The following is a 245,445-nucleotide window of genomic DNA, read 5'->3' as shown; positions in this document are numbered from 1 at the left end:
TCCAAATCATTTATATGAATAACAAAGGGGTCCCAACACTGATCCCTGCAGCACAGCATCCATTCTGCAAAACAACCTTCAAACACCACCTTCTGCCTCCTAGATCTCAGCCAATTTTCCCTGGATTCTATGGGAGATAACCTTCCAGACCAGCCTACCATGCAGAACCTTGCTAAAGACCAAAAGACAACATCACCAGTCTTACCTTCATCTACCTTGTTGGTTACTTCATGAAAATCTAAAAGGTTTGTTGAGTTGTCTTTTTTATGCCATGGATCGCCACCATTAATTGAGGGGTCCACGGACCCAAGTTGGGAACCCCTGGTCAAGCACAACTGTCCATGTGTGAAATTTGCAGTAACACAAGGGTTAAAACGGTATCTGACTGAATTCTCCTTTGTACAGAATTTCAGTTCAACCCTGAGAAGCAAGGTCACCAGGCATACCAAGGGAAAGATACAAAGGATTCCAGGGCAACATTTACTATTGGACAATTATTTGATAACAAAATTGTTTTGAAATTTAACACAGTAGATTTAACTGGTTGTTAAACACCTGAAATATGTTTTATGATTGGTACTTATATATGCAAATGATGGGATTCAGAAGTGTGCCAAGTTACCATTGGATCAATATCTATATAAGACCATTAAACATAAGTAGAATCAGGCCATTTGGCCCATTGAGTCTGCTCCACCATTCAATCATGGCTGATCTTTTTTTACCCTCCTCAGACCCACTCCCCAGCCTCCACAGTGCTTGTGGTAATAAATTCCACAAATTCACCACCCTCAGGTTAAAGGAATGTTTCTGCATCTCTGTTTTAAATGGACACCCCTCTATCCTGAGGGTGTGCCCTCTTGTCCTAGACTCCCCCACCATGGGAAACATCCTTTCCTCATCTACTCTGTTTAAGCCTTTCAACATTCAAAAGTTTCGATGAGATCCCCCCTCATCCTTCTAAATTCCAGCAAGTACAGACCCAGAGCCATCAAAAGTTCCTCATATGATAACCCTTTCACTCCTGGAATCATCCTTGTGAACCTCCTCTGAACCCTCTCCAATGCCAGCACATCTTTTCTCAGATGAGGAGCCCAAACTGTTCATGATACTCAAGGTGAGGCCTCACCAGTGCTTTATCAAGCCTCAGTATCACATCCTTGATCTGATATTCTAGACCTCTTGAAATGAATGTTAACATTGCATTTGCCTTCCTCACCACGGACTCTACCTGCAAGTTAACTTTTTGGATGTTCTGCACAAGGACTCCCAAGTCCCTTTGTATCTCAGATTTTTGGATTTTTCTCCCCGTTTAGAAAATTATTTGCACATTTATTTCTTCTATCAAAGTGCATAACCATATATTTTCCAACATTGTATTTCATTTGCCACTTTCTCGCCCATTCTCCTACCTGTAGGTAGGATCTGCATCCTACCTGTTTCCTCAATACTACCTACCCCTTCACCAATCTTTGTATCACCTGCAAACTTGGCAACAAAGCCATCTACTCCATGATCTGAATCATTGATATACAGCATAAAAAGAAGCGGTCCCAACACCGACCCCTGCAGCACACCACTCGTCACTGGCAGCCAAACAAAAAGGGATCCTTTTATTCCCACTCGCTGCCTCCTACCAATCAGCCAATGCTCTAACCATCACAGTAATTTTCCTGTAATACCATGGGCTCTTAACTTGGTAAGCAGCCTCATGTGTGGCACCTTGTCAAAGGCCTTCTGAAAGTCCAAATATACAACATCCACTGCATCCTCTTTACCTATCCTATTTGTAATCTCCTCAAAGAATTCCAACAGGTTCATCAGGCAAGATTTTCTGTTCTGCATCACCAAGTACTCCGTAACCCCATCCTTAACACTCCAACTATAGCTAATCAATTTCCATATAAAAATATCTTTGTTCAATTTCAGAAGAGTTTGGTAACAGTCCGGCTGTTCTCCTTGTGCATAAGTAAATAAAGTGTGGTTGTGGAACATGTGCAAGTTTTCAGAGTCACGTCAATCGATGATGACACGTGCAAAAAGCAACCGTACCTCCACCTAATCAGACTCTGTCTATGCCAATGCTGGTAGGTGATGCCCCCAGAATCCCCTCTAGTAACTTCCCTAGAACTGACGGCAGGTTGAGCAGCCTGTAGTTCCCTGGCTTATCCGAAGCAATGGACCAACTACCACTTTCCTGGAGGAACTCAGCACACCAGGCAGCATCCATGGGCGTGAATAGACAGACGATGTGTTGGGTCGAGACCCTTCTTCCGGACTGAGAAGGAAGGGAGAGGACACTGGAATAAAAAGGTGGGGGGAGGGGGAGGAGGATAGCTAGAAGGGGACAGGTGGAAACGAGAATGGGAATCATTAGGCCACCGGGAAGACCCGCCTGTGGTGGATGGTGTGGAGGTGCTCGACGAAGCAGTCCCCCAATTTACCACGGGTCTCACCGATGTAGAGGTGGCTGCATCGAGAGCACTGGACAGACAGTATCAGGGTTTCCTTACCTGGAAGAGCTGTGTCAATGCAGAGGAGGCCAATTCCCATTCCTGTTTCAACATGTCAGTCCATGGCCTCCCACCCTCAGGGTGGAGGGACAAAGCTCATATTTCTGGATCACCTCCAACCTGATGGCGTGAATATCGACTTCTCCTTACGGTGAACAGACCACCAACATCACCCCCCCCTCCCCCCACCCGCACCCTTTCCTCTATTCCCCACTCTGACCCTTTAATTCTTCTCACCTGACTATCACATCTTCCTGGGCCCCCTCCTCCTTCCCTCCTTCCCTTTCTCCTGTGGTCCACTCTCCTCTCATATCAGATTCTTTCTTCTCCACCCCTTGACCCTTCCCACTCACCTGGCTTCACCTATCATCTTGCAGCTAACTTCTCTCCCCTCCCCCACCTTTTTATTCTGGTATCTTCCCCCTTTCTTCTCAGTCCTGAAGAAACGTCTTTGCCCAAACCGTTGACTGTTTGGTGATTTCCAGCCTCTGGTAGTTCTATGATTTTAATTTATTTAAGATCTTGGTTGTAAGCTTGAACAGGTCTATTCTCAGAATTCTGAATGGCCATGCCCAGAAGAGGACTAGAATACAGGAGCATGGAAGGACTGTTGAGGCCTCCTCTACATTGGTGAGACCTGTTGTAAATTGGGGGACTGCTTCATTGAGCACCTCCACTCCATCCACCAAAAGCAGAGCCTGTGACCAAACATTCTGATTCCCATTCCTTTTCCAAAATGTTGATCCACTGCCTCCTCTTGTGTCACGATGAGGCCCCTTTGGGTTGGAGAGGCAACACCTTATATTCCTTCTGGGTAGCCTCCAACCCGATGGTGTGAACATCGATTTCTGCTTGTGGTAATCTTTTTTCCCTCCCCATTCCCTCTTCTTCTGTTCCGCACTCTGGCCTCTTACCTTTTTTTCACCTGTCTATCATATCCCCCTGGGTCCCCTCGTCCTTCCCTTTCTCCTAGGGCCCACTCTGTTCAACTACCCTTGACCTTTCCCACCCACCTGGCTTCACCCGTCACCTTCTAGCTATCCCCCTCCCCTTCCCCTTCCCCCCCACCTTTTTATTCTGCTCTTCCCCCTTCCTTTCCAGTCCTGAAACATCGACTGTTTATTCACTTCCTGACCTGTTGAGTTCCTCCAGCATTTTGTGTTTATGAATAACCATTTTCCTGTCTTTGGGAGCTTCACCAGAGGCTACAGATCATGAAAATCTGAAGTGAAAACAGAAAATGCTGTAAATATTCAGCAGGGCAGGGAGCTCTGTAGAAAGAGCCAGAGCTAGTTTTCAGATCGGAGACCCTTTGTCACAGTTGGCTTTGATAATGAACTCCAAAAGAACAGGAGGGGTAGGCCATTCGTCCCTCAAGTTGACCCATCATTCAATATGACGATGGCTGATCTATGCTGGTCTCAGCTCCCCCTCTGTGCCAGTTCCCCACCGCCTTTCATCGCCAAGAGGATTGGCACTTGATTTACTCCGCTGGTGATGTGAAACCAAATACCTCATCATAATCACGAGAAAGTCTGCAGATGCTGGAAATCCAGAGCAACACACACAAAATGCTGGAAAAACTCAGCCAGTCAGGTATCTGAGTAAGAGTAAACATACAGTCGGCGAGAATTTGTTTCAGGACCAGACTCTTCCTCAAGACAATAAAAGGTTTCATTATAATTATAACCTTCATTATAATGAAAGGTTTGCAAATCAAATTCCTGAAACATCTGCACATGAGTAACCCCAGCACAGAAAATCACGGTATAGACGTTTTGTCTTTCTGGGGGGTTTAAAAACAAGTACCAACTTTTCTTGAGTTTGGAGACAACTTCGGCCTCGTTGGCGAAGCGAGCGCCTCCCGGCCACTGGGAGGACCGCGCTGGCCTCCGAAAACATGTGCGTAACTCTTATCGCTCCCGGCGCTCCTCGATGCGGGTGCGTGCGATTTCCAGTTCGGCGGGAGGCAAGGACGCCGAGCGTTGTATTTGGTTCCGGCCGCGGCGGTGGGGTCCGGGGTCGGGGCAGTGGCCGGCGGGAGGGGTGATGCGGACTGGGCCTGGCGCTCGGTCAGAGGCGGGCGATAGGCTGGTGCGAGAGTTTCTGCGCGGCGGAGGGACTGTGAGGTGAGGTGGGGCGGGGCGGGCCCGGGCCGGGCGCTGTTCCTTCTCCCGGGCCAGAGGTTGGGGACGGTGGGGAGAGGAGAGGGATGGGTGAGTGAGTGGGGAGGGAGGGGTAGGATGGTGAATGAGGAGGGGAGGGATGGATGGGGGCAATGTTAAAAATGTGCCTTTCAAACAATGGTTTTCATTTAAGAACATACGTTACAGGAGGTCAAGTGGACAGCGCTGAAAGCTGGACAAGCAAGTGGATTGTACTGAAAGAGAGATTCCATCAAAAAGATGGAAGGAAAAACTCCAGACATCAGGCTTTAGTTTCTGAACTTGTGCACATTGCGTCTCTAAACTAAAATGTGGGAGGTTGGTGAATGGACTGTGTTTGAGAGTTTGTGTTCGGCTATCAGTGGAGGTTGTTAACATGGATCTTCACTTCCTGCAGTGTTTATATTATCTCAGGCTGATCTCCTCAGACCGGCAAATTGCAGCCTGTGCTGAATTTTCTGCTTTCTGCTGCCTTGGAGCTAGTGGAATTAAAGATTAGATTTATTTATCACATGTACGTCAAAACATAAAGTGTAATATGTCGTTTGGGTCAGTCCAAGGGTATGGCAGCAGCAGCCCATCAATGTCTCCATGTTTCCAGTGTCAACATAGCATGTCCTTGCAACTTTGGAATGTGGGGGGACCTGGAAGAAACACAAACAAACCACTTACAGACAGCAGCGGCATTGAACCTAGGTCACTAGCACTGAAACAGCATTATCTGCTGCCCACAATGGGATGGGGGGGGGGTGGTTGTCAGATAATCCTTGAGTCAGGGCCCTCCCGTAAACTGCTGATTCCTGAGGTTGCAGGATTGCTTTGTGAGGAGAAATTAGGTCGAGTAGATTTGCAACCATGAGAGTGGAGATTTGAGAGTGGATCTAATTGGACTTTACAACATTACTGGCTGTACATGGGGAAGGTATCTCCTTTGGTGTGCAGAACAAGGGCAATGAAAATTTCTTCAGCAACAGTGTGGTGATCCATGGCATTCACAGCTGCACAGGGTTATAGAGGTATCATCTCTGAATGCATTTATGAGGGAAGGCGATATATTAATAGCAAAGAGTATGGGGGGAGAGGGAGAGAGGAAAATGGGTCATTGGAAATGATATACCTTGAGAGATGGGACAGACTGGAGGGGCTGAATGGTCTACTCCTGTCCCTATTTTCCCTGTCATCAGCCAGTGTCAGCAGGGACAGGAGAGTGAAGTTCACTCACTTATGGGCGCCAGGCTGTGCCCACCCCGGGGTCGGGGCATTGCCCCAGTCCTGAAAACAGAATAAATTGAAGCAATTTAGTGAAGGGAGCATAGTGCTCCATGGAGAGAGGGAAGGGAAGGGGGAGTAAATCTGACACTGACAAATCCTCACAGTGAAGGGGTATGGTGCTGCATGGAGATGAGGAGGGAGAAGTAAATCTGACACTGACAAATAAAAATTAAACCTGTTGATTACAGAAGCAGAATAATGAAGAACTGGGGTGTCATTGGCGGAATAGCAGCGGCCCTGGCAGCAAGCATCTACGTGTTGTGGGGGCCGATTACAGAGAGGAAGAAACGCAGGAAAGGTACGTTCACAAGTGTTGTTTCAGACAGAGCTCGCTCCTTTCCATTCAGCCCCTTCTCACTGCAAACACTTGGCAGTAAAAGAAAATTTGCCAGAGGAACCCAGTGGCTCAGGAGTATCTGTAGAAGGAAATGGACAGTGGACATCTCGGGTGGAGATGCTCCGTTTGTAGAGAAAAATGGACAGTCGAGACCCTCCGTTTGTAGCAGGAAGTGGACAGTCGAGACCCGACGAAGGGTCTCGGCCTGAAACGTCGACTGCACCTCTTCCTACAGATGCTGCCTGGCCTGCTGCGTTCACCAGCAACTTTGATATGTGTTGCTTGAATTTCCAGCATCTGCAGAATTCCTGTTGTTTTGGTCGTGACCCTCCGTTTGTAGAGGGAAGTGGACAGCCGAGACCCTCTGTAGAAGGAAGTAGACAGTCGAGACCCTCTGTTTGTAGAGGGAAATGGGCAATGAACATCTCAGGTGGAGACCCTCTGTTTGTAGAGGGAAATGGACAGTGGACATCTTGGGTCGAGACCACCTGTCTGGACTGCTTTTTAAACTTCAGATTCCAGCATCTGCAGTCTCCTGTGTTTCCACTGTAATCATTATTTTCTTTGTATTCAAGCCGAAGTGACATCCCCTGACACATTTTACATGAGGTGCATTCTGTACTCTAGATTTGCACTGCGGAATTCTTAAGTGCATAAATTCTGAGATTAAAAATGTTGCAACATTGTTTCTGACCACTAGTTGATATGGTGCACACTCACTCTTGTGAAATTGGCTGGCCATATTCCTCTGTACTAGCAGCAGATCCCCCCCCCCAACCCCCCAGGTTGCTTTGCTAGTGTAAGCTGTTCTCTGCATTCTGCATTGTAATATTGCTCAAGTCGAAACTACAATGATATTAGTGCTGGAAACACTCAGCATCTGTGAAGGGGAAACAGATTTAATGCATAAGGCTAAGGCCTATTTGTCCAGTCAAGTCTTTGCCATAAAATGTACATGGTTTCCACCCCCTCACCCCCAGTGCTGGCTGACTGCTGAGTGTTTCCAGCATCTTCTGTTTTTATTTCACATTTCCAGCTCTAGTGTTTTTGACTGTTGTGAACTGCACGGCAAAGGGAAAGTTATATGTCAGTGGATGCACCTGGCATCGGGATCTGTGCAGGAATTTGAGCTCGCAAATCAACCCTGACTGCAGGCTGTGCTGAAGCTTTTGGATTAGAAACCAAACCGGGAATTTAGCTCCCTGTGTGAATATGAAAGATCCCATATTACCATTCATAATAGGGTGACTTCTCCCTCTTCTGCTGACTTACATTTTTCCCTCATATTTCATCAATAGAAACTTACTAACTGATTCTTATCACTTTGCATTTTGTGGGAGCTGGCTCTGGCATCTCACCTTCAACTCCAGTATAGTAACACATTCCAAAAGTACTTACTTGGTTGTAAAATGCTTTGGGATGGCCTCAGGAGAGTCATGATCTACCCAGGTATTCTCCAACCTGATAGCATGAACATGGATTTGTTTAACTTTTGGTAATTTCCTCCTCTCTTTTTCCATTCCCCATTCTGGTTCCCCTCTTACAGCTTCTCCTCACCTGCCCATCATCTCCCTCTGGTTCCCCTCCTCCTTCCCTTTCCTCTATGGTCTACTCTTCTCTCCTATCAAATTCCTCTGTCTTCAGTCCCTTACCTCTTCTACCTATCACCTTCCAGTTTCTTACTTCATCCTCCTCCTCCACCCACCCACCTTCCCTCTCACCTGGTCTCACCTGTCATCCGCCAGTTTGTACTCCTTCCCTTCCCCCCCACTTTCTGATTCTGTCTTCTCCCCCTTCCTTTCCAGTCCTGATGAAGGCTTCTGGCTCACAACATCAACTGTTTATTCCCCTTGATGCTGCCTCACTTGCTGAGTTCCTCCAACATTCAGGAGTTTGTTTTTTTTCTTATCTCTGCCTTTGAAAATCTTTCTTTTTCCTTGGCCTGATGATCTCAGTTTTCATTGGGTACTTTTGTCTACACCAAAATCCTTTTAAGAATCACGTATAATGCAATTTACATGGTTTTAAAGGGAAGTATTAGCAGAAAAAGTTGATGTAATAAGTTTGCATCAGTAAACTGGGCTCATTCTTAAACATAGAACGTTCCATAAAACGGTACAGCATAGCCCAGGCCCTTTGACTCGCCCCAAAATCAATCTAATCCTTCCCTCCCACACAGCTCTTCATTTTTCTGTCATGCATGTTCAAAGTACGTTTATTATCAAAGTATGTATACGATATACAACTGCAGACATCAGGAAGTCTGCAGACGCTGGAATTTCAAGCAACACACATAAAAATTACTGGTGAACGCAGCAGGCCAGGCAGCATCTCTAGGAAGAGGTACAGTCGACGTTTCAGGCCGAGATCCTTCGTCAGGGCTAACTGAAAGAAGAGTTAGTAAGAGACCTGTGAGTCAGCTGGGGTGATATACTGCGTCTGGTGCTCCTGATGCAGCCTTCTATATATTGGCGAGACCCGGCGCAGACTGGGAGACAGTTTCACTGAACACCTACGCTCTGTCTGCCAGAGAAAGCAGAATCTCCCAGTGGCCACACATTTTAATTCCACATCCCATTCCCCTTCTGACATGTCTATCCACGGCCTCCTCTACTGTCAAGATGAAGCCACACTTAGATTGGAGGAACAACACCTTATATTCCGTCTGGGTAGCCTCCAACCTGATGGCACGAACATTGACTTTTCAAACTTCCGCTAATGCCCCACCTCCCCCTCGTACCCCATCCGTTATTTATTTATATATATATAATTTTTTTTTCCTCTCCTTTTTCTCCCTCTGTCCCTCTCACTATACCCCTGGGCTTCACCCCTCCCCCTTTCTTTCTCCCAAGGCCTCCCGTCCGTCCCATGATCCCCTCATATCTCTTTTGCCAATCACCTGTCCAGCTCTTGGCTCCATCCCTCCCCCTCCTGTCTTCTCCTATCATTTCAGATCTCCCCCTCCCCCTCCCACTTTCAAATCTCTTACTAGCTCTTCTTTCAGTTAGTCCAGACGAAGGGTCTCGGCCCGAAATGTCGACTGTACCTCTTCCTAGAGATGCTGCCTGGCCTGCTGCGTTCACCAGCAACCGTTATGTCTGTTGCATACAATGCACAACATTGAGATTCATCTCCTAACAGGCAGCTACAAGACAAAGAAACCCAAAAGAACCCATTAAAAAATGACCATCGAACACCCGATGTGCAGAGAGAGGGAATAAAAACAAATTGTGCAAACAATAAAAGCAAGTTCAGAACTGAAGTCCACGAAAGAGGATCCAGTTTAGCACAGAGCCGAGTAAACATTGCAGAGGAGTGAGCTGAACCGGCTTTTCAATCTGGCCCAACGCTAAGATCATCGTCCAAGCAGCGGGTTGTGTTGCTTGATACTCTCTGGGGCCTGGACCCTGCCACCTCGATTTGGCCTGTACCCAACCTTTCCGATTGGACCCAGGGCTCAAATCGTCGTCCAAGCATCAGGTTCTGTCTCACTGAAATGCTCAAATGTCACTAATGTATCTGCCTCTGACAGCACGTTCCATGCACCCACCACTCTCTGTGTAGGAAAAAAACTTACCTCTGACATCCCTCCTATACTTGCCTCCAATGACCATAATTCTGCCCCCTCCTAAAAGTAAAGTTAAAGGTGGATTCTGGAGAAAAACACAACAAATGAAGCTTGTGCTTGTTTAAGGGATTTGGGAAAATAAATTATTTTCTAGCCAGACAGCAGTTGTAATCTGAAGTGTCAGTGGAAGCAGTTTCAAGAGTAGCTTCCTGAAGGCAATAGAATACACAAAGGGGAAAATCCTGCTTGTCCATGAAAGCAAATGGGCACGTAGGACTTACTTGAGAGCCAGTTCATTAGCACAAGCACATTGGACTGAATTGTCTCTCTCTATGGTGTTTTATACAATGAATCTAACTCAGCTTAAGATGATAGTATTACAGCAGCTGTGGCCTGACCCACTGAACTCCTCCAGCAGATTCAGTCTCCTTTATCTTCAGCGTTCTCTGAGCTGTGGCCTTTGGGGCAGAGTATTGCCCCTCAGCCCAGGTAATACAACTCGTGTATTGCTTCACCTCTGAGCCCAGGTAATACAACTCCTGGTCCAGACAGCTCAGTTCCACTGACACTTGCTTTTCAGCCTGAAATTTGGAAAGGATGGTTCATTATACTTTTGGCTCTTCCATGAACATACATCAGAAATAGATTGGTTAGCACAAAATGCATGCAACTCAGTAGAATAGGCACTAGAAATTCTGCAGGTGCTGGAAATCTTGAGCAACACACACAAATTGCTGGAGGAACTCAGCATGTCAGCAGTATGAACAGATGACGTTTCGGGCCGAGACCCTTCATCAGGACTGGAAAGGAAAGGGTCAGAAGCCTGACTGAAAAGGTGGGAGAGAGGGAAGTTATAAGTATTAGGTAAGACCAGGTGAGATATTGACTACATTTCTCTCCATAGATGCTGCTTGACTTGTTGAGTTCCTCGAGAATTTTGTGTGTGCAGCTAAATAGAAGTACTGACTTAAATATTATGTATATGACACCCAAGTTTCAATGGTATATAGCCAAACCAGTTTGCTATGATTAGCAGAAAAGCATTCTAACGAGTTTGCTGCAGTCTAATCATTCAATGTTGTTGTTCCCTAGGACTCGTTCCTGGTCTCTTGAACCTCGGAAACACCTGCTTTATGAACTCCCTGCTACAGGGCCTGGCTGCTTGTCCGTCATTCATTCGCTGGCTCGGTGACTTCACGGCGCATTACAGTTTGGACACATCAGAGGAAGAGCAGTGTCCATATCTGTCTATCACACTTCTCCGCTTACTCCGAGGTGAGACCTGGGGCTGGGGAGCGGTGAAGTTTTATATTGTCTTCTGAAGGCCTAAGATGTGCTGCACAGTAGTGTAGCAGTTAGCACAACGCTGTTACATCCCGGGGCGTTAAAGAGTTCAGCATTCAGTTCTGGCGCCGTTCTGTGAGGGGTCTCTGTACGTCCTCCCCGTGGAATGAGTGGGTTTTCTCTGGGTCCTGCAGTTTCCTCCTACGGTCCAAAGATGTACCAGGTAGGTCAATTGGTCATTATAAATTGTCCCTTGGTTAGGTTAGGGTTAATTGGGTTTGGCGGGATTGCTGTGGTGGTGTGGCTTGACGAGCTGGAAGGACTGACTCTGCTCTGTATTGCTAATGAAAATAAATTAATTAATTAAATGAAAATGGGTCTTTTCTTGGGAGATAAGTGTGAGGGGGTGCACAGTCAGCAGTGGGAAAATCTGCTTTTTAATGTTGTCATGGTAATATAACTTCTTGCTTCCCATTCATCTGTGTGTTGTGTTGTACTAATGATCTGTAACTAAATTTTAATCTCTCTAGATTTCCTCCTTTATCTGCTTGAACGTTAATCTAATACTATTCTGACTTGATAGTAATCAGGGATCAGATTGTCAGCAATTAATCTTAAAGTCGTATCTCCTCAGAATCAGAATCAGGTTTATTGTCATTGATGTAGGTCATGAAATTTGTTGGTGCAGTGCAATGTAAAATATAAAAAATACCGTACACTACAATCAGAAATATAAAAAATAAGTAGTGCAAAAAGAGAGCACTAAATGTTACTTTTTAAATTTTAGATTTCCATTTTTTAAAAACATTTTGGTGTCAGTCTCAGAGCTTGCGCAAGCTTAGCAGACAGTGGTGATGATCACTTCTTGTTTAACACTTCACTGGCAACCCAGTGGCTTTAGTGGACATTTATTTTCTGACTTGATCACACCCATTGCCATTCTCTGTCTCATATCACAGACACCAAATTAACCGGGAGGTGGATATTCAGAAGTGCTCTTGACATACATGGGCTTAGTTAAAAAGCATAGAACAACACAGCACACTACAGGCCCTTTGGGCCACAATATTTTGTTTATTTATTGAGATACAGTGCGGAATAGGCCTTTCCAGCCCTTCGAGCTCTGCAGCCCAGCAATCATCCAATTTAACCCTCGCCTAATCACAGGACAATTAGCAATGACCAGTTAACCTACCAACCAGTATGTCTTTGGACTGTGGGAGGAAACTGGAGCACCTGGATGAAACCCACGCGGTCACGGGGAGAACGTAGAAACTCCTTGCAACGCATCAGGAATTAACCCGGGTCACCGGTACTGTAAAGTGTTGTGCTAACCGCTATGCTACTGTGCTTCCCTTTTAACCTACTGTAAGATCAGTATGTGCCTTCCCTCCCACATAGCCCTTCATTTTTGTATTCTCTTTAAAAACTAACCATTTGGAGAACACTTGCTGCTTCTCATTTATTATCTGTGTTTGGAATGATTAAAGTTGACACTCGCTGTAAGAAATCCTGAGTGTGGACGTGCAGTTCCATGTCATGGTTGGTTGCAGTGTTCCCTGTTCTCTCTCTCTCTGCACTTTGGGTTGAATAGTCTTGAACCAGGTGAGGGACACTCATTTGTTTAATGAAGCAGCTGGTTATGCAATGGACTAAACTGCTCAAAAGGTTGCTGAAATGTTTTCCATCTGAACTGGATAAATATGCAAAAGGAAATAATTTGTATGGATGTGGGATTAATTGGAACTCTTTGAAAGAACTGCATAGGCACAGCAGAGTGATGCAGTGAACAAGGATTTCTTTACCTTGCAGCTTTAATTCCTTCTGTTGATTAACCACAGCAGTTCTTATTTATTTCCCAATTTTCCTTCCTTCTCTCATACATTGAAACACTCCAATGGGAGACAGTATTCCTTTGGTACATTAAGGCAGCAGGAACAATATCCTGGTCAGATACCTGGGTTCAATCCCAAACCTGGGGTCCTGTCTCTTGTGGAGTTTACCATTGTTCGCATCCCTTGTATGTATCAAAAACGTTTTGTATAAAGATAGAAGTTCATTATCTGTGCACACTAAGATAGTGACCAAGTTACTCTTTTTAAAAGCATAGCAGATTCGACCTGCCTGGTTCTGAAACGTTCAAGAATACAGCGTTTTGTCGAATTCCTCACTGATAGTTTTGCACAATCTGTTGATGACTGCTCTGGTTGAGCTGCAGTTGACCCTTTCAATGCCCAAACTTTTCTCACTTATGGTAGCAAAGAAGTGGAGGTGGGTGGAAGGCTGCAGGTTGCAAGCTTCATTGTCTCCTCTGTGGCAGTGCTCTCCAATGCTGAAGATTCCTCAGAGGACGTGGTGGATGCAGGAAATCTTCTGGAAGTCTTACGGATGTACAAGTGGCAGATGTCTTTGTTTGAAGAGCAGGTAAATACCAAGAATATAGGAGTTGCGGGGGTATTCAGTGTGTTTAACCTTAGGGGTGCAGGGGTATAAGACACAGGAGCAGAATTAGGTCAGTTGGCCCATCAAGTCTGCTCTGCCATTCAATCATGGCTGATCCTTTTTTCCCTTCCTCAGCCCCACTCCCCACCTTCTCCCCATTATCTTTGTTGCCTTGTCCAATCAAGAACCCGTCAAGCTCTGCCTTAAATACACACAACAACTTGGCCTCCACAGCTGCCTGTGGTAACAATTTCTACAAATTCACCACCCTTGGGCTAAAGAAATTTCTTTACAACTCTATTTTAAATGGATGCCCCTCTATCCTGAGGCTGTGCCCTCTTGCTCTGGACTCCCCCACCATGGGAATCATCCTTTCCTCATCTACTCTGTCTTGGCCTTTCAACATTTGAAAGTTTTCAATGAGAATCCCACCCCCTCCCATCCTTCTAAACTCCAGTGAGTGCAGACCCAGAGCATTCAAGCATTCCTTGACTGATAACGCTTTCATTCCTGGAATCATCCTTGTGAACCTCCTCTAAACCATTTCAAATGCCAGCACACCTTTTCTTAGGTGAGGAGTCCAAACTGTTCACAGTGTTCAAGGTGAGGCCTCACTAGTGCCTTATAAAGTCTCCACGTCACATCCCTGCTCTTATGCTCTAGACCAGGGGTCCCCAACCTTTTTTGCACTGTGGACCGGTTTAATATGGACAATATTCTTGCGGACCAGCCGACCCAGAGGGTGGGGGGGTGGGGGTAGGGTTGCCAACGGACAAGAGTAGCAGTCAAATGCGTTATGTTTACCCAGAGAAAGACTACAGTGACCATGAAGCTTTGCCCGGGCACCAGTGCGCATGCATGCACCTCCCGATTATTTTCCTTGCAAATCGTTTTGGTGATTCTGTTCGGGGGGGAGGGGGTGGTGTTAATCACGATCGGAATATAGGTGATAAGTGGCTAATACACTCCGTTTCGTTTTCAGAAGGGTTTATCTCATGAATTTAATATTAAACACACAACGCATATTTTCCTCGCATGAATACAGTGATAAGTCAATTATCAATGGAGCTTGAAGTAAGTGTTGAATGAACTTCCAGTAGAAGCGGTACAGGCAGGTTCGATATTATCATTTAAAGAAAAATTGGATAGGTATATGGACAGGAAAGGAATGGAGGGTTATGGGCTGAGTGCAGGTCGGTGGGACTAGGTGAGAGTAGTGTTCGGCATGGACTAGAAGGGCCGAGATCGCCTGTTTCCGTGCTGTAATTGTTATATGATTATATAAGTAAGTCAATAGCATCATAACATTTTAAGTAACGTTTGGACATTAAACACACAGCACATGTTTTCCCCATATGAACATATAAAATCATTGCAACACACCAATATCACTGAATCAGTGGGAGCCCTGGACTTGTTTCTCTGAAACAAGACGGTGCCATCGAGGGGTGATGGGAGACAGCGATACTCGAAGGGGGTTCCGTATGTCCAGTCTATTCCGCAGTTTAGTTTTCATTGCATTCATTGCAAAAAACTCCGCTTCACAGAAATATGTTGAAAGCAACGTTTTCAGTGCTTTCGTGGCTATCTCAGGATATTTAGACTTGACTTTGATCCAGAATGCCAGCAGAGATGTTATGTCAAATATACTTTTCAGCCCGCCATCATTTGCAAGCTCGAGGAGTTGATCTCCTTCCTGCGCTGACAGGGGTGACGTGCGGGTAATGACCTCGCATGCGTAATGGCTCAACAGTGGGCGTGACAGGGAATGAGGAAAGGTGCAGCTGACTCATATCGCCAAATCATATCGTTTCCTCACGGCCCGGTAGCGTATGCTTTGGTGGTTGGGGACTGCTGTTCTAGACCTCTTGAAAAAGACCTTTTGGATTTTTTCCCCGTTTAGAAAATAGCTACGTATTTATTTCTACTACCAAAGTGCATGACTTTGCATTTTCCAACATTGTATTTCATTTGCCACTTTTTTACCCATTCTCTTAATCTGTCTTAAGTCCTTCTGTTTCCTCAACACTACCTGCCCCTCCACCAATCTTCGTATCATCTGCAAACTTGGCAACAAAGCCATCTATTCCATGATCTTAAACCATTGATATACAGCATAAAAAGTGGTCCCAACACAGACCCCGGCAGAACACCACTCGTCACTGGCAGCCAAACAAAAAAGGATCCTTTTATTCCCACTCACTGCCTCCTACCAATCAGCCAATGCTCTAACCATGCTAGTAACTTTCCTGTAATACCATCGGCTCTTAACTTGGTCAGCAGCCTCGTGTGGCACCTTGTCAAAGGCCTTCTGGAAGTCCAGATATACAACATCCACTGCATCCCCTTTATCTATCCTACTTGTAATCTCCTCAAAGAATTCCAACAGGTTCATCAGGCAAGATTTTCCCTTAAGGAAACCATGCTGACTTTGTCCTGTCTTGTCCTATGTCACCAAACCTGGTCTGTCCTGTGTTTTGTGATACCACACCATATCATTTCTTAATGCATGCATTACTAAATGACAATAAAAGAGGACTGTGTGTCTTTGTAATCTAATCTAAAAAAAAGTACTCCATAACCTCATCCTTAACCATGCCAGAGTCCAATGATTTTTGGAAGATCATTACTAATGCCTCCACAATCTCTATCACTACCTCTTTCAGAACCCTAGGGTGCAGTTTATCTGGTCCGGGTGACTTATGTACCTTTAGATCTTTCAGCTTTTTGAGCACCTTCTTCCTTGTAATAGTGACTGCACTCACTCTCTTCCCTCACACCTTTCAACATCTGGCACACTGCTTGTATCTTCCACAGTAAAGATTGATGCAAAATACTCATTTAGTTTATCTGCCATCTCTTTACCCCTGCTATTTTTTCTGTGGTCTCATTCTCTAGCTGTCCTATATCCACTCTCATCTCTCTTTTATTTTTTTACATCCTTGTAAAAGCTTTTACTATCCACTTTGATATTGTTTGCTAGCTTGCAATCTCGTTTACTTTTACATTAGCTTTGACTTCCTTTGTCAGCCACGGTTGTACTATTTTCCCTTTTGAGTCTTTCTTCGTTTATGGAATACATCTTTTCCTGCAACTTCCTCATTTTTCCCAGAAACTCATACCATTTCTGCTCTGCTGTCACCTCTGCCAGCATCTCTTTCCAATTTACTTCGGCCAACTGCTCTCTCATTCCACTGTAATTTCCTTTAGTCCACTGAAGTACTGCTATGTCAGACTTTTGCCCTATCAGATTTCAAGTTGAACTCAGTCGTATTGTGATCACTGTCTCCTAAGGAGTTTTTTACCTGAAGCTTCCTAATCACCTCCAGAAACACCCAATCCAGTATAGCTGATCTCCTAGTGTGTCGTAACTGTAGGAGTGCCCCCTCCATTCAGCCCATCACCGCTGTATTGGTCAAGAAAGTGGTTCCCAGCCTCATCCTAAACACAGGATTGTGCAGATGCTTGTAAATCTTGAGCCATACACACAAAACGCTGGAAGAACTCAGCAAGTCAGGCAGCACCTATGGAGGCAAGTAAACAGTTGAGGTTTTGGGCTGATACCCCTTTGAAGGGATGGGGACACAAGTCATAATAAGAAGTTAGGGAAGAGAAGGGGTGAAGTCCTAATGAAGGATCTCGGACCTGAAATGTCAACTGTTTATTCCCTTGACTTGCTGAGTTCCTCCGACATTTTGTGTGTGTTGCTCCCAGCCTAGTCCCACTTTTCACCACTCACCATTGGGTTGATCCTAGCTCTTGAGGTACAGTTTAAATGTAGCAAAGATTTCTGACTCTACCTCATCCTTCCAGAACTCCCTCGCCCCCCACCCCCACCCACCCCATACTCACTTCCACTCCAATTATTCTACTTTTGAATCTGTGGCCTTGTTTTCTGACCAGTCTGGTAGGGGAAATAGACAGTTTGTATTTGGTCAATGTACTGTGACCCATGTAATTTATACACCTCAATTAATTCTCCCCTCAGCTCCTCTGTTCCATTGAAGAGGATTCTAGTCTGTCAGTGTCTTCTCACAGCCAGCATTTTCCAGTCCCAGCAACATCTCCTGGAATTTAACTTGGTGCAGAGTGTTATAATTTGGAAAGTTGAACCAGGCCAGGACGTATTGGCAGGCCCCAGCAAATATCACTGAACAGCAAGTCCTTGGAGTACAAGAACAGAGTTTCCTGAAAGTGGTGACACAGGTAGACAGAGTGGTGAAGAACATGCATGGAATGCTTGTTTTCATGGGTTGGCTTTGGATATACATGTAGGGAGGTCATGTTGCAGTTGGTTAAACTGCACTTGGAGTGCTGTCTGCAGTTCTGATTGATAGCCTGTGGAAAAGATGTAATTAAGCTAGAGGGTAGCAGCAGAGATCCACAGGGATGTTGCTCGGGATGGAGACTTGAGTTATAAGATTGGAAAACTTGGGGCTGTTTTGCCTGGAGGGAAGGAGGCTGAGATGTGACGGGACAGAGGTTTATACAATCTAGAGTAAGTAGTTAGGCAGAGTAAGGGAGTCTAAACCTAGAGGGCATATCTTTAAAGTGAGAGGGGAGAGATTTAAAGGGGAACACAACGTTCTGTAGATGTTGGAAATCTTGAGCAACACACACAAAGTGTTGGAGGAACTCAGCAAGTCCGGCAGCATCCATGGAGGGGAAAAACAGTTGACATTTTGGGCCTGGACATTTCATTAGGACTTGGCCCAAACCATTAGCTGTCTATTCCCCTCCATAGATGCTGCTGTATGGGGTCTTTTTTTATATTAAATTTAAAATGGCTTCTTTGTTATGTTATACTGGGGAATGCTACTTTGTTATGTTAAATGCTGAGAAAGTCTCCAGATAGACAGTTGCTTGGGTTAATACAGACAGCAGGGTGCTATTAGCCAATGGGTGCTCATGTATCGTTTTTTGCGGATGATAATGCTGTATCATATGACTGGGGACGGGGTTTTGGCGGGGAGTCGGAGGAGAGACGGAGAGGACGGAGGAGAGGCGGGGAGTCGGAGGAGAGGCGGGGAGGACGGTGGAGAGACGGGGAGTCGGGAGGAGAGACGGGGAGGACAGTGGAGAGACGGGGAGTCGGGGGAGAGACAGGGAGTCGGAGGAGAGACGGGGTTTTTGGCAGGGAGTCGGAGGAGAGGCGGGGAGGACGGTGGATGGGGTTTTGGCGGGGAGTCAGAGGAGAGACGGGGAGGACGGAGGAGAGACGGGGAGTCGGAGGAGAGACGGGGAGGACAGTGGAGAGACAGGGAGTCGGAGGAGAGACGGGGAGTCGGGGGAGAGACGGGGAGTCGGAGGAGAGACGGGGAGGACGGTGGACGGGGTTTTGGCGGGGAGTCGGAGGTGAGACAGGGAGTCGGAGGAGAGACGGAGAGGACGGAGGAGAGACGGGGAGTTGGAGGAGAGACGGGGAGTCGGAGGAGAGACGGGGAGTCGGGGGAGAGACGGGGAGGATGGCGGATGTGCGGAAAGGCTCCGGTGGATCACTCCGGGTGATCCCGAGCCGTGAGTCGACAGGATTCGGGTGGTCGTCAGGAATCAATTGAGCTCCAATGGCTGTGCACGAAGAACTTGGACTTTGATAAGGCTTGGCACCTTTTTTTTCGTTACTTCCTTTTCTGTATCGAATTTATATTAATGTCATAGAATTAGTAATATCTATAAAGTGTACTTGGTAAAACGTACCGGGTGTGCTGGCTGATGATTGATGTTTGGGATTGATTCGGGCGGGAACCGACTCTGTAGGAAGTGTTGAGACAGGTGCTGGGTGGGATTTCCCCTAAACATATACGAGCCAATATAACTGAGCATTACACTGCCTTGACTTGCTGAGTTCCTCCAGCGTTTTGTGTGTGTTGCTGAAGATTTAAAGGGGAATTGAGGGGCAAGTGCAGAGGGTGATGAGTACAAAATGAGCAGTCAGAGTGAGTGGTAGTGGCTAGTACAATTACACAATTTGCAAAAGATGTTTTGACACAGACATAGAATTGGAAAGGTTTAGCGGTTCAGTGTACGGACCAAATGAAAGCAAACAGTATTAGTGTGGATGGAGATCTTGGTCAGTTGATCGAAGGGGGCTGATTCTGTGCTATAGAACTCCATGAATGTAACTCTCCCTTGAACTCTCTCCACTGCAGCCACACCCTCCTGCAACGTGGTGACAGGAAATACATACAGTATTCAAGCTGTGGTCTGACATTACTCCTTACCGTTATATCACTTCCCTGCTCTTATCTTCTGTGCTTAGATAGTAAAAGAGAGCATCTCATCTGCCATGTTTAATTGAACTGTTTTGCTACCTGAACACCTCTTAGTATCCTCCCATTAACTCTACGTTGTCTTGGTTTGTCACATCTCCCTCACACTTCTTGGGAATGAATTCCATTTGCAGTGCTTCTGCTCAGCTGAGAACATCTTTATCTTCCAGCAGTCTTTCCCTCTTCCACTCACTGTCAACCACACTTCTGTACCATTCCATCTTCTTCATCGCACCACAACTTTCAAAATTAGCAGATTAACATATTGTGCAAGAAGTCAAATATGGAGCCAAGTATGATACTCCACAGGTAAGAACCTTCCAGTCTAAAAAAACTCCCATCAAACAGCCTCTTCTCTCCTGCCACTGAGCCAATCACAGATCCACTTCACTTTCATGAATCCCAACTGCTTTTATATTATTGATCAGTGACCCATATGGGAACTTGTCAAAAGTTCATGGTAAAATCCATTAAAACTACATCAACCTACTGCCTTTATCAATCTCCAATATGACCTCCCATTAATCCATGCTGTGATTGAATCTTTCTAAATCAAGGTTTAAACTGTTCCTCAGAAATAATTTTCTGCCCACTACAGTTAAGCTAATTGGCCTGTGGTCAAGTGAGTTGGCTGCAATGTGCAAACGTTGAAGAATTCATCTGATTATTACTTCACAGTAGAAGCTGAGGCTTTATAACGCTCTAGTCAGATCACACTTGCAGTATTGTCAGCACTTTTGGGCCTCTTATCTAAGAATGGATCTGCTGACATTGGAGAGGGTCCAGAGGAGTTTCACAAGGATGATCCTGGGAATGAAAGAGTTAATGTATTAAGAGTGTTTGATGGCTCTGGGCCTGTACTCACAGGAGTTTAGGAGAATGAGGGGGGATCTCATTGAAACCTATCAAGTATTGAAAGACCTAGGTAGAGTGGACGTGGAGGGGATGTTTCCTACGGTGGGGGAGCTCCCTTAGAGCTCTGTTCAGATTGGATTTCGAAGACCAGACAGCACAGCGTTGGAGTGTAAGCATGTCCATTTAGAGATGGGGAGGAATTTCTTTAACCAGAGGGTGGTGAATCAGTGGAATTCATTGCCACATTCGGCTGTATAGACCAAGTCATTGGGTATATTTAAAGTGGAGGTCATTTGATTCTTGATTACCAAGGGCGTCAAAGGTTATGGGATGAAGACAGGAGAATGGGGTTGGGGGGATAATAAATCAGCCATGATGGCCTAAATGGCAGAACATACTTGATGGACCGAATGGCCCAATTCTGCTCCTATGTCTTAAGGACTCAGTGAGTTAATCAGTAGCGTGTTGAGTTTTTATTGCTGATATCAGCTCCTGTGCTGTACACCTGCCCTTAAACAGTAATATGATATAAAATCAAACTTGTTCAATCTTGCCATAGTGTTCCTTGTCTCACAGCATAAGGTTTTGGTTTATATTGTGTGTTGTTCTTGGTCTGAGTGCTTTCCTGCTAGCTGACACTATTCTTCTGTTTTCAGGACGCTCACGAACTGTTTCACGTCCTGACCTCTGCTCTGGAGGATGAACAAGACCGCCATTCTCGAGTTGCACATTTATTCGACATTCAGTCTCTGGAGGTAAAGCAGATTGTGTCCCAACAGTTGTGAACATGATCAGGGTCTTGAGGTCTCTTGATCTTCCCTGCAAGAGAAGGATGATTACCTTCTGATGTGTCTAAAACAAAAGTTTGTCCAGAACTAAATATCCTGAGCATTCTCTTCTCACATTTCAGGATTACTGCAACAATTTTCCACAGAGAAAATTGGAAATAAGTTACAATTGCGTGACAAGCTGTGCTGGCGCTGGAATATGAGGCGACACTTGCAGACTGCCCCATCACATGGTTGGGTTGTGTCGGATGTTAACGCATTTCACTGTATGTGTCGATGTACATGTGACAAACAGCTGCGAATCTGACTGACATGTTTTACATCAGTGGGCTCAAGGTAAAGTAAGGAGGGTGACTTTTCCCCGTCACACAATTAAAGTGAGTATTAACACTGCATTGAAATTTTCCTGATCCCATTGAACTGAGACTGGACGAGAGAAATTCTTGCATTTACTTCTGCATTCTGCACATCTTTCACGTCACTTTCCACATCTAAGATATGTTTTTGAGGTGTCTTTGTTGTAGTGAAGAAAACACACCATAGATCATCTTAGGATGGTGAGCTCCTACAGGGTAGATCATATGCACACAATAACAGAATACAGAATAAAGTGTAACAGTTACAAAGAAAATGTAGTGCAGGTAGATAATAAGGTGCAAGATCATTATAAAGTAGACTGTGAGGTCAAGAGTCCATCTTATTGTACCAGGGAACTATTCCATAGAAGCTGTCTTGAGCCTGATGGTACGTGCTTTCAAGATTTTGTACCTTCTGCCCAATGGGAGAGGGGAGAAGAGAGAATGTCTGGGGTGGGGATTATGCTGGCTGCTTTACCAAGGCAGCGAGAAGTATAGACAGAGCGCATGGAGGGGAGGCTGGTTTCCGTGATGAGATGTCCACAACTCTCTGCACTTCCTTGCAGTCACCTGCTGAGCAGTTGCCAGACCAAGCTGATGCATCCAGATAGGATGTTTTCTATGCTGCGTTCAGAAAAATTGGTTAAGGGTTAATGGGGACATGTCAAATTTCTTTAGCCCCCTGAGAAAGTAGCCCCTCTGAACATTTTTGGCCATGCTTGTATCTAAACGCTTAACTACACTACAAACAGTAGTTAATTGTTTGTGATGAGTTTTGGGATATCCTGCATTATGAAATACACTGAACATTGGAAGTTTTATCGGTCAGTGAGCAATGTGTATTTTGAAATGTATTGCAAAGTCATGTCATCTCAGAGCTGGTTGGAGCCAACTTGACTTATTTCCCAAAGGCTCAGAGCTGAAACCAGCAAACACTGTTTAGTTTAGAAAATGTTGTTGTTTGCTTTCCATCAGACTTGGTAATCTCTCTATCTCCTTGGTTTTCATAGAGTCCACCAGAATTTGAGGAAAGCCAGATGAGCTGCAGGAGCCGAAGTAAGAATCTTCATAGTAAAATGTACCTTAGTGATGTTGGCACTCAATTCAGTGTGACAGTAACCAAGTCAATACAGTGAAGGACTGAGCAACAAGCACAACCTCAGCTGAGAAACTAAACCCATGAGACATACAGACAGCAGAATGTCCATTGAAAAATTGTGGGAATCATTTCTGATTTGAAGGTACCCAATGTGACCAGTTTTGTGTAATAATATGTAAAGACCTGCATTCAGTTTAAAAACACTTTATTCATTGGTTAAAATTGAACTGAGTTGATTAAGGACTATTCAACCAAGTAACCAAAAACTTGGTCAAAGATATAGATTAGGGGAGGCAGAAGTGCTGAAGTTTTGGACCCACTGCAGAGCCTGCACGCTGGCGGGTGAAACGAGTGGAGTCAGAATTAGATATGCAGGAGCAATTATATTTACATATCATCTTCCTTATCTTCACCTCTCTGGATTTAATGGTGACAATTGTTGTTACTGGGAGACGGTGTTCCACTTTCTGAGGCTGGCGAGAATACTAGGTGAAGTAAGGTCAGAGTAAGGCTCCATCGGCTTTGACCCAACTGCATGTCTCTCCTCCAGAAACAATCAGCCACCGTGGCATCCATCTTCCTACACCCTCCTACTAAGTGGCAGAGTGAAGTTAACAGCAGCTTCCTAAGCCCCAGAAACCATCCTGATTGAACTAACAGACTTGTGCAAAGGCACAGTGGCCATTCTTCCCTACCCTGCCATCCCAACATAACCACTTCCAGCAAGGAATTGCTGAATAGCGATCACCAGTGTGCCCTCTGGAAGGTCTCTCTCATTCCCTATCACAGCACTCCCAGAGTCAGATGCCAAACTCCTTCTGCCCTACAGACATACAAGTTAATGTGGCACATTTCAAGAGCTGAAACATGGTTCCTTCCTGTCCGTCATCTCACTAGCGTACTAGGCAGATTGAGGAATTGGGGGCTGTAAACTGGAACAGATGAAGAACTGAGGCCATGATCATATCGAGCAGACTTTAGGGGCCTGGTGTCCTGCTTCTATTTCCTTGTTTTGTGATGTTCCCAACACATTTGGCTGAGCATTTCTTCTGGAGATTGTCTCAATAAATTTTTTTCATCTATAATATCTAGATGAATATGACTTACTCCACAAGATGACAACAGCACACAAAATAATTCATTGTTGCCCCCTTGTTACAGTCTGATTTTGTTGCTATCTCTCGGAGGTTGTTTTGAGCCTTTTATAGTCAATGCTCTGTGAAGCTCTCCCAGCTGTTCCGATCTATTTGTGTATCTTTCCCTTTCTAGTGGAAAATCAGAAAAGCTGCTGATGGTGCAATTCTGAAATGAAAGCAAAAATGAAAACACTGGAAACCATCTAACACATCATTACTTCCCTCCGCCTCCACTTTCGGCAAGGATCACTCCCTTATCCATTCATCCCTCCCCACTGATCTCCCTGCCAGCAATTATCCCTGCAAGTGAAAGAAGTGCTACACCTTCTCATGCACCTCCATTCAGGGCCCCCAAACACTTCACCTGAGAATCTGCTGGGATTAGCAATTGTGTCTGGTGCTCCCAATGTGGCCTCCTCTACGTTGGTGGGACCTGTCACAAATTGGAGGACCGCTTCGTTGTGCACCTCCGCTCCATCCATCAAAGACGGAACTTCCCAGTGGCCAAACATTGTAATTCCCATTCCCATTCTGACGTGGCGGTCCATGCCTCCTCTTGTGCCTCACGGTGAAGGAGCAGCACCTTGTATTTCATCTGGGTAGCCTCCAAACTTCCGGTAAAAAAATTTCCCTTCCCCATCCCTCCTTCTATTCCCCACTCTGGCCTCTTACTCATCTGCCTATCACCTACCCCGGCTCCCCTCCTGCCTCCCTGTCTGCTGTGGCCCACTCTCCACTCCTATCAGATTCCTTCCACTCCGCTCCAGCCCTTTACGTTTTCCACCCACCTGCCTTCACTTATCATCTTATAACTCTGCTCCTTCCCCTCTCCCTTCCTTTCCAGTCCTGAAGGACGGTCTCGGCTCAAAACGTCGACAGTTGCCACCTGACCTGCTGACCTCCTTCAGCGTTATGTGTGTGTTGCACTGGAACCAGACCGCAGGCCTGTGGAGAGATTAATACCGTTAGTGTTTCAGGTCTGAGAGGTCAGGACGGTTGAAGGACCCATTTCTCCCGTCACAGATGCTGCTTGGTCTGCTCGGCGTGTCCAGCATTTGCTAATCGATTTCTTTCATTGTTCAAGGGCCTTTGCTGGCACCACCCCGTCCCTGGAAGCTTCAGCACCCCTTCCACGGCCGGCTGACCAGTAACATGGTGTGTAAACAGTGTGAGCAACAGGTGGGTGTGGGTGTGTGTGGGGGGTGACTGCTCGCCAGCGCTTGTGATACCAGTGAATCCATGAAGCAAGATACTACTTTCTCTTTCTCTCGGGGCTCCATTAGAGCTCTGTTCAGGTTGGATTTCTGTGACAAGAGGACAGCCTCAGAATAGAGGGACATCCATTTGGAACGGAGATGAGGAGGAATTTCTTTAGCCAGAGAGTGTGAATCTGTGCAATTCATTGCCACAGGTGGCTGTGAAGGCCAAGTCATTGGGTATACTTAAGGCAGAGGTTCATGAGTTCTTCATTCGTCAGGGCATGAAGGCATATGGGTAGAATTCAGGAGACAGAGGCTGAGAGGGAAATGGATCAGCCACGATGAAATGGTGAAGCAGACTCGATGGGCCAAATGGCCTAATTCTGCTCCTATATCTTATGGTCTTATGGTTTTATATAAAACTGAAATCTGACCTGATCCTGGCTGATACGAGGACTTAAGAGATTTTCCATAACCAGTCTGACCAGTGCTGTAGATGTTAGAAGCTCAAATGACTGTTGTGCGAGGATGGGACACCAGGTACTGATCAAGGACATGCAACAGATCATCGTGATCTCAACAAATGAATAGGCTGATAGCACAGTCCTACCTCAACCTGCATACTTTACCAGCACCTGTATACAACCTCACCCAAATCTGGTCCAATCTCATCTGGCTTGGGATCTCAAGTTGATCTCAACTTGACTCTAGCAGCCTTCAGGCAAAAGTGCTGTGAACTCAAACTGACGATGATTTGGATGGTGGGGTGAGATGGGGCAGAGAGAACCAGACTTGGATCCTAAATATTAGTCTTACTTATCAGATATCAATTTGGCCCCTTGTGTGCCAGTCAAATGCTGAAAACCACTTGTGTCACTATTGTAAGAGGGGCAGGTGCTTCTTTGACAAGTCATCAGCTATATTTAAAGCGGAGGTTGATAAGTTCTAGAATAGAAAAAATGCCAAAGATTAGGGCTTGAAGGCAGGAGAACGGGGTAGAGAGGGATAATAAATCAGCCATGGTGGAATGGCAGGGCAGACTCAATGAGCGAATGGCCTCATTCTGCTCTCTGTCTTATGGACTATTGGCTTGCAATACAACAGGGTTATTTGCCATTGTGTAAACTCTTCACTCCTCTTAATGATTAGCTAGAGCTGTTCATGGCCTAGAGTCTTCCTATCCTTTCCCTGAATTGGAGATTTGGAAAGAAAGTCCTCTCTGAAAGTGCAAGAGATGTTCAGCATGCTGGCTGGTATCTGTGAACAGAACATCTATCTTCCAATCATCATTTCTCCAGAATGAGCTCTATTGTTTGAGCTGATGAGTTGGAGGTAGGGCCAAGCGTGTAGTTTTCAGAGAGCAGTCAGCTTAGCAAACGAAAACAATTCATTCAGTAACTAGTCTTCTCAAAGAGCACCAGAAACAAACCATAGCAACTTCTCCCAGTAATAGCCAGGTAATTTTATTTTACAAAACAAAATCTAAAGAGTAGAGGATTGCTAGATATGGATATGAGGATTAATTAATCTTAGGCATTCACACCATTGTGACCATGAAACTTGATTGACAGGGAGATTATCCAATCATCTCCAATCTGGCTAGTTGATATGTACTCAGCAATTGCAGCTGTCTTCTTACCAGGTGCTAACTGACCTGCTGAGTATTTCCATCACAAGGCTTCAGCACTTATGGATGTAAAGTGCAAGGGGTGGGGGGTAATGTGGCTTTTGCCACCAGTGCTGAGCATAGGCAAGGTTGTTAGCCTGTAATCATTCCTTGCAGATTCTATGTGTTGTTGTCAGTGTTTGACAGTAGAAATGGTCACTGAAGTGAGTTTAACACTAACGCTGAATTTCCCTCCCGGGACCTGTAAGTTGGATAACAGAAATTGGCCAGTCAATTGGCTGGGGTAATAGCGTAGTAGTTAGCATAAAGCTATTACAGTGCCAGCAATGTGGTTCATTTCGTGCCACTTTCTGTAAGGAGTTGTCTGGCATACTGAAACCCACGCTGTCTGTCACAGTGTACGCTGTGACTGTGTGGGTTTCCTCTGGGTGCTCTGGTTTCCTCCCATATTCCATAGATGCACGGGTTAGTATGCTAATTGTACACTTGGATGTAATTGGGCGATGTGTGTTTGCTGGGCCCGAAGGTCTGGTTACTGTGCTGTTTCTCTCAATAATTAAAAACAAAATAATATACAACATAAAATAAAAATTTCCCAGTGTGAACTAAGTTTCCTCGAGCACTCTAAAAGTTATATATTTGTGAAATAAATGGCCAGATGCAAAGAGACTGGTCTTTGAGCTCTGTATGCTGTTACTCCTGCCGACCACTACATCTGCCTGTACTGAGTTTGCTCAAGTTTTGCTCATTGTCGGTAGCCCTGGCATCGCAACCAGTGAGCTGTGAAACTAGGACAAACAGACCATGTCTGCTAGCACTACAATCACTATCAGTACTCTCCCACCCTCCAGTCATGGCATATTAGATTTGTCACTATAGGGAGAAACTATGCTGTTACTAACTACACACATCAAAGTTGCTGGTGAACGCAGCAGGCCGGGCAGCATCTCTAGGAAGAGGTACAGTCGACGTTTCAGGCTGAGACCCTTCGTCAGGAAGGGTCTCGGCCCGAAACGTCGACTGTACCTCTTCCTAGAGATGCTGCCCGGCCTGCTGCGTTCACCAGCAACTTTGATGTGTATTGCTTGAATTCCCAGTATCTGCAGAATTCCTCGTGTTTACTGTTACTAACTACACCTTTTTTCATCAGAGTCCTGTCAGGTACGACACGTTTGACAGTCTCTCCCTCAGCATTCCAACAGTGACATGGGTACGTACCATCCGCACTTTAAACAGTTAATTGTTTTGTACCATATATTTATAAAGGCATTGAATTTGGCTGTGTCACTTTAGAGTGGCTTTATGTAATGAAAGCCAGAATTGTAGGAACACAATTCCAAGCTGCTTGTCCTGTGCAGCATTGAGGATGTTACTGACACTTGGTTGAAAAACCAAGAGCTTGTCTGCTCAGTTAGTCGGACATAAAGGATCTCTTTAAAGAACACAGGAACTATGAGCAATATTCACTCGTCAAGTAATAATTACTAAAACAGTGAACTGATTATTACTATTATTGCACTATGGAAGTTGCTATGTGCAGGAGTTGGGAAGATGGGTGGTGGAATCCTGAAAAAACATATGTGTTACATTTTGGCTAGAAGATACTTCATGGTGGGTCCTGAGGAAGGATCAAGAGAAATGGTGGGATGGTGAAGATACTCTAACAACATTTAAGGGGTACTTAGACAAGCCGTCAGCATACCATGTTGTTGAAGGCTGTGCCATGATTTCTGGGGAATGTGATAGGTACTTGATGGCCTGCATGGATACAGTGGTCCTGTTTTTGTGCTGTAGGACTCTAAATCTAAATTGACTGAGTTAGAACCAGAACAAGATTTATAGATGGTTTTGGGTTGTTTCAAGGCTGTGAATGGTGCAGTACTACAGAAACAGCCTTCAAGTGCCCCAGTTGAAGATTAAAAAAATAAATGACTGTGTATGTTTAGTACCAGAAAATAGGGAACTGGTTCCACCAATCACTCACTGGATGAGCTACTGAACCCTGCAGATTCGCTAGTGAGGAACCAAAGAAGAATTGGTCAGCGATCAGGGTTGCAGAAGGGAGGGAATTCATACAGATCATATTACACAATGCATTGAGGTAGTACAAGATAAAACAGTTTCCCTGTAACAGCTACGGAGAAAGTGCAGTGCAGGTAAACGATAGAGTGCACGATCATAATGAGGTAGATCATGAGGTCAGAAGTCCATTTTACTGCATGAGATCTATTTAATATTTTGACAACAGTGGGGTAGAAGCTGTCCTTGAGACTGGTGGTACGTGCTTTCAGGCTTTTGTATCTTTTGCCTGATGGGAGAGGGGAGAAGAGTGGGTGTGTGGAATCTTTGATTATGCTGGCTGCTTAAGCAAGAAGTATAGACAGGGTCCAATGTAGGAAGGCTGGTTTCCATGATATGCTGAGCTCTGTAGTTTCTTGCAGTCTCGTGCAGAGCGGTTGTCATACCCAGCCGTAATGCATCCAGATAGAATGTTACATCAATGAAAATTGGCAAAGATCGATGGGCTCATGCCAAATTTCCTTAGCATTCTGAGGAAGTAGGAGTTATTGGTGAGCTTTCTTGGCTTTGTCACCCATGTGGTTAGACCAGGACAGGTTATTCTTGATTTTCACACTTAAAAACTTGAAATTCTCAACCTCAACATCATTGTTGCAGACAGGAGCGTGTGCACCATCCCACTTCGTAAAGTCAATGACCAACTCTTCTGTTGACATTGAGGGAAAGGGAAAACTTTTGAGTAAGCTCTCCATCTCCTTTCGACACATTGTTATAGAAGCTACGGCCCACTGTGATAGTATCATCTGCAAACTCCTAAGTGGAGTTAGAGCAGAATCTGCCTGCGCAATGAAAAGGACGGTTGGTAGAGAGAACTGCTGTGAGAATTAATAATGTGGAACCTCAGAAAGACATTAAGCTCATGTACAAGGAAGAGTAACGGGAATATATAAAAATAAGCATTCAAGGAGGAAAAGAGGTACAAGGTAGACCTGTAGAAAAGGAATGTGTCACATTGCCACCTGGTGTGTAACAGCATTGTTAGAAACGTGTGCTCATAACGTACTGCTCTCATTCTGAAATGGTATACTTAGACAGGGATTGTTCACCTTGATGGTCCCATTCTATAACGAAGGTATATTTCTATAGGGATTGTTCACCTTTATGGTACCATTCTATAACGAAGGTATATTTCTATAGGGATTGTTACCTTGAGGGTCCCATTTTATAACGAAGGTATATTTCTATAGGGATTGTTACCTTGAGGGTCCCATTCTGAAACGTTGGTATATTTAGATAGGGATTGGTCACCTTGATGGTTCCATTCTATAACATTGGTATATTTCTCTAAGGATAGTTCACCTTAATGATCCCATTCTGAAACATTGGTATACAGTGCCATGCAAAAGTTTGGGCACCCCTGGTCAAAATTTCTGTTACTGTGAATAGCTAAGCGAGTAAAAGATGAACTGATTTCCAAAAGACATAAAGTTAAAGATGACACATTTCTTGCAGCCAAAAAGTTCTATTCAAAAGGTTCAAAGGAACATCTAAACAAGCCTGATGCATTTTGGAAACAAGTCCTGTGGACTGATAAAGTTAAAATAGAACTTTTTGGCAATGAGCAAAGGTATGTTTGGAGAAAAAAGGGTGCAGAATTTCATGAAAAGAACCCCTCTCCAACTGTTAAGCACGGGGGTGGATCGATCATGCTTTGGGCTTGTGTTGCAGCCAGTGGCACGGGGAACATTTCACTGGTAGAGGGAAGAATGAACTCAATTAAATACCAGCAAATTCTGGAAGCAAACATCACACCGTCTGTAAAAAAGCCGAAGATGAAAAGAGGATGGCTTCTCCAACAGGATAAAGAACCTAAACACACCTCAAAATCCACAATGGACTACCTCAAGAGGCGCAAGCTGAAGGTTTTGCCATGGCCCTCACAGTCCCCTGACCTAAACATCATCGAGAATCTGTGGAAGAATGGATGAAGATCCCCCAAACAAGAATTGAAAAACTCTACAGAAAGCGTTTACAAGCTGTGATACTTGCCAAAGGGGGTGTTACTAAGTACTGCCATGCAGTGTGCCCAAATCTTTGCTTCGGGCCCTTTTCCTTTTTTGTTATTTTGAAACTGTAAACAATGGAAATAAAAAGGTTTTCTTGCTTAAAATATTAAAGAAATGTGTCATCTTTAACTTTATGCCGTTTGGAAATCAGTTCATCTCCTACTCGATTAGCTATTCACAGTAACAGAAATTTTGACCAGGCGTGCCCAAACTTTTGCATGCCACTGTATATCGAGGGTGCCTAATACTTTTGCAAGGTGTTGTATAATATGTCTTTCCAGTTACCAAATAACACATAATACTTCTGAGGTAATACAAAGCTAAGTACTCTTACTTTTGTTTCCCAACGACCTTCCTATTTTAATCCTTATACAGTACTGTGCTAAAGTCTGAGGCATCCTAAGGACTGTTAGTGTTAATGGTCAGTGGGGCTAAAGGGCCTGTTTCTGTGCGGCATGCCTCTCTAACTCTGTGACTGTTAATACCTCCCAGGGTAGACCAGTGTCACTGGATCTCTGCCTGCAACACTTCATCTCCTCAGAAACCATTAAGGATGTGGTGTGTGAGAACTGCAGCAAGGTGAGCAATGCCCCACCGCTCGTTCTTGTTACCTCAGTGTTGCTGGTCTGAAAGAATCGCATATTAAAACGCGGCGATCGCTCACTGGATGGGATAACTTGGGAGTCAGGAAATGCAACCACGTTATTGAGGAGAAAGGAGGGCTGAAACTTTTACTGGGCAAGGGTAGAAATTTGTGATCTTTCCCAATGGCTGAGCTGTAAATTTCACATGATGCAAAGGAGGAGGAACGTTTGATCAGTTCCTGGTCTATGTTGAAATTTGCTGATCTGGACGGTCATGTGTTTAATTTTTGGTCTATGTTGAAATTAGCTGATGACAAGGCTTTAGTGATGGGTGGAAATGATTTGAGACCGGGGGAACAGGAAGTGATTCCTTATCCTGATTGGTAACCTTATGAATCCTAAAGGGGAAGCTGTGTGTTGAATGAAGGCGTGGGCTGTAATTGAACAACTGATAGACATGGTCCCTCAAGAATTGGAGTCTTCAGGGAAAATGGTGCAAAAAGCCCCAGTGTGGTAGGTAGCTTCTTGGGTTTGCACAGCCCATTTAATGATGATGCATGTTAATGCAGTTTGTGACCTGTAACCCTTAAAGTACAGTACTGTGCAAAATTCTTAGGTACTCTAGATGTATACATGCTTAAGACTTTGCACAGTACTGTATAATATGTTTTTCCAAGATACCAAATACCATTTAGTACTATTGAGCTAATATAAAACTAAGTACTCATATCTTTTCCCAACCACCGTCCTATTTTAACCAATGTACAGAACTGTGCAAAATTCTTAGATATATATATGTGCTTTAGACTTTGCACAGTACTGTATAATTCCCAGAAATACTACTAAAGGTATTGTTGTGTTGGCAGCAGCTCCAATATGTTCATTAGATTAACCGTGGATGAGTCAAGAGCACTAGGATGAGAAAAGGGAGGGAAGGAAAAGGATACACTGCGCTTCATCCCTGTGCAGTGTGTAATATTGGAGAGGATTGACCATCAGATTTCGATTTACCGACTCCTAAGTTCTGGCAACCCTTTCTGTTCTTTCACAAATTCAGGCAGGGGAGAACCAAAGTGGACAGGCTACAGAAAACCAGAGGACAACCTTCATCAAACAGCTGAAGATTGGAAAGGTGGGCTTGCATCAAGGATTGGAATTGCTTTTGGGTGTAAATAGTTGTATACCACAAAAGCGTTAAAGAATTATTTTTGATTGAGCATTCAAAGCAAAAGGCCAAATCGCAAGAACAGCACAGGAACAAGCCCTTCAGCCTTTGATGAGATTCTGGTCAGTGGTGTTCCCAGGATATTGATGGTGGGGGTGGTGTGATGATGGGACCAGGATATTGGTGGTAGAGTAGAGTCAAGCATGTCGAGCACTTAAGAGGGCTCTTTGACCCAGCCCCTCCAAGCTGATTGTTCTGTCCATCTACACAAATCCTAGTTGTTTGTGTTATAATTATAACATTCCATCTCTTACATTCCATGCCCCAACCTATGATGGAAAGCAACTTGCTATCATCCACGTCCTTCTCCTTGGTGGAAGATGCATTTATTTAGGATTTTGCCCACATAGATTACTCTTTCATCCCTAAGGGAGCCCAGTCTTCCTCTGCTACCCTCTTTCTGCTAATATTCTTGTAAGTTGACTTGGGATTCTCTTTAATCTTACCTGTCGGGAATATCCCAAAGCATCTTTTGCCCTCTTAATTTCCTTATTAAGTACTTCCTCTGTATTACTCAAGGGGTCTCACTAGATTTTCATTGATTGCACTTGTCATGTGCTTCCGTTTCCTGATCAAGCCCTTCTCATCCAAGGTGCCCAAATGTCTCCATCTTTTCCTTCCATTCTTACCACAATGTGCTGTCCCTAAACTCTTGCTAACTCCCATTAAATGTCTCCCAATTGTCAGATGTTGTTTCACCTGCAAGCATCTTATTGGAATTAGCCTTCCCTCAATTTTGGATCTGAACTTGAAGATCAACCTTATCTCCTACTATAACGACCTTAACACTTACAGAATGTGCTCACTGTGTTTCCAAAGTGTAATGTTTCTTCACCAAATATGCCTACAGCTCACTGATCCTAACTTGTACATCTTTGGAATATGGCAGGAAATCATGTGGAGAACATACAAACTCCTTACAGATAGTGGCGGGAATTGAACCCTGATCTTACAGCTAGCACCATAAAGCATTACGCTAACCACTACATTAACGCGCCACCTAAACATTATGGAATCCATTGATAAGTTGCAGACAACCTGTCTAACCTAAAATGTGGAGAATTATCTCTGTGAGGCATCATCATCTGAGAAAACCGATGTGTGCTACTGTTCCTGACCTTTTCCTCCTGTCTGCCTCCTCAGCTTCCTCAGTGCCTTTGTATCCACCTGCAAAGGTTGTCGTGGTCCAGCCAAGGAACCCCCCTGAAGCGCAATGAGCACGTGCAGTTTGGCGAGTTCCTCTCGCTCGATGCCTACAAGTACCGCAGCCCATCCCAGAGACGAGGGCACTGCGGACTGAGCAGACCCGCCAGCACTGGAAGCTTGCCTCACGTGCTGGAAGCCACCATGCTGAGCAAGTCAGGTACTGTTAGAAAAAGCAGCAAATGGCCGGGCAGCATCCCAAGTCAGTGGCACAATGATCTTGTCTATGTTTCTCATGAAAAAAAATTCATAAGTAGAACATGTTCTTTTGGAATATCTGCATTCGGTTTGTGCTTCCACTTTTCAGCTGTGTGTAATGAGTTAGATATTAACTACCTTCACCCCCATGCTCTCATCCTCCGCCTTTTTCAATCCTCCTCTCTCTTCCTTTAGCACCATCATCTTCGCAGCTGTCTGCTTTGTTATCTCAATTTCATCTTCACACCCTCAACCATTCATATCTCTTAGTAGACTTGAGGTCTCCGTTGACCATGAATATTGCATCCTAGCTGTCTACATATGCAAGACAGGGCAGCACAATATGGAGAGCAAGCTGTTGCCCATGCAGCAGACTCCCCCTCTCCATGTTGCCGATGAACCCAAAGGAACGACAGAGACCGATACAGTTTAGCACTGGCACCGTCACAGGAGATGCCAGTCAGCGTTGATCTCAATGCAGGACTGCCTTATGGAGTCCTTTGGTGTCCTTAGGGACACCAGCTCCATATTTTTCCCTCAGGGTTTACTCTCAAAGTCTTCTCCATGAGTGGGTATAGCCACAAGGCAGTGGAGGTTTAAGATAAGAGTTTTCTTACTCCTAGCTGAGCTGCCAACCACAACTGACAAGCCCCACTGGCCCAAAGTGACTGGTTTTAAGGTGCCAGTAACCTACCTTTGCCCCTTCCCCTGTCTGTAGAAACAGTTCAGCCGATAGACTAATGTTTATTTAATAACATGATACAAAGATTGAAGCTGGTACATCTAGGCAGCATCAGCTGCACACATTAATTATGTCTTTTAATAAAACCTTTGCTCCCAGCTTCTGTTTAATGCACAAAAATTCATCCAGCGTCAGTATCCATCTCCAAGTTATTTGGTCATTTTGTTAACGTGATCTAAAACGAAATTTCACTGAAGATGTATTGCACATAACTGTGTACAGTGCTGGGAAGGTAAATAGAGCAAACTATCATGAGTTACACAGGACTTGGCGGTGCTGTGGAATTTCATAAAGATTAGCTTTATTTGTACATCGAAACATCAAAACACAGTGAAATGTGTCACTTGCGTCAGAGGTGTGCTGAGGTAGCCTGCAAATGTCACGACACTTCCAACGCCAACAAAGCTGGCCCATGATTTACTAATCCTAACTTGTGTACTTTTTGAATGTGGGAGAAACCAGAGCACCATTAATTCATTAATCTATAAATCTCTTTCTTGTATGTTCTCTTGCAGGATCCACACAACCCATCCTTGGTAAAACACAAGTTGCAAATGGAGCATGTTCATCTTTGCTATCACCTTTCTCAACGATGCCACCTTTGGGGACTAGAAGTTATCCGTGAGTCTATTTGATGTTCCTTCGTCCCACTCACCCTCACCCTCCCTCACCTCCCCAATGTTGTTCTACAGAACATAGAAATAAATTAAGTTGCAGGCCCTTTGGGATCTACTCCAGTATCAAAAGGTCCTTCAGGTGATATCCAAGGAAACAGTTGGTGTTAGGAGGTAGTAATACAGAACGCCAGAGATCCACAGTAAGTTAGTAAAACATAGTGCTCCCTGTAATGGTGGAAGCAAATATTGCATCATTTCCACTTGTACAGAGGCAAATCAGATTTAGAAGGTATATTTGTTTCATGGTTCCTAACTTCACAAAACCAAATGCAGTAAAGACTGTGAATACAGTTCTTCTCGTTTCTCCTTGGAAAGAGTCAGGTGGCACAAAATTGGATGATCCTTGAAAGATCTGTCACAGGCAGTAGTAACTTATCTGTTTTGTCACAGTATGATGCTGTGGATATGATCTCCCATCTGCTGGACTAAGATGGTTGGTAATATGCAACACCGTGCAAGCGGAAACATGATGAATATTTTGTTCTTCTGACACTCCCCACTGATTCAGACCCACATTAAAAAGTTAATGTAGACATGCGGATTTTAACAGCATAGTGGATGCGGTGGTATGACGCAAATCATGGAGAATGTAAAAACTCAATTTTTAAATTTATCTGAAAGTTATTTTTGAAGCCATTATCAACAGCAGTAAACATAAAGTTGTGAAAAAGTCTGGCTCACTAAAATCCTTCAGAGATGGTTATTTGTTCCCCTGCAGCAGGAGTTCCCAACCTGGGGTGCACAGACCCTTCGGTTAATGGCATAAAAACGTTTGGGAACCCCCTTGCCCTACAGGTTTATTAGATTGCCGGTGTGGGCTTGACAGGACAAGTCGCCTCTCTTGATTCTGTGGTCAGCATGTAACATCAGATCCACAGCAATATGACTGATTGGTAACTGCCCTCTGAATTGGCTCAACAAACCTCTTAGTTCATGGGAGCCAGAGATGAGACAGTGAAATTCTTGGAATACCATAAGACACGGGAACACAATTAGGCCTTTCAGCCCGTCAAGTCTGCTCCACCATTCAATCATGACTGAATTATTTATCTTTCAATCCCATTTTCCTATAACCATTGATGCCCTTACTAATCCAGAGTGTATTAGCTTCCACTTTAAATAAGCCCAATGACACGGCCTTCACAGCCATCTTTGGCAGTGAATTCCACAGAATCCCCACCATCTGACTAAAGAAATTCCTCCTCATCTCTGTTCTACAGGGATGTCCATCTCTTCTGAAGCTGTGTCCTCTGGTCCTAGACTTTTCCTTATAGGAAACATCCTCCGCATGTCCACTCTAGCATTTTCAAAAGATAAAGTTCTGGGCAAGTTTCTTTAGTGCAGTCTTCATTTACTGGATGCACCACAAGGTAAGGCAGGGAGATTTATTTATTCATTAGGGTACAGTGCTAAGTAGCCCCTTCCGGCCCTTCAAGCTGTGCCCCCCAGCAACCCCCTGATTTAAACCTATCCTAATGATGGGACAATGTACAATGATCATTAACCTACTAAGCAGTCCATCTCCGGACTGTGGGAGGAAACTGGAGCACCTGGATGAAACCCATGCAGTCACGGGGAGAACGTACAGGCAGCGGTGGGAATTGAACCCAGGTTGCTGGCAATGTAAAGCGTTGTGCTAACCACAGCACTACTGTGCTGCCTCGTACTGTCTTGTGATAGTGGCAGGGGTGATAAAGAAGACTTTCCCTCAATACAAACACTACTTCCTGTTGCAATCCTTCAGGTCTTCAGTGTACTTGTTCCGACTGATGTCTGTGGTGGTCCACCATGGCAACATACACTCAGGACATTTTGTCACCTACCGCCGCTCACCATCCACCTCAAGGAACCCATTGGCAGTGAGCAGCCAGTGGATGTGGATATCAGACGACACGGTACGCAGAGCAAGCCTACAGGAAGTCCAAGCCTCCAACGCCTACCTACTCTTCTATGAGCGAGTCCGGCCCCTGGTGAGGCACACGAGCCGCGAGTTTGTGCTGGAGGAGTGAGTGTGGCTGGAGTACTAGGCCGGTGCTGTAAAGGGACAAATAATCTTTACTACTGGAGGGGAAATTAAAATCTGAAAAGAGCTGGAGTCTGGTTAATGCTGACCTGATACTTGCCTCGAAATCTGTGCGGTGAATCAAAAGAACAGGAGAATAAATCAAAATATTAATTTATTACCTAAAGTTAATGTCTCCATAAGGAGAGTAATTTGTATCCTGTATATGTGGACTTTGATGGAACTAGGTGAGAACTTTTTACGTGAAGTGGTTGAATATTATGGGAAGGTCCTGTTACATTCTTGAGTCAGAATCATAAAGGGACAAATGGACCACAGATCAGACTGGTCACATTGGAGGAACAGCTGTACTTAGTACTCTGTGGCATCTTGCTACATTCCTAGCTGAGCTCTGAAGGTTCAACATAAGGTTCTAGAAATCCCGTCCTTGACTGACTGTGTGAGTGCACCCATACATAGGGCCAGAAAGATCCCAGAAACCTTCTCACTTCAGATATATGTGCCATTAATCAACAACAGCAGTGAGGGGTTCTGGAATCGGACCTGACTCATAATAGGAAAACCCCATTCTTGCTGCTGGATTGAATTTTGTGTGAGGAGAGCACCAGGCTGTGCTGTCCAAGTCAGAGCATCTGCCTGTACCCGAACTTTGCACTGCCAACCTCATTGTCTCATGCGAGGGTTACCATGTCCCAGTTAGAGTTGATGCCTTCAGGAGAGTAAGGGTTAATAAATAACGGAGTCTGTATGAATTGCCTATGTTTTAATTTCACTACAATGGAAATAATTGTAGCTGAGCTGGTGCAAAGTCTGAACAGACCAGTAGAGGCAATTGTCACCTGTGGAGTACAGGTATGTCAGTGAATTCTCCCTCAATGGACTATTGGGAATTCTTACTGGTAGAGAGTTGCTGTTCAGAGGACTCCAGGCAGAGATTGTATGGATACATCTGTCTATACAAAATTACAAAGGGTTGACCCCTTTAATGAAGTGTCTGTCTCCTGCCTCCCAATTGGACATAACAAAGGAAACTTCTACTAGTTTTATTCAGGCTTTGGGTATGTTGGCTGAAGAATAAAGCATCATAAACTCTGAGAGAATTGCTAAGGTTTACAAGCCAGAGTGCCAAGGTTTTATGCTTGGTAATGCTAGGTACCTGTTTATCTGTCAGTCTGGTTTAGAGAAGGTTGGAGGGGTAGGAATCAGCAAGTAACTCACCTTTATCCTTTCAGTTCTCTTCCCTTCTGCTGCCGCAGGCAATGGGTCAATGATAGCCCCATCTGACAGTTTTGAATTTAACCGGAGTTTCCCCAGATTCAAAGAGCTGATAGTTGTCCTTTCTGATGGTCTTCCTTTTATTTGTTGCCCCAGGAGTATTGCACCACCTTCAGTTTTACAGAATGTAACTGTTCAGTGTCCTCGGTCATCTGTTGGTTTGGTCAGTGTGCGCAGTGGGCAAGTGTCAGTTCTGCCTTTCATGGACAAGTGTCAGAGCTGCTGCACTTCAGTAAGAACTGGCTCTTCCAGTGAGGAGTGATAACCTTTTCACACTCAGATAGTGGTCAGGCCACACTTGCTGTCACCCTTGAATATGCGAGAAGCTAGATGCAGCATCGTGTTTCATAAAAAATTTGTGTTGAGAGGTGGAAAGTTGGCCTTTCTGAAGAGCTCGCATCTGGGCCGCCATAGTACTGCACCGCCTCCTAGACCAGAACGAGATTGCAGCCATCATCTGAGATGCTTACACTTCCTGCCACTGTCATTGGTGGACAGAAGATACAGTCCCATCTGTTTACTTGGCCTATCCTATTTGAGACTGAATTGCACAATTAAGGCTGGCCCAAGATTTGAGTAGAATGAGCCGATCTCCCGAACGTGCACCAGTGTTCACATCAGTAGGCGATCTCATGAACATGGGTTTTCACATCAGTGAGCTGATCTCCCTAATGTGCACTGGTGTGCACATCCATTGAGAATAGCATCACACAATACAATGGTTTCCAATGTTATCCAGGTACCCATAGCCTGGCTCTCAAATGAAGGATCCCCACCGCATAGTTCCAGGTGGATTAGTTATCACTTTCTTCCAATTCTAGAATCCTGATGTCCTACCTAATTGTGTTAAGGGCTAATCCCTATCCTTGAAATGCATGCTTTCAAATCGATAGAACAGAAAGTGTTTGGGGAAGAGGATAGCGTTGGATAGGGTGTGTTTGTTGGGCCAAATGGCCTCATTCTTCTGCATCTTGTGGTCAATTAAAAAGGTCGACACGAACAGTAATGATACCTGATCAGTCTGATACAAGGATGATGGGTGGGCTGGATTGCCAGGTGTAATCCTTTAATCCAGGGGTTCCCATCCTTTTTATGCCATGGATCCCAGAGGTTAAAGGAACTCCTCCTTTAATCTGTCTTCAAAAGATTCTCATATTATCACCACTTCCACTTCTAATTCTTCTCTCAGAAAATCCCTCATCCTTCACAAGGAATTCCAAGATGTGTTCTTACTTGAAGGTCAATCACCCTCTTGACTACCTTGCCCATTTGTCAACTGTATAGGAGTGTAGTCCCAGAGATCACTGGATTTGATGTTTAATTGTATTTTAGCCCAACCACGGAGGGCAGGGATCTGAAATTGAGATCTGCCTGGTTCATTTTCAGGCTGGCTGATGCGCTGAGACAATGGACAATGGTTTAACAGCATGTTGACTGTGACTGGATCTGTTTGCAATGGGATTACTGATACGACACTTCTATCTTGGACAGCTTTACCAGAATATTTTCTGATTGAAATTTTAATTGTTCCCTGTTAGTCCTCACTAAATTTGGAGTTGGGATATTTTACACTTTGATTTTCAAGTATTTTAATAACTGCCCCTAGTGCTGGTAAGTTAGTGAAGGTCGTACAATATGGTAATATCATACCATGTAAACGTTCAAGAGGCTGTTTAATAATTTAGCTGGTGTGGCCTTGCATGTGTTATTGAATTGCCAGACAGAAAGGAATATAGTGCAGATGCTGAATAGCTGAAATAAAGCACAGTGTTTGAAACACTCAACAGGCCAGGCAGCATTTGTGAAATGGGAAACACAGATAACATTGCAGGTCAGTGACCTTTCATCACTTGGGGTTTCGGGTGTTTCAAGGAATGCTAAAGTCTCTAAAATCTAGTTTCCCTTGCTCCAACATTTTATAATAAGTGAGGGCTCCACATTTCAACTGAAATTAGATTCCTGTTTTCATCCAAATCACTTGGATCCAAGACCATATCCTAGCGTATTGTTAAATACATGACAGAGCCCAGATCTATTCTGCTCACCTGAACAATTTTAACCATAACAGTTAGATTTATAGGTGACATACTGTATGTATATCTGTATTGACCCGAGAGCGGGTTCTCCTCAAAGTGCCTGTAGCTTTGTATTGTGACAAAGTCTGCTCTATTTTATATTGCATGTGTACTGGGTAACGGAAGGTAGGAAGGAGAAGTGTGCGAAAGAGAGGTAACTTCTCACGAGGGACAGACCAGATGACTGAGCAAAGCTGGAACTGTTGTAGCTTGGCTCTTTGTTTAAAAAGTCATATTCTGGAATCTTTTGGTAGAACTCGTGCAGTTTTTTAAGAGGTAAATTGAGATGACTGTGAAGGGACAAGAAAAGGCTGACCTATTCTGACCACTGCCCACTGCACTTTGTAGCAAGTCCTTCCCTTGCTGACGGTGTACCCATTCATCTCCATGACGATGTAACCATGAGGTTTGTGTGTCTCTGTTGACTGTGTATGACATGTAAAGGTGAACACGTTTATGTAGCTGATTTTTACACTTGTGAGAAAATAATGTGAAGTTCTGATTGTATAAATGAGAAACTTAAAGAAAGCACCTTTTGCACTAACCCAATAATTGTATGTGTGTATATATATGAAATGGATCAAGGAGAAAGTATTTTCCAATTGTTTTAATTAATTTGTCAAACAGGAAAGTAATAAACTCTTCATTAAGCTGACAATCATTCTCCATTTCTCATTATTCTTTATTGAGTGATACCGCCCTGGCTGAACGAGCCCGCACTGCCCAATCACACCCATGGGATCAATAGACCTATTAACCCATACATAGAATGTGAGGTGGGAGGAAACTGGAGCATCCGGAAACCCACACAGTCACGGGGAGAACAGTACAAGCTCTTTACAGACAGTGTCAGCAATTGAACCTGATCTCTGAGTCTGTAACAGCCTTACACAAACCGCTGTGCTACTATTCCACCCAGATTTTAAAGTGGATTTGCTTTTTACTTCAATTTTCAAACAAAAAGAGTAGCCAAGGGTCCCAGCTATGCCTGCCTGTTTGTCAGCTACGTGGAACAGTCTATGTTCTAAGCCTACACTGGTGACCATCCCGCACTTTTCCTACACTACACTGACGACTCCATTGATGCTGCTTCATGCACCCTTGTTAAACTCGTTGGTTTCATCCACTTTACCTCTAACATCCACCCTGCCCTCAAATAAACCCATGGACTCTCACAGCTACCTGGACTATACCTCATCCCACCCTGCTACTTGTAAAAACAACCCCTTCTCTTGATTCCTCTGTCTCTGCTGCATCTGCTCTCAGGATGAAGCTTTTCATTCTAGAACAAAGGAGATGTCCTCCTTTTTCAAAGAAAAGGGCTTCCCTTCCTCCACCATCAGCGTTGCCCTCAACTGCATTTCTTCCATTTCACGCACGTCTGCTGTCACCCCATCCTCTCACCACGCTACCAGGGATAGGGTTCCTCTTGTCCTCACCTACCACCCTACCAGCCTCCAATTCCAGCACATAATTCTCCACAACTTCTGCCACCTCCAACTGGATCTCACCACTATACACATCTTCCCCGCCCTCCCCCCCCGCACTTTCTGCTTTCTGCAGAGATCACTCCCTACGCAACTCCCTTGTCCATTCGTCTCTCCCCACTGATCTCCCTCCTGGTATTTATCCTTGCAAGTAGAACAAGTGCTACACCTGCCCCTACACCACCTCCCTCACTACCATTCAGGGCCCTAAATCGTACTTCCAGGTGAAGCAAACACTGTTGGGGTCAGATACTGGCGCTCTCAGTGTGGCCTCCTGTATATCAATGAGACTTGATGCAGATTGGGAGACCGCTTCGCTGAGATCTACGCTCCGTCCACCAGAACAAGCAGGATCTCCCAGTGGCCACCCACTTTAATTCCACTTCGAGGAACAACATCGTATATTCCGTCTGGGTTGCCTCCAACCTGATGGCATGAACATAGACTTCAGAAACTTCTAGTAATGCCTCCACCCCCCTCCCACCATTTCCCATCCCCTTGTCCCTCTCTCATGTTATCTCCTTGCCCACCCATTGCCTTCCTCTGGTGCTCCTCCCCCTCCCCTTTTTTTTCTTTCTTCCATGGCCTTTTTCACCAATCAACTTCCTAGCTCTTTGTTTCATCCCACCCCCTACGTTTCACCTAGTACCTGGCATTTCTCTCTCCCCCAGGCCCCCAACCTTTCAAATCTACTCAGCTTTTTTTCTCCAGTCTTGCCCAAGGGTTTTGGCCCAAAACGTCAACTGTACTTTTTTCCATAGATGATGCCTGACCTGCTGAGTTCCTCCAGCATTTTGTGTGTGTTGCTTGGATTTCCAGCATCTGTAGATCTTCTCTTGTTGGATGTTGGTGTGTGTGCTGACACTGAATGGCGGAAAGATCGGCTCATTTGAGTTGCAGGGTAATGGTATTGATATCTAGAAGCCTGGATTATTTATCCAGACCCAAGGATTTCAAATCCCACAAAGGTCGCCAGCAAATTCTAATTCTTGGAGGAGCTGTCATTACCAATTTGAACTGACAAGTGAGGAAATAGGGGATCCATTTGCAGAAGGAGGTATTGAGGCCAAGGTCTTGAACCTTATTGATTCATTTTGTGGGGATGATGGTATTGAATGCTGAGCTGTAGTCGATAAAGAGCATGAAGATGTATGCATCTTTGCTGTCCAGATGTTCCAGGGTTGAGCGATGAGCCAACTGTGGACCTGTTGTGCTGCAGGCAAATTGGAGCCGATCCAAGTCGCTTCTTGGGCAGGAGCTGATATGTTTCCTCACCAACCTCTCAAAGCACTGCATCACAGTGGATGTAAGTGCTACTGGACGATAGTCATTGAGGCAGATTACCACGTTCTTATAATTGAAGCTCACTTGAAGGAAGTGGGTACCTCACACTGCTGAAGCGAGGGTTAAAGACCTTAGTGGAACACTCCAGTCAGTCGACCAGCATCGGTCTTTAGTACTCGCTAGGTACCTCACCTGGGCCGGATGTTTTCCGTGGGTTCACTTTCCCGAAGGCTGCCCACATGTTGGCCTCAGACTGAAATCATAGGATCATCGAGAGCTGTGCGAGTTCATGATGGTTGCTCCATGTTTCGATGGTCAGAGCAAGCTCATCTGAGAGTGAAGCCCTGCTGTCACCCATCTCGCTCGGTTTCTCTTTGTAAGAGGTGATAGCATTCAAGCACTGACGCAGCTGTTGAGCATCCTTCACTCATTCAAGTTTGGTCCGGAATGGCCAATTCACATGTCAGACAGTTTTCCGGAGATTGTACCTGGACCTCTTGTAACTTATTTAGTCGCCAGACTTGTATAGCTCTGACAGACAGTCCAGGTTATGAACAGCGCTCAGGAACACACCTGTGTTAAGATCATCCTCAGTATCCCAAACTCCAAAGGAGATAGATTGAATTTTTCTAGCTGCTCACAATAAGACAAACCTCTCGTGTCAGGAGTTAGTCTGATGAATCTCTTTCAGACTGCCTCTTACATATTTTTTGTTCCTTAAATAAGGAAACCAGAAGGGTCTCGGCCCGAAACATCAACTATACCTCTCCCTAGAGATGCTGCCTGGCCTGCTGCGTTCACCAGCAACTTTGATGTGTGTTGCTTGACTCTGCACTGTATTCCAGTTGGCCTCATTGTGTAAATTCTCTATTCCTCAACTCCAAACTCTTGCAGTAAAGATCTTGCTATTGTCTTCCCGACTTACCTGCTACCCTTTTGCAATTTGTACACAAAAGCAGCTAAATCTCCCTGTACTCTTCTCATCTATAAATCTTACTCCACGTAGATAATAGTTTGTATTTTAGTTCTTTTCAAAGTGCACATCTTTCCTTATGCTAAATTTGGCCTGGATTTTGGTGAAGTCACTAGAGTGGGAATGGCCTTGTTAAGACAAACTTGGGAAAACCTAGCTAAACAAATTGTTAGATATGTAGGTTATGACCAAAGGAAAAAAAATGGCTGGAGTCACTTAGTACCTTAGTCCATTTAGGTGCATCAAAAGTCAAACTTACAAGAATGAGTGATAATAGTGAAAAGAAAATTGGCAATGTAGCATCTTTGCCCAATTTGCTCCTGTTCTTCTAGGGTAAACCGGCGGTGACCCCGCCAACACTGTAATTGCGTTGGTGTGGATACTATGTGATGCACCCTGGTACAAGCCCCCAACATAAAATATCAGACAGCACACAATATACAAATTAAATGATTACACTTTATAATTATTTCTTGGTAATGGGTTAGAAAAAACAAATACAATAAAGGCACCAAGTCGATAAATTTAACAGTTCTGTGCACAAAATAATTCGTTGGAGCTCACGAAATCAGGTATCCTTTCCACCCATCGATCTCCTCTGAACTCTGTCGACCCTCAGATGGGACCACTCCCGGTGACCTACCAGAGCGCTCGACTCACGTCCAACCTCTCCTCTTCTCCTCCACCAAAAGCCCGTGCTTCTCCTCTGGTTTCCACACGTATAGAGAGAATAACATGACTTCCATTGACTAGCAAATGAATACAGGTCCCGTTGTCACTAATTATAACCCAAACATGCTGCTACAGAGAACCCCTTACCTCAGCAGTTAACATTACAGAGAAGTCATTTTGTCAGCCTTAACAATTAATATTACTGAGAACCCTACACCAATATTTACAAAAAGTTATCTACCAGAAGACACAATAATAGTGCCATACTACTTTTGTCCAGTGTGGACTCCTAGCATTCCTGATGTAGTTACAATCATATGTTGTTCCTCGACGTGCCTTGTGGCACATCAGGTGACAACTTCGCCGTTTCTTTAGCATTTTGTCTGTTTTATACAAGGCCGAGTTGGTAGCTCGACACTCAATCCAGTACGGTGGAAAGCGTGCAAAGATCCAGCCAGGTTTGAACCCGGGACCACTTGCGTCGAAGTCCATTACACCACTAGCCAGCTGTTACAATCATATTACAAAATAAAAGGAAGTATCTACCTTGATTACACTATACAAACAACATATACAAATGTACACAACCCCATTACTAAAGAAATGGAATATTCCACCATGTATGGCGGGAAAGGCGCTATAAAGCCAACCGGAGTGTATCAGCTCAGTTTAGGACCCACTATAAGAACATACAAGCGAAGACTACAGTAGCAAACGACAAGGCGACGAGTGTGTGTGTGCTCGTGCACAAGAGCCAAGTGCTCTCCACCACAAAAATAGAAAGCTGAAGTTTCAACAAGGCAGAAATAATTTAATAACTTAAATACAACATAATGACAGAATGGGTCTCAATACCCTCACTATTTTATAGAAATCGTTACTGAAAATGTATCTCTAACTCTGGATGAAGACATTTATGTAAGAAATTTTGTTCTATGGTAAGCAGAGTAGGTTGTGCATTTCCTACACATCTGTTCCTAGTTGCTACGTCAGCCCACTGGAACCCCTTTAAACATCACTGTACATCCTCACACCAGTTAGTGCAACCCAAGTGTGAGAAACGGGTATACCTGTAACTAACACAAATCTGAGATACGTGCTCTTGTATCTCTCCGAAGAAACAGCAAGGTGCTCGGAAAGTTCATGTTCAAACTCATTTAAAACCTGACTCCTATCCACTGTAAGCTCCTTTCCAAATTCACATATCCCTGGACTATGAGTCATCCCAAAACTGCCTAAAACCTTTTTTAAAATTCATGTAAGACATCTACCCCTTTGACAGTTCTTGGGATGGTAGAAGCTATTTCTGGGTATCGGGAATGTGGGGTTAATGATACACAAGGGCTAGCAAGAAGGGAGGACGGTTCTCAGCTGAGATATACACAGCATCTTATTTAATGCCTCTGTGAAATATCTGCAGAGAAAGGGTGAGTGAGAGCGTCACAGTTAAATACCTATCGGCCACCAGCTCAGTCAGCACGTGGCGAGTGACCCAAGTGTGTTACTGGAGGCAGAAGATGCAAACTCAGCGACATCAAAAGAATGAACGACTGCAGAACTACCCAAACCGACCTCCCCGGCATGCCAGTGAAGCCTGCTGGTAGAGTGTTTAGTCCTTCAGCGAGGGCAGAACCATGCGGAAGGTCAGGTTGACCCTGGGCACCAGCACCTTCTTGCGGACGGGCAGGCTGTGATACCAGTAGATGTTGGTCGGGTAGTTCATCGTCAGTAAGCTGCCGTGACCCAGCAGCAACTTCACTGGTTCCAGGTGACGCATCGGTCTCTTCCCTCGCGCATCTCGATGGCGGAAGATGAAGTCCCTGCAGGCGCCAAAGGAAACAGACGCGATGGGGCTGCGAGGCTGCAGTTCCTTCTCATCATCCCGATGTTCACCCATGTGGTCACTCCCATCTTTGTACCTGTCGAGTTGACAAGCAGAGGCATTATTAGCTCGCACTTGGCATTGCAACCAGGCGATGAAGCAATCCCAGAGGTTAAGATCGCACCGCCAGCTCTCTACCCCGCTTACCATAGAAACCATAGAAAAACTACAGCACAGAAACAGGCCTTTGGCTGTGCCGAACCATTTTCTGCCTAGTCCCACTGACCTGCACACGGACCATATCCCTCCATACACCTCTCATCCATGTACTTGTCCAAGTTTTTCTTAAATGTTAAAAAAGAACCCGCATTTACCACCTTGTCTGGCAGCTCATTCCATACTCCCACCACTCTCTGGGTGAAGAAGCCCCCCTTAATGTTCCCTTTAAACTCTTCCCCCCTCACTCTTAACCCATGTCCTCTGGTTTTTTTCCTCCCCTTGCCTCAGTGGAAAAAGCCTGCTTGCATTCACTCTATCTTTTCCCATGATAATTTTATCAAAACCTCTATCAAATCTCCCCTCATTCTTCTACGCTCCAGGGAATAAAGTCCTAACCTATTCAACCTTTCTCTGTAACTGACTTTCTCAAGTCCCAGCAACATCCTTGTAAACCTTCTCCGCACTCTTTCAACCTTACTAATATCCCTCCTGTAATTTGGTGACCAAAACTGAACACAATACTCCAGATTCGGCCTCACCAATGCCTTATACGACCTCATCATAACATTCCAGCTCTTATACTCAATACTTTGATTAATAAAGGCCAATGTACCAAAAGCTCTCTTTACGACCCTATCTACCTGTGACGCCACTTTTAGGGAATTTTGTATCTGTATTCCCAGATCCCTCTGTTCTACTGCACTCCTCAGTGCCTTACCATTTACCCTGTATGTTCTACGTTGGTTTGTCCTTCCAATGTGCAATACCTCACACTTGTCTGTATTAAGCTCCATCTGCCATTTTTCGGCCCATTTTTCCAGCTAGTCCAAGTCCCTCTGCAAGCTTTGAAAACCTTCCTCACTGTCCACTACACCTCCAATCTTTGTATCATCAGCAAATTTGCTGATCCAATTTACCACATTATCATCCAGATCATTGATATAGATGACAAATAACAATGGGCCCAGCACTGATCCCTGTGGCACACCACCCTTCCAGAAGTGCTCAGTGATTGGAGACCTCTGGTTTCTTATCTATTTTTTATTTACTCAGACACAGCACGGAACAGGACCTACCAACCCAACAAGCCCGTGTTGTCCAATTACACTCGTGACCAATTAACCTACTCACCCAAACGTCTTAGGAATGTGGTTGAAAACCGCAGCACCCAAAGGAAACACGTGATCATGAGGAGAATACACAAAACTCCTCAGACAGTGGCGGGAATAGTTACAAATTCAGACTCATTTATCACGTGTATATCCAAACGTACAGTGAAATGTACCATTTTCATTAACACACACACACAAACACCCACACACGTACGTGTATGTGCTGGGGGCCGCCAAGTGCCACCACACATTCTGATGCCAACATAGCATGCCTACAAGGTTCAGCAGAACAGAATTTAACCCGGGTCGTTGGCACTGTAATAGCATCACGCTGACCACCGTACTAGCCAATTGTGAACTTGTGAAAGGGAAAAGAAAATCTTCAGAGATCAGCAGGCATTTGTCATTGGCAAACTCAGTGTTAATGAGAAGCAAAATACTGCAGATTCTGGGAAGCTGAAATAAAACAAAGATTGAGTTTGAGGAGAATCCTTAGCAGGTCAGGCAGCACCCGTAAAGAAAAAAAGCGGAGTTACAGTTTCTGGTTGGCAGACTCATTAACCTGAAACTTTAACTATTTACCCCTTATACTGGCACAGTATTGCTAGCATTATGCTATTACAGCACCAGCTGTAAGTCCCTGTTCAATTCCCTCTATTGTCCTTAAGGAGTTTGTTTGCTCTCCCTGCGTCTGTGTGGGTTTCCTCCGGGTGCTCCAGTTTCCTCCCACATTCCAGAGGTGTACAGGTTAAGCTTAGTAAATTACAGGCATGCTAAGCTGGCAACGTAAACACACATGGAGCAACAATGGCTGACTATCATCCCTGAGGGTCGCTAGTTACTGAGATAGGCATTATGGTCACTGTTGCAGGTGAGATAACAGCAGGGGTAAGGTCACCTGGTCCCTCGTGCCTAGTGAGTTTCGAGTTCAATCCTGGCATCCTCTGTAAGGAGTGTGTACATCCACCCCATGAAACGTGTGGGTTTCCTCCAGGTGCTCCTCATTCCAAAGGTCAGTAGATTAATTTCTCATTGTAAGTTGTCCTGAGATTAGGCTAGGGTTAAAATGGTGGGGTGCTGGGAGCATGGCTCAAAATAAATTTTTTTAAAAAGCTGATGTTCTATCTCTGTACCACTTTCCTGCACTGGCCCCATATTATTTGTCCCCACTATCTTCATGCCACAATGTTTCTCGCTGTATAATACTGTGATTAGCTTGAGTTCCATAAACATCCGGTTGCTCAAGCAAAACTATAATTCTAAATAGATAACTTGTCTCCAATTTTAGACAGGAAAATAGACAGAGATCAGGAAAAGGCAAAGGCTGCCCACAATATGGGGCGGCACTTGAACATAGCTGTTAGCACAATTGCTTTACAGCCTTGACGATCACCGATTGGGGTTCGATTCTTGCCACTGTCTGCAAGGAGCCTGTACGTTCTCCCAGTGACTGTGTGGGTTCCCTCCCACATTCCGAAGAGGGACAAGTTAATGTTAGTGAGCTGCCTTGGTGCTGGAAACACAGTGACCCTTGCGGGCTGCCTTCACAATCCTCACTGATTTGACTTAATACAAATGATACATTTCACAGTATGTTTCAATATACATGTGACAAATAAAACAAATCTTGAAAATCCCATTGGTGTAAACTCAGGGGGCTCAACCATATATACCTTAAACAACTATAGAATTCTAAATATAGACAGTACTGTGCTAAAGTCTTATGAACATATATATCGTTACGACTTTTTGCACAGTACTATAGTAATTTTACGTATGGCACTGTACTGCTGCTGCTAAATAAAAACAAATTTCATGACATATGTGAGTGATGATAAACCTGATTCTGATATGGGTCTCGATTGTGGACTGAGATTGCGAAGGAGGCAGGGAGAGGGGAATCATGGTTGGGAAAAGGGGAAGGGAGAGGGAAACACCAGAGAGACATTCTGCCATAATCAATAAACTAATAGTTTGGAATCAAATGGCCTTGTCTGGTGTCTCGGGGCTGGGTGTGTCTGCACCTGCACCACCCCCTGCCTCTGGCACTCCTTGTCCGACACCCTCCCTCACCAGTCCAAATGTCCTTCATTCCCGTCAGATTTATAAGCTCACTCAGATACAGTACTGTGCAAAATTCTTAGGCTCCCCAGCTATGAATATGTGCCCAAGACATCTGTACAGTACTGTTAAGTTTCTGGCTCCAATTTTAGGTAAGGACATAGTCAATAACATCCCAACAAGCATCGCCCTGTTCTGACACAGAGCATCTGCAGAATCTCACGTTCATGGATTTCCTTTTCATTCTTGATCAGATGTTCCATCTCTGCCTCAAAACAGTTACCCAAGATAGGTACAAACACAAGAGATTACACAGTTGCTGAAAATCTTGAGCTACATGCACACAAAATGCTGGAGGAACTCAGCAAATCCAGCTGTATCTCTGGAGGGGAATGAACGGTAGATATTTCAGGCTGAGGGTCAGGGGCAGAAACACTGCAGGGGAATTGGATCAGCGGGGAATACTGTACATTAGGGTTAGTATCCCACACACTGATGGAGGATCAGCCATTTTAGAGGATATTATGGATTCTTCATCCTGTTCCTCACCTCCTGCACGATCACTCTTGAACCCACTCACCTGTTCACCAGCACAAAGTTGAATGTGTGCCCAGTCACCTGTGTCACTCTCTCCCTTATCTTCTCCAGCACAGGAGTCCAAGGCTTAGGGGACAAGGTCACCCCTGAATATCTGTAGGTCAAACCAGGGTCACCGTAGGTCACCTGTTTGCGTGGAATATTGTGCCATTTCCCAAACACCTGAACTTTAGTCAGATCACCTGAAGAGAAAAAAAAAACACAAAAATCAAAAGCATAATCATCGAGTCAGGAACGTGACACTCCAACAGATGCACACACCAGCGAGTGAGTGCGACACTGTCAGGGTTGCTGAGTTTTGGGTTCGGCATGAAATCAAAGTGCTGTCTGTTCTGGATAAACCATTGTGAAGAGAAGCAGAGGAAATAATTCTGATGACCAGAACATATGCATCTCCCAAGCCACTGAAAGAGTCTGTGTGACAGCTCACTATACACAAATTGACCAATAGTTCCTGCATTAAACACCAGCTGCAGTCTGAAGTACCTTGGTGCTGATGTCAAGAAAGGTATTGTAAAGAGAAAGATTCCGAGGATTAGCTTTATTTGCCGCAAGTACATCAAAACTTCTGTGAAACCTGTCATCTGTATCAACGACCAGCTTAGACTAAGGATGTGGTGGGGGCAGCCTGCAAGTGTCTTCACACATCCAGCGGCAACATAGCGTGCCCACAACTCACGAACCCCAACCCGTATGTCTTTGGACTGTGGGAGGAAACCAGAGCCCCCAGAGGAAACCCATGTGGTCACAGAAAGAATGTATAAACGGCTGACTGTGGTGGAAACTCAATCCCCATTGCTGGTGCTGAAAATCATTACACTAGCTGCCACGCCTTGGCTGAGGCTTTCTTTCACTACACAGTCTCCAGACTCTGTTTTCTTTTAAAAAGCTAATTTATTCTAACACACTGAGTCTGTCTACACTTTCTGCTGCCTTAGAAAAGCAGCAACGTAATCTATAATCGCCTGTGGGCCAGTCTTCCTCCCCCCGCCCCTCCTGGAAGGCTGAAGACTCAAGATTTGAGAGCATGAACCAGCAGACTCAAGCACAGCTTCTAGCCCACTGTCAGATCTTGAATGGACTCAGCATAAGCTATTAACCCTTCATCTCCCAACCTGTCCCAACAGTTTATCATCTACCCACACTGCACTTTCTTCAATGCAGTGCCACATTCTGCATGGTTTTATCCTTACTACCTCGACGATCTGTCTGGGTGGTCAGTACATGTGACTATAGCAAAGCAAACCAGGCAACATTTGATCCATCAAGTCAATGCCAGTTTCCAGGGCAGCAATCTCATTAGTCTAGTTCCTCCTCACCCCAATTCCCTGCTCTCAGATCCAGCAGACTCCCTTCAATTATTTCACCATTTGCCTGCACCAAGCAACAAGGGGTGGTACACAGTGAATCTACCAACATGGTATTTGTTTGTATGTAGCGTTTCATTGTGGGTGGCAGGGTGGGGATACGTCTCTACCAAGGATGTGTAAGGTGTTCCTTCCCTCCATTAGCCTGCAGGTCACCCTTGGGCAAGGTGTAGCACCTGCTTAGCCCCCCGTTCAGGGTCACGTGAAGCCATGGGAGCAGGTGGTGGATGGTCGTATGAGGGGCTGGTGCATATCACAGGTCCTGGTTATGCGACCACTGACACCAGGCAGGCAATCTCTGAAGAGTGTTGACAATAGCTGGGATCACCTGTCTTGTAAAGTCACTGCCAAGAAGGCAATGGCAAACTATTTTTGTAGAAAAATTTGGCAAGGACAGTCCTGGTCATGAAAAGACCATAAAATGCCCACATCATACAACACGGCAGATACGAACCAACAAGTGTTTTATTGATTCTGTTGTAATTCTTTGTTCTATAAAACCATAAGATATAGGAGCAGAATCAGGCCATTTAGCCCATCTAGTCTACTCTGCCATTTTATCATGGCTGATCCGATTTTCCTCTCAGGCCCAATCTTCTGCCTTCTCTCCGTATCCCTTCATGCCCTGATCAATCAAGAATCTATCAAACATTGGCTTGAATATGCAAGTTCCACAAATTCACCATTCCCTGTCTAAAGAAATTCCTCCTCATTTCCATTCTAAAAGGACGCTCCTCTATTCTGAGGCTGCGTCCTCTGATCTTAGACTCTCCCACCATAGGAAACATCCTCTCCACATCCACTCTATCAAGGCCTTTCACCATTCGATAGGTTTCAATTAGGTCACCCCTCTTTCCTCTGAATTCCAGTGAATACCAGCCCAGAGCCATCACTCTCCATGTGACAAACCATTCAATCCTGGAACCATTTCCATGAATCTCCTTTGAACTCTCTCCAGTTTCAGCACATCCTTTCTCAGATAAGGAGCCCAAAACTCCTCAGCAGTGCTTTATAAAGTCTCAACATTACATCCTTGCTTTTATATTCCAGTCCTTTTGAAATGAATGCTAACTCACATCTGCTTTTCTCACCAAAGACTCAACCTGCAAATCAATCTTCAAGGAATCCTGCACAAAGACTCCCATAAAACTATAGAACAATACAGCACAGAAACAGGCCTTTTGGCCCTTCTTGGCTGTGCCGAACCATTTTCTGCCTAGTCCCACTGACCTGCACACGGACCATATCCCTCCATAAACCTCTCATCCATGTACCTGTCCACGTTTTTCTTAAATGTTAAAAGTGAGCCCGCATTTACCACCTCGTCTGGCAGCTCATTCCACACTCCCACCACTCTGTGTGAAGAAGCCCCCCCTAATGTTCCCTTTAAACTTTTCCCTCTTCACCCTTAACCCATGTCCTCTGGTTTTTTTCTCCCCTTGCCTCAGTGGAAAAAGCCTGCTTGCATTCACTCTATCTATACCCATCATAATTTTATATACCTCTATCAAATCTCCCCTCATTCTTCTACGCTCCAGGGAATAAAGTCCTAACCTATTCAACCTTTCTCTGTAACTCAGTTTCTCAAGTCCCGGCGACATCCTTGTAAACCTTCTCCGCACTCTTTCAACCTTATTAATATCCGTCCTGTAACTTGGTGACCAAAACTGCACACAATACTCCAGATTCGGCCTCACCAATGCCTTATACAACCTCACCATAACATTCCGACTCTTATATTCAATACTTTGATTTATAAAGGCCAATGTACCAAAAGCTCTCTTTAAGCTGTTCCAAATCCCTTTGTGCCTCAGATTTTTGTATTTTCTCTCCATTTAGAAAATAGTCAACCCTTTTATTTCTGCTACCAAAGTGCATGACCATACACATTCTGACACTGTGTTCCATCTGCCACTTTGCCCATTCTCCTAATCTGTCTAAGTCCTTCTGTAGCCTCTTTATTTCCTCAAAACTACCCGCCTACTCCACACAGCAAAGCCGTCAATTCCATCATCCAAATCTTTGACATACAATGTAAAACGAAGCGGTCCCAACACAGACCCCTGTGGAACACCACTAATCACCGGAAGCCGACCAGAAAAGCCTCCCTTTATTCCCATGCTTTGCCTCCTGTCAACCAGCCACTGTTTTATCGTGCATCTATGCTAGAACCTTTTCTGTAATACCATGGGCTCATAGCTTGTTGATCAGCAGAGGTGTGGCACCTTGTCAAAGGCCTCCTGAAAATCTAAGTACACAACATCAACCAATTCTCCTTTGTCTATCCTGCTTGTTATTTCTTCAAAGAATTCCTACAGACTTGTCAGGCAAGATTTTCCCTTGAGGAAACTGTGCTTACATGGTCTATTTTATCATGTGCCTCCAAGTACCCTGAGTCCTCATCCTTAATTGACTCCAACATCTTCCCAACCACTGAGATCAAACTAACTAATTAGACATTGGCTCGATGGAAGAAGCCAGAGAGTGGTGGTAGAGAATTGCTTCTCTGAGTGGAGGCCTGTGACTAGTGGTGTGCCACAGGGATCAGTGCTGGGTCCATTGTTATTTGTCATCTATATCATTGATCTGGATGATAATGTGGTAAATTGGATCAGCAAATTTGCTGATGATACAAAGATTGCAGGTGTAGTAGACAGTGAGGAAGGTTTTCAGAGCCTGCAGAGGGACTTGGACCAGCTGGAAAAATGGCAGATGGAGTTTAATACAGACAAGTGTGAGGAATTGCACGTTGGCAGGACAAACCAAGGTAGAACATGCAGGGTTAATGATAAGGCACTGAGGAGTGCAGTGGAACAGAGGGATCTGGGAATACAGATACAAAATTCCCTAAAAGTGGCGTCCAAAGTAGATAGGGTCGTAAAGACAGCTTTTAGCACATTGGCCTTTATTAATCGAAGTATTGAGTATAAGAGCTGGAATGTTATGATGAGGTTGTATAAGGCATTGGTGAGGCCGAATCTGGAGTATTGTGTGCAGTTTTGGTCACCAAATACAGGAAGGATATAAATAAGGTTGAAAGAGTGCAGAAAAGGTTTACAAGGATGTTGTCAGGACTTAAGAAACTCGGTTACAGAGAAAGGTTGAATAGGTTAGGACTTTATTCCCTGGAGCGTAGAAGAATGAGGGGAGATTTGATAGAGGTATATAAAATTATAATGGGTATAGATAGAGGGAACGCAAGCAGGCTTTTTCCACTGAGGCAAGGGGAGAAAAAAACCAGAGGACATGGGTTAAGGGTGAGGGGGGAAAAGTTTAAAGGGAACATTAGGGGCGGCTTCTTCACACAGAGAGTGGTGGGAGTATGGAATGATCTGCCAGATGAGGTGGTAAATGCGGGTTTTTTTTAACATTTAAGAATAAATTGGACAGATACATGGATGGGAGATGTATGGAGGGATATGGTCCATGTGCAGGTCAGTGGGACTAGGCAGAAAGTGGTTCGGCACAGCCAAGAAGGGCCAAAAAGCCTGTTTCTGTGCTGTAGTTTCTATGGTTTCTATGGTTTTATGGTTAACTGTTCTATAATTTCCTGTTCTCTGCCTCTCCCCCTTCTTGTAGAGTGGTGTAACATTTGCAATTTTCCAGTCTTCTGGAACCATTTCAGAGTCTAGTAATTCTTGAAAGATCATTACTAATGCCCCCACAATCTCTTCAGCCACCTCATTCAGAACTCTGGGGTGTACACCATCTCATCCAGGTGACCTTTCAGTTTCCTAAGAACTTTGCCTCTAGAAATGGCAACTTCACACACTTCATGCCCCCGACACCTGGAACTTCCACCATACTGCTCGTGTCTTCCACAGTGGAGACCGACACAAAGTACTTATTCAGTTCCTCTGCCACTTCCTCTCCATCATAGTTTTCCAGCAGTCCGATAATCCACTCTCATCTCTCTTTTACACTTTATATATCTGAAGAAACCTTCAGTATCCTCTTTAAAATTATTGACCAGCTTACTTTTGTATTCCATCTTTACCTTCTTAATGACTTTGTTGCCTTCTGTTGCTATTTAAAAGCTTCCCACTCCTCTAATTTCCCACTAATTTTTGCTCTATACCCTCTCTTTGGCTCTTATGTCGACTTTGATTTCCCTTGTTAGCCATGCTCGTGTCATCTTGCCTTTAGAATACTTCTTCCTCTTTGGGATGTATATATCCTGAGCCTTCTGAATTGCTTCCAGAAATTCCAGCCATTGCGGCTTTGCCATTACCCCTGCCAGTGTTCTTTTCCAATCAATTCTGGCCAGCTCCTTTCTCATGCCTCTGTAATTTCCTATGCTTCATTGTAATAATGATAGCTTCTCGTTCTCAAATTTCAGGGTGAATTTGATCATATTATGGTCACTTGCCCCTTAAGCTCTCTAATCAATTCCGGTTCATTGCATAACACCAAATTCAAAATAGCTGATCCTCTACTTGGCTTAACCATGAGCTGCTCTATAAAGTCATCTCCTAGGCATTCTAGAAATCCCCCCTCTTGGAATCCCACACCAACCTGATTTTCCCAATCTACATGCATATGGAAATTCTCCATGACTATTGTAACATTGCCCTTTTGGCATGCATTTTCTAACTCCCATTGTAACTTGTAGACCACATCCATACTACTGTTTGGGGGTCTATATATAACTCTCATCAGGGTTTTCTTCACCCTTGCAGTTCCTTAGCTCCATCCACAACAATTCAACACCTTCTGACCCCATGTCACCAGTTTCTAATAATTTTTTTAAACCAACAGAGCCACACCACCTTCTCTGCCTATTGTTACGTACCCCGTAACTGGGTTGCCAAACCAGCAGAAATGGATCACTCAGTTGGAGTCTGGATTGCTAGAACTAAGAAAGTTTTATTAAAGAAATAAGCAACACAGTACTCTAATCAAAAGGATAATAAATGCAACAGTTCAGCAATGATAAACACACATGTCCACGGAATTAACATAACAGCATCAATCAAGCTCTATCATTGTCTAGGGGTAAATGATCAGTTTCAAAGTGACGCAAAGTTCAGTTCAGTTCGCAGTAATCGTTGCCATGGCGATGGACAATGTGGGGGCAGGAGAGACAGAACGAAAACGAATGAATATTTAAAACAGCTTCCACACACAGACCTGCGCAGGCAGCCTTCGGGCAAGTCCTTTGTGATGTCACCTGAGGTCACCGACCGTGACCCCTCCTTCAGATGCGGTCGATCCTCTGCAGTGATCCTGGCACCCAGGCAAGGGCGGATACACACCAGGTTCCCGCTGATCGTACCTTTCCACCCTGAGCGTCTAAGGCTTGATCCCGCGATCAGCCGTCCAAAAGCTTCCCACCGACTTGTGAGAGGCGCACCGCTTCCAGGGTCTCGTTACCTCGGGTGTCGTGTGTTTCCTGCCTTAGCGAACCTGTCCCTTTTTATCCCCCTGCTGGGGTATCGCTTGTCCATCACTTCAAACAGTTCAGGGTTCAAAGGGGGAGCCGCTCTAGACAACTCTCTCTCCCATCCCTTCATTACACATCTCCCAAATGCTGCTCCATTGTTTTTCCTTATCTCTCTCTCTCCTGAAGACAGGTGGCAGACCAACTGCTGATCACACAGGACAGCGAACATCTTATCTTTGTGTATTCTTGTCACACTATCCTTTTGGTAGGAGGTGTATCCTTGGACGTTAAGTTCGAAAATATAATCTTCTTTCAGCCACAATTCAGTGATGCCCACAACATCATACCTGCCAATCTGTAACTGTGCTACAAGTTCAGTGAACTTCAGTCCTGTATTCACCCTTTCCAATTTTGTCCGCCTTCTACATTGCAACTCATCCTGTTGACTGCAATTTTGCCCAATCACTAGCCTCTCCTCACTACATATTGCTTCAGTTCCCATCCCCTAGCCAAATTACTTTAAGCTCACCCAAACAACTGCAGTCAACCTGCCCGCAACGAGATTGGACCCCCTTGGGTTCAGGTGCAAGTCATCCCTTTTGTACAGGTCATACCTTCCCCAAAATAGATCCCAATGATCCATAAATCTGAACCGCTCCCCCGTACCAGTCCCTCAGCCATGCACTCATCTGCCAAATCATCCTATTCTTACTCTCAATGGCATGTGGCACAGGCAGCAATCCAGAGAATACCACCCTGAAGGTCCTGTTTCTCAGCTAGCTCCTAAAATCTCTCTTCAGGACCTCCTCACCTTGTGTGCCTGAGTCATAGCTGCCAATATGTACCACAACTCTGGCTGCTCACCCTCACCCTTGAGAATGATATGGACCTGATCAGAGACATCCCCGATCCTGGCACCTGGGAGACAACATACCCTCCGGGTGTCTCTGTCACGCCCACAGAGCCTCGTCTCTGTCCCTCTGACTAAGGAACCTCCTATCAACACTGCAGTCCTCGTCACCTCTCTGCTCTTCTGAACCACAGCGCCAGACCCGGTCTACTATGAATGCCTACAAGAAAATGAATGTCAAGGTGACATATACTTACCGTGATAATGGATTTTTGAAGTTCTTTTTTTGAGCTTGTCTTTTGGGGATGTGAGAAGAAACAAAAACACCTGGTAGAAACTAACACAGTCACAGGAAGAACTTGCAAACTCCACATGGACAGCACTCGTAGTCATGATCTATGGTGCTGTGAAGTAACAGCATTAACTGGTGTACCACTATGCCTCCCTCAATGAATGCAGCTACTAATCAGATCCTGTAGCTACCCTACCGTGGTGGCACTCGAACTGAAGTTACTGGATTGTTAGACCAGCCTTGGTCTTGGAATTTTACCGCCACACCACACCTGTATCTTCTGGTTCCACAGACTTCTCCAGTAAGTAATTCCACAATATAATTTATTATCACGTGTTAAAAGAAACCCTCTGCCTCAGACACAGGTTCCCAACATTTTACATGCCCTTGGTCTCTGATATCTCTGGCAGACTCCCAGTTCAAAAATTTCAATTTGCTCAGCTCGAACTCTCCTTCAATGTGAAGATATCAGCGCTTAACATTTCTGCAGGAGTTTTAACACCTTCAATAGAGACTGCTCAAGCTTCGCCTAATTTGGAGGAGGTTGTTGGGAGGAGATTCATTTGCTGGGTTAACAAGCTTCAAAGAGATTACTGGTGGAAAACCCTGGATTAATTCCATTATCAACTGTGCCACAATGGAATTTTTCTGGAAGGGGAATTATTGATCGGTTAAATGTTATTGAATATCCTGTACTGATAGATGAAAGGTTGCCCATTCCATTTCTCCTTGTCCACAGAAGCTGCCCAACTTGCCAACTATTTCTAATACTTATTATTTAGAATTTTTTAAAAAATCAGTCTTTGCTTTTTTTTTGGTCTAACTGCTATCAACAACACTTTACCCACCCCCCCCCCAATACTTCTGGCCCACCACCTTACAACCTAGCTTATTATGTATAGGTATCTAACACCTTACTCTCTACCTGCACTTTCTCTATAACTGTAACACTTTAGAACATAGTAAGCTACACCTCAGTACAGGCCCTTCAGCCCGCAATGTTGTGCTAACCTGTTATCCTACTCAAAAGTCAATCTAATCCTTTCCTCCCACATAGCCCTCCATTTAATACATGAGGCTATTTCAGAGTCTCTTAAATGTCTCTCTACCACCACTCCCGGCAGTGAGTTCCAAACACCCCCCACCCCTTGTGTAAAAAAGCTAGCTCTGATATCCCCCTTGGACTTTCTTTCAATCATCTTTAAATTTTAGCTGTTCCTACCCTGGGAGAAAGTCTCCGGCTGCCCACTCTGCCTCGCATCATCCAGTACACCTCTCATCCTCCTTCACTCCAACGAATAATGCCCCAGTTTGCTCAACTTCATTCTGCGTTCTGTTATCGTACTACCTCGATGCACTGTGTGATGAAACGATCTGTAAGGGTGCCAAGTACACACGGAGTTTCACGGAGTTTCACGTAACACGTAGCAGATTGCCACCCCCAGCAGGTACGTGGAATCAGTGTGCCTTTAAAAACAGAGTGTGGCATGCAATGTATCTGCCGGTGCTCTCACACAGGAGAGTTCGTTACTTGCCTTAGTAAGCAGCAGATCTAAAATACCTACACGTTTATCCCCATCACCAACAAAGGGAGTTTGAGAGAGTTCACGATTCTGGGGTTAAATGGCTGGTCGTATGAAGAGCAGTTGATGGCTCTGGGCCTGTATTCCGAAGAATGAGGGGTGACCTCATTGAAACTTCTTGCATGGTGAAAAGCCTTGACAGAGTGGATGTGGAGAGGATGTTTCCAATGGTGGGAGAGTCTACGACCAGAGGGCACAACCTCAGAATACAGGGGTGTACTTTTAGAACAGAGGTGAGGAGGAATTTCTACAGCCAGAGAGTGGTGAATCTGTCAAATTCTTTGCCACAGGCAGTTGTGGAGGCGAAGTCTTTATGTATATTTAAGGCAGAGGTTGATAGGTTCCTGATTGGTCAGAGCATGAAGGGATATGGGGAGAAGGCAGGAGACTGGGGCTGACAGGAAAATTGGACAGCCATGATGAAATGGCAGAGCAGAGTCGATGGGCCAAATGGCTTAATTCTGTCCCTATATCTTCTGGTCTTAAACATGTAAACCAGGTTGCTTTCATTTCAGAGGTGAGATTTCTACTGACAGAATGGTGAATTGCGTGAACTTCCCATTCCTTCCCTTAACATATTTATTTAGAGATACAGCACCGTGACAAGCCCTTCCAGGTCAATAAGCCCATGTGACTAATTAACCTAGTAACCCGTACGTCTTTGGAATGTGAAAGGAAACAGAAGCACCCAGAGGAAATCCATACGGTTAAAACTCTTCGAAATGGTGGCAGAGCTGAAGTCGGGTCTGTGGCACTGTAATAGTATTACGCTAATGTGCCACGTCTAATCTGTACCTGAAAAATACTCCAGTGTTCTCTCCAATTCCAGGAATATGTCATCAGCCTCAGATTTGGTGAAGAGTTTGGTGTAGTCACAGTTCAGTCCGTCGGCTCGGAGATGCTTCCAGGACACGGTGACATTGCTCTCTGATTGCTGCTGGGCCAAGGACGGCACTAGACATCCTCCGCCTCCCCCTGACTCGTTTCTTCTCAGTTTCTTCCTGGGGCTCTCTGCTTCTCCATCACGCACACTCTCCGGGTCCTCGATCTTCTCCTTTCGATCCAACCTGCCATTCCTAGGAGTCTTCAACTTGTTCACCACCACAAACCTGTCCATCATTACACTGAGTGGCTTCCACCGAGATACAGCTTCAGCAGCAGTCTAGTCAGAAAACAGAACACAGACTTTCATCAACTGTGCATGATAAGATAGACTCTTGACCTCACAATCTACTTCGTTATGATCTTGCACTTTATTTACCTGCACTACACTTTCTCTGTCATTGTTTTATTCTGCATTATTGTTTTACCTTGTTCAAAATGTTTCAATTTATCAGTGAAACTCCAACAATCCAGCACCCTCCAGCCTTTTGATTGCAGCAAACTCTCCCCCCACCTCCACCTTTTAAGTCACCTCCTCGGCTTTTTTCTCTCCAGGCTTGCTGAAGGATTTCGGCCCAAAACATTGACTGAATTTTTTCTCCCCCATAGATGCTGCCTGGCCTGCTGAGTTCCTCCAGCATTTTGTGTGTGATGCTCAGATTCCGAGTTCCAGCATCTGCAGATTTTCTTTTGTTTCAGATTCTCTGGACAGCTGGATCAGAAACCGATTCAGGTTCATAATCAGAAATTAGATTTATTTGTCACAAGTATATAGCAAAATGTGCCGTTGCATTAACAACCAACATTAGCTGGAGGCAGCCTGCACATGTCAGCGTGCTCCCACCACCAACAGAACGTCCTAACCCTTATTCATGCGTCTTTGGAATATGGAAGGTAATCAGCGCAGCCGGGGAAACCAACGCGATCATGGAGAGAAAGTACAAACGCCTTAAAGACCGTGAGGGAATCGAACCCTGTGCGCGCTGCCGGCCCTGTAAACCATTAACCTAACTGCTACACCACTCTGTCGCCCTGATCTATGTCACAAAATCTATTGTGTTGTCGCTTACACAATCAGTGATAATAAATCCGATTCCGACCCCGCGTCAAGAAAATCTACAAGTCTGGCACCATCAGTGGCTGGAGGGCGCTGGATTACTGGGGCTGCACTGATGAGTTGGAATATGCGTATTGTCAAGTGTAGGGAGATTCAGCGAAAGCCCTGTCTCGTGCGCAGTTCAATCATTACACAGTGCACTGAGGCAGCAGCGCGATCTCTTGGCTCGAGTATGCTGTTGTCTATCGGTGGCTGTAGAGGCCGATCTGAGATCCTCATACCCTGGTGCAGTGTGGGCAAGGGAAAACAATAACAGAATGCAAACTACAGAACAAGATGTTACTCCTATTAAAATCAAACATACTGTCATTTCACTTGTTTCAAACACATTACTTAGGAGAGTAATATCTTTTCCTGTGAACCTGGCAAGTTTATAGAGAACATAAAACATAGAATAGTACAGCACAGTACAGGCCATTCGGCCCACAATGTTGTGCCGACCCTCAAACCCTGACTCCCATATAAGCCCCCACCTTAAATTCCTTCATATACCTGTCTAGTAGTCTCTTAAACTTCACTAGTGTATCTGCCTCCACCACTGACTCAGGCAGTGCATTCTACGCACCAACCACTCTCTGGGTAAAAAAACCTTCCTCTAATATCCCCCTTGAACTTCCCACCCCTTACCTTAAAGCCATGTCCTCTTGTATTGAGCAGTGGTGCCCTGGGGAAGAGGCGCTGGCTATCCACTCTATCTATTCCTCTTATTATCTTGTACACCTCCATCATGTCTCCTCTCATCCTCCTTCTCTCCAAAGAGTAAAGCCCTAGCTCCCTTAACCTCTGATCATAATACATACTCTCTAAACCAGGCAGCATCCTGGTAAATCTCCTCTGTACCCTTTCCAATGCTTCCACATCCTTCCTATAGTGAGGCGACCAGAACTGGGCACAGTACTCCAAGTGTGGCCTAACCAGAGTTTTATAGAGCTGCATCATTACATCGCGACTCTTAAACTCTATCCCTCGACTTATGAAAGCTAACACCCCATAAGCTTTCTTAACTACCCTTTCTATCTGTGAGGCAACTTTCAGGGATCTGTGGACATGTACCCCCAGATCCCTCTGCTCCTCCACACTACCAAGTATCCTGCCATTTACTTTGTACTCTGCCTTGGAGTTTGTCCTTCCAAAGTGTACCACCTCACACTTCTCCGGGTTGAACTTCATCTGCCACTTCTCAGCCCGCTTCTGCATCCTATCAATGTCTCTCTGCAATCTTTAACAATCCTCTACACTATCTACAACACCACCAACCTTTGCGTCATCTGCAAACTTGCCAACCCACCCTTCTACTCCCACATCCAGGTCGTTAATAAAAATCACGAAAAGTAGAGGTCCCAGAACAGATCCTTGTGGGACACCACTAGTCACAATCCTCCAATCTGAATGTACTCCCTCCACCACGACCCTCTGCCTTCTGCAGGCAAGCCAATTCTGAATCCACCTGGCCAAACTTCCCTGGATCCCATGCCTTCTAACTTTCTGAATAAGCCTACCGTGTGGAACCTTGTCAAATGCCTTACTAAAATCCATATAGATCACATCCACTGCACTACCCTCATCTATATGCCTGGTCACCTCCTCAAAGAACTCTGTCAGGCTTGTTAGACACGATTTGCCCCTCACAAAGCCATGCTGACTGTCCCTGATCAGACCATGATTCTCTAAATGCCCACAGATCCTATCTCCAAGAATCTTTTTCAACAGCTTTCCCACCACAGATGTAAGGCTCACTGGTCTACAATTACCCGGGCTATCCCTACTACCTCTTTTGAACAAAGGGACAACATTCACCTCCCTCCAATCCTCCGGTACCATTCCCGTGGACAACGAGGACATAAAGATCCTAGCCAGAGGCTCAGCAATCTCTTCTCTCGCCTCGTGGAGCAGCCTGGGGAATATTCCGTCAGGCCCCAGGCACTTATCCATCCTAATGTATTTTAACAATTCCAACACCTCCTCTCCCTTAATATCAACATGCTCCAGAACATCAACCTCACTCATATTGTCCTCACCATCATCAAGTTCCCTCTCATTGGTGAATACCGAAGAGAAGTATTCATTGAGGACCTCGTTCACTTCCACAGCCTCCAGGCACATCTTCCCACCTTTATCTCTAATCGGTCCTACCTTCTCTCCTGTCATCCTTTTTTTCTTCACATAATTGAAGAATGCCTTGGGGTTTTCCTTTACCCTACTCACCAAGGCCTTCTCATACCCGCTTCTTGCTCTTCTCAGCCCTTTCTTAAGCTCCTTTCTTGCTTCCCTATATTCCTCAATAGACCCATCTGATCCTTGCTTCCTAAACCTCATGTATGCTGCCTTCTTCCACCTGACTAGATTTTCCACCTCACTTGTCACCCATGGTTCCTTCACCCTACCATTCTTTATCTTCCTCACGGGGACAAATTTATCCTTAACATCCTGCAAGAGATCTCTAAACATCGACCACATGTCCATAGTACATTTCCCTGCAAAAACATCATCCCAATTCACACCAAGTTCTAGCCTTATAGCCTTATAATTTGCCCTTCCCCAATTAAAAATTTTCCTGTCCTCTCTGATTCTATCCTTTTCCATGATAACACTAAAGGCCAGGGAGCAGTGGTCACTGTCCCCCAGATGCTCACCCACTGAGAGATCTGTGACCTGACCCGGTTCATTACCTAGTACTAGATCTAGTATGACATTCCCCCTGGTCGGCCTGTCCACATACTGTGACAGGAATCTGTCCTGGACACACTTAACAAACTCTGCCCCATCTAAACCCTTGGAACTAATCAGGTGCCAATCAATATTAGGGAAGTTCAAGTCACCCATGATAACAACCCTGTTATTTTTGCACCTTTCCAAAATCTGCCTCCCAATCTGCTCCTCTGTATCTCTGCTGCTACCAGGGGGCCTATAGAATACCCCCAGTAGAGTAACTGCTCCCTTCCTGTTCCCGACTTCCACCCATACTGACTCAAAAGAGGATCCTGCTACATTACCCACCCTTTCTATAGCTGTAATAGTATCCCTGACCAGTAATGCCACACCTCCTCCCCTTGTCCCCCCCTCTCTATCCCTCTCAAAGCACTGAAATCCGGGAATATTGAGAATCCATTCCTGCCCTGGTGCCAGCCAAGTCTCTGTAATGGCCACTACATCATAATTCCATGTATCTATCCAAGATCTCAGTTCATCACCTTCGTTCCTGACGCTTCCTGCATTGAGGTACACACGTTTCAGCCCTTCTACCTTACTGTCTTTACACTGTTTATTCTGCTTCTCTTTCCTCAAAGCCTCTCTGTATGTTAGATCTGGCTTTACTCCATGCACTTCTTTCGCTGCTCTATCGCTCTGCGTCCCATCCCCCTCGCAAATCAGTTTAAACCCTCCCGAACCATGCTAGCAAACCTACCTGCAAGGATATTGCTCCCCCTCAAGTTCAGGTGCAACCCATCCAATCTGTACAGGCCCCACCTTCCCCAGAAGAGATCCCAATGATCTAAAAATCTAAAACCCTGCTCCCTGCACCAACTCCTCAGCCACACATTCAACTGCCATCTCCTCCAATTCTTACCATCACTGTCACATAGCACTGGCAGCAATCCTGAGAACGCCACCCTTGAGGTCCTGTTCGTCAGCCTTCTGCCTAGTTCCCGAAACTCACACTTCAGGACCTCATCCCTTTTCCTGCCTATGTTGTTGGTCCCAACATGTATCACGACTTCTGGTTGCTTTCCCTCTCATACCAGGATGTCATGCACCCGGTCAGAGACATCCCGGACCCTGGCACCCGGGTGACAACAAACCATGCGGGTGTCCTTCTCAAGTCCACAAAATCTCCTGTCTGCTCCCCTGACTATACAGTCTCCAATGACGACAGCTCTCCTCTTCTCAGTCCCACCCTTCTGCACCACAGGGTCAGACTCAGTGTCGGAGGCCCTGCCACCGTGGCTCACACCTGGTCGGTCGTCCCCGCCAACATATCCAGGACGGTAAACTTATTATTCAAGGGAATGGCTACAGGGGTGCTCTGCACTACCTGTCTGCTCACCTTCGCTTTCACCCCTCTGACTGTCACCCAACGACCTGCTTCCGACAGCCTAGGTGTGACTACCTCCCTGTAGCTCTCATCTATGACTGCCTCATTCTCCCTTATGAGTTGAAGGTCATCCAGCTGCTGCTCCAGATTTTTTACATGGTCTTCCAGATCGCCCAGCTGTATGCACTTCTTGCAGATGTGACTCTGCGAGAGAGGGGCATTCCCCCAAGACGGCCACATCTCACATGAGAGGCACATCACCGTCTCAGGAGACATTGTAAAAACTACCTGCGAGCTAGCTTGTCCTCCGCCTCTTCTCGTCGAAGTCTCTGGAGTCAAAGCCTCAAAGCTCCACTCCTTCACTGGCCGCTTTCCACAGGAGCAAGAAAATATATAAACAAAACGACAAACTGCTGGAGGAACTCAGTGGGTCAGGCAGCATCTGTGGAGGGATATGGACAATCGACATTTTTGTCTTTATCTTCTCGACTCAGAACATTGACCCACTGTGCTCCCTCAACAGTCCCTTGTCTGCAAGATGCAAAGGAGTACCACACAGCCCTTCTAACCTCAAACATTCCTGACTTCTGTTGTTCCTGCTCTAGCCACCTGTAGCCCAGAGTCCAGACCCTGACTCTGACTGTACACCCTGTGCATCCTGGGCCCTCAACGCTAGGTCAGAACTCGTGAGTACTGCACTGCGCGGGTTTCTAAACAATCAGTAGCCAGTTATCTGGTTGTCACCGTATTTCCCCCAAGGCATCGTCAATAGTAGGGTCCCTCAATCCCACATGCAAGTCAGGAAGCAGTGGGCCATTTGGTCCGGTGGGCTTGCTCCATCAATACGAGCACGACTGCAGCACAATACAGGATTATCGACTGTCACACGTGAATGGAAATGTACGAGGATGTACCGGGGGCAGCTCACAAGGTGCCAAGTTTCAGAGGTTCATCCCATTGCCAAAGTATGCATGTATAATACAACTCTGATATTTGTCTTCTCCAGATAGCCAGGAAATACAGAAAGACCATGGGGTTTGAAAAAAGAAATGACATCAACTTCCCCCCACCGGCACAAAAAAGACAAAACTCACAGTCTCCAAGAAACCCCTACTCTGCAGCAAAAAAAAACAGTGACATTAACAGTGCCTGACCCCCTCAATCACGAAATGAAACAGCGACAATAACAGTCCCCACCCTCTCACTCACAGAAAAGAACAGCAACAGTAGTTCTAAACCCCCCAACACCCAACCTTACCCACAAAACATTTACAGATCACCCACCCACCAATTGTCCACAAGAAAGAAAACACTGAAAAACTGCAGAAACCAGTATGAAGACCAGTCCAATATTCACATTAATCTCAGAATATCAGAAACTTTTTCATCTGCATATGAGGAGACCAGCCACACAAACTCAGTCCTTTTGTAAAGGGTGACTGCGCCCTGGGTGCTAACGCCTCTGATCCAGGGCAGAACAAGCCGATCCAGCCGCTGACCATCCCCCCTCCGCATTCGCTGCGATGCTTCAATCTTCCTCGCTGCTTTGAGATGGAGTCATTCACGACCCCGCTGGTCCTTTCCACAAGTCAGTCTGTGTTCTCGAACCTTTCTTTTCGTGCCCCCCCCCACCCCACTATCTTTGATCTCCACGAGGCAGCTCCCTGGATCTATCATAGCGCAGGTTCCTACGATTGAGACCCAAACTGTACATCACAGTTTCCGTAATACAAACAAGGCATAAAGAACAAACAAAGGTGGAGAAGTGAAATAATTGGAAAGGTTTGCTATCTGAAAGATGTCGCTCAAGGAAACGTTGTCCAAGGACTCATCACTTGCTGGCACCATCTTGACCAAAAGTACCTATGCCCTCCAGTTTGATATTTACATCCTGACTTTGCCCCAATATATGACTCATATAAACGATCCAGGACATGTTCCTGCGTTCTCCTCATCTCGTTCTCTCTGCCCATTAGTATTACATAGCATCTAACTCCTCCCTGAATGTGCTTCAGAATTTGCCCCCCACTGCTGAAACCGCTTCGTCATCCTTTTGGAGAAGAAATTACTCCCTGTCTCAGTCCCAAAATCCTCACACTCTTCCGCAATTAGACCACAAGACATAGGAGCAAAATCAGGCCATTCAGCCCATCAAATCTGCTCCACCATTCCAGCATGATTGATTTATTACCCCTCATTCTCCTGCCTTCTCTCCGTAACATTTGACTCCCTGACTAATCAAGAATCTATCAACCTACACACACAAAAAATGCTGGTGAACGCAGCAGGCCAGGCAGCATCTCTAGGAAGAGGTACAGTCGACGTTTCAGGCCGAGACCCTTCGTCAGGACTAACTGAAAGAAGAGATAGTAAGAGATTTGAAAGTGGGAGGGGAGGGAGAGATCCAAAATGATAGAAGATGGGGGGGGGGGGTGAGGGATGGAGCCAAGAGCTGGGAAGTTGATTGGCAAAAGGGATACCAGGCTGGAGAAGGGAGAGGATCAAGGGACGGGGAGCCTGGGGAGAGAGAGAAGGGGGGAGGGGAGCCCGGAGGGTGGAGAGCAGGCAAGGAGTTATAGTGAGAGGGACAGAGGGAGAAAAAAGAAAAAAGGGGGAAATATATTAAATAAATAAGGGATGGGTTGTGAAGGAGAGTGGGGGCATTAACGTAAGTTAGAGAAGTCAATATTCATGCCATCAGGTTGGAGGCTACCCAGACGGAATATAACCTATTTTTGTATCCTCAATGACTTGATCTCCACAGCCGGCTGTGGCAATGAACTTCAGAGACTCGCCACCCTTTGGCTAGAGAACTATCACTTCCCACCTTCAGTAACATCCTTCTAGTCTGCCAGTGCCGTCAGCACTTTGGTAGTGTCACTGAGCCTGCACCCCGTTCTTTTAAACTCTGTCGAATATAAGGCCAACATTGGGACCTACACACTGCAAGACAGGGAACTAAGTAAAGTGCCCATTCCATAGCTTCGACCTGGGAAATTCCTTTCCCTTCACAGATGCTGCTCGACCCCTTAACTTCGTATGGCAGATCGTTTGTTGTTAACAAACACCGGGGCAGATCCGGTCCTGATGAAGGGTCCGGATTTCCAGCAGATCTTGTATTCAGCTTACCTCCCAATCACACTTTTCTCCCCAGGTTTCAATTTTGGTTGCATTACAGGATTAAAATGACAAGCTCACTGTTTACCTGGCCGTCCTGCAGCCCCACTCTCGGCTGTTATCTAAACAAACCCCCCTTCAAACAGGACTCCAGTAAACCACTTCCTGCACCGAGGGGAGGTCAGAAAACCACGTGTCCAAGATTAGCCAATCAATCTCTTCTTCTAACTCACTCTTAACCCCATGTTACCTAAATGCAAGCGATAGGAAGGAATAAATTTAATGACTTGGGGATAAAACTGTGTAAATGCAAGTTCAACATGTCATTCACAGAGCTTTAATACTGTGAAATTGCAACAGCTACGTATAATAAGATTAGCCTTTTGCTTAATTGTGAAAATAGTTTTTTTTTTGGTTGACCTCGGAATATCCAAACAATAGATTTGGAGTTTAAATTCAAAGTAAGCATTTATTATCAAAGTAGCTATATGTTACCAATCGTTTCCCACTGATTTAAAAACAGGGTAAAAGTAAAAAATACGAAAATATTCCATTAATTTAAGTTTTATTCTGTTGGTCTAAATAAATATTCCATAAAATAAGCCAACTATACCACGTGAAACCTTGTTGTCTAGTAATAATCAGATTTTTACTCGTTATTACAATTGTCAAGTTAAAATTTAATAGGGTTTTCCTCTCTCTTTCTGGGGATATTTTACAAAATTTCGCCTCGCCCCTTGTGGAAATATTTAATTCGTATTTCTGGAGGAGGGGAAATTTACATTTTGTGAAATTCTCGGTAAAATCTTAGTCCCGCCCCCTCGAGCTGGCGCGAAAGATTCACATGGGTGAGAATCCCGCGCAGAAGCTGTTTGTGTGCAGTGGTTGCCTGAACTGAATTTCTTAAAAACACTGAAAATATTAACTCATTTAGAGGGAAGCAATTCTTCAACATGATCGGACAGAAATCTATTATATCCTACTTCAACACGCCAGTGAAGAAAAGAAGTTTATCTGAAGTTACAAAGGAGGAACTCAATGATAAGGAAGCTATTAATGAAGAGGTGAAAAAACAGCCTTATAAAATCGTGAGGCATTACTGTGTACTAATTATATTTTGAAATAATATTTTAGAAAACTTTGAATAGTTGTGCAGTTTAACAGCAAAACAAGTTTTATTTTAAGTATTGTTGTCTTTTTGAATAGCTTTGGTTGGAGGAAGAGCGGTTTATCCGGAAAATTGTTTTCTTCTTAAACGTAAATGCCGAGTATAGTTCCGGCGGCTTTCTTAATTTCGATTAATTAGATGGAAAGATTAAAACTATAACCTTGTATCGCATTTAGATTGTGTTTTGCTGTTAGCATTGCGTATCTGAATACGTGTATATGTAGTTTATCCGTAGACACCAGTGTTGCTAAATTTATTTGATTTTTAATGTTTTAGTTCGTATTAATCTTTTAAATTCCGGTAGAATGAATCTTGTGTAAAATTTTACTTCCTAATTTTTCGATAAAAAATATTCATCTGTATTTTCAAATCAATGACTATTCATTTGGAGTTGGCGGGAAGAATGTTGCTGGGAGAAAGGAATTAGCCAATGAGAGGGCGGAGGCGGGTCTCCGCTGGGATTTGTCAATGGTCGCGGAGGCGGGTCTCCGCCTGGACGGTCAATGGTCGCGGAGGCGGGACTTGGCGATGGTTGATGTCTGTGACCATGCGTTGTCTCCGTTCCATGTTAACCCACCGGCTCCTTCTCCGCCCCCAGGACGGCAAGTGGACGCCCGTGAAGAAGCTGAAGGTTGGCTCGGAGGAGGAGGAAGAGCTGAAGGAATCGACCAAACCCAGGTCCCCGCTTAGTCCCCAGCAACTCTCCCGCATCGAGAGGAACAAGCAGGCGGCTTTGCTGAGACTTGCGGCCCGGAATGCGCCCCTGGGCCTCGAGGAAAACTGGAAGAAGGAGCTGATGACCGAGTTCAGCAAACCCTATTTCATCAGGGTGAGAGCGGGGAGCAATTAGAGCTGCCAACCGTCAGTAACCCTCCTGGCTGTGTTATATTGTGTTTCCGCGCACTGCCGATATTCGCCATCATTTCAATTCTACTTTGATAAATGTAAGGAGAGCTTGTAGCACAAGTGTATTGAGTACAGGAAGTGGAATGTTATGTTGAAGTTGGTGAGGCTTCACTTAGAGTATTGTGTGCAGTTTGGGTCACCTATCTACAGGAAAGGTGCAAATAAAATTGAAAGTGTACAGGAAAGATGTTGCAGGACTGGAGGACCTGAGTTATAGGGAAAGATTGAATGGGTTAGAACCGTATTCCTTGGAATGTAGAAGATTGAGGAGAGATTTGGTAGAGGAATATAAAATTATGAGGAGCATAGATAGTGTAAATGTAAGCAGGTTTTTTCCACTGAGGTTGGGGCTACAACTAGAGGTCATGGGTTAAGTGTGAAAGGTGAAATGATTAAGGGGAACAACTTCCCTCAGGGTAGTGAGAGTGTGGAATGAGCTGCCAGAGGAAGTGGAGGATGTGAGATAGATTGCAACGTTCAAGGGAAGTTTGCAGAGTACATGGGTGGGAGGGGTATGGAGGGCTACAGTCTGGGTGCAGGTCAATGGGAGTAGGCAGAATTACAGTTCAGCATGGACTAGATGGGCTGAAGGGCCTGTTTCTGTCTTAATGACATGAAGGGTACTGGAAATGTAATCAATTTGCAAATACTTGACAAATAAACTTGGCTAAAGAAGTAAAATTGTATTTAACATATTTACAAATCAATGCTGAAGCAATTTTACAGCAGGCAGAACATTAACAAAAGGACTACATGTAAATATGTCTGTACAAAACTGAGGGGTGGAGATAGGGTAAATGCAAGCAGGCTTTTTCCATGGAAATTGGGTGGGACTACAACTAGAGGTTATGGGTTAAGTGTGTAAGATGAAAAGTTTAAGGGGAACATGAGAGAAAACTTCTTCACTCAGAGTAGCAATGAGCTGCCAGCACTAGTGCTGTGTGTGAGCTCGATTTCAACTTTTAATGGAAGTTCGGATTGGTACATGGATGGAAGGGGTATGGAAGGCCAGAGCCCTGCTGCAGGCAGTTTAAAAGGTTTTAGCATGGACTTGATGGGCCAAAGGGCCTGTTTCTTTCTGTGACTATCGAAGTGGAGTGTACTCAATATGTTTTAAATAATAGGCTGCCCAGCCAGTGAAAATCTGTTGGCCTTCACCCTGTGTTCTTCTGAGTTGTCTGAGTTTTGGATCTTTTGTAGTTCACCAAGAAGCCAGCAGACAAGAGGATACTTTTGATCGGGTGTCAGAATGGCAGCTGTGGGCGAGTTTAGCTTTTGTTGTAGGTTCCGGAATCACCTTCGATCTTTGCTGTTTGACAAGTTGTTTAAAATCAACCGTTCCCCGATGTCTGTACCTTGGGCTTTGCTGAGGCAAACTTTAGAGCAGCTCAGTAATTTTGTGAGCAGTGTAAATGTCCTAGATTTAATTTACTGACTTTAAAATTAACCACTGCAATTACAGGAGTTCAAAGTTATTGGTGTGTGCGGATATAGTTACTATGAAAGCGGAATTGTCTTTTTGCAGCAGCTTCACAGTATATCATGAGTATGACTAATGTAAATGAACATAAATTATACGTGGGGTGACGAGGTGGAGGTACGTTGATGATCGTAGGAGCAGCTGGTGTATATCATGAGACCATGATCACCTGCATCATGTGACAGGGCACATAATGACGATTATACGCAACAAATCTGATGATATTGGTGCAGTCAGCCGTACAAAGCAGACTCAATGGGCTAAATGCCCTAATTTGCTCCAATGTGTTGTGGACTTGTGTTGAGCAGGAAAGGGAATGTAGCCTGAGGTACTTAGTTTTTCATGCTGGGTCGTAAACCTCTCGCTCCTACACCATAGTCCAGTAATCACCTGCTCTGAGACCAGGCGCTGCTTCGTGATTGGAATAACATCACAGCTTGCCTCTTTGGCCAAGGTTATAGACGTGTAGTGAATGCACCCACCGCCCTCTTAGAATATGTTTTGTTGACCTTTTAACCTACTATAAGTTCAATCTAACCCTACAGAGATACAGGGTCGGTTTGAACTTTTCCACTGGGGAGATACAGGGGTCTGGGTCAGTTTGTCCTTTTCCACTGGGGAGATACAGGGGTCTGGGTCTCAAGAAAGGGAGTTTGCGGAGTACCTCCGAGATGGATTCTTAGAGCAGCTTGTACTAGAGCCTACCAGGGAGAAGGCAGTTCTGGATCTAGTGTTGTGGAATGAACCGGATTTGATAAGGGAACTGGAGGTAAAGGAACCATTAGGCGGTAGTGACCATAACATGATGAGTTTTAATCTGCAGTTTGAGAGGGAGAAGGGAAAATCGGAAGTGCCAGTATTACAGTTGAACAAAGGGGACTGTGGAGCCATGAGGGAGGAGCTGGCCAAAGTTGACTGGAAAGATACCCTAGCAGGGATGACAGTGGAACTCAATGGCAGGTATTTCTGGGGATAATACAGAAGGTGCAGGATCAGTTCATACCAGAGAGGAAGAAAGATTCTAAGGGGAGTAAGGGGCGACCATGGATGACAGGGGAAGTCAAGGACAGTATTAAAATAAAAGAGAAGGAGTATAACACAGCAAAGATGAGGGGGCAGCCAGAGGATTGGGAAACTTTTAAAGAGCAACAGAAGATAACTAAAAAGGCAATACGGGGGGAAAAGATGAGGTCCGAAGGTAAGCTAGCTGAGAATATAAAGGAGGATGGTGAAAGCTGCTTTAGGTATTTGAAGAGGGAAAAAATAGTTAAGACCAAAGTTGAGCCCTTGAAGACAGAAACGGGTGAATTTATTATGGGGAATAAAGAAATGGCAGAGATGAACAGGTACGTTGGATCTGTCTTCACTAGGGAAGACACAAACAATCTCCCAGATGTAATAGTGGCCGGAGGACCTAGGGTAACAGAGGAACTGAAGGAGATTCACATTAGGCAGAAAATGGTGTTGGATAGACTGATGGAACTGAAGGCTGATAGATCCCCAGGACCTGATGGTCTGCATTCCAGTGTACTTAAGGAGGTGGCTTTAGAAATTGTGGATGCATTGGTAATCATTTTCCAATGTTCTATAGATTCAGGATCAGTTCCTGTGGATTGAAGGGTGGCTAATGTTCTCCCATTTTTTAAGGAGGGAAAGAGAAAACAGGGAATTATAGACCAGTTAGCCTGATGTCAGTGGTGGGGAAGATGCTGGAGTCAATTATAAAAGATGAAATAGCGGTACATCTGGATAGCAGAAACAGAATCGGTCCGAGTCAGCATGGATTTGCGAAGGGGAAATCGTGCTTGTCTAATCTTCTGGAATTTTTTGAGGATGTAACTATGAAAATGGACAAGGGAGAGCCAGTGGATGTACTGTACCTGGACTTTCAGAAAGCCTTTGATAAGGTCCCACATAGGAGATTAGTGGGCAAAATTAGAGCACATGGTATTGGGGGTAGGGTACTGACATGGATAGAAAATTGGTTGGCGGACAGGAAACAAAGAGTAGGGATTAATGGGTCCCTTTCAGAATGGCAGACAGTGACTCGTGGGGTACCGCAGGGTTCAGTGCTGGGACTGCAGCTATTTACAATATACATTAATGATTTAGATGAAGGGATTAAAAGTAACATAAGCAAATTTGCAGATGACACAAAGCTGGGTGGCATTGTGAAATGTGAGGAGGATGTTATGAGAATGCAGGGTGACTTGGTCAGGTTGGGTGAGTGGGCAGATGCAGTTTAGTGTGGATAAATGTACGGTTATCCACTTTGGTGGCAAGAACAGGAAGGCAGATTACTATCTGAATGGTGTCAAGTTAGGAAAAGGGGAAGTACAACGAGATCTTGGTGTTCTTGTTCATCAGTCACTGAAAGTAAGCATGCAAGTACAGCAGGCAGTGAAGAAAGCTAATGGCATGTTGACCTTCATAACAAAGGGAGTTGAGTATAGGAGCAAAGAGGTCCTTCTGCAGCTGTACAGGGCCCTGGTGAGACCACACCTGGAGTATTGTGTGCAGTTTTGGTCTCCAAATTTGAGGAAGGACATTCTTGCTATTGAGGGAGTGCAGCGTATGTTCACGAGGTTAATTCCCGGGATGAAGGTTAATTCCTTCTAAATTCCAGTGAATACAAGCCCAGTCGCTCCTGTCATATGTTGAAAGATTAGAGCGATTGAGCTTGTATTCACTGGAATTTAGAAGGATGAGAAGGGATCTGATTGAAACATGTAATATTATTAAGGGATTGGAGGCAGGAAGCATGTTCCCATTGATGGGTGAGTCCAGAACCAGAGGCCATAGTTTAATAATAAGGGGTAGGCCATTTAGAACGGAGTTGAGGAAAAACTTTTTCACCCAGAGAGTTGTGGATCTGTGGAATGCTGTGCCTCAGAAGGCAGTGGAGGCCAGTTCTCTGGATGCTTTCAAGAAAGAGTTAGATAGAGCTCTTAAAGGTAGCAGAGTCAAGGGAACGAGGTACTGATTGTGGATGATCACCCATGATCATAGTGAATGGCGGTGCTGACTAGAAGGGCCGAATAACCTACTCCTGCACCTATTGTCCATTGTCCTTTTCCACTGGGGAGATACAAGGGTCTGGGTCAGATTGTGCTCAATTCCAGCTTGTTTGTTTTCAGCTGATGGCGTTTGTAGCTGCAGAGAGGAAGCGTTACACAGTTTATCCGCCACCTCACGAAGTCTTCTCATGGTCGGAGATGTGCGATGTCCGTGATGTAAGTGCAATGTTGGCCCTTTGAGGGTTTCTTCTGGTGTGTCATGGCAGTGAACATTACAAATTGAGCTCATCAACCCCTGGAGCAGGGGTTCCAACTTGGGGATGATGGACCCCTTGCTTAAGGGTATTGGTCTGTGGCATAAGAAAAGCTGGCAACCCCTGTTCTAATGCCTTTCAAACATTCCAACACTACCTGCTTTTGCCACTTCCAAATATCCAACACCAACTATGTCAAAAAAAAAAAGTGGCCCCTTCAAATCTTTCCTCTCTCATCTTAAACCTCTGCCTTCTAGCTTTGGACTTTCCTACCCTGGGGAACTAGATTTCTGTAATACTGACATAAAGTAAAGAAATACAAATTAACATTGACTACAAATAGGCGGCATTTATCATCAAAGACCCTCACCATGCAGGCCAGGAGTTCCCAACGTATGGTCCACAGTCCCCTGTCTCAATGGTGTTGGTCCATGGCTTAAAAAGGCCTGGGAACCCCTGGTCCAGGCCATGCCTCTTCTGGTTACTACCATCAGACAGGAGGTTCAGAAGCCTTGAATCCCACACCACCAGGTTCTGGAAGTTGTTATCCTTCAACCATTAGGCTCCTAACTTCACTCACCTCAACACTGAACTGATTCTATGACCTACAGACTCACTTTTTTAAAGTCATTTGAAACTCAATGTTTCAATTTTTTTTTTGCACAGTTTTCCTTCTTTCGCACATTTGTTGTTTGAAGGGTCTCAGCCCGAAATGTTGACTGTTTACTCTTTTCCGTAGATGCTGCCTGACCTGCTGAGTTCCTCCAGCATTTTGGGTGTGATGGTTGTTTGTCGGTCTTTGTCTTTGTTTAGTTTTTCGTTAATTCTATTGTATTTTTCTTATAAGTGCTTACAATAAGATGAGTCTCGAGATAGTGTATGGTAATGTACAGTATATACATACTTTTGAACTTTGATATGAGGCAGAAAATGCAAGTTATTTGTGGAAAGCAGTAATGTGTGTTAGTGTCTGAGGTGTTGCATTGATTCTGTGCGGAGAGGAACAGAATGAAAGGAAGCCTTGTCTTTGCCCAGGTGAAAGTGGTGATCCTCGGCCAGGACCCGTACCATGGACCAAACCAGGCTCACGGGCTGTGTTTCAGTGTCAAGCGCCCTGTGCCACCACCTCCCAGGTATGCAGGCTCTTGTAGTCTGGTTCCATCTGCGGTCTCCTACTTATTCTTCAGTAAGTTAACAACTAGCTACGTCCATCTTGGGGCTGCAGTGTTTGTGTACAAGATCATTTAGTAAGAAAATATTTAAAAAATGGACGCCTGGCAATGAAAGGAACGTTATATGAGGGAGCACAGTAGTTAGCGTAACGCTGTACAGCTCCAGCGAACGGGATTCAATTCTGCTGTCTGAGGAGTGTGTCTCCCCGTGACTATGGGATCCTCCCGCATTCAGAAGATGTACAGAATGGGATTAAGTTGTGGGCAAGCTATGCTGGTGCCACAGTGACACTTCTGGTCTGTCCAGCACATTCTCAGACTGTTTGCTGATGAAAACTGTGTGTTTCAATGTGCGTGTGACGGTACAGCTAACCTCTTAATCATTTTTTTAAACAGAAGAGTGAAATTTGTTAAGGGGGGTGCATCCTGCCCTGTGCAGTGAGATTGGGTGTGTGAAATGCTGTCGCCATAATGTGCCTGGTCTCCGTTCAGAAGTAGCCCATAGACGGGTAACTGTTTGGAGCTAGTTCGCTGTACAAGTGACGGGGTCTGGAGCTGGTGGGGGGAAATGAACGACCCTGTGCTTTGAATGCTGTAAATTCTCCTGTTCTCGTGCAGTCTGGAAAACATGTACAAGGAGCTGGAAACTGACATTGAAGGCTTTACGCACCCAGCACACGGTGATCTGACCAGCTGGGCCAAGCAAGGTAGGTACATCATTCTACTTTCTGCTAACCAGAGGGAGTTTGGAGATGAGGAACGCTCATCTTTTATTTGAAGTAAATGACACACAACCTGATAATTGATGGAGGATCACAGGAGCAGGTGTGGGGTGAGTCACCACCAGCCAGTCCCACTGACTCGCTCTGCTCCTCAGCTTGCCTTGATCCGCCCCAACAGGTGTGAGTGCCTGTTCCTACCAGGCAGATGTGTGCAGCGGCCAGTGGCTCCATCCAGCTGTTCCCCCTCAGGGTGCCCAAGGGTCAGGTGTTCTTAACCCTGGGAGGACCAGCAATCCCTCCACCAATATCTTAGATTTTGCAATCTGCAGGTGCTGGAAGCCTGAGCAACACACACACAAAATGCTGGAGGAACTCAGCAGGCCAGGCAGCATTTAGGAAAAGAGTGCAGTTGACGTTTCGGCTCAAAATCTTTCTTTCACCCTGTCAGCTATGAGAATTGAGTCCTTATTTACTCTGTCCAGGGCCTCGTGTTTCCAGGTGTAGAAGCTTTTCCTTGGCACCGCAGCGAGTACGCCCGACCATTTCTCAGTTACGGACCCCCTGTCCTGTCCTGTCCTTCAGTCGGGTGAGATCACATTTAATCACAGATGAAGACCAGGCGCCCCTCCCATCTACCGGTTGGTCCTTCAGACACAACTGAAGGTGGCTTCTGAATGGAGTGGTCATTGTGAAGATTAATAATAGATATTGTTCACACTTGGACCAGCCGAGGGAGACATGCTGGATCTTGTCGGGTATCTGTTATGACCAGCCATTTCCACGTTCTAATGTATTGGGGCATAAAGCATGTGTCGAGTTCACTGTTACCATGGAGATGAGATTGGCTTAGAATGAAAGCCATGACTTTCCCTTTTAGATTATTTTAAATAGTGCTCTTAAAGCTTCAACCATAAGATGTAGGGGCAGAATTAGGCCATTCAGCCCATCGAGTCTGCTCTGCCATTCCATCATGGCTGATCCCGGATCCCACTCAACCCCATACACCTGCCTTCTCACCATATCCTTTGATGCCCTGACCAATCAAGAAATGATCATCTTCCACCTTAAATATTCCCACAGACTTGGCCTCCACCATAGTCTGTGGCAGAGCACTACTCCCTGGCTTAAAAAAAAATTCCTCCTTACCTCTGTTCCAAAAGGTCATCGCTCAATTTTGAGGCTGTGCCCTCTAGAGCTGGCTACCCCCACCAAAGGAATATCCTCCCACTGCTTAGTGTTTCAATTTTCCTGGAGTAGTTACAGCCAAACAGGGTTTATTTCATGATGCTGTAGGACCCATGGCAGCCAGCAAGATCCATCCCTAGTCAAAGTAAATTTATTATATGCTACCCCGAGATCCACTTTCTTGCAGGCATTCACTCTTGTTCCATGATTTGCATTCAGTGGCCACTTTATTAGGACCCCCTGTACCTGATAAAGTGGCCATTGGGTGTATGTTTGTGGGCTTCTGCAGTAGCCCGTTCATTTCAAGGTCGATGTGTTGTGTATTCAGAAATGCTCCCCTGCACACCACTGTTGTAATGCATAGTTACTTAAGTTACTGTCACTTTGGCTATTCTCCTCTGATCTCTCATTAACAAGGCATTTTCACCCACAGAACTGTCGCTCACTTGATGTTTTTTTCCTGCTCCATTTAAGGGCTGTTGTGCACGAAAATCCCAGCAGATCAGCAATTCCTCAGATACTCAAATCACCTCAGTCTGACACCAATAATCATTCCAAGATCAGTCACTTGGATCATATTTCCTCCCCATTCTGATGTTTGTTCTGAACAACAACTGAACCTCTTGACCATGTCTGCATGCTTTTATGCATGGAGTTGCTGCCACATGATTGGCTGATTAGATATTTGCATTAACAAGCAATAGGTCCACCTAGCTACTGAGTGTAAACTCAGCATAGTTGCACTAATTCATGTTGAGATCCGGCCTCATGCAGTGTCTGAGTTGAACTGATTACCCCCAGAGGCTCACTTGTGAATGTTCTGTTTTGTTTCAAACAGGCGTGCTACTGCTGAATGCCGTCCTCACCGTCCGAGCACATCAGGCCAACTCGCACAAAGACAAGGGCTGGGAAGAGTTCACAGATGCTGTGGTGTCCTACCTCAATAAAAACCGGGAGGGCTTGGTGTTCATGCTGTGGGGAGCGTATGCACAACGGAAGGGCAGTGTTATCGACAGGGTACGTCATCTCTACCTCTAATCTCTGGGTTATTCCATCTATAAAATTTCTAACCTGTTTGGGTGGAGGCCTCTGGGAGACTTTTACACATTTACCAGCGACCCGGGTTCAATTCCCACTGCTGCCTGTAAGGAGTTTGTACGTTCTCCCCATGACTGCGTGGGTTTCTTCCACGTGCTCCACCTTCTCCCACAATCCTCATTATGATGGTCACCTCATTATAGGAAGGATGTGGAAGCTATGGAGAGGGTGCAGAGGAGATTTACGAGGATGTTGCCTGGATTGGAAAACAAGTCTTATGAGGCAAGGTTAGCAGAGCTGGGACTTCTCTCTTTGGAGCGTAGAAGGATGAGAGTGGACTTGATAGAGGTCTACAAGATCTACAAGAGAGGCATAGCAAACCCAGGGCACGCATAGCAAACACCAGAGGGCATATGTACAAAGTTAAGGGAGGGACGTTTAGGGGAGACATCAGGGGTAAGTTTTTTACACAGAGGGTTGTGGGTGCCTGGAATGACTTGCCAGGGATGGTAGTGGAGGCTAAAACATTAGGGGTATTTAAGAGCCTCTTGGACAGGCACATGGATGAAAGAAAAACAGAGGGTTACGGGGTAGTGTGGGTTTTTTTTAAGGGATATATGGGTGGACACAACATCAAGGACTGAAGGGCCTGTACTGTGCTGTAGTATTCTAGTGTCTAGTAATCCAAAGATGTAATAGCTGGTACGTTAATTATCCCATGATTAGCCTAAGGCTAAGTTGGGGGTTGCTGAGCGATATGGCTCGAAGCACCAGAACGGCCTATTCTGTGCTGTTATGTCAGTAAATAACTAAATAAATAGATTTGTTCAGCCTTGCGATACTGCAAGTGCTTCAACCAATTACTTTGAAAGAAATTCAAAAACCTCAGAGGCCAGAAATACTGTTGTGCCGACATAGCATGCCCAAAACTTGGTGATGTTAACCTATAGTCTTCAGAAAGCTGAGCTGCCTGGAAGAAACCCACGCAGTTACAGACACCCGACAGTCAGCGGCAGGAATCAAATGCTGATTGGTGGTCACTGGCGCTGCAAAGAAATTGCGCCAACTGCTGCCCATACATAGCTGTAATGATGCTTCACTCGTGGGAGACTTCATCCAGCACCTGTCTAACTAACATTGCCTCATTACAGAAACGTCATCACGTCCTGCAGACTGTTCACCCGTCTCCACTCTCCGCGCACAGAGGCTTCTTTGGTTGCAAGCATTTCTCCAGAACCAACGAGTTGTTGAAGAAAGCGGGGAAGACTCCCATCGATTGGAGTTTGCAGTGAGTCCAGCCTCTGGCGAGAGCTGGTGGGTTCACACTGGGATACAATGGCACTGAGCAGAATCTGAAGAGTTAATGTTGCCAGGACTTGCCCAAAACAGGTTTTTGTTTGAATAGTGATGCCCTAGTAAGCCGTCATTCGATTAACATTTCCCAATTACAGTTTTGTTCATGGGTGGGGTGGGGGGAGTACTTGAACCAAAGCATTTCACCAAAAATGCACTAATTTAGTCCTGGACTAAAATCTTTTAAATGTGATTTCTATCGAAATGTACAGACATATTTACATGTGGTCCTTTTGTTCTGCCTGCTGTAAAACTGCTTCAGCATTGATTTGTAAATATGTTAAATAAAATTTTTTATTTCTTTGGCCAAGCTCATTTGTCAAGTATTTGCAAATTGATTACATTTCCAGTACCTTTCATGTCATTAAGATTATTAGAGCTCTACAGCACAGAAACAGGCCCTTCAGCCCATCTGGTCCATGCTGAACTGTAATTCTGCCTACTCCCATTGACCTGCACCCAGACTGTAGCCCTCCATATTCCTCCCACCCATGTACTCTCCAAACTTCTCTTGAATGTCCAATCTAACTCATCCTCCACTTCCTCTGGCAGCTCATTCCACACTCTCACCACCCTCTGAGGGAAGAAGTTCCCTTTAATCATTTCACCTTTCACCCTTAACCCATGACCTCTAGTTGTAGTCAGTGGGAAAGGCCTGCTTGCTATCTATACCCCTCATAATTTTATATTCCTCTATCAAGTCTCCTCTCACTCCCCTACACTCCAGTGAATAAAGTCCTAACCTATTCAACCTTTCACTACAGCTCAGATCCCCAAGTCTTGGCAACGTCCTTGTAAATTTCCTCTGTACTCTTACAATCTTATTGATATCTCTTCTGTAGGCAGTTAACCAGAGCTGCACACAGGCTCCAAATTTGGTGAATTACCTTGATGCTTGCAATACTTAGCTGGTTAGACTTATAGTTGCCAATCTGCATAAAGCAAGATGATACAAGTAAATGTTTGAATGTTATGAGGGGTGAATGTCAAACGTGTTTCTTCCCCTAAATACGATAGTATTTATCTGCCAGGTTTGTACTGAAATTGGGTAGAGTTACTCCGGCTGTGCATCGCATCGCGACTCCATTCATTCGCCTTCCATTTACTGCAGTCATTGACATAGAACAGGAATTTAGAGTGACTTGTACAGTATGAAAAAGCCATTCAGCCCAGCTCATCTGAGTGGAGCAGTATTAATCCCGTCTCCCAGCATAGTCTTCATGTAGACACGTGCTGTCAGTGGCAGTCTCAAGCCCGATCTCAGGCAATGCATTCAAGGTGCTTGCTACACTTTGAGTGAAGAATGTTCCCCTTCATATTCCTCAATTTTTTTTAAAATCCCCATTTATTCTAAATCTGTGCCCTCTAGTTTTATCAATCCCTAAAGTGGTTGATAAACCAGAAGATAATGTCTTGTAATTTACACACTATATCATGCAGTTGTATATGATTGGGTTGCTGGGTTTGAGGACACGCTGAAGAAAAGGTGTAAGAACAACTTTTGAACTCTGATCAGAAAACTTGCAACTCCAGAGATTTTGCACCTGTTCCCTCTTGACCATCATCTGACTGGAGTTGCTGTGGGGTGGGAACCGAACTGAAGTGACAGAGGAAAGGGAGGTTGGCTCACAAACAGAGAAAGCTTGGAGACAGTGTGAAAGAGAGGATAGGCATGTGATAGAGAAGGAATGCACTCAGACCGATGGTTTGAGATGTGTCTATTTTAATGTGACGAGTATTACGAACAAAGTGAATGAGCTTAAAGCGTGGATCAGTACTTGGAGCTATGATGTTGTAGCCATTACAGAGACTTGGATGGTGCAGGGGCGGGAATGGCTACTTCAAGTGCCAGGCTTTAGATGTTTCAGAAAGGGTGGGGGCATGGCACTGTTGATCGGAGATAGTGTCACAGCTGCAGAAAAGGAGGAAGTCATGGAGGGGTTGTCTACGGAGTCTCTGGGTGGAAATTAGAAATAGGAAGGGGTCAATAACTACTGGCTGTTCTTTGTAGACCACCCCATATTAACAGGGACATCAAGGAGCAGGTACGGAGACAGATTCTGGAAAGGAATAATAATAACAGGGTTGTTGTGGTGGGAGATTTTAATTTCCCAAATGTTGATTGGCATCTCCCTAGAGTGAGGGGTTTAGTTGGGGTGGAGTTTGTTAGGTGTGTTCAGGAAGGTTTCTTGACACAATATGTAGAGGAGAGGCTGTACTTGACCTGGTGTTGTGAAATGAACCTGGTCAGGTGTCAGGTCTCAATGGGAGAGCATTTTGGAGGTAGTGATCTTTACCATATGTCCTTTACCATAACATTGGAGAGGGATAGGAACAGACAAGTTAGGAAAGTGTTTAATTGGAGTAAGGGGAAATATGAGGCTATCAGGCAGGATCTTGGAAGTATAAATTGGAAACAGATGTTCTCAGGGAAACATATGGAAGAAATGTGGCAAATGTTCAGGGGATATTTGCATAGGGTTCTGCGTAGATATGTTCCAGTGAGACAGGGAAAGGATGATAAGGTACAGGAACTGTGGTGTACAAAGGCTGTTGTAAATCATTGATAGGATGCAAAACTGGGCTGAGAAGTGGCAGTTGGAGTTCAACCCAGATAAGTGTGATGTAGTTCAATTTGGTAGGTCAAATATGATGGCAGAATATAGTATTAATGGTAAGACTCTTGGCAGTGTGGAGGATCAGAGGGATCTTGGGGTCCGAGTCCACAGGACACTCAAAGCTGCTACGCAGGTTGACTCTGTGGTTAAGAAGGCATACGGTGCATTGGCCTTCATCAATCATGGGATTGAGTTTAAGAGCCAAGAGGTAATGTTGCAGCTATATAGGACCCTGGTCAGACCCCACTTGGAGTACTGTGCTCAATTCTGGTCACCTCACTATAGGAAGGCTGTGGAAACCATAGAAAGGGCGCAGAGGAGATTTACAAGGATGTTTCCTGGATTGGGGAGTGTGCCTTATGAAAACAGGAGGAATGAACTTGGCCTTTTCTCCTTGGAGCAACGGAGGATGAGAGGTGACCTGATAGAGGTGTATAAGATAATGAGAGGCATTGAACGTGTGGATAGTCACAGGCTTTTTCCCAGGGCTGAAATGGCTAGCACGAGAGGGCACAGTTTTAAGGTGTTTGGAAGTAGGTACAGAGGAGATGTCAGGGGTAAGTTTTTTACGCAGAGTGATGAATGAGTGGGCTGCCAGCGGCGATGGTGGAGGTGGGAACGATAGGGTCTTTTAAGAGACTCCTGGAAGGATACGTGGGTAAAGCCTAGGTCGTTCTAAGGTAAGGACATGTTCAGCACAGCTTTGTGGGCCGAAGGGCCTGTATTGTCCTGTAGGTTTTCTGTTTCTATTGTGGGTTGGATTGGATTGTTACCTGTCACCTTCAATGACTCAGAATTAAGATCAGCCAGGTGAGAAAGGGATGGTTGTGTATTTCCCATGTGAACTGTTTATCCTGTCCCAAGGGTGGGACAGGATAAACGATGGGGTGGCCCATCCTGGGTGCACCTGGTTCACTCGCCTTCAGCCTCTCTGCCCAGTGAAGGGCGAGACCTGGAGGTCTGAGTGTCGGGGATCCATTGACGCTGCCACAACGAGGCCACACTCGGCTTGGAGGAGCAATACCTTATATTCCGTCTGGGAAGCCTCCAACCTGATGACATGAGCTCTTAAGTTCTGGTGATTTCCCCCTTCCAACTTTCCATTCCCCATTGTGGCTCCCCTTTTACCTCTAGTCTTCTCATCTCCCTCCAGTGTCCCTCTCCCCTCCAATCTCATTCTTCCTCCTTCAGCCCTTTACTTCTTTCACCTCTTCCCCCCCCCCCCAAACTTCTCACTTCACGCCCACCTTCCGCCTCACCTGGTCTCACCTATCCCTTCCCAACTTCTCACTTCACTCCTACCTTCCCCGTCATCTGGTCTTACCTATCACCTCCCGGTATCTCACTTCATCCCCTCTCTCCACCACCTTCCCCCTCACCTGGTCTCACCTGTCACCTCTCAACTTCTCACTTCACTCCCACCTTCCCCATCACCTGGTCTCACCTATCACCTCCCGGTATCTCACTTCATCCCCTCTCTCCGCCACCTCCCCCCTCACCTGGTCTCACCTATCCCCTCCTAACTTCTCACTTCACTCCCACCTTCCCCCTCACCTGGTCTCACCTGTCCCCTCCCAACTTCTCACTCGCTCCCACCTTCCCCGTCACCTGGTCTCACCTATCACCTCCCGGTGTCTCACTTCATCCCCTCTCTCCGCCACCTTCCCCCTTACCTGGTCTCACCTATCCCCTCCCAACTTCTCACTTCCCTCCCACCTTCCCCATCATCTGGTCTCACCTATCACCTCCCAGTATCTCACTTCATCCCCTCTCTCCGCCACCTTCCCCCTCACCTGGTCTCACCTGTCACCTCCCAGTGTCTCACTTCATCCCCTCTCTCCGCCACCTTCCCCCTCACCTGATCTCACCTATCCCCTCCCAACTTCTCACTTCACTCCCACCTTCCACCTCACCTGGTCTCACCCATCACCTACCAGCTTGTACTTCCTCTCCTCCCCCCACCTTGTAATTCTGGCTTCTTCCCCCTTCCTTTCCATCCTGATGAAGCGTCCCAGACTGGGTGTGTTGCTCAAGATTTCCAACAGCAGGATCTTTTATATTTTTGAAATGGTACCAAATGATTTTGATTAGAAACCTGTCAAATGGAACTGCGGGAGGAATCCTCTTTTGGAAACAGATTAGCAATGTGCTAAATTTGTCCATTTACTTGCTTTCATTCTGTTGATAGTTTGGACCCCTGACTTCCCACAACCTACCCAGACCGAGCTCTCGTTCAGCCTGTGTCTGAGACCAGTTTCATGCTCCTGAACCGCAGACACTTTGCATGGGAGAAGTCATCCTTCAGTCTTTTTGTATCCAGGCAGAATCTGGGTTTAACCATAGCCTCAGTTGGCTTGCAATCTGAGAGAAGGCTGAGCAACATTAGTAACTCACTTTCAGGGACTCTACAACTTGTGTTAGACCATAAGGCATAGGAGCAGAATTAGGCTATTTGGACCATCAACTCTGCACAGGATGTACTAATGTTCTCAGTATTATTACTTACTATTAGTTTTTTGTATTTGCACAGTTGGTTGTCAATCCTATTATATTTCTTTATTCTACAGTGAATGCCTGAAAGAAAATCTATCTCTGGGTGGGATTTGGTGACATACTTCGAACACTAGTGTCTCAAATCTGCCAAGTTGCCTTTCTAAATGGAGCTAACAAAGCACCCGAGAATCCTGGAATGGACCAGTTCGGAGCTCCTTGCTATCTGGGTGACCCAATGATGTCAGCGTTGAGTATCTGGACTATAGAGAAAGCCAAACACAAGATGTTGTTGGTGATCTCGTTATAGGGCAGAGATTCTTGACTGTTAGTCGTACCCATCTCCAAGAATGTAGGGACTGGTGTCTTGGCCTTGTCTGACCTTTGACAAAGGAGTTCTGTTAACAAGTGCCAATTGAATAGATTGGTTTGTCATTTTGGATGTGCAAGGGAACCAGTTGTTCTGCTCTGTACTGAACAACACTTGGAAGTACTTGGGGTAGTAAATGTACAGTATAACCTGGAGTGGGGAGCCCTTGACCATCTGCCAGCAAGAATGTCTCACCAGTACCCATCACTGACCAAAGGGAGATGAAAAGGTTCTGACTGGCAATGGCTGGTTAAATTACAAGGTTCACTTTATGTCACTGGGTCTGAACCTGGGTCTCTGTACCCAGCCCTGGCTCAGTAGTAACTCCAACACTCCCGAGTGCAGGAAGGTAACTTCACCATCTTCCCTGCAGGCTCGCCCACGTACTGGGGGCAGTTTGCAGTGGCTGCACATCTTCAGGTGGTAGGAGGAAACTGAAGCACCTGGGAGTTCACAGGGTGAGCCAGCAAAGCCCAAGTGGACACAGCTAGAGGTCAGGAACAAACCCCAGTCTGAGCTGTGGCGGGGGCTTTAGAAGGTATTGGACAGACCACATTTGGAGTGTTGTGAGCAATCTTGGGTCCCATATCTAGGAAAGGTTGTGCTGGCATTGAACAGGGAGTCCAAGCCTCCACATTAGCAGTGGTCCTGACCCCAGCTGCCACCTTGGATCTCTTCAATCCCTCGTTCGTAAACCGCCTGCCTGCATAAACTGTTCCCACTTTTCACCAGTGCTGGTTACAGAGATCCACCTGACAGGGTCCGGCGAAGAAACGTGCAGAACTTCAGGTTCACAAATGTGACCTGGGCTTTTGCTGTTTTTGGTTTTCAAAACCTAGTAATTCTCATAAAACTCATTCTAGAAAGCATAGCTTTATTTTTCTGAAGTTTTGCAAAGCAGTTATTCTGTACATAATATCACTGATACATATAACAACATCACTGCCACAATATTTGGTCTTGTTTTCACACATTAAAAATGATGCCAGTTAAAGATCTGTGCCCCACATGCTTTTTAACCATGGAATTGCTATTTTGCAGATAATGAGTGCAGTTTACCTTGTGGCCTGTGTCCTAGCTCTCATATGTGGTTGTTTTCTGACAAACAGGAGTTAATTAAAATAGGACATTTCAAATATAAACTGCTTGACTTCAGAGGAGATCTGGTGCTTCAAGCAGCTGAAAGGGCTAAACTTTGGGATATGTCAAGGAGTGCATGGAGGGACTTTTAGGGACGGAGTTCTGGGTCTCTCCACGTTCAGCTTGGGTCCTGTTTCACACCAACACGCTCCTGTGTGACCAACATAGGAACAGCTTCTTCCCCTCTGACGTCAGATTTCTCACTGGTCCGTGAACCCATGTTATTTGTCTTTTGCATTACTCAGTTATTTTTGTAACTTAACAATGATTTTTATGTCTTGCACTGTACTGCTACTGCAAAACCACACATTTCACGAAATGCCAGTGCTAATAATTCTGACTTGGGAGACCTGATTCTGATTCTGATCAGGAGAGAAACAAAGAGCCAGCACATGAAAGCACTACAGGCTTTCGTGTAAGAGTCTTACAGCACAGAAAGAGCCCATCAGCCCAGTGAGTCCTTGCTGAACTTGCACTCGACCTCAATCCTTCCGTCTTCCTTAGGGACCAGTGATCACAATACGATTGCGTTCAACTTGAAATCTGATAGGGAGAAAGTAACGTCTGACGTAGCAGTTTTTCAGTGGAGTAAGGGAAATTACAGTGGTGTGAGAGATCAATTGGCCAAAGTAAATTGGAAGGAGCTACAGCCAGGGAGGTCAGCAGAGCAGCAATGGTGTGCGTTTCTGGGCAAAATGAGGAAGGTGCAGGCCATGTGTACTCCAAAAATGAAGAAATACTCAAATGGGAAAATTGTAGGCTGACAAGGGAAGTCAAAGCTGATATAAAAACAACAGAGAGGGCATACAACAAAGCAAAAATTAGTGGAAAGATAGAGGATTGGGAAGTTTTTAAAAACCGACAGAGAGCAACTAAAAGAATCATTAGAAGGGAAAAGATGAAATATGAAAGCAAGCTAGCAGATAATATCACAGTGGATAGTAAAAGCTTTTTCAAGTATGTAAAAAATAAAAGAGAAATGAGAGTGGATTTAGGACCGCTAGAAAATGAAGTAGGAGAAATAACAGGGACAAGGAGATGGCTGATGAACTAAATGAGTATTTTGCATCAGTCTTCACAGTGGAAGACACCAGCAGTATGCCAGATGTTGTAGTATGTGAAGGAAGAGAAGTGGGTGCAGTTACTATTACAAGAGAGAAGGTGCTCAAAAAGCTGAAAGACCTAAAGGTACATAAGTCACCCGGACCAGAGGAACTGCATCCAAGGGTTCTGAAAGAGCTAGCATCAGAGATTGTGGCGGCATTAGAAATGATCTTTCAAAATAATTGGACTCTGACATGGTGCCAGAGGACTGGAAAATTGCAAATGTCACTCCACTGTTTAAGAAAGGAGGAAGGCAGCAGAAAGGAAATTATAGATCAGTTAGCCTGACCTCAGTGGTTGAGAAGATGTTAGAGTCAATTGTTAAGGATGAGGGGATGGAGTACTTGGTGACACAGGACTAAGTTACCATGGTTTCCTTAAGGGAAAATCCTGCCTGATGAACCTGTTGGAATTTTTTGAGGAGATTACAAGTAGGATAGATAAAGGAGGTGCAGTGGATGTTGTATATTTGGACTTTCAGAAGGCCGTTGACAAGGTGCTACACATGAGGTTGCTTACCAAACTAAGAGCCCATGGTATTACAGGAAAGTTACAAACATAGTTAGAGCATTGGCTGATTGGAAGGAGGCAACGAGTGGGAATAAAAGGATCCTTTTCTGATCGGCTGCCAGTAACTAGTGGTGTTCCGCAAGGGTCGGTGTTGGGACCACTTCTTTTTATGCTGTATATAGATGATTTAGACGATGAAATAGATGGCTTTGTTGCCAAGTTTGCGGATGATACAAACATTTGTGGAGGAGCAGGTAGTGTTGAGGAAACAGGTAGATGCAGAAGGACTTAGGCAGATTAGGGATGGACAAGAAAGTGACAAATGAAATAAAATGTTGGAAAATGTATGGTCATGCACTTTGGTTGTAGAAATAAATGTGCAGACAGTTTTCTAAACAGGGGAGAATATCCAAAAATCTGAGATACAAAGTGACTTGGGAGTCCTTGTGCAGACCATCCTAAAAGTTAACTTGCAGGTTGAGTCGGTGGTGAGGAAGGCAAATGCAATGTTAGCATTCATTTCAATAGGTCCAGAATACAAAAGCAAGGATGTGATGTTGAGGCTTTATAACGCACTGGTGAGGCCTCACCGTGAGTATTGTGAACAGTTTTGGGCCCCTCATCTTAGAAAAGATGTGCTGGCATTGGAGAGGGTCCAGAGGAGGTTCACAAGGGTTCTGGCCCATGTAGCAGGGAAGGGTTAGTGGATCATGGAGTAGGTTAAAAGGTTAATAAAACATCATGGCCAAGGGGCCCGTACTCTGCTGTAGTGTTTGATGTTTCTCCTCCTTATTCAATCAGGAATCTGCCGACGTCAGCCTTAAAGTTATTCCAAGACTTTGCTTCCACTGTCCTTTGGGGAAGAACGTTAAAAAGACTGATGACCCTTTAATGTGCCACAGTAGCTTAGTGATTAGTGTGGTGCTATTACAGTTTGGGCCATGCGGGGGCGTGGAGTTCAATTCCAGCGCTGCCTGTAAGGGGTTTGTACGTTCTCCCCATGAGTTTCCTCTCACAGTCCTGGTTAGCAGGTTAATCGTAAATTGTAAATGGTCCCATGATTAGGCTCGTGTTTAATAGTTGGGTTGCTGGGCAGTGGGGCTCATTGGAAGGCCCTGTTCCACCCTGTATCTCTAAGTAAATATAAAAGCCTCACCTCATCTCTAACCATTGAATGCTAGTTCTGGAAGTAGGTCTCAGAGTGATGAGTGAGATTCACTGTGACAAGATACATACAGTATTGGGAATTGGAAACACAGCAATGAGAGATTAACAAAAGCTTTAACCTTTCGATGCTGGGCTGAAGAGGGGACAAAATAAAGCAATGTCTGGAAGACTGAAATCCTTCAAGATGACGAGTGAACAACGTAACTAATATTGATGTCCTGCAGACAGTTCATGAAACTACCATTTAGTTCTTCTTTCAAATATGATTCTACTACTAAGCTGCATGCAATTGGAATCAGTGATTTACATTTTGATGATGTGTTTTTGGACCAATTGAGTGGCCTGGTGTTTTGCTGTTACCAAGGGAGATTGGTGAGGTTAGGAGTGGACTGTGTGGCCTGGAGACCATGAGCGACTCCATTGCTTCTCTGCGATTGAGGTCTTGAGCAAGGTTGAAGTCATTGAGAATGAGACCAGAGGAAGGTGTGTGTTTGCCGTTCATTTGACCGGTCTTCCTTCCCCCGCTGGCTGCTGTCGGAGGAAAGTCCAGGAGTCTTGGGATCCACTTTGCAAGGAATGCTCAGCAAGGCTGTGGATTTGTTTCAAGGGACTTTCAGGTTCACGTTGCGTATGTTCCTGAATTCTGATTACTATTTTTTCGCTGTTATTGAGCAGTCTGACACGGAATGATCGATGTGGACTGGGGCACAGGCCAGCAGTGGGCTAGCGGCACAGCGCTGAACTGAAATAAATATTTGATTACACTGGACAACAAAGATATTGCTTCCTGAATACTTTTGGGTGTATCTTATGGACTTTGGACTGCTGATCATGAAAATCACCATGAAATTCATCTATCATGCACCATTTATTTTTAAAATTGCCTATATTTGTTATTTCCATTCATAATTCAAGTTAGAATAACTGATGCCAAGATTAAGGAAGGCATTTTTGATGGTCCACAATCAAACAGGTCATCAATAACAGGTAATTCGAAGAACTTGTGGGACTGGAGAAAATCACATGGAAGGCATTCAAAGATGCTATTAAAAAGTTTCTTTGCAAGTACAGAGCACCAAACTACATTTAGCTGTTTAACAACATGCTTCAAGCATACAAAACCATGAAGTGCAACATGTCACCAAAGATTCATTTTCTGTATTCCCATTTAGACTGTTTCCCTGCAAATCTTGGTGCTGTCAGTGACAAGCATGGTGAAAGTTTTCACCAGGGCATTGCGGTCATGGAGTAATGGTATCAGGGCAATTGGAATCCATCAGTGCTGGCTGATTATTGTTGGACACTTAAGTGAGAAGCCTCAGACACTGAGTACAAATGAAAATCATCAACAAAACATTTTTAGCTTAGTTAAGGTATTGCAAAACATCAGCACCATTATGCATTAAATGCATTATATTCAATAAGACCATAAGATATAGGAGCAGAAACAGACCATTTGGCCCATCGAGTCTGCGCCACTATTTCATCATGGCTGATCCAATTTTCCTCTCAGCCCCAATATCCTGTCTTCTCCTTGTATCACTTCATGCCCTGACCAATCAAGAATCTATCAACCACTGCCCTATATATACTTAAAGACTTGGCCTCCACAGATGCCAGTGGCAAATAATTTCAGATTCACCACTGTCTGGCTAAAGAAATTCCTCATCTCCATTCTATATGAACACCCCTCTATTCTGAGTCTGTGTCCTCTAGTCTGAGACTCTCCCACCATCCTCTCCATATCCACTCTATCAAGTCCTCTCACCATTCAATAGCTTTCAATGTGGTCACCCCTCATTCTTCTGAATTCTAATGAATACCGGCCCAGAGCCATGAAACACTCTTCATATGACAAGCCATTCAAACCTGAGTTCATTTTGGTGAACCTCCTTTGAACCCTCTCCAGTTTCAGCACATCCTTTCTAAGATAAGGGGCCCAAAACTGCTCACAATACTCCAAGTGGGGCCTCACCAGTGTTTTATAAAGTCTCAACATTACATCCTTGCTCTTATATTCTAGTCCTCTTCAAGTGAATGCTAACATTGTGTTTGCCTTCCTCTCTACAGACTCAACCTGCAAGTTCTTTGCCTGTTCTCACAACCTAAGTCCTTCTGTAGCCTTTCCATTTCCTCAAAACTACCTGCCCCTCCACGTATCTTCATTTGAATGCAAAATTTGCAAAAAAAAAGCCATTAACTCCATCATCCAAATCATTGATACATAATTTTAAAAGAATCGGTCCCAACACAGACCCCCATGGAACACCTCTAGTCACCCACAGCCAACCAGAAAAGGCTCCCTTTATTCCAACTCTTTGCCTCCGGCAAATCAGCCACTGCTTTATCCATGCTAGAATCTTCCCTGTAATTCTATGGGTTCGTAGCTTCTGTGGCCTCGTGTGTGGCATCTTGTCAAAGGCCTTCTGAAAATCCAAGTACACAACATCAACCGGTTCTCTTTTGTCTACCTTGCTTGTTATTTCTTCAAAGAATTCCAACAGATTTGTTAGGCAAGATTTTCCCTTGAGGAAACTATGCTGACTATATTTTATCATGTGCCTCCAAATACCCCAAAACCACATCCTCAACATCTTCCCATCTAGAGGTCAGACTAACTGGCCTATAGTTTCCTTTCTTCTGCCCCTCTCACTTCTTGTAGAGTAAAATGACACTTGCAATTTTCCAGTCTTCCAGAACCATTCTAGATTCTAGTGATTTTTGAAAAATCCCTATTAATGCCTCCACCGTCCCTACAGCCACCTCTTTCAGAACCCTGGGTGTACACCATCCAGTCTACATGACTTATCTACCTTCAGACCTTTCAGTTTCCCCAAGAACCTTCTCTCTAATTATGGTAACTTCACACACTTCATGACCCCTGACACCCGGAACTTCCACCATACAGCTAGTGTCTTCCACAGTGAAGACTGATGCAAAATACTTATTCAGTTCATCTGCCATTTCCTCGTCCCCCATTACAACCTCTCCAGCATCATTTTCCACTGGTCCAGTATGGATTATCTCCTCTCTTTTACACTTTATGTATCTGAAAAACTTGTGGTATCCTCTTTAACATTATTGGCTAGCTTACTTTCATATTCCATTTTTACTTTCATAATGACTATTTTAGTTGCCTGTTGGTTTTTAAAGGCTTTCCAATCCTCTAACTTTCCACTATTTTTTTGCTCTATTATATGCTCTCTTTTTGGCTTTTATGTTGGTTTTGACTTGTTAGCCACAGTTGTGTCCTCTTTCCTTTAGAATACTTCTTCCTCATTGAGATGTATATATCTTGTGCCTTCCGAATTGTATCCAGAAATTCCAGCCATTGCTGCTTTGCTGTCATCCCTGCCAGTGTTCTTTTCCAATCAATTCTGGCCAACTCTACCTGCCTATAGAAATTCTCCATGACTATTGTAACATTGCCCTTTTGGCATGCATTTTCAATCTCCTATTGTAATTTGTAGGCCATGTCCTTTCTACTGTTTGGGGGTCTGCATACAGTTCCCATCAAGGTCTTCTTATCCTTGCAGTTCCTTAGCTCTATCCATGATGATTTAACACCTTCCGACCCTACGTCACCTCTTTCTAATGATTTGACTTCGTTTTTTTACCAAAAGAACAAAGCTGCCCCCTCCGCCTTCCTGCTGTCCTTTCAATACAATGTGTATCCTTGGATATTAAGCTCCTAGCTATAATCTTCTTTCAACCATGATTCAGTGATGTCTACATCATCATACCTGCCAATCCACAACTCTGCTGCAAGTTGATCTACCTTATTCCGTATACTGCACATATTCAAATATAACACCTTCAGTCCTGTTTTCGATTTTGTCCATTTTTTACGTTGCAACTCATCCTGCTGTCTGCAATTTTGCCCTATCAACAGCCTCTCCTCACTACACATTGCCTCTGTTTGTAAACCAGCTACCTCACTTCCAGCATCTTTCCTACGATACTTCTTGCATTGAACTATATGCAGCTCAGGACAATAGACACACCACGCTCAACCTTTCGACTCCGTACTCTGTCTGATTTCTTACCAACACCTGCCTCCACACTCTCTCCACTAACTGTTCTGGCACTCTGGTTCCCACCCCATTACCACTCTAGTTTAAACCCCACTGTGCAGCATTAACAAACCTTCCCACTAGGATATTAGTCCCCTCCAGTTCAGAGGCAAACCATCCCTTCTGTACAGGTCTCACCTTCCCTGAAAGAGAGACCAAGGATCCAACAGTGCCTTCTCTCTTACACCAACTGCTTAGCCACATATTAAACTGTATAATCTTCCTAGTTCTGTCCTCACTAGCACGTGGCACGGGTAGCAGCCCTGAGATCACAACCCTGAAGGTCCTGCCCTTTAACTTAGCACTGAACTCCCTATGCAGAACCTCGTCACTCATCCTCCCCATGCCACTGATACCTACATGGACCACGACCTCTGGCTCTTCACCCTCCCACTCAAGAATGCTGAGGACTCGATCTGAGATGTCCCGAGCCCTGGCACCCAGGAGGCAACATACCACCTGGGAGTCTCGTTCTCACCCACAGAACCTCCTATCCATTCCCTTAACTAATGAATCCCCTATCACTGCAGTAAGCCTCTTTCCCGTCTGAATCACAGAGTCTGAATCAATGCCAGAGACCTGACTGCTGTTGACTAGATCATTCCCCCACCCCCACCCAGTCAACAGTATCCAGAGTGATACACCTGTTGTCGAGGGGGGTGGCCCCAGGGGTACTCTGTACTGGCTCCTTAACCCCTTTCCCCTTCCTGACTGTCACGCAGTCTCCTGTGTCCTGCACCTTGGGTGTAACCACCTCTCTATACATCCTTTCTATCACCCCCTCAGCCTCCTGAATGATCCAGAGTTCACCCAGTTCCAGCTTCAATTCCTTAACACGGATTGTTAGAAGCTGCAGCTGGATGCACTTCTCGCAGTTGTAGTTGTCAGGGGCACTGGAGGACTCCCTGCCTTCCCACATCTCGCAATAGGAGCATTCCACTATCCTGCCTGACATCTCTACTATCCTACCTGAGCAGGTATAAAGAAGGGCAAGGGGAAAAAACATAACCTTCAGCTTTTCTTTCCATTCCTTTTTCTTTGCAGAAACCTTGAAGAGTAAAAGCTTCAAAATTTCCACTCTGACCCCGTCCGCACGAGACCTTGCCCACTCTGACCTTGCCCACTCTGACCCTGCCCACCCTGACCCTGTCCACCCTAACCCTGCCCACCCTGACTGTGTCCACTCTGACCGTGCCCACCCTGACCCTGCCCACTCTGATCCTGCCCAATCTGACCCTGTCCACCGTGACCCTGTCCACTCAGACCCTGCCCACTCTGACCCTGCCCACCCTGACCCTGCCCACCCTGACCATGTCCCTCAGACCACGTCCACTCTGATCCTGCCCACTCTTACCACACCCACTCTGACCCTGCCCACCCTGACCATGTCCCTCAGACCCTGTCCACTCTGACCCTGCCCACTCTTACCACACCCACTCTGACCCTGTCCACTCTGACCCTGCCCACTCTGACCCCATCCACTCTGACCTCGTCCACTCTGACCCTGTCCACTCTGACCCTGCCCACTCTGACCGCATCCACTCTGACCACCTCCACTCTGACCCTGTCCACTTTGACCCTGCCCACTCTGACCCCATCCACTCTGACCACCTCCACTCTGACCCTGTCCACTCTGACCCTGCCCACTCTGACCCCATCCACTCTGACCCTGTCCACTCTGACCCTGCCCACTCTGACCCCATCCACTCTGACCACGTCCACTCTGACCCTGTCCACTCTGACCCTGCCCACTCTGACCACGTCCACTCTGACCCTGTCCACTCTGACTGCAGCCGTTGCGATGGTGGCCACTGTGATTCGCCTGGCCCTCTTGCAGATCAATCCCAAACGCCGACTGGTCACTGCTCAGAGAGATTTTACACTGTGCATTTAACAAATATTCAAGCAGACAGACAATGGAAGGAATAAAATGTATATTTGCAATTTCCCAAAATGGACAGAAAGGAATCCCGACTTTTCAAAACAGCCCTATAGTATCTTCCACATATGCAAAAGGAGGTGGGATCTCAGTTTAGTATCGAATCTTAGAAACAGCAACTGCAATAATTGTCACCCCCTCATTACTGCCGAGCCCAAATCCATAAGACTATAAGATAGAAGCAGAATTAGGCCATTCAGCCCATCGAGTCTGCTCTGCCATTTCATCATGGCTGACCCTGGGATACCACTCAACCCCATACACCTGCCTTCTCACCATAACCTTTGATGCCCTGACCATTCAGGAAACTATCGATTTTCACTTTAAATATACCCACAGTCTTAGACTCCACTTCAGTCTGTGGAAGAGCATTCCACAGATTCACTAATCTCTGGCTAAAAAAATTCCTCCTCGACTCTGTTCTAAAGAGTCACCCCTCATTTTTGAGGCTGTGCCCTCCAGTTCTGGATACCCCCACCATTGGAAATATCCTCTCCACATTCACCCTATCTCATCCTTTCAACAGTCGGTAGGTTTCAATGAGACCCCCATGCATTCTTCAAAGTTCCAGTGAGTACAGGCCCAAAGCTGCCAAACACTCCTCATATGTCAATCCCTTCAGTCCTGGAGTCATCCACCTGAACCTCCTTGGGACTCCCTCCAAAGGCAACACATCCTTTCTGAGATATGGGGCCCAAAACTGTTAACAATACTCCAAGTGAGGTCTGACTATAAAGCCTCAGCAAAACCTCCTTGCTTTTATATTTTATTCCCCTTGAAATAAATGCCAACTTTGTATTTGCCGCCTTTACCACAGACTCAACCTGTAAATTAACCTTCTGGGAGTCTTGCACGAGGACACCTAAGTCCATCTGCACCTCTGATGTTTGAATTTTCTCCCCATTTAGATAACAGTCTGCACTTTTGTTCCTTTTACCGAAATGTATTATGATACATTTCCCAACACTGTATTCCATCTGCCACTTTTTGCCAATTCTTCCAATTTGTCCAAGTCCTTCTGCAATCACATTGCTGCCTTCGCAATACCTACTCTTCCACCTCTGGTTGTATCATCTACAAACATTGCCACAAAGCTATCAATTCTATTATCTAAATCACTGACAAACAATGTGAAAAGTAGCAGTCCCAATACCGACCCCTGAGGAACACCACTAGTCACTGGCAGCCAACCAGAAAAGATCTCCTTTATTCCCACGCACTGCCTCCTGCCTGTCAGCCATTCCTCTATCTATGCCAGTATCTTTCCTGTAATGCCTGTAATGTCTTATGGTCTTATGCCATGGGGTTTTATCTTGTTAAACAGCCTCACGTGTGGCATTTTATGAAATGCTTTCTGAAAATCCAAGTAAATGACATCCACTGTCTCTCGTTTGTCCACCCTGCTTGTTACTTCCTTGAAGACCTCTAACAGATTTGTCACGCAAGATTTCCCTTTACAGAAACTATGTTGACTTTGACTTACTTTATCATTAGCCTCCAAGTACCCCAAAACCTCATCCTCAATAATGGACTCTAACAGTTTCCAAACCACTGAGGTTAGGCTAACTGGCCTATAATTTCCTTTCTTTTGCATTCCTTGCTTCTTAAAGTGTGGAGTGACATTTGCAATTTTCCAGTCCTCTGGAACCATGCTAGAATCAATTGATTCTTGAAAAATCATAACCAATGCATCTGCTCTGTCTTCAGCAACCTTTTTCAGAATTCTGGGAAGTAGTCCATCTGGTCCAGGTGACTTGTCCATCTTAAGACCTTAGAGTTTGCCTAGCACTTTTTCCTTTGTAATATCAATGGCACTCACTCCTGCTCCCTGACACCTATGGACCTCTGGCACACTGCTAGTGTCTTCTACAATGAAGACAGAGGCAAAGTACTTATTAAGTTCATCTGCCATTTCTTTGTCCCTCATTACTACCTCACCAACATCATTTTCCAGTGGTCTAATGTCAACTCTCACCTCCCCTTTACTCTCTATATAACTAAAGAAACTTTTAATGTCCTCTTTATATTATTGGCTAGTCTGCCTCATATTTCATCTCTCCCCTTCTTATTGCCTCTTGTTGGATTTTAAAAGCTTCCCAATTATCCAACTTTCCATTCATTTTTGCTACCTTATATGCCCTTTCCTTGGCTTCCCTTGTCAGCCACGGTTGCCTACCCCTAGCATTTGAGAACAACTTCTTCTGTGGGACACATCTATCCTGTGCCTTCCTTACTTTCATATTACACCACCTACATGTAAACCTGTTGGCTCATCCTCAGCTCTATCATATTGGTTCCCATCCTCCTGTCATATTAGTTTAAACCACTCCCAAGAGCTCTAGCAAACCTACTCACAAGGATATTGGTCCCTCTCGGATTCAAGTGCAGCCTCTCCCTTTTGTACAGGTCCCACCTGCCCCAGAAGAATTCCCAATTATCCAGAAATCTGAACCCCTGGCCCCTGCTTCAATTCTTCAACCATGCATTTATCCACCATCTCGTTCTATTCCTATCCTCACAGTCGCATGGCACAGGCAGCATTCCGGAGATTACTACTCTTGAGGCCTTGCTTCTCAGCTTCCTCCCTAACTCTCTGTATTCTATATCCAGGACTTCCTCCCCTTTTCTACCTGTGTCGTGGGTACCAATATGTACCATGACTTTTGGCTGCTCCTCTCCCTTTTCAGGACATTGTTGACATGTCCAGAAACATTGCGGACCCTGGCACCTGGTAGGCGAACTACCATTTGTGTTTCTTTTTCATGTCCACAGAATTGCCTACCTGTCCCCCTAACTACAGAGTCCCCTTTTACTGCTGCCATCTTCAGTTCCTTACCCTTTTGAACCACAGGGACAGGCTCGGTGCCAGAGACACAGCCGCTGTGCTTCCCCCAGGAAGGTCGCCTCCCCAAACAGTACTCAAAATGGAGTACTTATTGTTGAGTCCTGGGAGTAAGACTTGGAACTTACCTTGGTGGAGGGATACAAGGATAGAGGAGATCGCAGAGAGGGGAACTGTGGGCTTGAGAGGGAAATGCTGGGATTTCCTTGTCTATCCTGCAGCTAGAGACAATAGGCTGGGAGGATGAAGGTGTGGGAGCATGCTTGATGGGCGAATCTGTGTGCCATTATTTTGAACAAGTTGAAAGCAGCTTCAGTTGTGGTCCTACTTCCCTCCTTCTCCGTGGCTGGAATTCCTCTGTCGACCAATATATAATATCCTATCCCTGACTGGAAGGTCTCAGGCCGAAAATATTAACAATGTGTCTCTCTCCATAGCTGTTGCCTGACCTCCTGAGCATTTCCAATCCTTGCTCCTTTTCTACCACTCCAAGTAACCTCCTTAACCTTTGATCCTTCCCCAATTTTCCAGGCACTTTCATTTGGGTGTTCACATGCCCTGATTTGATATTGGTTACTTTTGGCCCTTGTCAAACAATTAAGTAACACCAATACATAATCTGATCCACACACAGGGTTACCATACAGTGATCAGGAGCAAGGAACCTTATAGACTGCTCCCATGTGGGTCCAGGGAAGCTGAGTGAACACACCCATCTAACAGGACATGATAAAGAATCAGGTCTGGGGCATCTTCAGAGTTTACCAAGGGACATCCCCCTGTATTGAACCAATCCACTTCTGGCTCTTGGTGCTTGTAGGCACTGTGGAGGATTATGTCATGTACAGTAGAGACGGTTCATGCCTCCAACACACAATGTACTAATAGAGGGGTTACACAGTGATGAAGTGGTGACAGGGTAATACAATGAATGCCTTTGGGACTTGCAGCATATTTATATTTCCCATCAAATTTGAACCAGAAGAGGCGAATGATAACGAAGGTCATCGTGTCTTTACCCTCGGAGTCATCTGTGAAAGGAAAGGAGTGAGAAATTGTTACCGTTCCTCAGACTGAAGGAGACTTCACACAAGAAGCTGAAGATAGTGAACTCTGACCAACGCATCACAGGCACGTCTCTCCCCACCAGCAGCAATCAGCAATATCTAGAGGAGGTAGTGCCTCAAGAAGGCAGCATCCACCATCAAAGATTACCACCATCCAGACCGTGCCATTTTTTTCAGCTGCCCACATCACCGAGTTTAAGAACTGCCTCTTTCCTTCATCCACTGAGTTCTTGAAATATCTGTCAAAACACTAATCCCTCTTGTTTCACAACACTACGTAACCTTTGATCACTTGGTGATGAAATGGATCTCTTTTCAGCCTAGACTCTTGCGTGGAGACCCAAGGGGAGAGGTTGGGGATTTGGGACAAGCTGACTTGCTCTTACAAAACCCAGACAATTTGACATGTTGGGTGCCCCACTTCCCACTGTAACTTTTCTGTGATTGTACAAAAGCTTAATGAGGTTCTGCTGAAAGAACATGGACCTGGAAAGCTAGCCCATTTATTTTTCCACAGACGCTGACTGACCTGTTGAGTATTTTGGGCATTTTCATTTCAAGTGTTCAGAAAACCTAGTATTAAGCTTCTGTTGGGAAGGTCATCTCCTTCCAAAGTACAGGAAGAGGCCACTCATCTATCACACTATCAAACAATTCCATCCTGCCACTTTACACATTTATCCACCCAAAAAAATAAATTTAACTCTTTAAAACAGGGCAATTTTAATCTTTACAAAATGTGGCAAAAACATTTCCTGAGCTCCCTGTACTTTATGCTATTTACTGTATCTCAGTCTGTCTCCTTGAATTATCAGCCCCCACACCTCCAGTTAAGCAGTGGGTTGTCCTCAACCCCATCTCCATTGCTTGATCCTCAAGACTGAACTAAACATGTAGGGCCCACAAACCCAGTACATCTCTAATATCTGACCTGTTCTGTACCTCTGTGGTATCTGCAACAGAAGATCAATGATCAATACATGGCATTGTCAATACCGTCTCTGTAAAGGGCCAATGGAAGATGAGTGAGGCTGGTATCCTCTCTCTGTAATTTTCTCATCACTTGAACTTCCTCTGCATGGAAGTTGCCCTAGCAGCAAAAGTCACCCAAGTTCTCCACTCCACTAGCACTGACATCGTCTTACCACCATCAGGTGACCATTCTTTCCTTTGAAGACCTGTGACTCATGGCCTGATGTGAAATCGACAATCCCCTCCTTTCCTGGTTCAATAGTAAATTTCAGGCTGAAATGGGACAATGCACAAACAGAATGAGTTATTAAAACACCACTACAATTTCTGAAATATACAATTTTAAGTCCTTTGGAAGAATGTTGGATGTGTACAATATGCCCTCTCCAAAGCGTTCATGTCCTTCCTAAATCGAGGCAACCAGAAATAAACACAGTACTTTACTGGAGTCTAACCAGAGACTTATAGAGCTGCAATGTTACTTCGCACTCTCAAACTCCCCTGATTAATGAAGGCCAACACACAATATGGCTTCTTAGCCACCCTATCAATTTGCACAGCAACGTTGAGAGCCCTATGGATTTGGGCCCAAGGTCCCTCTGTTCCTCCACACTGCTAAAAATCCCACCATTAATTCTGTGCTCTGCCTTCAAACTCAACCTTCGAAAGTGAATCATTTCACACTTTTCTAGACTGAACTCCATATGCCACTTCTCAGCTCAGCTCTGTGTCCTGCCAATGTCCCGCTGTAACCCACAACAAATCTACGATATCCACAACACCACCAACGTACATGTCAGCTGCAAACTTACTAACCCACCTTCTATTTTTTAATCAAAGTCATTTATAAAAATCACAAAGAGCAGGGGTCCCAGAACAGATCCCTGTGGGATACTACAGGTCACTGACATCCATCCTCCATCTGCTACCGTCCTCTGCCTTGCCTTCTCAGGGCAAGCCAGTTCCAAATCCACGCAGGCAGGTTCCCCAGGTCACATACCTCCTGACTTTCTGAATGAGCTTACTATTGGAGAATCTAGACAAACACTTTACTAAAATCCATAAACATCTCATCCATCGTGTTACCTTCAACAATTCGTAATGTCACTTCCTCTAAAAAGTCACTCAGGCTTGTAAGGTGTGACCTGCCCCTCACAAAGCCAAGCTAACTATTTCTAATCAAACCATGCTGCTGTAAAATGCTCGTAAATCCTGTCTCCAAGAATCCTCTCCAATAGATTGTCTGCCAGTGATATAAAACTCACTTGTCTATAATTTCCAGGATTATCACTAGTACCTTGCTTGAACAAAGGAATAAGATTTGCTGCCTTTCAATCTTCTGGTACTAATCACATAGTACTAACCAACCCCTGCTGCTGAACAGACAGACTTGCTCTACCCCTCCCAGTCCATGCCATGTGAGACAACAACAGCAAATCATGTAGTCAGTGAGAGGACAAAAGGCACAGCCATCTCTCCTCTCATTTCCTGTAGTAAGTTGGGGTATATCCTGTCTGGCTCCAGGGACTTATCTATATCAATGTTTTTAAAAGTTCCAACACATCCTCTTTATTATCATGTTCCAATCATCTCAACGTATTCCAGCACATTATCCTATCCCAAGTGACCTCACATTCATCAAGGTCCCTCTCACTGGTGAATACTGAAGCAAGGCAACCATTCAGGACTTTCCCTACCTACTCCCACTGCAGACGTGTTTTACCCTCTCCTCTCTTATCCCTGATCAGTCCTATTAGGCCCTCACTCCAGTCACCCTCCTGTTCTTCACATACTTGACCTCATCCTTACATTTTACACTCAAGGAAGAGTGTAACATTGTCACGTCCTGTCACCTTGAACTCTTTGAGCCCTGCTACTGTGCTCTAACATATTGGTGACTGAAATTCTCTTTGCTCACCTGCCCTGCACGATCTTGAAGCTGTTTTGCTTGCTGGCCATTGTACAGAGCTTGGTCACAGTCTCAAAGACATAGTCACACTGCAGAATGACATCACCCTGTGTACATTGGAGAGTGAGTTAGTGTGGTACCAGGAAAGGGTAGCATCCATGCTCTCGGGTTGCCGGACCCTGGTCTTTAACGAGTAACATGTCCACTGGAAAACACGGTTACCTGCACGCTTGTCTTACCTCTCCTTAACTTTACTCCTGTACTTTCTAAACTGCTCCACACATTCAGAGCTACTAAACTTTTGGTGTTTGACACATTCTTCCTTTATTGTTGTGGATAGACTTTGTGCTCAGAGGCTTCTAGATCGGCATTTCCACACACAGTCCTTGTGGGAACACGTGGGAGTTGGGGCCCTTGAATCTTTTGAAATGTCCCCTATTGCCCCCGCTCTAAAGCTCCCCTTCTCCAAAGGGTGTTGGCTATGTTGGAAAGCAGTTTCTCACCATCATTCAACCCAATTCTTAATTGGCCCCATCAATAGGAGAGAAAGATTTCTGAATTCTTTCCAAGTCTGGAACGTGAATCTAATTCAAAAGACAAACTCTGCAGATGCTCATAAGTTTGAAATTAAATTAAATATGCCAGAAATCCTCAGCAAGTCAAGTAGCTTCAATGATGAAGGAAACAGTCTAGTCCATTTGGCTATAGCACTCCTCAGTCCAGTGGGACCGAGCTTGCCAAAGCTTATTTGATTACAGAGCTTAAGGTAAAGGAGACAGTAATCATCACGTGATTGCATTCAACCTGCAGGTTGAGAAGAGAAGCTAAAGACAGATCTATTGTATTACAATTTAGTAAAGACAACTACAGAGGCATGAGAGAAGAGCTGGCCAACGTTGACTGGAAGGGGACACCAGCAGGAATGACTTCAGAACAGTAATGACTGGAGTTTCTGGGAGTAAATCGGAAGACATAGGATCAGTTCATCCCAAATAAGAAGTAGTATTCTAAAGGGAGAATGAATGACAAAATAAGTCAAAGACAACATAAAAACAAAAGAAAGGGTATGCAATACTGGCAAAATTTAGTGAGAAACTGAAGTATTGGGAAGCTTATAAAAAGCAATAGAAGAGGAAAAGATGAGCTAGGAAGATAAGCTAGCCAATAATATGAAGGAGTACACCAAAAGCTTCTTTCAGATATACACTCAGTAGCCATTTTATTAGATTGCTTCTGTACCTTAAAAAGTGCCCACTGAGCGTATATCATGGTCTTTAGCCCATCTACTTCAAAGTTCAATGTATTGTGTGTTCAGAGATGCTCTTCTTCACACCACAGTTGTAGCGCAGGGTTACTTGAGTTATTGTCACCCTTCAGTCAGCTTGAACCACTCTGGCCATTCTCCTCTGACCTCCCTCATTAACAAGGCTTTTTCGTCCCACAGAACTGGCATTCACATTACGTTTTTGTTTTTTCTATAACACAAACCATCCCGTCTAGTACTAACAATCGTTCCACAGTCACTTAGATCACGTTTCTGGCCACTGAGAGTAAAAGAGGAGCAAGAGTGGATATTGGTCCGCTGAACGTTGATGCTGGAGAGGTTGTAATGGGGAACAAGGAACTGGTGGAGAAACTGAATAAGTCTTCACTGTGGAAAACACTAGCAGAATGCCAGAAGTTCGAGAGTGTCAGGGGGCAGAGGTGAGTGTAATGTATTTATTACTAAGGAGAAAGTGTTTGGGAAGCTGAAAGGTCTGAAAGCAGATAGGCCACTTGGACCAGATGGATACACTCCAGGGCTCTAAAAGAGGTAGCTGAAGAGAATGTGGAGTAATGATCTCTCAAAAATCACTCGTTTCTGGAATGGTTCTAAAGGATGGGGAAAATTCCTTTCTCTGCGATCTCCTCTATCCTTGTATCACTCTACCAAGATCGTTCCAAGTCTTACGCCCAGATTTTTGGATGATTAAGGCTTCTTCTGGGGCAGCTGGGACCTGTACAAAAGGGGAGGGTTGCACGTGAATCCGAGGGGGACTGATGTTCTTGTGGGCGGGTTTACTAGAGCTGTTGAGGGTGGCTTAAACTACTATGGCAGGGGGATGGGAACCAGTATGATAGAGCTGAGGATGAGCCAGCAGGGTTACATGTAGATGATGTAATATGAAAGTAAGGAAGGCACAGGATAGATGTGTCCCACAGAAGAAGTAGTTCTCAAATGGCAGGGCTAGGCAACCATGGCTGACAAGGGAAGTTAAGGACTGCATAAAAGCCAAGGAAAGGGCATATAAGGTAGCAAAAGCGAGTGGGAAGTTGGATGGTTGGGAAGCTTTTAAAATTTAACAAAAGGCAATAAGAATGGAAAAGATGAAATATGAGGACAGACTAGCCAATACTATAAAGCAGGACACTAAAAGTTCTTCCAGTTATATAAAGAGTAAAAGGGAGGATAGAGTTGATATTGGACCACTGTAAAATGATGCTGGTGAGGCAGTAATGGGGGACAAGGAAATGGTAGATGAACCAAATAGGTACTTTGCATCATTCTTCGCTGTGGGAGATACTAGCCGTGTGCCAGAGGTCTGTGAGTTTCAGGTGTGATGGGGTCCTGAATTACCCTTATGAACTGTGCTTTTAAGAGAGAGAGAGAGTTGTGGAACACAGACACCTTGTTAAAAAGAGAGAGGAAGAAAGAGAGAGAGGGAGGTGAAGACTGCTCACAGTTTGTTTATACTTTCTACAAGGACACTGGCAGCTTCCAAGTTCATATAGAGAGAGAAGGGAGGAGCTGCTTGATGGACAGTTGGTATTCAGCACGGTGAGATAAATAGGTCAGCTGTTAGACCTACAGACACATGGTTTTGGACATTGAATGAGCTTTGTTGTGCCCACAGAAAAGGTGGGTTTTGGAGGATCGATCAGTGGCTCTCGCAGTGTGAAAAGGGTGTGACTGGTGTGGAGTTATTCATGTGTCTAACCCTCGCCTGGGTTGATAATTCCACCACAGAAGAACGGACCCCTTTGATGTGGTCACAGTCGGTGACTTCTAAAGGATTTTGGAGGACAACAGGAAGATCGACGGTGTCAGCTCACCTGAGGACTCAAATCTCTCCTTCTCTCGTTCTCCATCACTACTCAACTCAATACCACGAACTGAACTGAACTTAACTCATCTTTGTAAGACTATCTATTTACTCCTAGACTTGAAGAAGCTTGGTTTTCATATATATTTTCACACTTACTTATATATAATCAGTGCTAACCTGTTTTATATATCTGATTTTTATATTACCGTATTGCGTAGTTACTAATAAATACTATTAGTTAATAGCAATACTGGACTCTAAAGTGATTTCCATTTCTGCTGGTTCTTTAACCCATCACTGGGTATGTGACAAAATTGGGGGTTCATCCGGGATATGAACATATTGGTGGGCGCCATTCTAAAAATTGTGTGGGGGCTTGTTTGAATTGATTGGGGAAAGTCCCTTTTGATTTGCTTGTGTGGAAAAGCAGCAGAAATTGATGTTAGTGTTGAAAGGTTCCTGTTGGAACCAACCTCTGAAGCATTGGATGATGCTAAGGGGGATGTGCTGTTGGCAATTGCTCAAAAGTTAAGACTAAAGGTGACCACTAAAATGAGGAAAGATCAGATGCAGACAGTAATAGCATAGTATTATATATCCAGAGGAACATTTGAAGAGGATGAATGGGATATGTTTATTGAAAGGAAACCTACTGAGGCTGAGGTTCAGTTAAAATTGCAGTTGAAATTAAAACAGCCTGAAGCTGATGAAGCAGAAAAGCAGAGGGTCCATGAGGCTAGAGAGGCAGAAAAACAGAGAGAGTTCGAGAGGAAGATATGGTAGCTGAGAGGTTTACTGTTAGACCCTGCTGATTTTTACAGCTCGGAAGAGCTTGTTTTGTTTGATGAATTTAAAAGTTGTGTTCCTGATGAGGTAAAGGTATACCTAGATGAAGAGGATGCCACCACCCCGCGGGGGTCTGCTAAGACAGCAGACGAGTTTGTTTTAACCCACGAGGTTGAGTTTACTCCAGATGAGAGTTACCCAGAGAGTAGCTGCGAGGTTCGGGGTGACCTTGAATTTAAAACTAGGACAAGTGATGAAAGCCCAGAAGAGGCAGCTGACCCGATTGCCTGCGTTCAGGTTGTGGAAGTACCTGTGGATTCACAGGGTACTGAACCTTGTGTTGAAGCTCAGTTAAGGTCTGAGTTGTCTGACTTGCTTGGAAAGCAATGCAGCTCTTTTGTGTTAGATGGTTTTGGTTCAGTGAATAAAGGGTTTACCTTGGTACTAGTGGAAATTGCGGATTCTCAGTCACTTGTATTAGACAGTGTTCTAAAAGTTAGTGATGAGGTGAAAATTGGTGAGGTAAATGTTACTGAAGATGTTGAGACAAGTGTTGTTTCTGGACTTTTGAATAAAGTACTTGTGAAGGTTGGATTGGTTTTGCGACCTTTGACCCTGCTTCCAGGACAAGGGCCTGCTGAGGAAGTGTGTGCCAATTTTGTTCCAACATTTGGAAGTGAACACCTTCAATGTTATGATATTGTTCACGATGATGTTGTGGAGAAGGTGGATTGTTATGGCTTTGAGAAACCATTGGTGGAGGTTGCTATGGAAACAAGTCAGAATAAAGGTTGTAAGAATAAGATAAATGGATTGTTTGGCCTCTTCCACAATGTACGCATAGTAGTTGTAAGTCTGGTGATCGTGCTGAATTTAGTAAACAATGGGGGGAGATTGACACCTTTCCAAGGTGATGATATATATTCAGCAGTTCAGCTAATGAGAAAAACTGCTGCTAAGAATTCACACAGAAAGACTGAAGTTAATCCCACATGCGCAGTAACCAGAAGCATATTTAAAATGTCTGCTGATGCTCATGATGATTCACTAAGGACTTTTCTACCTTCCATATTCCAGCAGGACTTAAAGGGTAGTAAAGCTGATGAGAGTAAGGAGGATGAGAAAGGTCTGTCCTTATCGAGGAAGAATTTATAGAGGAACAGAATAAAGATTCTGAAATGGTGGCTTTAAAGGAGACAGCTCTCACAGAAGGGAAGGTTCAGAGAGTATCAGTGGGATATTACCTTAAAGATGGGGTGTTGATGAGGAAGTGGAAACCAGCCACTGTGCATGCAAGTGAGGACTGGGCCACTGAACATTAAGTAGTGGTTCCAGAGGTTTACAGGACTGAAATTTTAAACCTGGCCCACAAGATGCCTTTAAGTGGACATTTTGGAGTGAGAAAGACAGTGAACAGGATTATGAAGGAATTCTACTGGCCTAATTTAAGAAAGAATGGTGTGAATTATTGCAGGACTTGCCATACCTGCCAGGTTGAGGGGAAACTTAATCAGGTTATTCAAGTAGCATCACTTAAACCGATACCTGCTCTTGGTGAACCTTTTTCTCAGGTCATAGTGGATTGTGTAGGCCCATTGCTAAAGACTGCAGCTGGTCATCAGTACTTGTTAACAATTATGTGTGCTCTGTCTAGGTTCTCTGAAGCCGTGTCTCTCAGAAACATCAAGGCCAAGACTGTGGTAAAAGCACTCAGTAATTCAATTTGACCAGGGTAGTAACTTTACTTTGAGAACATTCCAGAGGATATTTGGAGAATTGGGCGTGTAGGGGGTTTCTTTTTTTATGTCACTGCATAGTCTAATTAAAACGGCTTCTTTGTTATGTTATAATTGAAAGGGCTTCTTTGTTATGTTAACTGCTGAGAAAGTCCTTCCTGGTAGCAGTTTGTTTTGGATTATCTATTGATAAGAGGATGAATGAACCAATTGCGATAGCTGTTGTGCTTTTGGTGTATCTGTAAGATATTGTATGCGCAGGGTTTTGGGCCAGAAGGTGGGAGAGAGAGAGAGACAGAGGATGGACCAGGTGCTGTGAGTCCGCTAACGGGGTCAGACCCCGAGTGGGGCGTTCGGCAAGGAGAGGAAACAGAGACGGACTCATGTGGAGTGTCTGGTCGACCAACGTTTTTGGTCCCAGGTGGCCGGTCGAGGTGGTCCAAGGGGTCGCAGGGTGAAGAAGAAGGGTCCTGAGCTCCAACTGCTTGTGCATGAAGAAATTGAACTTTGATAAGTGTGGCACCTTTTTATTTTCCTTTTATATTTTATTCTCTATTAATTATATAGTTCCAGTAATATCTGTAAACTGTAAATCATTTAATCATATCTGGTGTATTGTCTGTTATTTGGGCGGGGTGGGGTACATCACACAGCATCCACACAAACTAATTACCCAGTTTGGCGGGGCCGAGGCTGTTTCCCTAGATGACAGCGAGCCAAGCAACCCTGAGGCTGGCCAGGGGGGCTACATTGTGGGGGCTCGTCCAGGATTGGATCTACTGGCATACTGTGTGTTAGCCCTGTTTAAATCAGTAATGTGTGTCTCTGTGGGTTATTTGCTGGTTATTGCTGCATACGTGGTGGGTGAGGTCTTTGTTCAAGTTCAGACTAGCATTGACAAGTTGGAGGTGGAACTTGGCGCTGTCCATGCTGTTGGGAGAGAGAGGAAAGAGTGATCTGATGTGGATCTAGTGTCTGCGAATAAATGTTCTAGCTCTGGCAGGCTCTGTCTGGCTTTGGGATAGTGTCCACTCCAAGAGGGGCGGAGGCGTGCGAGACGTGGATGGAGCGGATCTCTCAGTTGTTAGATGAGTGGCAGTGCTCGGTTGAGGGAGAGCGACAGGGATTGGTTGAAAGTTTGAGTAGGCGGGCTGGTGACAGTGTTAGAGCTGTCAGGTTCACTTACACCGTAGTGACAGCTGTCAGTTATTTGAAAGAGGGGGGGAAGTTTAAAGTGTGTCCTCTCTGGCTAGGAGGGCAGCTAAATTGCTTGCAGTGCCAAGGGGATCATTTCAGGGGATCAGCCCCTCCTTCAGTTGTTCAGCTGATCAGAGAGGTGTCAGGAAACTTAGTGGAGGCCCAGTGGGGGAACGGCTTGGGGTCTCCGGGGAAGCACATTCCCAGCAATGTACCAATGAACTTCTGAAAGGAAAAATGACCCGACATACCAGTTGAACTTCCTGGTGTTGGAACAGACGGTGGTGGACCTGGAGATGGAAACCCAGGTCGTCAATCTGAATGAGACACAGGGGAGAGAGGGGATTTGCACCGCTGAACTGAGTGCTCAGAAATGCTGGCCGGAGACTGAGTGCCGCACTTGTGGGACAACCATTGAAGACTTGGAATTCACGCTCGTCAACGTGGAGAAGGAGCAACAGAATTCCGAGCCGAAACTGCAGTCATGTACTGATGAATTAATTCAGCGAGAAGAAACAATGACCCACCTACAAAGGGATCAGTAGAAACTCAAGACGTCGATTCAGAAAAGATTGGAAGACTTACAAGTTGGGGAAGATCAAGGAAGTGTTCTGACTAAGGCCAACAGAAAACCAAGAGCCCAGGGAGGGGAGTTTGACTACACTCCCTAGGAGGTGAAGAAATAGAGGACAGATCTCGGAAAAGGGAGGCGGACGCTTGAAAGTAACCTGAAGATGACTATCGACAGTTTAAATGAAGTGGAAAAACTAAAAGTTGACCTGGAAGACGTCATCAGGAAGAAAAAACTGGAGGCTGAACATCCTTTAACTGCTGCTTTTCAGGTCAGGGTGGAATAAGCTGGTGGGGTAACTGCGTTCCAGATTGAGATAACCAAGAACCATGAGTCAGAACAGCTGAGGCTGTGGCGAGAGTTGAAGGAGTCCCCGAGGAAGCTGACGTCTTGACTGAAGGAGGCTGAAAGGGTAGCCCCGGCTAAATGTTTCAGTTTGGAGAAAATCGAACAGCAGCTACTGATTGAGGGAATGAGGAAGATTACGGATTCGAAGGATGATGTGTTGGACATGTGGTACATGCTGCCTTTCGCTAACTTCCCTGTGATTGAAGAAGAGACCTTTGGCCCTTCTCCCACTGAGTCAGGTGTAGTGGGGAGGGCTCGCTGTGAGCAGTCTGAGTTACAGCAGGACCAGGAAGGAAAAGAAGCGGGGCCCCGGACATGGGACAGGGGGCTCTGAGTTGTAATGGTGGCCTGAGTGACAGAGGAGTTGGCAAGCAGGCCCGAGGTATCCCTAGTAGTGTCTGAGCCTTTAAGGTTTAGGTGAGGGGGTATGGAGGTCTCGGAGGATTAGGAAGCTCTCAGATAGGTTGGCCTATGTAGCTCTCGTGGACGGGCAGAAGGTCCACTGTTTGGGGAGCAATGTCACTGTGTGTATCTGGATGGGTTTCTGTGTCTGTAGGACTGGTTGGTGAGTTATTTAGAAGTCATGAGGACATGACTTTATTTGGTGGGGGGAGAGTGGAAGGGGTTTCTTTTTTTTATGTCACTGCGCAGTCTAATTAAAATGGCTTCTTTGTTATGTTATAATTGAAAGGGCTTCTTTGTTATGTTAACTGCTGAGAAAGTCCTTCCTGCTAGCAGTTTGTTTTGGATTATCTATTGATAAAAGAACGAATGAACCAATTGCGATAGTTGTTGTGCTTTTGGTGTGCCTGTAAGATATTGTATGTGTGGAGTTTTGTGGCAGAAGGTGGGAGAGAGAGAGAGACAGAGGATGGACCAGGTGCTGTGAGTCCACTAATGGGGTCAGACCCCGAGCGGGGCATTCGGCGAGGAGAGGAGACGGAGACGGACTCGTATGGAGCGTCTGGTCGACCACCGTTGTTGGTCCCAGGCGGCCGGTCGAGGAGGTCCAAGGGGTCGCAGGGTGAAGAAGAAGGGTCCTGAGCTCCAACTGTTCGTGCACGAAAAGATTGAACTTTGATAAGTGTGGTGCCTTTTTATTTTCCTTTTATATTTTATTCTCTATAAACTGTAAATCATTTAATCGTATCTGGTGTATTGACTGTTATTTGGGCGGGGTGGGGTACATCACACAGCATCCACTCAAACTAATTACCCAGTTTGGCGGGGCCGAGAGCTACTTCCCTAGAAGACAGTGAGCCGAGTGACCCTGAGGCTAGCCAGGGGGACTACAGGAGCTAAGCACATTGTGTCACCTGCGTATCACACAGAGTCTGAGGGAGCCTTGGAACGGTTCAACTCCACTCTTAAGACCATGATTAAAGCATATTGTGTGGAAAATGGAAAAAACGGGGATGAGGGGTTCCCCTACTCTTATTTACGGTTAGAGACTTAATTCAAGAATCCCTGGGGTTCAGTCCATTTAAATTTATTTTCGGCCATAGGCCCAAAGGACCTTTGACCTTGCTCAGAGAGCAATGGTCTAACCCAAAAGTGTGTGTCAGCGTGTTAGATTATGTTTTCAAATTCTGGAAAAGATTTAATAAGGCTTGTGACCTTGCAAAGGAGAGTTTGCAGAATGTTCAAAATAAAATAAAACACTTGTTTGATAGGATGGCACCTGGGAGGACTGTTATGAAAACAAATGGAGTCGTGAAGGCTGGGAATGAGGTCAAAAGTCATTTTAACCAGCTGAATCTAGTATCAACAAGACTTAAGAATTCCATTGTTTTGAAAAATATTACTGATAAGGTCCATCAGCTGGAACCTACACCGCAAAAACAATTGAAAGAATTAGTTAGCAAGCATAAAGATTTATTTTCTGACATTCCAAGACAGTACACAGCTATCGTGCATGATGTCATTGTAAATTCAGCCCAGCCGATCAAAGAGCATCCTTACAGAATCCATTTAGAGGAAAGTAAAATGGATGAACAAGAAACTGGAAACAAGAGAGAACAAGGAAAGAGAGTGGATGACTGTATTGATAAAGTGGGGAAGGCTAACTACCTTACAAAAATTGACTTGCTAAAAGGATACTGGTGTGTTCCTTTAACAGAGGGCTAAAGAGATATCAGCATTTGTGACACCATCTGGACTGTATGAATATAATGTTTTAACCTTCGGGATGAAAAATGCTCCAGGGACATTTCAAAGTATGATCAATTCTGTGATTAGAGGGTTAGAAAACACAGGGGCTTATATTGATGATCTGCTTGTAGGGAATGACACGTGGGAAGAGCATATTGCAGTGGTAGAAAAACTGCTTGAAACACTGTCCAAGGCTAATCTTACTGTGAACCTCGCTAAAAGTGAGTTTGGTCATACCACAGTTACATATCTTGGCTATGAGATACAGGCCAAAGTTTAAGCTATTGCTGAGGTTCCTGTTCCAACTGACAAGAAAGCTTTGAGAAGGTTTTTGGGAATGGTTGAGTATTATCGAAAATTTTGTAAGAACTTTGCAGATATCACTCTCTCCCTAACAAAACTCCTAGGGAAGAGTGAAAGATTTGTATGAAAGGACCTTTGCCAGGAGACATTTGAACGTCTGAAAACCATCCTATATTATCATCCTGTGCTCAAAGCCCCTGATTTTCCCAACCCATTTTCTATAGCAACAGACGCTAGTGACGAAGCTGCTGAGGCAGTATTGTTACAGAAGGGTGTGGATGACATTGAACACCTAGTAGCTTATTTCTCAAAGAAATTTAATGCGCATCAGGAAAACTATTCCACTGTTGAAAAGGAGTTGCTATCACTTATTCTGGCTTTACAACATTTTGAAGTCTACGTTTGTCCTGCCCAGAGACCACTTGTGGTTTACAGGGATCACAATCCGTTGGTGTTCCTAACTAAGATGAAGGATAAAAATAGAAGGTTATTAAATTGGAGTCTGATATTGCAAGAATATGACTTAAAAATCAAATATGTGAAAGGTACTGACAACATTATAGCTGATTGTTTATCCAGATGTTAAGTTAGGAATTGTACACGTTCTGCTCTGTTATCTGATGATTATACATGTATTGTTTCAAACTCTGTAATTTACATTTAAACTAAAAATTTTCCCTTTGTCAAAATTTTTTTCTAAAAGGAAGGGGGTGTGACGGGGTCCTGAATTACCCCTATCCCGACAGACAAGAGAGCCCTGAGAAGGTTCTTGGGGATGGTGGGGTACTATCGGAAGCATTGCAAAAACTTTGCGGATATTACCCTCCCTCTTACTAAGCTCTTGCAAAAGAATGCAAAGTTTGTGTGGGACGACCTTTGTTATATCTGTCCGGCATGGAAACCACTAATAATTTACACTGATCACAACCTATTAGTGTTTTTGGCCACTATGAAGGATAAAAACAAAAGGTTGCTAAGTTGGAGCCTGGTCTCAGAGGAACTTGATATTCAAATAAAACATATAAAAGGAATGGAAAATGTGATTGCTGACTGTCTGTCAAGGTGTTGACAGCTCAAAGTTCTCTGTATTAGCTGAATAGTTGATGACCCTGTATATTAGTGTGTATCTAATAATGTATTCATGCCCATTAATTTTTACCCTGGTAAAAATCCTTTGAAGGATAAGGGTGTGACAACAAACCAACTTATCAGAAGATTGATGCTAATGAGAGAGATAAGGGAGACAATGGAGGAATGTTCAAAATGTTAATGAGAGAGAAGAGAGAGATAACAGAAAAGAAACACAGTTCAGAATATTGACAGACCGGTTGCTTTGAACCTGAAATGTTTGAAGTTTGATGGACAGGCGATACCCCAGCAGGGGGATAAAAAGAACAGGTTCGCTAAGGCACGACACACACCACGAGATCACGAGATAACGAGACCCTGGAAGAGCGGTGTGCCCCCACAAGATGGTGGGAGTTTGGAGGTCTGGTCGCGGGAACAGACCATAGACGCACAGGGTGAAAGGGGTACAATCGGTGGGAACCTGGTGTGTGTCCACCCTTGCCTGGGTGCCGGGTTCACCGCGGAAGAACGGTCGTATTCGGAACGGAGGGGTCACAGTCGGTGACCACAGAAGACATAAAAGGGTCCGCCTGAAACCACCTGTGAACATCAAAGGTCCGCCTGAATCAAATTTGCATTCTCTCTCTCTCTCTCCAACGGCACAACAGCGATTACTGCGAACTATACTAAGCTGAACTGAACTCTGTGTCACTTAAAACTGATCATTTTACCCCTAGACTGCGATAGAGCTTGGTTGATTCCCATTACCCTAGTTCTGAGTACATGTGTGTTTTATCATTGCTAACCTGTTGCATTTATATTCTTATGATTAGAGTACTGTGTTACTTATTTCTTTAATAAAATTTTATTACTTTCTGTTAAACCAGACTCCAACTAAGTGATCCATTTCTGCTGGTTTGGCAACCCAGTTACAGGGTACGTAACATTTGATAAGGTGCCACATATGAGGCTGCTTAACAAGACAAAATCCCATGATTAGGCTTTGGGGTACTTGGAGGCACATGACAAAATTGGCCAAAGTCCTTTTTGGCTAGCCTTGATGTCAGTGGTTGGGAAAATGTTGGAGTCTATTATTACATATGAGGTTTTGAGGTAATCGGAGGCACATGACAAAATAGGCTAACATCAGCATGGTTTCTGTCAGGGAAAATCTTGCTTGGCATACTTGTTGGAATTCTTCGAGGATATTAAAAACAGGGTAGACAAAGAGAGTGAGTGGAGTTGTTTACTTGGATTTCAGAGATATTTCACTCACAAGATGTCACACATGAGGCTGCTAAACACACAAAATATTCTGCAGATGCTGGGGTCAAAGCAACACGCACAAAACGCTGGAGGAACTCAATAGGTAGGGCAGCATCCGTGGAAATGAACAGTCAACGTTTCGGGCCGAGACCCTTCGTCAGGACTGAAGAGGGAAGGGTCAGACGCCCTATAAAGAAGGTGGGGGGAGGGTGGGAAGGAGAAGGCTGGTAGGTTCCAGGTGAAAAACCAGTAAGGGGAAAGATCAAGGGGTGAGGGAGGGGAGGCAGGGAGGGAATAGGCAGAAAAGGTGAAGAAGTAATAAGGGAAAACACAATGGGTAGTAGAAGGAGGTGGAACCATGAGGGAGGTGATAGGCAGCTGGAGGAGGGGGCTGAGTGAAACTGGGATGGGGGAAGGGAGGAGGAAGGAATTACCAGAAACTGAAAAATTCAATGTTCATGCCAAGGGGCTGGAGACAACCCAGGCGGTATACGATGTGTTGCTCCTCTAACCTGAGTTTGGCCTCATCATGGCAGTAGAGGAGGCCATGTATGGACATATCTGAATGGGAGCGGGAAGCAGAGTTGAAGTGGGTGGCAACCGGGAGATCCTGTGTGTTCTGGCGGACGGAGCGGAGATGCTCGACGAAGCGGTTCCCCATTCTGCGTCGGGTTTCATGGAGCACGGAGGAACATCTGGTGAAACTTCTAAAATGCCTGCTTTGCTGCTGCTGCTACTGTGTGGTTCAAAATCTCCTGAGGGGAAGGCCCCGAGTCCTTGGCTTTGCTTGTTGCTCGGCAGCCGGGGCGGGGTCAAAGTACTCGGCAGAGGATGGTGCTCGGTGCTCGGTATTGAAGGGCTGGTCGGAGGCTCGAAGTTTTTGGACGGACTCAGTGTCGGCTGCGGTCGGGTGCTTCCAATGGTGCTGCATCGGCAAGTTTGCGGCGCTTGGACGTTCATGACAGGGAGAGTTTCTCCCTCCTACCGTCTACATGAGGTAATGAGGCTATCAGGACTTTGAGACTTTTTTTTACCGTGCCCATGGTCTGCTCTTTATCAAATTATGGTATTGCTTTTCACTGTTGTAACTACATGCTATAATTATGTGGTTTTGTCAGTTTTAGTCTTGGTTTGTCCTGTGTTTCTTGTGATATCATTCTGGAGGAACATTGCATCATTTTTAATGCATGCATTTCTAAATGACAATAAACGAAGACTGAGTGTCCTCATAATCTAATCTAATCTAATTTAGTGTAGAGGAGGCTGCACTGGATGTAATAGACGACCCCAACAGACTCACAACTGAAGTGTTGCCTCACCTGGAAGGACTGTTTGGGGCCCTGAATGGTGGCAAGAGAGGAGGTGTAGGGACAGGTGTAGCACTTACGCTTACAGGGATAATTTCCGGATGGGAGACCCGTGAGGAGGGACGTGTGGACCAGGGAGTCGTGGAGGGACCGATCCCTGCGGAAAGCGGAGGGGGGTGGAGAGGGAAAGATGTGCTTAGTGGTGGGGTCCTATTGAAGGTGGCGGAAGTTGCGGAGGATAATGTGCTGGATCCGGAGGCTGGTGGGGTGGTAGGTGAGGACAAGGGAAACTCTGTCCCTGTTGTGGTGGTGGGAGGATGGGGTGAGGGCCGAAGTGCGGGAAATGGAGGAGATGCGGGTGAGGGCATCATTGATGACGGCAGAAGGAAAACCATGATCCTTAAAGAAAGAGGACATTTGAGATGTCCTGGAACGGAAAGCCTCATCCTGGGAGCAGATGCAGTGGAGACGGAGGAACTGAGAATAGGGAATAGGATTTTTGCAGGGTGTGGCAGGGTGGGAAGAGGTATAGTCGAGGTAGTTATGAGAGTCTGTGGTCTTGTAGAATATGTCAGTGGACAGTCTGTCTTCAGAGATGGAGACCAAGACTTCGAAAAAGGGGAGAGAAGTGTCTGAGATAGACCAAGTGAATTTGAGGGATGGGTGGAAGTTTTAAGTAAAGTCGATGAAATTGATGAGCTCAGCATGGATGCAGGAAGCAGCACCAATGTAGTCGTCAATGTAGTGAAGGAAAAGTTGGGGAGCAGTACCAGTATAGGTTTGGAGCATAGACTGTTCCACATAACCAACGAAGAGGCAGGCATAGCTGGGGCCCATGCGAGTGCCCATAGCTACACCCTCGGTCTGAAGAAAGTGGGAAGAGCCAAAAGAGAAGTTTTTAAGTGTGAGAACCAGTTCTCCCAACCAGAGGAGGGTAGTGGTGGTGGGGAACTGGTGAGGTCTATTGTCCAGAAAGTAGCGGAGGGCTTTGAGGCCTTCTCTCACCCGGAACTTATCCCTGTAAGTGTAAGTGCTACACCTGTCCCTACACCTCCTCTCTTGCCACCATTCAGGGCCCCAAACAGTCCTTCCAGGTGAGGCAACACTTCACTTGGGAGTCTATTGCATCCGGTGTTCCCGGTGCGTCCTCCTCTACATCGGTGAAACCCGACGCAGATTGGGGGACTGCTTCGTCGAGCACCTCTGCTTCGTCCGCCACAACAGATAGGATCTTTTGGTTGCCACCCACTTCGATTCTGCTTCACATTCCCATTCGGAGAAGTCCATACATGACCTCCTCTACTGCCATGATGAGGCCAAACTCAGGTTGGAGGAGCAACATCTCATATGCCGTCTGGGTAGTCTCCAGCCCCTTGACATGAACATAGAATTCTCCAACTTCCGGTAATTCCCTCCCCCTCTCTTCCCCCATCCCAGTTTCACTCTGCCCCATCCCCCAGTTGCCTAACACCTCCCTCATGGTTCCGCCTCCTTCTACTACCCATTGTGCTTTCCCCTATTCCTCCTTCACCTTTCCTGCCTATCACCTCCCTGCCTCCCCTCCCTCACTCCTTTATCTTTCCCCTTACTGATTTTCACCTGGAACCTACCAGCCTTCCCCTTCTCACCCTCCCTCCACCTTCTTTATAGGGCCTCTGCCCCCTCCCTCTTCAGTCCTGACGAATGGTTCCGGCCTGAAACGTTTACTGTTCGTTTCCATAGATGCTGCCCGACCTGCTGAGTTCCTCCTGCTAAATACACATCTTTCTGAACTACGAGTACGAATAAAGATAGAACAAATACTTACTTTTTGCTTGTTGTTTTCACAGGGCACGTGGATAACAAAGATTCCATCACTCAGGTTGCTGACGGACACACCTAAACAAGACATAAAAACACAAATTGTCAGCAACGTGAGGGACCAGCAGTCTATGACTACAGTATTCAGTTTGCACAAGCACAAAGCCGTGCCTTCAAATGGGCTCACTTTAATAATGGATGGAAATGAAAAGTGAAACGCAAACACCCCAGAGATAGTCTCCTCTGTAAAGAACTGTTAGCATTCTGTAAAAAATAGTTAATATTTGTTTGATGGATAGACCATTAATATACAATCAATCTTTTTCATCTTGGGACTCTGGACATCGTGGCAAGGGCTATATTTACTGGAAAGTGAAGAGAAGCTGCCTGTTTCAACTATTCCAGTCTCCAAGGTGGAGGTATTCCCATGCGTGGTTGTGCAGTGTGGGCCAGGACTGAGACCCAGTGACAAGTAAGAGATATAGTTCCAGTCAGAATGATGTGTGACTACAAGGACATGTAATGTCTGCTAGCTTTGCCTTCTCGGTGCCAGAAGTCAAAGGCTTTGGAAGATGCTGCTGCAACACATTGCAACAGTTGTTGTCAGCCTGCCTCTGAGATTGCACATGTTGTAAATAGATCAGTAGGTGGACAGAGGGAGAGGTCATCCTCCTTCAGAGGTTTAATGAAGGAATTGACAGGAGTCCATTACCTTTCAGAGTTGCATATTCAATCTTCTGCTTGATCTTGTCCTCTTCGACTAGGTAAGCTTTTGTCTGCATTAGGAGCAGTTGGCGTGGTCGGGGCTTGAAGCCGTTCCGGTTATACTTAATGACAGGAACACCATACTGAGAGCAAAAGAGGATAGGTGTTACCGTACAAATACAATCACTAGCAGGCCGCTCCTACAGCAATCCAGGGGGTAACTCACCCTACCCTGGCACTTCTTTTGCCTGTTCGGTACTGGGATTAATCTGGAAGAGTGCATGCCCAGAGAAACACTCCATCACAGCGAGGGTGCCCAACCAGGAGGAGTGGAGGAGCAGCTCACCTCTAGAACAGCCGCATGGACTTGGTGGGTCAAGGGGCTTGTTTCTGTGTTGTGTCTGTGACTAGTTGTTGAATGAGGTACTCTTGGTGTGAGCACTGGCTCTGTAAGACCCAATGAACAATCTCTGTCTTATTAAACCAATAATATGGTTAGAGTATGAAAATTTAATTTAAAATGAAACTCACCAACAGGAGAAAGGTACCGTAAATAAAACCATTTCATTAGTTGTTTAAGATTGTTTCAATTTTCAGGTTCAGAAACGGTTATTACTCTTCAAGCATCAGGATCCTGAACCAGTGTGGATAACTTGGATAACTCAAGACAGAACTGATTCCACAATCTATAGACTCACTTTAAATATGGACTAAATATGGACCTAGTGGCGTGTGGACAAGTGGTTAGGGCATTGGTCTAGCAATCTGAAGATCGTGAGTTCAAGCCCCAGCTGAGGCAGCATGTTGTGTCTTTGAACAAGGCACTTAATCACACAATGCTCCAGTCTACCCAGCTGAAAATGGGCACCGGCAAAATGCTGGGGATTAACCTTGCGATAGACTGGTGTCCTATCCGGGGAGGGGTAGTCTTGTACTCTCAGTCGCTTCACACCACAGAAACCAGCATAAGCACCGGCCTAATGAGCCTATAAGGCTCGGGACAGACTTAACTGAATATAGAACCCTATTTGTGACATTTACTGGGAGTGTTGTACACAAAGGACCCGAATCATTGTTGAGGATCCCTACCACCCATCCCACAATCTCTTTGACCCACTACCGTCAGAAGGAGGTACAGGAGCATCAGGACCAGGACTGTCAGTCTGGGTAACAGCTTCTTCCCTCAAGCTGTGGGACTGATGAATACCCTGCCACCACTGAGGTCTCGTCACTAGGACAGAGAGCTGTTTACTGTTTACCTGTGCTGCACACATTTTGAATTATACTTTATTAACTTATTTGTGGTAATATTTTGCTTTATGTGCTGTGTGTGATGTATGTATTATGGGTGCACTGCCGACAGGACAGTGTTGTTTGGTTGTATATACAGGAGGAACGTTGTGTTGTTTGGTTGTACACACGTACATTCAGATGCCGATAAACTTGAAGGTGAACTTTCAAGGACTCTACAACACATGTTGTCCATAAGATCATAAGACATAGGAGCAGAATTAGGTCATTTGGCCCATCGAGTCTGCTCTACCATTCAATCATGGCTGATCCTTTTTTCCCCTCCTCAGCCCCACTCCCCGCCTTCTCCCTGTAACCTTTAACACCATGTCCAATCAAGAACCTATCAAGCTCCGCCTTAAATACAACCAAAAACTTGGCTTCTACAGCTGCCTAAGGTAATAAATTCCACAAATTCACTACCCTCTGGCTAAAGAAATTTTGCCGCATCTGTTTTAAATGGATGCCCCTTTATCCTGAGGCCGTGCCCTCTTGTCCTAGACTCTCCCACCATGGGAAACATCCTTTCCACATCTACTCTGTCTATGCCTTTCAACATTCAAAAGGTTTCAATGAGATTCACCCTCATCCTTCTGAATTCCAGCGAGTACAGATTCAGCCATCAAATGCTCCTCGTATGATGACCCTTTCATTCCGAACTCATCCTTGTGAACCTCCTCTGGACCCTCTCCAATGCCAGCACATCTTTTCTAAGATGAGGAGCCCAAAACTGTTCACAATACTCAAGGTGAGACCTCGCCAGTGCCTTATAAAGCCTCAGCATCACATTCTTGCTCTTGTATTCCAGACTTCTTGAAATGAATGTTAACATTGCAATTGCCTTCCTCACCACCGACTCAACCTGCAAGTTAACCTTTAGGCTGTTCTACACAGGGACGCCCACGTCCCTTGGCATGTGTCAGTATTATTTATTTATTTATTTTGTATTTGCCCATTTCTCATTTTTGGCACGTCAGTTGCTTGTCAGTCTTTGTGTGCAGTTTGTCATAGATGCTTTTGTATTTCCTTGCTCTACTGTGAATGCCTGCAAGAAAATGAATCTTAGGGCAGTATTTGGTGAGATACCTGTATGGACTTTGATAATAGGAATTTAAAGTTTGCCAGTGTTTGTTTTCGTGATTGGTAACAACGGACAACGGGATTTCTGTTATCACGGGTCTGGTACGAGGAGACCGCGACGGACGGCGGGATTTCTGTTATCACGGGTCTGGTACAAGGAGACCACGACGGATGGCGGGATTTCTGTTGTCACGGGTCTGGTACGAGGAGACCGCGACGGACGGCGGGATTTCTGTTATCACGGGTCTGGTACAAGGAGACCACGACGGATGGCGGGATTTCTGTTGTCACGGGTCTGGTACGAGGAGACCGCGACGGATGGCAGGATTTCTGTTGTCATGGGTCTGGTACAAGGAGACCGTGACGAACGGCGGGATTTCTGTTGTCACGGGTCTGGTACGAGGAGACCGCGATGGACGGCGGGATTTCTGTTATCACGTTGTTTGGTACGAGGAGACCCCGCCTACTTTTGAGTCTTTTATCTTTCCTTTGTCCTTTAATGCTTCTTCTTCCCTCTTCTTTGCTCTTGTAACGCTTATTAAAACGACTGTAAACAACAAGTTTTATGCCTTATTCTCGACTTCTGAAGAAACTCGGGGTTGACAAAGACCAGAATGCAACAAGGTGCTCCAGCTCGGTGTTGCAAGGTGTGTGAAACGTTACCTTGAGCCTCTCGTGCCGAATCAGCTGCAGAGCCTTTGGATTGATATCCTGTTCACCTGCAGATGGAGAGCACATCGAGCTGAGAAGGGGATGTGTGGTAGGGAAGAGCTTTCACATTTAGTTGCTGTGGGGGTCAGTGTGTACTTACGAAGCCTGCTGTCACTGAAGGGTTTGGTCACACTCTGTAAATAGCCATCCTTCTTCCCTTTAAACAATGTACTGGCCACAACCTTCTGTTGCAACTGTAAGCAAAGAGCTCATTGTGATTCCTCCTTCGAATTAAACCGAAGTTCAAAGACAAAATGTGCCAGCTAGGAATGATGTGAGAGTCTGGAAATTTGCACCAGTGCACATTCTGAGATGAGATCATGAAGAATGTTTCCTCCTTACAGACCTGTTGTCTCCGTTTTCCTAAATTATTTGTCTGTGCTGAAGATTGTTAGAGACAAGCTGGTACCACCGAGGGTTGGAAAAGTACTGCGGTGATAATTATGTTATGCTCTGAGGAATCTTAGAGGGTATAAAAAGGGGGCACTTCCTTTGTGCAGCTGGGACAACTTTTTACCCATCTATCTATCTACTGATTGATTGATTGATTGATCATGGAATCGACCCCTTCCAGCCCTTCACGTTGCGTCACTCAGCAATCCCCCAATTTAACCCTAGCTTAACCATGGGACAATTTACAATGACCAATGAACCTACTAACCAGTACGTCTTTGGACTGTGGGAGGAAACCAGAGCACCCGGAGGAAACCCACACGGTGATGGGGAGAACGTACAAACTCCTCGCAGGCAGCAGTGGGAATCGAACCCCAGGCACTGGTACTGTAAACTGTTGTGTTAACCACTACGCTACTGTGCTTTATCTTAGGCAAGGTCATGACCGAAACTAGTGCTAAGAGTTGGAGAAAATAGGGACAGGCACATCATGAGGGTTAGAGTATGTCGAGTCAAAGACAGAGAGAGAGTAAAGGCTGCATGAAAGGCTGTCTGATCTGCTGTTCCCTTTCCGGCAGTGTAGAGAATGGCTTATTACATGGATGGTAAGTATTATTTTGATTTCTGTACTACTGCCCCTGTAGACATGTGCTTCTCTTTCTGTATCGCATTTGTGTTGGTTCTAATCAATGTTCTCTTGTGGCCTCTAACACCTTTTATTTGTGAATGCCCTGAGCAGAATCAGAAAGGAACACAGAACAGATTTTAAAATAATTTTCACTACAACGGCTGACAAAAGCGTGTCAATTACATCATTACTTTATTTTCCATCACCTTCCACTCTCCTTCCTAATGGAGACAAATCGTACGCCACTGAGTTGCTGAGATACAGCAGGCTAGTGACTCAAGTTATTCTGCAGCTGCGGGAAATCCAGGGTAACACGCACAGAGTGCTGGAGGAACTCAGCACGTCAGGCAGCGTCTATGGAGAGGAATAAACAGTCGATGTTTTGGCATGAAGCCCCTCATGAGTCTTGATCCCATTGAGTCTGCTGTCATTCCATCATGGCTGATTTATTATCCTTCTCAGCCCCATTCTCCTGCCCACTCCCCATAACCTTTGATACCCTGACTAACCAAGAACCTGTCAACCTGTGCTTTAAGTATACCTAATGACTCGACCTCCACAGCTGTCTGTGACAATGAATTCCATGATGTATGACTCCATAGCTCTATCTCCTTTAAATCTTTTCCCTCTCACCTTTAACCTATGGCCTCTAGCTTTAGACCACCCTATCCTGGGAAAAACTGTGAATATCTAACCTACTTATGTATGCCTCTACTTCCTTAGAAGTTTGTGAAGATGTTGGCATGATATCTAAAGCATTGACAAACCTCTATAGTTGTGTAGTGGAGAGTATATTGACTGGCTGTAACACAACTTGGTATGGAAACACCAAAGCCCTTGAACGGAAAATCCTACTGAAAGTATTGGATACAGCCCAGTCCATCACGGCCAAAGCCCTCCCCACCACTGAACACATCTTTATGAAACATCGTCGTAGAAAAGCAGCATTCATCGTCAGAGACCACCACCACCCAGGTCATGCTCTCTTCTCACTGCTGCCATCGGGAAAAAGGTACAGGAGTCTCAGGACTCACACCACCAGGTTCGGGAACAGTTATTACCCCTCAACCATCAGGCTAACTTCATTTGACCCATCACTGAACTTTTCCCACAACCTACAGACTCACTTTCAAGGACTCTTCATCTCATGTTCTTGATATTTATTGTTTATTTATTATTATTATTTCTTCTTGTTTTCTTCTGTCTTTGCACACTGGTTATTTGTCCACCCTATTGGGTGCGGTCTCTCACTGATTCTATTGTGGTTCTTGTATTTACTAAGTATGTCCACAAGAAAACAAATCATGATGACATATATGTACTTTGATAATAAATTTACTTTAAACTTAAAATTATGCATAATTTTATACACCTCCATAAGGTCACCCCTTAGCCTTCTTTGCTCCAGCGTAAACAGTTCCAGCCTACCCTCATAACACAAGCCCTCCGGTTTAGTCAGCATCATGAATCATTTCTGCACCCTCTCTCATTCAATCACATCTTTCCTGTGCTGTGGTGACCAGAACAGGTTGGAGGATTGAAATCAGTTGGTGTATAAGATGATGAGAGGCATTGATCATGTGGATAGTCAGAGGCTTTTCCCCAGGGCTGAAATGGTTGCCACAAGAGGGCACAGGTTTAAGGTGCTGGGGAGTGGGAACAGAGGTGATGTCAGGGGTAAGTTTTTTACACAGAGAGTGGTGAGTGCGTGGAATGGGCTGCCAGCAATGGTGGTGGAGACGAATATGATAGGGTCTTTTAAGAGACTTTTGGATAGGTACATGGAGCTTAGAAAAATAGAGGGCTATAGGTAAGTCTAGTAATTTCTAAGGTAGGGGTATGTTCGGCACAACTTTGTGGGCCGAAGGGCCTGTATTGTATTGTAGGTTTTCTATGTTTCTATGTAGCTCTTTCAAATAGACGGATGTCCCTATCAAGAGGCCCAAACCGTTCCCCATCTTGCATGATTCCCCTTTCTGTTACTTGGAAAATCTTTAAAAATCACAATTACCTGCAGCTTACATTGGGGCGAGATCCCCCTGCAGTATTTTCGAACTAGTGTTCGCAGGTGCAACTTCTTCAGTAGCTCTGAAGTCTGTGGGAACAAAGTGTTCAGAAAACATTATCATCCACCCTATTTGATTAGAGTGTACAATTGTTATTTTCCTTTTAGTTTTATTTGCTTATAATTTGTAGATTATCACCTTATGTGTGTGTAATTGGTGAATTTTCAGTATAGCTGATTGAGTATTTTTTCTAGAAGTTTCTCTGCAGCATGTGTCATGTCTGGCTATTTCATAGTTTACCTCTTATCACTGGATTGTGCTTTCTAAACCATAAGACCATAGGACATAGGAGTGAAATTAGGCCATTCAGCCCATCAACTCTGTTCTGCCATTCCATCATGGCTGATCTTGGCTACCACTCAACTCCATACACCTATCTTCTCGCCATATCCTGTGATACATGACCTTCTAGTGAACTACTTTTCAGTATAAGAAAACCACAACTTCTTTTTTATCTTTTCTTTCTTCACCTCCTTTGCTTTCTCTCTCGCTCCCTCTCTGAGTTAACTGATTACCGTTATTTTTGTTGTTATGAACATCAAATGAAATGGTGATATTTACATGATTTATGCCTCATTCCTGACTTCTGAAGAACCTCAAGATCAATATAATCAGATCTAACAATCCTTTTGTTCAGGGTAATGGTCTGCCTTCCTCATTAGTCCACAGAGCTAAACCTTCTCCAGACATTCTTCAGACGGTCTCTAAGTGGAGAGGGGTTCAAATATCACTCTTCTCTTCAGTTTTATCCCTTTGCTGACAGAAATGGGGAGTATGGAATTAACCAATTCTCCAGAGATCTCCTGCATTGAAAGATTAATTTATTGGATTTCAAAAAAACATTGTGGTGACAAAACAGTTTGCATATTTTGTCAATTTTCTATAAAGATCTTATAAGGTTAATTGACTACTGTACATCACTGTCTCTCAGAATCAGGTTTATTATCACAGCTTATATGTTGTTGCCGGCTGTCGGAATGGAGATATGTCTCTACCAAAGGAGGTGTAAGAAGTTCCTTCCCTCCACTAGCCTGCAGGTCACCCTTGGGCAGGTGTGGCATCTGCTTAGCCCCTCAATCCCACTACCTGGGTCACGTGAAACCATGGGAGCAGGTGGTGGATGGTCGTATGAACAAATGGTGCATATCACAAGTCCTGGTTATGCGACCACTGACACTGGGCAGACAATCTCTGAAGAGTATTGATAATGACTGGGGTCACCCTCCTTGTAAAGACCTTGCTCAGAAGAAGGCGATGGCAAACTATCTCAGCAGAAAAATTTGCCGAGAGCAATCATGGTCATGGACAAGATCATGATCGCCCATGTCATATGATGAGCAAATGATATGTCTCTGTACCATCTCTCAGTGTAGGCTAGTGGTACATATATCAAAAGGGTGTTTAAGGGCATGTGTGAAAGAGGATAGATTGGAGGTGAAAGAGGAAGATCAGGAGGATGGAATGGGACCAATGGGATTTCTCTGCTGGGAACCAGCCTAGACTTCACGGTTGAATTTCCTCCTGTGTGGTGAGTGAGCAGAAAAATTAGCTGTGAAAATATTAAATACAAGGAGTGGAATGGAGCTGTTTTATTATTGTTATATGAGCCAAGATACAGTCAAAAGCTTTTCTTGCATACTGTTCACGTGGATCAATTCATAAGTCATGGAAGAGTACGGCAACAAACTGTGCTTTGGGCCACAAATATTAGGCCAACCTTTTAACCTAGGATCAATCTAAAGTTCCTATGTGCCAATCATTACCCATGCACTGAGGTCGTACAAGGTCAAAACAATAACAGAATGCAGGATTAAGTGGAACTGTTACAGAGAAAGCACAGTGCAGGCAAACATCATAAAGAGGTAGATTGTGAGGTCAAGAATACAGTTTATTCTACTCAGGAACTATGTAATAGTTTTATACAGTGGGGTTGAAGTTGTCCTCGAGCCTGATGGGGCTGTTGGAAGAATTGAGACATTTGGAATTGGGTGTACTGAAACCTCCCAGATTAGTCCAATCAGAGTTGGAAACATCTTGGATCCAAACAAGTAATCACCAACTTGTGACGTAGCTTAGCTTAGTCAGTGATTTCACTGGAAGACACAATGAAGGGTCTCCCATTTGAAATGTTCACTCTCCACAGATGCTGCCTGACCTGCTGAATATTCTTGCCATTCTCTGTCCTTAACCCACAGGTTTAACACTGGTGGGATGAAAACCATGTTGAAAAGCACAGATAATTCACAAACTGTTGGTTTTGCTTGTTTTAGTTAAATGGCCCTATTGTCCTGTCATTAAACAAGGTAAAATGTTAATTGTTAGAACTTCCATATTAACCTCTCCCTACCGTCTCCAGAAAGGCTGGGGGTGTGAGCCACGTTTTTTTATCCAGAACGTTCTTCGGTAGCTTTTTCCTTAGATTCATCAGGTAGTTATACTGAGCAAAGGCCAAGTAGTCTTTATTTTCTGGGCAAAGCGGTTGGTTTCTAAGCATGAAGCCTCTAATAAACCTGAAACAAAATACAGGTCCTTACATTCATGGTTTCTTAACAGGCAGTATTCTGTAAAGGAGCAGAACTTGTCAATGGAGCCATTTTCAGTTGGTATTGATATTGGTTTGTTATTGTCACGTACACTAAAAAGCTTTTGCAAAAAGGGTGCCATCTAGGCAGACCATTCCATGCACAAATACTCCACCTCATAGTGTCCACTGATGTTATAGAGAACAAACTGCTGGAGGAACTCGGTGGGGGCGGGGGGGGGGGGTGTCAGGCAGCTTCTATGGAGGGAACTCGATGTTTCCTCTTATTTATTTTACAGTTGTGCGGACCAACCATTGCTCTGAGCAGGAAATTTTTACACAGCCTGAGAATTGCGTGGCATTTTTAAAATATCTTTTTTTATAATATGCAAACTATGAATATTTAGAATGAAAATTGAATAATCACATACTTTCGATTTTATTTATTAATTGAAGGGTGTATTGAAGTACAGTATGACAAAGAAAATCTTTCATGTTTGGTAAACTGTTTCTCGCTGCATCCAATTCCAATTGTGCAACAACGGAGGCTACGTGCGTGGGAGCATTTCAGTTACTGAGCACCCGTGCACCTGCACAGCTTCAAAGGATCAGTGAGGGAAATGGACAGGTAGGGTCAGCTATCCATTTCCCATCACAGATGATTACTGGCCTGCTGTTTCCTCCACCAGTTTCAGAAGCACTAGAGATTCTGCAGACGCTGGAAAACCTGAATAAAACACGCAAAATGCTGGAAGAACTCAGCAAATCAGGGGAATAAACAGTTAATAGTTCAGGCTGAGACCCTTAATGAGGTCCTGATGAAAACTCTCTGCCCAAAACATTGTCTGTTTATTCCCCTCCACAGATGCTGCCCGAGTTGCTGTGTTCCTCCAGCAGTTGGTATCTTTGCTCCAGGTTCCAGCATCTGCAATCATTTTGGGAGTAGAATGGTTGCTTTTGTTTAGAGTCTGTTATAATGATCTCGCAGTTCATTTATAGGTTGTTGGTTTATTTATTTCTAATTTACTGCCCATTACGCTGCTGGCATTTAGGGCAGCAATGAATGTCCTCCATCTCTGTCCACCACAGCGACGCACACAAATAAAAAAGGGTTCTTCATTGCTGTTTCTGGAACAATGTTGTTTTAATAGGCTGGGTTGTTAGCCCTGAGCTGAACCCCCAAACCTGAAGGACTAGTGGACCTCTCTTAGTCTGTCCTCTACCCTTTGACCCGTCTGGTCTGGGTGACCCTACCAAGAGCCAAAGCATAAAACCCTGACTCCAGCCAACGTAGTTCTCCAGGTCATTGAGGCACGCAAGCTCCAAACTACGACAAGGTCGATGCACTTGTGGGTGTTCCACATTTATTGCCCTTGAGAAGGTGATGAACTGTTTTCTTGAACTGTGACGTTTTGCAGGGTGCAGTCTATTAGACAGGATTCACACCCAGAGAATATGAAGGGAGAACAGATTACTACATTCTTGTTACTCACAAGGAACAGGTACTCAGATTTCCTGCACATAACAAAAAATCTGTAGATACCAGTAAGACCACTGGCTATGATTTTTCATATAACCATATAACAATTACAGCACAGAAACAGACCATCTCAGCCCTTCTAGTCTATGCCGAATGCTTACTCTCACCTAGTCCCACCGACCTGCACTCAGCCCATAACCCTCCATTCCTCTCCTGTCCATATATCTATCCAATTTAACTTTAAATGACAACATCAAACCTGCCTGAACCACTTCTGCTGGAAGCTCATTTCACACAGCTAACACTCTGTGAGTCAAGAAGTTCCCCCTCATGTTACCCCTAAACTTTTGCCCTTTTAACTCTCAACTCATGTCCGCTTGTTTGAATCTCCCCCACTCTCAATGGAAAAAGTCTATCTGCATCAACTCTCTTTATCCCCCTCATAATTTTAAATACCTCTATCAAGTCCCCCCTCAACCTTCTACGCTCCAAAGAATAAAGACCCAACTTGTTCAACCTTTCTCTGTAACTTAGGTGATGAAACCCAGGTAACATTCTAGTAAACCATGGATAAACTTTTATGCTTGTCTACAGAGGCTCTGGACCCCAGCCCCAACCCCATAAACCTGACTTCCATTGCACACCGGTCTCACATTCCAGTCCTCTGCTCTGACCCCATATGCCTAAGCACAAACTGGCCCACCTTCCAGTCTCTCAGTACCCATTCTAATTCCTTGGAGCCTCAGGAACAAATCCCAGTGGAATATTTGGTATAGGATTAAGCAGATCGGTGGATAGTAAGTCAGTGAGTAACGAGTGCGAATGGAGAATGGTCTTCCAGGATAAGTAGAAAAACCTATTCTTCAGATTTCATTATCAGTCGTTTCTTCAGTTCGTCATTAAAGGTGGTCCTCTGTGTCTGCTGCTATTGTCATTTTAGACAGGGGAGATCAGAGGGTTGGGAGGTGTTGCGATGGAGTTTTTGGATTTCTAAAGGCTGTTTTCCCATTTCACCCTGCTTTAATCTCATCCACCTGTTCACCTCCCAAATACCTTCTATACCAGACAGATTGACTTGGAAAGCTCCACATATCATTGAAACCTGACATATGTGTGTGTCAGGAAATTCAGAAGCCAACTGGGATGTTGACCTTTGTTATTAGAGCTGTTGTGTTTCATGTGTGGCAATCGGAAACATGAAGATGATAAACTTCTCCTTCCTACTGCTTGATGTAGAGGGCCTAATATTGCACTCTACTACCCGATCCAGCCGTGAACTTCAGCAATCTTTGTGTGGTCTTAGATGATTCAAATGATTAGAACATAAAGCCTAAGAGCAGGGTAGACCATCTGGTCCTCCACAACCACTGCACCATTCATCAGGACACTGTCCACAGCTGATCTTCCACATCATTCCACATTCTACCTTTCAAAAGGTCAGCACAGCACCATGGGCCAAAGGGCCTGTACTGAGCTGTGTTCTGTTTCCTTGTTGTTTTCCTGAGCAATCTCCACATTTCTCAAATCCTTTGATTTATTGAGCTCTGTTTGCAATAAACTCAATGATTATGATTCAATAGCTCTCTAGGGTAGAAAATTCCAAAGATTCGCCAGCCTCTCTGTGAAGAAGCACACCCTTATCTCAGTCTTAAATGCCCTACACCTTATTCTCAATCTGTAGCATCTGTTTCATGAGGACGAGAGGGAATGAGGGGAGCCCTTATTACATGCTCCAATAACATCACTTCTCATACGCTTCTAAACACTAGTGTTTATAGCCCAGCCTACTCAATCTCTTCTCATCAGGCAAACCCACCACCTCACTCTCCTCTCTCAATGGCAAGAATTATATAAGGAAATTTGATGTTTTTGTGGCAATGCAATATATAATCATTGAAAAAAAACATGAATTACACTAAGTATGTATAGATAAAATAGTTAAATTAAATAATTAGTACAGAAATAAAAATAAAAAGTCATGAGATAGTTTTCATGGGTTTAATGTCCATTCAGAAATCAGATGGCAAAGGGGGTAAAGCTGTTCCTGAATCGTTGAGTGGTTAAATAGATTGAAATTTGTCAGTAAGAAAGCCAAAACTCCAGCTTTGGTTTTGCCATACCCTCTACAACTGCCATAGGATGTTCCCCTTAAAAGATAAGGCAACATACTTCTTGATTACTTTTACAGCCCAGGCTCTCTTTCCAGCATCCTGCCTCGCTTGAAGTCCTCTCCAGCACGTTTCGATCTTGATTGCTGTTGAAATAACAAAGCGTAAAAGTCAGCAGATCGGGCCGCCTACATGCCCATCTAAGTCATCCCGTTTATGCATATGACAAATAACTAAGGTCCCAGCAGTGATCCTTGTGGAACACCACTAGTTACAGACTTGCAGTCAAGAAATAACCCTCCACACCACCAAGCCAAGTTTTGATACAGTTTACCAACACAGCTTAAATCTCATGTGCTTTAACCTTCTGGATCAGCCTACTGTGTGGGACCTTGTCAAAAGCATTGCTAAAGTCCATGCAATCCATATCTGATGCTCTGTTTTTATCAATTCCCTTATTTACCTCCCGAAGAACTCAGTCAGATTTGTGAGACAGGATTTTCCATGCACAAAACCATGCTGACTACCCTTAATCATAAGGCCATAAGACATGGGAACAGAAGTAAGTCATTTGGCCCTTCAGGTCTGCTCTACCATTGGATCATGCATGATTTATTATCCCTCTCGAATCCCATTTTTCTGCCTTCTTCCCATAATCTTTGAGATCATTATTAATCCAGAACCTATCAACCTCTGATTTCCATACATTCACCATCCTCATCTCTGCTCTAAAGGAATGTCCCTCTATTCTGAGGCTGTATACTCTGGTCCTAGACTCCTCCACTATAGGAAGCATCCTCTCCATGTTAACTTTTCCATGCCTTGTCCTTCCCAGTGATCGTATATCCTGTCTCTTGCAATTGCTTCCAATTACCAATGAATGGTTCAGAAACCCTATGGACAATATTAATTAAAAGTCTATTTGGAAAATACTCCTGAGTTAAATTTTGATGCAGGCTTTCAGCTCTGCTTGTTATGAGATGTACAGAAACAGCAGGTTCATCCTACCTGGTTGAGTTCTCCAAGGGCCAATATTTTGGGTTAAAATCAACCGAGGGAAAGGAAAGCAGAGTAACACAACTCCACAGGTGTGGTTTCTTTCCTCTTACCTGCCCTTTTCTGCCTCTGAAACTCCCCCCTCTGGAGTTTGCCTTTGTACCTGGCCTGAAGCTTTGCAACTGAAACAGAAAAAGCACATTGACCATAGAACACTACAGGCCCTTCAGTCCACATGTTGTGCTGCCCATTTAACAAACTCTAAGATCAATCTAACCCTTCCCTCCATTTATCTTTCATCCACTTGCCTATTTAAGAGTCTGTTCAATTTCCCTAATGTTTCTGGCTCTAGCGTCACCCAATACTTTCCTCCACCCACGTAAAATGATGCCCTCTTGTGTTAGCCATTTCCACTCTTTCTCACATGTGCTTACTATTTGAGCCACACCTTTAGTGTTACCTGGGTGAATGCAGAGGCTCTCTCATCTCCTATATCCCCCACCAATTCCCCGTTAAATCCTCCTTCAGTAAAAAGAGTCAGGATTGAGGAGAGTGGCTTCAGGCCTTTGCTCATTCATCAGTGTAGTTCATACTCAGTGTAACTGAGCTGTACCTGGTTAGAATTATTTAAAATACAACGGTAAAGGACAGATTATTGGTTTTATAAATTGCCACTCATTGTACCCAGGGTACCATTTTTTTACCTCAGCAGGTCAGGCAGTATCTTTGGAAGGGAATATATAGTCAATGCTTCGGGCCAAAACTCTTCCAGTGTTTATTCCCCTCCACAGTTGCTGCCTCACCTGTTGAGTTCTTCCAGCATATGGTGTGTGTTCCTCTGGATTTCCATCAATTGTAGAATCTCTGGTATTTGCCTTTTGTTTATAAATTTTTCGATTGACCTAGTTGGGCCTATTGTAAACTAAATCCTAGAGGTTGTGGCCTGCCACCACCTCATCCCATTGCTTGACCATTACTGCATTTCAGCTGATAAGTAGACCCTTTCTTGGCCCGGAACATCGGCTGCTTATTTATTCATTTCCAGCCTGACTTGCTGAGCTCCCTGCAGCATTTAGTGCGCGTTACTCTGTCTAACGTCACCTGCTTTCAACCTCGTATAGAAAGTTAGAGAGAGGAAATCTCCGGTCTCACCCAGGGCATTCTTGCTGGCTTGATATGCATCTTCAGTGGCAAACAATGTCTTTGGAAAACGAATAAATATCTTTGTTCTGAGAAACAAAACGAATCCATTAGTCTCATGTTCAGAAAAAGCCTGCAACGCTTTAATGCTGTAGAAAGCTGAATCCTGAATGCTTTAGTTGATTGCAACTGGAGATGGAGATTGAGATGGGGAAGGTACAGCAAGCCACTAGTGAAATCGAGGAATATCCATTTTCTCCAGAAAAAAATCAAAAAACACAAGATAAGATATTAATTTCCCTCCTGCCAGTGGGTCACGAGCACTTGCTCAAGACTGCCTTGATGTTGGGTGTGGCACATCAAGTTAGAGGTGATTGGGTTTCAATAGGACATTCATTTGTAAAATACAAAAGGAATTCAGAAGAAACTTCTTTACTCAGGGATTGGTTTGAATTTTACCCTTCTTTCGGGATCAAAGCATTGCTGGCAAACGGATCATTTGGTACCCTTTGAACTCTGTGACTAGTTGGAAAGGGCCGGGTGGTCAGATAGGGAAAAGGAAAGGAATGAGTGGCCAGTTAGGGAGAAGAAAGGGCATAGGAAAGGGTTGGGCGGTCAGATGGAGGTCGGGGGCTGTAAATTAAATTCAAAGTCTGGGCAGCAGCTGGTGTTCAATGGACAGGTCAGAGCATCCGTGGTCAAAGGTCAGTGATTCTGCAGGTGCTGAGGACTCCAGGAACCCAGGTCGACAAGTGCTGGTCCCAGGTCAGGGTCCATATGGGCAGCAGTCACAAGGGCCTGTGACCCCTCTGTAAGTCACTGGGGTTGGAGGTCCATGCGAGTCCGGAAGCCAAAGTTCAAATGTCAAACACGTGATCGACGAGTCCTGAGTTTGATACTCAGATATTGGCTACTGGGAGAGAGAAGCCGCAGGTCAAAGTGAAGAGCTTCTGTTCTCTCTCTATGTCAGCCGACTGTGCTGATGAGTTGTTTTAACATTCTGTTTTCATTTGAGATTTCCAGTACTCATTCTCCACCAGCTTTACTTTTTTCACCTCTCCCCACTTGGCTTTCATTTCTTGCCCTCTGTTGACACCTTTTCCAAACTGGTCAGCTGTGATGAGCAAACCTTCGCAGCCCTTCTTAACCAACAGCACCAACACTACCCGGATCTTTCATTCTCCCTGTGATCTCCACCCTGACACGGGCTCTCTTTGCCTCTCCCCTCCCTGCTCCACATTTAAGTTCAAAGTTTTCCCAGCTTAATGAATTCAAAATCAATTCAAATTCTTTACTTGTTTTTTTTCTCTCACAGATGCTGCCTGATCTGCTGAATATTTCCCGAATTCCTCTTTCATTACAGATCTATCTGGGTCTCATGAGGATTTTTACATACTTCCCCATTTTGTAGTCCTCCTGCTTGTAGCCAATATATTGCACCACTCGTTTCACGCCCTCTGATGCCGGTCCGTGCCAGTTTGGCCAAGTGTCGGGGCATAATAATTTGTACCTACAGGACAAGAACATTGCTGTTTGAATGTGCAACACTCCGCAATCCATACAGATTGTTAATGAAACATATCCTGAATTTTCTACAGAGTCACTTGCTTTGCCCCTCTCTCATCCACTGGAATTTCGATAGCCCCTCTCCCTGCCACTGGAATTTGGACAGCCCTCCCTCTCCCCGCCACTGGAATTTTGATAGCCCCCTCTCTTCCACTGGCATTTTGATACCCCCCCCAGCCACAGGAACTTGGACTGCCCCCTTTTCTTGCACTGGCATTTGGATAGCCCCTCTCTCTGCCACTGGCATTTGGATAGCCCCCGCTCTCAGCCACTGGCATTTGGATAGCCCCCGCTCTCAGCCACTGGCATTTGGATAGCCCCTCTCTCTGCCACTGGCATTTGGATAGGGCTTCCCTCTGTCACTGGCATTTGGATAGCCCCCGCTCTCAGCCACTGGCATTTGGATAGCCTATTTAGAAATTTGAACCATCAAGGTAAAGGATTGAGAATGAGGAACTCTCAATGGGCCCATCACCCTCGAAGCTTATCTTTTGAGATAGTTTAACACAATGACACCCGAGAGGCACCTGGCCAATGATCTAATTAATGTAGAGCTCCACCTGCCTCAGAAGATGTTCATTGCATGGAATCATTGAGTCCATGTTGACTAAGTTAGGTGGAGGAGCAGGGGTCTGCAGAAGGACTTGGACAGATCAGGAGAATTGGCAAAGAAGTTGCAGATGGAATACAGTATTGGGAAGCGTGTGATCATGGCTATTTTCTAAATGGGGAGCAAAATCACAAATTGGAGATACAAAGTGACTTGGGAGTCCCAGTGCAGGATTCCCTAAAAATTAACCTGCAGGTTGAGTTGGTAGTAAGGAAAGCAAATGTAATGTTAGCATTCATTTTAAGCAAACTAGTATATGCTGAGACTTATAAGGCCATATCTGGAGTATTGAGAGCATTTTTGGGGCCCATATCTAAGGAAGGATGCATTGGCATTGGAGAGGATCCCGGGGAGGTTTACATGAATGATCCAGGGAAAGAAAGGGTTAATGTATCAGGAATATTTGATGGTTCAGGGTCTGGACTTCCTACAGAAAAAAAATGAAGGGTAATTGTTGCTACAGACAGTTGTGGAAGCTAAATCACTAGGTACATTTAGATGTTGACAAGTCCTTGATTGGTCAGGGTGTCAAAGATTATGGGGAGAGGCAGGAGAATGGGATTGAGTTGGAAAATAAGTCAGTCATGATTGAATGTGGAGCACACTTGTTGGGCTCAATTCTTCTCCTATGTCTTATGGTCCTATGGACCATCAGGAACCCATTTACACTGATCCTACATTAATACCACCTTTTAAAAAAATGTTCCTTCTTCTTGTCAATGTCTCCATTCACCTGCACACTAGAGGCCGGTTACAGTGCCCAATTAAACTACTAACCTGCACAGTTTTGGAATAGGGACAAAATGGGAGAACCTGGGATAAACCCACACAGCGACAGGAAGAAAATGCAAACTCCACATGGCCAGCCAGCCGGGTCAGGACTGAACCAGAGTTTCTGGCACTGTAAGGTGATGGATGTACCAGGTGTGGAACAGTGGCACACAAAGAGAGCATTAACCAACACACTGCTTTGGCATCTTCTCTTATGCCCTACCTTCCGAAACTCACTATCATTGCATCCAGATTCTGTTGAGTCTCAGTATAATTCCTGGACTAAATGTTGGCACCATCTTTTGGACAGGTTGACAATAATGTTATACTCAGTGCCTTTGAGAGACAGGGAAGGACAAGTCCCTGTTGTAACTATAGGCCTCATGTTGGGGATCATGTTAATGCCCATTGCCTGGAGCAACAGGGAAAGATTAGTCAAGGAGTAGGGATGGAATCAAAGCCAGATGCATGTGGGCATCAATTGGAACAGAAGCCTTTCTTGGCTTTAAATGATTCCCTCCAAACAGTGGAATTCAGGTTTAGAGGACTATGGGCCAAACGTGAACAGATGAGACTAGCTCGGTGGACAATACAGCCAGCACTGTCTGTAGGGCCTTTTCTCATGCAAAGACTCAATGGCTTCATAATTAACAGAGAACCAACATCAGAATCAAGTTTATTATCATTGGCATGTCGTGAAATTTGTTGCTATGTCTCAGCATTGCAGAGCCAGACATTAAAATTACTAAGTTACAAAAATTGTGAATCATGCAACAAGGTGGGGTTCATGGGCTGTTCAGAAATCTGATGCCAGAGTGGAACAGGCTGTCCCTAAACTGTTTGGTGTGGGTTATTAGGCTCCTGTACCTCCTCCTTGAGGGCAGTAACGAGAAGAGGGCATGTCCTGATGGTGAGGTTCCTTCACGTGTGAAATTCCACACTGTCAGATGTGCCGTCTTCCAGATAAATTCGTAAGCCTTTCTGCCTCTCAGGATACAATGGTACTATTTCAAAAAAGAGCAAGTTTCTTCCCCCAGACAGTTAATCTGATCAACCATTCTAGTTAACCCCCACCCCCCTCTATTACCTCAGTCACTGCACTGTAAACACTTTAAACTATTTGTTAGGTTTTGTGGTTTTGTCAGTGTTAGTCTTTGGTTTGTCCTGTTTTCGTGTGATATCACTCTGGAGGAACATTGTATCATTTCTTAATGCATGCATTTCTAAATGACAATAAACGAGGACTGAGTGTCCTCATAATCTAATCTAATCTAATAATGCTGTTTACATGCTGATACTTATGTATTTATGCAAGTTTTATTCTATATCCATACTTTAACCTCCAACCTATTTTTATGATTCTTTATTCTTTAGAATTGTTGTGTGTTGTTTTTTTTGTTGCATGATCAACTTGCTAATGTACAGAATATGGTGAATAAAGTTGATTCTTGAAATCTCCCTAATGATCTGATCAGTCCTCAACAACAGAATATTTTCCCTTATTGCTAATTGAGAGGCCTTGCAATATGCAAATTGGATGCTGCATTTCCCATATTACAGCAGTGAGTAATCAAAGGTGCTTTGTTGGTTGGAAAGGGCTTAGGAACATTTTGAGGTTGTGTGAGGCGCTACACAAATGCATGTTTTCCTTCTTCCTTTTATTCTTAAAACCAGCCAATTCAACAGCCTTATTCACCCCTCTACTCGGATGCTCCTGTTCCTGATTATCCCCAAACCTGACGCACTGTATGCACTCTTGGCAGCCAGCTACAGGGTATTCCCTGCACGCTTGTGCCACAGCTGTTTACCTTTTCAAGAAAGCATCAAACGTTCTGCGGTAAGCAAAGCCCGCTCGTCTCACACGCAGGTGTTCCATGAGGCCCAGGTACTTCACCTGATGTCTCACCAACATGTTGTCAAACCTTCCTGCAGCGGGAGGGAGGGAGAAGGGAGTGGAAAGGAGAGGGAATTGGGATGGGGAAAGAAGAAAAGGAGAATAAATTCCTCTGGTTAGTCTCTACTGCTGCTTACAAAAGTAACACAAATGTTTTATTCAGAGAAAGAGTACGCTTACAAGCTCTTCCAACTTCTGAGCCTGTGACGCCTAAGTACACCCAAGTGACTAATTAACTTGCTAACCCGTATGGTTTTGGAATGTGGGAGGAAACCGGAGCACCCAGAGGAAACCTACATGGTCACATGTAGAATGTACAAACTCCTTACAGACAGCGGCAGAATTGAACCCCTTTTGTTGGTGCGCTAATAGCATTAAGATAACCACTACAAAACCGTGCCACCCGTGAATTTGCATAATAACTTTCAGTGATTTGTATAACTACAGCAGCCCGAAGAAATCCATGTAGTACAGGGAGAACGTACAGACTTCCTACAGACAGCAGTGGAATTGAACCCAGGTCGCTAGCGTTGCAATAGCGTTATGCTAACCACTACGACACCATGTTGCCCGTGAATCAGTGATTTATATAACTAGAGCATCCAAAAGAAACCCACTTGGTCATAGGGAGTACGTTTAGACAGCGGTGGAATTGAACTCAGATAGCTGACACTGTAGTTGCATTATGCTAACGTGGCACCCTGTTCGTATCATTTCTGCATCAATGAGCTCATTCTGGTGGTGACGGTGAGGGAAGTTATGGAACACTCATCTGCAGTATCTGAGACTGAATGCAGATACTGCCCTCCCTCATTTTAACAACTGGTCCAACACTGGCAGCTTACCTGGCTGCTTGGCATCATTTGGTTTGACACATCGGACGTACGAAGGTTCCTTTGACATCAAAATGTCAATCAGGCCCATTAGACTGTGCTTGAACTGTGTTGCCACCTGTACCAAGAGAACCAGTGGCACAAATGATCACTGGAGATGAGCTGGTATGAAAAGGTTGGCTCAATTTTAAGATGTGAATTTTGAGCACACATTGTTTCTAGTAAGTTATGTTAAAAATGGCTGCAAATAATAGCAACACTATCGTCACCCAATGTGGAGTTGATATGCCAACTTCCATATCAGGGCCACAATGCTTTGACTTGAGCATTCAATTGAACTCAATTGATGTTCATAAATTATAAGTAACTGATTCATTTGGTATTTTCTGGGAGAAATCGTCATAATTTGTTTTCTGTACTCTTCAAACTGAATCCGCTTTCTGAGTGAATTGAAATATAAAAAGAAAGTGCTCACAAAAGTCAGCAGGTCAGGCAGTATTTATGGAGATGCAAGTTTCAATTCAATGTTCATATATTAGAACCCAGTGAATATTGCCAGTACTTTGGATTTCCCTTTCCAAAATTGGTGCTATTTTGAATCCTAGTTTGTTGTTCAACACATGTCCTCCACTTAGGGTTCCTCGGCTGGGTCATCTGGTACACGAGAGATTCTGTAGATGCTGGAAATCTTGAGCAACACACACAAAATGCTGAAGGAACTCAGCAGTCTAGATAGCTTCTATGCAAGGAAAAGACATTTTGGCCTGAGACCCAGGGCCTTGGTCTAAAAAATTGCCAGTTTATTCCTCTCTGACCTGCTGAGTTCCTCCAGCATTTCATGCGTGTGGCCATTTATTAATTGGATGCAAGTCCTCTTAAAAGCTTGCCCAGCCTAAAATGTCTGATCGAAGGTCCAATTTAGGACAGCAGTGTTTGATTCCCCAGATCCATGGGCGAACAAGAAGAATCACACAAATAAAATAATTGCTCAATTTATGAAAAAGAATTTTCTCCCAGAAAACATTTTGCTCAGTGAATTTTTGGAAATTAAAACAGAAGGATAAAGCTGTCCATGAACTTTTTTTAAAAATTAATTTTTCATGAGACCACAAAGGCCAACACATCGTACACTGTCCTAACAAACTCTATCAAATTGCGCCGCAATTTTGGGGGATTGATGAACAGGGACCCCAAGATCCCTCTGTTCATCCACACTGCTAAGAATCCTGCCATTAACCCTGCTACTCTGCCTTCAAATGTGACCTTTCAAAGTGAGTCACTTCACATTTCTCCAGGCTGAAATCCATCTGCCACTTCTCAGCCCAGTCAATGTCCCTTTGTAACCACCACCTTCTACACTATCTATGATACCACCGGCCTTCGTGTGATCTGCACACCCACTCTTTGTTCATTCACTTAGCCGCTGTGGAAGGTTAGTTTAGTAAGTTTGCAGATACAAAGAATTTTGGTGGTGTAGAAGGTTGTGGAAGTTACAATGGGACGTTGACCGGATGCAGAGCTGGGCTGAGAAGTGGCAGATGGAGTTCAACCCAGAGAAATGTGAAGTGATAAATTTTGAACGTCAAACTTGAAGGTAGAGCACAGGGTTAATGGCAGGATTCTTAGCAATGTAGAGGAACAGGGAGCTGGGATCCATGTGATGTGGAGAGTGGCAAAGTATAACTTCATAAATCAAAGATATTCACCCCAAAAAGTCAATGACAACATACAGACCATTTATAAATCAAATAGGCATAAATCAAAGAATGTTTGTTCTTTGTGTCAGTAAGAGCACCTTTGGTTCCAGGGCAGAAATCTGTAGTTCAAATCCTACTTCAGAAATGGAGTATTAGGTTTCAAATGGATTTCTAGCTCATACTGAGAGATGAGTATTAAACATAACATAGGAACATAAGAAATAGGAGCAGGAGTAGGACATCTGGCCCATCGAGCCTGCTCCACCATTCAATAAGATCATGGCTGATCTGGCCATGGAATCACCTCCCCGACTATGCAAAAATCTATCCAACATTGTCTTAAATATATTTACTGAGGTAGCCTCCACTGCTTCATGGGCAGAGAGTTCCACAGATTCACTACTCTCTGGGAAAAGCAGTTCATCCTCATCTCCGTCCCAAATCTTGAGGATTGTCCCCTAGTTCTAGTCTCACCTACCAATGGAAACAACTTTCCTGCCTCTATCTTATCTACCCCTTTCGTAATTTTATATGCTTCTATAAGATCCCCTGTCATTCTTCTGAATTCCGGTCGCAGGGGACTCAATCTCTCCTCATAGTCTAACCTCCTCATCTCTGGAATCAATCCGGTGAACCTCCTCTGCACTGCCTTCAAAGCCAGTATATCCTTCGTCAAGTAGGGAGACATAGAATCTCAAACAGTGCAGGAACAAGTCCCATTGTATTGTACCAAACTAATTAAACTGGTCCCTTCTGCCTGTGCCTGATTCTTATCCCTGCATTGCTTGCATAGTCCTAGGCATGTTTTAAATTCCTCTATTCCACCACCACAGAAATGCAAAGAAATTTTTTTAGTCAGAGGGTGGTGAATCTATGGAATTTGTTGCCACAGGCGGCAGTGGAGGCCAAGTCACTGGGTGTATTTAAGGCAGAGATTGGTAGGTATCTGAGTAGCCTGGGCATCAAAGGTTATGGTGAGAAGACGGGGGAGTGGGACTAAATGGGAGAATGGATCAGCTCATGATGGAATGGCAGAGCAGACTCGATGGGCTGAATGGCCGACTCCTGCTCCTTTGTCTTATGGTCACCACCCCTGGCAGCGCATTACGAACACCCATCACTCGCTGTGTAATAATGAACTTACCCCGCACTATGTATCGGGATAGCTCATGTGTCACCACACATTCTGATGCCAACAAAGGATGCCCACAATGTTCAACAGAACAGCTGCAAGACAACAACAGCAAAACAAATCCCTTTCCTTCCTCACCTCCATTCACCCACACACTCACACACACAGACTGTCTTCAATCCTAGGACAGGCTGGGTCTTCAGCCTCCAGTGGATTCACAGGCATCGACCTCTAACTTCCCCACTGGACCTGCAGACTCACAAAAGTAGGACTTTGGCCATTGGTCCTCAACAACCGGACCTTAGATTGACCTATGGACTTTAATCTTCAGTACTGAGCATAGAACTCACCGATCACGAAACCCCAACCTCTAAGCCTTGAACTCTGGAGTTGCCAATGATGGTACTGCAGACTCCAGACCTTGAACTTTGGACTTGACAATAATGGGACCCTTGAACTCCAGGCTTTGAACTCTGGGCTTGCCAACTCACATACCTAGGGGATCATCGGCCCTCACACTGGCTGCCTGCTCGGTCCTCAAATCCCACTGATCCTGTGGGAATTTATGCCTAAGTCCTGCCTCTGTCCCCAAAGCCATCACTACGAATCTAAAACAATAGTCTGAGGCACGACCTCAATGGAGGCTGCGGACTGGTGCCACTTTAACTGGAAATAGGATTTGCTCTCATATGCAACCACCCACATAACAGAAGCAGCTCGATGCACAACACTTTCAGAAGGGATGGGAGAAAATGAACTTATCATCAGGGCATTGCAGGCCAGACTGTACAAGGTGCAAAAGCAGGAACGTATCTCCTGGCAGTCACTGACCAACAGAGTAGTTGTTACTCACAGTCTCGGGTCTTTTCTTTATATCCAGCTCATTTACGTTAAAACATTCTTTAACTATGAGGTTTGTGGAGCCACGCATTGCCTGCATGAGAGAGAGAGAGAGAGAGAGTTGTTTCATGCTCATGGTTTGGCATTAGATTGCCATTTATCTATGTATCTATTTATTGAGATACCGTGTTGTTCAGGCACTTCCGGCACTTTGAGCCGCAACACCTAGCAATCCCCCAATTTAACACTAGCTAATCACAGGGCAATTAATGGGTAGTACAGTATCTGAGGTCTGATGACATTAACTGTCTGCCCATTATTGTTGTTAAAGGATAATGTTGAATCTTTGTCGGTGGAGTTAAGAAATTGCAAGGTAATAAAAAAACCATTATGGGCCTCCAAATAGTAGCCAAGATGTGGGGTTAAGGTTGCAAAGGGAGCTGGAGAAGGCATATAATAAGGGTAATGACATAATTGTAATGACTTCAATATGTAAAGGGTTTGGGAAAATCAAGTTGGTGTCAGATCATAAGAAGGGGAATTTCTTGAAAGCCTATGAGATGGCTTTTTAGAGTAGCTAGTGCCTGAGCCTACTCAAGGAAGGGCTATCTTAGATTGGGTGTTGTGTAATAACCCAGATCTTACTAAGGAGTTTAATGTAAAGGAACCCTTAGGAGGAAGTGATTATAATATGATTGAATTCATACTGCAGTTTGAGAGGGAGAAGTATAACTCACATGAATCAGTATTGCAATGGAATAAAGGGAATTACAGAGGCATGAGAGAGGAGGTTGCCCAGGTAGATTAGAGGAAGATACTGGCAGGGATGACAGCAGAACAAAGATGGCTGAAGTTTCTGGGAACAGTTCAAGAGGCACAGGATAAATGTGTCCCACAGAGGAAGAAGTTCTCAGATGGCAGGGGTAGGTAACCATGGCTGACAAGGGAAGTTAAGGACTGCATAAAAGCCAAAGAAAGGGCATATAAGGTAGCAAAATGAGTGGGAAGTTGGATGATTGGGAATCTTTTAAAATCTAAGAAAAGGCAATAAGAAGGGAAAAGATGGTCCAATAATATAAAGCAGGATACCAACAATTTTTTCAGTTATATAAAGAGTAAAAGGGAAATGAGAGTTGATATTGGACCACTGGAAAGTGATGCTGGTGAGGTAGTAATGAGGGACAAAGAAATGGCAGATGAACTTAATGGGTACTTTGCATCAATCTTCACTGTGGAAGACACTAGCAGAGTGCCAGAGGTCTGTGAGTGTCAGGGAGCAGGAGTGAGCGCCAGTGCTATTACAAAGGAAAACGTGCTAGGCAAACTCAAAGGTCTTAAGGTGGGTAAGTTAGCTAGACCAGATAGACTACATTCCAGGGTCCTGAGAGGGGTTGCTAAAGAGATAACTGATGCATTGGTTATGATCTTTCAGAAATCACTTGATTCTGGCATGGTCCCGGAGGTCTGGAAGATTGCAAATGTCATTCCACTCTTTAAGAAGGGAGTAAGGCAAAAGAAAGGAAATTATAGGCCAGTTAGCCTAACTCAGTGGCTGGTGGGAAAGTGTTGGAGTCTACTATTAAGGATGAGGTTTCGAGGTACTTGGAGACTAATGATAAAATAAGTCAAAACCAGCATTGTTTCAGTAAAGGGAAATCTTGCCTGACAAATCTGTTAGAGTTCTTTGAAGAAGTAACAAGCAGGGTGGACAAAGGAGAGACAGTGAATGTCACTTACTTGGATTTTCAGATGTTTGATAAGGTGCCACACAGGAGGCTGCTTAACAAGATAAAATCCTGTGGTGTTACAGGCAAGATACTGTCATGGATAGAGGAATGGCTGACAGGCAGGAAGCAGTGAGTGAGAATAAAAGGGGCCTTTTCTGATTGGCTGCCAGTGACTAGTGGTGTTCCTCAGGGGTCAGTATTGGAACTGCTACTTTTCACATTGTTTGTCATTGATTTAGATAATAGAATTGATGGCTTTGTGGCAAAGTTTGCAGATGAGACGAAGATAGGTGGAGGAGTAGGTTGTGCTGATGAAGCAATGCGATTACAGCAGCACTTAGACAAATTGGAAGTATGGGCAAAAAAGTGGAAGATGGAATACAGTGTTGGGAAATATACAAATATGCATTTTGCTATAAGGAACAATAGTGCGGACTGTTAACTCTAAAAGGTTCAAACCTGAGAGGTGCAGAGGGACTTAGGAGTCCTTGTGCAAGACTCTCAGAGGTTAATTTACAGGTTGAGTCTGTGGTAAAGAAGGCAAGTGCAATTTGGGAGTTATTTCAAGGACAACGGAACATAAAAGCAAGGAGATATTGCTGAGGCTTTATAAGACACTTGTCAGGCCACACTTGGAGTATTATCAACAGCTTTGAGTTCCATATCTCCGAAAGGATGGGTTGAATTTGGAGAGACGGTCAACATTTCAGCCCAAGATCCTTCATATGCAAAACCTCCTCGTATATAATGTGGTTATTATCACTTTGGTTTTTGTGGGAGCTTGCTGTGTACTACAACATCACACTAGTACTTGGAGACACGAGGGACTGTGAGTGATATAATTTGAAGGCTTTCATTCTGTAAGGATATGAAATTCCTTTTCACATGATCTATTTGTGGGCACGTGGCCAAGTGGTTAAGGTGTTCGTCCAGTGATCTGAAGGTCGCTAGTTTGAGCCTCAGCTGTGGCAGCGTGTTTGTGTCCTTGAGCAAGGCACTTAACAACACATTGCTCTAGTGTCTGTGTGAGGAGTGGTGCCCCACACAGACTCCCAATCTGTGCCTTGTAAGGCATGAAAATGCCTGACGCAGACCTCTCATGATCTGAGTCGGCATTCCCCCCTCCCTATTTGTATTGAAGGATTAGGAGACATGTTAGGGCAGAATATACTAAGTAGATCAGGCTTAAAACTGATTTTCACTTAAAGGTGAAGCAACGTAAAACTTCTATAAGGAAGGAGTCAGATTCAGACTTCCTTCCTTCTCCACCATTCATTCAAGTCATAGAGCATTACAGCACAGAAGCAGGCTATTCAGCCCATCTAGTCCATGCCAAAGCCATTTAAACTGCCTACTCCCAACGACTTGCACCGGGACCATTGCCCTCCATGCCATCTATCTATCTATCTATCTATCCATGTGTATATCTAAGCCTCTCTTAAACGTTGAAATTAAGCTTGTCGTGGCAACTCGTTCCACTCTCTCACGACCTTCTTAGTGAAGAAGCTTCCCCTCATGTTCCCCTTAAACTTTTCACCTTTCACCCTTAAGCCGTGACCCCTGGTTGTAGTGCCACCCAACCTCAGTGGAAAAAGCCTGCTTGCATTTACCTTATCTATACCCCTCATAATTTTGTACACATCTATCAAATCTTCTCTCAAGCCTCTATGTTCTAAAGAATACAGTCCCAATCTATTCAATCTTTCCCTCTAACTCAGGTCCTCCAGACCCAGCAACAACCTTGTAAATTTTCCCTGCACTCTTTCAACCTTGTTTACATCTTTCCTGTAGGTAGGTGACCAAAACTGCAAACAATATTCCGAATTAGGCCTCACCAATGTCTTAGACAACTCAACATGACGTCCCATCTGCAGTACTCAATACATTGATTTATGAAAGTCAATGTGCCAAAAGTTTTCTTTATGTCCCTATCTTCCTGTGACACAACTTTCAATTAATTATGTACCTGTATTCCCAGATCCCTTTGTTCTACCACACTCCTCAGTGCCCGATCGTTTGCTGTGTAAGACCTTCCCTGGTCGGTCCTACTGAAGTGCAACACTTCACACTTGTCTGCATTAAATTCCATCTGACATCTTTCAGCCCATTTTTCCAGCTGATGCAGATCCCTCTACAAGCCATGATAGCCTTCCTCACTGTCCACTACACCCCCAACCTTGGTGTCATCCAACAATTTGCTGATCCAGTTAACTACATTACCATCTGGATCAGTGATATAGGTGACAAACAACAAAGGACCCAACGCCGATCCCTGCGGCACACCACTTGTCACAGGCTTCCAGTCAGAGAGGAAACCATCCACTACCACTCTCTGGCTTCTCCCTCAAAGCCAACTCATCCTGAATGCTGAGTGACTGAACCACCTTGACCAGCCTCCCATGCAGGACCTTGTCAAATGCCTCTCCATGCAGACAACATCCATGCCTTGCCTTCATCAACTTTCTGGGTAATTTCCTCAAAAAACTATATGATTGGTTAGACATGACGTACCACGCACAAAGTCATGCTGGCTATCCTTAATCAGTCCATGTCTATCCAAATAGTTCTATATTCAGTCCTTTAGAAACGCTTTCAATAACTTTCCCACAACTGATGTCAAACTCACTGGCCTATAATTCCTGGCTTCTGTTTAGTGCCTTTCAGTTTAGTGTACTTCGGCAGAATGTCTTAGTACAGGCTTTGAAACAGATGGCCTGCAAAGTCCCACAGAGAGCAGGAAGCTCCTTAAAGTGGATGTGTTGCATGAATCAAGTCCTGGTCCTGGAAAGGGCAAAGTCTGGGAGAAAATTCCCCACAAAGCCTGCTTATCCCTGTCACTGCTGCTGTCCGTCACTTTTCCGAGGACAGATGGTCAGTGCCCCAATATTAACCTGAGAAATATTGAGCTCTGGAGACACAAGACACTGCAGATGCTGGGATCTAGAGTGATAAACTATGTACGGGAGGAACTCAATGGGTCAGGCAACGTTTGTGGTTGGAAGTGGACAGTTGATTTTTAGATTGAGACCTTTCACTTGGACTCAAGATCAGAGTGGAGATAATTATCCAAAACATTGTCTGTCCATTTCCCTCCACAGATACTGCCTGACCCACTCAGTTCCTCCAAAATCCTCTGAACAATAATGGATTTTAAACTCTTTAGCTGAAGGTAGAGAACCATTACTGTCTTAGATCTGGATTCCTGGAGTTCCATTGAATCACTATTGATCCCAAGAGTCTTCTGAAGTCACATTGCAGTGTTGAAGAAGTAAAATTGTCTTCCCTCTCAAAACTCTCTTTCACCCACCCCACTGGCCAAACATCACTGGCATACAGTATGTCGTGAAATTTGTTGTTTTATGGCAGCAGAGATTGCAATAAAAATAAAAAATATATATAAAAATTTAAATTTAAAAGGTAGTGCAAAAAGAGAGGGAAAGATACTGAGAAAGCATTCATGGGTTCATTGTCCATTTTGAAATCAGATGGCAGGGGGGAAGAAGCTGTTCCTGAAATGTTGAGTGTGTGTCTTCAGGCTCCTGTACCTCCTTCTTGATGGTAGCAATGAGAAGAGGACATGCCCTGGGTGATGGAAGTCCTTAATGATGGATGTCGCTCTTTTGAGACATCGCCATTAGACTGCTGTTTGGACTGGAGCTTACCTCTTTGAGATTCCTGTACAGGAGATCATTATTTTTATCCAGAAACCCTGGAAGATGGAAAGAGATATATTTCCTCTTAGACTATGAATAGGTACGTTTTTTTGTTTGTAGGCTAATCATAGAAAGTAAAACATAGAACACCATAGAACTGCACAGCACAGTACAGGCCCTTTGGCCCATGATATTGTGCCGACCTTTGAACCTACTCTAAGATCAATCTAACTCTTCCCTCCCACACAACCCTCCATTTTTCAACTATCCATGTGCCAATCAAAGAGTTCCTTAAATATCTCTGATGTATCTGCCTCTACCACCACTCCTGGCAGGGTTTTCCACACACCCACCAGTCTCTGTGTAAAACATCCTCCTCTGCTTTCTCAAAATTATGGCCTCTCATATTAGCCTTTCTTGCCCTGGGAAAAAGCCAATGGCTGCCGACTCTGCCTGTGTCTCTCTCATCCTGTACATCTCTCATCCTCCTTCGCTCCAAAGAGATCACTCCCTAGATTGCTCAGCCTTTAATTTAGTTGCCTTGCTATTCTCGGCTGCATGTGGGTAATTCTCCTCTGCACTCTCTCTAAAACATCCACAAGAACATAAGAAATAGGAGCAGGAATAGGCCATCTGGCCCATCGAGCCTGCTCCACCATTCAATAAGACCATCGACTCATCTCCACTCTTAGGGTTTCATAGATGGTGGTTCTTTCAAAATGTTTGTTCATGGATTTTTCAGAAAGGAACTATGCTTCTAAAATATTCTCCTGCCTGCTCGTGTTTGCCTGCACCAGAACCTCTAAGAGCCAAAGAAATGCGAGCCAATAGAATTCAAAGGTTGACAGAAGGGGTAGCCAATCAGTACTGACGCAAGTGAATGGGGACCTATATAATGTGAGCACTGCCAGAGAGAAACACCAACAACTGTGCATTGAGAATGTCACCTCGACTGGCAATGAAACATCTACAAACTAACTTGCCAAGTTCGGTGAACACAGTAACATCAAACGCCTCAACCCAATATTCACCAGCATCCTAAACCAACATAACACACCCACAACTCATTAACCCCTACATGTTTGGAATGGGGGAGGAAACCAGAGCACCCAGAGGAAACCCACGCGGTCAGAGGGAGAATGTACAAACTCCTTACAGACAGCGGCGGAAAATGAAACCCGAATCGTGGTTCCTGTAAGGCATAACGCTAACCGCTACACTACCGTGCCGCCCTGGTATAGTATGATGTTACCCTAACTCACATTACTTTCTTTCCACACTTCCATCAACTCCTGCCAGTTTCTCGCCTTCACCTACACACTATGGGCGATCCACAGAGGCCAACTGACCTGCACATCTTTGGGCTGTGGGAGGACAGTAGACCACCTCGGGGAAAGCCGCGCAATCGCAGGGAGGAATGTGCAAACTCCACGCAGACAGCACCAGGGGACAGGAAAGAACGCAGGTCACTGGAAATGTGAGTGTTTTCAGGTAGGTCAATGGATGGTGGTGCCAGGTTGGACAAAATGAGGGTTGGAGAGGATTAGGAACAGCTGCTGGGTGTCATCTTGCTCCTGGTACACAGCCATGACTCACCTGTTACATTGTAAGTGACCCCTCCTGCATAGTGTAACATCCTGAAGTCTCCTCTCCTCATGGTCTTCCTGGTGTCCTTGTCGGCCAGCTTGTGTCTGTAAAGTACAACATGGAAAAAAAACAATCTTAGCTCGATTACAGTCAGAAACAAAAATAAGGCAGTGTAGTTAAGATCAGCTTTCCCCAGCAGCCATGTGGGCTACTTCTGGGTTTTCCAGCCTCATTGGTAAGTCCAGCTGAATCTTCAGTAGGCTTTCATTTACCCAAATGTCTTCCTCCCGGTGGAAGTCTAGGGTGGTACAGTAGTGTAGTTGTTAGTGCAATCGTCCTACAGCCCCAGTTATCACTGAACAGGGTTCAATACCAGTTGCTGTCTGTAAGGAGTTTAGATGCTCTTCCCATGACCACGTGGTTTCCTCCATGTGCTCCAGTTTCCTCCCACATTCCAAAAACATAAGGTTACGTTTAGAGAGCTGTGGGCATGCTATGTTGGTGCTGGAAACATGGCGACAGTTGCACAGTTATCTGACTGTGTAGGTTGTTAATGCAAAATGACACATTTCACTGGATGTACATGATAAACAAAGCTAACTCTATCTTCCCAGATGCCTGTTAACAGCAGTGCCACACACAAAATTCATTTCCAGTGACTTTTCCCTCCTTTAGAGTAGTAGAGTTGGACAACACAGGCAGACGCCATTCAGCCCACAAGGGCCTTACTGACTTTTGCACCATGTATAGTTCTGTCATGTGAAGGGTTGGCTTATTTGCCCGTTGAAAGCTGCTTCCATCTTGTTAATCATTGATTGGCCCTTTCAAAGGAAGTGGCAGTTCTTTCCCATTGGTTGCTTTGTGTACCACAGCACGGATTTCCGGTTTCAGGTGCCTCAGGGTATATGAACAGCACATGCGAGAGACCCTGTCCCTTTCCTTTGTCTCCAGGGGCCAACTTCCGGCTGAAGTCATGACCAGTGCTGAAGGCCCATTGGGAAAGAGTGTTGCTGCAGACATAGATGTCCTCCCTCCCCCATGACCTTTACTTCGTTAAATATTCATTTGTAGCATGCTTAGCTTTCTAGTTTTATAACTTGGGGAGATTTAATGGAGTACCCATTAATTTAAGAGGGTTTTTGAATGTTCAGTATTGTGGTTCTGTGTAGATTAGGATAGTTTAGATGAACACTTGTTCAGCTAGATGCCCGGTTTAGTGTTTCACCGTTCATTTATAAATAAATAGTTAATGTGCCCATTTCCAATCTATGTCTTCACGTTGAATCTGTTTCGGCATTACAACTTCAATGTGCTCACTCGCAATCTGTGTACTCTGTTTCATTCACTGGATTCTCGAATCTGCCTGCAAGTTACAACTTTTCCCATGAGCAAATCACTTCTATTACTCATAGAATAACCAACTTTTGAATATCTTGCTCTTTGACACCTTCTCTAATAGCACACTTCTGTTTTAATATCATTAAGAGGTACAAAATCAATTTCTAGACTCTTTATGTCTAATAAAGATCCATCATTCCCCTTCAATGCAATTGAAATCTGCTTGGGTATTAGACTGGGTCAAGAGACTATTTTCAGATATGAATGCAACTGGGATCACAGTGTCCATCTTGGAAGAACCTCGGCTGCAAAACTCTGACTGTCCACTCCTTTCCATAGATGCTGCCTGACTTGCTGATTCCTCAGCATTTTGTGCCTGATTTTTGAGTGCTTTTGAATGTCAGTCACATTGAACAACAGCGAGAAGATTGACAGCAGGTGAACATGGAGGGGAGGCTTCCCCGGATGTCAAAGCCATTCTCACAGCTCAGCCAGACCTCGGTGATGTACTGGGAATCACGCTGTGACTGCTGAGGTCTGAGGTATGACTCATGCAGCATGTCACCGTGCAGACCGACAAGAGGGAACCGACAGCCAATAAACTGCTCGTGTCTAAGGCATTAGATTAGCGGTATTTGTCACAGTCACATGTACATCAATGTGTAAGGTGAAGTCCATTGTTGTTTCAAATCAGCAAGGATTGAGCTGGGGACAGCCTGCAAGTGTTGCCAATATAGCATGCCCACAACTCAGTAACCTTACCCTGTACATCTCCACGGGGTGACAGGGAGAACGTGCAAACTCCTTACAGACAGCAGCAGGAATTGAACCCCAGTCGGTGATCGCTGGCAGTGTAAATCGATTGTGCTCACCGCTACGCTACAGTGCTGGCATTAGCTCCAAACTGTTTCATTCTGAACTGAAAAGTGACCGACAGCATCGAGATGTGTTTGAGTGCAGCCCATCCTATGGTCAATGAGCATCAACACTGTCCAGGACGAGTGCGAGGCAATTGAGTGCCAGTGCAGAATGGATTCTGCCCAGTCTTCACAGCAGACTATCTATCCAAACATTCTTAGAGTGATAGTTATTAAACACTACAGCACAGAAACAGGCCTTCGGCCCATCTGGTCTGTGATGACCCATTAATCTGCTGAGTCCCACCGTCCTGCTCTCCATCCAAAATCTCTTAAGTGGTGAAATCAACCCTGCTTCCACCACTTGCACTAGCAGCTTGATCTACTCTCTGAGTGAAGAAGATCCCCCTCATGCTCCCCTTAAACATTTCATCTTTCACCCTTAACCCATTACCTCCAGCTTTCATTTCAGCCAACCACAGTGGAAAAAGCCTGCTTGCATTTACCCTATCCATAGCCTTCATGTTTTTTTATACCCTATCAAATCTCCACTCAATCTCCTATCCTAGGGATTAAAATTTTAACCTATTTAACCTCTCCCTATAACTCAGGCCCTCAGGTCCCGACAACATCCTTGTAAATTTTCTCTGCACTCTTTCAATCTTATTTACATCTTTCCTGGAGGTAGGTGACCAAAACTGCACACAATACTCCCAATTAAGCCTCACGAATGTCTTATATAACTTTAGCATAGCATCCTAACTCCCACATTCAGTACATTGATCTATGAAGGCCAATGTCCCAAAAGATTTCTTTATGACCCTACCTAAACTGAATCTGTGACACCACTTTCAATGAATTATAGACTCGTATTCCCAGATCCCTTTGTTCTACCACACTCCTCAGTGCCCGACCTCTCACCATGAAAGACTACCCTGGTTGGACCTACCTCACATTTGTGTGCATTAGGTTCCATCTGACATTTTTCAGCCCAATTTTCCAACAAATACAGATCCCTCTGCAAGCCATGATCGCCTTCCTCACTGTCCACTACACCCCCAGTCTTGGTGTCATCCACAAACTTGCTGATCCAGTTAACCACACTATCATCCAGATCATTGATGTAGGTGACAAACAACAACAGATCCAGCTCCGATCCCTGCAGGAACCACTAGTCACAGGCCTCCAGTCAGAGAGGAAACCCTCTACTACCACTCTCTGGCTTCTCCCACAAAGCCAATATCTAATCCAATTTACTACCTCATCCTGAATGCCAAGTGACTGAACCTTCTTGACCAGCCTCCCTGTGGGACCTTGTCAAAGGCCTTACTAAAGTGCATGTAGACTAATCCATTGCCTAGCTTCATCCACTTTCCTGATAGCTTCCTCAAAAAGCTCTACAAGATTGGTTAGACACACCTTACCATGCACAAAGCCATGTTGACTATCCCTAATCAGCCTCTGTCTATCCAGATACTCATATATCCGATCCCTTAGAAGACCTTCCAATAGCTTTCCCACAACTGATTTCAGACTCACTGGCCTATAATTTCCTGGTTTCTGTTTAAAGCTTTTCTTAAACAATGGAACAATATTATCTATTATCCAATCCACTGGCACCTCACCTGCAGCTACGGATGTTTTAAATATTTCTTCTAGCATCCCTGCAATTTCTGCACTAGCCTCCAACAGAGTCTGAGGGAACACGGTGTCAGGCTTTGCAGATTTATCCACCCTAACTTGCCTCAAGACAGCAAACAGGTCCTCCTCTGTAATCTGTATAGGGTCCATGATCTTGCTGTTGCACTTTCTCACATCTACAGACACCCAAACAAATACAGATGTAAAAACTCCATTTAAGATCTCTCCCATCTCTTTGGCTCCACACATAGATTACCATTATAATCTTCCAGATGAGCAATGAGTTTGTCCAGATTTTGTCCCTTGTTTTTGTTCTTAATCTATCTGTCAAAGGCTTAAGGATTCTCTTTCACCTTGTCTGCTAGAGAAACCTTATGACTTCTTCCTCTTGATTTCCTTCTTAAGTGTCCTTGTGAATTTTTTATAACCGTCAAGTACCTCGTTTGTTCCTGCCTGCTGATACCTGTGTCCTCTGGGGGCATAGTTTATTCTGTTCGAAGGCCTCTTCCATTGTGCCGATAGGTTCGTTTAAAATTTGCTCCTTTCCCATCTGTCTGCTTTTGTGTGCAATGGATCCCCTCTCTGGTTCAGGGCATCCTGGGGACATAAAAGATGGCACGTAGAGGGTTCACTCTCTTTCTTTCCTGCCACCCACGGGGCCCGACTTTAGGCTGAATTCGTGTCCAGTCCTGAAGTGGTTTTGGGTAGTTTAGACGAAAATTTATTGAGCTAGAGGCTGGGATTAGTGTTTCACTGTTTGTTTGTTAAATAAATACTTCACACACCCATTTTTAAATCTGTGCCTCCAGTTTCACTCATTGGATCTTGCACATTGGATCTGCTCTTGCACATTACATTTGGCGTAATCAGCTGGATCCAGTGTTTGGGACAGATGAGTATTTTTACATGGATGAGTAAGAGAGAACATCCTCTAAATGAGGTGCAAAGTCCCCATGGGTGCTCAGATAATAGTGCAGGATTTGGTAGCCACGTTAACCTAATGCAGGGTTATGGACTGACTGAAGAATGTTCAGATCAGTTTGACTCCCCACCAGGTTGAAACCAGACACCACATCCTGTCCATACTTAACTGGTTCGGGTTTCCCAGGAGAAAGGGCAGCTGAAAGGAGGCTTTCTGGCTGCCTGCAGCCATAGTAAAGCACCAACACAGGCAGACTGTGGGTGTTAAGGATAAGAATGCAGTTGTGTGAGCATTGTATTGCCACGGGGGAAGCTACCACAATGGAACAGACCCAGGCCACAGTGCTAGAAGGTAAGAGTACAGAGACAGCCTGTCAGCTAATGAAGGTATGAAAGTTAGAGGCGGCCCGAAGGGTTAAATGGCAACCAGATCCCACTAAAGTATGAGCCATGATGAGCTCAACACATGGATCGGGAATGCTGTCTGGTTCGAAGGTAGGAATGGATAGAGTGCAGTTCTGGGAAACCCTCTTGAAGAGATCGCCCTCCCCCGGTGACCACGCAGTCCCATACTCAGCAAACAGTATCTCCACCCCATCTCGGAGTAGCACTGTCTTTAATAGGGCCAGCGGTGGGGAGTCTATTAAGTGTGGCCATACAATGTTTGCAAGGGTTGGAGTTTGTAGACGAAGGTGCCCGCCCATAGTCAGCTACGAAAGGTGGATTGGCTGACGGGGGGGTGGGGGTGGGATCCCGTACATCCTGTAAGTAGATATTTTTGGCACCGACTAGGGAAGAGGTGCTGAAAGGAAGGCTCAATGAGGTCCCTACAATCGGCCCTTCGCCCATACAGTGGGGTAAACCGCGTGATGATTTGATCCCTGAAGAAAAACAAGTCTGGTTCGTTGACGGTTCCAGACTTTGGCGGAGTGTCAAGCAGTAGTGGAAGGGTGTGGCTCTCCACCCTACGATGGACAAGGTTGTCGTGGAAGAGGGGGAGGGGGGATCTGGCCAATTGGCTGAATTGGTGGCTATAACTCTGCCCCCACCCTCCTGGGCCTACCAGGGGCCTATACCGACTCCTGGGCATGGTGGTGTGGATGCCTCAGTGTCACAGGAAACACTGGGAGGTGCATGGCCCTTATATCTGGAGGGATGCATGCCAGCAGCAGATTTCTGTCTGCCATGTAGATGCCCACACTTCCCAGTGCACTGAGGAGGCCATTCATAATGCTGCTATCAGTAGAGCGGCAGAGATCAGTGGCTGCCGTGGGTTCCGAGGGGGAGGGCCGTGGACTGGGCACACCAGCAGAGTGGGCATTCGGGGGTGGACAGGATGAGGAAATGGGTGGAGGCTTGAGGGTTGGCTGGTCGTGCTGCAGCAAAGCGATGGGTCACCCGAATTCCCGGCGGCCAGTCTGGGCCGGTCTCCGACATTCTGGCACTTAGCGGTGTCGGATCGGACCCTCCGAAGTTAGAGGAAGAGTTGGAAGAAGAATCGAGAAATGTCCGGGAACAACAACCACAAGGGCCACCATTTGGATGGGAGGTCATGGTGGGCGGACCGGGGAATACAGGGTGGGTTGTGTTACTGCAGGGTGGGAAAGACCGGGAATGACATGCCTGAATACCCAATGATTAACCAGGACAGAGTGAGTGTGCGTTTACCCTCCATTACAGAATGGCAAAGTGCTGCATGTTGGGCGGCACTGATAATGATGCTGATCAGTGGTGGGCTGTCCTACAATACATTCCTGCCAATGGCGTATGAAACAACGAAACCTGCCATTAATACCAATCCCTTTCGATGACAAGGAAATTATTCAGCTTCTCGGGTTTTGCGGAAAACCCGGAGGGAGTGGCCTAAGCAACACACACAAAATGCCGGAGGAACTCAGCAGGCTAGGCAGCAGCTGTGGAAAAGAGTACAGCCGATGTTTCAGGCTGAGACCCTTCAGCAGGACTCTTTTCCATAGATACTGCCTGGCCTGCTGAGTTCCTCCAGCATTGTGTGTGTGTTGCTCGGATTTCCAGCATCTGCAGATTTTCTCCTGCTCAGGAGTAGTCTATTCCAGCCAACCTCACCCCATAGTATGGCTGCGGGTTGAACGAGCTTGAGCTGTAATAACCCCTGGTGGAGTAAGTGTATTAGGGTGGGCACATCCCTCCATAACATTAGTTAAATTCCAAGGTTCCGACTCTGAAAGTAACTCCCCACCCGACGGGGAGAGGAAGGTTGGTGCAGACGGTATGATGAGTGCTGATCAAACCAGTCGGTGCGAGTGCGAGTGGGAAAGGTACCCTGGATGGTGGTGTCAACGCTGAGCGTTGCTGTAAAGGTGGGTGCTTCTTGGACGCTAAACGACACTTATTGGATATCAGGCCTACCGTGTCTTCCCGCGGGGTGGTACAGTGGCCGCTATTCGGGATATGCTGTGCTGTTCATACACCATCTCAGTGACCTAGGTGAGCATCCTGCCTACGCTGGGCGGGGTAGCAAGAGGGCTATGACAGTGTCAGAACAGTTTTAGGTGGTAGCCTTTCCCGTGAACGTACTGCCAGGCTCTACCGGGAAGTTATACGCCTGGCCTCTGCAACGGAAACGTTGGCTAGCGAGACGGCCTTAGTTTCTCAGGGATACTGAGGAAGCGTAACCCAGGTTTCGGCTGAGCTAGTAGCTATTCGAATGGTTTCCTTGCAGAATCAGACGGCTTTAGATTATCTGCTCACAGAGAAAGATGGTACCTGTGCTGTTACTGGTCAAGAATGCCGCACCTACATCCTGACGAGTCAGGGTACGTCACTCGCATTAAACAATCAGTGAATAAAATTATCAAAGTACGGGATCAGTTCCATACCCTTTACACTCTGGAGAGAATTCTGTGGCCTTTGGGATCACCGGGAGGCTAGTGGAACTACTATAATACACTGGGGTGTAACTATTGGACTAGAATACTGGGTGTCATCCTTCTGTCTTGTGTCTGTAGTTTCAATGGGGCAACTGCGGAGGGTTTACTAGCCTGAGGGCCAAGTTGTCCTGATATTGGGACTTCTAAGGGGTGCCATGTCCTCTGGGGGCGTAGTTTATTTTGTTCGAAAGCTGCTTCCATCGGCTGCTTGGTTCGTTTAATGTTTGCGGTGCTCTTTTCCCATTGGTTGGCTTTTGGACGCAATGGAGCCCATCTCTGGTTCCGGGCACCCCGGGGCTATAAAAGGTGGCACGTGCAGAGGGGTTAACCCTTTCTTTGCTGCCACCCACGGGGCCCGACTTCAGCTGAATTTGTGAGCAGTCCTGAAGGAGCACTGAGAGAGCATTGCAGACATAGACCACCCCACCACCACCCCCGTGGTTTGTTTTAGTTAAGTATCTGTTCATAGCATGCTTATTTCTTAGGTCTTTATAAAATGGGGAGGCTTAACAGAGTATCTGTTCAGTTAAAGGGTAACTGAATGTACAATGTTGTGGCTTTGGATAGCTTAGATGAATACTTGTTTGGCTAGAGACCGGTTTCGTGTCTCACTGTTTGTTAAATAACTACCTCACACACCCATTTTAAAATCTGTGCCTCCTGTTTCACTCATTGGATCCTCGAATCTGCTCCCCCACTTTACAACCTGCTATACACCTCCTTATTTTTCTTAACCAGAGCCTCTAAATCTTTCGATAACCAGGTTCTATAAACCTTGTTTTCCTTGCCTTTTATTCCAGCAGGAACATATAAACCCTGTACTTTCAAAACTTCATTTTTGAAGGCCTCCCTCTTACCTTTGCCGGAAAACAACCTATCCCAATCCACATTTGCCAGATCTTTTCCGATACCATCAAAATTGGCCCTTTTCCAATTCAGAATCTCAACCTGAGGACCAGACCTATCCTTTTCCATAATTACCTTGAAACTAGTGTCATTATGATCACTAGATACAAAGTGGTCCCCAGTACAAACGTCACCTGTCTCATTGCCTCATAGGATATCTAGTGTCGCATACTCTCTCGTTGGGACTTCTATGTACTGATGTAGCAAACTTTCCTGAACATATTTGACAAACTCTAACCCACCTACTCCCTTTACACTACGAGAGTCCCAGTCAATATGTGGAAAGTTATAATCACCTCCTACCACAATCTTCTGTTTCTTGCAACAGCCTGTGACTCTCTACAAATTTGTTCTTCTAAATCCCTCAGACTGTTGGGTGGTCTGTAATACAGTCCCGTTAATGTGGTCCTACATATCTTATTCCTCAGTTTCAGCCATAAAACCTCATTAGAGGAGCTTTCCAGTCTGTTCTGTCTTCTGCTCTCAACAACCAATCTTTACATTATGATCAACAACTGACCTTTTAGTTCTTCAAATAAATCCCAGAACCTTAAATCTGGAATCTCCAGCATCTCTGTATCTTTCTCAAATCCTCCTGAGAATTTTGGACAACAAGTGATAAATACATTATCTTATTAATAATGTTCTTTTCTAAATTAAACTAAGAAAGAATGTTATTAATAAAAGGATGTACAATGAGACAGAGCAGAATTTCCACTCTGCGAACTTCAGAGGTTAAAAGACGTCAGCACTAAATCTTGTTGCAATAGCAGCAGTTCAGCTGTGGCCACGTCTTCCTACAGCAATGGTTCTAAACCCAATATTACACTGACAGGACTGTTACATTCAGGGGACATCAACAAAGGCAGAGATCTCACACAGCACAGGTACCCACGTTACGAAGTGAGGGTGGTCTCCCACTTTCTCCTCCAACCTATCCAGAAACGTAAAATCTGTGGCTTCTCCAGGCCTCAAACATTCTTCATCCTGATGGGGAAGAGAGAAAAGGGTCACTCAGGTCAACAGTTGTGCTGTGTACTCGTTAAGCTGATAGGAGATCGAGCTGTTGGACTCCTGATCCACTGACACTCCACCTCAGCAGCTGAGTTTAAATTCAGGCGAGGAAATAAGGCAGAACTTGACAGATAGATAGGTGGCAGAACTCAGTTCAATCGTTCAAAGTAAGTTTATTATCAAAGTACTTGCATGTCACCATATATTACCCTGAGATTCATTTTCTTGCAGGCATTCACTGCAGAACAGAGTAATACAAGAGAATCGATGAAAAACACACACAAGCAAAGACTGACAAACAAGCAACATGCAAAGGAAGACAAACTGTGCAAATAATAAGTAAATAAGATTGGGAACGCGAGTTGTAGAGTCCTTGACAATGAGTCCATAGGTTGTACAGTTCAGTGATGAGGTGAGTGAATGATCCAGACTGGGGGATGGTCATGTAGCGTCTGTGAAGGGAGTATATGTTTCAGGTGAAACACTTTGTCTGGCATGATGCAGTCCAGATGAAGGGTCTCGGCTGTCTAACTTCCCTCCAGCTTTTGGTTTGTTGTTTTACAATCCAGCATCCGGCATCTCTTGTGTCTCCATCAAGCAGAAATGCCACAAAGACTAATGAGATAGTCCTGGTTCCAAAATTGCATTCTGCTGACAATGATCTCAGGAGCAGAATGGAGTACACGCACGCATAATGCATTTAACTCACACACAACACAAAGATAATATTACCACAAATAAATAAGGTGCATTTACCATACAAGTCAAAAAGTACACTGTGTAACACTCCTGGTGCTTCATATGTGATGAGACCTGGCTGGTGACAGCAAATTCAATTGTCTGAGGAAAGAAACTGTTTCCCATTGTAACAGTCCTTGTCCTAATGCTATGGCTATTATAATGTTTCACACTTAAATTCATTGAAAAATACTCAAATCACTCCACATACAGCACTGTGCAAAAGTCATAGGCACATATATATAGCTCGGGAGTCTAAGACTTTTGCACAGTACTGAAGTAACTTTATATATTGCACTGTTCTACTGCCACAAAATAAAAACAAATTTCATGATGTATGCAAGTTATGATAAACCTGATTCTGATATGGGTCTCTATTGTGGACTGAGAGTGGGAAGGGGACAGGGAGAGAGGAATTATGGTTGGGAAAAGGGGAAGGGAGAGGTGAGGGAGTAGGAAGCACCAGAGAGATGTTCTGTAATGACCAATAAGCCAATTATTTGGAATCAAATGACCTTGCCTAGTTTTCAGGGCTGGGTGTGTCTACACCTGCATCGCCCCCTGCCTCTGGCACTCCTTCTCGGAAACCTGTACCACCCCCCCCACTCCCGTGGCACTCCACCCTTGCCATTCCTAACATCCTCTGATCCCACCAGATTTACAAACTTGCTCTGCGCCCCACATACAGCACTCAGCAAAAGTCGTGGGCACCCCAGCTACGTGTACGTGTGCCTAAGGATTTTGCACGGCACTGTTCAGCAGTCTCTGGTGACTTTGTTCGAAATTGCATTACCAGTTTAAAAAAGTAAATTGTAATTAAGATTGTCGTACAAAAAGAGGGGCAGAGTTTCTCACCAGAATGGAGATAATTCCTTTGTGTTTTTGTTCTATGAGGTCACAGATGATCTTGTTGTTGAAGAACTGGATTGGCTCCCACTGCAAAAACAAGAATAAAGAAAGTCACATGGACTCGTCTGCAAGAATCAGGGGGATCCCAGTCAGACCGAGATAACTTGTCCCATCTTGCCTCATTATCAATGAAGTCCCACTCCACTGCCCTGTTTTTACCCCTCAAATTACATTTTCAATTCTCCGTACATCAAACCTACTGCAGATCTTTAGGTACCTAAGTAGGAACATGGATGGAAGAAAAATGGACACTATGTGGAAGGGTTGGTTGGTGGGGTGGAGATATGTCTCTTCCAAAGGAGGTGTAAGGCACTCCTTCCCTTCACTAGCCTGCAGGTCACCCTCAGGCAAGTTGTTGCACCTGCTTAGCCCCTGATCAGAGTCACGTGAAGCCATGGGAGCAGGTGGTGGGTGGTCGCACGAGCAGCTGGTGCATATCACAAGTTCTGGTTATGCGACCACTGACGCCAGGCAGACAACCTCTGGCAGCTGATTCCACACTTGTGCTACCCCCTGAGTGAAGCTCCCCCTCAGATTCCCCTTAAACATTTCACCTTGCACCTTTAACATATGACCTCTAGTTTGACTCTCACCCACCCCCAGTGCAAAGGCCTGGTCAGACATTTAGTGTTCTCAGATCTTTTTGGAGGCTTTGTTAGCTTAGCCAGGGGCACAGGGACTGCCTCTCGTTCTGCCCTTTAAGATGATAAGATGAGCTTTATTTGCCACATGTACATTGAAACATGGAAACATGCAGTGAGGGACGTCATTTGCACCAACACAGCTCGAATATGTGTTAGAGACAGTCTGCGAGTGTCTCCACCTTCTGGCGTTAACATAACCTGCCTTAACTTACTAACCCTAACCTGCATGTCTTTGGAATGTGGAAGGCAACCCGAGTACTCAGAGGAAGCCCACACAGTCATAGGGGAACGTTCACACTCCTGCCAGACAGCGGCAGAAATTGAACCCAAATCTTCTGGTCCCTGGTGCTGTGAAGAGTTACGCTAACCATTCTTTCCCAGCCTTTTGACCAAGCCCCATCCTGCCACCATTTCTGCTTCTCACTGCCAAGGCTTGACTGACAGTTACTCTGGCAATTCTCCTTGGGTCATTTTACCACATTCACGTTGCTACGGTTACAAGTGCTGGTTGTTCCCGCTTGCTTTCCTTTTCCTGTCAGACCAGCTATTTGAGACTTATCCCCCAGTAATTTACAGAACAATGTCAAGGTGAAATACCAGAACGTGGCTATCAGACTTAAAGCACTCCAGTGTGTGGTGAAAACTGCCCAGCAGATTATCGGCACCCAATTGCCCACCATTGAGAACATCTACCATAAACGCTGCCTGGGCAGGGCGAAAAGCATTATCAGGGATGCATCTCACCCTAACCATGGACATTTTACTCTCCTCCCATCCGGTAGGCACTACAGGAGCCTCCACTCCCGCACCAGCAGGCACAGGAAGAGCTTCTTCCCTGAGGCTGTGACACTGCTGAACCTCACATCACAGCACTAAGCTATTGCACCCATATTGTACTGTCTCAGTACTTTTATATTTGTGTGTTGTAGCACGTTTTTATTCGCAGTTATTTTGTAAATAACACTATTCTTTGCATTTCTGGTCAGATGCTAACTGCATTTCATTGGCTTTGTATCTGTACTCGGCACAATGACAATAAAGTTGAATCTAATCTAATTTAACCTAAAGGCGTGAAGAGAACATTGCAAATTCCTGATGAGGGCAGAGGCTACTTTGATCCATGGTGACTGTTGAGTCATTCACACAGTTGGGACTTCATGGATTAAAGTCAAAGCCAAGAGGATGGACGGTTACCTGGATTCCTTCCACCTGGTATTCCTCCTGCTCCGATTTCAACGTCAGCTCGATCAGCAGTTGCTGCAGCTTCTCGTTACAGTAATTAATACAGAACTGCTCAAAACTGCAGAGAAAGAAATTGTTCATTTGCTGGAGAGAGGACAAGTTTGATTTGTTTTCCTGTCTGTCTGACTTTGGCATCTGCCTCTGTTCTCCCTGCCTCCCATCAGACAGGACTTGAACAGAGATAGGTAACACCTGTGGATGGAGCTACCCCTTCGTTTCACTTCTCCCCTTGTTCAGCATCACCCACCTGCGTGTAGAGGTGTGTATGAGTGCGTATGTTCTTGTGCAAGCGGGAATATGTGTTGTAAATGAGCAAGTGTCAATGCATTGCTGTGTTAATCTCTGAGTGTGTGTGCGTATCTGTGTTGTGTGTGTGTGTGTGTGTGTGTACACATCTGATATCTGTGTGTGTTTTTGAGAATGTGTACGTGTGTGTGAGATAGAGACTATATCGACCTTTACCCTCTCTGTGTTCCCCTTTATACCCTGTGGCTGTCACCGACATTAAAATATGTTCCAAGCCATCTGGCCTCGATTCTCTGTCTAAATGACTGTGTGTCCCACATAAGCTTACCAAGTGGTGTTTGGCTATTTGGCTGCTGGGGCAGCAATTCTCCCAACTCTTACCATTACCTGATGCCTCAGGGGCACATTTTCCTGGCCCAATCACTGGACAATGTTCAGGAGCAAAATACCAAACTGATTTTTCCCCCTTTCTTTCACACGGTGCAGAGGTTACTGAGACGAGACACAGCTTTCTGTCTGCACTCTGCTGTCAGCAGACAAGGCAGCGGGCTGCAGGCATGGGGGGTTCCTACTCCAGTTGAAAACTGAGCCTCCCTGGTGACAGGAGTTATCAAGGTAAGGTAACTGAGCCAAGGGTTCAATGATTACAGGATTACAGTTACCAGCCATGTGTACAGGTGTCGTGTTCACTGGATACGCCCAGCCTCTGTCACTACCGTTACAGGTGACAGTTGTATGACGGTAACTCTGCCAGAAAGAATTCACTGGAATGCTGCCTGTACAGGAGGGGTTGAGTTATATGGGGAGATTGGACTCACTGGGACTGTGTTCCCTGGACTGGAGGGGTTGAGTTATACGGGGAGAGTGGACTCACTGGGACGGTGTTCCCTGGACTGGAGGGGTTGAGTTATACGGGGAGATTGGACTCACTGGGACTGTGTTCCCTGTACGGGAAGGGTTGAGTTATACGAGGAGATTGGACTCACTGAGACTGTGTTCCCTGGACTGGAGGGGTTGAGGTATATGGGAAGATTGGACAGACTGGGACTGTGTTTCCTGGACTGGAGGAGTTGAGGTATACAGGGAGATTGGACTCACTGGGACAGTGGTCCCTGGACTGGAGGGGTTGAGTTACATGGGGAGATTGGACTTACTGGAACTGTGTTCCCTGGACTGGAGGGGTTGTGTTATATGAGGAGATTGGACTCACTGGAACTGTGTTCCCTGGACTGGAGGGGTTGAGGTATACGGGGAGATTGGACAGACTGGGACTGTGCTCCCTGGAGTGAAGAAGGCTGAGGGGTGACCTTAGAGGTTTATAAAATTACGAAGGGCAAGCCAGGGTAGGTAGTCAGTCTTTTTTCAGCCCAGGTAGGGGAGTCTGTACTGTAACGTGTTGTGCTGACCACTACTCTACCACATCACCACAACATATTTTGGGTGGCTGAGATTTTCGCCACTACTGTATTGTCAGCATGGAGTGGACAGCCAGTTTGTAAATCTGGTGAGAGTAAAGGATGATGGGAATGGTGAGGTGGAGTACTGCGGGAGGGATGTGGGACAGGTGGCAGAGAAGGTGGGTGGGGGGGGGGGCGGAGTGTGGCATGGGTGCAGACACACCCAGCCCTGAGATACCAGGCAAGGTCATTTGATTCCAAACAATTGGTTTATTGATCATTACAGAATGTCTGTCTTGTGCTTCCTTCTCCCTCCCCTCTCCCTTCCCCTTTTCCCAACCATGATTCCCCTCTCCCTGTATCCTTTCCACTCTCAGTCCACAATACAGAATCAAGTTTATCATCACTCACATATGTCATGAAATTATTTTTATGGCAGCAGTACAGAGCAATACATAAAATTACTACAGTGTTGTGTATAAGTTCTAGCTATATCTATTTTCCCAAGACTTTTTCTCAGCCCTGTAGATCTATTGTTGACGATATCAGTCAATTCGTTAGAGCCCTCCGTCCTATTTCACTTTCCAAGGCTCTTCCTTTCAGCAATATTACCAACATTGTTTGTTGGAAAAAAAACACATCCACCACCGTCAATCCATTTCTGAGGTCCTTTCACAAATCTCCAATATTTTCAATATTTTAGGAGATTTGTTCTTTGCCTCATGTTTGTCATTTTGTAAAATTACTGGGTGCAAAGGGAATTGAGCGCAGGGATGGACAATGGTGAAGAGTAGGTGATGCTCAACTGACCAGTCAGGACATTGGTTTGACCTTTGATGGACCTTAGGGGATGGAGAATCTGCTTGGTGTTAGACAGCTGGCCTTTTGTGCTTGCACTCAGGGTTGAAATGAAGCCTTTCCTGTACAACTTAGAACTCTTTTCAATATCTTATTATAAAAATAAATTTAGATCTTGGGTTAGTTAGGTCACTTCAGAAAGTGACTTGGGAGGTAAAGAGAACATACACATTTGGTCATGAAATCACTTCTTCATCGGATCACAAACAGTATGGTGCTGAAGGAGGCTATTCAGCCCATCATATGTATGGTCAATCTTTCAAAGAATAATCTATCTGATCCTTGCCCTGGCTCCAGATCCCTTCACCGTTTTCTCCTTCCAGTATCCTTCTGAGTAAATATTTGATCTAGTGTATTGGGCTGGACCTTCAACTACACCAAATATCATCAGTAACTAGTGACTGAGTTACTAGCAGAAATGTCTTAAACTTTAGTTTTCTTTTTGGCACTTACATCGATCACGGTCTGAGGATGTGCTGGGGGCAGCCCACAAGTGTTGCCACACTTCCAGTGTTACGCTAATCACTACGCACCGTGCTGCTCCAAGATGGAACTTTCATCTGTTTCGCAAACTACCATAATTGCATGGAGCAGCCTGACCTGGTTGAGTAACACACTAACCACGTGGCAATTGAGTACTTTTGTTATAGGCACTGCTCAAAAACGGATAAAGGATGGCATAACCACAAGTGAAATGTTTCTCCTGAAATTTTGCAGTTTGTTGAAATGGTGAGGTGCAATGCAAAGTTGTTACCTGTTGACATCGAAGACTTCAAATCCGTAGATATCCAATAGTCCAATCACTGTTTTCCTGCTAGGGTCCTACGAGAAAGTGAATGGGAATCATGAACTTCTCACAGTCTCTCTATGATGGTAGTTTAGAGTTAAAATCAGGAACTAGGAACTGTGATTCAGCCGGCAAATGGGAGTTGAGATCAGGTCAGTGGATGTTACAAATATCTATACGGCAATGGTCATTCTCCTGAAGTCTGTGTCCTAGACTGGCAAGGATTTGAGGCTGTGTTATTGTGCATCAAACACTGTAGGGAGCTTATATCTCGTGCATAGGAGACAGTCATCTCCAGTCCTTTGCATTACTCTTGCTCCTGTCTCCGGGTAAACGGACCTCAGCATCTCCCATTAAAATGGACTCACTGACTCCACTGCTGCTTGCTTCTGTGTTGTGCTGGTTTTTACCTTAGGGTTCCAAGCAGAAACCTAACACCCCTTTGAAGAACAATCGATTGACCCTCAAATTCAATCTTGGCCAGTGGTGTTTGACACTCACACCAGTGCCAGCATCAATGCTAACTCCACCCACATGGACATGAATTCCCTGGGCAATGAGACAATTCTATAAAAAATGCTCCTTACCTGATTAGCAAGTGACTTGTTGATCTTATTAACAAGCCAGGTAAACGTACGTCCATAAATAGCCTTCGCCAGTGCATCGCGTGCACAAAAGGCCTGTTCCACAGTTAGTGGGCTCAAAACCTTCCGAAAAAATCAAAACATTCATTAATTTCCATTTAAGGTATCAGTTCCTTTCTCCTTTGATCTGTGCTTTCTAATTTTGCTTGTCCCTTTTCTCTTTCAGGATATTATTTAAAAATATTATTTCTCAGCTCAGGCTGGTAAAACCTGAGGTATGGGCATAGCCAAGCACACTCATTTCCCAATTGTCAGGAACTTTCAGACTATTCTAGTGGTGCTTAATATTGTGGCTTTCTGAAGATGTACATAGATATTACTGTGTAGGCCTAATTGTTTAATGTTATTGTGTAGTGACTTCAGAATGTTACCAGTTGTAGATATTGCTATTGGGACAATGTATACCCTGTTCACGTTCCATAGTCTTTCAATTTCCTCTTTTAATTCAATGTATTTCTGTTTTTTTTCACTTATTAATTTCTGTATGTTATGTGTGTTTGGAATGGCTCTATCGATTAAGTAAATTGTTTTTGCTTGTTTATCCTGTAATATTATATCCGGATGGTTATTATGGATTGTACTATCTGTAGTAATGGATCAATCATAATATAATTTGTAGGACTCTATGATGCTAAAATTGGATCAGGCTTGTATTTATAGTAAGGTATGTTTTCTTTAGAGTTTCTATTTTGGTGAAGGATGCTTGCCTCTTGATTGTGCCTGTGTAAGTAATCAGATTGAGTTAAACTGCTGCAGGATCCTGTATTGCGCTGGATTGTTTCTGGTTTCTCTTGGCATTTTCTGCATTTATTGCCTTGAATTTGTTGGTCTTTTATTATATATTTTCAGTATTTTTTTGTGTTAACTGCCTGGCCCTATACTACCACAAGGAACCCCCCTGTTTCTTGGAAGAAGTCTCCAACTCTGAGACAGGCATTTGACGCTTCCTTGTCAACATCTAGTCTGCTCAGATTGTGGGGATGTCTTCCATGGACGGCCATGCTCTTCCATTGGTTAACTTTTCCTTCTATAGTATCATTCCTTCATTTTTCTGGGTTGTGCTTTCAGTTAAGTTTAATGCTGTGAACTTCTTATCAGAATTGCATATTATTATGATTATTGTTAATATATGCACTCAGTGGCCACTATATTAGGTACACCTGTACCCCTGCTCATTAATGCAAATATCTTATCAGCCAATCATTTGGTTAAAATTCAATGCATAAAAGCATGCAGACATGGTCAAAAGGTTCAGTTGTTGTTCAGACAAAATATTGAATTGGGGAAAAATGTATTCTAAGTGACTTTGACCATGGCCAGACGGGGTGGTTTGAGTATCTCAGAAACTGCTGATCTCCTGGGATTCTCACATGCAACAGTCTCTAGTGTTTTCAGAGAATTGTGTGAAAAACAAAAAAATCACCTGTTATTTGCCTGACTAAAGTTCCAGTGTTGGAAGGAGGAACGACAACTTTATGTCTGAAAGTGTCACAGTGTGCACTGGTAATATTGGAACCCAAGTGCAGAGGAAAGGCTGACTCTGGGGCAGAGATGGTGCCCAGAGTTTCTTCCTAACAATTCCAAAGGGATATCGATGGCTCAATCAAGTGACACCACACCGCAAGATGTAGAATTCTCAAAATTAGGACCCTGCAAATAACGCTAATCAGACATCCACTTAAATAATACAAGTAACATGATATCCCCGAACCTATCAAAATAAAATTAACAAGTTTAGACAGAAAGCACCAGAATGAAAAACTCAAATGAAATTCAGTACAACAAATATAATACTTCTTGTTACGTAAACCTTTTCCAGCTGTGTCCAATTCCAGCTGCACGGCAATAAAGGCTATGTGCACGGGAGCATTTTAGCTACTGTGCCATTGTGCACCCATGCAGCTTAGAGGGAACAGTGGATACAAGGCTTGGCATCTATTCCATAGACACGTGATTATTCCCCAGTCCGTGGGCACGTGATTAAACCCCATTACAATCGCTTGGACAGAAGAGCTAATATCCTACGGGTTATCAGAACCCATCTGGTTCAGGAAAGGAAATTTGTCGTTGTTAACCTCTTTGACCACTTTGTCATCCAACTCAGAGGCATCTGCCTTAGTCTGAAATGGCCCTGAAGAACTCTTGATTTGAAGGTAATGAATGATGGACGATAAACATTGGTCTTGTCAGGCATGTTAACAAATCACAACAAAAGAAACAACTTCAATATCTTTCTGGTATTCAAAATTCTGTAAGGGGCTGTAGGTATTCTCAAGCACTTGTTTTCCCCGTCTCTGCTTTAATTGACCTGAACCATTAAGCTGCCTGTCTAGATGAGTATTTCCAGCATTTTCTGCTGGTTCCTGTATTGCCAGCGCCCGTCCCAGTTCAGTTATTAGACACCAGCGACAGTTTCTGAGGCTGTTCACATGTTACCTCTTCTGCTTTGGCTTCAATCTTCTTGTGTGTCAGACCCTCTTGCAGGACCAAGACGTGTACACCCAGCAACTGCAGATAGACAAACCGAAAAGGAAAGAGAAGTGTATGATCATTGCCTCAGGAGTCACAAGAAGAAAGGAGAGAGTAAGTTGGTAGGGTGGCTAAGAAGGCATATGGCATGTTAAGTACATCTTAGGCATCTTCTACCTGGAGGTCGGTGACCAGTGATTTTCCATAGGTATCTGTTCTGGGACCTCTACTCTCTGTGATTTTTATAAATGACTCAGATCAGGAAGTGGATGGAGGGGTTAAAAAGTTTGCAAATGACATGAAAGTGGGTGGAGTTGTGGATAGTGTAAAATGTAGGTTATAATGGGATGTTAACAGGATACAAAGATTGCCTGAGAATTGGCAGGTGGAGTTCACTATGGACAAGTGTAAAGTGATTTGAAGGCAAAGCACAGAGTTAATGGTAAGGGGATTCTGAGAGGTATGGAGGAACTGAGGGATATTGGGGTCCACATCCACACAGAAATCGCTAAGAAAACATATGGTGTGTTTGTCTTCATTTTTTGGGGATTGACTTCAAGAGCCGTGAGACAATACTGCAGCTCTATAAAACCCCAGTTAGACCAGACATGGAGTATTGTGTTCTGTTGTGGATGTCTCATGATAGGAAGGATGTAGAATATTTAGAGAGTGTGCAGAGGAGATATGCCAGGATTAGAGAGCGAATGAGGATTAGAGGTAATTGATTTTTCTCTGTTTCACGGATGCCTGTGAGGAGTAAGGATTTCAGGTTGTATACACTACACATTCTCTGATATTAGATTGAACCTTTGCTAGATGTTGACGATGATAAAAGGCATAGAGTGGACAGCCAGTACCTTCTTCCCAGTGTGGAAATGGCTAATATGAGAGGGCGTAATTTTAAAGTGACTGAAGGACAGAGGGGATGTCAGAGGTGGGTGCATGGAGTATGTGCTGGGGAGAGGATGTAATTTTAAAGTGACTGAAGGACGGAGGGGATGTCAGAGGTGGGTGCATGGAGTGTGTGCTGGGGAGAGGATGTAATTTTAAAGTGACTGAAGGACGGAGGGGATGTCAGAGGTGGGTGCATGGAGTGTGTGCTGGGGAGAGGATGTAATTTTAAAGTGACTGAAGGACGGAGGGGATGTCAGAGGTGGGTGCATGGAGTGTGTGCTGGGGAGAGGATGTAATTTTAAAGTGACTGAAGGACGGAGGGGATGTCAGAGGTGGGTGCATGGAGTGTGTGCTGGGGAGAGGATGTAATTTTAAAGTGACTGAAGGACGGAGGGGATGTCAGAGGTGGGTGCATGGAGTGTGTGCTGGGGTGGTGCTGGAGGTGGATACATTAGGGAGATTTAACAGAATCTTAAACAGGCACATGGATGAAAGAAAAATAGAGGGCTATGTGGGACGGAAGCATTAGATTGATCTTGGGGTAGGTTATAAACTCGTCACAACATCATGCCCTGGCACCTTTACCTTGGAGATCCATCTGATCTGCTTGTCAACAGTGATGTTAGCACGTCCCTGATTGTCTGCGATGAACTGGATGTTTCCCATGTGCAGGACACTGGCGACGATCCCCAGCAGGTTCTGTAGATGGAGACAAGTTATCAGCAGCTAACCAGCTGCCAGGGTCTGAACATTATTTATCTTGTTTTTTATAATCTAGAGATACAGCACGGTAATAGGTCCTACTGGCCCAATAAGCCAATTACACTCACTTGACTAATTATCCTGCTAACACCCATGTCTTTGGAATGTAGGAGGCGACCAGAGGAAATCCACGTGGTAAGGGGAGAACATGCAAACTCCATACAGACAGCTGTGGATCGAACCATTGTCACTGATACTGTAATTGGGTAACACAAACTGCTAGGATACTGTGCTGCCCTATTTTCTCAGAGTCTGGGTCTGAGTAAGTAAGAGAAACAACAATCTGCTATCATTGGGTTTGGGTGCACCTTCATCTGCATTCTGCACGCTGCCACCCTACCATTGGAATGAATTCTCCTTGGAACCCCCCCCTTGGGAGGTTCATCCAACATCTTCTCATCAACAGCACGACAGCCCACCACCAAGCCCACAGGTGAACGACAAACACTCACATCAATGTCTCCTTCTGTAAAATCAATGACAGACAGTGCTTTCCGAACTGTTTTCCAGTCACATCTATCATTGATGGAGCTCACTCTGGCACACTCGCCCTGCAGAGAGACAACAACAGGAAAATGTTGGAAAATCAGGATGGTATGATCGGAAACTGCAGAACAACTTGATGCTAAAGGGTGGGACCCGCAATATTGAACAGTTCTCCAAGTACTTACGGATTTCTACTTGTTGGGCAACCCCTCACGGTTGCCTCACTTCCACTGTGGTTTTCTGAGCCTGAGTGTGACCAGTGAGACCAATATGGGTACCACAGACCCTTGCACATACGGAGTAGGAATGGCTGACAGAGTGGGTGTGTGGGTTTTCTGAGCTGCTTTGCACCATTGGCCATTTACCTTTTCCTCCGATGCACAGACAAACTGTATTCCCCACTTTGAGCAGTCATGGGGCAGAGATTCCCAGGGGTCTGTAGGGTTGTCGTATTTCTTCAAGGAAGTTTAGGCCACCTCCTTAAATCTTCTCTCCGTTGACTAAGTAATCGCTTCCCCTGACATAGTTACAACAGACTGTCTATTCCTGGAGTCTCCTATTAGGCACACACACCAACAGTAGGAAAACTCTACCTTGCCAAGTTTGTAAGTGTTTCCTTCTAATTCATCAATCTTATTTGAAATAAAGAGAGAAAACGTGGGAAATCCTCAGCAAATCAGGCAGTATCTGTATGAATAGAAGCAGAATTCAAGTTTCGGGCTGACAATCCTCTGCAGTTTGCAATCTGATTCAGTCTGTTTCTCTTCCCACAGATGCTGCCTGACCTGCTGAGTGTTTACAGCGATGCTGTTTTTACTTCAGATTTGCAGCAGCTGCAGGTTTTTGCTCTTCATGCTTTGATTCTCAAAGTTTTAGCCAAAAAGAAATTCAGGATGTACATTGTACAGACTTCTCTGACATTAAATGTACCTATTGAACCTATTGAAATTTGAGTCATTGAGCATAGGAAGGATCTCTGATCAGGATGAAATTTGTCTTCGCTCTTTAGCTGTAATTGAGTGTATAAGTACAGCCACCGCTGGTTATCACATCAAATATTTCATCTTACTAATTAACTAATGAGCAATTATTTGAATTTACCAAACAATTTCTATTTAGAGGGGAGTGACACCTGGGCAAGGAAGAGTTGAAAGAATCTACACAATAGGCTGCCTTAATAGAGGAGGCACTGCCCAAATTCCTGCAATTTCTGTTTTACTTCAGAGTTGCATCTCCTTCAGTACTTTTATTTTGGGGTGCCTGGAAGGAAGTGGTGTAATTCAAAGACCGTGTGATACGTCATTGTGACTCTAAAGAACTGAACAGTGGAGATTACCTCAAGATGTGTGTGAAAGAGCTGCCACAAGCATACTGAGTTAATTGGCCTTCAATGCTGGGTGCTTAATTCCATGAAGGTAGGTGTTAGTGTAAAGGTGCAGAGGGCCTACTGTCACGCAGTTTTGTGGGAGGAGGTGACTTTAAAGATTAGCTTTATTTTTTGACACAAGTACACTGAAACGTGGGTTATAAGGGGTGTTGAAGAAGGGGTAGCCCCTCTGGTGAAGGCGCGGTGCTGTATCCATTCCAGGGCAGCTCACTCACTTTTGGTTGCCACTAGATGCTCAGCTCTAACCAGGGGCTCTAAATAGCTGTTTGTATGTGACAGGGACCACATTCTGGTACACTGCTTTGACAAGCGGGCTAGACCAGGTAATGGTAGCTAATGGCCTCATACCCCGGAGAGACAGAGACATGCCTGACCCAGCACGTGAAGTCAGCTCTGACGGACTGGGCAGATGAGATCTCCAGTGAGATCCGATGGCTAGCAAGGCGGTACTGCAACGCTCCATGGACGGCAAAGGGAATGACAAGGCACAGAAGATTTCATGGTCATCCACTGCAACCAAGGAAGACCCCAGTTTGTGACGACTACTCGTACCGCTGGACCCGGACTTCCGAGTGCCCAGTGCAACAGTTTTTCCACTTCAGGAGTCGGAGTACAGAGGACTGGTGGACAAGTTTATGGAGTGGTGTGGGAGGAATCAGCTGCTCCTAAATGTGGCCAAATCCAGGGAGATGTGATTGATTTCAGGCGGAAGAGGACTGTGACGAGTTCTGTATACATTCTGGAAGAAGAAATTTCAGTGGTGGAGGAGTACAAACACTTGGGTGTTCACCTCGACAACAGACTTGACTGGAAAACCAGCATCATGGCTGTTTAGAAGAAGGGGTTGAGCAGACTTTATTTTCTAAGGAAGCTGAGATCCTTCAATGTGTGCAGCAGGATGTTGGAGATCTTTTACCAGTCTGTTGTAGTGAGTGCAGTCTTCTTTCCTGTTTTATGTTGGGGGAGGAGTATTGGTGCTGGAGGTGCAAAAAGACTAAATAAACTCATCAAAAAGGCTGGATCCATCCTTGGCTACAACCCAGACTCTTCTGAGTTAGTAGTGGAGAGGAGGTCACCAAACAAACTTATCCATTATGGGCAATCTGGCACATCCTGTCCCTGACCTACTGAATAAACAATAGAGCACCCTGTCAAACAGACTCATTCCACTCCACTGTCACAAAGATCGTTACAGAAAATCTTCCCTACAAATGCAATAAGCATATGCAACAGTTCATCTCTGTGCGACAGGAGAACACACATCATGGTACAATAGTCTGTTTAATTATTTCATAAATTATCATTGAACATTATTGCACATTGGTAAATTATTATTATGTATGTTATTATTATGTACTTTATTATTAGTTAAGTCTGCACACTGCTAAGTGTGTTTTTAAATGTTGCTGCTGTAAAGAAAGAATTTCCCACTCGGGATCAATAAAGTATTTATTATTATTATTTTAAAACTCTCCCGTACAAGTTTCCTGTTATTGCTGGATACAACAGACAATCACCATGTCGAAACATACAGTGAAATGCGTCATTTGAGTCAACAACCAACACAATCTAAGGATGTGCGGGAGCCCGTAAGTGTCTCCATTCTTCCAGCAGTAACATAGCATGGCCTCAACTTGCTAACCCTAACCTGGATGTGTTTGGAATGTGGGAGGAAACCAGAGCACCCAGAGGAAAGCTACTTGGTCACGGCGAGAGTATACAAACTCCTAATGGACAGAGTTTGTACATTCCATCTAGGATGAACAGATAGGCCAGAGAGCTCCAGCATGGAAACTCGTCCCATTTGCCTGGTCAAGGTGGAACTGAGGGTTTTACCTGGATAAGGTAGTGGTACTGCAGGGGGTTACGATCCAGACCCAGCCAGCGAAGCAACTCATCCTCGCCTCCCTCCAGCAGCTGGTAGAAGATGTGAAAGTTACGTTCTCCATGGTTCTGGTGAGCCACTCTTGACTTCTCCAGGAGATAACTCAGGATGTGACCTCCAACTGGAGCTCCCTGGAAAAGCACATGGTGTAGCAATTAATACATAGAACAGTACAGGCCCTTCAGCCCACAATGTTGTCCTGACCTTTTAACCTCTAAGATCAAACTAACCCTTCCCTCCATCTTACTATCATCCAAACAGAGTTTGATGTTAAACATCGCAGCACCTAAACAACCCCAAAGGTAATTGTGTTTTTATGGTGCTTTTGAGATACCACATTACTTCACAGAGAATTTGGCCCCAACCCTTTAAACAAGACTTTAGAGCAGACTGTTGAAAGGACCTTTAAGAGCCTTGGGGGATGTTCAAAGCAGAAAGTCTCAGTGAGAGAGCTCCAGAGCCGAGTGACTTGGGAATTGAGAAAGTTGGATAGGTACATGGAAGGCTATGGATGGGTATGGAGGGCTATGGTCTGGCTGGAAGTTGATGGGGTTAGGCAGTTTAAATGGCTTAGCACAAACAAGATGAGCTGAAGGGCCTCTTTCTGTGCTGTACTCTTCTATGACTATGACCTGATAGGGTAGGCACTAGTTGTGGAGTCATTAAAATCCAGGTGCGCAAGGTCCAGAATGGGGAGAACATCACTATTGAGAAGGACTGGGGATGGTCACAGTGGGAAGGGTAAAGGTCAGTGGGTCGTGGTCAGGACTGAAGCTCGGGTCATTGGAGTCGTCAGGCAGCAGCTCTACCAGCTGTGTCACTGTGCCGCCCAAAGAAAAGAATCTTCAAAGCTTTGTCACCTCAACTACTCAGGAAGCTGATGCATTTATTAAGTTCCAACGTTCAACATTTTATCCCTCCAAATGATCTCATGGTCCTGATTGGCATCTGAGCTCTTACCTGTTTCACAGCATACCAGTACTGCTCGCCAACATCAAACAATGCTTCCATTCAGTATCAAATTACTTCACTGTAAACAGTGCTGGAATTTGACACAATTCACTTCAATCTAAATAATTGATCATGAACTGCTACAAGATACTCCTTGACTGATCCACAGGGCAATGTGAATGGGGCTTAATCATTAGAACAGTCTTGACAAGTCATCGGCAATAAGCCAAGGACATTAATATTAGTAAATCAGTTCTCTGGGACACTTGAACCACAAGCCAAACATAGTTCTGGGCAATGTAATTATAACGTGACAGTTCGCAGCAAACAATATGGTTGGCTGTGGAATGAGCGCTCCATCCACGAGTACTTGTAAATCCATTGTAAAAGATCATCACCATTATGTGCTGTTTTGTGTGGCGTGGACAATCATGGTCTTTTGACCACGATAGTTCATGGCAAACTTTTCCACAGAACTGGTTTGCTGTTGCCTTCTTCTAGGTAGTGTCTTTAGTGTCCCCAGCCATGATTTTTCAGAGATGGTCTGCCTAGTATCAGTGAGTTGTGATATGCAGCACCTGCTCCCATGGCTTCACTTGACCCAGATCACGGGGGGTTGGGGGCTAAGCAGGTGCTACACCTTGCCCAAGGGTGACCTGCAGGATTGCAGAGGGAAGGAGCACCTTAGACCTTCTTTGGTAGGGACACATCTCCACCCTGCCACCATAAAGCTTATAAGACCTGAATTTACACACGGATATTTCCTCTGTTTTTTTTCTATTTTTGGTATCTGGGCAAAGCCTGTAAAGCCAGCATTTATTGTTCATCCCTATTTGCCCTCGAGTTGGTAGTGAACTGCCAGCTTCAGCTGCTGCAGTCCTGCAGGTGAAAATGTTACCCCCAAGAAGGGCAAGAGCAACAGACATGAGGGAGCATCACCATCTTCAGTTACCCCAGCAGACCCAAAATATATCACCGGCCCCTCCTCATCCCTGGGTCTAAACCTTCCAACGCCCTGCCCAACGGCACCGTAGGAGCCTTATTTGTCTCATGTGCATTGAGACAGACAGTGAAATGCGTCACTTGTGTTAACAACTAACACAGTCCAAGGCCGTGCTGGATGGGGGAGTGGGGCAGTCTGTGATGTTTCCGGCGGCAACATAACATGTCCACAACTTACTAACCATGTTTTGAAATATGGGAGGAAACTGGAGAACTTGGAGGAAACCCACATGGCCATGGGGATCGTCACTGTTTGCAAAAGTTCCTACATTGACCGTGTAGGTTTCCTCCTGGTGCTCCGGTTTCCTCCCACATGCCAGAGACGTACGAGGTAGGGTCAGTTGTGGGCATGCTTTGTTGGCAGTAGAAGAACAGCGACACCTGCAGGCTACCATCGGCACATATTTGGACTGTGTTGGTCTTTGATGCAAACGATGTATTTCACTATATGTTTTGATGTCTCGATGTACATGTGACAAATAAAACAAACTTCATCTTTACTGTAATCCTCCTATAGTGCTGCTGGACAGGCAGTTTGATACTCTGGGCACATTGCTGTGCAGTTTGATACTTTGGACACATTGCTGTCCAGTTTGATACTTTGGACACATTGCTGTCCAGTTTGATACTTTGGACACATTGCTGTGCAGTTTGATACTCTGGGCACATTGCTGTCCAGTTTGATACTTTGGGCACATTGCTGTGCAGTTTGATACTTTGGGCACATTGCTGTGCAGTTTGATACTTTGGGCACACTGCTGTGCAGTTTGATACTTTGGACACATTGCTGTGCAGTTTGATACTCTGGGCACATTGCTGTCCAGTTTGATACTTTGGGCACATTGCTGTGCAGTTTGATACTTTGGGCACACTGCTGTGCAGTTTGATACTTTGGACACATTGCTGTGCAGTTTGATACTTTGGACACATTGCTGTGCAGTTTGATACTTTGGGCACACTGCTGTGCAGTTTGATACTTTGGACACATTGCTGTCCAGTTTGGAGGGATAATTGTAGGTGGTGGAGCTCCCTTATGCCCTTCTTAGTGGCTGTGGTCTCAGATTCAGAACGTGCTATCAGAGGGAACTATGGTGGGTGGGTATACTGCATTTTGTTGATGGCACACACTACAGACTCTGCTCACTGGTGCATACAGTGAATGCTTGTGAGGGCAGGGGGTGGGTAATGGCATACCAAACCATGGAACCCATTGGCTTTCCTTCTGGGACACCAGGGTACTAAATTAACATTAACCAATTACTGATTTCCACCCCCATCTTTTGTTTAATTCTTCTCATCACTAGTTACTACCCACCATAGCCTTTGAGATAGAAGGTTGAAAAATATCAAGCTTGTACCGTATAGCTGAACTGGATGTCCATGTATTTCCCAAACCGGCTGGAATTATCATTCTTCAGTGTCTTGGCATTTCCAAAAGCCTGAAATAATATATGGAGAATTTATACAATAAGTGTTATTGAATAAACACATACGCTCCTGTACCTAATGAAGTGGCCACTGTGTGCATGTTTCTGGTCTTCTGCTGCTGTAGCCCATCCACTTCAAGGTTCAATGTGTTGTGCATTCAGAGATGCCCTCCTGCACGCCACTGTTGTAACACGTGGTTATTTGAGTTACTGTCACCTTCCTGTCAGCTTGAACCAGTCTGACCATTCTCCTCTGACCTCTCTCATTAACAAGGTGTTTTCACCCACAGAACTGACACTCACTGAATGTTTTTTTGTTTATCACACCATTCTCTGAAAATTCTAGAGACTGTTGTGTGTGAAAATTCCGGGAGATCATCAGTTTCTGAGATACTCAAATCACCCTGTCTGGCACCAACAATCATTCCATAGTCAGTCACTCAGATCACATTTCTTCCCCATTCTGATGTTTGGTCTGAAAAACAACTGAACCTCTTGACCATGTCTGCATGCTTTTATGCATTGAGTTGCTGCCACATGATTGGCTGATTAGATGTTAGCATTAACGAAGGTGTACAGGTGTACCTAATAAAGTGGCCACTGAGTGTACATTGGAAGGTGGGATGTGGAATGCAGCTTGTTTACTTTCTCAAAGACAATGCTCCTTTAGAGCTTCTCTTTTAATGACGTAGCAGTACAGGCTCAGGTGGACTGGCTGTGCTCAATAACAAAGGCTACTGGAGTTAGGAGCAGGCCAGGTCTAATTCCTGATGGTTTGTTGACAGAATTGTTATGGCAGAGATAAGTTAGTCTCTGGGTGACAGGATCATGAGGCATTAAGAAGGCTGCTTTAAATTATAAGGACAGCTCTCAGCTGGGAAGAGATCCCTCTCAATTTGCAATCCATTACCTTTGAGGAAACAGACTCTTATCTTCTGAAGAGTCAAGAAAATATCTGTAAAATGTCTCAATAAATTTTGTTCTGTAGACTGATTAATGTTCACTGTGCAAAATTACAGTGCAAAAGGCTGATCATGGCCATCACCAGTGATATGGAGAACATAATAGACCCCATGAATAAACTCTTCTCGGGTTTCCAGCCAGGTACAGGTATTGATTTCAACCGATGTTTCAATAACAAACTCTGCCATTTTCATCAGAGATGAAGCGTGGACATATCTAGTCTGGTGGTATTTATACCCCCTCCTCATCCTTCTCTCCTGATTGGTTAGTCCTCATCTAGTCAGGTTTCCGCTGTCCCACCTTGTTTACAATTGAATTCCAGTTCATACTTAGAGCAGACTGTTGTCTTTGTTAAAATTCTTTTCCTCTGGTTTTATTTCAATGGCTTCCTTCACCAGGCGATCCCAAAAGACATTGGTGCTGCACAGTAGTTTTGTGCTGTCGACATCAATCCCATGGCCATTGTGAATGTTCTGCTACCGTCGATTTCTCCGGGTAACCCAAATGGATACACCTCCTGTGCTCCTTGATGTGGGTTTCCACCATGTATCCCATCTGGCCGATATATCCTGCTCCAATCCTGAAGAAATACCAGATTACTCCCATCCACAAACCCGTAAGGAATTAAATCACAGCTTACGTAAGTCAAAGATGACCTGGGACTCAGGACGGCTGGCGTTTACAGGACTCCCTGTGAATGTGGAGCAACGTATATCGGCCAGACTGTCTTTCTGCCCCTTCTATTGGGTAGAAGATAGCATGTCATTTACCATCAGGCTCAAGGACAGTGTCTACTGAACGGTCCTTTGAATTCTTGACCTCAAAATCTATCCTGTCGTGGCTCTTGCTCCTTATTGTCAGCCTGGACTTCACTTTCTCTGTAACTGTGACACTGTATTCTGCATTCTGTTACTGTTTTCCCCTTGTGATATCTCAAAGTACCAATGTGATGTAATGGTCTGTATGAATGGCATGAGAAACAACGTCTTCACTGTATCTCAGTACATGTAATTATAATAAAATTTGCCAACCCGCCACCTGAACTGAAAATGCTTCATGCCAGAGATCAAGAAAAGGAAATATCCTAACTTCCAGGATACTCTTTACATTCATGTGTATGAAAACCATGACCTTGCCTTATTTGTCTTGAATGACACGATAGGGAAAATCTATAACCATGCAGCAAACCAGCAAAGAGAATGGAGGGATATGCAGTAACGAGAGAGCAGCATGGTTATGCAGCGTCAGCGTGACACCATTGCAGTGCCAGCGACCTGGGTTCAACCTTGCCCCTGTTTGTAAGGAGTTTGTACATTCCAAACATGTAAGAGCTAGTAGGTTTCAGCCCAGAACGTCGACTACCTTTTCCCATAGATGCTGCCTGGCCTGCTAGTTCCTCCAGCATTTTGTGTGTGTTGCTGGGATTTCCAGCATCTGCAGATGTTCTCTTGTTTGTGATTAGGTTAATTTTTTATACTTTATACTTCATTGTCGCCAAACAGTTCATACTAGAACGTACAATTATCACAGCGATATTTGATTCTGCGCTTTCCGCTCCCTGGATTACAAATATTAAGTATTAAAAATTAGTAAATATTAAAATTTTAAATTATAAATCATAAATAGAAAATAGAAAAATGGAAAGTAAGGTAATGCAAAAAAACCGAGAGGCAGGTCCGGATATTTGGAGGGTACGGCCCAGATCCGGGTCAGGATCCATTCAGCAGTCTTATCACAGTTGGAAAGAAGCTGTTCCCAAATCTGGCCGCACGAGTCTTCAAGCTCCTGAGCCTTCTCCCAGAGGGAAGAGGGATGAAAAGTGTGTTGGCTGGGTGGGTCGTGTCCTTGATTATCCTGGCAGCACTGCTCCGACAGCGTGCAGTGTAAAGTGAGTCCACGGACGGAAGATTGGTTTGTGTGATGTGCTGTGCCATGTTCACGAGCTTCTGCAGCTTCTTTTGGTCTTGGACAGGACAACTTCCATACCAGGTTGTGATGCACCCTAGAAGAATGCTTTCTACGGTGCATCTATAAAAATTAGTGAGGGTTTTAGGAGACAGGCCAAATTAGTCACACAGGTGTAATTGGGTGGAGAGGGCTCATTGGACCAGAAGGGCCTGTACCATTTTATGTCTCTAAATAAATCAATCAATAAAGGAAAGATCTTTTTTTTCTGACGAAGGGTCTCGGCCTGAAACGTCGACTGTACCTCTTCCTAGAAATGCTGCCTGGCCTGCTGCGTTCACCAGCAACTTTGATGTGTGTTGCTTTAATTTCCAGCATCTGCAGAATTCCTGTTGTTTATCTTTTTTTTCTCTCCAGTCCTGCTGAAGGATCTCAGCCTGAAACGTTGGCTGTACTCTTTTCTATAGATGCTGCCTGGCCTGCTGAGTTCCTCTAGCATTTTGTGTGTGTTACTTGAATTTCCAGCACCTGCAGAATTTCTCTTGTTAATAAAAGAAAGACTCTTGAGGTAAATGGGTGTCAACATCTCTGAGGATCAATTCTGGGCCCAACACATCGATGGTGTTACAAAGAAGCCTATATTTCATTAGGAGTTTGAGGAGATTTAGTATGTCTATATTTCCACAGAGGAATGGAGAGCATTCTAACTGGCTGCATCACCATCTGATATGGCGGGAAGGGGGGCATACACAAATTGAAATAAGCTACAGAGAGTTGTAAACTTAGTCCACTCCATCACGGACAGTAGCCTTCCCCAGCATCCAGGACGTCTTCAAGGAATGACGTCTCAAAAAGGCAGCATCCATCATTCAGGACTCCCGTGACCCAGGACATGCCCTCTTCTCATTGCTACCATCAGGGAGGAGGTACAGAAGCCAATAAGCGCAGACTCAACGATTCAGGAACAGCTTCTTCCCCTCTGCCATCAGATTTCTGAATGGACATTGAAATCACAAACACCACCTCTCCTTCTTTTCCTTTCTCTATATATACTGACAGTAATTCACAGTTATTATTATTATATATTGCAATGTACTGCTACCACATAACAACAAATTTCATGACAGATACCAGTAATATTAAACTGGATTCCGATTGTATTGAATAGCGGACCAGATTCCAGGGCTAAAAGCCCAATTTCTGCTTTTGTTCTTCACTTTCCTGCACAAAAGCGATCTAATTCAGGGCTGGTCTGATCAACAAGTAACAGACATACAGAATTACAGAAGACTATTGCACAGGAGGGAACCCTTCTGCCCAATGTGTCTGTGCTGGCCAAAGGAAAAAAAAATCTCTAATTTCCAACAGGAATAAATTTAACATGACTTACATTTTTGGGAAAACAGAAACACAGCCTACAGCTCTAAAGATAAAACAAAAATGAATGAAGTGGAAGAACAAAGGTATCTGAGCAACTCATTGATGTTGAGTAAAGATCACATTTTTGACTCAGCAGCTGTAACGTAAGAATTGTTGGGGTTCTTTGCAATCATGGAATTCAAAGAACGTACTACAAGCTTGCTTAAGGCTCTAGAACACAAAGTATTAAGAAATATTCTGCTTAAAAAGACTTTATTGTACTTCATGGCTCAAAATCTCCCAAATCCTTTTAATTCTAATTAAACATCAGTGAATATGTAGGTCCAGATATCATATAGGAAATGTGGCTGAGCAAACTCTAATAAGTAGCAATGAGAAAGAAGACAATATTTTGTTTCAGTGGGGGATGAAGGATAAATATTGCCCAAGAGAATAGGAGTTTACCTCCTTTTCTCAGAATGAAAGAGAGAGTTTTGAAATATGTTTGCATAAATGGGAATGTTAACATCTCATATGTAATAACACCGTTTTTCAGTGCACCCTATATAACACAATTCTTGCGAGTGTCCCAGCAAGGCCAACACTATACACAGAGGCATCCATCAACTATCAGGTTCTCGAACCAAAGTGGATAACTTCATTCAACTTCTCTTGCCCCATCGTTGAAATGTTCCCACAACCAATGGACTCACCTTCAAAGACTCTTCATCTCATGTTCTTGATCTTTATTGCTTATCTATTTATTTATTATTATTATTTCTTCTTTTTATATTTGCACATTTTTTTGTCTTCTGCATTCCAGTTGAATGTCCAAGTTGGGCAGTCTTTCATTGATTTTTCTATAGAGTTATTGAGTATGTCCACAAGAAGATGAATCTCAGGGTTGTATGTGGTGACATAAATGTATTTTGATAATACATTTACTTTGAACATTAATATGTCATTGTTCTCCATTCTGCACTCACCTCCAGCACAGGGTTTGACAGCAGGAGACGGTCTCGCACCACCTGCAGCTGTTCTGTGGTCTGGCAGGTCTTGGCATAGAACTCCAGGATTTTCTTCGAGGCCTCAGTCTTCCCTGCTCCGCTCTCTCCAGAGATCAGGATGAAATGGTTGTTGTACTCTGTGCACATCACCCGATATGCATTGTCCGCGACTGCGTAGCTGAAGGGGATAGACAACATTTGGTAACAAGTCATTTTAGCAACCAAATCCAGGAACTCCATCATCTAGAAAATGCAGGGGAACACGATCTCTGCCAAACTCTTCCCTGTTTCACAGACCATCCTCACTAGGATCCATAACAAATATATCTTCATTGAAGTGGCACAATCCTTAAATGTCCATGGATATTTAGAGAAAGGAGAGGGTGTAGAAGAGACTTAACGGATGTTGCCTGGTCAACAGGGCCTCAGTTATAGACAGAGATTGCCCACATTGGATCTTTATTCTCTGAAGCCTAGGAGATTGAGGGATGACCTCAAAGAAGTTTATAAAGTCATGAGGGGTATGGATAAGGTAGATGATCACAGTCTTTTCCCCAGGGCTGGGGAATCGAGGACTAGATGTAGGGCCTTTCCCACTGGAATGAAAGAGGGTGAGGGGTGACTTAATAGAGGTGTACAAGATGAAAAGAGGTATAGATTGAGTAGACAGATAGAGACTTTTTTTCCAGGGTGGAAATGGCTAATACAATTATTACGTGATTGGAGGAAAGTAGAGGAGGGGTTATCAGAAATAAGTTCTTTCCACAGACTATGGTGGGTGTATGAAATGCCCTGTCCAGGGTGGTGGTAGAGGTAGATAGATTTTGGGCATTTAGGAAACTTTTGGATAGGCATATGAATGATAGAAAAATTGCATGTAATATAAGAGATTGATCTTAGTGTAGGTTGAAAGGTCAGCAAAGTGTCGTAGTCTGAAGGGCCGGTACTGTGTTGTAAACATCTATGTCCTATGTTCTAGAGGGAACAGATACAAGAGGAGAAGGGAGAGATTTAAGAGAACTGTGAGGCAACTTCTTTACAGTGAGTGCCTGGAATGAGCTGCCACAGGAAGTGGTTGAGGCAGGTAAGAGGCATTTGAATAGGTACGCGGAGGGGAGGGACTGAGAGGGTAATGGGTTACATGCTATCACTTCCTGGTTTGACTCTTTAAAATGCATCATCTCACATTTATCCAAGTTCAAATCCATTTGCCATTCCTCAGACAACCTCCACAGCTGATCTAGGTCTTTTTGTAATTCATTGTAACCTGATTCACTATCAATCGTCATCGTCATTATGTGCCATGTTGTACTGACGTGAGTAACCATGATTACAGGTCATCAACTCGGTGAAAGACGCTCTTTGGTCGGCCCGAAATTTGATGATCTACCAGCACATGGGGATGTCCGTGGCAGAATGCTGCCGACTGGCACATCCTCGGTTGCAGGAGTACGTGCTGAGGGACGCGCTGAAACTCGGCGCAGCCACCGCAAGGGGCCTGGTGGGGAAGGACCACAGTATAGGTTTCTCCACCTGCGGGAGCGGGAGGGGTGGGGGGGGGCGGGGAGTATACCCCTCAAAAATGATATGGTAAGCTGAACTACTGGTGTGCCACGTGGGTGGCTATAAATACGGATATGTACTGACTATAATGGAAATGTATGTAAAGGATGGAAAGTTATTGAATGGTTTATTGTATATATTTATTTTTGAATAAAGTATATTTTGGGAAAAAAAAAAATGGACCATGATTGTCCTTGGCAAATTTTCCGACAGAGGTGGTTTGCCATTGCCTTCCTCTGGGCAACGTCTTTAAAAGACAGGTGACCCCAGCCATTATCAATACTCTTCACAGATTGTCTGCCTGGTGTCAGTGGTCACATAACCAGGACTTGTGATCTGCACTGGCTGCTCATATGACCATCCTCCACCTGCTCCATGGGTTCACGTGACCCTGATTGGGGGTGGTGGGGGAGGGGAGCTAAGCAGGTGTTACATCTTGCCCAAGGGTGACCTGCAGGCCAGCAGAGGGAAGGAATGCCTTACACCTCCTTTGGCAAAGACGTATCTTCACCCTGCCACCCACTCATTATCATTAAGATCCCCCTAACTTACATACTAATCATACCATATACATTTGTATCCAGATCATTTATATAAATCATGAATAACAGAGTCACTAGGCCTCCAGTTGGAGAATTGACCTACAACTGCCACCCTTTACTGTCTATCATTGAACCAATTATAATGAATGCAAGCATCAGAGAATGCCTTAAAACTCATGGAAGACACAACAATCCAATGAAGAGAGAAGCCCAGCCAATGTCCACAATTGATATTTGAGGTAAGCAGGATTTAAGTAAGTCCAAAGCCAGGGAAATGTAGGCATAAAATGAAATGGATTAAGTGACCAATCAGGTAATGGTGGAAATCTCCAAGGATTGGAGGGAGGCGAATTTTGTTGCCTTGTTCAAAAAAGGTAGTAGGGATAGTCCGGGTAATTATAGACCAGTGAGCCTTACGTCTGTGGTGGGAAAGCTGTTGGAAAAGATTCTTAGAGATAGGATCTATAGGAATTTAGAGAATCATGGCCTGATCAGGGACAGTCAGCATGGCTTTGTGAAGGGCAGATCGTGTCTAACAAGCCTGATAGAGTTCTTTGAGGAGGTGACCAGGCATATAGATGAGGGTAGTGCAGTGGATGTGATCTGTATGGACTTTAGTAAGGCATTTGACAAAGTTCCACATGGTAGGCTTATTCAGAAAGTTAGAAGGTGTGGAATCCAGGGAAGTTTGGCCAGGTGGATGCAGAATTGGCTTGCCTGCAGAAGGCAGAGGGTGGTGGTGGAGGGAGTACATTCAGATTGGAGGATTGTGACAAGTGGTGTCCCACAAGGATCTGATCTGGGACCTCTACTTTTCGCGATTTTTATTAATGACCTGGATGTGGAGGTAGAAGGGTGGGTTGGCAAGTTTGCAGACGACACAAAGGTTGGTGGTGTTGTAGATAGTGTAGAGGATTGTCAAAGATTGCAGAGAGACATTGATAAGATGCAGAAGTGGGCTGAGAAGTGGCAGATGGAGTTCAACCCGGAGAAGTGTGAGGTGATACACTTTGGAAGGACAAACTCCAAGGCAGAGTAGAAAGTAAATGGCAGGATACTTGGTAGTGTGGAGGAGCAGAGGGATCTCGGGGTACATGTCCACAGATCCCTGAAAGTTGCCTCACAGGTGGATAGGGTAGTTAAGAAAGCTTATGGGATGTTAGCTTTCATAAGTCGAGGGATAGAGTTTAAGAGTCACGATGTAATGATGCAGCTCTATAAAACTCTGGTTAGGCCACACTTGGAGTATTGTGTCCAGTTCTGGTCACCTCACTATAGGAAGGATGTGGAAGCGTTGGAAAGGGTACAGAGGAGATTTACCAGGATGCTGCCTGGTTTAGAAAGTATGCATTATGATCAGAGATTAAGGGAGCTAGGGCTTTACTCTTTGGAGAGAAGGAGGATGAGAGGAGACATGATAGAGGTGTACAAGATAATAAGAGGAATAGATAGAATGGATAGCCAGCGCCTCTTCCCCAGGGCACCACTGCTCAATACAAGAGGACATGGCTTTAAGGTAAGGGGTGGGAAGTTCAAGGAGGATATTAGAGGAGGGTTTTTTACTCAGAGAGTGGTTGGTGCGTGGAATGCACTGCCTGAGTCAGTGGTGGAGGCAGATACACTAGTGAAGTTTAAGAGACTACTAGACAGGTATATGGAGGAATCTAAGGTGGGGCCTTATATGGGAGGCAGGGTTTGAGGGTCAGCACAACATTGTGGGCTGAAGGGCTTGTACTGTGTTGTACTATTCTATGTTCTATGAAACAACGGGATTGGATTGGGAGCAATAGACAGACCTGAGCAACTCAAACTGGAGAATCATTGAATCAGATATTACAGGATGCTGGAGGAACTGGAGGAAAATGTGGAGGCCAATTCCTGGGGTATATTTAGAGCTGAGGTTGACAGCTTCTTGATTAGTCAGGGCATCAAAAGTTATGGGGAGAAGGGGGTTGAGAGGGATAATAAATCAGCTATGATGGAATGGCAGAGCAGACTCAATGGGCTGAATGGCCTAATTCTGCTTCTAATCTATGTCTTATGGTCTCATTGACTCAAGTCAGGCAATATCTATGGAGGGGAACAAACAGACGATGTTTCAGGCCGAGATTCTTCATCAGGATAAGGAAGATGATCATCAGGAGAGAGGAGGTTTTTGTAGTGACTCTTCAGTAAGTGACTCCTCAGTCCATTATCCTTCTCCTTAGCCCTGTGAGTTTAATCCCTCAGTTTATCCAATCTGAAAATTACAATTAAATCCTTTAGGCAGCATTATAAAATCTAGTTTATAGAACTCTTCAGTTGCTGCTGATTACTCTGTGTGTCTCCATCACTAATCCCCAAAGCCCTGACCAATGAAAACATTCCCACCCTAACACTCTGAATAACACTGTAAATTGTTGTGAAACATCTGGGGGAAAATGAAGGTGGTGATTAAAAGTGGCCCTCTCCTGCAGAAATTCTGTCAGGAAGGCCGAGGAGAAGGAAAAAGAAAATCATTTACGATCCTACAACTTACATATGAGGTGGGAGTTCAAAGAAATTCACTCCTTGGTACAGCTCCTTCTTTTTGGGGCTGTATATATCCAGCTCCTTGTACGGATTCACGGACACCAGCAGAGTGCCAATATATGTCTGAGGATTAAAAGAGGTTCCGTGTTAAGGAAAGTCAGGATGAAATGTTTTAAACAAATAGTTACGGATACGTTCACATTTCAGTACTTTTCAAAGGTTTGATTAAGTGATAAAATGCTTAGGTATTTCTTTGGGTTTAAACTGCTTCATAAATACCAGTTATCAATATGCTTGGGCATCAAAGGTCAGGCACTGGTCCTATAATCTGTACCTGACAATATACACAGACCTGGCTCAAGGTAGACTCTACAGTGCTGAATTTTCTTGGGTTGTGACTACAATGCCTACTGGACCCTCCGACCGTGTAGGGTCATCTCTATGACATATTGACCGAACTGTCAGGGCTTCTGGGTTTGCTCAGAAGTACCAATCCAGACATTGTCCTAATTCCCTGGGCAAATTGATTCAAGGTTCCAGGATGCTTGCCTGGATCCTGTGCATTACACCAGCACCTAAAAAGGTAACGTAGTGGTTAGCGCGATGCTATTAAAACTGGCATTGCAGTTCGGAGTTCAATTACAGTGTTGCCCATGAGGAGTTTATAAAATCTCTCCGTGATTGTGTGGATTTCCTCTTGGTCCCCGGTTTCCTCCCAGAATCCAGCGACACACCAGTTAGTAGGTTAATTGGCTGTTGTAAAGTATCCTGTGATTAGGCTAGGGATAAATCGGTGGGTTGCTGGGTGGTGGGGGTCGTTGGGACAGGTGGTCCTGCTCTGTGCTGCATCTCTGAATAAGATAACACCAGATTCTTCTACTGTTATCATCAGGAAAGGGATGCAGGAGCTGAAGACACACAGACAACACTTTAGGAACAGATTGTTCCCCTCTGCCATCAAATTTCTGAACAGACCATAGACCCATGAACACCACCTCACTTTTTCATCTCTTTTTGAATTATTTATATATACATATATCTTATGGTAACTTATGGTAATTTTTATGTACTGCTGCTGCAAACCACTTATGTCAGTGATGATTCTGATTCTGAACCTGTCTCAGGTTTTGATTGGGGATCCTCTGCCCGAGGTGCAGATGTTCCTGACATTAGGCCTGCTGGTGAGGACTGAACAGTGGTCAAAAGCTCTAGTGTCAACAGGCCCTGTTTCCAAAAGGCCAAAGGAATTATCTTCAGCTCCCCCAAAGCCCAGAGACCATAAGAGTATTAGACAAAGGAGCAGATTTAGGCTTTTCAGCCAACCAAGTCTGTTCTGCCATTCACAGCTGTCCTTGGTAATAGATTCCAGGGATCCATCATCTTCTGACTAAAGAAATTCCTGCTCATCCCAGATCTAAAGGGATGTCCCTTTATTCTGTGACTGTATCCTCATATCCTAGACTCTCCTATCTTAGGACACATCCTCACCACATCCTCACTATCCAGGCCTTTCAGAATGCAATCGGTTTCAATGAAATCTCCCTTCATCCTTCTGAACCCCAATGAGTTCAGGCTCAGGAGCATCAAACGCTCCTCAGATTAGATCTTAAAGATCTTTCTTTCCCAGCATCATTGATAGAGTCCTGATGCTGAGACACTGGACCAGATTATTGCAAGCTTAGTCCCTGTTCTGTGCCATGTTAAAGTGAACTATAACCAAACCCAGCTCGAGTAATGTTAGAGATAGTTTATCAAACATCATCATCATTATGTGATGTGTCATAAGACAAGGGCGATCATGCTCTTTGACCTTGATTGTTCTTGGCAAATGTTTCTACAGAAGCGGTTTGCCTGCTTCTGGGCAGTGTCTTTACAAGACGGGTGACCCCAGCCATTATCAATACTCTTCAGAGATTCTCTGCCTGGTGTCAGTGATCGCATAACCAGGACTGGTGATATGAGCCAGCTGCTCATATGACCATTCACCATCTGCTCCCATGGCTTCACCTGACCCTGATTGGGGGTCGTACACCTTGCCCAAGGGTGACATGCAGGAGGGAAGGAGCGCCTTGCACGTGCTTGGGTATAGAGAGAGATGTGTCTCCACCCCACCACCCAAACATTAAAACAAATCAAGTTAAAAATTTCCGTCAAATACAATTGCAGGTTTCACGTGAGCATATGTGTAAGGGAAGGGGAGGTTTTACAATTGCAGATTCACTCAGCCCGTATCTGGGAATGTGAGGTAGTCCGACTTAGCTCAGCCCACGCCCACTTCAGGAGTGGAGAACAGTCAACAAGCACTTTCACCCCATTCCTTCGATCACCAGCAAGAACGTTCCTTTGAATAAATGGGACAGTGTTCCAAATAAACTCTCGTTTTAAGCAGAAAAACATTATTTCCAGTAACTGTAATTTCCTGCTATGACTGAAAGGAAATTAGGAACTGCTTCCTGCCCTACACTAGTTAGAATTATTAAAGCGCATTTATCTATTGGTGTTTTCCTGTGTCAGGAATAGACAAGGCGTCAGTCACGGCATCTTCAGCTTCCTTTATTCTCAATGTCTGTAGCTGGAAGAGTGGCAAGTTTAATGCCACCCTCCACACAAGCCCTCCCTTATCCCTGTCCCACATCTATTTATTTATTTAGACATACAGCATGGTAGCAGATCCTTCCAGCCCGAGGAGACCACACTGTCCAATTATACCCATATAACCAATCAACCTAGTCTTTGCACTGTGGGAGGAAACTGGAGCATCTGGAGTAAACCCATGCAGTCACAGGGAAAACGTACAAACTCCGTACAGACAGCAGCGGGAATTGAACTTGAGTTGTTGGTGCCACAATAGCTTTACACTAATGGCTGTGCTACCATGACACCCATTTCCATCTCGCGTTTTAAAGAAAATCAGCTAAACATCCAATCATATCAAATGTCTTCTCCTTTGATTCAGGGACAATTTTGTCGGACAGCATGCTCTGCAAAGTCCTTTGGGAGGCTTTATTGCATTAAAGCAGGAGTTCCCAACCTGGGGTCTACAGGCCCCTTGCTTAATGGCATTGGTCCATGGCATAGAAAAGGTTGGAAACTCCTGCATTAAAGTAAGGGCACAGGTGACCTTTGCTGGGAGCCAGTGGTGGAGACAACATCCCTGTTTAGAGTAGCTGGGCCATTTCTACGCTGGGTTTGGCTCTCTTCTTATAGCTACAGTGAGCTCAGAGAGCATATTAACTAAGAAAAAGATCCACTTAAACTGAGTGATAAGCTCTACTGGGCTACTTTTCTTTATAGGGAAAGAGGGTGAAGGACGGCAGTTACATAGATGAGGTCCTCCCGGAAGCGTTTACGAAGGTTATCCAGAAAGGCAATCTCGCTGGTGTAAGGATCGAGCAGCACAAAATCTTGCACTCCCACTCTGTCTCGCGCTGTCAGAGCTCCTTCCATGTTCACTCGGAATCTGCTTTCTGCCTGCTTCTTCTGGAAGAGAAAGAGAGAGGAGCGTGACAGAGACAAAGAAACATTGATAACACATATACACTCCGTGGCCACTTTATTAGGTACAGCTGTGCACATCCTCATTAATGTAAATATCCATCAGCCAATCATGTGGCAGCAACTCAATGCATAGAAGCACGCCGAAATGGTCAGAGGTTCACTTGTTGTTTAGAGTAAACGTCAAAATGGGGAAGAAATGCCACCTAAGTGACTTTGACCATGGAATGATTGTTTGTGCCAGATGGGGTAGTTTGAGTATCTCAGAAACTGCTGATCTCCTAGGATTTTCATACAAAACAGTTTCTAGAGTTTACAGAAAATAGCGTGAGAAACAAATAAACATCCAGTAAGTGGCAGTTCTGTGGGGAAAAACTGTCTTGTTAATGAGAGAGGTCAGAGGAGAATGGCCAGATTGGTTCAAGCTGACAGGCAGGTGACAGTAACTCAAATAACCACACAATATAACAGTGCTTTACAGAAAAGCATCTCTGAATGCACAACACATCCAACTTTGAGGTGGATGGTTACAGCAGCAGAAATCCACGAACACACACTCAGTGGCCACTTTAGTGGGTACAGGAGCTACAATATAAGGTGGCCACTGAATCGACATCAATGTTGGTCTAAAGCAGGGGTTCCCAACCTTTTCTTATGCCATGGACCCCTACCAATAACTGATGGGTCCGTGGACCCCAGGTTAGGAAACCCTGGTCTAAAGTATCCCTCAACTTCATTCTGATCCACAAATTCTTCAGCAGTTATGTGCTATGAATGTGCACATATTGTTAAAAACTAGATTATCTCAAGTCAGCCCAAGTCTATTGTCATCTAAGCAAGTAGATGCATGGACACACATGATGTTTATTGCAGCAGTGTTACAGGCATCAGATACACATTATTCAAAAGTTTAAAAAACAGAAATTATACAAGAGAAAACACAATTGGAACAAAAAAGGTCCATTGTAGGGTAAAGTGATCAAAGTAGTCATAGAATTGCTGTACTGAGGTGGTGATTAGGATTGTGCAGTTTGGTTAAGAACAGAATTGTTGAAGGGATTTAGCGGTTCTAGAACTTGGTGGTGTGGGACTTCAGGCTTCTGTAACTCTTGGTCAGTGTTAACTGTAAGAATATGGCATGACCTGGATGTTTGGTGATAGACTCTCCTTTTTTTCAGGCAGCACCTCATGTAGGTACTACCGATGGAGGGGAGGGACGTGTTTGTGTATTGGACAGAGTCCACTCCTCATGTAGATACTACTGATGGAGGGGAGAGACGTGTCCCTGGTGTATTGGACAGAGTCCACTCCTCATGTAGATACTACGATGGAGGGGAGGGACGTGTCTTTGTGTATTGGACAGAATCCACTCCTCATGTAGATACTACGATGGAGGGGAGGGATGTGTTTGTGTATTGGACAGAGTCCACTCCTCATGTAGATACTACCGATGGAGGGGAGGGACGTGTCCCTGGTGTACTGGACAGAGTCCACTCCTCATGTAGATACTACCGATGGAGGGGAGGGACGTGTCCGTGGTGTATTGGACAGAGTTCACAATTCAAGTAGTAGCATCTCTACTGAAGGCAGTTCTTTGGAAAAATCTTCTTTCCCCAAAGACTGTTTTTAGAATTAGGTTCATGTTTAATATCGCTGGCATATATCGTGAAATTTGTTGCTTTGTTAAACAGAAATGAGTGCAGAGGAGATTTATGACAATGTAAGTTCGAGTCAAGGGACTGATTTATGGAGATGGGTTGAGCACGTTGGGACTCTTTTTGCTGGAGTATTGAGAATGAGGGATGATCTTAAAGACATGTGCCAAATTAGGAGAAGCATAGCTGGTCAATATGCACTGTCTTTTCCTCCCAGGATTGGAGTATCAAGAAATGGAGGGCATGGTTTTAAGATGGGGGGGGGGGGGATATTTAAAAGGGATCTGAGAGGCAACATTTTCGCCCAGAGGATGGCAGTTTATGGAATGAGCAGCCACAGGAAGTGGCTGTAATAGGTAAATTAACAACATTTAAAAGGTAGTTGGACATGTACATGGATGGGTACATTTTAGAGGATACGAACCAAACATAGGTTAATCCGACTAGCTGATATGGTTGGCATGGATGAGTTGGGCTGAAGGGCCTGTTTCTGTGCTGTATGACTCTACAACAGGTATATAGAAAAAAAAATTATATTAACTATGTAGCACAAAGAGAGATGGAAAAAGTTCATGGGCTTAGTCTCCATTCTGAAATCTCACTGCAGGGAAGAGACTGTTCCTGGAACGGTGAGTGTGTGCCTTCAGGCTCCTGTACCTTCTTCCTGATAGTTGCAATGAGGAGAGGGCATGTTCTGGGTGATGGGGGTCCTTCATGATGGATGCTGCCTTTTTGAGGCGTTACTTCTTGAAGATGTCCTGGATGCTGGAGAGGCTCGTTACCGTGCTGGAGCTGGTTGAATTTACAACTTTCTGCAGCTTACTTCGATCCTGAGCAGAAGCCCTCCCCCCACATACCAGACAGTGATTCAAACAGTTAAAATGCTCTCCATGGAGCATCTGTAGAAACTTATGAGTGTCTTCGGTGACATTTCAGCTCTCCTCAAACTCTTAGCGAATATAGCCACTGGTATGCCTTCTTTGTAACTGCAGCCCCAGGATAGATCCTTAAAGATGATGACACCCAAGAACTTGAAAATACTCACTCTTTCCACTCTGATCCCTCAATAAAGACTGGTGTGTGTTCTCTTCACTTCCCTTTCCTGAAGTCCACAATCAATGCCTTGGTCTTACTGATGCTGAGTACAAGGTTGTTGTTTCAATACCACTCCACCAGCTGATCTACCTCGCACTATCTGAAATTCTGCCAACAATAGTTGTGTCATCATCAAATTTATAGTTGGCAATAGACAATAGACAATAGGTGCAGGAGTAGGCCATTTGGCCCTTCAAGCCAGCACCGCCATTCACTGTGATCATGGCTGATCATCCACTATCAGTATCCAGTTCTTGCCTTATCCCCATAACCTTTGATTCCACTATCTTTTAGTGCTCTATCCATCTCTTTTTTGAAAGCATCCAGAGACTTGGCCTCCACAGCCTTCTGGGGCAGAGCATTCCATATATCCACCACTCTCCGGGTGAAAAAGTTTTTCCTCAACTCCGTTCTAAATGGCTTACCCCTAATTCTTAAACTGTGGCCTCTGGTTCTGGACTCACCCATCAGCGGGAACATGCTTCCTGCCTGCAGCGTGTCCAATCACTTAATAATCTTATATGTTTCAATAAAATCCCCTCTCAGCCTTCTAAATTCCAGAGTATACAAGCCCAGTCGCTCCAATCTTTCGACATATGACAGTCCCGCCATTCCGGGAATTAACCCTGTGAACCTACGCTGCACTCCTTCAATAGCAAGAATGTCCTTCCTCAAATTTGGAGACCAAAACTGCACACAGTACTCCAGGTGTGGTCTCACCAGGGCCCTGTATAGCTGCAGAAGGACCTCTTTGTTCTTGTACTCAATTCCCCTTGTTATGAAGGCCAGCATGCCATTAGCTTTCTTCACTGCCTGCTGTACTTGCATGCTTGCTTTCAGTGACTGATGTACAAGAACACCTAGGTCTCGTTGTGCTTCCCCTTTTCCTAACTTGACTCCATTTAGATAATAATCTGCCTTCCCGTTCTTACCACCAAAGTGGATAACCTCACATTTATCCATATTAAACTGCATCTGCCATGCATCTGCCCACTCACCCAGCCTGTCCAAGTCACCCTGCATTCTCATAACATCCTCCTCACATTTCACACTGCCTCCCAGCTTTGTGTCATCGGCAAATTTGCTAATGTTACTTTTAATTCCTCATCTAAATCATTAATATATATTGTAAACAGCTGCGGTCCGAGCACTGAACCCTGCGGTACCCCACTGGTCACCGCCTGCCATTCCGAAAGGGACCCGTTAATCACTACTCTTTGTTTTCTGTCAGCCAGCCAATTTTCAATCCCTGTCAGTACTCTGCCCCCAATACCATGTGCCCTAATTTTGCCTACTAATCTCCTATGTGGGACTTTATCAAAGGCTTCTGAAAGTCCAGGTACACTACATCCACTGGCTCTCCCTTGTCCATTTTCATAGTTACATCTGGGTATTTGGGCTGTGCCTAGCCACACAATCGTGGATGTAGAGAGAGTAGAACAGTAGGTGAAGCATACATCCTTGAGGTACACCAGTGTTGGTCGTCAACCAGGAGATGTTATTTCTGATCCACGCTGAGTGTTGTCTCTCAGTGAGGAAGTCAAGGATCCAGATGCTGAGGGAAGTACAGAGGCCCAGGTTTTGGATCTTCTGGAACAGTTCAGACTGGCAGTAACATCTCATCCATGATCTCCATCAGCACAGGTGCACAACAGGGCTGTGTGCTTAGCCCCTGCTCTACTCGCCTTACACCTATGACTGTGCAGCTAAGTGCAGTTCCAATACCAGATTCTATTTTGCTGACAACACCACTGTCATTGACCGAATCAAAGGAGGTGATGAATCAGCGTACAGGAGAGAGGTTGAAAATCTGGCTGAGTGGTGCCATAACAACCTCTTACTCAATGTCAGTGAGATCAAGGAGCTGATTTTTGACTTCAGGAGAAACCCAAAGATTTCTGAGCCAGTCCTCATCAGAAGATCAAAGGTGGAGAGGGTCAACAACTTTAAATTCCTAGCAGTTATTATTTTGGAGGACCCAGCTCATTAGTACAATTACATAGAAAGCACAGCAGTACCTCTACTTCCTTAGGAGTTTACAAAGATTCGGCATGACATCTAAAACTTTGACAAACTTCTATTGATGTTATTTGTCATATACATTAATGATCTGGATGATGGGGTGGTAAATTGGATGAGTAAGTATGCAGATGAACTAAGATAGGTGGAGTTGTGGATAATGAAGTAGGTTTTCAAAGCTTGCAGACAGATTTAGGCCAGTTAGAAGAGTGGACTGAAAGATGGCAGATGGAGTTTAATGCTGATAAATGTGAGGTGCTACACTTTGGTAGGACTAATCAAAATAGGACAGACATGGTAAATGGTAGGGCATTGAAGAATGCAGTAGAACAGAGGGATCTAGGAATAATGGTGCATAGTTCCCTGAAGGTGGAATCTCATGTGGATAGGGTGGTGAAGAAAGCTTTTGGTATGCTGGCCTTTATAAATCAGAGCATTGACTATAGGAGTTGGGATATAATGTTGAAATTGTACAAGGCATTGGTGAGGCCAAATTTGGAGTATTGAGTACAGTTTTGGTCACCAAATTATGTCAACAAAATAGAGAGAGTACAGAGAAGGTTTACTAGAATGTTACCTGGGTTTCATCACCTAAGTTACAGAGAAAGGTTGAACAAGTTGGGTCTTTATTCTTTGAAACGTAGAAGGTTGAGGGGGGACTTGATAGAGGTATTTAAAATTATGAGAGGGATAGATAGAGTTGACGTGGATAGGCTTTTTCCATTGAGAGTGGGGGAGAATCAAACAAGAGGACATGAGTTGAGAGTTAAAGGGCAAAAATTTAGGGGTAACATGAGGGGGAACTTCTTTACTCAGAGAGTGGTAGCTGTGTGGAACGAGCTTCCAGCAGAAGTGGTTGAGGCAAGTTCGATGTTGTCGTTTAAAGTTAAACTGGACAGCTATATGGACAGGAAGGGAATGGAGGGTTATGGGCTGAGTTCAGGTCGGTGGGACTAGGTGAGAGTAAGAGTTCAGCACGGACTAGAAGGGCCGAGATGGCCCATTTCCGTGCTGTAATTGTTATATGGTCATATATTGATCCATAGTGGAGAGTATATTGACTGGCTGCATCTCAGTCTGGTATAGAAACACCAATGTCTTTGAATGGAAAATTCTACAAAAAATAATGGACACAGCCCACTCCATCACAGATAAAGCCCTCCGCAGTATTGAGAACATCTACATGGAGTGTTATTGCAGGAAAGCAGCATCCATCATCAGGGACCCCCACCATCCAGGACATGCTCTCTCACTGCTGCCATCAGGAAGGAGGTACAGGAGCCTCAGGACCACACCACCAGGTTCAGGAACAGTTATTACCCCTCAGCCATCAGGCTCTTGAACTTAAGGTTCTAGCCCTCAGCTGACTATGAATCTCCTGATTTTTGGTTTGGATATGTTCAGTATATTCTCAAAGGCACACACCCATCTATTCAGGCCAGGTTGAAGTCCGTGATATTGCAATGACTACATGGAGTGATGCGGGCTGAAATAGGCACAATGATATTACAGGGCGTTCAATAATGCTGTTGCATGAAAGTCATACAGCAAGGTTGTAGGCTTAATGGGACTTCTAGTAACAGCACCAGTATCCAGAGAACTCTGTCCTATTGTAAGTAGAAAGTACACCTGGGCTGTTGGTTAGTAACACGGAGAAGGAGGAATTACCAGTAAGAGAGGGGCTAGTATATGAGATAGTCCTGTTGGAAAGTGTGTGGAGCCAAGGGCTCAGAGACAGATTAGTGCACCATGCTGAATTATAGTTGAGGAAGAGTTTGAAGATGTTAAATTCAGATTTAATCCCCACCACCCAGGACAGGAAACACACATAGAATGCTGGAGGAACTCAGCAGGTGAGGCAACATCTGTGGAAACAAGTACAGTCGACGTTTTGGGCCAACATCCTTTAACAGGACCTGCTCTTTTCCATAGATGCTGTCTGACTTGCTGAGATCCTTCAGTATTGTGTGTGTGTTGCTTGGATTTCCAGCATCTGCAGATTTTCTCTTGTTTGTGACCTCTTCTCATTGCTACCATCAGGGAGGATGTGCAGTTGGGTTATAATTAAATATCCTCACAATAATTCCCAGAGAAGCACAACAGAATTATTATTTTAAGGTTATTAAATTAGGACACAATCAGGTGCTGATTATTTTTCTAAGATCTGTCAGGACCCGATTATGCTCTGATATGACCTACTAACATTTTAATTTTGTTTCCAGGATTTTCTTATGGAATAACAGCACAGCTGGACAGGGGTCTGTATCATGTGTTGTAACTCCAAAGTTAACCGGGAGAAAAACACAGAAGCCTGGATAATGTGAGTACTTCATTTTACTTTCGTGAGACATGCAGGTATAACATGGTGGCATGATGACGTATGCCATTCACATACTTCTATATAACCCATAATAAAGTATGTAAACAAAAAATGCTTAATCAAACAATATATTAACAATATTACTGAAATATTACAGAAATATTATATACACAACACTCATCCCTGCTTAGCTATAAACTCTAACTCAATATAGAATGTATTTCAACTCAAATATGTAAGATATTGTTCCCTAGTCCATATACACACACATAGATAGATACTTTTGTGTGATAATGCCTTGCCTAATGAGGGGGCGGGGAGGGGCCCACTCTGTTTGGCAGGTGAGACTCATGGATGTGAAACAACCTCAGGTTCCGAGGCCTCCTCTGTGGTGGTTTCAGAAGTTGACTCTGGGACTGCAGGAAGTGGTTCTGACAGCACGGGACACCTTTCTTCTCTGACACTTGACCCTGCTCTCTTCAACTGATTGACATGTCATTTCCAGATGATATCAGACACAATCTACGCATGATATCAGACACAATCTCCACATGATATCAGACACAATCTACACATGATATCAGACACAATCTCCACATGATATCAGACACAATCTACACATGATATCAGACACAATCTTCACATGGTATCAGACACAATCTACACATGATATCAGACACAATTTCCACATGGTATCAGACACAATCTCCACATGATATCAGACACAATCTACACATGATATCAGACAATCTACACATGATATCAGGCACAATCTGCACATGATGATATCAGACACAATCTCCACACGATATCAGACACAATCTCCACATGATATCAGACACAATCTACACATGATATCAGACACAATTTCCACATGATATCAGACAATCTACACATGATATCAGACAATCTACACATGATATCAGACACAATCTGCACATGATATCAGACAATCTACACATGATATCAGACACAATTTCCACATGATATCAGACTCAATCTTTGTAGCTGCATCCACTACCACCAGGAAACTCGTGCCCATGAATGGTTTGGCAAAATCTACATGAATCCTCTGCCAGGGCAATGCAGGCTATTTTCGTGGATGGAGAGACACTGTTCTTGGCACCTTCTTGACATTTTGACATCCCAGACAAGCTATCACAGACCACCAGACAGAGCTTCAAGCCGGGACATTCATTTTGAGCATGCCGCGATGACCAGCATACAGCTCCTCCAACATTTTAGCTCTCAGCTTGGATGGTACAACAGCTCTCAAACCCCACATAACACAAACCCCATCAAGGGCAAGTTCCTCCTTGGCTGGTAGAAAAGAGGGAACTGAGTTTCTGCTGCTCAATCCAGCCATTTTGGGTAGCCATGTACACCCGAGACAGTGTGGGGTCTTTCTGGTTTCTCTTTGGATCATCTCTGTCATAATAGGGAAACTTTTGATTTACATTAGGGAAAATACATAAAGAGGACTGGCCTCTTTTGTCAATTTTTCAGGTATTTCCTTTTCTAAGGATAAACAGGACAATCCATCAGCATTTCTATGATTAGTCATCCTCTTGAATTCAACCTTGCAACGGTGATCTCCAAGGAAACAGAGCCCACCTCTACATTCATGCTGTTGCTGTTAGTGGAACGCCCTTCTGTGAATTGAAAATGGACACTAGTGGTTGATGATCAGTAATGAGGGTAAACTCTCCCCCATACACGTACTGGTTGAACCATTTTACCCCCCAAACCAAATTCAAGGCCTCTCTGTCAATCTGTGTGTAACTTTTCTCTGCAGCGGTAAGGGAACGTGACACAAAGACTATGGGACGTTCACTTCCATCACTCATAACACATGACATGACTGCACCTATACCACGAAGTGAGGCATCACAGGCAAGCTTCACTGGACCATGTGGATCACAATGTGTGAGTACAGTGTCAGGCATCACCATTTTCTTTACCTTTTGGAAAGTCATCTCACACTTCTTTGTCCATTACCATTTCTTCCTGATCTGCAGAAATGAGTTCAAGAGGTGAAGCGCAGTAGTCAGACTTGGTAGGATCCTGTTATAGTATTTGGTAAATCCTAAAGCAGACTGCAACTGCGACATAACCTTTGGCTTTGGAGTACACAGCACTGCTTGAATTTTCTCAACACACTTGTGTAAACCTTGTGTGTCAATGGTGTGACCACAGTAAGTGATGCTTGGTTTACAGAATTCACACTTTGTTAGTGTTTATGGTGAGAAACACTTTGGACTCTTCTTCCATCTCTATCTGTAGGTAGACCTCAGCTGTCCACTTTGCTCTAGTGTTTCCCTCCAGAAAGGTTTTCAAAGATATCCTCTATCCTGGGTAGAGGTTATAGATTTACTTTCAGTACTGGTTTGATGATGATCTTAAAATCACCATAGATCCTGCCAGATCTATCTTTCTTGGGTATTGGGACCAAGTTTGAGGAGGCGGAGCTAAGTAGTTATGGCGCCCAACGGTGACTCCTTTGCTTGCATCTTCGAAAACAGTTCTATTTCCACCTTTAGTATCTCTATTTTTCCCTTTCAGGGTTCTTTTGAAGACCTTGACCTGGAGTTACACGCTGACCACGGTTCTTTGTGGGAATGGGACCTGCTCTTGGGGTTCCACAATCGGCCACTAATCGGCATGCCAAAGTCTCGGCCTAAGATTTCGGCATGGATTCAGAAGCCTGGGAACTCGAGTAACTGGAGACGGGCGGATCAAGGGTCAGTGTCGTCACAGGAGACCCGTGTGTCGTTGGAGGAGTTGGAATATCTGCTGTGTGCCTGGGGACCGGGGATCTTTGCAACCTTCAGGCACAGAGTTCGAAAAAAGCGATGTAACTGGCTTTTTACATCATAAACCAATGAGTTGTTTGTTATCTCTCCCCGCCCGTTGGAAAATGGAGTCACCTCTTTCTCCCTTATTAGGAGAGAGAGAGCCTGCAGCATGTCGAATTATCGGGTGAACAATGTAGTCTGTGGGATAACTGCAAGTCTGTGACTTTGCTATTGCTTTGCTCACGCTTGAGTGCTGGTAGTGGGTGCACTTTATTTTTGCCAGTGGGGGAGAGGAGGATTGTTTCTCGCTGCCACTTACATGTGGAAGGGAGGGGAGCTTGGGGGGGGACTTAGGGGTTCTAACATTTGGCTGTCATTCATTCTTGAGGTACTCCTCTGTTTTTGTGGATGTTTGTGAAGAAAGAGCATTTCAGGATGTGTATTGTATACATTTCTCCGACATTAAGTTGTACCTTTGAACCTTTGGTGTTGCCCATGGGCTCCACTCAACCTTGAAAAGAACTCCATAGCCTCCATGCGATCTAGCACACTGACTACTTTATCACAGATGGTATCAAGAACTGGATGAGCCTTGTATCATTTTCATTTATCTTTATTTTACCATTAATATGTTCGAGTTTTCCCAATGCTGCCCTTTAAGACTGCTGTGGCACCATCTTTCTTAATTTGCATTCAGTTAACTGCTGCAGAGGATGTGGCATGAAAACGGTGGATGAATCTCCAATCAAGTTGTAATTGCGTATGTTAATTCTGGCTCCGCAACACTGGCCCTCCTGTTTTTACCACGTACAAGCTCCATGGGGCTTGCTGGTCGTATCTCACTGTTGCAAACGTCTTTCCCACAGGAGCTGTCGTTTGTCAGTACAAGTTCTTAGTTGGATATCTGCAGGCTTCAGTTCAGTATCTTTGAAATGCCAATCAAATTCATTTTGTGGAATAAATGAAACAGGTGAGTCAGTGATCAATTTCATTTCAATTAATTTGTGGTTAATTTCTGCTAGAAGTCATATTGCTTGTCTCGTGTTAATTTTCACATTGTAAGTCCGAAGGCTGCTCAGTCCTGTGTCACTCTCATCATTATCAGATTTTTCACCAACGGTATGCAGGTTAGTGCTCTTCTTGAAATTGCAACTTGACTTTTATCTATTTCTCTTCACTGTGCAGTCCATTTATTTTTGCCTGCCCATCATGCTCTTTATATGTGTCATACTTTGTTACATTTTCTGTAAGTTCCACCTTTAAACCTGCATTGGTTTGGTGTATATGAGCCCTGGTCACAATGGTAACACAGTTTGTTTGGCCAGGCAGGTTTTTGTTTGGATGTTACAATTTTGTTCATGCTCATTTTAATCCCTGGAGAGGGAAAGGCCTGCGTCAGGCATTTAATCCCTGAATGCAACACGATTGTATCTCTGTATGCAGTTTACATTGATACAGCTATTTCGACTGCTCTTTTAAATGAGAGTTGTGTTCCAGATAGGAACTGTTTTTGAATGCTTTCTTGAAAGATTCCGCAAACTAAACAATCTCTCAGTGCATCATCAAGCCCATCGCTGAACTGACAATGTTCAGGCAATTTCTTCAATTCAGTCACACAAGCTGAAACGGACTCCCCTTCCTTTTGATTCCACTTATGAAACCTAAGGAATTCTGCAATCAACATTAGTTTTGTTTCTAAATGTTCCTTCGTTACTTTCACAATATCAGCAAAGATAATTTTGGCTGGTTTGGTTGGTGCAGTCAAACTTCTAGACAAACTGTATGTTTTTCCACCTATAACATACAACAAAACTGGCACTCACATTTCATTGGCTATTTCATTTACTTCAAAATACAGTTCAATTTGTTCAGTATACATCACCCAGTTATCTGTTGTGCAATCGTACTTGTCTGTCTTTCAGACGTAGCCAGCTATTTCTACTTATTAAAAATTTATTATCATCACTCACTTTACGAACCTGTGAATTTTGTCCATTTTCTGCAATTTTTTAACTTTCATTTTGTTCACCTTGCGAAGAAAAAAATGCTGTGCTTTTTTTATAACGAACGTCTCTCTCTCTCTCCCCCATGAAGAAATTTTTAAAATATTACTGATATATTAAATACACAAAAGCTTGTATGTTTTTACCGCTGTAAAGGTACTGCAGAGAATTCAAAGTGTTGGTAAATGTTCCCTTTCCATAGAGAATACTAGCAAACAGTAGCATTCAGCTCTCCATCAGGCCATTCTGTGCTCCTCTCTAAAGACATTTACCTGAGCAAGAAAGAGACAGAGAGGAGGAAAGCGGAAGAGAACATGGAACAGTACTGTATGGGAGCAGGCCATTCAGCCCATAACATCTGTGCTGACCATGAGGCTCATCTAACTCATCTATTTTGCCTGCACAAGATCCTTATCCCTCTTTTCCTGCCGGTCTAAGTACCTCTGATACATTGCTAATGTTATTGAATCTGTACTCTACCTGTCTCCCATGGCAGTATGCTCAAGCACTGCCACTTTCAGTGTGTAAAACAAAAACAAAATGCCTCACACATCTCCTTTAAACCTTTTCCCTCTTACCTGAAACTTTTGAAAGAGAAAGAGAAAGAGAGATAGATAGATAGATAAAGAGAGATGGGGAGGCAGGGAGAAACAAAGAGAGACAGAGACAGAAACAGAGAGAGGGTGAAAGTCATGGGGAAGAGAGACAGACAGACAGACAGAGAAGGACAGAGAGAGAGAGAGAGAGAGAGTGAGTCAGAGGGAGTCAGAGAGAGAGGGAGAGAAAGAGAGAAAGAGAGGGAATATCACAGACAGATAATCAGAATACAATGAATCACATTCAAGGAGCAGGGTCCAGGCTGGCCTGGGTGAGCCTCGAGCAACTGGAGGGAGAACAAATTTAGAACATAATCAGCTTCAGACAACTGGAAGCATCTTTTCATTATTCGTCCAGTACATCCTGACCAATCTATTTTAGTTCTAGTTAGTTATACTCCCTTTTCTTCAAGCTTCTAAAAATAATTAATATTTTTTCTACAATTTCCTGAGACTTATCTTGTTCCAGCAACAATTATCTCCCAGCGAGGAAATCAGTTGCCCGAGGAACTTAATTTTTACACGCTGCGGAAATGATTTTTCTCAAAAAAATATTGAATGCTTAGACCATCTGAGATTTGCTGTGGCATTTTAGAGAGCCACCGTGGGTCTCATGAGACAAAGTGCGAAGTTCAGAGTAAATGTATTATCAGAGTACATACATGTCACCGTGTACAACCCTGAGATTCACTTTCTTGCAGGCATACCCAATAAGTCAACAATAGAATAATAGCCATAATAGAATCAATGAAAGACGCACCAACTTGGGGATTCAACCAGTGTGCAAAAGACAACAAACTGTGCAAATACAAAAAGAAATAAATAATAAATCAACAAGCAATAAATATCGAGAAATGAGATGATGGGTCCTTGAAAGTGAGTCTATAGGTTGAGGGAACATGTCAGTGATGGGGTAAGTGAAGTTGAGGGAGGTGAAGTTATCTCCTTTGGTTCAGGAGCCTGATGGTTGAAGGGTAATAATTGTTCCTCAGCCTGGTGGTGTGGGACTTGAGGCTCCTGTAACTTCTTCCTGATGGCAGCAGCGACCAATATCAGACATATAACTATAAGTAACAAAATTAAAATCCTCTGGGAATTGGAAACCTAAATAAAGACTAGTATTTGCAGAGAGAAAAAGCGGTGTTAAGGAGATGAGCTTTCATTTGATGGGCTTTGGTGTTATAACTACCTCTTGGCTCAGAAATTTAATATCAGTAAATCAGTGTTGCATTTATATATCATTTTAACAAAATTTAATATCAGTAAATCAGTGTTGCATTTATATATCATTTTAACAAAATGCTGAAGTCAATTATTGGCTTCTATAATTATTAGTGAGTACAGTGACCGTTTTGTAATAACAAGCTCTACAGACTACTTGATCTAATTTTGAAGGCTTCTGTGATAATGGATATTATCCAAATCCCCAAGGAAAGCCATTTGTCTTGCTCTGATCAGAGCTGCGGGATTTTTAATGTTCTTTTGAGAAGTAGTATGAAGGACAAAGCAGTGTATTTTGTTATTTAGAGATACAGCACAGGAACAGGCCCTTCCGGCCTAACAAGCCTGCACCTCCCAGTTACACCCTGTGACCAATTAACCTCCTCACCTGGACATCTTTGGGATGTGGGAGGAAACACACGCGATCACAGGGAGATTGTACAACCCTCCTTACAGACAACAGTGGGAATTGAACCCAGAGGAAACACACGGTCACAGGGAGAACGTACAAACTCCTTACAGACAGCGGCGGGAACTGAAACCAGGTCACTGGTGCAGTAATTGCATAAGCTAACCGTTACGCTACTGCTACTCCCTCTGTCTGGAGAGGCAGTCTGGTTTATTGCCTCAAGCTAGGCTTTGTGCTCAACAGAGGAGGGCCAAAGCAACCAATGATTATCGGCGCGCTGGTGTCCTGGTGTGCATTCAGCTCTACCCATGGACACTCTCAGTTCCTAGCACCGTGGTCTGATATCTGTCACAAATAAACTAAAAAAAAATGGATAAAACTTTGTCCAATTCGGAAAACATATTTCACAACTATGGTTTTAATAAACAATACTATAGCAGCCAGAGCAAGCTCAGGTATCTCCTTGGGGTCTGTGGGCTAGGAAGAGATGCTGGGGACTACTCAGACACAGAAACACATTGAAGGAATGGCCACATAGTCAACATCTGGTCAATAATCACTGAGGACATGGAACTTCAGTCTCTCTATTCTCAGAACCAACAAATTGGGATCTTGTGAAAGGGACCAATTGACACATTTCAAAAACATAAACAAACATTAAGGAATAAAGTGATTGAAGTAATTGTGGAATGGCGCCTGCAGGAACTTGAGGAAGATACACACTCGAGTGGATAAGGGTTGGAGTTCCAGCTGTGTAAATGTATGGAAGGCATGCAAAAGATTAATTTATTTGCCACTTGTGCATCAAGATATCAAACAATACGATTAAATATGTTGTTTTGCAACAATGACCAACACATTCCAAACACTATACGAGCTGGGGGAAGCCCGCAAGTATCTCCATGCTTCCAGCACTAGCGAAATATGCCCAAAACTTGCTAATCCTAATTTGTATGGCTTTGGACTATAGGAGGAAATCAGAGCCCCTGGAGAAAACCCACACAGTCACAAGGAGAATGTACAACAGCAGTGGGAATTAAATCCCGGTTACTGGCACTGTAAAGCGTTCAGCTAGCCACTATAAAACGTATGAGATGACCGGCAGTGAATCCGCAGGCCAATCACCAAAGAAGATTCTGATTCAGGGACTCAGAGAAGAACTCTGGGACTACGGTTGTGTAGCGGTTAGAACAACGCTATTACAGCTCAGAGTATTTCTGAGGTCAGAGTTCAATTCCGGCCCCGTTCTGTAAGAAGCCTCTATACTTCCTCCCCATGGAATGTCTGGGATTTCCCCAGGCCTTCCGGTCCAAAGACGTCCTGGGTAGGTTAATTGGTCATTGAAAATTGTCCTGTGATTCGGTTGGGGTTAAATTGGGATTGTTAGGGGTAGCTGGCGAGGCGAGCTCGAAGGGCCAGCAGAGCTTACTCCGTGCGCTATCGCTAAATAAATAAACAAAACTCACCAAGCTCAAACCTTGGGCAGGTTCATCTCTGAAAACAGTGGGGTTTGAAAGCTTTGGAAGTGAACTAAAGAGTTAATGAGCCCTGTTTTAAACTATATAGTGGACCATTGAATGTTTCAACAAATCCCAATTAATAAAGAAGTTTGTTTGGCACCTGGTTGCTTTTATCCTGTGATACATTTAATTGGCAACATCTCTTTATGAATGAAATTAATTGAGGAAAAAGTAACTTCAGTAAAACAATTTAAATTGGCAAATTTTCCATTAGTTCTGCAAACGGTACCATTCATTTTACTGAGTAATCACAATGCCAGGCAGTATAATCTAGCACAGAATTAACATGTCCAAAGGATTATCCAATTATAAAGCGAATTAAATGTCGCAGCTGCAGAGGTACCTACTCATAAACACTCACAACGGTTAAAGATTTGATTCATCTGTCATCAAAGCAGACAGTGAAATGCGCTGTCCATGCCAAGCCAGTCAGTGAGGATGTGCTGGGGAAGACCACATCTCCAGCAACAGTGTGGCATGCCTACAACTCACTAACCCTAACAGTACATCTCTGGAGGAAATTGGAGCACCCGGGAAACTCCTTACAGACAGCGATGGGAGCCAAGGTGATTGCAGGAAGTGTAAAGTATTTGTGTAAAGTGTAAAGTCTTGGCTCCCGTGTCGCTCCATAACGTTACCATACGCTGGAAGCGAGGCCTTCCCCAGCACGTCCTCCCTGATTGGTTTGACAGGAACAACGCACTTCACGGTCTGTTCTGATGCTTCCATGGATTGTTACTGTAATTGATTTACTTACTTATTTTTTCTCTTTCTGTATTATGTATTACATTGAGCTGCTGCTGCCAAGTGAACAAATTTCACGACACGTGCCGGTGATACTAAACCTGATTCTGATTCTGATTCTGTTGATACCATTTCTTGAGGAGCAGAATATTAAAGATTCACAACCTATAGAGAGAAATTATTTTTCCTCTTCCCTGTTTCAAAGGGAAGTTCTATTGGATTGCTGTATTTTCCTGTAAATACTGCAAGGAAATGAGTCTCAATGTAAACTATAGTGAAGAACCGTTTACGTACTGAACTTTGATAATAAATTTACTTTGACTATGACTGACCCCTCGTTCTAGACACTGAAATATCCTCTCCATGTCCACCCATCAAGATTGCTCAGGATCTTATACGACTCAATCTAGTTTCCTCTCATTTTTCTGAACACCAGCTGATACATTTGAGATACAAGAGACTGCAGTTGCTTGAATGTGGAGCAATAATTAACCATTTGAAGATAACGCCCCCCCTTCACCATTCCCCATCACCTTATCTCCTCGCCTGCCCATCACCCCCACGGTGCTTCTCCCCGCTTTCCATTCTTCCATGGCCTTCTGTCCTCTCCTATCAGATTCCCCCCTCTCCAGCCCTTTTCACCAAACAACTTCCCAGCTCTTTACTTCATCTCTCTCCCTCCCAGTTTCACCTATCACCTTGTCTCGCTCTCCCTCCCCTCCCTCCACCTTTTAAATCTTTTTTTTTCTCCAGTCCTGCAGAAGGGTCTCAGCCTGAAACGTCGACTGTACTCATTTCCATAGATGCTGCCTGTCCTGCTGAGTTCCTCCAGCAGGTGAGTGTTGTGTGCGTTGATTTGAGAAACCCAGCAGGTTGAGTTGTATCTGTGGGGGAGAAAGGATCTGTCAATGTTTTAGGTCGAGACCCTGCACCAGAACGTCAGATGCTGTGTTTTCCTGACGCCAGGATTCAACCTGAAACAACATCTATTCCTTCTCCCCTTTTCTTCCCACTAAATTCTGAGATCCTCCAACATGTTGTTTTATCACTTCAACTGATACAAGCCCAGTTTGTCCAAACTTTCCTCATATGATAACCCACCTATTCCAGATATCAGGCCAGTACTGTCTACAGTTACCGTTATCACATGATAATCCATCCATTCCAGATATCAGGCCAGTACTGTCTACAGTTACCGTTATCATATGATAACCCACCTATTCCAGATATCAGGCCAGTACTGTCTACAGTTACCGTTATCATATGATAACCCACCTATTCCAGCTATCAGGCCAGTACTGTCTGCACATACCACTGCTTCAAGAATCAGAATCAGAATCAGGTTTAATATCACTGGCATATGTAGTGAAATTTGTTGTTATGTGGCAGCAGTACATTGCAATATGTAATAATAAAAATTGTGAATTGCAGTAAGTATATACATAAATTTAAAAAGTTAAATTAACTAAGTAGTACAAAAAGAGAGGGAAAAAGAAGTAATGAGGTAGTGTTCGTGGCTTCAATATCAATTCTGAAATCAGATGGCAGAGGGGAAGAAGCTGTTCCTGAATCATTGAGTTTGTGCCTTCAGGCTTCTGTACCTCCTTCCTGATGATAGGAATGAGATAAGGACGTGCCTTGAGTGATGGGGGTCCGTAATGATGGAGCTGCTCCTTGGAGATGTCCTGGGTTCCGGGGAGGCTAGTGCCCATGATGGAGCTGACTGAGTTCACTACTTTCTGCAGCTTATCTTGATCCTGCGAAGTAGCCCCCCACCCCCTACCCCCCCATACCACCATACCAGACGGTGATGCAGCCAGTTAAAATGCTCTCCACTGTGCATCTATAGAAATTTGCAAGCAGTTAATATAATCAAAGACCCCTCTGATCCCAGTCATCCTCTCTCCTCCCACCCTTCCATCAGGCAAAAGATGCCAAAGTTTGAGAATATGTACCACCAGGCTCAGGGACAGCTTCTGTTCTGCTGTTATAAGACTCTTGAACAGACCTCTGATATATTAAAGATGGACTCTTGTTCTTTAATCTACCTCATCATGGACGTTGTCCCCACAACTGTAAGACTGTATTCTGCATTCCGTTATTGTATTTTTTTCTTTTGTACTGCCTTGATTTGGAATGATTTGTCTGGATGGCATACAAATAAACGCTTTTGCATCTCAGCACATGCAACAATAATAAATATTCAAAGGTTCAAAGTACGTTTATTCTCAAAGTGTGTACGTAGTATACACCCCATATACAGCCACAAAACAAAGAAACCATGGAACCTGCTCGCCAAAAAATCATCCAAATCCCCAACGCACAAAAAAAGAATAAATCATGCAAATGGCAAGTATGAGTGAAAACCACGAAATATAAAACATCAAACCACAAAAGTTATCAAAACAGTCCAAGAATGTTCAGTTCAGTTCAGTCTAGCACTGTGTCGTTTGTTGACTGCAGGCTGACGTCCACGCCGATCAAAATCGCACAAAATAGCAACAAAAAAAAAAGGAATACCCAGAAACCAGAAACACATCATAACATGAACTACAGAGACCAATCCATAAACAGCATTGATTAATCTGGAAAACTTCTCCAATGCGTTCAAAGTAAATTTGTTATCAATAGTCTATATGTCGTCATATTCTACTCTGATTCATTTCAACGCCTGCCTTAAATAGAGAAAGCAATACTGAGCTGTAATTTTTCTGTGATAATTTCCATCATGTCAAAATGCACCATTTAATGGCACATTAGTCAACATGATGTTTGTACAATAAAATACTTCAACTAAATTGATGTAATTCCTGTGTTCCTATCAGCAGTTTATTTAAATGTTCAGTTCTTTATTCAGAACAACGTCTTTTCCATTTCCTGCACAATCTATCTCACTGAACGTACAAAAGTCTTTCCACAGCAGGGGTCCCCAACTTTTTTTAATGCATGGAGGCTTACCACTAATCAAGGGGGTTTGTGGACCCCGGGTTGGGAACAACCCCTGTTCTACAGCAACTCACCAGTTCTGTGAATTATAAAGGCAGATAATCTGAAACCACCTCCACAGAACAGTTCTGAATGCTGAAGATGCTAGCAGAATGGCTGCAGGTACACTCTTGGCCCTCGAGGTAAGTTCACGATAAATTCACATTATTTTGTAAAACTGGTGTTATAGGCAAGCGGCACTAAGCACATAAGGTGCCAAATTTCCTCCCCATCTTCTTCAACACATCCCTTCTAAAAGCAAATGACCACAGACAGCCAGTGTTTGTGAAGAGAAAATGGACGTTAATACTTCAAGTAATGAAGACACGTAGCTCAGAACAGCCCTCCTTTTCTTCATACCAGTGGGCAGAAGTGTCTTCTCAGCTGTTTCCATATTTTCTGATTTTCAATGTCTGTTGCTGTTCTTTAATTGACACATTAATTTTAAAAACTTACCTCTCTCACATTCCTTGCGGATTTGGTCTAAAATTGCTTCCTCTGCCCTGCTAATTAGTTCTCTCGCAGAAGCTGTGCTGGTGATTCCAAGTAGTCTTTATCTGTGGCTTCGTAAGGCGTGAATCCGTGTCTTAGAGGATATTGTGGGGATTCAGATCAGGGCTCCACCACAAGGAGAGCAAATGCCATTATTTATTTCCAGCTGAAGGGTGGATGTTGGGGAGGATGTTAGACTTCCAGTGTGAACAAATGGCGCTGATAACGCCAGGGCTCAGATATAGAAAAACAAAATCTGGGGTTGCGACCTCGGGACAAGACATCAGCAATGGAGACCAATACTGTTGGCAGTTAGAATTAAAGTGCCTGAAGATTAGAGTGGAAGGAGTGTTCAAGGATTATGTACATAAGACCATAAGACCATTAGATTTAGGAGCGTTCAATGTACAATGCATTCATTTCGAGACAACTAGAATATAAAAGCAAAGATGTACTGCTGAGGCTTTATTAGGCACTGGTCTAATCGCACATGGGAGTATTGTAAAACAGTTTTGGGCCCCTAATCTATCTAAGGAAAATAAGACCATAAGACCATAAGATATAGGAGCAGAAGTAGGCCATTCGGCCCATTGAGTCTGCTCTGCCATTCAAACATGGGCTGATCCAAATCTTCCAGTCATCCCCACTCCCCTGCCTTCTCCCCATACCTTTTGATGGCCTGGCTAATCAAGAACCTATCTATCTCCGTCTTAAATGCACCCAATGACTTGGCCTCCACAGCCGATCACGGCAACAAATTCCACAGGTTTACCACCCTCTGACTAAAGTAATTTCTCCGCATCTCTATCCTAAATGGACGTCCTTCAATCCTGAAGTCGTGCTCTCTGAAGTCAGCACTGGATCCCCACAAGGCTGTGTGCTTAGCTCATTGCTGTTTACACTGCTAACACATGACTGTGCAGCCAGATTCAAGGAGAACCTGATCAGCAAAAATGATGAAACAATGTACAGGGAGGAGGTCAAACACGTAGAGAGCTGGTGCAGGGATAACAACTTGATGCTTAATGTCACCAAAACCAAGGAGGTGATCATCGATTTCAGACGGTCTCAGCCTGAGCACACACCCCTCAGCATCAGCGGCTCCACAGTGGAGAGAGTGGAAAACATCAAGTTCCTTGGGGTGCAGATCTCGGACAATCTCACCTGGTCCAGGAACACCACTGGGATTGTGAAATGGGCCCAGCAGAGATTGCACTTTCTGAGGAAGTTTAATCAAGCATCACTCCCCACTAACATCTTAACCACATTCTACAGAGGTGTGGTTGAGAGGGTGCTGACCTTTTGCATCACAACCTGGTACTCCAGCTGCAGTGCTGTCGACAAAAAAGCCTTGCAGAGGGTGGTTAGGGGAGCAGAGAAGGTTACTGGGGTCTCCCTACCTTCTGTCCAAGACCTCTTTCAGAGTCGATGCCTCCAGAAGACACGGTACATCATTAAAGACCCCTCACACCCTCTCCATGAACTGTTTGTTCTTCTGCCATCAGGCAAACGTTAGAGGAGCATCAAAACTAAAACCACAAGGCTACTAAACAGCTTCCTCCCACAGGCAGTCAGACTGCTAAATAGCTGCTCTACCTGACTCTGCTTTGGACACTTTTAACTTGCACTGGACATTTATAACTGATTTTAACTGACATGTGGCTGTTATGTTTTACTATTTATTGTTTTGTTTATTATTTAGTGTTGTGTTTGTTATGTTATGATTGCACTGCCCCTGAGAAATGCTGTCTCATTCTGTCCTGCAGAGCTGATGTGTGGTTAGAATGACAATGAAGTTTTTTGAATCTTGAATCTTGAATCTTGTCCTAGACTCCCCTACCATGGGAATTAACTTTGCCATATCTAATCTGTTCAGGCCTTTTAACAGTTGGAATGTTTCTATGAGATCCCCCCTCATTCTCCTGAACTCCAGGGAATACAGCCCAAGAGCTGCCAGACGTTCCTCTTATGGTAACCCTTTCATTCCTGGAATCATTCTCGTGAATCTTCTCTAAACCCTATCCAATGTCAGTATATCCCTTCTAAAATGAGGAGCCCAAAACTGCACACAACACTCCAAGTGTGGTCTCATGAGTATCTTATAGAGCCTCAACATCGCATCCCTACTCTTGTATTCTATACCTCTAGAAATGAAAGCTAACATTGCATTCGCCTTCTTCACCACTGACTCAACCTGGAGGTTAACCTTTAGGGTATCCTGCACAAGGACTCCCAAGTCCCTTTACATCTCTGCTTTTTGAATTCTCTCCCCATCTAAATAATAGTCTGCCCGTTTATTTCTTTGACTGAAGTGCATGACCGTACACTTTCCAACATTGTATTTCATTTGCCACTTCTTTGCCCATTCCCCTAAACTATCTAAGTCTCTCTGCAGGCTCTCTGTTTCCTCAACACTACCCGCTCCTCCACCTATCTTTGTATCATCGCAAATTTAGCCACAAATCCATTAATCCCACATTCCAAGTCATTGACATACATCATAAAAAGCTGCGGTCCCAACACCGACCCCTGTGGAACTCCACTGGTAACCAGCAGCCAGCCAGAATAGGATCCCTTTATTCCCGCAAACACGAGGAAATCTGCAGATGCTGGAATTTCAAGCAACACACATAGAAGTTGCTGGTGAACGCAGCAGGCCAGGCAGCATCTCTAGGAAGAGGTACAGTCGACGTTTCGGGCCAAGACCCTTCGTCCTAAGCAGCCTCCTGTGCGACACCTTGTCAAAGGCCTTCTGAATACCATGTCTACTGCATCTCCTTTGCCTACCCTGCTTGTAATTTCCTCAAAAAAATTGCAGTAGGTAAGTCAGGCAGGATTTTCCTTCCAGGAAACCATGCTGGCTTTGGCCTCTCTTGTTCTGTGCCTCCAAGTACTCCATAATCTCATCCCTAACAATCGATTCCAACAACTTCCCAACCACTGATGTCAGGCTAACAGGTCTATAGTTTCCTTTCTGCTGCCTCCCACCTTTCTTAAATAGTGCAGTAACATTTACAATGTGCTGGCATTGGAAAAGGTCCAGAGGAGGTTCACAAGAATGATTCTGGGAAGAGAAGGGTTAACATATGAGGGGCATTTGGTGGCTCTGGCTCTGTACTTGCTGCAGTTTAGATGGGGGGGGGAGGGGAAATTTCATTGAAACCTATCGAATATTGAAAGGCCTAGATAGAGTGGACGTGGAGAGACTCTATAGTGGGAGTCTCGGACGAGACGACACACCTCAGAATAGAATATATGGATGTCCCTTTAGAACAGAGGTGAGGAGGAATTTCTTTAGCTGGTGAGAGGTGAATCTGTTGAATTTGTTGCCACAGACAGCTGTGGAGGCCAAGTCATTAGGTATATTTAAGTGCAGGTTGATAGATTCTTGATTAGTCAGGGTGCCAAATGTTCCGGGTTGGAAAGCAGGAAAATGGGATTTAGAGGAAAAGTAAGTCAGCAGTGATGGAATGGTGGATCAGACCTGATGGACTGAATGGCCTAATTCTGCTCCTCTGTCTTATGGTGTAAGTGGTCAAATAAATAATAATACTGGTACTGCAGCATAACCAGGAAACAGGTTTTTATCTGGTTATCAGTTCTGTGAACAATTATTCTGTGTTGGCGTGTGGCCAAGTGGTTAAGGCGTTCATCTAGTGATCTGAAGGTTGCTAGTTCGAGCCTTGGCTGAGGCAGCATGTTGTGTCCTTGAGCAAGGCACTTAACCACACTTTGCTCTGCGATGACACCGGTGCCAAGCTGTATGGGTCCTAATGCCCTTCCCTTGGACATGGAAGGCGTGGAGAGGGGAGACTTGCAGCATGGGCAACTGCCGGTCTTCCATACAACCTTGCCCAGGCCTGCGCCCTGGAAACCTTCCAAGGTGCAAATCCATGGTCTCATGAGACTAACGGTTGCCTAGCCTAGAATATTTAAAACAAGGAAACATGAAAGTCCAGTTGGACAATAAAGTGGCCATCATTGGCAACGTGCTGAAGGTTTGGCTGCAGGGAGAAAGCCCAAGTTCTTCTCTTTCTACAGCAGATCCACAGACCAACCAATATTAACCTTTATTTGGTAGAGAACTGCAGCGAATTTTGAAAAAAAACCAAGGAATTTTGAAAAAAATAATAGTCACCTAGGTAAAGCACTTCATAAAGATGTTTGAATGAAACATTTCAAATGCTTTAGGAAGTGTAAGAAGTGTTTATCTCATTTTCCACCAGAAACCAGTTGATGTTTTATAAATGGCCAAAGAAGGTAATTATTACTTTCCTCTTATTTTGTCTATCTGGTCATCAATTTTTTATTCCTCTTTGAAGTTCCACTCTGTACTCTGATTAGGAGTTTCACTGAAGCGTTTAATCAAACACTGGGTACTATGCGATACAAGCATGCTAATTAGGAATAGGAGAAGGCCATTTGGCCCTCATGTCTACTATCCCACTAAATGAGATTGTGGCTGATTTGATTATGACCTCAACTCTGCTATCCTATGTACTTATGCAATCTTATGACTTGTTCCATGTCAAGAATCTCTCCACGTCTGCCTTGAGAATATTCAAACATCCTGATCTAAGTGACTTTGACCATGATAGCTATTATTTTGTTCCTTATCCCAGCTTTGTTGCCACAGTGATCGAATAGGTTTTCAATTATGGCTTTCACTTCCCCCTCATGCCAAGGCACCACTACATTTGTTTCCTTAATTTTCAGTCATTGCTTGGCTAGAATGCCTGCCACCTCATTTCTTTCAACACCAACATGGGCAGGGACCCGTTAGAACTGGATACGCCAGCCTAGACCCTGCAGCCTCAACAGATATTGTCCAAGTTCAAGAAGAATGTCTGGCCTACACCTCGAAGATGTCAAAACTGAGAATGAATTAGAGCACAGAAGTACATCATCAGGGTGTACTTCTTCAACCCAATCCAAGGCTAAAATGATAGCAACCATCTCAGAGGTGAAGAGTGATAATTTGTCTGCCCGTCTTTTCTTAGTAGTCACCTGGAACTTTGGAACGTGAAGAGAAACTCCTGAATGACCTGTCACTGGATCTTTTGAACCATCTGCGTAGATATGCAAGAAGCCATAATATCTGCCTTGCAGGCATTGCTGAACTTCCTGTGCCACTGATACACCATCGCCCCTCACTGTGACCTGTTTCTGAAGGCCCAAACCACCCACAGGCAAAGGGAAAAGCCATGGAGGAGTGACAGAAAGGGGTAAACCGGGACCATGAACTATCATCCCATTCACTTCCCATCCACCCAAAACCAAAGACTGTACAAATACTGTGCTCCCAACAACCTACCAGTGCTGCCAGTACTGGATGACTAACTTTCTGTCCTCCTACGTTAACCCAGTAAGCCATTGCTAACCGAATCCTGCGTAGATGCAAAGCCCCATTTCTACCAGTATCGCCAGAACTGGCGATGATTGAATAGCACCACAGCATAGTCTCAACTGAACTTCAACACCATGGCTGCATGCTTTTTTCTTTGCAAAACTACAAAAGTTTATTCATACAAAAACACATGAAATACAAACATCAAGTATTTACAAGACAGTGAAAAAATTCAAATTAAATAATGATTGTTACCATCTATAGAACAGTCAGTTCCCTGGGGGCCTCACCATTCCTGGAAATCCCCTACTGTACCCATGGTGACCACACACTCCTTCTCCAAGGACACGTGGGCACAGGCATATCCCTAGAAGAGGGACGAAGGTGTACCTAATAAAGTGTACAAGCCACACTGTCTCTGCAGAAACCTCTTCAGTTTGAGCAAATTAACACGCAGGAAGCAGTTTGAAGAGTCATATTAACAACAAAACAGTATTAAATATTCAGGACTATGTGATCCTCCGACCAAAGGCTGTGTACTCCCGCAGTGTTTAGTTCACAGTGTTTGGTGCGGTGGCACTGTGGTGTACTGGTTCGCGTAACACTTTACAACGCCAGCTGTAAGATTGTGACTCAATCCCCGCCAACGTCTGTAATGAGTTTGTGCATTCTTTCCATGACAGGGAGTGATACCTCTCTCCCCCTTGCTAATGAGAGAGAGAGCCTGCAGGGGTGAAGAGTGGTTTCTGATGGTCACGGTCTCTCTGGGGGCATGCACGGCGGGCGGTGCTGATGCTTTTGCTGAGGCAAGTTGGGGGGGTGAGGCGGGTTGATGCTTTGCTGCTGCTTGTGCATGGGTGGGGGAAACAGGGGGCTTTGGGGGACTGGAACGTATTCCCGTCATTCATCTTTGGGGTTTTTCTTCTGTATTTGTGGATGTCTGCGGAGAGTAATAAGTTCAGGTTGTATACTGTATACATTCTCTGATGTTAAGTGGAACCACTGGACCATTGAAACCCTGTGGGTTTCTTCCAGATGCTCCAGTTTCAAGATTCAACATGCAAGATTGTTTAATGTCATTTCCAAAATACAATAACTGTTACTCCGGATCCAATACAGAGCAAAGAAACACAAAAGATAAAGAACAGAATAATATTAATAAAACACAATAAATATAAATACATAGGTTAGCTTATATACATATATTGATTGTATGTCCATAAAGTGATGTTAGGCACAGGAGTGTCTGTACATAAGGTGACTCTGACAGGAAATGGTAAAGTAGTGATGGTTGGGGGTGTGGAAAGGTGGATTAGTGAATGGAGGTATTGATCAGCCTTACTGCCTGAGCAAAGGAACTGGTTTTGAGTCTGGTGGTCCTAGCATAGATGTTGTGTAGCCTCCTCCCTGGTGGGAGTGGGACAATTTCCTCCCACGTACCAAAGGGTTAATAAGTTGTGGGCATGATATGTTGGTGCTGGTAACATGGCAACTCTGCCTGTTTTGGTCATTGATGCAAATGATGCATATTACTATGTTTCGATGTTTTGATGTACATGTGACAAATAACACTAAATTTTAAATTTTTGTCATTAAGAGAATGTTGTGGATAAACAATTTAGGTGAACATCCCCATCCTCAGTCATGGGCCTGCAAATGAGTGCTGAAGACAAGACTGGTCTATACAACATCAGAGACACAAAGACTGCAGATGTCTGCCCTGCTTTAAGTGAACGCGAAGTTAGACCTGCATTCCCGGACTCCCGTGTCTTCCTTTCTTCTTTTGAATTAGTTTAATGTTTTGAAGTTAGCACAAGCCATTTTCTCACTGTTGAACGGAAGGTACAGAGGCCTGAAGTCCCACACCTCCCGAATAGCTACCTCATTCATCAAAACAATAATCATTACCTCAGTAACTGCAACATTATGACTATTTGATCACCTGCAACTACAGCAAACTTTGGTTTTACTCTAATTGTGTTCTTCCTTGTATAAGTTTGTCTAATTTGTGTGTTTCTTGTGAATGTTGTGTCTCTAATGATAGTGCCTGCGATTCTGCTCTAAGTGAGCTGCTAATTACACCCTTGCATGTGTGTACGTGTACATGAATTAACTCAACTTGGACTTTGAACCACCTCTAAATGCAGAAGCTGTATTATACACTAATAAAATCAACTTGGACTTCGATCCCAGGGGTTCCCAACCTAGCAGAATCTTTGGAATTTGGCCATGGGTGGAGCAGGTAAGACTGGTGCTCCCAATCAGGCAGAGGTTTATTTTGATGACCTTATCACCTTCTGAAGAAACTCAGGAAAGGCCAGCATCTCGCATAGAACAGATCTACAGCTTAATCTTGTTGGTTTTGGATTGAGCTTCCTGCAATGGGTTGGAGATTGGGTCCTCACAATCCTGCTCTCGCCTCTCATTGTTTGCTTTGGCCTCACTATCAGCGAGGGAAACTGAAACCAGGAAATCCCTCTGCGGTCATTGGCCTGAAGCCAACAGATAGAGGCAGGCTGTGACAATTAATGGAATGAAATCACGAAGCTAGCTCGGTCCGTGACTCTCCTTGCTGAGCAGATAAGGTGCAAGTACCTGAGTTAAGGGCCCAGAAAGTGAGTGCCCTGATTGATTCAGTTCTAGGAGGTCCTAAAGTGAAATGTGATCATACTTTCAGCTGAACACCTTGTACAGAATTTCCAGTTCAAAGTAATCAGAAACATGACACTAGGCTGATTTCTTTCTCCTAAGCCTATTAAGTGGCATGGAAACTAAAGTTCACAGTTCAAAGTAAATTTATTATCAAAGTACATATTTTTTTTTAGATTAGATTAGATTAGGTTCAACTTTATTGTCATTGTGCCGAGTACAGATACAAAGCCAATGAAATGCTGTTAGCATCTGGCCAGAAATGCAAAGAATAGTGTTACTTACAAAATAACTGTGAATAAAAATTAAGTGCTACAGCACACAAATATAAAAGTACTGAGACAGTACAATATGGGTACAATAGCTTAGCGCTGTGATGTGAGGTTCAGCAGGGTCACAGCCTCAGGGAAGAAGCTCTTCTTGTGCCTGCTGGTGCGGGAGCGGAGGCTCCTGTAGCGCCTACCGGATGGGAGGAGAGTAAAAAGTCCATGGTTAGGGTGAGATTTCATCATAGACAACCCTGAGCTTCATTTTCCTGTGAGCATACTCAGCAAACCTATAGAATAGTATCTATAACAGGATCAGTGAAAGATCAGCCAGAGTGCAGAATACAACAAACGTAAATATAAATAAATAGCAGTAAATAACAAGAGCATGAGATAATGAGTTCTTAAAGTGAGATAATTGGTTGTGGGAACATCTCAATGGATGGGGCAAGTGAGTGTAGTTATCCCCTTTTGTTCAAGAGCCTGATGGTTGAGGGGTAGAAATTGTTTTTGAACCTGGTTATGCGAGTCCTGAGGCTCTTGTACTTTCTACCTGATGGTAGCAGTGAGAAGAGAGCGTGGCCTGGGTGGTGGAGGTCCCTGAGGGTAGATGCTGCTTTTCTACAACAGCATTTCATGTAGATGTGCCCACTGGTTGGGAGAGATTTACCCGTGATATACTGGGCTGAATCTAGACTGTTCCGCATGCTGAGTGGAAGCTTCAGCAAATGCTTTTGAATCTGGGCGTTGTGACACAATTCAATGTTGGGTTCTTGGGGAATTTGATCAACTGAGCGGGCTCTGGGCAGAGTGTGGGCAGTGAAGAGAACAGGTGGATAATTAGGGAGGCATTACAATTGACTTTAGAGTACTCTGTCGCTCTATCTGTTTGTATCTGGACCAGACATAGCTGCCTTACTTTGTCGCTCTTTCATTGGCCCGCTTGACATGTCAAATGTTACCCAAATTACAAAGACAGAAGAGTTCAACTTCTCCTTTAGCACAAGAGATTCTGCTGATGCTGGAAATCTTGAGCAACACACACAAAATGCCGGAGGAACTCAGCAGGTCAGGACGCATCTGTGGAAATGAATAAAGAGTCAAGGTTTCGGGCACAAAGCCTTCATCAGGACTGGAAAGGAAAGGGACAGAAGCCAGGATAAGAAGGTGGAGGGGAGGGGAAAGGTGAATGTTGGCAGGTGAGTGGGAAGGTGGGCGGGTGGGTGGGCATTGGGGATGAAGTGAGAAACTGTGCTGTGGTCAGCGGAAAAGATAAAGCACTGGAGAAGGAGTAATCTGATAGAAGAGGAGGGTGGACCCTGAGAGAAAGTGAAGGAGGAGGGGAACTAGAGGGAGGTGATGTGCAGGTGAGAAGAGAAGGGTGTAAGTGGGAAGCCAGAATGGGGAATAGGGAAAGAGAGAAGGAGGGAGTGAGAGAAATTACTGGAAGTCGGAGAAATTCACATTCATGCCATTGGCTTGGAGGCTACCCAGATGGAATATGAGGTGTTGCTCTTCCAGCCCGAGTTTGACCTCATCTCGGCAGTAGAGGAGGCTGTGGACAGACATGTCAGAATGGGAATGGGAAGCCAGATTGAAATGGGTAGCCACTGGGGAATCTCAGCTTTTCTCCTTATTGGCTATGTTATTTTCAGTGAAATTCCCAACAGTCCCTGTGACTTGGACTAACTTGTCACGATGTCGCAGAGGATGGAAATCGGCCAGCAAGCAAACTAGTGGTGAAGGTCAACGGGATCGTGCAGCATCGGCAGAAGCAAATGGATGGTCATCATTTCAGTTCAAGACTCTTCACCTGAACTCCTTGACCTGAAATGTCTACTGTCCATTTCCCAGCCGATGTCTGAGTAAGCTGGCCTGCGATTGAACCTGCCCTACCTTCTGCAGGGTGGGATAGAACCCTGAAGAGGGGCGTGCTGGAGGTTAACTGTGCATCAGCTCTGGGCTCTTGGAATTTGTTACCCCCCCAGCCTATTCTCTTTCCTTCAATTCTGCAAAGCAAGAGCAAGGAAAATTCACCTTAGTTATATGCTGTGGCCTCGGTTCAGGATCCCAGCACAGGTTATACTTGGCTCTGCCTACTTAATTAGAATGATTTCGTTCAGCCATTCACTGTACACACACTGGAATTTTCAGGAAGTTGTAATATGCACATCGGTATGTTTTGTGCGTTTCTAGTTAAGTACTTCCTTGACTCTGCATTTGGATGGTCGGGATTCCTTGTGAACCTTACCGCTGGTTTCGTTCCATGTTTCCCTTAGACTTTTTTGTAGCTCAGCGCTCTCCAGTGAGGTGACAGTATTCTATTGGAGGGGAGCTTGAATTTAAATTGACATGCATTATCCTGTTTCTACCACTAGAGGGGGATGTTTGACAGACATCACTTAGAGGCATGTATGTGTGCATGTCTACATAGGCATACAGAGGTGTTTTTTACATGTGCACACTTAGGCATGTATGTATACACATACACAGGGCAATGTAAGCATGTATAGAACGTGTGCACACACACACACATATACACACACAGACATACACACATGTACACACACAAACACACACATACACTCACACACACACACTCACACACAGACACACACACACAGACATACACTCACACAGACATACATACATACACACACAAACTTACACACTCATACACTCATACACACACAAACTTACACACTCATACACTCATACACACACAGACATACATATGCACATACACTCACACACACATACACACACACATACAGATACACACACTCACGCACAGACATACATACATACACACACAAACATACACAGACATACATGCACACACAAACATACACACTCATACACTCATACACACACAGACATACATATGCACATACACTCACACACACATACAGACACACACACTCACGCACAGACATACATACATACACACACAAACATACACACTCATACACTCATACACACACAGACATACATATGCACATACACTCACACACACATACAGATACACACACTCACGCACAGACATACATACATACACACACAAACATATACACAGACATACATACACACACACAAACACACACATACACTCATACACACACAGTCATACATATGCACACACAGTCACACACACACACACATACACACATACACACATACACACACACACACACAGGCATACACTCATCCACACACACAGACATACACATATATACACACACACACACACAGACACACACACACACATATGGTCATGCCCTTTGGAATGTGGGAGGACACTTGAGCACCCAGCACAATCACAGGGAAAACGTTAGAGCTCCATAAGACCATAAGACATAACAGCAGAAATAGGCCATTTGACCCATTGAGTCTGCTCTGTTATTACATCATGGCTGATCCAATTTTCCTCTCAACTCCAATCTCCTGCCTTTTCCCCAAGCAGAATAATACAATTTACATTTGCAAATATTATGCATACTCCGTGCCAGTTACATTTCAGCAGATACAGAACATCTCATACAACCTTGAGAATGTTGCTCATTTCCTATTTCCCTCAAGGCCAACCCTCGACATCGAGGGTGGCTTGTATCATGGAGATCCATCTCTACCAAAGGAGGTATGAGGCGCTCCTTTCCCTTGCCAGCCTGTGCCTCACCCTTGTGTAGTATCTGCTTAGCCACACCCTCCCCTCCCCCAATGATCACTGGTCTTGTAAAGACACCACCCAGAAGGCAATGGCAAACCACTTCTGTAGAAAAATTTGCCAAGAGCTATCATGGTCATGGAAAGACCAGGATCACCCATGTCATACAAAATGGCACATAATGATGATGTCATACAACATGGTGCACTCAGTCAAGTTTCTCAATACCACCCCAATTGCTCCTTCTCCACTTCGTGTAGTCGTGGGAATGTTGCACACTTTCCAGGAGGCTCTGGGAAATCCTTGTTTTTTAATTCTGTATACCTGCCTGTGACTGGGCTCAGAGTAGAGTATCTCCTCTAAGGATGCTGCCTGACTTGCTGAGCTCCTCTAGCACTTTGGAAAGGAGATGAGAAGGAAGTTCTTTAGCCAGAGGGTGGTGAATCTGCGGAATTCATTGGCACAGGTGGCTGTGGAGGCCAAGTCATTGTGTAAATTTAAAGCAGAGGTTGATAGGTTCTTGATTAATCAGGGAGAAGGCAGAGGAAAGGGGCTGAGAAGAATACTGGATCAGCCATGATGGAATGCTGGAGCACACCCAATGGGCCAAATGCTCTAATTACTCCTATGTCTCAGTGTCTTGTTGTCAAATGGTGTGTGTTGCTCAGAGTGCAGTTGCGTTTCAGGGTCGTGTCGTGTCAGTTGGTGTCGTGTCAGATGCCATGAAATAAATCACCCTGGAAATATCAGATATGATGCCGGGTCTACCTAAAATACTTGCAGTCTCTTGCCCACCCACAGATGTTGCTTGACCACCTGAGTTCCTCCTGCAGATTCTTCCTACTTTGCTGCAAATCATCTTGCAATTTATTCTTAAGAAGTGGATTACGAGAGCAGTATTAGCCAGAACGTCAGCACGGCGGGCAACCCAGCTTTGAAATGGTGCAGCCTTCACATCAGATTCATGTTTATTTATCACATGTGCCCGGGAACGTGCAGTGAAATGGTGCAACAGTGGCGTAGTGGCTGCCACTCGGGGCGTCGGAGTTCAGAGTTCAACTCTGGCACCGCTGAGAGGAGTTTGTACATTCTCCCCACGACCATTTGGATTTCCTTCCCCGGTGTTCCAATTTCCTCCCACAGTCCCAAGACATACTGGTTAGTAGGCGAATTGGTCGTTGTAAATTGTCCTGTGGTTAGGCTAGGGTTAAGAAGGAGAGTTGCTGGGCGGTGCGCCTCGTTGGGCCGGAAGAGCCTGTTCCGGGCTGTTTCTCTAAACAAATACTGTAAATAAATAATAAATAAGTTTACATTAACATTTCAGGCTTCTGAGTTGAACCTTTCTTGCCAAAGATTATCTGTGCAGATTGCATAGCGAGTGCCTGGCAAGATTGCAGTGTCTAGTCACTGGAACGGGGCTAGAACCCACAGCTTCTGAGGCCGGAGTGGGACAGTGTTGCCGCTGAGCCAAGGCCGACACTGATCTCCATGTCCGGTCATTGTGCGGACAAGTTCACTGTTGTCTGGTTTTGCTGCCTTAATGATCTGTTTACTCTCGAGCACAATGCAGAGGCAATGGATGGCTTACAGGCTGCTTAGTCAAACGGCGGATGAAATCTGGAATGCTGTCAAAGCCTTTCATTAGAAGTGTTCAGTCAATGTGAAGCCCAGCTAATCATGCACAAGCAACTACTTTCAGTCATTAGACTACAAGCATGTCTATCCCCATGTAAATCACAGAGCTGAAATAGATTCTGTATAGAATACTCCTTCACCATTGGACAAGGTTCAAGGTCAAAGTCAATGTGACTTCCCCATTGGATGAAGTTCAAGGTCAAGGTCAAAGCCCCCTCTCCCCAGCTAAGGTTCAAGGTCAAGGTTGACGCTCACTCTCCACTGGACGAGGTTCAAGGTCAAAGTCAATACACCCTCTCCATTGGGTGAGGTTCCAGGTAAAGGTCAATGCTCCTTCTCAGTTGGCTAAGGTTCAAGTTCAAGGCCGATACTCCCTCCCCATTGGACGAGGTTCAAGGTCAAAGTCAATATATTTTCTCCATCGGATGAGGTTCAAGGTTAGAATCAAATTAGTCTGTCACATTCACAAGCACAAGAGCGATGAAAAGGCATCACAGGCACATAGTATCAGATAAGTAGCATTCACAATAAAAACTAAATACAAGCTATTTTTGCAAGAAAGAACCACAATCAGAAGTAAACATTCTTGAGGCTAGACCTGGAGTATTGTGTGACTTCTGGTCAGTTATCTACAAGAATGAGGGAGGAGAAGATGGTGGCGGCGCGACACAGCGCAAGCGGCCGCTCCGAATGATATCGTATTTGTTAGCTAGGGGCCGTGCACAATCCGGATTTGATGGAGGCAGCAGTGAGAAGCACAGAGGAACACCTGGAGAAACTTCTGAAATGCCTGCTTCGCTGCCGCTGCTACTGTGCGATCGAGAATCTCCAGAGGGGAAGGCTCCAAATTCTCGGCTTTGCCTATTGCCTGTTGCCGGGGCTGGGGTCGAAGTGCTCGGCAGAGATAGTGCTCCGTGCTTGGTGTTGAAGAGCTGGTCGGAGGCTCGGAGATTTTGGAGGGACTCGGAGTCGGACTTAGGTCGGATGCTTCTGGGATGCTGCATCGGCAAGTTTGTGGTGCTGGAGGTTCACCGTCTGCGTGAGATGATGGGACTTTCGAGAGACTCTGAGACTTTTACCGTGCCCATGGTCTGTTCTTATGAAATTACGGTATTGTTTTGCACTGTTGTAACTATATGTTACAATTATGAGGTTTTTGTCAGTTTTTCAGTCTTGGTTTGTCATGTGTTTCTGTGATATCACTCTGGAAAAACATTTTATCGTTTCTTAATGCATGCATTACTAAATGACAATAAAAGAGGACTACATGTCCTCATAATTGAAAAAAAAAGAATCTGACCGGACGGCTGAGGAGGCCAAGTCATAGGGTATATTTGAGGCGGAGGTTGATAGGTTCTTGATTAAACAGGGCATCAAAGGTTACAGGGAGAAGGCAGGAGAATGAGGTTGAGAGGGATGATCGATCAGCCATGATGGAATGGCAGAGCGGACTCGATGGCCCAAATGGACTAATTCTGCTCCCATGTCTCACGGAAAGATATCAGTCAGATTGAAAGAGCACAGAGAAAATTTCCAAGGATGTTGCTGGGAATTTTGGACCTGAGTTACAGGGAAAGGTCAAACAGGTGAGGACTTCATTCCCTGCAGTGTAGGAGAATGAGGGACGATTTGATAGATGGAGGTATCCAAGATTATCAGGGGGATAGAAGGGGTAAATGCAAGTAGGTCTTCCACTGAGGTTGGCTGAGACTGGAACTAGAAGTCGTATCTTTAGTGTAAAGTGTGAAATATTTACAGGGAGCCTGAGCTGGATGTTCTTCGTTCAGAGGTAAGTGTGCATGTGGAATGAGCTGCCAGTGGAGGTGGTGGATGCAGGTTCAATTACAGTATTTAAGAGAAGATTGGATAGGGACATGGGTGGGAAGGGTATGGAGGGCTATGGTCCAAGTGCAGGTCGATGGGACTAGGCTGATGGAATAGATGGGCTGAAGGGCATGCTTCTGTAGTGCTCTATGACTAAGTGGTCACAATATTTCTAAACTGTAGCGATTAGGATTCAATTTTAACAATTTTAATTCAATTAACAATTTTAATCAGAGATATAATGATTTAAGTTATAGGCAGGGCTGATTCCACTTACAGATTTCATTAAGGATCGAGGGAAGGTCTAAGGCACATTATTGGGATTATTATCGCAGCAACTCCTTGTACTCAGTGTCAGCAAGGCCAAAGAGCTGATTGTGGACTTCAGGAAGGGTAAGACGAGGGAACACACACCAATCCTCATAGAGGGATCAGAAGTGGAGAGAGTGAGCAATTTCAAGGTTCTGAGTGCCAACACCTCAAAATATTGGTGCAGCTCTAGAGAAGACAAGACAGTGGCTACATTTCAACAGGGGTTTGAGGAGATTATGTATGTTACCTAAAACACTCAAAAACCGTGTAGCATGGAGAGCATTGACAGGCTGCTTCACTGTCTGGTATGGGGGGGGCGGGGAGGGCTACTACACAGGACCGAAAGAAGCTGCAGAAAGTTCCATAGTATCTAAGACATCTTCAAGGAGTGGAGCCTCAGAAAGGCATCCATCACCCAGGGCATGCCCTCTTCTCTTTTCGGTAAGGAGGTACAGAAGCCTGAAGGCACACACTCAACGATTCAGGAACAGCTTCTTCCCCTCTGCCATATCATTTCTAAATGGACATTGAACCCATGAACACTATCTCACTTTGTTAATACTATTTCTGTTTTTATACTATTTTTAATTTAACAATTTAGTATACTCACTGCAATTGATTTACTTAACTTTTTCTATATTTATCATGTGTTGCACTGTGCTGCTGCCAATAAATTAACAGATTTCAGAACATATGCTGGTGATATTAAACCTGATTCTGATTTGGAAACAATAGGCAAATGCAGGTGGAAAATTCGCACTGCATTGGTTCCTCCCATATCCCATCCCTCTCCTGGGATCTGTCATATGAAATCTTGACTAAAATACTTAATAATTTTAGCAGAAATGTCAATAACTGTGGGACAGGGGTTTAAAGTAATTAGTAAAAGTATTAAAGGGCGGTTGAAAATAAATGTTAATCAGAAGAGCAGTGGGACTCCGAAAGGGTAGTGAAGACAGAAATTCATATTAGATTTCTAATCAAGAGCAAGAACCTAAAAACTTATAGTAACAGACATAGAACATAGAACAGTACATCACAGGCCCTTTGGTCTACAACGTTGTCCCAACCTTTTATCCTATTCCAAGATCGTTCTAACCCTTCCCCCTACCACATAGCCCTCCAATTTTCTTTCATCCATGTGACTATCTGAGTCTCTCAATTGTCCCTAAGGCATTTGCCTCTACCACCACCACTTTCTGTGTTAAAAAAAAACTATCTCCAACATACCTTGTATACCTTGCTACAATCATCTTAAAAGAATATCCACCACTACACACCCACCACTTTCTGTGTTAAAAAAAAACTATCTCCAACATACCTTGTATACTTTGCTACAATCATCTTAAAAGAATATCCTCTCGTACTGGCCATCGCTGCCTTGGGGAAAATGGTACTGGATGTCCACTCTATTTATGCCTCCTCTATCAAATCACCTCTCACTTTCCTTGACGCCAAAGAGAAAAGGCCTAGTTTTCTCAATCTATTCTCATAAGACATGCTCTCTTGTCCAGGTAGCATCCCGGCATATCTCCTCTGCACCCTCCCTAAAGCTTCACATCTCTCCTATACTGGGGCAACCAGAAATGAACACAATACTCCAACTGTAGTCTCATGGGTTTTACAGAGCTACATTACCTCACGGCTCATGAACTCAATCCCCTGACTAATGAGGGCCAACACACCAAACACCTTCTTAACCACCCTATCCACTTGCGTGGCAACTTTGAAGGTCTATGAACTCGAACCTCAAGATCCCTCTGTTCCTCCACACTGCTAAGAATTCTGCAACTAACCTTGTACTCTGCCTTCAAATTCAACCTTCCAAAGTGAATCACTTCACATTTTTCCAGGTTGAACACCATCTGTCTCTTCTCAGCTCAGTTCTACATCCTGTCAATGTCCCTTTGTAACCTATGACAACCATCTACACTATCTACAACATGACCAACCTTTGTGTCATCTAGAAATTTTCTTGCAGCAGTGTTCCATGTAAGACCATAAGGTATAGGATCAGATTTAGGTTACTGGGCCTATTGTGTCTGCTCCACCATTTCATCATAGCTGAGCCATTTTCCCTTTCAGCCTCAGTCTCTTGCCTTCTCCCTGTAACCCTTCATACCCTGACTAAACACGAATCTATCAGCCTCTGCATTAAATAGGGTCTTTGAAGAGACTTTTGGATAGGTACATGGAGCTTAGAAAAATAGAGGGCAATAGGTAACCCTAGTAATTTCTAAGTTAGGGACATGTTCGGCACAACTTTGTGGGCCAAAGGGCCTGTATTGTGCTGTGGGTTTTCTATGTCTCTAAATATACCCAGTGCCTTTGCCTCTGCAGCTGCCTAGATAGAGCAAGTGAGCAGAGGAGATTTTTATTTTTAGGAGAGTCTACGATCTCAGGGCTCAGCCATAGAATAAAGGGATGTTCCTTTAGAACTGAGATGGGGAGGTATTTCCTCTGCCAAAGAATGGCGAGTGTGTGGAAGTTGTTGCACAGAGAGGTGTGGAGGCCAAGTTGTTGGTGTATTTAAGGCAAAGATTGATAGGTTCTTGATTGATAAAGGGGTTAATGGTTAAGGGGAAAAGGCAGAAGAATTGGGTTGTGAAAAATGATTAGTCATGATTGAATAACAGAGAAGACGTGATGTCCCGAATGGCCTAATTATGTGACCTAACCTTAAGGTTTTATGAGACAAAACAATCACCTTGCCCCTCAGGTCTAGGTGAGCTCATCTCTTCACATCTCCTTTTAAATCACTTCTTCCAACAGGTCAACTCTTCCAGATCATCTCCCCTTCCAATCGCCTGGAACAGGCCACAATGGCCTGATGTCAGTGCCAGATGACCTGTCGGGGTCCAGGGAACCAATGGTGGGTGCGGGCACTCAGCTAATCCTGAGTGCACGAGCCGGCCATCAGCTTAGTGCAGACCTGCTCTTTATGGTGGCTGGCAGACCCGCTGAGTCCAATTCTTTGCCAAGCTGTTGCCTTTCCAATTCACCCACAAGCCCATTCTCCCTCCTTCTGCCCACCATTGGACCTGCTGAGGTGTCACGTTAAGACCTGTGGGCCTTAATAGACAGAACACCCTCAGCAGATGGAAGATATTTCCCAAGGCAAAGTTCTCGTCTAGACTCGTCTAGAGGAAGTAAATCAATGAGCTAGTGCCAATCTGAAAGCCCTACATTAGATCAGGGGTTCCCAGCTTCTTTTATGCCATGGACCAATACCATTAACCAAGGGGTCCGTGGACCCCAGCTTGGGAACCCCTGTGCTAGAGGACCAACACAAGGCAAGAGACAAAGTTCTATACAGGGGAGCAATGATGACACTGATTGATGTGTCATCATGCAGCAGGGAAATATGATGTGGAAACTTGTCAATAAACCAAAAGGGAGTTGGGGAGAAGGTAATCAGTAGAGGGGCAGCAAGGCCTACCCATGGGGACAACAGATGCTGGAATCTGGGTCATCATCATCATTACGTGCTGTGGGCGATGTATGATTTGGGCGATCATGGTCTTTCCATGACCATGATTGTTCTTGGCAAATCTTTCTACAGAAGTGGTTTACCATTGCCGCCTTCTGGACAGTGTCTTTACAAGACGGGTGACCCCAGCCATTATCAATACTCTTCAGAGATTGTATGCCTGGCGTCAGTGGTCGCATAACCAGGAATTGTGATATGCACCAGCTGCTCATATGACCATCCTCCACTTGGGTATCAAGGATAAGTGGCAAATGGAACATTAAAACAAACAATATTCAGAACATGGAAACCCCCTCACCTCTCTGTGAGTCAAAAGCTAGGAAAGGTATCATAATGAATCACTGCATGTAGCGATACAAGTTGATACAGCTGTAAACTGTATGAAGTTCAAAGTTCAAGGTTAAATTTATTATCAGAGTACATACATGCCACCACACACAACCCTGAGATTCTTCTTTCTGCAGGCATACTTAGCAAATTTATAGAACACTGATTGTAAATAGGATCAATGAAAAACTAACTGTGAAAAATATAAACAAATAGCAATAACTAACCAGCATGAAATAACAAGATGAAAGAGTCCTTAAATGGGTGTAGTTATCCCTTTTTTGTTCAAGAGCCTGATGGTTGAGGGGTAGTAACTGTTCTTGAAGCTGGTGTGCGAGTCCTAAGGCTCCTGTGCTTTCTCCCTGGTGAGAAGAGAGTGTGGTCTGGGTGGTGAGGCAGAGGGTCTCTGATGATGGATGCTGCTTTTCTCTGGCAACGTTTCATGTTGATGTGCTCAGTAGCCGGGGGGGTTTTACCCGTATAAAGAATGGGTATGGATTAATTCTGAGGAAAATGCAATTCAAAAATGAGGAGGTTAAGGCTGTTGGACAGACCATTACTGGTACAATACTGATATACTGTACAAAGCAGAGTGGAAAGATTTACAGGATGCCGCGGGGACTGAGCAGCTGTGAAAGATAAAATGAACAATGGAAAGGAAGTTGGGTGGACAATGGTCAGGTCATAAAGAGGAATTGAGAAGGAGAAAGTACAGGTTGAAAGAAGAGAGCAAAAAGGCAGAAAGTAGAATGGAAAATGAAGAGGAGACCTGATGAAGTTCTTCACAATTACAAAGGTGTTCATAAACATGAGAAAATCTGAAGATGCTGGAAATCCAAACACACGCAAAATGCTGGAGGAACTCAGCAGGTCAGGCAGCATCTATGGAATTTAATAAACAGTCGATGTTTCAGATCGAGACCCTTCTATCTGGGAAGGAAGGGGGAAGATAGAACATTACAGCCTTTTGGCCATTCTTGGCTGTGCCAAACCATTTTCTGCCTAGTCCCACTGACCTGCATCTGGACCATATCCCTCCATACACCTCTCATCCATGTACCTGTCCAAGTCTTTCTTAAATGTTAAAAGTGAGCCCGCATTTACCACTTCATCTGGCAGCTCACTCCACACTCCCACCACTCTCTGTGTGAAGAAGCCCCCCCTGATGTTCCCTTTAAACTTTTCCCCCTTCACCCTTAACCCATGTCCTCTGGTTTTTTTCCTCCCCTAGCCTCAGTGGAAAAAGCCTGCTTGCATTCACTCTATCTATACCCATCATAATTTTATCAAAACCTCTATCAAATCTCCCCTCATTCTTCTACGCTCCAGGGAATAAAGTCCTAACCTATTCAACCTTTCTCTGTAACTCAGTTTCTCAAGTCCCAGCAACATCCTTGTAAACCTTCTCTGCACTCTTTCAACCTTATTAATATCCTTCCTGAAATTTAGTGACCAAAACTGCACACAATGCTCCAAATTCAGTCTCAAATTCGGCCTTATACAACCTCACCATAACATTATAACTCTTATACTCAATACTTTGATTTATAAAGACCAACGTACCAAAAGTTCTCTTTATGACCCTATCTATCTGTGATGCCACTTTCAGGGAATTTTGTATCTGTATTCCCAGATCCCTCTGTTCTACTGCACTCTTCAGTGCCCTACCATTTACCTTGTATGTTCTACGTTGGTTTGTTCTTCCAAAGTGCAATATCTCACACTTGTCTGTATTAAACTCCATCTGCCATTTTTCAGCCCATTTTTCCAGCTGGTCCAAATCCCACTGCAAGCTTTGAAAACCTTCCTCACTGTCCACTACACCTCCAACCTTTGTATCATCAGCAAATTTGCTGATCCAATTTACCACATTATCATCCAGATCATTGATATAGATGACAAATAACAATGGACCCAGCACTGATCCCTGTGGCACACCACTAGTCACAGGTCTCCACTCAGAGAAGCAATCCTCCACTATCACTCTCTGGCTTCTTCCATTGAGCCAATGTCTAATCCAATTTAGTACCTCTCCATGTATACCTAGCGACTGAATCTTCCTAACTAACCTCCCATGCAGGACCTTGTCAAAGGCCTTACTGAAGTCCATGTAGACAACATCCACTGCCTTCCCTTCATCCACTTTCCTGGTAACCTCCTTGAAAAACTCTAATAGATTGGTCAAACATGACCTACCACGCACAAAGCCATGTTGACTCTCCCTAATAAGTCCCTGTCTACCCAAATACTTGTAGATCCTATCTCTTAGTACTCCTTCCAATAATTTCCCTACTACCGACGTCAAATTTATCGGCCTATAATTTCCTGGATTACTTTTAGAGCCTTTTTTAAACAACGGAACAACATGAGCTATCCTCCAAACCTCCGGCACCTCACCTGTAGACACCGACATTTTAAATATATCTGCCAGGGCCCCTGCAATTTCAACACTAGTCTCCTTCAAGGTCCGAGGGAATACCCTGTCAGGTCCTAGGGATTTATCTTCTCTGATTTGCCTCAAGATAGCAAGCACCTCAAGGGGGAGGAGAAGATGGCAGCGCGACGCAGCGCGCGTGGCCTCTACGGTGAATAATATCTGTATTTGTCAAGTAGGATGCCGTGCACAATCCTGATTTGATGGAGACAGACGTGAGGAGCATGGACGAACATCTGGAAAAACTTCTGAACTTCCCACTTCACTGCCGCTGCTACTGTGCGATCGAGAATCTCCGGAGGGGAAGGCCCCGAATCCTCAGCTTTGCCTGGTGCTTGGCAGCCGGGGCCGGGGTTGAAGGGCTCGGCAGAGATGGTGCTCAGTGCTCAGTGTCGGAGGCTCGAAGATTTCGGACGGACTCAAGAGTCGGCTGTGGTCGGGTGCTTCCAGGGTGCTGCATCGGCAAGTTTGCGGCGCTGGAGGTTCATGGCAGGGAGAGAGTTTTTCTTCCTTCTACCGTCTGCGTGAGATGATGAGACTTTTGAGACTTTGAGACTTTTTTTTACTGTGCCCTTGGTCTGTTCTTTATCAAATTACGGTATTGCTTTGCACTGTTGTAACTGTATGTTATAATTATGTGGTTTTTGTCAGTTTTTTAGTCTTGGTCTGTCTTGTGTTTTGTGATATCATACTGGAGGAACATTGTATCATTTCTTAATGCATGCATTACTAAATGACAATAAATGAGGATTGCGTGTCCTCATAATCTAATCTAATCTGCAAACGTAACCTAACCTCCTCCTCTTCAATCTGTATAGGTTCCATGACCTCACTACTTGTTTGCCTTATTTCCATAGACTCCATGCCAGTTTCCTTGGTAAATACAGATGCAAAAAACCCATTTAAGATCTCCCCCATTTCTTTTGGTTCCATACATTGCCGACCACTCTGATTTTCAAGAGGACCAATTTTATCCCTTACTTTCCTTTTGCTTTTAATATACCTGCAGAAGCTCTTTGGATTATCCTTTACCTTGACTGCCAAAGCAACCTCATGTCTTCTTTCAGCCCTCCTGATTTCTTTCTTAAGTATTTTTTTGCACTTTTTATACTCCTCAAGCACCTTATTTACTCCCTGTTTCCTATACATGTCATACAACTCTCTCTTCTTCTTTATCAGAGTTCCAATATCCCTTGAGAACCAAGGTTCCTTATTCTTATTCACTTTGCCTTTAATCCTGACAGGAACATACGAACGCTGCATTCTCAAAATTTCTCCTTTGAAGGCCTCCCACTTACCAATCACATCCTTGCCAGAGAACAACCTGTCCCAATCCACGCTTTTTAGATCCTTTCTCATTTCTTCTAATTTGGCCTTTTTCCAGTTTAGAACCTCACCCCGAGACCAGATCTATCCTTGTCCATGATCAAGTTGAAACTAATGGTGTTATAATCACTGAAACCAAACTGTTCCCCCACACACACTACCGTCACCTGTCCTAACTCATTTCCTAATAGGAGATCTAATATTGCATCCTCTCTGGTTGGTACCTCTATATATTGATTTAGAAAACTTTCCTGAACACATTTTACAAACTCTAACCTGTCTAGACCTTTAACAGTATGGGAGTCCCAATCAATATGTGGAAAATTAAAATCCCCTACTATCACAACTTTATGTTTCCTGCAGTTGTCTGCTGTCTCTCTGCAAATTTCCTCCTCCAATTTTCGCTGACTATTGGGTGGTCTGTAATACAACCCCATTAATGTGGATTTACCTTTCCTGTTTCTCAGCTCCACCCATAAGGACTCAGTAGACAAACCCTCTAATCTGTCCTGCCTGAGCACTGCTGTAACATTTTCCCTGACTAGCAATGCCACCCGCCCACCTTTCATTCTTCTGCCTCGATCACATCTGAAACATCGGAACCCTGGAATATTAAGCTGCCGGTCCTGCCCCTCCTGTAGCCAAGTTTCACTAATGGCTATAATGTCGTAATTCCATGTGTCAATCCACGCCCTCAGCTCGTCAGCCTACCCCACAATGCTCCTAGCATTGAAATAGACACACCTCGGAAGATTATTACTACCGCACACAACCCTTCGATTTGTGACTTTGCATGAACTTTTAACATCATTTATTTTCACCCCCACTCCGCTATCTGCTCTGGCACTCTGGTTCCCAACCCCCTGCAAATCTAGTTTAAACCCTCCCCAATAGCACTAACAAACCTCCTTGAAAGGATATTGGTCCCCTTGTAGTTCAGGTGTAATCCGTCTCTCTTGTACAGGTCCCACCTGCCCCAGAAGAGGTCCCAATGATCCTGAAATCTGAAACCCTGCCCCCTACATCAGTTCCTCAGCCACGTGTTCATCCTCCAGAGCATCCTATTCTTACCCTCACTGGCATGTGGCACAGGTAGCAATCCTGAGATTACCACCCTCGAGGTCCTGCTTTGTGACTTCCTACCAAGCTCTCTATACTCATTCTCCAGGACCTCCTCACTCTTTCTTCCTACATCATTGGTACTGATGCGTACCATGGCATCCGGCTGATCACCCTCCCACTTCAGAATGCTGTGCACGCGATCAGAGACATCCCTGACCCTGGCACCCGGGAGGCAACAAATCATCCGGGATTCTCTGTCACGATCACAGAACCTCCTGTCTGTACCTCTAACTATCGAGTCCCCTATCGCTACCGCTCTCCTCTTCTTCCACCCTCCCTTCTGCACTGCAGAACCAGACTCAGTGCCAGAGATCCGGCTGCAGAATGAAAAGATGGGGTGGGGGGATGTGGGGAAGGAGGGAGGCTAGAAGGTGATAGGTGCAGCCAGCTGGGTAGGAAAGATGGGCTGGAGAGGAAGGAAGCTGTGGAATGCCTGGGTTCTCCCCGGGTGCTCCGGTTTCCGGGTATTCCCGGGATGCTCCGGTTTCCGGGTATTCCCTGGGTGCTCCAGTTCCCAGGTTCTCCCCAGGTGCTCCGGTTTCCTGGGTATTCCCCAGGTGCTCCGGTTTCCGGGTTCTCTCCGGGTGCTCCGGTTTCCGGGTATTCCCCGGGTGCCCCGGTTTCCGGGTTCTCCCTGGGTGCCTCGGTTTCCGGGTATTCCCCGGGTGCTCTGGTTTCCGGGTTCTCCCCGGGTGCTCCGGTTTCCGGGTATTCCCCGGGTGCTCCGGTTTCCGGGTTCTCCCCGGGTGCTCTGGTTTCCTCTCACAGTCCAAAGACATAACGAGTAGGTTAATTGGTCATTGTAAGTTGTCCTGTGGTTGGGTTAGGGTTAAGTCGGGGTTGTCAGGGCTCGAAGGATCTATTCTGCACTGTATCCCTGAATGAAGCAAGACTCTAAATAAATATAGATGTATAGAGTACCACTGCACAGCAATAGGCCAGTGGGGGTACGCTCCCCAGGAACGTTCTCTATTTCCATCTACTTTATTTATTGGAACATAGTACTGAAACAGGCCCTTCAGCCCAATCTAAATTAGTAATCAAATATCCAACCCTTCGGCCTACACAATGTCCACATCCTTTCATCTCCTGCACATCCATGTGCCCCTCCGAGAGCCGCTTACACACCCCCACCACCACCCCAGGCTTACACCCCCACCACCCAGGCTTACACACCCCCATCACCACCCCAGGCTTACACACCCCCACCACCACCCCAGGCTTACACCCCCACCACCCAGGCTTACACACCCCCATCACCACCCCAGGCTTACACCCTCATCACCATCCCAGGCTTACACACCCCCATCACTACCCCAGGCTTACACCCCCACTACCCCAGGCTTACACCCCCACCACCCCAGGCTTACACCCCCACTACCCCAGGCTTACACACTACCACCACCCCAGGCTTACACACTACCACTACCCCAGGCTTACACACCCACCACCACCCCAGACTTACACACCCACCACCACCCCAGGTTTACACACCCCCACCACCACCCCAGGCTTACACACCCATCACCACTCCAGGCTTACACCCCCATCATCACCCCAGGCTTACACCCCCACCACCACCCCAGGCTTACACACCCTCTCCACCCCAGGCTTACACACCCCATCACCACCCCAGGCTTACACACCCACCACCACCCCAGACTTACACACCCACCACCACCCCAGGTTTACACACCCTCACCACCACCCCAGGCTTACACACCCATCACCACTCCAGGCTTACACCCCCACCACCACCCCAGGCTTACACACCCTCTCCACCCCAGGCTTACACACCCCATCACCACCCCAGGCTTACACACCCACCACTACCCCAGACTTACACACCCACCACCACCCCAGGTTTACACACCCCCACCACCACCCCAGGCTTACACACCCATCACCACTCCAGGCTTACACCCCCATCATCACCCCAGGCTTACACACCCACCACCACCCCAGGCTTACACCCCCACCACCACCCCAGGCTTACACACCCTCTCCACCCCAGGCTTACACACCCCACCACCACCCCAGGCTTACACACCCACCACCACCCCAGGCTTACACACTCTCTCCACCCCAGGCTTACACACCCCCACCACCCCAGGCTTACACCCCCACCACCACCCCAGGCTTACACACCCATCACCACTCCAGGCTTACACCCCCATCATCACCCCAGGCTTACACCCCCACCACCACCCCAGGCTTACACACCCTCTCCACCCCAGGCTTACACACCCCATCACCACCCCAGGCTTACACACCCACCACCACCCCAGACTTACACACCCACCACCACCCCAGGCTTACACACCCATCACCACTCCAGGCTTACACCCCCACCACCACCCCAGGCTTACACACCCTCTCCACCCCAGGCTTACACACCCCATCACCACCCCAGGCTTACACACCCACCACTACCCCAGACTTACACACCCACCACCACCCCAGGTTTACACACCCCCACCACCACTCCAGGCTTACACACCCATCACCACTCCAGGCTTACACCCCCATCATCACCCCAGGCTTACACACCCACCACCACCCCAGGCTTACACCCCCACCACCACCCCAGGCTTACACACCCTCTCCACCCCAGGCTTACACACCCCACCACCACCCCAGGCCTACACACCCACCACCACCCCAGGCTTACACACCCTCTCCACCCCAGGCTTACACACCCCCACCACCCCAGGCTTACACCCCCATCACCACCCCAGGCTTATACACCCCCACCACCCCAAGCTTACACACCACCACTACCCCAGGCTTATACACCCCCATCACCCCAGGCTTATACACCACCACCACCCCAGGCTTACACACCACCACCACCCCAGGCTTATACACCCCCATCACCCCAGGTTTACACACTCCCATCACCACCTCAGGCTTACACCCCCACCACCACCCCAGGCTTACACACCCTCACCACCCCAAGCTTACACACCCTCACCACCCCAGGCGGGACATTCCTGGCACCCACCACCCTCTACATAAAAAAACTTGCCCCACACACCTGCTTTGAACTTACCCCCTCATCTGAAATGCATGCCATCAGGTGTGATAGACGCTACAACCCCGGGAAAAAGATACTGTTCGTCTACTCTGCCTGTGCCTCCCATAATCATATAAACCTCTGCTGCTCCGGAGAAAGCAACCAAGTTTGTCCAGCTTCTCCTTATCACACATGCCCTCTAATCCAGGCAGCACCCTCTGCGAAACCTCCACACCCTTTCTGTTATGGGATGACCAGAATTGAACGCTTTACACCAGATGCAGCTTAACTGGAATCTTATAAAGCTGCAACATCACTTCCTAACTGCTGAACTCAATTCTTTGACTAAAAGAATTATTGCAAGGCCTGTGATCCTGATATATTCTATTCCTTGAATCCAAATCCAACAAATACATGGCAGAATTCAAACTCAAGTCTCCAGTCTTCTGAATACTCGCTCGGCAACCTGATTCCTCTGCTGTCAAAACGATGTTAATCCCACCCGATCAACGTATGTGTAATGGGGTGCACGTGTGAAACATTTGTGCAGTGACGGTGGGATTCGGAAGTTGGGGGAAAGAGGCAGAGTTGGTGAGATTTAGGGTGAGAAGAGGTAGTCATTTAGTGTGAATCAGCAAAGACAATACGGGTTAAACAAAATTATTTCATAACTGTGAGATATTTTACACCCCTTCAATTTTTTTCTTGTCACCAATTATAGATTTAGAATAACGTACTATACAGCAAGGATATAATGTTGAGGCTTTATGGCTTTATGAGGCATTTGTCGAACCGTACTTGGGAGGATTGTGTGCAACTTTGTGCCCCTTCTCTAAGAAAGGATGTACTAGAATTGGAGAGGGTCCAGAGGAGGTTCACAAGAATGATCCTGAGATGAAAGAGTTAACATATGAGGAGCTTTTGATGGCCCTCAACCTGTACTCACCGCAGTTTAGAAGAATGGGGGAGGGAATCTCATTGAAACCGAATGAATGGTGAAAGGCCCAGATAGAGTGGATGTGAAGAGCATGTTTCAGACATCCCACCCTGCAAAAACTCATTTCAGGGAGGTAACACCATCAATTTGTGGGAGACTTCCGGGAGAGGTGGGATGTCTGCAATAGAGTAGCTCCTTAGCAGCCAGCCAGCTAGTTTAAATAACGTTAGCTATGCTAATGAACGAATGACACCTGTTAAACTCACCTCAACACGTCCTTTACAGTCTTAACCCACCATGGCCAACAGAAAAGTCACTGTTGCAAACAGCGCAGCGAGCAACACTGTCATTATTTTGACCCCTATTAGGCAGGGGTACACTTTAGTGTAGTCTGGGGTGACGTACGTTTTATATATTTTTTTGGAACATTCTGCCATGGCGCGCTCTCTCTTGCTTGCTCTCGTGCTCTCTCTCTCTCGCTCACACGCTCTCGCTTGCTTGCTCTCGCTTGCTTTCTCTCGCGCTCTCGCTTGCTTGCTCTCGTGCTCTCTCGCTCGCGCGCTCTCGCTTGCTTGCTCTCGCGCTCTCGCTTGCTTGCTCTTGTGCTCTTGCTTGCTTGCTCTCGCTTGCTTTCTCTCGTGCTCTCGCTTGCTTTCTCGCGCGCCCTCTCTCTCTCTCTCCCTCACGTGCTCTCGCTTGCTTGCTCTCGTGCTCTCTCTCGCTCGCGCGCTCTCGCTTGCTTGCTCTCGCGCTCTCGCTTGCTTGCTCTTGTGCTCTTGCTTGCCTGCTCTCGCTTGCTTTCTCTCGTGCTCTCGCTTGCTTTCTCGCGCACTCTCTCTCTCTCGCGCACTTTCGCTTGCTTGCTCTTGTGCTCTTGCTTGCTTGCTCTCGCTTGCTTTCTCTCGCGCTCTCGCTTGCTTGCTCTCGCGCTCTCGCTTGCTTGCTCTTGTGCTCTTGCTTGCTTGCTCTCGTGCTCTCTCTCTCTCTCGCTCGCGCACTCTCGCTTGCTGTCTCTCTTGCTTTCTCTGGCTCGGACTCAAAAAAATTGATTTCCGTGATATTGTATATAATTTGCGGGCATCAGGGAGCCACTATTCATATGCGGGAGACTCCCGAAACTTCCGGGAGATAAGGATGTCTGATGTTTCTTAAAGTGGGAGGAAGCTGGGAGCAGAGGGCACAGCGTCAGAATAGAGGAAAGTCCAAATAGAACAGAGATGAGAGGGAATTTCTTTAGCTGGAGGGTGGTAAATCTGTAGAATTCATTTCCACAACTGGCTGTGGAGGCTAACTCATTGGGTATATTTAAGACAGAGGTTGATAGATTCTTCGTTAGTCAGGGTGTCAAAGGTTATAGGGAGAAGGTAGGAGAATGGGGTTGACAGGGGTAATAAACCAACCATGACTGAATGGCAGAACAGACTCAATGGGCTGAATGGCCTAATTCTGCCCCTATATCCACATTCTAAGATGAACCAAATACTGATACTAAAATCAATAGTACACAAACCACAGGTTTCATTCAGAACAAATCTGACATGTTTGCTATCACCGTAGAGGAAGGCATGACAGTTGTTCAGCTTTTGACTTGTGGCTAGGAGACAGCAGTGAAGGGGTTAATGTAAATATCACAGCGTCTGAGGAAATTTAAGCTGAACTATCACTTTTTCCCTTAAAAGCTTTGAATATAGAAGCAGAATAATGATTATAAATCCCTTTACTCTTTGTGAGAAAACTTTCAGTCTGTGAATGGCACTTTTTCACAAGCCTTCCTTCAGACCAGTACACTTTTTGTCAACTGATGCTGCAATTCTGCATCTTATATTTAAAGCCTTGTGTTCAAAATCCTTTGAACCAAACTCTCTCAAAGGGGCTTCAGCTGTCAAAGAAAAACTTGTGTGGATAATTGAGAAAACCTCAGCACTTTTCTCTGGAAAATAGAAGTCCCAAAGTGTACCAATCCACTACAAAAATATTTCGAAATTTGCTTTGAATATATATTCATTAGAAAGCATTTAATGTCAGGCTGCATTTCACACTGGCTAGTTTCAACACTGCTGCTCACAATGGAAGGCCTCTTTTCCCTTTATAAACCACTGAAGACCCACTTCTAATCTGGGAGACTCAGAATGAGGCGGGGTCTGCTCCAGACAACAGGCAGACTGGCCATGCAGTTAACGGTTGGGGACCCCTACCCGCTGAGGCTCTCATTTAAAGCTGTTTGGAACAATGGAGGCTTGTTCTCAGAGCCCGTTATGCGGCTGACATTGTTTGGGCCATTCGGCACAAGGGGGCAAGGAAGGAGACTGCAATCTCTCCACCTGCCAGGCGTACAGGGGCACAGCTCCCACTGCCTCACCGCCACAAACTACCTTCCCCCTCCCCCTACAGGACCAACCAACCCGCCTTCCCTCTCCTCTCCTGCCTCCGCAAAACCCTCCCCCAAGTCAGTGTGCCCTCACTTTAACCAAATGAGACAGGTGAACAATATCATTAAAGCAGCACCATGACAAATGTCAGGTCTAATATCACAATTGTCTATCAGACCCACATGCAGGCTGGGATTGAGCTTCCACAGCAGTACAAGGAGCCTCTGTTCCACAACTGGGGTTTCCTGCTCTTCGAGAAGCACTTAAAAAATATCTGTGACTATTAGAGGGTGAGGGAAGGGGAGCGGGGTGGGGGATGTCAATGTCCAGACAATCTTCCCTACCCCCAACTTCCAACACTCACCCTGCATTAAGCTCTTGCAAAACATCAATTAGGGAATGTAAATTGACTGGAGGTGTTGCGAAAGCCTCTGAGATTCTTTTCACTAATTATCTGCCGTGTCTCCTTTGCAGTCTTTCCCTTCTACAAACATTGCTGAAGCCAAAACATCGGTAAACATCAATTAGAGAACAAGGATCCTCTGTCAAAACCGCAAAAACAGAGACACACACCCCAGGCGCCTTAATGTAGCGTTTCAAGTGAAACACTTGCTACTGGGGTAAAATGGCAGGAATTCCATTAACAACCTGCCCCACCCATTATGGGAGCAGGGAAACACTGATTTAACTACGTTTTTACTTGAGATACTAAACTCCAGAAATCTTTTCTGCCCTTTCCATTGTGCAGAATTCCTTATAAATTCTATCAACCCACACCACCTCTTTCACACGTTACATCCTCCCTCATGAGTCCCAGGAGCAGAACACAAAATGCAGGAGGTTAACTCAGTAGATCAGCCAGCGTTGAGAGAGAGAGATGGACAGTCAATGTTATGAGTTGAGACCCTTCAACAGGACAGTTTGACTGTCCGTTTCCCTCCATAGATTCTCCCTGTCCTGCTGAGTTCCTTCAGCACTAAGTGGGTTGCTGCAGATTTTGAGCATACGTAGTCCCTACTGTGTCTATAGAGCAGGATAGTGTTATGTGCCTCAACATTTACAGGATCCAAAGCAGATCAAGTTCAATTATTACACAGTTCTCTGTGCTGGAAATGACAACCTTGCCTCAGTTGGAAGCAGTCTGATATTGAGCTACAAAGTTGTAGGTACAAGGTTATGGTATTACCGGAATCTGACTGGACCAAGATGGCTTACATTCTAGGACTGTAAAAAGAAGCAGCTATCACAATATTGGATGCATTAGTCATAACATCCCACATATCTTTCAATTCTCGACATGTGCCAGAGGACTGGAAGTTGGCCAATGTGACACTCTTATTCAAAAGAGAAGGCAAAACACAGGTAACATCTATTGTTGAAAAATGTTAGAATTAATTATTTAGGAAGTACGGTAATAGAGATGCATTTGGAATGCACCACTCGACTTGTGAGCTAGAAAATCCTGCTATTCTGCTGTATCTCTGGATAATAATAAAAATTATATACACTATGTTAGTGACTTGGAGGAAGGAAGCGAATGTTGGTAGCCACATTTCTGGATGAACAAAAATAGGTGAGAAGACAGTTACAACTAGGATTGGGATCAGACAGATTCTGATAGGGTAGGTGAGTGGAGTGTGAACAGCTTTTCTTAAGGAAGACCACTTGGTGAAGCTTCAATGGGCTAATCCCAGGTATGGGGGGTGGGGGTGGTACTACAAGGAGGGCAGGGTGGAGATACATCTTTAGCAATGGAGGTGCAGGGAGCTCTTTCCCTCTGTTAGCCTGCAGGTCATCTTTGGGCAAGGTGTAGCACCTGCTTA

The 245,445-nt window shown here is 44.7% G+C and overlaps 4 protein-coding genes across 12 annotated transcripts; 2 read left to right on the top strand and 2 right to left on the bottom strand.

Moving 5' to 3' along the window:
• The first annotated feature begins 4,397 nt into the window (after positions 1-4,397).
• On the top strand, positions 4,398-41,648 carry LOC140190926 (ubiquitin carboxyl-terminal hydrolase 30-like). Of its 6 annotated transcripts, none has more exons than XM_072247893.1 (13): positions 4,398-4,415; positions 6,139-6,248; positions 10,948-11,130; positions 13,460-13,563; positions 21,362-21,460; positions 22,860-22,905; positions 25,169-25,263; positions 28,061-28,120; positions 31,488-31,574; positions 32,637-32,711; positions 33,948-34,167; positions 35,463-35,568; positions 37,369-41,648. In XM_072247893.1, exons 2-13 carry the CDS (start codon positions 6,149-6,151, stop codon positions 37,631-37,633), a joined length of 1,440 nt encoding a protein of 479 aa, XP_072103994.1. In that variant the 5' UTR covers positions 4,398-4,415; positions 6,139-6,148; the 3' UTR covers positions 37,634-41,648. The 6 variants fall into 6 exon arrangements, with proteins under 6 accessions (XP_072103994.1, XP_072103991.1, XP_072103990.1 ...); XM_072247889.1 differs by lacking the exon at positions 4,398-4,415 and adding an exon at positions 4,457-4,642 and having other exon boundaries at positions 25,169-25,239; XM_072247888.1 differs by lacking the exon at positions 4,398-4,415 and adding an exon at positions 4,457-4,642.
• A 3,553-nt stretch (positions 41,649-45,201) lies between these two features.
• Positions 45,202-70,036, bottom strand: alkbh2 (alkB homolog 2, alpha-ketoglutarate dependent dioxygenase). 3 transcript variants are annotated; one of them, XM_072247754.1, is made up of 4 exons: positions 69,937-70,036; positions 61,495-61,861; positions 51,208-51,406; positions 45,202-47,332 (listed from the first exon to the last, which is right to left on the bottom strand). In XM_072247754.1, the coding sequence occupies exons 2-4, from the start codon at positions 61,817-61,819 to the stop codon at positions 47,023-47,025; spliced, it is 834 nt and encodes a 277-aa protein (XP_072103855.1). In that variant the 5' UTR covers positions 61,820-61,861; positions 69,937-70,036; the 3' UTR covers positions 45,202-47,022. The 3 variants fall into 3 exon arrangements, with proteins under 3 accessions (XP_072103855.1, XP_072103856.1, XP_072103857.1); XM_072247755.1 differs by lacking the exon at positions 69,937-70,036 and adding an exon at positions 69,861-69,891; XM_072247756.1 differs by lacking the exon at positions 69,937-70,036 and adding an exon at positions 67,020-67,038.
• Positions 70,037-70,710: 674 nt separating this feature from the next.
• On the top strand, positions 70,711-82,448 carry unga (uracil DNA glycosylase a). 2 transcript variants are annotated; one of them, XM_072247482.1, is made up of 7 exons: positions 70,711-70,912; positions 71,615-71,845; positions 76,540-76,635; positions 77,709-77,806; positions 78,464-78,552; positions 80,591-80,769; positions 81,942-82,448. In XM_072247482.1, exons 1-7 carry the CDS (start codon positions 70,802-70,804, stop codon positions 82,080-82,082), a joined length of 945 nt encoding a protein of 314 aa, XP_072103583.1. In that variant the 5' UTR covers positions 70,711-70,801; the 3' UTR covers positions 82,083-82,448. The 2 variants fall into 2 exon arrangements, with proteins under 2 accessions (XP_072103583.1, XP_072103582.1); XM_072247481.1 differs by having other exon boundaries at positions 70,711-70,936.
• An 18,223-nt stretch (positions 82,449-100,671) lies between these two features.
• myo1ha (myosin IHa) lies at positions 100,672-212,929 on the bottom strand. The gene is made up of 32 exons (XM_072247998.1): positions 212,869-212,929; positions 192,877-193,035; positions 189,563-189,678; positions 184,919-185,117; positions 179,637-179,717; positions 176,277-176,456; positions 173,020-173,118; positions 172,391-172,504; positions 170,879-170,950; positions 168,386-168,505; positions 167,766-167,833; positions 164,463-164,568; positions 162,571-162,651; positions 160,859-160,950; positions 151,401-151,495; positions 149,814-149,860; positions 144,438-144,518; positions 140,768-140,873; positions 139,837-139,954; positions 136,478-136,591; positions 135,094-135,170; positions 134,055-134,123; positions 133,007-133,091; positions 129,184-129,346; positions 126,782-126,865; positions 123,850-123,943; positions 123,702-123,757; positions 120,676-120,811; positions 119,971-120,041; positions 104,354-104,451; positions 102,609-102,708; positions 100,672-101,427 (listed from the first exon to the last, which is right to left on the bottom strand). The coding sequence occupies exons 2-32, from the start codon at positions 193,000-193,002 to the stop codon at positions 101,401-101,403; spliced, it is 3,075 nt and encodes a 1,024-aa protein (XP_072104099.1). The 5' UTR covers positions 193,003-193,035; positions 212,869-212,929; the 3' UTR covers positions 100,672-101,400.
• Positions 212,930-245,445: the final 32,516 nt, after the last annotated feature.

This window comes from Mobula birostris, chromosome 31, assembly GCF_030028105.1.
Source record: "Mobula birostris isolate sMobBir1 chromosome 31, sMobBir1.hap1, whole genome shotgun sequence".
NCBI lineage: Eukaryota > Metazoa > Chordata > Chondrichthyes > Myliobatiformes > Myliobatidae > Mobula > Mobula birostris.
This window is presented reverse-complemented; position numbering and strand designations above follow the sequence as displayed.

What these genes read in the sequence shown, in the direction of transcription:
- myo1ha (XM_072247998.1), bottom strand. Translation starts at nt 193,002, where the DNA reads ATGGAAGGAGCTCTGACAGCGCGAGACAGAGTGGGAGTGCAAGATTTT. An exon ending in GGTCACTTACAATGTAACAG is followed by an intron (nt 149,861 to 151,400) that starts GTGAGTCATGGC and finishes TCCATCTTCCAG; the next exon opens with GGTTTCTGGATAAAAATAAT. An exon ending in CTTCAGTGACAGCAGGCTTC is followed by an intron (nt 123,758 to 123,849) that starts GTAAGTACACAC and finishes CTCCATCTGCAG; the next exon opens with GTGAACAGGATATCAATCCA.
- alkbh2 (XM_072247754.1), bottom strand. Translation starts at nt 61,819, where the DNA reads ATGATGGACAGGTTTGTGGTGGTGAACAAGTTGAAGACTCCTAGGAAT. An exon ending in AACACTGGAGTATTTTTCAG is followed by an intron (nt 51,407 to 61,494) that starts GTACAGATTAGA and finishes TTTTCTCTTCAG; the next exon opens with GTGATCTGACTAAAGTTCAG. An exon ending in AACTTTGTGCTGGTGAACAG is followed by an intron (nt 47,333 to 51,207) that starts GTGAGTGGGTTC and finishes TCAACTCGACAG; the next exon opens with GTACAAAGATGGGAGTGACC.
- LOC140190926 (XM_072247888.1), top strand. Translation starts at nt 4,563, where the DNA reads ATGCGGACTGGGCCTGGCGCTCGGTCAGAGGCGGGCGATAGGCTGGTG. An exon ending in CGCGGCGGAGGGACTGTGAG is followed by an intron (nt 4,643 to 6,138) that starts GTGAGGTGGGGC and finishes TGTTGATTACAG; the next exon opens with AAGCAGAATAATGAAGAACT. An exon ending in ACTTCTCCGCTTACTCCGAG is followed by an intron (nt 11,131 to 13,459) that starts GTGAGACCTGGG and finishes CCTCTGTGGCAG; the next exon opens with TGCTCTCCAATGCTGAAGAT.
- unga (XM_072247481.1), top strand. Translation starts at nt 70,802, where the DNA reads ATGATCGGACAGAAATCTATTATATCCTACTTCAACACGCCAGTGAAG. An exon ending in GCAAACCCTATTTCATCAGG is followed by an intron (nt 71,846 to 76,539) that starts GTGAGAGCGGGG and finishes GTTTGTTTTCAG; the next exon opens with CTGATGGCGTTTGTAGCTGC. An exon ending in AGATGTGCGATGTCCGTGAT is followed by an intron (nt 76,636 to 77,708) that starts GTAAGTGCAATG and finishes GTCTTTGCCCAG; the next exon opens with GTGAAAGTGGTGATCCTCGG.